Source organism: Sander lucioperca, chromosome 1 (genome assembly GCF_008315115.2).
Source record: "Sander lucioperca isolate FBNREF2018 chromosome 1, SLUC_FBN_1.2, whole genome shotgun sequence".
Taxonomy (NCBI): domain Eukaryota; kingdom Metazoa; phylum Chordata; class Actinopteri; order Perciformes; family Percidae; genus Sander; species Sander lucioperca.
In genome coordinates, this window is record NC_050173.1 from 31,762,544 (window position 1) to 32,020,103 (window position 257,560).

Here is a 257,560-nt window from a genome sequence, read left to right on the forward strand (position 1 = left end):
TTGATTGCAACAAATGTGGTCACGAACTTACCCGTGACTCCGGTGACTCCATCTGGAAATCTGGAAAATAATTCGCGATTTCGTATTTTTGACCTTTTGAACTTACCGTTGGACACGCCTCGGCATGAGGCGAGACGGCATGAGACGGGACGCCATGACATGGGACGCTCCAGCCTGCAGCCATACCCGCCTCAACAGGCTTAAACAGGGCAAGTTTTAAACTTGTTTTTAGCCTCTAAACATGTTTGAAATGTCATTACAAGTGCCTACCCATGTGCAGTTATTCCTACCGAGGGAACACAGCGAATCTGACTGCAGTAGCTGTGACAGAAATGCATAAAAGTTGTGTTAATCCATACCTCTGTTTATTTCCTGGTTTCTGGTGAAGTCCACACTAGTCGATTGCCGAACTCATACAATCCAATATTCCAAAACTTATTTTTCCCCCAAAAAAAACGTTTGCCGTGGTTATTTCCATAGTAATGACTGTAGCAACAAGCTGTAACCTGACACCACACCACAGCTCAGCCTGCAGAGTGGCCGGCTGGAGTTCAAAAGTTCAACCGCTATCGCGCATGCGCATGAGGTAACCATAGCAACGGTGGACTGACAGACGGAGCTTGGACTTAGATCAGGAGGAATATGAGAAAATGGTTCGAGTGCACAGTAAATACTTTACATTGATTGTGTCTAGATTGTGATATTGTAATTTCCTTTTTGTTGTTGTTGAAATAAAGACACAAAAGCACAAATGAAATGTGTACTGTTATATTATAAAACCGCTGATAACAGACAGGTGTTAGCAATATATTATAGAACTGTACAATTTACTTATTTTTACAATTTACTTATTCAACTTTACTTGTGAAATATACATATTCTTACTTCTTCCTTTCATCGGATTGGGATGAGCTGTCCATCTGAGCTGATATTCTACACTGACACAATCTCGTTATTATCCCAAAACTCCGTGTTCGTCTCTCTCTCAGCTCAGCTGACAGTCTGTGAGTAAAAAAAAAAAAAAGACAGTCTGTGAGTCTTCACCGTTGCCATGGTACCTTATGCATGCACATGAGCAGTAGCTGTTGAACTTTTGAACTCCAGCTGGCCACTCTGCAGGCTGAGCTGTGGTGTGGTGTCAGGTTACAGCTTGTTGCTACAGTCATTACTATGGAAATAACCACGGCAAATCGTTTTTTTGGGGGGAAAAATAAGTTTTAGAATATTGGATTGTATGAGTTCGGCAATCGACTAGTGTGGACTTCACCAGAAACCAGGAAATAAACAGAGGTATGGATTAACCAACATAGTCTCACGGCAGTTCGTGTAACGAGTGACGTTATTTTTAATCTATTGATTCGTGTTCACGGGGACGTTTTTCTCGTTTTTTACGTGTAAATGTCACGTTATTTTCTCGGAGAAAGGACGCCGGGAGACGGCTGGGAGACGGCCGAAAATGATGCTCCATAAGCTGGGAGGCGGCCGCGAGGTGGCCCACTGGGGACACGCCACAATAAACGCCAGGAGACGGCTGGGATACGGCCGAAAATTATGCTCCATAAGTTGGGAGGCGGCCGCGAGGCGCCCCCCTGGGGACATGCCACAATAAACGCCGGGAGACGGCTGGGATACGGCCGAAAATTATGCTCCATAAGCTGGGAGGCGGCCGCGAGGAGGCCCGCTGGGGACGCGTCACAATAACGGGATGGCAGAGGTTGGGTTTAGGAGAAACCCGACGGAGAAAGGGCGCCTTACACGCCGGGAGACGGCCGCGGGGGACGCGCCACAATAACACGCGGGACAAAACGCCACACATCCCCGGGAAACAAAACGCCACTATCCCCGGGAAACAAAGTGCCACACGCAGGACGCAATCCCCGCTCACCCAGGTGAAAGTCCTGTGTAGTTTGACCCATCCACCACCCCGAGCAACCTCCCTACGCAGATTTTCGGCTTTTTATACTACTCCCTACCATTTTCGTGCTGTTGCCACGAAATATGCTTCCCCTTGTAATACATTACTTCACATTTTCGTGCTGGCCACCACGTAAAAAACGAGAAAAACGTCCCCGTGAACTCGAATCAATAGATTAAAATAACGTCACATTTACACAAACTGCCGTGAGACCGGGCTGGGATTAACACAACTTTTATGCATTTCTGTCACAGCTACTGCAGTCAAATTCGCTGTGTTCCCTCGGTAGGAATAACTGCACATGGGTAGGCACTTGTAATGACATTTCAAACAAGTTTAGAGGCTAAAAACAAGTTTAAAACTTGCCCTGTTTAAGCCTGTTGGCTGCAAAATCTAGCAGGAGGATAGCACGGTGTAGGCAGCACCGATTGTTTTCGTTTTCGTTTTTACTGACAGCACTCCAAATTTACAAACAACAGAGCTATGGGTTGAAATCGACCGGAATTCTCCTTTAAGCTATTTTGTTGAGTTGACACATTAGCCACTGAATTGGGCTTTTATTGTGAAAGGTAAAAAAAAAGAAATCAATGGCCAATCAATAATTCTTCAATCATCCAAACCTATATACCTTTTACAAATTACAACCAAAAGCAACAAACAACAGACATGAAGCAGGCATGTCTCTGTGTCTGTGGGTTTGTGAGTGTGTGTGTGTGTGTGTGTGTGTGTGTGTGTGTGTGTGTGTGTGTGTGTGTGTGTGTGTGTGAGTTTATGAGGAGGAGGGGGGTGTGACGAAACCGGGTGGTTACTAGGCTACGCCCAAGATTAGCCGTTAGCTTATCTGTGAGGGACTGTGGAAGCTAGCAAGGCTAGCTGCTGAAGCTTTTGATTTGATTTTATTAGGATCCTGTGGTATCTGACTATTTACCATTGTGATCTAAGTTTTTGGTATAAGGAGGATGTATGAACCTTACACTGCATGTACAGAGAACATCTGGAAAGTGTTAACATGAGTAGAGGTCCCCCCAAGACAGACGAGACCTTTTTTGGAATTGTGCCAGATAACAGGCACTGATTGGCTAGTTCATATACTCACACATTACGCCCTATGCATGGAATATATACCCTGTGTTAACAAAGGAAAGTTAGAGCGACAGAATTTGAAGATTGGGCTGGTCGTCTCTCCAGATATCCATGGGTCTGTTAAATTGATGCTGAATCTTTGCTTGTAATAAACCTTTTTATAATCAAGATCAGTGTCTACGAAGTTCCTTCTCCATACGGCGACAGCACAGTGCTGCGACTGAAATATACCACAATCCCCATTAGCTGATGCAGAACATCAGCTACTCTTCCTGGGGTCCACACAGAACATAAAACTATATTTTCAGACAAAACAAACAAAACTACAAAAAAAAAAATTTTAAAAATTAAAAAAATAAGACATTTTCAGACAAAACAGTCACAGAATATAAAAATAAGAGCAGTATAGCTAGTATTCTTTTCCTTGCAGATATACATATTCCTTTCCATGTATGCTGATAATAATATATGATATCACATAAACACAGAACATAGTAAAAATTAAATCTTACAACATCTTTGTTTACATATCAATATTCCTATACATAAACTAAGTACAAAAATATGGTTGCAGTCTTAGGGCCCTTAGATGATCCTTTACTTGTTTTTTTAAAACTTGATATATTAGGCGCTTTGGCAATCTCTGCTGGAAGTGAGTTCCAAGCAACCATCCCTCGATACAATACTGTACGTTACATTGATTGTGTTCGGGCTCTAGGAACTTTAAAAAGACCTCTAGTGGCATGTCTAGTGGAGTATTTATGTGTGTTAGAGCTAAATGTAAGTTGACTATACAAACAATTAGGAATTTTTTATTCATTCATGTTTCTAACAAAAGCCAGGAGTGATGCTGAAAGTCTCTCCGCAACTTTCAACCAGGAGAGTTTAACATGCATATCGTTTACATTAGACCTAATTGGACATTGAAGGGCAAGACGAGCTGCTCTGTTCTGAACCAGCTGCAGTTTTCCTAGATCTTTCTTTGCAGCACTTGACCATATCATTGGGCAATAGTCAAGATGTGATAAAACTAGAGTGTGCAGAACTTGTTTGGTTAGGTGTGGTGTTAAAAAAGCTGAGCATCTTTTTATAACAGAAATATTCCTCCCCACCTTTGCAACAAGAGAATCTATATGTCTTGTCCACAACAGTTTACAATCTAAGAAAACACCAAGAAGCTTTGTTTCCTCTTCTTGTTCAACAGCTACATTATTCAACATCAAATTCAACCGAGGCCTAGAGCTCAAGGAATGTTTTGTACCAAAGGCAATGCTTTTAGTCTTTTAGTCTTTAGACATGTTTAGGAATAGTCTATTGTTAGTAACCCATTCTAGTGCTATCTGCAACTCTTTGTTGAGTGTTGCAGTTATTCCATTAATAGTAGGTGCACACATGTATATTGTTGTATCATCTGCATACATGGACACATAAGCTTTTTTAAAGGCAAGTGGAAGATCATTAATAAAAATTGAAAATAATAAAGCAGCAAACTTCCTTGAGGAATTCCACACTCTAAATGTTTTGTGTCAGAAAAGCTTCCATTAAAGAAAACTCTTTGTGTTCTGTAGGATACATCATTTTCTATCCATGATAAAGCAGATGGTGCAAAATCATAACATACAAGCTTTTCCAATAATAATTTGTGATCAATAACATCAAAGGCAGCACTGAAGTCTAACAGTACTGCTCCCACAATATTCCTCTGATCAACGTGTATGAAGCTTTGTAGCAGCGCCACGTGTGGCTAGGGGCTAGCTGTTTAGCTAGTGTGTCTGTGTTGTTCCGATTTTCTTCTAGAGAAACGGTGTTCTCTCTTCTGCAGATATGAAAACACTGGTGCGTGGTTTCGGTATCCAGGTGCCTCCAAAGCACCAAACGATAGTTCACTTTTCTGGAAAATGAACTAGTTAGCACAGACGTCTGCATGCTGACCTTTTACAATGGGAGTTGTGGTGGAAAGCAAGGAGTAGGGGTGTGACGTGAAATTTTTATATTTCGGGCCACCGGACCTGGATTCCCACTGTGTTCAGGGTCTTGCCAGTCAATCGTAATCCACAGTTTTAGAAGGTGTGAACTACAACGTCTGTAGTTTTTAGACCTCCCCAGTTTGAAACCCCCTTTCCTTGTGGAGTTCTCATAGGAGTGTGACATCTCCAGGCTGTCAGGCTTACATGTAGGCCACAAACCCTTTGTTTGCAAAAGGATCTCAGGCTCTACAGTTGCCTGTAGGCCGTGTTCTTTGTCTCAGGCACATGTTGACCCTATGTATCCCTTGTTTAAAATCAGTTCTTTGTTTAAAATCAGTTAACACACTGCTTAGTCCCAACACCGGAGTACAGCTGCATAGCCGATGTGGAAGTAAATCAAGGTTGCCTCGGTTCACACTGGTTCTGACTACAGAGCTTCTGTATTTTTTTTATTATCTGCATAAGTATAGGCACAATTCATAACCCTTGGCTACACGAGTGATGCAAAAGATACTTTGAAATCCGATTTGAGCGGCCAGAGCATCTGGACTAAGACACATCGGGACTGAGAATCATCTGTAAATATCAAAACCACCTCCAAATGTGTTTTGGATCTGATTTGCAAAAATCACATTTCATATGTTTTTTTTACAGTCCAGACATTCCAAAATAAACCCAAGCTCCAGTTCTTTTACTCATACTATGGTTATTATTTCCTTTATTTTCACCCCAAATTAATCCCTTGTACATGTCAGTTGTTCATTATTCATAAATGAAATGACATTTTTAATGGCTTCTGGAAGATCCAACTAAATGAAATGTAATTTGCTGCCAACCTACAGTATATCAGTTATAACATATAAAAAGTGAGGTAAGGTCAAACATAATGTGGAATAAAGAAATGTTCCACTGCAAAATAAAAGTGGGCATAGGATTGATGGCAGACTAACAAAGATTTCTCTCAGTTTGATATTGAAGATCTAAAATAGGTCTTTGAATTATATATTTCATGGGATATAGCAGGTGGATCGGCAGCAAATGAAACACTACTGTGGTTGAGCAGAGTGAAAATGTCAAGATGAAAAGTTGTTCACTGTGAATGTACTGACTTAGGGTCGGTAAGTCAGTGTATAATGGTCTATTCTGTGATCCTTCTAAATCCTCAGCAGGACAACCTCTGATTTAAGTTCAGTGCTCCTCCTTTTAGACACTTTGTTAACACGAGTGAGTAAATGGAAGTTGTAAAGAGAAGGTACTAAGTCCTTTGGAGATTAAAATCAACATTTGCCGTGTTTTTCTCCTACCACACATCACATTAAGTGACAACGCTATCTCGCCAGATGTCAAAATGAGACGATACTCCATCTCTTATGTCTCATGTAGATTATTTGCAATTTGGCCGGGCAGGTTTACATGTCTTCAAGGTGCTATACTGAACATCATTGGGACATCTTGTTAGCATTCTTCCAATTGAAGCCGGCCCGTCTTACAGGTTGCAGGAGACAGAAACAATCTTGAAAAGCTCCTCCTAAGCTGCGAGAAGCAGCATCAAATGAGTGAAGGATCAGCACACCAACAGTTAGAGGGAAGCCTCAGGGACATGTATAAAATTGAATCTGCCATTTTCTGAAAAATGTGCTGTTGTTTTCATACTTTTAGAGTCCAGGTTTTGTTCCTGAGGATGTCCATAACAGTTGATGAAGACAAATTACAGGTGCCTCACTCTAAAGGAACAGAAAGAAAAGGAAAAAGGAAGAGAGAACAGATCTCAGGGGAGGTCGTCTTATCTTATTATACAATACATTCAGAGATGATATACACTACTGTACACAGAGCATTAGCCCAGAGCAGAATAGATCAGGCTTATTAAAAGGTAATGCTAGACTTTTTAAGTCTTCATAGATTATTTTGGTGTCCCAGGACAGTTTGGTCGATGTCTGGGAACTTGCATCAGTCTTTCCTAAAGCTAGAAATCAGAGGCAGAAACCTTGAAGTTGTGATGTCACCGGGGTGTAAAGTCGGGGCCCGCTGATTTTTGGCCACTGCCTGCGTGCATACATACTAAGTTTACACTAAAATGAAATTAAAATTCCAGCTCTGTGAAGCATAATGTGACCTTCATTTGGCTACAAAAATCTTATGCCATACAAAGTCAGCTTTTGACTCAGCTGTCCAAGGGCAAAAGAATAACATGCAGTTTGGAAATTTCTAAAATGTGTGACATTCCCCTTTGAAAACCACGACCAAAAAGAGTTTGTGAGCTGTGTACAGATGAAAAGCACTACGCTTTCTTTTAACTAGCCCAGTCCAAGCCAATGGGGTTTGAATTAAAAGGAGATGATGCCCTTATGATTTAGTTTAGGCTAAGACTGTGTTATTCTACAGAAAGGATGTGTATACCCACGCCGGCTCACAGATAAATGCATATTTGTCTGCTGTGTGTATGCTGAGCCTTGTATAATTTTTCAGTGCTGATGTGTTTGAGTAAGAGTCTGTGTTGTGCTGTAGTGGTGGCTGACAGCCTTATTGGCATTTTCTACAGTGATTTCTATGAGCTTACTCTATTAGAATCACAGAGAGTTTCCATTTAGTACGCAGCAGCCTGCATGCAAAAGAAGAGTCCCTGGAGCCTCTGTTTACCAACCAAGTCGGATTTGCTGCTCTCATACACAGCCAGGCTAAAGCTTAGCTACCCAGCAACCCCTTCAGTGTCCCTCTCTCTTCCCTTCGCCACCAACACCCCCACATACACACACACACGCACACACACACACACACACACACACACACACACACACACACACACACACCCATCCATCGTTCCTTAAGGCTTTCATTTTGTCACTCATCCTTAGTTTACTTTTTGCCAGAATCTGTTCAAAACTTTTCAGACTGCGGGCTTTTATGTAAATCTTGTGGCACAAAAAGCAAAGCCATGGTTACAAGCCAAATCTGCATCCTTAGAAAAAACGAGAAAAAAGAGACACTTCAAAGAGAATTGTTTAAGTCCCCAAATAAAAAAATTAAAGCGGGATTGTATTGTTGCTTTGACAAAGTAGAGGGAGGGACTTCAAGAGCTTGTTAATAAACATTGAATACAAGCCATTTTGCCTGAGTGAAAATGTCTGCGGTCTGTTTCAAAATAGAATAAAACTGTTTGTTATTTTTCATTTTATTCACATGTTTGAAGAGTTTGAGTGTGAGGCGAGTTTTGTCATGTGCTTTTTATACTATTCTTTATTTTTGTCTTTGGAGCTTTGATATTCCCAAACACACTCTTTCTCAGTGGGTGAGTGTGAAATAAATTGGTGTCTCTAAGAATTGCTTCTTGATGATACAGAAAACAATCCAAAGACAAGACAACAGGGGAATCTGTCTGTCTCATCCACGCAGCTCTTCAGGGAAGAAAGTTCTCACAGTAGATAGTTACTTAACAACGCTGTACTTCTGCCGATATGAAGACATCATACGTTACTTTTTCAGACATAGTGTGTGTGCGTGAAAAGAATGGATATTCATTTTGAAAATGTTTGCAAACGGGTATATCAGCATTTTATTATCAACTCCCATAAGGTTGGGGGACTTACAAGAGCAAAAAAAATGACATTTGTTTTTAGTCAAGCTCCAAATACACTGGGTCTTTATTTTCCTATAGTGCACCAGGACAGTCTTTCATTAGACACCCCTGATCAGATCAGAGCTCATCATCATGGAAAGCTCTATTAGGCAACTGTTTTCACAGTCCGAGTAGTAGTACTGAACTTCATGTGTAAAAGGATCACATTCTCCTTTAAATGGGAGATGTACAGTATGCTTTGATTAAAAAAAAAAAATTTAAAAAAAAGTGTCATGTAACCATAAACATAAACAGTCACAAATTAATTCTACACTTCACAGTAAGATTTGTTCATCACTTATTTTTGGCAGCCAGTATTTAGCATTAAACTCTAACACAAACTTGGCTCTGTTTATAAGACCTGGTCTCTATATTTGCCCTCATTATAAAGGTGTGACAGGCACAACATGTTGAAACAAAAACAAGTAATACACATCAACAGTCAATATGCAACAGGGATGGCAGCATACCAAACATGAAAACAGGACAAAACTGATACCATCATCTTCATTATTCTTAGGTTTTTGTGTGTGTTATTTCTTGGCAAGAAGATTAATGTGAATTTACTCAGAGCTGTTGTCTTGGCATTCATGGATTGGCAGACTGCCATAAACCTGGCATAATGCTGTCATTCTTCTGATCAAAAATAAGCTAACAGATATGCGTTCAGTGATGCTATGTTAACTAGTTGGCACCCAGTGTTCGTATGACATTGTCACGCAGAAATTACTTTACACTAAAGATCTGCTTCATCGTTTCTCTGTGCACCTTCAAAGCTGTTTCTCTTTCAGCTTTTGTCTGTCACCCAAACAGAGCTGAGTCACTCACTGTCACTTCCAGCTGCAGTATGTAGGGTCTCCAGATATGAAATGAATACTCAACATTTTCCTTTCTGATGGACACATACAGAGGACAGACGGATCTAACTCACCTAGACTGCACTTGATTGAGCCCCACTTAGATTGCTAATGTGACTGATGGACTAACACAGACAGCTCTACAGGAAGTTACTGTGTGATCTATTGTGACAATCTCTTGCTGACAGCAAGGAAGTGTATTCGAAAGAGTTTGTGCTGTTGTCTCCAACACTTCTTCTTGTCTAACAGACAACGTCTCCGTTGTCTGTTAAATGCTCTTTGCTTTTGTGCTTCCAGTTACTTCCTTTTCAAAGGTCCACACATCATGACATGACAGATGATTTGTTTGAAAATCAGAAGACACATCCAATGCTGTATTTGTATTTGCTTGCGTGAATAGATTATTACATTAAAACAAAAGACTTGAAAGACAATATGCTCTAACAAGGGCACATTTTTAGCTTTGTCTTATTGATAATACGTCCAACAATTGTAAAAAAGTAGTAAACAAAGTAAATGTGCACAACAACGTGAAACAATACAGGTTTTTAATCTCAAGTGAAGAATATTAATTGCGAAGTACAATCCACTGTGTGAGGCATTCATTAACTACAGCATCTGGCAGTGTGGGAAGAGGCCATGATCATGTCTTTAAGTTGCTTGCAGACAACACTGGCATGCAAAAACTTTCAAATATTTTTGAATGATGATGGTTTTAGCAATTAGCTGTGGGTTTTATGAATGTATTAATCTGTGAATATGGGGTTTTCTTTTTGCAATACATGTGTTCTATTCTTTGTGCATTACCACACAGCAACAACTACTACATTACATACATCCATCCATATCCAAAGCGACTTACAATTGCTATATATATATATATATATATATATGTCAGAGGCCACACACCTCTGGAGCAACTATGGTTAAGTGTCTTGCTCAGGGACACATTGGTTGATGTATCGCAGTGGGAATTATTGAACCCAGATCTCCTACACCAAAGGCATGTGTCATATCCACTGCGCCATCACCACGTCGATACTACTAGATGAGAGGTATCTGTACCTCAATATGTCATGTCAAATGTACAGTCTAAGACATTATATTTGGGTGGTTACAGTACCAGCCATGTGATTGACTTGGGTATAGGTAATGGATGGATGGATAATTAGAGTACAGTTTGCACCCCGTTTTTCATATTTGGACACTTCTAAGAGTGCAATTCAAATTTCACACTTTGTAAAGGTTACATCAAAATTATGTATTATTATATTGTAATTTGCTGCACTTTCCATCCCTAGAATTGGTCTTTGGAGACAAAAAAACATATAATTAAAACCACAAGTTGCTTTTGTTCCTGATTTAAACAGTCAATGGTTTTCCCAAAACTGAAACATATTTGGAAACATTTGCATGAAGGAAAGAAAATATTTTCATCCTGTGATATATAGTTAATCTTTTTGTGTTAGTTAATCTTTTTGTGTCCCCACACACACACACACACACACACACACACACACAAACTTTTTTGCCACGTAGGTCCACTGAGGTAGATTGACTTACATGAATTTCCTGGAAACTAACCATAACCCTAAGCACTACATGCTTATCAACGTTAACCAAAAAAACAAGTCTTAACCCTAAAGTTCAATGGTTTACCTTCTGCAGACTGAGGTAAACACAAATAGGAGCGGAGTCCCCATAATGTGACTGTGCCCTCTATTATTTTGTCAAATTCTTGTTAAAAGATTACTGAAAAACAACTACACAAAATATGTTAACCATCACAAAGTAAGTACTATTCAGGATTGTTTTTGGATGTTTATTTGAATTTGTGCCTACCTAGAATGCATGTGTTTTTGAATTCCAACATACTTTTGCGCTGCTTGCATTCTATGGTTTGGTACACATTTCACTACATACAGAGATCACCCTTGGAGTTGGCTCTCAGACTTTATTACAATGCATACCAAAAATTCCTATGAAAAAAGCAACACAGATGGTAGCAGTGCCCCTGAAGCGAGTTGTTGTAAACTGCAACAACAATCTGCAAATGCCGCTGGTGCGGACACATTTTATTCATTTGGTCATCAATGCCCTGGCAATGGCATCCAGCCTTCTGCCCTCCCTCCATTCTGTTACCATTCCTCTCCCACTTCTCGTCTGTCACCATCCTGCTATTAGACCATGTCACACTAATATAGATTTGAAAACATATTTTTTTCAATGTTTTGGCTTTGATTCTGCACTAAGCTGGCATTATACAACAGAGATTTGATCTAAGCTCCCAAAACTCAAGAATAACCGTTTGGTTAGCAGGAAGCATTTTACAACCCAACCCATTAAGTTATTATTTACTGTAATCAAAGTTAAATTACAAGAAAAATACATGTCAAGGAAACATATATATTTGAAATGAAAGATATTTGACATATGCCAATTGAAGATGTTTTTCCTCATATTTTTTCCATCTTTGCCTATCACAATGCAGGTTCTGTAAAACTTACAGACACAGAGATGCCAGAATGGAGGTAAACACTGCAAGACAAACAAAGAATTCAGCCATGTTCTGTTTCACCCATGCTTTGTCGTCTATCAGGCTCAATGGCCCTGACTACTCTCCTCTGTGGAACAGTGTACTGAAATTTGTAAGTAATAATTTGGCTAATCAAGATTAGGTAGTCTTTTCTTGTGGTATTGAAACATATTATGAAACAATGGGCATTCTCTCTGATTTAGTAACTGAAATAGCAACACCACCTTAAGCTGACTTTCTCCGATTCTGCGTTCCGGCTGCGTTCCCGTTTTGTTCCGTCCTCTATCACGCACCATACCACACCAGGAAAGTCACAGATGCGGAGTGTCTTGCTGCCCGACTCGCAGATTTTATTGCCTCTACAAGTACTTTACAGAAGAATTGCATGTTTATTAAGCTATTATCTACCTTCCACTCCAAGCACTCCTGCAATTAAACTCCATGCCTTCTCTTTTCTGGTTTTGTCCTTATAAAAACAAATCTGTGATGTCTATTATGTATTGACTGGATACTCTCGCTGTTTTACTTCTTGCCCAGCTCACGTGAAAATAGACCTGCGGAGGGGAGCAGAGAGCTGCTTTTGGAATGCGCCATGGCGGGGCTGGTGGAATATCAAGCATTGACTTGAATGGCAGCAATTGCTCGTGGGGGTCGCGGCGCCTCTGGAACGCAGCGCAGATGCACCCGGTGGAAAATAGGGGTTACAGTCAATGAGGACCTTGTCTCAGCCTTTGGCTATTTGAAGCTGACCTTCTTGTCCAGGTCTCATAATGGTAGGTTATCCTTATCTGGCCTGCAACATCTTCCTGAGAGCTCAGCTGCTGCTGCTGCGGGTAGTGTCCAGGACCATCACGGTTGTTTGGATTGCAAGATGCTACCTTCAGTCTCTTACCTTACTTTAGGATCCAAGTGGATGGATGGAACTTGCAGAGGCATGCTGACACGTAAAACTTCATTGTTCCAACAACTCCAGCCCACACTTAGCTGTTGTCAGAGAAACAATATGTGGGTAGAGGAAGAAGGGTGCTCTCCCTTCCTCCATCAGACAAGCATCCACCTTGGTAGAATATGATTTGCTCTTGCAGCTGGCAGTCTACAGGTCATTTTATTCATTGCAGCCTGTAGCTTTCTATTGCCGGTGAGAGCTGCTCCTCTCCCTGACTCCGTGCTACCATCAGATGGAGCTGGAGCAGGTGAACCTAGCCTTTTTGTTGGAACCCTCTTCTTCTGACAAATTTCCCCAGGCAAGGCAGAGTGTTCATGCACAAATACTGTGAAACAAACATGCTTTTATTTTTCCTAGGAGAATCTGCGGACTGCAGAGCGACACCCCACTGGCTGTTTCACAAAGGCAGGCTACTCGGTTCCAGACTTTTTTTTTTTTTTTTGCAGCACAGACATCTCTACCTTTATCCGGCCATCAGTAGTCAGAACAGAATTTAGCATAGGCAATGTGTGTGTCCTATGCTGTAATAGGCTTCAGCTTTGTTTGGCAACTTTTTCTGGCTATGTTTTTCTTATCCTTTGGAAGTTTTCCTCTGAGTACTAGTGGTGAGTACCTTTGTTCACACTGTTAAATCCCATTAGGGCTCTCTGTTCAGTAACCCTCTCTTGCTTCTCTTTATTTAGCTAGAATGTGTTTTGTCTGCCAAGTATCTCAACTGCTTACTAGTCTTTGATTTGATGGTAAACTAATGTCTTCTGCAACCTTCTTCCCCTTTTGTCTTGAAAAGCAACTTTGTGTAGCAGCTTTTCTTCTCCGTCTAGCATGACGTCATACCGTAAAGCTTGCAGGAAACAAATCTGACTGGCTGTCTTGCTGATGATATGCACAAAGCTCTACTGGCATGTGAACAATGCCCCAGTTCTGGCACAATAGGAAAGATGCCATGTCTGGGTGAACCACTCTTGGTATGAGACTTGAAAGACTAGGAAATTTGGGTTTGTCCCTTATATTTTTTGTTGACAGTATAAAGTACACCTTCCCAAGCTAGCCTCTTTCCCACTAGCCTCAGCTTCACAATGTATTTTCTCATAAGTGTTTTTTCTTCTTTTTGGAAAGGTTTTCCGTCTATGTTCTAAGCTGGACAGGTATTGCCTAGTAAAATATTTGAACACCTCATAATTTTAACAAAGCATGCAATAACTGCAGCTTCCACGTGGGAATTTAATAGTGCACCTCTGACTCACGGGAGCTGTAATTGCTGACTGAATGCTAACAAAAGGGGGGGGGATTACACTGGGGAAAGCTCAGCACAGGTTGACAAAGGCATGACCATTTGCTTGCCTAATAGTGGTGGTGGCTGACCATCGTTGAACGGTGTTTCCCTTAAAATGGTCACTTTGATTATATGCCTAGGTCAGTGTTTGTGTGGCAAAGGGGTTTCTTTGTCAATCAGGCATGCTCTTAACTGACTGGTACATATTATATAGTATATGTATATGTATAGTAGTATAGTATAGTAATAGTATATATATATATATATATATATATATATATATATAGACATCACTGGTCAGTGACTCCCTTACGTCACTAAAGTGTTCCGGAGGAAATTAATTATTTCACATATAACACATAGCTTTGCGTTACATTTCACCTTGGACTGTATTTACCAAAGTGATTGTAGAAATGTGTTTGACTCTTTCACAACCCGAAAGAGTAAATAAGTTTACTCTTCACATAAAAGGAACACATGTATTTAATGTTGTCTTTTATGGGATTTTATAAGGACAATTTTATGGACAATTAGGACCATTTTACAATCTCTATTGCCGTTAAACACAGATTACTTATCCACTACATCAAAATGCAAGCACTGAAGCCACATTTGCTCCCATCATTACACTCCACCTTGAATTTAAGATTAATTGGATAATCATTCTGCACATTTTAGCTGCTCCTATTCTGCACCCATGGCTTTACCAATTTCATTCTTGCAAATTAAACAATAAAAAAGTGTCAATTAAAGTAAACTGTGTCCTAGGTAAAATGGCACCCGTCCTTCCTACCCAACCCAAAGAAATAAAAAAATTGGTATGACTAATGATTAAACATGTGGATTCCCTCATAACCACTCTCCCTGTCAAGCTACACTTCTTTAAACTTGCTTTGCTGTCACGTAGCTTGTCTGCTCCCCCAGTCCCCTCTAAGAAAAGCCTGTGCACTGTATCTCGTCTGTGTGAACTGTCTCAGACATAGCAGGGTGATTCTTCCATTGAGATAACACCACCTTAACTGTACTTTGCAATAATTTACCATCCTTGTGTGACAGTGGTAATGGGAGCAGAAACCATTGAATCACCTTGTGGGCCATTATCAACTGTGCTTTGCATCAGTAACATTTATACATTAGATTAAATATGCCTCTACAAACATATACACAGTATCACTCATGCAGACCTTCCGATTTCTTAAGGAAACATGTTGAGTGGGAGAGCTAGCGTCTAGCTCCAAAGGGAGGATTTAATGGTAAAGAAAATAAAAACACATTTCATATATATATATATATATATATATATATATATATATATATATATATATATGAAATGTGTTTTGATTTTCTCTATATACATTTATATTTTGTATAGTTGTATAGCATCTATTACTACATGACACATGATTAAATCTAAGCATTTTATAGGCTCGAAAAGTATGGTCAAGAACAAGCATACCATTTTAATTGCAAGATACTGTAGCACACCAAGTAACTACAAAACAGCTGGAAAAACAAAACAAAAATATGGTTCTGGTTTTAGGAATAAGTTGTCATGGATGACTTTGTTGTTAAATTTTCATTTCGGCACTATATTTACTTATTCAGTGTTTGAGCTGTGTATTCAAAGTTACAGTTTGCCCAGATATTCTTCAAAAGCTGTTTGACTCTGAGAATAATCTTCTCATTGCTTCGGTATGGGATATTCATGGACAAAATATCAAAGTACAGCAGAGGTCTGGAGAGTCTGTCTTGGTAATGTTTGAATCAATATGTCTGCTGCTTTTTGCAGACGATGCCGCCTTTTTGAATTCACCGGAATTTGCATTGGAGCAGTTTGTTGCTGAGTATGATGCACTTAGAATCAATATAATTACACTAGAAGGGCAAAACTATGTGGACCCACAAGCACATTTTGTGAACACCAGAACATTGTACACATATGTTATTGTTGAACAACTCTTTCCAAAAACTATAGGCATTGATATGCTGCTATAACAGCCTCCACTGTTCTGGGAACACTTCTTTTGGAACCTGGCTCAGGTGGTTGCTTCCATTCAGCTACTAGAGCATATCACTGATGTTGGGCAATAAGGTCTGGCTAGCAGTCCTGTTACAGTTTATCTCAAAGGTGTTCAGTATGGGTCAGGGCTCTGAGCAGACCAGTTAACTTCTCACTGGACTTCACTTTGCCCACTGGGGCACTGTCATCTGTCATTGATGTACGTTTGAAATATTTCAAACGTACATCAATCAAAGTATACATGTACTGTAGGGACAGGAACCCCAGTAGGGAAAAAGGTGGTTTGTCCTGCAACATCCAAGTGGACATGTACTATCCTTACTCAAGACAGACCCAGGACAAGCAAGAGGGACAATATCTGCCATCTAGGGTTTAATGTTTGTGAAACTAATGTCTGAATTATTGTTTGCTGCGTTGCTATCGTGACCCTGTCCAGGACAACAAAATGGATGCATGAATGGATGAACAGATGGCTAAATGGATTTATGAGCTGATTGAGTTCAGTAGTTGGAAGTTGACTGATATTGGTTATGTTTGATGTTTTTCTGGTGTTCCTAAAAGCATGTATAGTAAGAATGTCTAATAATCAGATAAAAAAATTGAAATGAAAAATTAAATGAAAGAAAATGTAAAATATTTTCTATATGTGGTGCTGGCAGAGGGGGCTATGACAGATGGGCACTACTAAGAGTTAGACATAATCTTCTGTGCCACCTAATCTGTGATTTTAGCATGGTAATTATAATATGGTCAAATATTATTTTCTTTCGACAGTTTTCAAGCTTTATAGCATATAAAAGTTTTCCATTTTCCCCACATAATAGGCCTACAGTCTGCTTCCTCTCTTAAGCCTCAAGCTAAGGAGCATGAAGTCTCAAGAGTGCAAAAGAGATGTCTGAACACATTGTCTTTTCAGTGCCATGTCTTTGGCAAAGGGGCATCCACAGTTTACAAGGCTTGCCTTCAATTTTACTCATCAAACAATGGGTGTGTACACAGCCCATTCAGGGCAGGGAAAATGCAACACAACGTGACGTGAACATCAAGCATTTGGCCATCTGGGAAGGAAGAGTGCCAAATAATGACTCCTTAGTGATTATGAAACCACTATTCTTTTTCTCACGTCACACACCCAAAACATTGTTAATGATAAAGAAATATGTGTGAGTATTGATCTACCATGTGTTCCTGTGACATTGGTCCGATTCTCCGTTCCTGTGTGAAAAGGAAACAGCGAGGTGAATTTTTTTAACATGGAGGGAAAAAAACTGCCAATTCAAAGACGATTGATTTCATACCCCTCCTCCCACTCTTAACTCACTTCCATGCAATTTGTTTTCCACTTGCTTTTGTTAGCACCACGGCCAGTCTAGTTCCTGACCTCACATTAAGATCGAAATCTTTACCACATCAAATTTTATTTGAAATCAATTCAGTGACCTTCACCATGCAAGCGCATTGTCAAACCCATTCCAATTTAAGGCACTTTGTTTAACAAGTGTTGCATTTCATTATGAATAAGACCTCTCTATAGCAGAGCATATGAGCGGAGTGGAGCGGTGAGAATCTCAGCTCATCGCTCACGGAACTGTTCACCCCTCCGCTCCCCCGCTCAAAGCTACATCAGGCCGCTCCGCTCATTATCGCTCACCGCTCAACGCAGTTTGCTTCGCACTCCACTCAAATCGCCCCCCGCTCGCTCCAAAAAAGGAAAAAATCAAAAATTATTGAGCCGAGTTTTGAGTCTGTTGATGACAGTGCAAGACAGATGGATTCTGGGTCAGGCTTGACTGAGCATGCTTCAGACTCGTGGTGTGAGCAGAGCGAAATTGGAGCGGGAAATAGAGCGACGCTCCGTCCTTTTAAAAATGCCGCTCTGCGCTCTGTCTAAGACCCGCTCGCTCCCGCTCCACTCCGCTCACATGCTCTGCTCTCTAGGCAACATGAAATAGGTTAAAACGTCATCATATTCATCTTTTCACTTTTAAGGACATGTAGTAACCTTTGTAAAAGAGTATTTTGATCAAAATAGTATTTGCAAGTGATTCAAATCAACAGTCCAAAGAGCTTTTCTTAAGGATTTTTTTTTGTTTTTTTCCCAACTATTGTGCACATGAATGAATGCACAAATCCACATGAATACAGGGTGGGACTTTATTCAGCTAAATGTACAGTATACAGCCATGTCATCCATTTTGGTCCTCTGACAGTGTTGCCCCAGGCTGTGTTTCACAATAGACAGATGGAAGGAAACATCACCACAGCATGTACAGTCGCCTTCATCAAACATCACACAAAGGCTGTTCTAACAGTTACTTCTTGAGAAAAAATTTTTTTTTCCAAGACAGCAGAATTATGATTTAGGCATGTATCTTAAAAAGGAAACACTGACAAGTTGATTTCTGTTGATGTTCTTCATGTATTTTAAAGCATTTGTAATGTTTGTTTATTTTGAGCAGAAAGTGACAGATACAAGTGAGTAGGTGAAACATTTGTTCTTCTTTTGCTCTACAAATTGATCTTGCACCGCATCGCTACAGAAAGCAGATGTGTGATGTAAGAAACAGAGCAGAACAACACAATACTACTGTTTCATTAATTATTTACATATGTTGTCATTAACTGACAGTTGTCCACCCATCATACAATGATCACATTCAGTTTGCACTATTTATAACACAACATGGAACACGTTTTAGCACACAGACCCTATTATGTGTTGTAAATAGGTGACTCATAAATTATTAATTGGCATTGCTGACTTCACATTGAAAGGCTTATTTTTCTTCTTTTGGCCAAATAACCCTAACCCTGTCAGGATTTTGTATTTAACCTTAGCATGAAAAGTTTTAAGGCCATTCTTAGAAACAAACACAAGTATATTCTGATACTGTAAGAGCGCCCTTACTTGTTGGTTTGCCAAAAGCAATTAGCAGTCTAGCACCTATCAAGGACAAACATGACAAAACCACGGAAGTCAACCAGACCTGTACAATGCTTGTATATGCAATTAGTAGTTTTCAGACATGAACACACATTTGACTCAGCGCTCGTGTAACAATAACCTGGACCTCTCACACACACACATACACACACACACACACACACACACACACACACACACACACACACACATACACACATACACATTATAATTTGCCAGTGGAACATTGGGTTAGGAGGACATTTCAACTGACAATAATGGTGGTTCACAGTGCTGGCAATAGTCTAATTGGTGTGTTGCAAATACACGTCACTCAATGCAAGACCCTTCATTAGCCTCAAGAGTTCTGTGGTTGTAAAGAATCCTGCCTCATCCTGCTTTAGCCATGCTTCAACTTCATCTGACAGATATTATTGACAGTGGATTTCTCAGCATAAGAATTTCATGTTGACTTGAGGCTGATTGGTTGATTGAGACAAGGAGATGTTTAGTATTTCATACAAATAAAATTGTGCTTAGGACATTTAAAGATCATGTTACAGCCTTTCATTTCACAAAACTCTCGCCAATGACTTAAAGCCAGTCCGAGATTTAGGGCTTCTGCACACTGCCTGCATGGCATGAGTGTGTCAGCTGCGTGGCATGTCCGTTTTTATTTTCGGCTCCCATGTTAACAGGTTAGAGTTTGCACACTGCCTGCGTGACATGCAAGCGTGTTGGAAGCATTTCCAGGCAAAATAGAATACGAAAAGATGTCCCAAGATAGCTCTCCCTGGAAATACGTCGCCTACAGCTTTTTAATCTGGGAAAGAAAGAGGGATGCTGGACTGCAGGATAGCCTATGCTTTTAACATTTTAACAATTTAGCTAAATCTGTTGAACTCCTTTTTAAATTGTATTTCAATTGGATTCTGATAAAACAATAAAATGGACTTTATTATTTCAGGAAAGGGAATTGAAATATAAAATATATATATCGAAATATGTGCAAACAAACACAAAAATATTGACAAAATAAAGTTGAAGAACACACTGTTATTTCATTTTATCAATGTGAAACATACATGTGTACAGACAAGGCTAGCAGCAGTAGCGCTGCCGCGTCAGACACGTTTCTGGTGTGCAAGACATAGAAAACGCAACGCAGCCGCCACGCAACTGACACGCAACAGAAACGCCACGCTCACGCCATGCAGGCAGTGTGCAGGAGCCCTTATACTCTTGTCCAGCAGCCTCTTTCTCTCTCGATCACACTCTGCTTATCTACCTCCGCCAACGTTCTCTTTGCCTCGTGATGTTCGTAGAGGCTACCTGGTTCTGTTGCCCGCTCGCCCGGCACCAGTTCTGGCATGACACCGGCGCTGTGCCCGCCAACATTCCCTCCTGCCCTGGGCCTGAAAACCTCCTCCTCCCTGCAGTAACACTTTTTTAAAGGTAAAATAGTTACATAATGTTGCTTTAACGTGATCGCACACGGAAGAAAATTATTTCAGATCTATGATAATTTAGGATTTTTATAGTCCAATATCACATGACAGCCCAGGGTGTGGGTTTTAGTTCCTATATAGCATCACCCATTGAAGTGACACAATCAGGTGTCTTTTATATGTACTTAATTGACAAAACCGCTGTTTCTGGGAAACAGTCTAAAGAAATTACACTTAATGTTCAGTTCAAGAACCTTTCGGTTTCTCCCTGAATCTAATTGTCACTAGGATCAAGTCAAGTCAAGTCAACTTTATTGTCAATTCTGCAATATGTGCCAGACATACAGAGCAATTGAAAATAAGTTTCTCTCCGACTCCGAGGATGTGATTTGCAACTGAGAACTACTTTTGCAAAGTATACAGTACATAAATGCAAAGTAGACAACGTATCAGTAGATACATTTGATTTCTCAAAGTGAGGATTTTTGCCTCTTAATCAGAGATTTTCAAAAGCTAAAACAGTGAACTAGAAATCTCTTCATTTTCGTATTTGGGGACTTTCCATAAATAATTGATAATACAAGCAATAGTCTAATGTGGATAACCCTGTGATACCGCTGGATTTGTCTCTCCATTGTTAGCTATTTCACCTCAGACATGACGGACTGTAATTGTCTTGGCTGGATGCTTTTTCTTCATTATCCACTGCTCTTGATAAAACCCCAGCCATGCATGCTGCATATTCATACTGTATTGAAATGTTCAAATATTATTTCATTTGGGGTATCTTTTTTTCTATCTTGGGTTTCTACATCGTTTCTCTGAAATTCGACCTCTTTTGCCAAAAAGACTAAAGCAAATGTTGAATTGTCCTCCCTCTGTCCACTCCATCTTTCTCAAATCCTTTTCTTTCTCCAGAGATACTTGAGAAAGAAACAGACTGTCAGGATGTCTCCAACTCTTCAAAAATGGCTGCTGTATTTCTACAGAAAATGATTGGGACATGATTGCTCTCATTATATGTGGTATTCATTTGTACTGCTGGACAGACAACATTAACAATTTAGGCTCAAATGCTTAAATATAAAATAAAGAAAAAAACATAAACACACACCTTACAGCAGTTACTGCACCGTGGTCTCTTTGGACAACTTATGCTGTTTAAGTTGAGAGGATAATACAAAACCACAGAACGGCATTAAATCGAGTATGGTGGGCAAAGAATCCTTTCTTCAAAACCACTGTATTTTAATACACGGCAACCTTGCAATTTAGCTCTGCAACCCCTTCCTTCACCCATCCCCTTGCCCAGCTGTGCCGGACTGATAAGGTATATTAGTGAGTGTGCTCTTTCTTCCAATTATTTCTTTTACTGTACATGTGTGCATGACAAGTCATGGATTCAGTGGGAGGCCAAACAGCAAGCATGATTAAAGGCAATGTTGAGAAAAAGGTCTATTTGATTAGTATCTTTAGAAAACAAAAGCAGGCTTTCCTTTTCTACATTTCTGCCATTTAGTCTTTTAGCAGGGCACCATTTTGATTTAACATTGTGGGAAACAGTTGTGGTTGTGCTGTTCAGACAAAAGGTTTATAAATGTCTTAAATTAGCATTTCATGTTAATGCTCATTATCATTGTAGGGGAAAAACACAATAGTAGTCCCCTGATTTTGTGTTTTAAGTAAGCATTGAATAATCAATCAAGGTTAAAACAGTAATCTCCACCAGTGTCAGGCAGGGTTCACACACATAATATTTGGTTTAGTGAATTATAACAGTCCACTAATGCATCCTATACGATCGGACACAATGCATATAATAGATTTATTTACCCCAATTTATTAGAAATGCCAAAAGTGAATTTGGCAAAATCAAAATAGCCATATACATCATGCATGAGGAATGATGTGCCTTGTGACAGATTATACTGCTCAGATTCCTCAAAGAAGTCCGTAAGAAATCCTCAGAAACTGTTGTTGAATGCTGTTTTCTCAATGGAAAAATAAAGATGGTTCTGCAATTATTTGGCCTAAACAAAAAACAGTCATCTGGCCCTACCCCTGCCCCCTTGTCTTCAGGGATGAGTGTTGTGACATGAAATAATGTGGGGGGAAATGTTGGTCAGGTGAAGGGGGCTTTTTTTGAAACCTTGCCATGGGCTAAACTTGTCAAAATGCAAAGTTACAGCCATTTCTTGTATGAGGTGATGGTAAAAGGACGAGGCTAATCAGTTGTAACATGGTGGTGGGGAGGATTTGACCTTTGTATGACCATAACCCTTTATGACCCCCATAAAAGCACCTGTTAGAATCTACTTTAGGGTATTTGGTGATGGAACACCCATTCACTTTGCCGCAGCAGAAAAGTGACAGCTTGATGGGTTGTGATCAGGGATTTTTGAGCCAATCGATATGTTGGATTGATGCATGTCTGACCTTGTGCCATTCAGCTGCAAGCACATTTGTTGATGTTTCAGCTCAATAGGTTTTATGGTCCAAATTGCACGCTGTTAAACCACGTTTAGCACTTTGCTGATACTGAATATCTGATTGATACTTCAGTATCATTTTAAAGAGGCATTTGAGTTACCTTTTCAATTTTTATACAATGACATTTGCCTCCATTTTCAAGGTTTTATCATTTCTTGCATTTCAAGTGTTAAACTTGTCATGGTAATACGATGAACTGTGATTATTCAACACCATTTTATACATGGAAACTATGGAAACTGTGAACAAACCCATTATCGGACTAATTTCTTTTCTCATCTCTGATAAGAGCTCTGCCATGGCCTGTTGACACTCTTGGGAATGTCTGAAAAGAATTTGAACCTCATCATTATTCAGAGGTGGCGATGATACAGTAGTCTACACCTAATTGAAATGAAAAGCAGAAATGAAAAGCAGAAAAAAAGCTCCGTATAAAAGTGAACAGTGCCCCCCTCTTGCTTTCAGGCGGATTTCTGGAGCACTGTGGCTACTGCAAACAGCAAAGGCATCTGCGGTCCACACAAACCCCGCCATCCACCTACATCTCAGTGCAAGCATCTCTCCAACGCAGTGCGGCTTTAAGAGGACCGGGCCGGGGCTCTTAAATCTGCGGTTGGCTCCTCCTTCCGCCATGATGTCAGTCGGAGGAAGAGCGAGAGGGAGAGAGGTGGGCAGTATTGAGGAACTGAGTTCATACAATACTACTGAGACATCTACAGCTTAGCAGACAGATACGGTGAACCGCCTATCGCGGCTCGTGTAAGTGATGCTGCACTGAGGCACACTTTGATCCAACTCCATTGGGGGGCGATGCGCTCTCTGCATCCCTCCTTCAAGAGTTTTTGGGGAGCTTGTACAACCTCGAATCAGTCAAAACAAGTGGTTATAAAATAAATAAGGTTTAAGCTTTCAGTATTTCATCAAAAGTCCTTTTTTCGCGCTCTTGGATTGACGTTTTACGCGCGGGTCAAGAAGCCTTTAACGCACACGTGTAAATTTGGTGCCAACGATTTTAAGCTGGTAAAAAAAATAAACAAGTAGGAATTTCAAGGCAAACGTAGGCTAGGGATACAAAGTTAAACGTAAAACGAGCTTGGATCAATGCGTATCTCCGGCCGTGGGATTGCGAGCCCAAGACTCCTGAAGAGGAATTACAGCGTTCTTTTCGAACAAAGTTGATTGCTGTGCATGATTTTGTTTTTCTCCTGCACATGAGGACCACCGCTTTTCTAGCGCATGGATAAGTTTTTGTAGTGGATAACATTTTTTTCTACTTGCATTACGTTTTGCTGCCGCTTCTGATGAGGATCCTTTCCCCCACTTCAGTTTAATTTATGGCACTTCTTTTTTTGTAAATCAGTGATGTCTCCACGCCACGGTACTCACGGCTGATTTTTCATCCTATTCGAGCGGAAAAGGTAAGCTTTGCTCTTAATCATCACTTTACTGTTGAGATCAAAATGTATTTTACTTAAGTGGTCTCTGAGCATAGGCTACGTATGCACATGACTGGTCTGTACCCGGAGCGCATTCAGAGACGCTGGAGAGCGCCCAACAGTCTAATTTATGTGGTCCATATAAAATAAAATTGATGTCTCAATACCGGCAAAGACCTGCGCTATATTTACAATCACTTGAGAGCAACATAAGCTGGGCGAAAATGTAGTGATAGTCTACAAGGCACTTGGATAAATCAGTGTGTTGTAATTGTGGGTCATTTTGATGTTCCGTGGGTTTTCCTAGAGCTGTTCCAAAGATATAACAGGCGTCCGCGCGCACCTGATGTAAATAGAAATTATCCACGGATATGGTGCATCGTGGAGAATCTAACCTGAGATATCGCATTACGAATGTGTACCGCGCGGGATTGGTCACGACTACGGACGTTATTTAGTCTTGCTCAACACTGATCGCTAGATAGATCTATAGGCCTACTTTCTAAGAGCATCCAACTGCAGAGACTTGTCAGTGCAGGTTTCTCAGCAGCCTGGCCGCTTAGCTCGGTGCGTGGGTGCGCGGTACCAGCGCGCTCCTGGTCAAGCGGTTCAACTGTCACAGACCATCACCTCAGGCCAGGGGCTCTCAGTCTGTTCACGCTCAGACTCTAGGAAAAAATATATAAATATTTCATTGTTTTCTATTACGACTAGTTGAAATAGTCATGATGTAATTCCCCGTTGACCTGAAGATTAACCGCCACAGTTGGTTGTTTGGGTTCCAAATATGGTATAGCTGCTCAATATGCAATAGATTATTATTGGGCCTGTTTTTTTTTTTTTTAAAGAGTCCCATAAGGCCTATACTGAACTCAATATTTGCTGGAGAATTAAATCAAATGGTAATATGAACCTTCCCAAGGTGAGCAGCATATTTGGGCTGTAGGCTGAGGCATTTATATTAAAAGAAGAGCCAGTGAGTAAATGGAAGCAGGCTAAGTATTTGATTTGAAAATCGCAATAAAACCATCTGCTCATGCACATCCACATTTCAAATTCACCAGTAGGTAGTACAGAGCAATTGATCCTGATATACTGTATGTGTTACAACCATATCTCCAATTGTTTTTAATGCCTCTGATAAATTCAGCTAAATATTAACTTGGGGGTTAGGAAACTGTATGTGTTATAAAGAGTTCATAGAGTAACTGACTTGTAGTCTCAGAGATGCTTCCTAGGTGTCAATATCGTTTTTGCTTTTAGTTTTTATCTCACAGTGTAGGCCTATGTTTGGTTGTTCACAATCAAGCTCTTTTAAACTTTCTGCCTCCACAGTCACATATAAAAACTCAGTCAGTTAAGTGTGTCCATCATTTAAGGCCATCTTTAGTTTTAGATCTCCTGAATAGCTTTCTAATATTCGTCATGTAGTAGTTGAAGTGTACTTCCCATCAAGGATCATATATTAAATGACTACCCACATTGAATTTGCCTATTTCAGAATCCGTGATATTGTCTACAGCACAAATTTGACCTGACATATGACCACACTGAAATATATGAAAATGTTTTCCAATATGTTTTTTTTTCACTATTATTTAAATTATTACTTTTAGCAATTATTCATAATATACATGGTTTCAGACTAAAGTTACATTCATTTTTTAATTAGTTTAATTTAATTGCATGGTTTCTCTGACAATTTATTTACTTGTCTATAATTTAGAATTTAGTCATATTTTCATTAAAAATAATGGATTTTAAAGTCAAATTTAACATTAAAGATGACGTAAAGCTACACCGGAAAATCTCATTTAGCATTAGGATTACATTTGCATGTATGGACTGCCCTCTTGAGGTCCATGATTACAACGTTGTAAATTAGTACGCCATTTTGCTAATGCAGGAGGGTAAGAAATATTACCTAGCGACCATTTTATTATCCAAGAAGTACAACTGTTTATAATCCAACTTTATCTAAGAATTAAGAAACTGATTGAAATGTGAAAAGCCACTGGGTTATGCAGCTTAACAGCATTGCCAGACTTTACGCAAACATTGTGCCACAAATTATGTGTCAGAATTTTGATATATCATCTATTTCCCGTTTCAATGATACAAGATAGTGTAATGTGCAAATCCCAGTGAAATTTGAACTTCAACTACAATATCAATCTTTTGTCAGTATTAAATCTACTCTTAACATTATCAATGTGGCCGTTTATGTCGAGCATAATTTTCTCGCACTTTCTCACTTTTCAGCATGACTTAATATAATATATTCAGTGTTGAAGTTTCCCAAGAGAAAACAACATTTATTCCTCCACTGTGTAAAGAGAATTGTTCTGGCTATGTGGACTGAAAAAGAACTGATTGATCTTGACAGAAACCTGGTCTGTCAGGCTGTCAGCGATCCTTAAAGCGGTTAAAAGAGAAAAGCCCAAGACAATCAAAAGTATTACTTCTACCAATGCCCTCTTTTGAAAATCTCTTTGGATCCAAAGTCAATATTGATAGATACAACAGTGGTGAAAACCTGCCTTTGACAGTTAAAGGACCATATGTCTTGGTTCCCAGCCTCAGACTAACTACACTGAAAGTTTCCAGTATAGGGTATATTTAGGGGTGAAGGTAGAGGGTGACAGAAGCTGTATGTCTCCCCTCTCACTGCTACCTTCAGCTGATGCAAACTCCAGGAAGGCCTGTCCATCACTTTGTTGTGTAAAGTGATCCTGGGCTGGCCTGCTCTTCTTCACTCTGTATCTCCCAAGAGGGAGGCTTGAGTTTGCCTACTGGATTCAACCTGCTGTCTGGGGCTCAAAATAGCATTTCAGGAGACTAGTGAAATGTAAGCAAAGGAGACACTCTGACTGACACCTAGGATTTCTTTCTCCCTCCCTCTTACTTTTTCCCCCTCCAGCACAATTCCTTCTCTCACCTAGGATATCCACATGGACAGGCTTATAAAGAGTTGTGACAAGTAAAACGCCATGCAAATGTTGGAAAAATCATAGCTAAGAAAATGTACCTGCATTAAGTTACAAGAATAAGAGGACTAAACACGTTTGGCCGTAAAGTGTTGAAGGGCAACATGTGCCTCTTGCCTTTAAAATATCTAACATAATTTTAGCATTTAGATACATCTAGTGTATACATGTAGATCTCCTATAGTAATAAAATGTGTTTTCTTAACATGACATTAGCAATTCTAGGAGTATCTTTTTGTTGCTACATTTGTTCTACTGCATGTACTCTGAGTCAAAAACATACTACACCACTTCATCCTGCGGAACATTATTGTCACTTACAAAGGAGAGGAAATCTAGATCGTGCTTTGATCTTTTCTTTTTTTTACACTTCACCGAATCACATCCCATTTAAGGATGTAATTTAAACTTCATTATGCGTTGTGCGAGCTCAGCCTTGGACTGCCTGGCGATCATCACAGTAAAGCAATTGGTGCTCACTCTCAGAAAGATGCACACTTCAAAGTAAAGTGTGTCACAGTTGCTAATGGGATATATCTCATCAATATTTTGACATGACAGTACAACACTGCCTGTGCTATATGTGTAGAATGAATAACCCTCACACTGATCAATGTCAGCCATGTTTTTTCCTGTCCAACTGTTCTTTAATGAGTCTCATGTGACTGCTTTATAAAATGTGTGAGAAAAAATCTGTCTTTACAGGCTGTCTTTAATGCCTTGCAATTGTTGCTGATTCAAAACCAGCTTAATTAAATTCTTATTTTTAATCAATTCCCCTTTGTCTGTAGGCCGAGAGCTTCAATGCCTATGAACACTGTTGCCTTGCCAATTTAGAGGACCCCTGTAGTGCAGTTTAGGTAGTCGTACCTTTTCTACAGGATATTGTTGGACTCATGTAAATGGATGGAAATTTCATAAAGTAGAAAATATTACAGCTCCCAAAGAGCTATTTGTGGTCCCTTGTTATTGCTGGTATGTGTGCATTTTCAGCACCAGCTGTACATTGTTTCTGTGATGGCTGTCATACACTTTTTGCCATACTTTGAAGGAAATGGATGTTTGATTTCAAGGCAGCTGCCTTATGAATACAAACCAATATCTTGAGGGAAATCATATAGTTGATAAACTATATGGGGGGTTAGTGAATCTAAATACACAGTGGGATAGGAGCAATGAAATTATATTAGCCGTTAAATATATTGGGTTGGAATACACATGGGGAGCCAGGATTATTATGAGAAGTAAACATAGCTGAGCATTGACGCGTCATGACTTAAAACAATCTAAAGACCAGTAATGTCATTTTGTTCTATTGAAAAACCCAACATGGATATACTTTGGTAATTACACTCCATTACCACCACTGTAATGTCAAAAGCCAATTAAAGCCTGTGTAGCCATGCATTTAAAGACCAGTGTGATTGTGGTGGAAATTATGGAATTTCATTTATTAAAGATATCTACATAAATAAGTCCAAATGTGAGCTAGCAAACCACAGGCAGTAACTCCCCTAATAACTTACTAAATATGCTACTAATTAACTGGTGGAAAGCCGTCAATATTTAATGCTAGCATATACTGACAGGGAACGAATTGCAGAGTATGACTCCTTCATCATCTTCCAATGACCTACTTGGGTTTTGGCAAATGGGGTTCATGCCCTTTGGTTAGCATGTGCACATATAAAACAGTTAAAGAAACAGTAGAACAACAGCATCAAATAAAGTGGTAACCAACACAAGAATATGTGTTAATGAATAATGTTCAGTGATGGTAAACCCATCTGCACCACATTTTCTGTAAAGGGTTTTATCAAAAGCATCATTCAGCACAAACAGTAAACTGAATGCTGTTCAGATTTGATGTTGGAGAAAACACATTCATCAGGTTAAGATTAAATTTCACTAATTTGACTGATCCCACAATAAATAATTTCACATTGTTGTCTCCTTCCACAGCAGATACTCTAAACAGTGCTCTTATCATACTGTGTATGTTTACACACATGGGTGTTCATGAAATATTTCAGAGCTCAATTGTTTACATTCAGAGCAAATGAGGTTTTCCATTATTGCTGCTGTCAAGCGGTACCACTGTGTGTGTGTGTGTGTGTGTGTGTGTGTGTGTGTGTGTGCGTGCGTGCGTACGTGTGTGTGCGAGTGTTTGTGTGCGTACATGCGTGTATGTGTGTGTGTGTGTGTGCGTTTGTGTGTGTGTGTGTGTGTGTGCGCATAGAAGCACCGATGTTTTAGTCTCAGTTCTGCTGCCTCCACATCAGCTGAAGTCTCGATGTAAGTTGCAGTTTATGAAGACACCGCTGCACCATTAAGTTTTTTTCTGCACCCCAATTTTTTCAATAGTTTGAGAACAAGCTTTCAAGGCAAACAATTTTGTTGTGACACTGAAATCGACTGCTTTCATACTTCTCAATACAAATATGAAATGGTTCATTACAGCCATGAAATGGATTGATGGAATACGTGAACTACTAACCTTTACGTGTCCGCTTGCTCAATGGATGTCATCAAAGGTTAATTGTGTAAAACCACCGTTAATTTGCTCTCAAAGACTTGCGAAGGATGTGGGCTCATAACTAGTTAGGATGAATAGGTCAAGTTGAAAACTCTTCGTGAGGGAAAATAGTACTAATTGCAGCAGAACTTGAATGCCATGTAATTTGTGCACTGACGTGTGTTCTTTCTTTCTCTCTTCTTTTTTCCCTCTCTATCTTGTCTCTCTTGTGGCAGAATTGCTGCTGTAGAAGTGAAGCTTCCATCCACCCTTGAGTATGGACTTAATAAGTCAGGCTCATGTGCTGGTGGTCTTGCTCACCTGTGTGGTCTTGCTATGCCGGGCCCAGGAGAGGGACTACACGGTAAAGGAGGAGCAGCCAGAGAACGTCCGCATCGGGAACCTGCGCAAGGACCTGGACCTCAACCTGGACCCCAACATCAGGCTATCCTCACCGCTGCAGTTCAAGCCTGTGTACAAGACAGGTGACGTGCCTTTGGTGAGGGTGGAGGCCAACACAGGGGAGATCTTTACCACCAATCACAGAATCGACCGGGAGAAGCTGTGCTCAGGGGTCTTCGCTGAGAAACGCTGCTACTATGAGATTGAGGTGGCCGTGCTGCCGGATGAGATCTTCCGATTGGTCAAGATCCGCTTCCTGATCGAGGATGTCAATGACAACGCACCCCTTTTCCAGTCCACTGTAATAAACATATCCATCCCGGAGAACACAGCCATCAACACCCGATACCCGGTGCCCTCAGCATTTGACCCTGATGTGGGAATCAATGGGATTCAACATTATGAATTGGTCAAGGTGAGGCTCACTCCTGTTTCATCTTTCACATAGAAAGAGAAAATGAATATGTATTTTGTTTGTATGTGACAAGGGTGGCCTTAGTTATCTTAATTTTGATAAAAGAAGTATTAATAATTTTCTAAACCCATCTATAAAAGAAAACATTTTTTCTGAATCACAGTCGGTAAAAAAAACGTTTTGTGCATATATATGAAGCTAAATGCTGAATTTCCATTTGGTTCATTTATGAATGATGATTTTGTCTGTCTAACACCAGGACTTCTACATATGCCAATCATGACTCCTATATATCTTTGTTTTTTATATTTGCTGGTACCTGAAGCTGAATTTCTAACTGAAGTTGATAGAGGCCATTGCTGTATTGCTGCAACATCATCCATCTCAGCCATCTTGAATAAATTAATTTAGATCAATAGTGAATGAGTGAAAGATATTGATAGTGAAAGATACAGGCCTGAAGCCTCATGTTACTGTACAGTCTTCAAGTTACTGGTTGCTTTATGGACTTAATAGAATAAAAAGCTTTTAGTAGAACAAATAGGCTTACGATTATATTTGATAAACCAAAGACCACTGTAGCAATCTACAATATCTTGGCGAAACAATTACGCTTGTCATAATTTAGCGCGTGGCAGGTCTGGGCCAGGTCAGGTCACGTCACGTCGGCTACTAGCCAAAATCTTAACGATGACAGAGAGAGGAATAATTTCAACAACTACTGAAGTACTGTCATTATATAAAGGCTTTGATCCAAGTGGGAACATTGATACCATCCAACATGTCACTGTGAGCAGAGCAGAGCAGAGCAGCGTCCCTCTTCTCTCTCGCCTTGTGCATGCAGGCAGAGCGAGTTACTATGGTGATGGGAATCTGCGTCGCCGGGTCCTTTTCATAATGTAATTCTATGTGAAACTCGACAAAAAACTTAATAGGCCTATTTGAATGTGCTATAGTCTTCATAACATACAGTAACAGCCTGAATGCAGAATGTTTGCAGTTCTACAGTTTGGCTGATTGCTGATTCCTCCTGTAAGCGTTTCGGGGGGGGGGGGTTGGCCACGAAAGTAATATAACGAGTAACTTGACTAATAACTTTTGATACTAAGTAATAAGTAAAGTAATATAATTTCTTTTTTAAGGAGTAATAAGTAAAGGGTAACATATAACACTTCCTGAGTAACTTGCCCAACACTAGTCAGCACACATATTACTAATGGATCTCTGACACACTGCTATGCCTGCAGCATACCACCTGTCTACATAAGGTCTGATTGGTTGACTTTTTTAAATCAGTGAGTCCTTACGATATTTTCTTTCTGCAGATTTTCCTCCCATATGGTTTTCATGCAATATGATTCAGATTCTGCATTATAGCTTCTCCTCTAAACTTGCTATATTGCTAGAGCTGTAGTGCTGTAGTTTACATCCATATAGGAAATTAATTTTGATGCGTTGAAAATTACCTACTTTTTCATAAAGTGAAATATGTCATGAAGCTTACAATGTTTTATACCAGCCATTAATATTTCAAAATGCTTTATTTCATAATGAGAGAAGGCTATAAAGAAGGGGAAGTTTTCACCATGTACTGTAATATCAGAGAACACGCAGTAGTGCACACACAGCATTTACTGCATGTCCAATTTCCAGCAACATGTTACATGTGCTGAACATAGTTGATTTCAGAAATGTGTACTGTATTATGTTAATAGGTGTCTCATGCAGAACTATGAAAAAAAAAGTATGATCTAATTGATGCTTTATTTAACGGCAGTGCAATAGTCTCTGTTGCCTAATGGAGTCAGCCCTACATCTAGAAATGTAGCATAATATCATGCATTCTTCATTTATAGTCTAGACAACACTCTATGCTTTGTGGATAGATGAACATTGGAGATGACATGAGCTCTTACAAATGAAGTGTAATCAAAGAGGGAGATGCAAGCACTCTGGAGGAAACCCTAAACATAATAAATAAAGGGTTAGTGGATTTTGAGGGCATGATGCGAGACAGGAATGACAAGTCCATCTTGGAGCCTCAGATGAAGTTAACACTGGGTTGGAATGAACAGAATCGTTGCTGTCCGTGTCTGCCTTGAATACCAATTTGCATTTTTAAAGAGTCCCACTGCCAAGGCCTCTGCAGCGCAATGTCCTGAATTGTTCATGCCTGGAAAATCACCAACCAAATGTTCTGCTTATTATGAAGATCATCTGCAATCATTTTCTTTGCCCTTTTCACAATATAACACATTCTAAAACCCTCGCCTAGACTGTGGTTGTATTCTCTTTTGCAGGGATTTCCTATTAGAGCATCCTCAGCACTGAGACCCTGATTCAGTTCTTCTCATTATATTCTCATTGTACTCAAGATTAATTTCCTTGTGTTCCAGGTTCCATAGGAGTAAAACACAGGAACAAGTATTAAAGGAGCCAGAAACATGTTCAACCTTTGGCATCTTTTATTTCAGAAGTGCAGTAAAGCCAAGGGTTTAGTGGGAAAGAATGTGCAAGCATTTCCTAGAATAGCTCTTGGCCCACTAAGCCACCCATGGACTATCTTTGTATGGTCCTGTGAGATTTGTCTCAGAAGCTCCCTCAGAATGATAGTTTGCCCAGTTCCCTTGTGTTGTGCATGGCATGGTGCAGGAATTGCTACCATTGTGTTGCACAATGAGCCAACACTCAATGGTCCACCACTTCACATGTAGCATGCCTGGATTGTCAAAAAAAACAAATGAAAGAAACATAGTAGTCTAACTTTGTACTTTTCTAAAGCTAAAAGGGACAATGGGTAATTTCATCCAACACAGTGCTCCAGCATCACACATAATGGTAATGGTAATCACACTTTAAGTGAAACTCTGCCATCAGTGTAGTGCAGTGGTGTGCTACGTCACCTGAACTGCAGAGAAGGCGTCCTAAGAAATACTCAAGGTCAGAGAAAGCAATCACATGCATGGATGGAGGAAGATCTCCCATGAAAGCAGATTTGATCACTTTACGTATAACTAAGAGGCCAACACGGATACATACTCAAGACTAAAGAAGATACTGCTGTTGGGTTTGCTCAGGATTTTGGCTGTACACAAACATTGGCCCCTTTACTTATTCCATTGGTGTATGAGTCGCCAACATCACACACTATATTAATCCAAATTGCATCTAAGTCAGCATCTTCAGACACATTTAAGGTGGGCATCTTGTTCAAGTCATTTCATGTAGAGTGGATGACAGAGTGGGTGTCTGTATTTTGGTTGGGCAATCTGGAGGGCTCTTAGACTTAACCTTTTGCCACTTACCTAGCTTTTTCCTTGAAACATTTCTGAAGTATACAAACATAATAAAATAGATAAAAATGAAAATATAGGTTTTTGAGTTGGAGTGGTATTTTTGCTGGTACTCCAAGTCGGAGCTTGAATAATTTTATTCCTTAACTGATTCTAACTTTGCATTTGAAGATGCAAAATTTATTCAAGCTCCATTCCCAAGTAGCAAGAAAATGTGATTAATGTATTGCATGCTGCCTATAGGCAGTGAATATGGTTTTTGGGCAGATAGCTCACTGTCAAGCATTTCCAGTTTTCATTAGCATGCTATTTTGACACATTATCCTCTTCTAGGGGTTGACAAAAAGAGACAAACAATTCCCAGCTTCTTTTGTCTTAATTATATGCATGAGATGATGGCCAGGGGCAAAAGTGGATGAGTAATGGAGAGAAAGAATGAGGGAGGAATGAAAGAGAGAGAGAGAGAAAGAGACAGAGAGAGGGTGAGTTTTTATCAGCATTATAAAGAGGTGCTATAGCTAGTGATGAATAGCTCTCCCCAGTTAGCCCTATTCATGGGCATCACCGTGACTAGAGTCCTCCTGATATATTCACAGCCCAATCTCAGTCTCCTTAGTTTTAATAAGGTTATCAACTTGACTGAAAGATGCATTCACTGATAATCTGAGGCGCTGTCTGCAAAAAGGGGTTCAGAGTCCTTCCCTCATCATCAGCCACCTCTGCTTCTGTCAGTATCCCTCAATGATTTTCATTTGAATTAGCCATCTCTGATTAGATTGTTAATCGCACACATCCCACAAATACAGTGCCCTGATACTTCTCTGATCACTGCAGGGACCTTTAATGAGGAATGAATGGCAAGTCATCAAAGTTCAAGAAGACATGGACCTGTACATTATATGTGTGGCGGAAGTGTGAGGCACATAATAATGTTCACACCTAGTTATTAAGAGAGCATTGTCCTTCTCGCTAAGCCTTATGGTTTCCACTGAGTGATTCATGCAAGTATTTGGCCTTTTCTTAGCCTGCCCTAGATCTTATCACAATCCACCAGACTAATTCTGCATTCAGGAGGATGCACAGCCTGAGAGATAGCTCCCTTCAACTTATTGAAATGCGCTGAGTGCTGCCTTGTCAGTTGTAAAATTGTGTGAAACCAAGACAAAAGCATAGAGGAAATGCTAGCTCATTAATCATTGTACAGCATTCCCTTTGACACATCCTAACTCAACATTCTACTATTAAATCAGTCTTTGCCAAATATCAGTGTGCAGATACTCAGCTACTGTGCCGAATCTGTGAACTATTCAAACAACTGGGGATTGAGGAGCTCTGTGCGGATAGAGTAGTGCTTAGCAATGGAGCCCACAGAATGTTGTCTTGGACCTTTCTGTTATGACAGAAATAGTTCTGCAATGCGCATAAAGATTCAGCACAGTTCATCCATATGGCAGTTTCTCTAATGTACATTTCAACACATATTTTACAATATATACCATGTCTTCTTATCTCTATGACTCTTGCTTGCCAGAAGGATCACAAAATAAGGTCTGAAAGATCATTGCTGCAGCATTCGCTGGTTTAAGTAGTTCTGTCAATCACTGACATGTTGACAACATTCCCTCTGCAAGCAGTTTTTCAGAGTAGATAATAATTTACATGCTGCAGCTGCATGTTTCCTTGTGTCGGCTACAACACTATGCTGGCATGAAGATGGTTCTAGATTTTAAACCTAGTGAGGATTCTTGTGCTCACAATTTGGTTTAAATGTTCCTTCCTTGAACGAGGAGAATGTATATATCTTAATCTCATTTGATAGCTGTGCCTAGACAGAGTAATCTCTTCCAACATTATGTGCAGCATGAAGCTTATCTCTTTAAAGAGAATGCTTTTTCTTGTTTTACCATGAAACTGCTTCTGACTGAAAGAGCTTCAAAGGGCTTCTTTGTTTCATAATGTGCATGCAGCTCATTCATGGGCTTGATCTTCTTCTTATTTCCTCCCCCTGCTCTCTCTTCCTTTCCTTTTCTGTCACTTGTCTCTCTCTCTCCTCTCTCATCCTTCCTTTCCTTCCTCTCTCGTCTAATTTGAAAACATTTATGGAACCATACCATACCCCATCTGAAATTGTAAATATTAGTGTAAGTTTTGTAGGTGGAAGGCAATTACTCTTAACAGCCAGTGCCAGTTTCTCCGGTTTCTCATAGGGATTACTTATGCATTTGTTTTCATTTTCCTCCGGCTTTACATTTGCCTAGATTTAGCCCTTCTTGTGTAAAAAGCCTTTCTAATATGCAGGGTTTTTCACTCCCTTCTCTTAATCTGTGGTGATCTGGTCTTGCAGTGTATTTAAAATGGGAGCTCATTGTTGTGTCTCCATTTCCTGCTTTCTCTCTCCCATTATGAAGTTGAAATGTTCCAAGGCTTCCTGCTCTATTCTAACTTGACACAAGATAGGAAGGTAGAGTGAAATCTCATTTTAGTGAAGGCAGAAAAAAACAGAATGAGGAGGCTAAAGAGGTAAATGAATCCCTTCAAGCAGTAGCTGCTCGGAGGGATGAAGAGACTTGACTGCTATGATAAATGGGCACATTTGTAAAAGGACTAATAAAGTATTGTATAGTGTAAGTAGGAAAGGTAGAGAAAAAGTAAAACAAGCTGATGATTAGCATGTTTGAAAACGCTTTTGATTAACGGGTGCCCAACTGAGAAGAGCAGGGCAGAGCCAAGAACCAGCTGCCTTGTTTAAAAACGTCCTGGGCCGTTTAATTTGCTCTTGACATTCATCTCTGTATAAAAGCCTGATCCCAAGAAGGGTTACAAATGAACCTGTGTAACCTAAAGAAAAATCTCGACAAGCTGTTTGGCTTTCTAAGACAATTGACAAATCTACAATACAAGAACAAAAACAGGAGGAAGAATGCTTCAGAATACATAATACATCACTACAGAGATCTGTACCTTTCTTTGTTATAAAAAAAAAAAAATCAAAACAACAATCAAAACTTTTGTTGGTAAAATGTTGCATGTGGTATTGACATATGAATATTATGAGTATAAATAAACGTAACTCAAAACGTTGTCTTTTCTTTGCAGAGTGTCAGCGAGTTTGGCTTAGACATCATAGAGACTCCTGAAGGTGACAAGTGGCCACAGCTTATTGTTCAGCAGAACCTGGATCGTGAGCAAAAGGACACATTTGTCATGAAGATAAAGGTAGAGGATGGCGGCAACCCTCCCAAGTCCAGCACTGCCATCCTCCAAGTCACCATCTCCGATGTCAACGACAATCGTCCCGTCTTCAAGGACAGTGAGCTGGAGGTCTCAGTGCCAGAGAATGCCCCCATGGGGACATCAGTTGCTCAGCTTCACGCCTCGGATGCAGACCTGGGTTCCAACGCACAGATCCACTTTGCCTTCAGCAACCAGATCTCTGCCTCAACCAAACGTCACTTTTCCATCGACAGCTCTACGGGATTGATCACTGTGAAGCAGCCACTGGACAGGGAGGTAACTCCTGTTCACAAACTCATCGTCCTTGCCAGTGATGGCAGCTCCACCCCCTCCAGAGCCACAGTCATTGTTAATGTAACAGATGTAAATGACAATGTTCCCTCCATAGACACTCGCTACATTATCAACCTGGTTAATGGGACTGTTCTGCTGTCTGAGAATGCACCTCTCAACACCAAAATAGCCCTCATCACTGTTACTGACAAGGATGCAGATCTTTATGGCAAAGTAGCTTGCTACACTGACCATGATGTTCCTTTTCGGTTGAAGCCTGTCTTTAATGATCAATTCTTACTAGAGACAGCTGCCCCCCTAGATTATGAGACGACTCGAGAATATGCAATTAAGATAGTGGCCTCGGATAGGGGAACGCCTCCTTTGAACACTTCAGCTATGGTTTTAATTAAAATCAAGGATGAGAACGACAATGCACCCATCTTCCCCCAGCCGGAAATCCAACTTTCTATACCGGAGAACAATGACCCCTCTACACAGTTAATAAAAATCAGCGCCACTGACGGAGACAGCGGACATAATGCTGAGATTATTTATACTCTTGGCCCTGATGCGCCTGACGGGTTTAACATAGACAGACGGTCAGGAATTCTCTCCGTTGGCAAGCGACTGGACAGAGAGAAGCAGGAGAGGTACTCATTCACTGTCATAGCGAGGGACAATGGCTCCACGTCCCTGCAGAGCAATGTCACTGTCAGGCTAATCGTCCAGGACCTTAATGACAACAGCCCAGCTTTCACACACCCTGAGTACAACTTCTATGTGCCTGAGAACCTGCCTCTCTATGGAACTGTGGGCTTAATCACAGTGACGGATGCAGATGCGGGAGATAATGCCATTATAACCCTGTCCGTTTTGAATGGGAAGGATAATTTCATCATCGACCCCCAAACCGGTGTGATCAAACCAAATATCACCTTTGATAGGGAGCAGCAAAGCTCCTACACATTTATGGTAAAGGCAGTTGATGGAGGGCAACCTCCAAGCTCCTCCTACGCCAAGGTCACTATCAATGTAGTCGATGTGAATGACAATCGCCCTGTGTTTGTCCTCCCATCCTCCAATTATTCATATGACCTAGTGCGAACCACCACCACCCCTGGAGCTGTGGTCACCAGAGTGTTTGCCATTGACAATGACACAGGTATGAATGCTGAGCTGCAATACAGCATTATCAGCAGCATCATCATCACATCTAGGGTCTCCCCTCGAGGTCTCTTCGCCATTGACAAAACAACGGGTAACATAACACTGCAGGAGAAAATTGTGACAGCTGATCAGGGGCTGCATAGGCTGGTAGTCAAAGTTAAAGATCTAGGCCAGCCTGAGTCATTACATGCTATCGCACTTATTCATTTGTTTGTCAATGACACTGTGTCAAATGCTACCTTTATCCAAGAGCAGCTGCGAAAAAGTATGGAGACTCCCTTGGATCGTAACATAGGGGACAGTGAGGTAACACCTCAAGCCAACGGATATGTGATTGTTGTCATAGCAATCATAGCAGGGACCATGACTGTCATCTTGGTGATATTTGTGACTGCCTTGGTGCGCTGCCGACAGACACCCAGACACAAGGTGGTACAGAAGGGCAAGCAGAGTGGCGAGTGGGTGTCACCCAACCAAGACAACCGTCAGATCAAGAAGAAGAAGAAGAGGAAGAAGCGATCCCCCAAGAGCCTCCTCTTGAACTTTGTGACCATAGATGAATCCAAGCCTGACGACCCCACCCATGAGCATGTTAATGGTACACTGGATCTCCCTGTGGAGTTAGAGGAGCAAACCATGGGGAAGTATAACTGGGCCACCACGCCCACCACATTCAAACCCGACAGCCCAGATTTAGCCAAGCATTACAAGTCTGCGTCCCCTCAGCCTACATTTCAAATTAAACCGGAGACTCCAGTGGCCCCAAAGAAACACCATGTGATCCAGGAGCTCCCCTTGGACAACACGTTTGTGGTGGGCTGTGACTCACTCTCCAAGTGCTCATCGACTAGCTCCGACCCATACAGTGTCTCAGAGTGCAGCTGTCAGGGGGGATTCAAGACTGCGGGGCAAATCACCACCCGACAGGTAATTCATGACTTCCTTTTTAAACCCACCCACACTAGTCCCCACTCACACTCCCCTTGCTGTCCCATGGTAGGTGATGTGAAAGGGGGAGGGTGGCAGCATGGAGCCAGGGAGTTTTCCCATACAGACCATGACCATGTCTACATGAATGTAATTTGCACTTAAAAATGAGTGTGCAACAAAACAAAAAAATGGAACATAATTTGTCGCAATTAACACAGCGAACCTTTCACTGTTCTGACTGTTATTAATTCATGTATTCACCCTCCTTCATAAGCAACCGTAATTGCATAATCATTTACAAAAATACATGTGCAGGTTAATTTCATATTCAAAAGCTTGAGTAATGGCAGCAGTGCAATTATGATGGCTAGCTATTTTAAACTTCAGTGTGAGTGCTTGGTGGCAATGTAGCCAGATTTAGGAGAGCCTGGGATAGGCGGCAATGATTGCACTCTCTACTGATGTATTTGAGGTCAAGGGCAAATGATGTTGTGTGCTAATATATTTGAATGACATGTTTAAACAAGGCAAAGCAAAAAATAAATATGGCAGAAACACACTGACACTGACACTTCATCAGGTATTCATCTGGACAAAAAGTGTGAAGGTAAAAGCACATAACAAAAAAATTTGCTCTTGATGCGCTAACACAACTTGATTAATAGTCCCACTTTTGTGGATTCTTTACTCAAAAAATTAAGTGCTGTCTTAGCTTTGCCAGTGAGGCTTTGTGGGAGAGAACTAATTTGAATGCCAGGGTACAGCAAAGGGCTTATGATTCCGTAAGAGATATGTGCCAAATGCGAAGTGCCCCAATAAATAAAAGCTGGCGAGGGAAATAAATGTAAATCAGAGGTAAGGAGAGGTGGCCTTGCTCAGTGCTGACAGCCAGAGCAGATCGCTGTGGGGAAGACTGAGTACTTCTTGGGGCGGGGGGAGGGGGTCACAGGGATCAAGGTGACGCAGAGCCTTGAGACCAATATACTTAAACACCAAGGGAGCAGTAGTCCATAAAAAGCCTGCCAGGCCGACGTTGCATTCAGGCCATAAATGCTCTACTTTAATGGCCACAATTATTGTTATAAACGGCATGTATGTAGATACACATTCTTTACATTCTTTAAATTACCTCACATAGGAGAGGCTGTAATGGCATCACAACAAAGGTTTGCCGCTGTGATGTGTAGTTTGTGTTAGAGAGGACACTGAAGAAAACTGTATCTCTAATACATGGCAGAGTATGTTTGTGTTGATGTTTTACCTGCTATCATCAGCACAATGGAACTAATCAAGGCTGACTAGTCTGTGCACGGGGTAGCAATGTATTGATACTGATAAGTATGTTTCCATATTTCCCCTCAGTGTCAAACATCCAGTTGAATTTCTTGGCATATTCAACCATTTTCATTTTTTGTTTTTCATTTTGTTTCTTTTTGTGATTTTTTTGATAGGGTTTGGTTGTTGCTTGGTTGCATTGGCTTTCGTTTTGTGTTACTGTTTTGATCATACTTATCACAACTGCCATTCATCCAATTCTGGGTCAATTTCATGATATTGCATCAATAATTGATTTTGTTTGAGTGCTTGCTTTTGTTTGTGTCTACCCTCATATTGCACAAATTTTTCAGATAGTTGGTTCATTTTTTATTCATTTTTTCTCCCAGTACACTTCTGTGTGACATCTAGCAAGCATTAAATTCCTCATGGCATAGTTTTGATAAATTACTGTTGATCCCGTGAAGTATTGTGCTTAGGATAATTTATGAAGACACCCACACAGAGTTGATAGTAATTCCCTTCATATACCTTTTATTTGAAATCCTGGTTAAAAGCTATGCTCTGCCATGGTACATTATACATAAGCCAACTACATGCCCTTGGTACCAAAGATTTAATTCATAATGTGTTAACACGACACACAGACAAGTTGTCAGGATGATTTTCCCCTCTTACTGGTATTGACTGCCCTGAAATATGCAGAAATATTCAGTATGTGTTCTACAATTCTGAATTATTATCCTTCATGAATTTTATGCATCAAGGATTTAAATTGATTTTCACTTATGTTGCTGATCAGAGTGGAGTATTTTTGTCGGAATTATTTAAAACCAGTGAATATATGATTAGTAAACATCCTATCAAATCTTCAGGCTCTGTTTGAATCAGTTTATTTCTACTAGGTGCTGTATATTTATTCATTTCTCTACAAGAGAGGTCAGGTTTAATCTGTATAATCTCATATTTTGTTGTCACATGCTCCTACAATTTGAATATATTATCAAGAAAAATATGTCCTCATTGGTTCTACTCACCAACCATATCTTCAGTGATGTTAAGCTGATAATACATCAAATTTTCCCATCCCCTTGAGCAATTGACAAGTGATGCCTCCCACTTTAGACATTAGATTTCCCACCAGTTTTAAGTGTGCTTATTTAAAGCCTGTGTCATGGAAAAAAATAGCATGAAGCTTTGCCTGATGAGAATCAGTGGCTGCAAAGGTTAATTAAATGCACTAAAGGGTTAATCACTCGTAATACAGTATGATTAAAATCACCGTAATTAGGTTTCGAATGAGGCTGATAAAAAAGAAGAAAAAAAGACAGCCATCCTTTAAGATTATAAGTGATGCCACGTACTATCCTTGGGTGAGTCACGTTCTCAGGATCCAAAGTGATGTGACAATAGATGACCAGCTTTCCTGTTTGTTGAATCTATTATAATTTCATCTCTGCTTGATTTCATCTTTGTGCTCTTTTAAAGAAAATCTATTTTCAAAGTCTAAAGCAGAACACTTAAAAACAGCATGTCTTCAACAAAGCATGGTTGTTGCTTTAATCTTTGGAGGTAAAAAGAGGATATTTGAGCACTAGAATTTCAAGAGATTATTTTAAGTGTGCTTCATTTGGTCTGTCAATGCCAACGATGCAGTCTCTCTTGAGCCTAATCCTAATACCATAAATCCAAAAGTAAAGATCACATGCAGGGTTTTTTTTGTTCTTCTTTTTGTTCATCAGACTGACAGATGGTCCTTTAGTGTCTTTACAGTGATCTCTCATTGGCCCACACCATTCCACACACCTAAAGCAGCTGAAAGTAAAGCAAAGACAAAAAGCCCACCCATGGAATAACGATGTGGAGGGCAAGCAGAAGGAGATAATTATGGTTGAAGGTCACCAAAATGTTTTCAGGGACTTTACAGATGTAGCTGATAAAGAGTAAAGCTTGTAAAAAATACTTCAGAGACCACAGATTTGTGTCACCATATGGCTTCATTATACAGCGAGAGCTGTATTTGCAAATGTAACCCTCCTCCCACCCCTCCACTCTCTTCTCAATTTTTACGCATCTCATCATCTTCTTTTAACCCCTACCCCATGATATTAGAGGTCAATCTGCCTCCAGTGATGAGGAGCTCTTGTGAGACTATGTGCTTTACCGGAGGCAGATCAAATGAGTACCACCCTATTGAGTGATCTCAGACATCACCATGAATATGCAGGGAATTAAAAAAGGCTAGTACATTCTTTTGTTTGGCCTGTCTTTCTGGGCCCACGGAGCACATAGGGTCAGTGCTTAACCAAACTTACCTGCTCTGAATATCACAACGAATGAGAACCTACTGTTAGTGTTTTTGTAGTATCACATACTCATACATTGCAGTTTGATTAAATACACCCTAGACTATAAGTGTTGCAGTTATGCCTTATTTATAATGCAATTTATTATATTATCTTTACTAAAAAAATAATATCTAATAGAAGCATTGGATAACGAGGGCAGCAGTGTACACAGTCTTTGCATTCCGTCATTTATTTGCATGGGTGCAGGTATGGGCCTTTCACACCAGCCACCCATGGTCTGATGACAAAGCGCTTGTGCTGAATCATAGTGGGTGCATAGCAAAGGCTAGAAGCCATGCTTTTAAAAGGCTAACTTGGCTTGTTAATCAAATCTGATGCCAGTATTAAATCATTGAGACTGATTGTGGCTTTATTTTATTTTATTATCATTGTTTTTTTGTTTTTTGTTTTTTATCATTTCTGTTGAGTCATTGCATCTATGCATCACTGGGCCTTGCTAATGTAAGCACTATCCGGTCAGATTCTTCCTGATTCAGATATTGGCAGATGTGTTGCAACCTTCTTGGGAACAGCAACATGTCATATTCTGTACATATCAGAGGACCCACTGGCAAGGGTCCCAAAGAAAGAGTGGGCTTAAATTGATCCAAATGGCTTTTTGAGGGGAAATGAAGAGTGCTGCACTACTGTGGTGGGAGACAAAAAGACAAATTGGGAGTGATAATTGGATACGATTGCATGCTCTGATAAGTACAGGAAAAATGCACAAGCTTGTGACACTTGTAGCATTCTTCAAGGAAACCTGACAAGACAATGACTTGATTGCCAGCCGCGCCTTGAAGAATGCTATTTTTTTTTTTTAAATCTTATACACTCTCTTCGGAGATTTTTTATTCAGTGTTCAGTGTAGCCTCACACTGATAAGGGTACAGCTTAGGCTGCTCAGAGCTCGATGACATTGTAACTACAATCTCCCTATATCTGTCTGTCTCTCTATATTTCAGGAGACGGCACTGAAACCACCACACTATGGCACACTCTGTGGCACAGGTACAACTCGCTCCCACAGGATTAAAATCAATCTCTAGCTCCCACTACCTAAAGCGAGAAAAAGAGAGAAAGAGAGAGAGAGAGAGAGAGAGGGCAAAGGGAGGAAAGAAGGAAGGCGAGAGCTGAAGAGGTGAAACAAGTACTTTACTGTCTCGAAAGCCTCAAACCCCACCTCTTCATACAATCGAGAGAAAAGATGAACTTGGGGGGGAGGGGGGGAGGGGGGGATTTTAGAAAAAGAGAGACGCTTCATGATGCCTGCCTGAAACTTGACAAAGGTCCTCCTGTGAATCTGTTGGAAGTTAGACATGCTTATTGAGTCCTATGCTATTACTTACCTGTGTCATTGAGGACCATACTGTATGCCCTGAACCCTCCTCAAAAAATGTCCCTCTCCAGCACCCACTCTGTAAAATAGCTGTCAAATACAGTCAGTATGTTTATATGTATGTATGTATATCTATCACAGTTGATGGTGTTTATATTTATTGATTCCAATTCTTTGCCTTGTTTTCAAAACTGCCTGGTGGCCATTTTATTTTCTTACTTTCTGATTTTTGTATCATTTGACATTGCTCTATGTGGGCTTGCTCATGGAGCTTATGACTTATAGTGTATTTATGCTGCAAGGTCAACAACCTGTAGGCTTACATTAGTGTTGAGCCCACATCACAGTGTACCTTTTCTGTCAACTTTCGCCTCTTTCTGTCCCACTTTTGATGCCACTGATAGCATTGGTAGTGACAATCGTGGCTATGTTTACAGAAATACACATGGCCCCACAATACAACTACCACATCTGTAGTGTTTTACAACCGTGCTACCGAGTGCCATGCTGTTATTACAGTGGGAGGAATAGTAGTACAAGTTTAATACTTTACGCTAAGCCACAATCACAAGGGACTAACTATTAAAATCAAAAGCTGTTTATGTATGGCAGATTTGAAGAGCACTTAGCCTGACCTTTTGTCTGTCACTTTCAATTCGGAAGTGATTTAACATGTGAGATCCATGTTAAAATGACTCCAGATGGCAAACAAAAGAATAATAATAATCCTCAGGCAGTCTTTAAAATGAGTTGTGGCTTAAGCAAAATGACTTGACTTTGTGCACCTATTTACACTGACAAAATACATTTTCTGATGAGAAGAACATCGAACACCAAAATGAATAGGTATTCCAGGCCTCAGTTTAAAAACGGCATTTACTGCTTCTTAAGCGTTTGGTTCAGAGCATCATTTTGCTTCTGCTGTTTCTACACCTATAGAATCATTATGGTAGAGTATGTCCTGAATAGAATAATTTCTACAGTATACACCAGTAAATGGCTTGATGGGTTAGCAGCATTGTTGTTCAGTAGTCCTGTTTATTGGTAAGCTAAAGACTGCTTTGATAGGTAAGGCATAAAAGACACCTACAGTACATACATACAGTATAACCATAGAATTAGAGTCATTAAAATGGACATAGCCTGTGTATTCAATTGGAAATGTACAGATGGACTTGGCCAGACACTGTTTCCCCTCTTGTGAGGGACTATATATAGTTAAATGAAAATACTGCACGGGCCAGAAGCCTTTTTAATTTTGTTCCAGTCTTAATATGTCATGGTTCTACAGACTATGTCTATTTTAAAGCTTTTAATTGTATGTGTTGCCTCTTTGTGAGGCAGGTTGTTATTATTGAAGGAGGTATATTCATGTTATTATGGTATCAAATGTATTCACTACTGCGTAGGAGCCACAGTATGAAATATACATAGCATCCTAGCACTGTGTAATGATTAGATTTGCCTGATCTTTGGAGAAAAGAAAAAAAATACTCATACATGGGGAGAGCTTTTGTCCTTGTAAGGGAGACAGACAACCTCACTTGTATTCAATGTGAAGTACAATATGCACCTTACATGATCTTTGTAATTGACTTTGATTTGCCAGTGTGGAGAAAACTGTAAATGTTTTGTTTATGTATGTGTACGCTTCTGAAATTTATTAAAGTCTTTTGCATTGTATTGCACATGTTGACGACTCTTCTTATTCATTGCTTTGAGCATTCAATATTAGTCTGCATCCCTCAGTCAGTTCAGTTTTCTGCACACTATACGGCATCTGCTTAAAAAGAACGATAGTTATGTATTGTAACTCCAGATTCTATGAGAATAGGCAGCTCTTAGAGGGCGAAGCCTATACGAAATAGAACAGTAATACTAAAGTGAGGCAAAACTCATGTTGTAGAATAATCATTTGTTTTTCTCATATACAGTTAGCCAGTAGCATATAGTATATATCAAACAGGCTGTGGCCTGTAGAAGTATGTGTGGCTGTGTTGGTTTGGACATCGTAAATTGACTCATTTTAGCATTAGAAAAACTGCCCATACTTCCCTTTCTTCTACATTTTGCAACAATATAGCTCTTAACTAGGAGAATGAGATGAAGAAATGGTTTAGATATACATCGCTCATTAGGAACAGATTACAGATAAAAAGTTATGGAAATTTGGTGGGAGCACATCCTTTGAAGTGCACAGACAAAACAGTAGAAGAAAAGCTTTTTTTGGAACATTTTTTTTCTCCTTCATGAGAGCTGATGATGATCATTTGATAATGATAACCCTGCTTGTGATGTACAGTAGTACACAAACACAGGGTTTTACACATCTTAGAGGAAGATTGATGCTAGAGGGTGCAATAACCGCCACTCTAACATTGTGTTATGCAGTGTTTACGCGGATTTGATCCAAAAATACAGACTTGAAAGGCATAAAACAAAGCCAGAGTAGAGACAACAGAACATGTTTAATTGCTTATCAAAGTTACTTCACATTTTAAAAATGAGAAAGAGCTAATCAGTTCCCTTGGGGAAAGTATCCTTGGTGATTTGAGAAAATGGTGCACACTCAAGTAGAGCATTCTCATATAGTGAGTGCATAAATGTCAGCCTTCTATTAATAGATAAATGTAAACCTGCTAAATGCCTCATTCTTACGTAAAAAACACAGAGCTCGGGTAGATCATAAGGTAGTTTTATCTCTTTGAGTTAGATAAATTATAATTTGATTTTTTCTGTTATGCATAATTAGGTAATATAATGTTTTCAAATGAGCCATAAATAAATTAATACAAAAAAATCCAACAAAGCCCTAGCATTAATGAGTCTTAACATTTGTGCATGAAGATAGAGTAGGCGATAAATGGATTTTTTTTCTGCTTTGCAGTGCAAAGTCAAAGGTGAGAAAGAAGGGATGGCAAGAAAGGATTTAGGGGAAGTTGCATGTCTGGTTTATAACAGAAAATGTCTTTGGTATGTCTTTGGACCATTTTGTTGTTGCTCCTTTGTTCTCACAGAAATGTGCACTTGTTAACGGGTCCCAGCATGTGCTTGGGATTTTGATCAGCTCACATTAAGTGCATTCCCGGCGATTTTTACCATCCATAAAGTGACTTTTAAAAGGTTGTCCTGTGGTTGTATTACAGTATGTCACTGACGAAAGTGATTCCAGAGTTTCTTTGCTGACATATTGATTCATGATTTTTGAGGACACAGTATTTAATTTCATCTAACAGACCAGGAAGCTAGTTATATGTAGTAAGTTTGATTACATTTCATGATATGTCTGCAGATGGAGCAACATAAACAGACCCGCACAGAGGAGCTTACACAGACACACGCAGCAATTCATTGCACTGTGGTGGTGAGGCTATCCATATGGTCTTCATTAATTGCATTCTTTCCTTTTTTTTGATTTCTTTATTTCACCGTTCACAGTATGGCTATCGGGCTTTTTCAGTAAAGCTTGTTATACACAGCAGTTTCCTGTAATATAAACCTTTCGATGCACTACAGTCATCGAGCATACATGTCTATCAGTTATGAATAATACGTTCTAAGATGAATCAAAAACCACATATAAAGTTTGTCATTGTGAAAACAGTGCAGTGGTAAAAGCCCAGTGACTTTCCACAACCTTGAAAATACAATCATTGCAATCAGTACCTCACCACTGTTATCAATTCTTCCCCTCTGATAAATGTAACATAAAACTAGAACCTATTCGTTATTCGTGTGGATAACATTGTAAAGAAGCTATTGAAATGGCAAAACCCATTTTTTTCTTCATATTACATTGATTTTTCAAGTCACTCACATTCTCCGCTGAGATCACAGTCATCCGATGCAGACGGTGTAGAATGACAATTCAAGATTACAGATTGTTTAAAATAAAAGATCCCTGCAGTCGCTGTCTCAGCTAACTTTTTAAAAAACAATGTGCAGGGAGTAATCTGAGCACCACTAAGGGTATTTTATGACTTTTCTCTAAACTTGTAGTGCTGTACTGCATTGTGTCGTGATTGAAAGTCCGTACGGATTTGTTTCTTCCTCTTTACAAGTTACGAATTTAATGATTTTGGCAGCCACTCGTGCCTTCATGAAATCCTAACACATCAGTGTGTTTTTAAGTGGTGACATCAGATATATAAAGGTGCCTTAAAGCAACACTGAGGAACTTTTGATATTATTGCAATTTGTCGCCCTTACAATTTCAGAGTGTAATGCATTTATACACTGCTGTCGTAATTATGCATTTCTTATGATTACATTACTTGTGATCAAAAACCAGAAAGTCAACAACTTTGCTAACACAGCCAAACATCAAGCAAGTGCAACAAAATAACACATAGCAAGCCAGCTAATATTACTTACTAGTCCAACAGCAAGATGGCCAGCTCACCATTTGTCTTTCAGCCTTTTACTTAGCGAAGCTCTCGCCAACAACTAAAAGCCAGTGTGAGCTGTCCAACAGCAGCTCGGTAACTCTCTCCTTTTCTCTTCTTAGCTTCCTCCGTGTCCTCTTCCGCTTCTAGCCTCTGCCGTGAGGAACAGGCAGCTACCGCCATCCCTGAAAACCTTCTCCCATCGGCCCAAAGCTCCCGTGCTAGCGGTGTAAACATTAACATTGCTCCATGCTCCCTCTCCTGGCTGCATAGCTAACTGAGCCAACTAGTTGACGGAGCAGCTATACAGTTTGTTACAGCAATGTTTAGTTACAATGTTTAGCATGACTTTAGCAACAAGTAAAGCTCTCTGTCCATCATGAAACTCCGAAAAGAAACGATGATCCAGGCAGAGCAGCTGGACGACATCAGAGGGAAAAGCAGAAAACATTTTCTTCATAATATTTGATCCAGTTTGCGGCACTTCTCCCGTGAGATCGTAACCGCCCACCAAAGTTACATAGTGCGAGAACAGGCATTCGGGGCTCGAAGCGGGAATGACAGAAGCCCCATTCTCCCTATTAAAAGTCAGAGTAGCATCAAAATTATTTTGAAGCTGTTATTTCATGGTAACAAAGTTACATATTGTCGCTTTGAACATGGAACTTGTACTGTAGTTTAACTCATTTAAATGTTCAAATATATATGTGATAAATTATTTTAAATTGATCATTTAATCCTAAATGTGTCTATGGGGAGGTGTGGGTCAATTAGCAGAGCAGCAAGCATGTTCATGGTATGATGTGAAGTTGTCCTGGAGCGATACTGACTGTCTAAGCAGGGGCTATTTATGCATGTGCTGTGCAGTGGTGCACGAAACAAGAAGATGCTGTCTTAATGTTGCACTCCACTCAAGGCAACACTCCTCACAATTGCTGCCAAATCTCTGCCAAACTGAATAATTCAATCATCCCCCATAGCTGCGGTGGTCTAGCTACCTTTGTGTGTGCAACAATCAAATCAGTGTGGAAGCCCGCCGAGTGGTTCTTTCTGAGACACTGAGTAGCTCCACAGCCCGGAGATTGTTTTCATTGAAAACAATTCTGTTGATTAAACGAGGTGTGACTGTGGAGCGGGGATCTGAGGAACATCGATTGCTTGAACAATTGTTTGTTCCTTGTTAAAAGTGTGATCTAAAACAGTAGTTGCTGATAGTGTGCAAGGAGCATATGGTTTGCTGGTGTGCCTGCAAGACAGTTAGTGTGCCTCTGTCTTCCCTAAAATATCCCAGGTAGAGAAATCCACCCTGATCATTCGTGTGGGATTAATAATGCCCTTGCATGCTTAATGTTTGGAGATGTAGTTGCTTTGGCACGGATTTGTCAGTGCTTGATTATTTTGTTGAATATATGTTCCAGTCGGTACAGTAGGGATAAGTGAGCTTTACAAGCATTCTTTGGGAGACACCCGCTCCCCCTGTTTCCCTCACTCCACCCCTCTTTGAAGTAATCACGAGGTTTTAACCTTAGTTTTGCCCAGGCAGATTTAACACTAATCCCCTCTGAACACAAAGCCAAATACAGTAAAGAGAAGGCAAAATGTACCATTTTAGCTACCAGGTGCATCTGCATTCTGTGGACATCTGCGACTAAGCTACAGCCACATAGAAGTTATTTGCATTGAAATCTGGCCCTCGTGTTATCCTCTTTGAAGCATACAGTGGAAAACCTCTCCAGCAATCTATCATGCTGTTGGGGCTAATGAATGCAGTTTTCAAACCTAGCCACGTCCCACTGTGGGGCATTGTTCAACACTATGTGATGCTGCCAATATTGTGTAAAGCAGAGGCTCTTTTCTGAAGTGTAACTGAGCTCTACAACTAATTGAGTTCCAACAGTCATAAATGAATGCAATTGAATACTGTGGTGCTATACTTGATGTATTGTGTAGCAAACTGTTAACCATAAATCAGTCATCACAAAAACAAGCATTCCTGAAAGTTTGAGCTCTACAAACTACAACCAAACAGTGCATGTTTGGTTGTAGTTTGTAGAAGGTAGCCAGACTGAAAGCCAACAATTTAAGACATTGTCCAAGTAGGGCCATGTCTTTGTCCTCCTTAATCCTGGTAATCCTCGTACAGAATTCTGCTTTTGTAAAAGAGATTGGGAGATGATAAGATGCTCGTCCGCCTCCTTAGAATAGCTGATAATCTTTTTTAAACAGAGGAATCAGGGGGTATTTGGCCTGCCTTAACATTTGCCAAAGCAGATGGCGCTGATGGGGGATGGCGCAACCTTAGCCTCCAACCCCCTCCCTATCTGCATGGTCAACCTCGAGAAAAAAAAAAAAAAAAGAACAGTGGGATGATAATCAATGTTGTTTATTTTGCTACTTGACTCTTTAAGTACTTTCAGCCAGATTATAGGCTTTTGGAGGGGATAATCAGGAGACCGCAGACAATTGCCTTTTTCCATCCTGACAGTATCCCCCAACGAATGCGTAAAGAAGGCGATTTAAAGTCAATGCCAGCTCTTAATTCCTTATTAGTCCCATTGCGAGCCCTGTTAAAATTAACTGGACACTGCACTAATCACTGCATTTCGAACACCCCCTGTTTTGGTGCAGTGGACATGCCATATCCAGCCGTGAGAAGACATCTCATGAGTGATATCTCCATAAGTACTCGTGTTTGAAGCTGCCTGTTCCTCAATGTGATGACATTCACACTATCAACCTGGAAATCTACTCCAGGGTAACTGTAACACTTCAGGACTAAACAGTGAGTGTGTTGACCTCTTCTGATTACAGACAGAGGCAAGCCCCTTCTCTTCTATGTCGTACAGTAAAAAAGAAAGACAGAATAAAAGAACAGTTGCTCTTATTTCAATTGCACACAGTAGAATTGGCCATATTGGAAATCGCAACAGATGTCAAGACAACTCTTATTTAAGTTCAGTGTGCATATAATTTCACTGTAACAACTATAAAATGCAGTATCATGTCTTTCTAGTAATACCATGGCAATGCAATACCTCTGATCACATGCCGTGTGTAAACATGACTGCATATACTGTAAGCTATTAAGTCCTTTATATGGGTTTTCTAAGCCCACATCTCTAACCTTATGCCTCTGGCAATCTTCTCGGCTTGGACTGGACACCTGCAACAAAAGCATGTGTCTAATGAGATCAGCCCATTAACTAATTAGAGATTTCCATGACATAAGTAGGATGACTGTGGAAAGATTTGCACGTACGGAAGGACTGTTTAACCAAAGCATTTGATGCTTTTCCTTCACCCTTTGTCTGTTCAGTTGTGTTTTATAACAGGATATTGTACATGGCTGTCAGGCTCAATCTGGGGCAGAAACACAAAAGACAAGCAGAGGCCCCAAATGCATCTCGCTCAAACATGTACACAGTGCAAGTTAATCCACACATACACAAAACCATGCTGATTTCTCTTTCTGTTCTTTCGCTTCATCCAGTGACAAGCAAAAGGATTCAAAGGGAATGCTTGAGAAACAGTCAAATGTGAATATCTGATTACATTGAAAGCCATTTGTATGAGACCCACGAACTTTACACGGTATAATTGGAACTACATCCACAGCTTGATATCTTTGTGTCATACTTGCTATGATTAATGCAGTAATTACATTTTACATCAGTGCTGTGCTATGTAACTGCTTCCTCATAATATAAATCCACTGCATGTCATGTGCTTGAAATTTGTGTGAAAACGGGTTGCATATCAGCTTGGAGGTATGCATAGAGCCATTAGCAGAAAATACAGTAATAGATGGTGGACCACAAAAAGCTAATACCAGTCAGTGGTAATACCCATTGTACTCTAATGGCTTGGATCTCTACCGTACCAATGTTAGGACACCGTTGGCTGTTTGAGTCGAACCCACAGCATTAACTTGTACAGCAAACAAAAGCAAACATCTCTAAGCCTTTAACAAAGTTTTGACCTAATCTCTTTCCTCCATCAGAAGCAGCTCTGCTTTCTTTAATACCTTTAACTGAATAGCATGTTGCTTTTAATATACAGTAGGTAGTAATGTAGAATAAAGTTATAGTGCCTGGGATCATATTCCACAATAAAGTGGAAAGCTAGAGTGTTAAACATGAAAGCATAATAGAATCAGGGATATGTTAAAGAGTGTTCTTAAATAATGTGTGTGATATTCACTGATGATCATAAAGAATGTATGTGCATGCAGTCTTCAAAAAGAGCAGCAACCCATTCCCAAGATCAGTCAGACAGATTATTACATGTCATTTTGACAGTTTTGTTTTGTTGCAGAGTTTTTTGTTGCTTGACTGGTCCGACAGTCATTATGAAGTAAAATGGCTTCACGTCATGCTGCACCATGAATTTTGAGGGAAGTTGGGGCTTCTCACACACCCCTTGAGATGCCTTTTTTTTAACACCCCTTTGCAGTGTTGTCTTGGTTATAACTGTAACTTTTTTTTTAATAACTGATATAGTTTACAGTTTATCCTATTGCAATTTTTCTCAGCCTGTGTTTTGCCGTGATTGGGGTTACAGTCTCTCTTTTCAGCAAAAGAGAGAGACCCAGACATCCAGGAAATTTGCACATGTATTACAGACACATTTACTACATATATTACCAATGCTCCACACATATAGACAAGCGCTGCTTGTGATGGAGCACATGTGTTCAAGCCCAGAGGTAATGGACAACACTTCAGTGAATTGTGCCGACCTTATTGTATTGTGTGGATGATTGTGTTATGCTCCCTCAGATAATGACTGTGCCCTACTTTGACTTTGAGGCAGTGACCTGAAATAAGGCACGCAAGTGAAATCCGAGCCTGGATGAACCTGGAAATGATTAAGGTCACCCAGGCACACCACATTGGTTTGAACCCCCGGTGACTCACAACGACCTACGTCTGCAAATCCTTTGGTAGTCTTTTGTGGGATTCCTCCTCCATGCAAACATTAGCCATTGATAACTTGTTTGGGAGGAGTGTCAGGATGATTAAATACACCTACAAGAACAAACCCTGATTTTTTAGTACCCTATTGTCCTGGGAGGTGTAAGAAAACATGTTGTTCCCTCCTTACATGACATAAGGTCTTTAGATTTCTGGTAACAAACCAAAGTTGAACTCCACAAGTAACCAACTGTATTTCATCCTACACATCATTTTCTGGATGCAACCAGCTTGCAGATATGAGCCACAAGACATACATGTTTACGCTTCAGTGGGCCTCATTTGTTTTCAACTGGACAACGATATGATATACAGTGTAATCGATGAATTCTGCACAGCACGCTGCTACTGGTGTGTCCAATATTGCTATGTACTCACAATGGGTGCTGACTGCACAGAGGAAGAGTCACTGAGATCACAAATAGTTCAATGGCAACTATTAATGGAAGTGCCCAGTAATGCAGAGCAATGTGAGTCAATGTAATAAGATGAATGAAGAATTATTCATAGTTTCTTAGGGAATATGCAAATACATCTAAGTACTTAAGTATGCATCACATACAAGCAAAATGGCAAAATAAAACATCAAGTGAATGAAGCTAAGTGCATTAGAAAAGATGATGCAACACTGAAGCCTGGATTTGCCTCAAATTAAACTCCATTCTGCTACTTGATGCATTATTTAACATGGTGACTGAAAAGGCTGAGTTTCCTAGTCCAGGTCTCATTGACATGATGCATATGTGCCTTAATGCTTCAGGGGAAACATGGATAACATGAGATCATGTCTGCCTCTTGAGGGTGGGATGCACTGAGTGGATCTCTGGCTTGTTTTTGTGTCTTGCTATTCTGCTGGGGATCAGTACACAGCTACTCGCCACAGCCATGATGCTCAGATAAAAATTACTCTTCCTCTGCTGTGAATGTAAATCAGAATAGGGGGGATATAATGAAATAATGAAGTGTGCCTGCTTTTTCCAAGAGAGACCATTGGGACCCACTATTTTTAGACACAACAAAGAGATTGCCGGGGGTGTCCAGTCTCTCTGGTTAAGTTATGGAGTTTTATCCTCTTCTCAATGTTCAACTGCTTGTCTCAGGGCTTAGACACATGCTGGGAAGAAATGGAGGCCAGCGTCTTCTCCCCAGACAATGTCAATTAAGCCTCTGTGGGATTCACTGTATGGAAGTGTCCATGGATTATTTCCATCCTAAGACATGATAGACATTGTCAATGAGATCAAGAGAGTTGATTTTGAGTTGCGTACAGAACGTAACCATTGGCCACAAGCATGGTAACCCTGTAGATTGACCCTCCCTGCCAGCAGGAAATGCTTTGTCACTCACAACTGTGGCAGATGAATACTCAGCATAATCCTGGGGTATTTGTCATCTGGTCTTCTCTTTCTAATGGGTTTACTGCTGATGATCCAGGTCGGAAAAAGGACAAAGTGCTCCACACCAGAAGTTAAGAACAGATTCTTAAGAGGGATCACAAGACAGGCCCTAACCTCTCAACCTTCTAGATTTCATAATCTAAACGTTAATCTTATTCTCACTCTACCTTTAACCTTAACTCCCACCAAATCTTATCCCTTTTGTTCATGATGCTCTTTCTAAGTCTCACCAAGGTTGCTGCTGTCCGTATCACAGGACATGCTAGGTTGTCCCTCCTTTTAACACTGAGGACTGTTCAACCATCGATTTATTCGTCCGGAACTGTATAAGAGATGCATTCCCATAATTTATTGTAACACCATTATCTCCCATATTCTCAATACAACATTTGACCTTGGAAATGTGAATTTGCAGATGCAGCGAGACTGGATCTTTGCAAAGTCAGATATTTTCTGCCATCCTTGGCAAGGAGGAGGGGGCAGTAATGCTGCCATGTTTGCCTTTTGGAGATAACACCTCAGAGGTCATTTGAATGACTCGGATGTAATGTGGGTCATGTGGGTGTATAGCCTCAAATGCACTGAGCAACCAACTTCCTGGCATGTGAGATATTTCCTCTCTAGCTGTTTTTTTATTATATGACTGTGGCTGGTTGCTTATGTATGTATGATCACTCCAGACTATTTCCGGAGTGCAGAGCCACACATATGGGGCTGGGTGATAACACAAGGGCCAACCTGTACGCATCTGCTTGGCTTAGTTTGAACGTTATAGCAATAGCTGTTCATATTCTATAAGATGTCTCATAAAAAAAGACTTTATGTCAGAAATGGAAACACATAAATGTATTCCTAACATTCAGAATTAGAATGCCTCCCAAACTAACTGTCCTTGACTACTTTAAAAAGGAAAACATAAAAGGCAGTGCATGTCAAGACACACATTCCCCTGCAAAGTAAAAATTCCTGCCTCGTATCTGTTTGATTTTGCACTTAGGGATTTTTTTCTTCATCTTTTCTCTTCAAACATCAAGTACCAAAGTCATTTACATGTGCTAGGGGCAACTAGAGTTAAAACACGGAGATACAACTTGCTGCTGTCTAGAGGCAGTCTAGGAGGGAAATAAGGAAGTTATAAGGGATGGGTAAAATAAGGAAACATAGGAAGGGTAAAATGAAAGGGAGGGTGGCGGAGGAGGAGAATGATGAAGGGAAATGAGGACGGTAGGGGGTGAGACCAGTGAAACACAGAGGGTAATTCAATTTGACTAAAACTCTCTGTCGCTTCATACAACTGGGGGATTGGCCTGACCACTGAAATGAATTAAAATTCATGAACTATTGAAGAGTGAGCTGCCAGTTGAAAGCATGATACAGTTTTAAAGCAGGATATTCTAATTACAAATAAATGAAGCTATTAGTTTACCTTAAATTAAAAGCAGGAGGGTTCCCACAGAGATATCTGATCCCATGTGTAACTCATTTAAGACTGATTTGGGCCCCTATTGAGCTGGCAAGTGAACTAAAATTAGTGAAGCATTGCATCTCTACTGCATAGTATTGTCTAAAACCTGCTGGCTGAGTGCCCTTTCTTTAGCTTGGAAACACAGCTGACAGTTCTGTACTTAAAAACCATATCTGCAAGGTACAAACTTCTGGCATGCTAAAGTTTCCTGACTTGTAATCTTATACAGATTCTTGAATGTCTATTCAGTGAAATCTGGCACGGGAAGAACACACACAGTTCATTGTTCATAATGCTTCCCAAACCAGCTGAATCAAAAGAAAATCCAGTGTTTGACTTTTATCCATCCACAATATAAATAACTAATTTATCAATTGTGCTTAAAGAGGCATACAATGGGCAGAACAGAGAACATTGTGTAGCTGGGATAATCCCTTAGAAGATTTATCCTGACGTTGCCTTGAGGGGAATAGTGGGAGCAAGCAGCAGATCCCATTCCTTCCCTGTCTGTCTCTCTATCTCTCTTTCTCTGGATACATAGTCACTATCATATATATTTCAGTTAATCTGTCAAGTTAAGAGATTTAGCCCAAGACTACAGTGATTCAATGAACTTTTGATGATGCACTACTGATGTCTGTAGCCCTAAGGCATTTTCCTGATGCACATTGTGTGAACTTGTATATATGTGTTTGTTTGTGTGTGTTAAGTAAGGTGGCTGTCTTCATCTTTTGTGTGGGCGACTTTGACTGTTACAAGATAGGGAGAGCATTGCCATCGATGGTCTGACAGCCCCACAGCTTCCCTTAAGCTACTTGGGAGCTACTGTAGGTGGTTTGCATTCTAGACCTGAAAGACAAAGCATAGACATGATCTGGGAGAGCTAGAGTTTTCTTAATGTTGTTTTAAGTAAAAACAACATTTTTATTATTGTTTTTTTTTGTATGTATGTGCTAGCAGTGGAAGAAATGGTTTCCAAGACACCTGATTTCCTGTTTTATTGGAATGGAGCACTAATCCCACTAATTGCAGGCCTGAGCCAAATAGCATCCACCAAGTGGATTTGTTTTTCTGTGGTCTGGGCAGTGAACCTGGTGACTTGATATATAGGCAGAATTCCAACTAACAGACCACAGAAGTGCAATTGCACCTTAGGACTGACCCAAGCCCATCTTACAAATTTACTATGCGTGTTTTAACCCAAGGTGAGTTGTGTTGCTTGGCAACAAAGCAAACAAGCCAGCATAGTCTTGGATAACATCTGTTTTCAGTTCATGAGTTATATCAGTGGGAGCATTCTGTATGTGCAATTACTTGAACCAATCACATGCAAAAGCTTTTTCAATCTGGCTCCTTGAGTGCTGTCACTAGTTATTATAGTGCGTGCTATTTAGCAAAAGTGCATTTGCAGTTTGAAGAGCATCCCAAGATATTAGTGGCATCTAATTGCATTACCTGGAGAAGACTGATGGCGCCAGTTAAAACGGTTGGCCCCAGCTCAGCCTGTGTTGAAGGCAAGTGCTTTTTTACAGGTTATACGTCATGTTTCTGACTGGAATCTTTTGTCGACTAAGTGATTTTCTGACAGCTTTAAGCCTCCACTCGCCTCACCAAATACCCCTATTCCCTCAGCAATCGTACATCTTACCATTAATCCACTTTCATCCATGTGAAACTAAAACAATGACAGAATGATAATGGCAGCTAATGCGGCCAAATTCTGATTGCACGAGTCAAGATTTGTTCTCATTAACTTGTTTTGAATTGATTCATATATTCATGCCTGTTTACCTAGCAATAGTGCAAAGTGTCCCAGCAGTGCAATCCATATTCAAGCAAACCAGCTGTGAGACTCACTGCAGCACTTGTCCATTTAAGCCCTGAAAAAGCCAAATTTCATTTTTTCATCTTTCATCATTCGATTGCTTCTAAATTACCACTGATCACATCTTTACCGATTCATTACACTGCTAATATTTTCTGTATAATAGACTGAAATCTTCATATTGCTTCGCTTTGCTAAGGTGACAAAAATATACAGTTTCCATAGGAATAGAAAAAGTCATCTCATGGGCGGCTCAACATCATTTTCCAAAAGCCACAGGCAAATCTTGATGACTGAGAATACAATAAGGTGAAAACTGCCAAGTGACCCTCACAGGATATGTCTCTAGCACCTTCTGTCTTCCACTTCTAGATTTAGTAGGGACTGGAGGGTTTTTATACCTCACAGTCCTCACGTAGTCCAGTGGGACTCTCATCGTGGGAATAGCATGCCAGTTTTATTGAGCAGGTAGTGGCAGTGGAGAGAGACGAGGACCCTCAGAGACACCCGGATGTGTTCCATATTAAACTGCAGAGAGAGAAGCTTAAGATCTCACTAGTGAAATTACTTTCATTTTCAATATCAAAATGCAAGTTAAAGTAGCATAATTATGGAAACTGTGACATATCTATGTTGTTGGTGTGTGATTTTATCCCACTTTTGCTATCTCACCTTCTTCCCTCTTCTCTTTTCACTTCTACCCCACCCACTCATTCCTCTTCCACCCTCCCTCTTTCCCCCACTCCCTCCCTTGCGCCAGTACCCTTCTTCCTAATTCCCCAACCTCTAACTCCTCCTTTTTCTGCCTCACTTCCTACAGAGAGTAAAATGTCTATGGGCATTTATAGTCACATTAATATGAGCAAAGGATGTGGGGTAATAAATCGCTTTCTTTCTCCCAATGAGCCATAATAAGTGGTGATAAAAACAACTTTTCTGTTGTTGTGCGTTTTTGCCTCATGGAGTGAAAGAAAAAGCTGTGTTTGAAGTTCAGATTAGTCTTCAGGGAGTCCCACCTATTGGGACTGTTAACCTTTAGCCATTCAGCTATAAAGCAAGTGAGTTCCATTAAAATACATAATGCATGAAGTGCCGAGATTGCATGCCATTGATCAGCACTTGAATAAATTGAGTTGAAATCCTATTAACATAACCAGTTACACATAAAGTGAGATGAATAAAGTGCAGTATAACACCTGCAGAAATTAGCCATCATCAGCCACTGTTATGTGATGGTTAAAGTGGTCAGGCTAACTGAAGGCAATTTAGACATAAACAGTAATGAACTATAATTCTAGCTATTTTTGCAGTGAGTTGCTCCCTACTTAGCCTTTTGTTGTCTTTCCACTGGCATTTTAGTAGCAGCTCTTTTTTACCACAACACATATTTGTGTGGTTTTGAAATGTTTTCATATACAGTACATTTGTATATCAAACACCCTCAAGCCCTTTGTAATCCTTAGCCTCAGAGAGATCCTGTTCTTCGAGTTAATATAGGACATAAGGTTTACATTTTTTCCGATGTCAGTTAAACTGTATCACAACAGCAAAAGTTAATTTCTATCAGTTGTAGGTTTCACCTTTTACTCTCTGTCTCAAAATTCTCAACTTTTTATTGTTGTTTATTGGGTTATTGTTTGTCCTTTCGGCAGAGTATAAAAAACTGAGGAACATAAGACCTGTTCAGCGCAGTGCAATGTGGCAATCAAGGCAGCATCTTGACCCGTGGCGCCTGTCTGCTTCAGTGTGTGCGTGTGAGTGTAGTGGTAAGAAAGATGACCCCCCCTCCCCCAACAACCACACTCCACTCTTTATCATAAAGCATGTGCTTCCCCCTTTTAAAGCAATTAAGGGCTAACCTGTCATCTTGACAGGTATAACCTCCATCTCCCTAAATACATGCATGCCACTGCAATGAGCTTTTGTAGGACAAACATGCTATACCATTTTACACAATTTCTTTCTGTATTTAACTCCCCCTCCTTCTTGTATCAGGAATAATTAGGTCAATTAATTCAGGTGGATGCCCAGTACAACATATGTGTTTTTAGATTAGGTGAAAGGGAGGCTCTGTCACCCGACCCTGTGCAGACTGGGATATGACCCAAATTAAAGCATGTTTCCTCCCCACCCATCGCTCCCCCTTCCGCCGCAGATCCCCCCCTGACACCGCCCCCAAACCCTCATCCCCCACTCCCCTTCCGGTGCCATGCCAGCCTCTCCACAACAATGCCAGGGAACGGCTGCCAATGGTAGCAGCTCCTTAATGAAATAGTAATTGTGACTGTGACTTGCATGCATCAGTTGCTTTCCTGTCCTGTTCTGTTTCATTGCACAATACACAGAGAAGTATACTGAGTTCCAGCTCTGTAATTTCATTAATGCTCAGTGTCGCACCTCTGCGTATAGTTTGTTTTCATTACAGCTTTACATTAGCTGTGATCGCTCTACCAAGTCTTTTGCATTATCGTTCAAGGTCTTAATATCTTAAGAAATGTTGCATACAGTATACCGCATGTACCTACACCCAATGAGTGAGATGCATGAAGTACATTGAATATTCCCTAAAGATGTTTGTGTGCTGGCAGTAACAGCTGTTCAGAGAGACACGAGATTGTGAAATATTTAAGATCAATACATCATTTATTTCACTGTGAGTCTATAATGGGCCCGCAATTGTACGCTCCATTACTGGACACAAGGGCCTAGACTGCTGACCAATCCCATCTAATGAAAACAAATGTACTGGCAGGCAAAGAAAAGAAATACACTCCACCACAGTTCACGTTCCAGTGTAATTTGGTATGAGGACCGTAGCCCTGGTCAATGCAGAATGTCAGGCTTAACAACTCATGTGTGTCATTATGTGTGGGCAGGGAGAGGGAAAGCCAAAATGTGTCCTAATAGCAGACCTCTGTTGAAACTGAAAACCAGATTGCAGTTATTCCATAGACATTTTACTGCAGTACAGAACAAATGTATTATCTATCTATCTATCTATCTATCTATCTATCTATCTATCTATCTATCTGAATTGCAAAATTCTCATTTTGTTTCAGCAGTAACAAATCTGGGTATCATGTTGAGATGTTTCAATGATGACGTCTTTTATAGCTCTTTCATCAAAAGCACAAATGAGATCAGGACTATTATTTCCAAAGTGCCCATGCTGCTCTAACATCAGTGTAAGCTTTAGATCACACCGAAAATGGAAGAAAATAAGGACATATTTAGTAATCCCAGATCACCACACCTCCTCTGAGAGGAGTTTGATGAGCGCAGCTCCCAATTAGATTAGTGGCCTAACACTGATGAATATAATCCATCATCTTGTAAGTAACAGACATTTATGACAATTTAGTTTCAGTAACTCTGTCATAAGCCCTTAGCTTTTAGTTTTCAGAGTTGCATAACTACAAACAGAATAAAGGAGTACGAGTGAAGGCTTGTGGGGCGGCAGGTTTCATAAAACTTGGGGGATTTTGATATGTGACCATGACAGAGATTGAAAATACATCTTTCTTTGTTGAAAGAGTCTCTTTTCTATTTCTTGCATTTTGTTTCTTTGTTTCACCTCTTGCCTTTCCACTGCAGGCAAAACAAAATGTGTGGCGGTTCCATTTCATCAACTAAACTCGGAGATAAAACACGTATTACAGTAAACTGGATGTTTTGTGAATGTTTCACCACTTTATTCCAGTTTGTGAGACAACAACTTCTTTGAACTTGATTTTTCCCCCCATGGTGCAGCTACTGTGTAGCCCATGAAGCACGTGTTCTGACTGGGCACCGAGGGAATGAGCTGATCAGCCTTTTGTTTTTTGTTATTCATGTCATATTTCTGTCAGGTGTCGCAGCTCATCAAGCTGATATAATGAGGCCATGTTCCATGATTAGTGTCTAAGTCTTTTGTCAAATAGTTATTTATTGTGATTATTTAACCAAAGATCATATTACCATTTATTTGCATTGTTTACATTTAATATGCAGGGTAGGTTAGAGCTCTATGAACCACAATACTGCACCAACAGAGGCTCAAAACAGTGAAACAAAAATGAATCGCTTAAAATTAAACCGTTGAAACCATAAATTCAGCAAACCAGTTCATAAGTGGGCGTGTTAATTTAATTGAGGCAGAATCTGCTGGGTGACATGATAGAAGGATGTGGGTGGGGAGTTTGAGCTGCTAAGGAGTTTAAATGTTTATGCTTTTTTGGTTTTTATAATTCTTAATACCCATTAAGTGACATGAAATAATGTAATTTGCCAGAGGAATAACAATTCACGTATTCCAATACAGAGTCTTACTTTTCCCCTGTAGTGTGATTATGGCGTACTGTAGGCCTAGATGTTGTATAATGCACATAATACAACTAATCACACTGAGCACCGTGGTTGATATTATGTTTGTTTAGAATTAGACAACACTGATAAATGTTGGTTAGTGTGGTCTCGAACATATCACGAATAGTGTGATAAGAAAAACCCAGCCACACATCCATTCAAGCGCTTAAAAAAAATAAAGTGCAGGTTTTGGATGAACTCTTTGTATGCTGCCTGCACAGACAACAGCTTGACAGTTGGTTTCAAAGAACGTTTCAGTACCTGAAGGGAGGTGTGCAAGGAAGGAGAGAATAACAAAAGTGGTTCAGTCATGCACATCACATCGTTCTTGTTTTTATTAATCCCTACTGTACATCTTCTCAGCACTTAAAACAGACTTTAGCTAGCACCCTCTAACTCACATCAAAGTCAACACTTGTTTGTTGTGTCATTCTCAGAAATAGACATTTGCCCAAACAACTGACAGTAACGGTTCTTATTATGCAAATATGCAGGTAGGAGTTTGCGTTGTTCTCAGCGTATGACAGAACTGGTTTCACATCAGGTTACAGGTAGTGGAAAAGTGATGTACTGGGTGAATTAAATGATCACTTCCAAAATTTGATTTCCACAGTTCCTGCTGACCTAAAAACTGAAATGAGGTAATTTGAAGTAGTTGACCTTCTGTCAGTTTAAACTGCTGAAATCTGACTACCTCAGCTCCAATACAATACAATACATTTAAAGCAGCTAAACTGTGATTGCATCTGAATGATATTGAACCAGGCATTTCTAATCCATTCACACACGCTTCATGTATTGTTTTGGCCACTGTCTGAACCATTTACCTTTTCATTTTACTAGATACTGCAGATGTTTATGTAATCCAAGTATATGTGTCGCCTCCAATTTCAATAATAGCCGATTTGAATCATAGCCCTTCAGTTTGGTGCACATGTCGCATTAAAACTGAATTAACTCTCCATCCACCACAAAAAGGTGGATGGAGAGTGATGTGAGTCGAATGCAGATAGCGCACAGTAGAGAGAGCTTTGCAGAGCATGGCGTGCTAAAATCACACTAATTTAAATAATTGACATTATACATGCTGTGTTAAATAAATAATTAAATTAAAAAAATAACACCTCTGGATCATAGCTTGGGTTTCTCATTAGAAGGCAAGCTGTGCAACTTCGTGCTCAGAAATGACAGTCAAGTGGAGCAATTGCAATAATTACAGAAGCAAGGAAGAGTGTGCGTGCACGTTGGGAGGGGTTGGGGCTTAACGGAAGGCACTGAGGAGGGAGGCACTGGCTGTCTACAGGTGCCTCTGATTAAGGGTAATCTGGGTAGCCCTCCCCTTTCTTATCTCTGCAACGAGCCCTGCTGCCTCTGGGTGCCTCGAGCTCTGTGGCTGCCTGCCGTAATGAGCTCCACAGCCACACAGTGGATGCCCCGCAGGACAGTCCCTACAGAGCCATAATGAGCACTCCAGTGTACCACTTCATGCTCCCCACCAAGGGGCCTCCCAGGCCTGCCTCCCCTCAGACATGGGTGGGCACGGCTTGTTCGCCAATCCTTCAATAGACACCGTCCACTTCAACTCCCTTTCTGAGCATACCCTCCGGGTTCAGTGTGATGTCCCTGCGTGTGTGGTAGGAGGGATGGCCCGGAGCCCAGGCTTGGCATCAATCACTTTACATCGAGAGTGAGGCGAAAGGCAGAGCAGAGGCGGCGATAGGGATTGAGTTGCAGCAAAGATAGAGGGGAGGCACGGGACTGGGATGGAGTGCCAGGTGAAGAGTGAGGACAGCTGAAGTAGCCGGGGATGAAAAAAGGTAAATGATGGTAGAGGAATGGAGAGGTTGAGGTAACTGACAGATGGAGTGAGTGTGAGAGAGGCAACGGAAGATAAATTGTATGAGAGAGAATGGTGGAGAGAGAGAGAGAGAGAGAGAGAGAGGGAGAGAGAGAGAAGTATGTGAGTATAATGAGGTCTATGGAGGAGGGTGGGTAATGAGAGAGGGGGGAGTCAGAGTCAGAGTGAAGAGTCAGAGTCCAAGGTGAGGAGAGATGGTGGGAGAGAGAGAGAGAGAGAGAGAGAGAGAGAGAGAGAGAGAGAGAGAGAGAGAGAGAGAGAGAGAAATACAGAGAGAGAGAAATACAGAGAGAGAGGCTCTTTTGCCAAACAGAGGTCCCTCTGTTGGTGCTGGGGTGAATCTGTGTGTTTAAGAAACTGCACTGCTGTGCTTTTGCTCTCTTAAACAACCAGGAGGTGGGTGAGAGGATCGACAGGCCTGAACACCGAGCAGGGCTTTGAAGCTGCCTCATGCTGAGAGAAACTGTATTGGATTTTGAGAGACTGCCTTTCAAAAAGAAAGATTGAAAGACAAAAAGAAATAGAAAACAGAAAAAAGGCAGAAAATGAAAGAGAAAGAAATCTAAATAATTTAAATATATAAATGAAATATAGACTTGTAATAAAAAAAGAATATTAACATGCCTCATACTTGTGCTTTTGCTCATCTATATGTATCTCTGTTTAAAAGATTATCACAACAATTAACATTTTCCACCAGCCTGTATGCAGATAGCAAGATGGCAATCACGAACATGGTGTAGCATTCATTAGGATTATTCACCATCATTAATTGTGGCCATGAATGATTTTCATGGTTAGAAATGATTCCATCTGTTCCTCGCATTGGTTGTCTTTTGCATAAGAAAGGAAAAACATTAAGCAGCATGTCTTCAGTCGTATGTTTGCCCGCATTTTGCATTTGTTGATGCGTTTCTTTGTATGAACGCCTGCGCGTGTGTGTGTTCTTAGACTCTTGTGAAGTCCAGGAGTTAAAAGGCACTCATCATCTTTCATCTGTGCTGCATTTATTCTACAGTAGCACTGCAGCAGCTGTTGCAGCCATATTTTTTCCCTTTTTCCCTAACATGTTGTAAACTTGCTTTTTTTAAACTACTTTTTGTACTTTTTTTGAAACTTTTACTTCAATGACAAGCAGTCAGATCACTAGTTGCACTTACTGGCAGCTGAAAAGAATAAATTTTTTTCTGAAGAAATACACTTGGGGATGCAGTAAAAGTGCAATACTATAACCTGATACACAATAGATACAGTAAAATGAGAAACTTTTTGCACTGCAATAGCTACATCTGTATCAGAGAGGATTAGCATGGTGGGTAGAATTGGGCAGTGTGTCTTTTTTTAATTGCTGTGTATTTTAAATAACATCCAATTGCTCTTCTTCTTGAATAGAGCCTCTGCAGGGCCAAAAACTGTCCTTTTAGAAAATGGTTCCATCTGGGAATAAGGATTACATTATTAGTATTATTACTATCTTGTGAGGGATTAAGGATTTGTCTCAAACAGTGAGTGTTGCCCTGCAAAATAGATAAATCACAACACAGTGCCACAGTCTTTTGTTCAGATCCTGAAAATATAAAAAAGGAGAGGTTTTATATGCTCTGAACAAGAGCAATGTGTTGTTTTAATGACAGCATGTCATAGAATTGAGGTTTGAAAAAGAATGACGTTTGGCAGCAGAGTTCAGCTACAGTTTCAGTAACTAAAGAAGAAGAACTCTAAAGAAGATATTGAAATTACAAAACTGCGTTTGGGCTCAGTTTTTATATTCTTGTGTCACATATAAGTTCACAGATGGCAGATGAATGAAATCAGGAAGTTGCAAGCTGGTTACCAAAAAGCTTTCTGACATTTTGTTTCCAATGTCACCTTTTTTTCATTTTACAGTATACATCAGCACCTATTATCCTATTGTTATGATAAAGGGGGGCAAATACAGAGCAATATCCTTCTATCTCACAGAAAAGGTGGGTGGGTGGTGATGGTGCAGTGGATATAACACATGCCTTTGGTGCGGGAGACCCGGGTTCAATTCCCACTGCAATACATCAACCAATGTGTCCCTGAGCAAGACACTCAACCCTAGTTGCTCCAGAGGCATGCAACCTCTGACATATATAGCAATTGTAAGTCGCTTTGGATAAAAGCGTCAGCTAAATGACATATAATGTAATGTAATAAAAAAGAGGAATATGTATAAATGTTAACACACTGTATATTAAGTAGAAAGATCAATATTCAGTTTCTGTGTTTTAGAACGAGAACTTTAAACTTCTAAAATGTACACAAAAAATGTATCATTACTTACATATTTCACATGTCACTTGGCTTCAGTGCAAACAGAGAGGACACCATAACAAAGCACTGCACAGAGCCACAATTGACCTTTGGGGTTCTGATCCCTTAATGTGTTTCTCTGTGTTGGTGCTGATAAAGCCTTCCTTCGCCTCTGTCCAAATCTATAAAAGCTTTTTCCAAAGATGCTGGTAATGCGGAGTGAGAGACACAAATATCCGCCCCATTCCATGGTCATAACCTCTGCCTCTGCCATCGAAAGCTCTAATAGGTGTTTAGAAGGCCTTGCAAGTGCCTTCGTTTGATAGCTGACTGATCGTTCGGCATGTCATTCAGAGGAAGTGGTTTGTGTTGAGGAGGCGGGGCGGAAGCCAGACCACAATTTTTGGAGGTCTGCTGAGGTCTTGACTGCAGAACGAGAACATCTATTCAAAACCAATTTCTTTTAGATTTGTAACACCATAGATTTGCATAATTCATGTACAGTATGTCCACCTGAAACAGAAAGAAAAAAAAAGTTTTGCAATTCCATTCATAATCATAACACCCCAGTGTTTATGGTAGAAACATGTAGGGATTGACAGGCTTTAAGACAGTATTTTGTTCTAAATGACTGCAGTTTGAGTTTACTTCTCTTACAAGATTTCCATAGCCCAGTTGTGTTATACTAAGACATAATGTACTGTAATGCTGATGGTAAAAAACACCCAATTTTAATCCAAAAACTTTTGCTATATTGAATTTAAAGCTGCTTTCACAGCACTGTGTGGGAACTGCCCTGACAACCGCGTACCTGCAAGAGAGGTCCCCAATAAATCAAAGTGTTTTTAGAAGCGGCTCCTGCCAAAGCTAGGCGGTTACCGCCAGAAGTTTCAGCACATGAACTACGAGCGTCAGAGCAAAATCTGCGGTAGTCTTGCATTGCCAAATCTATCTCCACCTCACTGTGTCAACGATGGAGTATGGTCTGGCTACACTACCTATCTATTCTGGGATAAGGGAAAAAATACTCTGGCTTGTTCGTATTTCTTTAAACCAATCACAAGGGCTGGATGTTAGGCTTTATCCCAACAATGTACATCTGCTGGGCCAGACTACATTGGCGCTAACCGCTTCATACACCTACCGCTTCCTCTTTCCCACCTTCCGACACTTAAATGACTGGAGACGTTTTTGTGCGGCGGTGTCCAAAAAGTAAAAAAAAAAGTTAGGTTTAGTATTTTTTTTTTATCATGGTTGAGCTGCAGAACAATATTCTATTTGTTGAAGGATTATTGTCGTAAATTATAAACACATTTGTTGTATGTGTTTGTGTATGTGTGTGTACTGTTTCATTGTATTGTGATTTTTTTTAAAAGAAAGAAAGAAGCTAGTGATATACTCTGTGTGAGGTAGCTAAATGTTTATCACCACTAACAAAATGGGAAGTCGGTACTGGGAATGTGAGGTTGAGTCTTGGTTGGGCTTATAGAAAATATAATACCTAAGAGACTGGTATGAACTATATTCTTTGTTAGCTGTCAATGTCTAGCTATGGAGTAAATAGAATGTTATATTTCTTTGAAAATTACATTTCAAAAAGTGAGGGTCATATAAAAATAGTGTAATCACAAAAGCAGACATTCTCTTATCGGCGCAAGTACCCATCACCACAAAGATGGATCCAGTGCTAATGATTATTAAATACGAGATGGTAAAATGGAATTTAAAAACCATGTATTCTTGTTGGTAATGTTTAGATGTTTTTACTTAATTAAAAATTGTCTTTGCTATTGGTTAATTTGATTTGTGTTTAAATGTGCTGTTTATTAAGGTTTATATAATCATATTATTTTTCAGAGCAAAGGCTAGCTAACTGGAATGGTCAGAAATAGAAAAGAAATGGTCATTTTTAGAAAGGGTATCAATCTAACCCAGATTAATTGTCTGAGTTTTGGTAAAATGCATTATTTTACTCAGGAATCCATAATATTAGCTACCCACTGTCTTAACCCTGCCTTTTGCACTGGGTTTCAGCAGCCTACTGCTGCTTGGCCATAAAACTCTCCACTGAGGTTTAACGCAACCAATGAGATTATTTCTGTTTGCATAGCAGCTCTGTCTCTGAAAAATGTTTGTATAGTTTAAACCCCAATCTGCCTACATGTCCTGTTCATGTGTGGCCATAACTCCCCAGACTGGGAGTTTGGTCGAGGCGTTTCTGCCCGCTAGTAGTGTGGAACACATGCCTGGCACAACCAGTGCCATGGAGGGAATGGCACACAGCTGGTTTGATTGGGGCTCTGGCCTTAATCGCCCATGTCTCTGCCATCAGTGCTCAAGGAGCAGTCACACACATTTTAACTGTGCTCATACAAGGGAAACTGATTGGAGCCTTCCAGATTCATTCTCAATCAAATACTGAATCACGCTCAGACAGATAAAAGGCTTGTGTTGCTTTGTGAGATGGGTATCAGTGTCTTACGAGAAAGCGCAGGCCAAGCATTCAACAAGCTACTTTAAGTTTCAATTCTCATGCAGACGAAGGAAGGGGTCTGTTTTCAGAGAATGTTTGTTGGGTGCCGAATAGTGGGTGACAGTCTATGCGCTAAAGATAAATATGTCTACTTGTGTAAAAATGCATTAGACATACAGTACATAGTTTAATCCTAAATACAGTTGTAAATGGCTCTAACAGAAAAAACCATAGGGGGCTAAAAGGTCGATTTTGAGCACTTGTGATGAGAGCAGAGTAGACTGCTCATCACAACACAGCGGCTTCTCTGTAATTTCACAAACAGACGATGATTAGCATACGTTTGCCAAATGTGCTTGCAACTAGTGTTGCATCCTTTTGTTCCTCAAATATTTTGTATCACCCAAATCAAAAGCTACTAAGATATCAAAAGGCAGTAGAATGGATTTACTAATGCATAGCACATGCACTGGGTAATTTAACTTGATAAGATGCTATTTATTTTCATATATGAAAATAAAGTTTTGCCTGACCGTGAGAAGCAGTCAATAACAATGCTCAGCTAATGTAATTTTGAATACACTTAATGCTCTGCTCACCCGACTAGAGAAAGAACTGCAGTAGTGAATTTGACTGTTGCTGATAAGCTTAACAGCAAAGCAACATCCAAGCATTTGAATGGAGCATTAATGGTTGTTTAAAACAGGAGTAATGAAGTGACGACAAGTGTTGTGTTGCGTGTTGCTCTGCTCAGGAAAATACATCAGTAGAGAAGTAGTAGGTCATCAGAACTTAGTGAATACTATCAATGTTCAAATTATACCGTGAGCTTCGGGGGGGTACAGTTTTTTATAATTTTATAGATGACGTCATACGCTCATTTGCATATTTATGACGTAATTGCGCAATCATTTGCATAAAGCTTAGTGGTTGTGTCAGCAAGGTAGATAGTAAGAAATATAAATCTTTAGCCAAATAATCACAAACTCACTACGGGAATGTATATTAAATTATAATTATTACTTAGGTAGCCTATATTTGAAGTAAAAAAGAAAAAAAATCTACTAAGGGAGGGCGAAAGATCGATAAAGAATTCTCAAAGAAGGCTGGCTTGCCCTGGGCCAGGCCAGCTCAGCGGCGTCTTTCTCTTTCTCTTAAAACATCCATGGTCGCATCCCGCTGTCTCTCCTACCTACACCGGCCCTCGCACCCTGTCCCCCATCCCCTTCTACCTGCCTGCGCAGTGCACATGAGCAGAAAGCACAGAGAGGAGGGGCTGCTCCTCAGTCACAGAACAGAAGAGAGAGGCATTGCCGATTTTAGACCCTTTTTAGGGGGGCTCAAGCCCCACTAAATTTCATCTCAGCCCCCCTTAATATTATAATAATAAAAAAAAATAAAAAAATAATTATTATTTTTTTTTTTTTTTTAAATCAATCTTAGTGCTTCAAGTTAGAGTTTGCGAACGTGTCTGTTCGTGACAGAGGACAAACAATTACAGGTTCAAAGGGCTTGAAATAGGTTTATTATCGTGTTTATAGTGTGTCTGTAGCCGATGCTATACACCTGTAACCCAGTCAAGGAAAGGGTCAACAGAAAGTAGTGTTGGCCAATCAGAAGTGGTTGTGCCAGACTCCCGCCTTTGGCTGAGTCTATTGCTACGTTTACACGTGGCCGGCTATTTTCATAAATGGACATTTCAACCTCTCTGTTTTAAAAAATAACATTGTGCACAGCTGTCAGTTTTCAGAAAAGTGTTTGTTTACACATACCCGTGTATATATGCCGTCAATGCTGTCAAGAGCATGCCAAACCTGTAGGTGGCAGTGTAACAAGAAGCTCAAGCCCACGTTAGCCAATCAGAATCCCGAAAATAGCAACAACAGCAACGAATTACTTCCTCTTTCTCTCTCTTGGCTGCCTAAACCTCTGTTTGTTTCAGTTTACATGCAAACGGGCAAACAAAGTTTTCCAAAATCTCCACTCTGGCCGGAGGTTTTAGAAAGACTCGTTTTCAGAGGCGAATTCTGCGTTTGCGTGTAAACGAAGGGCACAAACGAAGGGAAATGTCTCAGTTTTTCAAAATAACCATGTACGTGTAAACGGGGCATCTAGGCTATCTAATCTGTCAGAGGGAGAGCAGGAGACGGTTGTGAAGTTTAACGTTGGTAGTCCCCAGAGAAGAAGTTCGTCACTTCACGGCACAGATTAGAACCCAAATTAAAACATAACAAACTAAAATTGCAGAATGTTAGAACATTGTGTAAAATTGGTCGTTATTACTGTGACTTATAAAGTGATAGGTTTAGTTCCATCATAGTGTTAATAGTGTCGTGTAGTAATTGTGCAGTAGCTAGCTCAGAGATTATCGGCTAATGAAATTACTGATTTAGCAGGGGGGGGGTTAACACTTTTGCAAGGCACCGTGTCACGTTCTCATTAGGGGCTGAGCACCCCTAATGGTCTGATCCTAGAAGTGCCTCTGGAGAGAGGTGACTGTTTTGGTGGCCAGAAGAGAGAAATACCTCGCGTGCTCGCCGGACAATACTGGCATCTTTTCAACAGAAAGTCGGCAGATTTGTCGCTAGTCGCTTTTGTGAAGAAAAAAAATTCGCTAAGGGGGTTTGAAAAGTTGCTAAATTGGCAACACAGTCTGAACGTACCAGAGAAATGGTACAGCCCAATGGGGAGTGAGGGTTTGAAAATCGTATTTCATTAGATTATTTCCTGAATTGTTGGTATGTGATGGTAATACTGCATTTAAATACATACGATTTTCGATAGGCTAACATTATTTTTATTACATTTTTTTTCAGTACCCCCCAAACTATTATTTTCATCCCTTTTGGGAGGGTTCACGTATCATCTAGGGGGGTCAGACCCCCCCAATACCCCCTGTAATTCGAACAGTGAATACTATAATTGCGAACCAAAAAAGAGAAAAAAAGCTCAGCCTCAGCTTCACACACTCTCATGCATGCACACACAGCTATATTCAGTCATGCACAAATGTGTACACACACGCAGACCTCTCTTAATCTTTCTGACGCACACACACATGTATGCTCATGCACACTTGTGCACAAAATACACAAACAAGCACAGCATGCAGTGCACTAAACACAAAGCAAATGTCCTCACAAAGTAGATGAGTCTTACTCTGTGTCGAATTGAAAGCATCTGCAAAGCCAGTTCCTCTCGGCCGTGGAGGAGTGCATCAGCCGGCAGAAGCGCCTGCTTGGTGTCCCAGGGTGGCCCGCGTAACACTTGGCCTGCTCCCTAGCCACTGCCTGGATCAGAGAGGCCCACTGCTATCATCTAGGCGCTGGCAGCAGAGAGGCTCGGCTTAGAATGACAAATTGGTTAGAGGGAGTGAGTGACGAGAGCAGGCCAAGAAATATACTTTGAAGAGAGAAATGCATTTTGGGTTGTGACAAGCATGCCACATTATATGGTCAAGTGTACAAGTCTGACTCCCGCCTTGTGGATTGATCCGGATCCCAAAGACACTTAAATATGGCAAAGCTCTCTCATCAAGACAATGCCAAAGTATTTATCTTAGAAAGTCACCCAAAATATTACTGGATTAGAGAGATTTTCAACACACTCTCTAGTCTTGTGGCCTTAATTTGTATCAAACTGCTCCTCCTCTCCAAACTATACTGAGGGACGATGAGTTTGTAGTGTTTGCCTGTTTGCTCATGTTGAAGACACCGACAGTGTTGGAATATTTACAAATTTCTGAACACATGTAATTATATCCAACATAATCCAAGGAGCCCTCTCCCATTATTCACCAGGACATTTACATAACTCACGCAGGACAATTACAGAAATTATTAGAAAAATTCATATTGCTTGTACGGTATAATACCATGCTAATACAATTCTCACTGATGAAGTATTTATTCAGAATGTATTACTTAATTCACTATTTCAACAAGGAAAGAAATGCTATGTTAAATGTTTTTTTTGTTTGTTTAGTATTGACGTAGAGCTTTGACTTCAGAAAGAATAGTTTCCATGGTTGTGGCACAGAATTGATCACCAAATATGCCCTGCATGCATTGTGGTACACAGACTATCAGCTATGTGCCTTTTCTGTAGGTATCAGGGTTCTGAACACTCACTGTCCTAATGCAAAGTCGTAGCAGTTGTAGAGGCAGTAAAAACAATATTAAGCTTCCTTGACATATTTTAGATTATCATAAACCCACATGGTATAAAATCCCCTTCTAGTTAATCCACAGCAATATTGCACTTGTCAAAACAATCCATGGTACCAGAGACTGTTCAAAATCACAGGGATGGAGGAAAAAATCCAATGAATGAGGACTGGTGATGGAGTGGATAGTGACCAATTAATTAATGTTGGAGTTGCACTGAATTCCAGTTTATCTGGGGAGAATAAAACGTACTGGACATTTTGCATGAAATATATGCATACATGAAATCATTAAACTGAGTGATTTACTAGTATTTGGTCCTGCTGTATTTAGAGTAAGTTTGTTCTCAACAAAGCAGCTTTGCAGGTTGTAATTACAGTGTTTTTCTGCAGGCTTCTTGGCACCTTGGTCAAAGGCAAGCTCCTGTGTGCCTGTAAAACTCCCACCCATGTAAATTAGACCCTCTTCCCTTGCCAAAGCAATCATGACATTGCAATGGTGCAATGCTAGGTCTGCAAATAAGCCATGTCAAAAGCACACACACACACACAAGACACCATATGTAACCCTCTCTGAGTAAACTGCAGAGCTGTACCAGTTGGCATCTCTAGACTTTGGTTTGAAGTTGTGAGTATTTTACTTTTGTTATCAAATTGCTTTGCAAATGAGGCCCACCCTGGCACAATTTCAAAGAGTTTGTGCTATATGTGCAGCTTCCTTCAGGCACTAGTTTCTGAACCTTCATCATTCTGTATGCATATGCACAGAACTGCACTAAGCTCACATGGAAGACTAGATAAACATGCCAAGCTGAAGATGGAAGGCAGCATACTTGTGTCTTGTCAGCCTGTCTGTATGTTGTTTCTGTGTTGCTTAGCTTGACTGACATGGTCTATCTAATAACATGGCAGGTAGACAGTATGAAAGCCTTGTAGGGTTTTTACCCATTAAAATGATATTCAATCATTTTTTGATGGGCTTTTTTTGCCTGAAACCACGCCTCACAATGATTCAAGGTTCGAGTGCCGTTCATGTTGAAACGATGTGTTGCTTGAAGGCACATCAAAATAATTGTTTTGATATGTCCATTTTTTGAGGTATGTTGACTAAATTCGAGCCACTGAATCCCTGGCTCACAATTACAGGGTTTTAGTTTGGGCATCATGGTAAAGGCATTGCTTTGCAATACAAGTGTTGCACGTATTGCGTGTCCCTTTGATTGCATGTCCAAGTCAGCCACTAAATAATAATAATAATGCAGGGGTTGAAACAGTGCAAAATAGCCCAAGGCTCAGAAATTGCTAATGAACAGCAGCGGGGTGCAGTTTGGGGTGCGGTGGGGGGATTGAGGCATCTGAAACCTTACTTCTGGTTTCAAAGGCACTTACACATAATCTATTGCTCAATACTCGAAACACATGTCATTGCCTTAAACTGTATGAGTGGTTTAATATACTGATAAAAGCTATACAGGACTCTATGAAAGCATTTGTATGCTCAAATAAATATGCATCTTATTCTTCTTACATGTCATAAACGTGATAATCAAACTTCAACACAATGCAGCTATATCTTGTATAGCACTTGTCTTTTACGCTTGTTACACCCTCTTCTTTCACTGCCTGTCAAGAGGTCTTCTCACACTGCAGAGAACCATCAAGCAAAGGGAAATCCATGGAGAGGGACTGAGACTGAAGGCAAGAAAAAGAGAATATATTTGGCGCTGTGTGCTGCAGATCAAAAACATGGCAGTCACATGATCAAAGGCATTTGATAATCCTTGAACTACATTGCTCCTTTAATCCTAGTGAAATAACTATATTTTATTGGGGAGAGGGGGGAAACAATGTTCGGGTGGCAGACGGAGCTACAAACGCAGTAACTAGCCACTGGAAATGCAGTTTACTAAATGTAGCATGGCACTTTTGAGGGAGCCGGGGAAGACGACAGTATAAAGCCTGCTTGTGTGTGTGGAGAATGGAGGCTGAGCTGATGGGGCTGGAAACACAAATGTGCCACAAGTCCCTGTCCACTCAGCACTGAATAGTGTTCTTGTTTTTTTTATGGGGCTTGTAAGGGAAGTTGGCTTGTTGAATGTGACCAGACTACTACTACATCTGGCAAATAGAAACAGAGAGGAAGTTACACAAGGTTTGACTAATATTCATTTTAAGCAAGCTTGAGTTGCTTCTTCATTATTTTGTATTGCACTGAAGGTTCACCTAAATATGTATTATGCAGTACATAGTTAAGACATGGGCAATTTGTAGGTTATAATGGTTCTCGAGTTAGGGTAGGAATTGTGCTGAAGGAAAACAAACCTCAGAAAAGATCCTTGCTAAATTAGCATGTCTCCAAGAAATCAGACAAAGAAACATCATGTTTCAGTTATCTTTCCGTTTCCTCAGAAAATAAATGTTGTTGTATATCATAGCAGTGTGCTCTCTGGGCCTCATCAAATTACAATAACCACCCCAAGCGCTCTGAAAAGACAAGAACATCAATATATGGTGTAATCCAAGGCCCTCTGTTGCATGGCTTGTCAATAATGTTTCCCTATCAGATGCAAAATGTTCCAGAGCAAAGGTGAGTTGAAAAATTACAGTAGTTTTTTTCCCCTTCCATTCCATTTGCATTTATGAATTATCTCCTGATATATCTTCTGATCATCATCACATTTGTGTTTCCTGTAAAACAATACAAGGAATATGAGTTATTTCTCACATAGCTGCATGCTTTCCGCACTGATGAAAAATTAATGATTAATACTTACCTTTTACATGTGTGCCTTACACTGGAGCTGTGTGACAAAGGAACATGGTGTAAATGAAAAGTGATGTTTTGCTCTGCTCAAAAAATAAAAGGAGATTATAATGGGAAAAAAACAACAGTGATTATAGCCTGGGGATATCTTGCTTTGTGTTTGTGTGTGTCCAAGAAAGGGAAAGGGATTTAGATTATCTATGGTTGGTATCAAGCTTTAACAGGCTCCTTTATTTTTTAAGAAATAAAGCACTGAATCCAAGCAAAGTTTTAAGCACATTATTTTTGTATTTGTAAATGTCGCTTCATCCACATCATTTGTGCTTTTAAATTAAAGTGGTTGATGAAGATGGAATATAAATACTGTTGTTTGCTTGCAATTTTAAACAGACTTTAAATAAATCTCAAAATGTTCTGCTTAGCTCATTTAGCATATTGTGGTTCTTATTTTGTACAGTGATTACACAGAAGATTTTGACCTTTTACTTTTTTAGTAACACTTCAAACTATTCTAGAGTGACTGGGAGTTGAATTGGAAATGTTTGGTGTGAGTTTTATCTAAGCTTTCTATCTTCCGTATTGTTACAGTTGATTAACCATCAGTAGTGGTATAGGGCAGACTCATCTGCAAATTGTAAAAGCTGTGGTTCATGTCATTATTAATTGGACTGTCCTCAGTTTGTCATCTACAATATCTAATCAGCAATATAGAATATGTAAATCACAATTTTGGAGTCATTGCCTGGAATCAAGGTCATTCCATTTATTGCTCTTATCGCCAAAGAAAATAACTCATATTTATTTGTCACATCAATTAAGATATCATAGTTATATAGACTTTTCAATCTGTAGGGAAAATTTTGTCTACTAATTCGATCATCCCAGCAAGGCCCATTTGTTCATTTATATTTCATGATGCAGTGTTTATGCTGCAGTGAAAGCCTAGCTGTTTTTTTTTTTCTCTCTCAGTTGCCTTGGCCAGTTAGGTGTTCTCCTTCTATGTTGCAATGAAATATAGATGTTAAGAGTCTGGAGAGTTGAGTGTCTCATCTGTCCTGGTGATACCATAAGGCAGCCATTAATAGTGTCAGGGAGCATCAGACATACCACAGGCACATAATTGGATATGAGGGCATAACTGAAAGCACCTGCTTGGAAATCAACAGGGCCTTCCCAGGAGGCAGGCCCTTGATAGATCCCCAAAGAACTTTGCAGAGCCCATCCACTTCCCTGCTGGGTTTGCCTCACCCATTTCTTTTTTTATTTCTTACTGAGGTCAGCCTCAAGATGGCTTCTTGTTTCTTTTTTTTATGATGGCATTGTGAGTATGCAAATACTTTGGATCTTTGCATAATCACAAGCAGCGGGACCATCTGTTGTTGGCTTGTTGACTTACCTTGTGTCTGCTTTTTAATGGTGTTTTCTTGTATCTGAGTGATGTATTGGTGTATTAACAATGTGATAATCATTTAACCTCAAAAAACGCATTCAGGCATGTATGCAAAAGTCTGAACATATGTTCAGTGAAATCTTCTGACAAAGAAGGATTTATAATCCTTGTGGAGGGATAGAAGGAAGGGGGAATTGGAAAACAAAACAAAATACATCACTATACTCACTATACTGCACTGTAACTTTTATTCTCGTATTTTATCTGTTTTAAATTTTTTAATCTGTTTTCATGTAAAGCACTTTGAATTGCCCTGTGCTGAAATGTGCTATACAAATAAAGCTGTCTTGCCTTGCCTTGCCTTGCCTATACCCACTCACACGGCAATAAGATGATATTGTTAAGATAAAGATTAAAATACGACTGTCAACAAAAGCTGTGGTCGTGGATTAGCGGGCGGCAAAGACCTGCATGCTTGTTGATTGAGAGTCGCCAAACCCCTCTAAAATATATTGGCAAACATGCTAATGGAAAGGACTAGAAATTAAGCTGCAACTTCTGTCTCTGAAAATTTGCTAGGAGATGCCCTCCACTAAAAACATGTCCCTGATAATGTGTTTTTCTTGTAGAACCTGAGCCAGACACCGGAGATCTCATTTAACTCACCGCCCCCCATTTGTCCTCATAAGGTAAGCTCCAGCTTGCTTTCAGGCAGGGGACAAACAACATTATTTGAAATAATTGCAGACATGTTAAGCATTTAATATTCTTATTAGTTTTTGTTTGTGTGCCTATTTACTTCTTGTAAATTAGCTTTATATAATGTCAAGCCCCTTCTTGTGTTTTCAAAATTAATATTCTATTCACCATATGCCTCACAATAGTCTGAATCAAAATAATTGCAAATGAATTTGTTTGATCAGTAAAAAAACAATGTTTAAAAAAAAAAAAAAGCATCTTTTTTCTGTTTCTGCTATTTCTTTCTCTGTGTGATTCAACATTTATTCAACATGGGGTGAGAAGGGCAGATTTATTCAATGCTAATTAGTCCAGTACATGCACAGTCAAAGTCTTCACTTCGCTCTGATGGTCTCAAGTTGTCCCCACACACTGAAGTAACTTTCCCCTTCAGTTCCTGCTCCTGGTGCATGCCGCTTGCAAATGTGATAATGTGCTATGTAGTGAAATTCACACAATTTCAGTTCACTTAGCACCGAATGTGCCAAAAATGCCTGTGTCCTTTTCTGGATGAATGGCTGGTATGGAGGAGAGTGGCTTGTTTCAAGAGTGGACCTTGATAGAGGTAGGTAGAAGGAGGGCAATGGAGGGATGCTGTCTGACAGCCTGTCATCAACTGTTCAAAGCTTAACACTCTTCTACATCGCTAATGCACAGCTGGCTGTCTAAAAGGACTTTGGTGGCATTGAAAGCTGCAGACGGTGGTAGTTCGGTGAATAATAATAAAACATGATACGCCTTCCCCCGTGTCTGTCATTGGGAAATCATAGGGAAGGCAATCAACTTTTGTTTGGAAGTCTGTCAATGCAAACCAACACAGCATGTCCTTCACTTAGGACCTGTACTTTTTATATTTACGTTGCTCTCAATGAGAAATTACATAGTTTGGTATAGGATGGTATGTTACAGAAGTTTTAATACGGGGACACCTCTCTTTCTATAGCTCTAGAGAGTGTCTGTCTATGTCCTGTTATTTCTGTCTGCCACATTTCCATCTCATTCTCCCTTGCGCTCTTTCCATTTTCACACAGCTGATCAGGGCTGATGTAACGGGGGAGCACCGTGGGTTTGTGGATCGTGTTATTCACGTTTTAGCTGTTAGCAGCGGAACATAATCTCCCTCTACTCAGCTCACATTAGTCTCTATGATCCGCACCAACCCAATATGTGCAGTGAATGCAATGGGCCAGCTGGGCTAATTTAGTATGTCAGTCAGCTCAGGAGGCTGGTTCAACGAGTAAATGGCTGGATATGATTTATATGAAAAGAATATTCTGATTGTAATGGCTCTCAGAATAGAATATCCTCTGTCTTTTTACACTTCTCTTCATCTGCATTGTGTGCATCCCCCAGATAGATACTGAAATGAACAGAGGGCTTTTAAACTGACTACTCTGTGATTATATTAATACTGTGAGAGTGAGGAAAGACAGGGGAGGGAGGAGATGGGGTGCCCGAGCACTAAGTATATATAATTGCTTCTTGACACATTGGCCAAATTCTGCAGTGCCAGAATCTGAGCGAAGATGATTAACGGCTGTCCGAGTGGGTGGGCACTGCAGGTCGTTCAGGCCCTTTGGTTTCCATAGCGATCCTAGTCTAAAGGCCATATATTGCATACTGAAAATCCCAGACGTCCACACATTGTTAAACTACAATTATAACTCACATAGAGAGCATTGTCCGTCCACTGCAAACTCTCTTATTCATCTGCCAAGCAGCTTGCTGCGGGTTTTTTTTTTCTCTCTCTCTCGCCTTTCCTTTTTTTCCTCCTTGATTTTTCTTAAATGGTCTCATCTAGCTGGCGAGAAGATAAAGAGTGAAAATCTTGCATTCTGTGAATAATTGATGAGTGGGCTCACCTCAGAGCATCATTACAGTACCGCAGTCAGGGTAAGAGGTGAGGGTAAGATCATATTTCTGACACGAGGCTTCAGGCAGCAGAAAATTGTGTCAGTTTTTCATAAGGCTTTCTTCTGAATCTACAGCATAAATAAAATGTTCCCATTATGGCACAACAGGATAGGAAGGAATCTTGAAGAGGGATGTGCACATGAATACATGTCCTCGTAGAATCACATTTGTAGCACAGATGGTAAACAGAAACTTCTGAAATATCACTATTAAGCACAAGTTTATTTCTGTGTTTGACATAATGTTCTATAGTAAACATGTAGTTATGAGTTATTTGATATTGGAGGGCAGTGTACTGGCTGATATTATTGTGTTTGTGTCTGTATGTGCATAAGAATGTGTGTGTGTGCATGCATGCATAAATAAATGTTGTGTGTCTATGTGAACAGTGCATTCTGGTTAGGTGACAGATGGAGAGGGCGAGGGGTGGGGGTGGGGATCAAGCACCTCTGACAGTATGGGGCCTGCACTGCACCCTGTTCCTGCCAGCTCTGAAATTGCTAAGGTAAACTAAAGCCGTGCAACTCCAGGATGCCATTTCACAGTTTTACTTCCCGCACAAAAGGAGAATCTCTCCTGTGAAATGTCACCTAACAATGTAGAAATTGAGTGATGGACATGCGAGACAGACACACTGCTTCTTGAAGCACACTTCATCCTGTGAGATCCGACTAGGATGCAAATGTAAATAAGCAGATTGCCACGGATACAATGCTTAAGAAATCCTGTGTGCTGTGTGGCCGGGTTGGCTCAGTGGGTAGAGCAGGCGCACATATACTTGGAGGTTTATTCCTCGACGCAGAGGTCCAGGGTTCAAATCCAACCTGTGACGATTTCCTGCATGTCTTCCCCCCCTCTCTCTCCCCTTTCTCACCTAGCTGTCCTGTCAAATAAAGGCGGAAAAATAAAGGTATCCTGTGTGCAACAGCGTTTTTAAGCCAAGGAAAGGCCACTGAATAAGCACATCTTAATGATGATTCATTCTGTATAATAAAAGAAAATCCCTCTGGCACCCAAACAAGAGACTAGTCATGCAGCAATTAAGCTTAGTTAAAGGCATCAAGCTGACTTTGGGTGGTTAGTGAGGCATCATCCTAAACGCGTACGTCCACATGCACGTCCTGGCACATTCAAGTTTGCAGACACACACATTCACTCACTCAACTCGTCTCACATACACACACACACACACACACACACAATTCATATGAGGTAAATGTGATCTCAGAAGACAAGCAGCTCCATCAGGGTGCCCGGGGTTGCATTGGTGGCCATCGTCAAACAAATAATTCTTTGTGACTGAAAAAGACAATCCAAAAGGTCATTTGTGACCTCTGGGACCAGTACTGTGCACCATCTGTCACTGGCAAGCACCACATGTCTGTGTCAAATGGCAAAAGGTATGCAGTGCAGCCAGCCTGCCGTGTAATATAGGCGGTAGGCCTATGTGTACATCGGATCACAGTTGCATTTTCAGGGCTCTGCAGTCTCTTGGCTTATCTGCAGAACATCCAACATGCCATACTGTATACATGACTGGTTGGATAACTTGAAGGGCTACTCACAACATGGCTAACATTGTGCAAGCTTTACTATTTGAACGTTTTAACGGCCACACATGAAGTACTTTATAAATAAATACGATTGGATTCACATTTATAGTGATCATTTGACAAAATGATCCTAAATTGTATTTGATGTCATTAAAGAATATGTTTAATGGCTTCAAAAGTTCTTTTCAGTGACATATTCAAATCTTCAGATGTATGCCTAACATAAAGCAGATAACATGGCATATATAATAAGTATTAAGCATGTCATTCATTCATGTCTGTGTGTGCTCTCATGCAGTGCACTTCTTATAATGGTTTATGAGGTTGAGGTAATCCTCAGGGGAATCACTAACAATCGCTAGCCTCCATGTTTGATATTATCTCTCTTGTCACACGATTTCCACAACAAGGGTTAATAGCATAAAAAATTCAGGGGAAATTGATAAAGGAATAAATAATCCCTGCCTCCCCGCCGGCTTTCCATGCTCATATATCTGCATCAGACCACACCTCCATGTGGAACAAATCAATAATATTCCATTTCTAACCAAATTCCTCTTTTTGAATGGTGGAATCCAATTTTCATGGACACCCTAACAAATTGGATATACCGACAGTTGCATTAGAAAAAGAAACAGAAACTCCGGGATGACATGGGTGGTTCTGTAACAAAAACTACAGCATGCATATTGCGTGTAGAAATTGCGTGTTGCATAAAATGTCATTCTGAATTCTCTCAAAGTGCAAATGAGGCAGAGTTCTGTATATTTACCAGATCTCCTGCACTGTACTCTCTCTCTTTCTCTCTTTCTCTCTTTCTCTCTCTCGTTTTCTCGTTCTCTCTCTCTCTCTCTCTCTCTCTCTCTCTCTCACTCTCTCTCGTTTCCTCGTTCTCTCTCTCTCCCTCTCTTTTGCTGGCTGTCTTTTCCTCTCCCTTGCCACAGCATATCTCCCCCCTACATCCATCTAAACCAATCAGGGATTTGAGGGCCTCACTTCCAATCAATTACCACCCAAATCAGTGCAGAGCCCTTTGATATAGAATCATTTGTCAAATCAGTGCAGATGGCTGGGGGCAGGTACCCCTGTACCAAAGGCCACATCCACATGGAAATCTCTGCTCAGGGTGGGCTCTCCCGATGCTCCGCAACCTATTAATGGGAAGTCCTTTAGTGCTCCAGGACTGTTGTCCAGCTGCCTGGTCCCCTACATTGCTAATGTATGAGCATCTTAGCCTGACTGGATAATACTGAGTCCCAGGCTACCATAATGATTTGGACTATTTTTAAGGCAGGAGAAATGTGACTTTTACAGATCTGCTTGAGGTGTTCATATCGACTGCACAGAAGCTGCAGGAAGTGCACCAAGGTTCATTTCTGAAGTGCAGCATTATCACATTTGACCTGCTGCGACAAAATATACCTTAGTACATGAGTCAATCCACTGAAGCGGAGGACAGAAATTCAGATTTTCATCATGTGAGTGCACATGCTGCAGGTGATGTTTTCTCTTGTCAACATTGGACAGAAAACATGATACATCTGAACTCAAGACGTACAGTGCAGTGATTATATAAAAGGGTGTACAGTGAAATAAAAGAAAAAGTGGAAACTTAAGATCAAGAGCACCAAGTACTGACAGTGAAATCTGATGAATAGGTAAACAACCATATAGTTATGGTGTGTGAAATAAATTATATAATCTATAATTGATAAAATACCACTGGAGTGATCAGAATTATCATACATTCATTATAATAATTGGGCAAAGGGGGATATATAATAATACATTAAGAAAAATGTAAATGAAAATGTAAATCATAATGTTAACTTGTACCATGAGAAGAAAAACATGCAAAACAGAAACAAAAAAAACCCAGATGTGCCTATATTGAGAAGATATTTCAGTATAAAAATCAGGCTCTCTACTTGTTTTATTAATGCTGTTCCTGTGAAATACTAATGTCTTGTGATACAAGTAAAGAATAGTTAATGGTATTTATTCCAACACATGTAACATCTATTCTGCTTCAAGTCAAAGATTTTGGGTTCCCTATATCCTTTAAATGTCATTGATAACTCCTCTTCCCTACTGCTCAATTCTTTTTCACAATGTCAACAGGCAATTCTATAGTCACAAACTGCGTCTCGAATGGGGAAAGTCTCCAAACAAGGAGCACTCCTCCGCTGATTGTGCCATTAATGTGTGATTGGTTCATTCATTAAACAGGCTTGGGAGAAAGGCAATTCGCCCCTGTTGATGTAGTGGTGAATAGTGGGAGGAATATTAGATGTAAACTCTGTTCTTGTGATTAGAGTATTTACCATACCAACTCCACGCTTTAACCACAAAAACTCCAAGCAATTTCACCTGAGTGAAGAGAATGATATGTAACATGCATGCACTACAGTAGAACTGACTGACGTAACTAAATACACAAATACTTTCATGGAATATACGCCCTGTACAGGTAATGCAATTCATTATGGGTTGTTGTTTTGTTGATGCATGTAACATACAGTTGGTCTCATTTTTCTCATGGACTGATGCTGTGTCAGCTACCCACGTTTCAGTGAATACACCTACAGTTATGTTTTTTAGGTCAGTGTGGCAGGGCCTGTTCTACATAATCTTTTGCTTAGCTGTTGCTGCTCTGGCTCACCAGGTGCATGTTTTGTGTCTTGGGGTTGTTTGCATATTTATGTGGCCTTCTTGTCTTGATGAAATTAAAGTTAGCTAAACTATGGTGATTTAAAAAAAATGTTGAGTAACTTATGAGTGCATAATACAAAACTAGTTTTGGAAAAAAGAGATAAGGTTTTCTGCAGCTTTACACTGTCTTGATCCACTGAATGAAGGTGGAAAGTGATTTCCATCAAGAGAATGATGGCATCAGCCATGATTACTTTCAAGCTTTTTGAAACGCAGCAAAAGCTACAGAACAAAATAAATCGCAATGTAACTGTTGCAGCTGTTGCAAGATGGTGGATGCTGAGCTATTGACCTCACAAACAGTCCTTGTGAAGCTTTAGTTTTGTATTGAACTGGACAGAACAGTTTGAACCACCAACAGACGGAACCTATATTTGAACTGAAGACAGTCAGAAGCAGATCTGAGTGTTGCAGCATTGTGAACAGTAATACGATTGCTTCTCATGTATGAACTGAAGTGCACTAGAAAAACTGTAAAGCCAGTTTGGTTAGGTTTATTCAACAAAACTACTTGGTTAGGTTGGATGAGATTATATCAGTATGCCAGGGTTACAGAGATTGTTTTTATTCATATATATATTTTATATATATAATGTTTTCCATACTTGTTTGTGGGTGACCAGTCAAGCATTTCTAATACTTGGACAGACATGAAATCCCCCTGGCTGAAACATAAACAATGCAACTACATTAGTTTTCACAGGCATTGATTTTCTTGGCCAGGTCGTTGTCATGTAATTGTTTGCCATTAGAAGAAGACTGTGTAGTTAGATTTCCATGTTTAATGACTTAAACAAAGCCTTTGAGGCTTCATTAGGTTGCACAGTGGTGCAGCTTGAACTAGATTGTCTAAAAAAGAGATGTCAGAAGTTAAAGCAAACCAAACTTGTGTCCTCAGGTGATCTGGCCTGTCAAAACAGGAATAAAATAAATAACCAAAAACATAAATAAATATATAAATAAAAACCTTTGAATTCCTAAACATTTAATTTATAGATGAAGCATTAATCATACGTTTGAGATTGACGGTTGAGGTCTAAGTTATAAAATAGCTTATTTTAATGATTTTATTCATGAGCAAAGTATTATTCAATACCTTCATGTTTCAGTGATGTATCCTGGCCTCTTATTTTTCCCTCCCTACCATTATAAATCAGTGCAGTGCTGTGGGATGACATAGATGCCAGCACTCAGTTCTTTGTGCAAGAATAAGACAAGTTCTCTGTAGTGTTTGAAACTCATTCTTTTAGAGTCTGTCTTCATATCAACACAGTACAACTGTGTCTGTGGCAGAAAGAACAAAGATCACCCAAATTAGAAATTAAAAATAAATCTTTAAAAAAACTCCCAAGGATCCAGTGACCAAAAGCATACAAACTGAAACGACCCCAGTGGCCGTTTGATATCTGCAAACACATTCTACCCAAAGCCATATTTTTGCAGCAATCAACATAATCATCAGCAAGCTGCATTCACAGATAGCCCAAGTGTGTCGTCGGTTCTCCAATTTCACAATTTATCATCGTCATACAAGCAACACTTTCATGTAGATGCTAATCAAGCTGCATTTATAATTCATGTTAATATGTCAAGAGTTTCCCTGGATGTCTTCACCTCGATGTTTTACGAAGTGAAGAGGTTATTTAGGTTTTAAATATAGCTACTACATGCCCACACGTCAGTTAAATTAATGCAAACACATGTTGTGTCAAAATATCCCTCTACACTATGAGAGGTGCCTCAATGTGCCTCATTATTTTTTTGTTTGCTTTATTCAGTGCACTGCAGTTTGTGCATCATTGCCGAAAGACTGTTTAGACAATAGTGAGTGTCATCTCCCAATTTTGCACCTATTGTAAAGGACACAGTTCTTATGCTTTAATACTGTGACACAGATTCCATGATCACTGAAAATGCCTTGTATCACTTCAGACAGAAAGGAAAAACAAATGGAATAATAAGAGGAAATTGCAGTTTGGAAATGATTACAAGGGTGTAAGCTCTCTAGGCAAGATCATGCTGCATTGCTCAGGATATTTTTCTCACACTGCCTTTGCATATTTCACATTGGCGTAGTCTTTGGAGATGTAAGTCATGCTGAGAGAATTTGACTCTGCATGCTAAAAAGGCAAAGGCATGAGAGGCAAAAAAAAACATAACCAGCAGATGACCTTATTACGCTTAGTGTGTACCATGCAGTAGCAATATTGCCTTTATTTGTCATTATTACCACCTGCCATTACTGTGAGTGGGAGGAATATCAATTGTTCAAAGAGGGCCTCTGACTAAATGTTAAGGAGCCCCCCTGTCATGTGAGACACATCCCTACTGTTCTGAGTGGGCAGATATGGCTGTGTTTTACTACTTATGGATATTCAGTGGAAGAGCAAGAACAGAGCAGGTCTTGCTGTAATAAGGCATTTACCAATGCAGAGTAGCACTGTGCACTGTGGGAACATATGTTAATGCACTTGGCTGTGGCCAGAGAAACAGCAAGAGGTTTAGGGAAAAAAACACATGCGACTGGCTTCCTGGAGCACAGATTTGCCTTCTACAAAGATATTAATACGACTGGTGCTCAGCGGAGGAAGAGAAGGAAATATTACCCTGGCAGTGAGGAGAAGTTTGTTTTGGTGATGGACCCCAATTGGGTAAGGCAGGCTGGGGAAGAGAGACAGCTCTGTAGTGGCTTTTGAATTACATCAATGGCACATTTTAACTGACTGCACTGCCAGAAAAAAACTGACATCAACATATTTGAGGAAGATATGCATGGAGCAAATGGGGATGTGTCTGTGAGCCTTGTCTCTGTGCTTTATTAATGTTTTACTAAGTATTTGCCACTGTCTTTGCAAGAAGGGTTGTCTGTGTTCCTTCTCAGTGTTGTGTACAATCTATACTTGTTTTGTCCAAAGTAAAGAGCAAATAATACCAAATTTACAATATTAAAAACCTCCTGACAATCACACATGCTTTCACTTAACAGCATCGTGCATCACTCTCAAAATGTATTGATGAGGTGGGAAGTAGAGGAACGTGTTGATGATGCTAAAATTGCAAGAATAATTATAAGTCTGACTGGGTTTTCTCTATAATAAATTGGTTCTTTATACAATAAAAATTGATCTCTTTGTAGTGATCAAATTACATAGCAGCAAATGCAGTCTTTTTGAAGTGAGACCCGTCAACACTTCACATTTCATTCCTGCTTTCCGTTTGAATTGTTAATGTTTAACAAGCTTCTTTGTGAAATCATTTTTCTTGTGGGGATAGTGGAGATTTGAAAAAGAGATGAAGTTAGCAAAATGTTATTACAGCTAACAATTGTATTTTTACATTAAAGTCATAAGCAACTCCCAGTTTCCAAGAGATCATTACATAAATGTTCTGAATAATCATTAATCAGTATCATCATTGTGCCTCATGTTTGTCAGTTAATGACAATGATTCTGTCTCTTTGCTTCAAACACTAGCCTGTGATACAGTATGTAATTGCGCATCACAATCTATGGACAATGCCTCTGCCAGTCTCAATGAAGAAGACTGTCAGATCTGTCAATGGGAGAGAGATCAAACGGATGAACAATTCACGTTACTAGCAAATCTTGATAAAACTGAAGTTTTGACACATGAACGGGCTTTCCATTCTCTTTTCCACCATGTTTCCTCTTTGACAGTACACTTAGTGCCCATTTTATCACACGCACCTCCCCATTAATGCGGCTCACTCCTCCAGACAGTGAGTCAAGCCTTTGTGACTCACTATGCAGGCAGACAGCAGATGAGGTTAAGAGGTTTACTTTTTGTCCAGGTAAACCTGTAGGCTCAACCTATGTGTCACTATCATCTACAGTCTACAGTGTCTATATTCATTTAAGTTAAAGACTGCATGGAGGGAGACAATTGGACTTTGAAATAGACATAACATATTGTAGAAGCTTCAGGTGCACATAGAAGAAACCTTAACTTGTCTTACAAATCTTTGTTTCTGTTGCAAAATGAAGATGGCCAAAATGTATGGATCTCTCCTGTCTGGTATCAACATCAGAGGGTGTTGTTGAGGTCAATGTGGTGGGGAATGTTTTACACATGGAGGCCGGAGTAATCTTCATCCAGGGTATGTTTAATATAATGTTTACATAACCCAAACAAGCAGTTCAGGCTGGTGTTGATGAGGTTGAGAAAAACATAGGGTACTGAAAACTATAGATACGGCTTGTGAGAAGCCTCTATCCTGCCACCATCTTTGGGCGGACCTCTGACCATAAAGACTCATAGAAAAAGACAGACTTTTGTGCGACTTGTATGTGACTTTTGTGCTGCTTTTGGATATTCATGCAAAGGAAAAGCCAAAACTAAACAACATGGAATTACATTTCAGAGATGAAAATGTGTTTTACAAGATTTTACTGTTACACACGTGTTGAATTTAATATCACAAGAGGTAACCTTAATCCTTTTTTAAAGCTAACATAAAGTTATGTGACTGTCCTGATATTAAATTAAGCTAATGGTAGCTTGTGTCAGTTAAAGTATTTTTTATTTAAGTAATTAATTAATTAAAATTAGGTAATATATCAGTAAGATGATGAAAATGATGTTTGTCATGTGTGTTTTAAAGCAGCAGCTCCGGGGCTGAACTGCAGTTGCTCGAGTTGCCACTTGAGGCGAGTCAATCCCCATAGACCCCCACGTTAAAAAAAAATCAGTATGTACAGCAGAAATAAACATGTTTACAGCCTGGTACCAAAAACTGCAACAACTGTACGGGGGTTAAAATCTTTTATAACTCACCTGTTTAAATTATATTAAGGCTAAAAGCTGTGTAATGTTACTATCTACACAAGATAAGGTATATTGGTATGAAAACCAACATTTTTAATTTAATCAAGTATCATGTGTGGCCTTTTTAGCAAAGCAAACCACTTGAATATTGGTTGGAAATTTAGCAAGGAAATATGACTTTAATTGTGGCTAGACCTCCTGCCTCGATAGACATGCATGCCTTAGGAGGTGCGGAATGTGCGTACCAATATAGCGGCAGCATCAACATAATGCTCCATGAACAGCAGCGCCCAATGCGGTATCTACTTATATATATCTATGACTGAAGTCCATTTCCTGAAACCATGAAAACCCCCCTCTGTACTCTTCTCAAAATGGTACGGTCTGTGTTCCCTCTAAACCAAGGGGGTAAGCCTCTCCTCACAATGCGTAAATCCTATGGCGCCATTTTGATGCTAACAAGCACTCACCCGCCGTTAGCATTCCATTGACTGCCATTCATTTTGACATCACTTTGACAGCGAATAACTTTACATCTGAAGCGTTTAATGATTTAAATTTATTTGTCCATTGTTTATTTCTAAAGAAACACAACAATGTATAAAAGGCTTCATCCTTGTATCTGAAGTTATGGCTATAGTAGACGTTTTTGTAAAAATAGGCTAATGATTGTGTCATAACCACGCGACTTACTTTCGCATAGTAGAGGAATTACCGTATAGTACAGGAAAAGCTCGCAGGCAGTTTCGACTTACATTAGCTGTTTAAGTTTAATTAGTTTAACTAGTTAGCAATAATTAGCCTGTGCCCATGTTATCTCCTTACATATACCTACGCTCTCTGTCTCTGCAACATTGGGAATGATTGAGATTTCTCTTGGCACAGCTACCAAGCATAGGATAGGATTGGCATAGCAACGGGATCTGTTGGTCCATTTTATATAATGTCTATGCTCTAAACACACTGGAAGCTCCCACTTCCTGTTTGGCAGTTTGGACCCATGACCAGAAGGTAATATGGATAGAGCTCATGTATTTGTAATGTATTGTGACAGCTACAGCTGACATGCTATCACCAAACAAGAGTCAAGTAATCTAATTGAAGGAGTGAATCTGAGAAATAATTATGGTTTTGTGGAACATCAACAGGCGTCCACACTGCAAAATAGGTCGCTGGCATATTCTCTCACATACATCCACCCATGACAATGGGTGTCTATCTACCAGGTGTTTGATTTTGAACAGGAAACATGACTGTTTTGATGCATGTTGTATGTGTTACCGTCTGGCTCAAGGCCGGCAACAAAAGGGAGGTCACACACAGATAAATTAGTCAAAAAGTAGTTTATTTAACTAAATAGACTAATAACACAAATTAACTCAACATAAATACAATAGTGGGGTGTGTAAATGTAGAAGACATCAGTCGTGTTTGCCATGTGTGGATGAGTGAATGAATGGTGTGATGTGTGTTGTAATGTGCAACAAACCAAACAAAGAACAAAATGGTGGATGGATGCAGTAGGACCAGCTGAGAGAGAGTGAGACTCCCAGGAGGGCAGTACTTTATGCCTTCTGTAAGCCACGCCCAGATGGCCAGGTACAGACGACCCTCCCAGCTCCACCTACCCGCCCACTCCCAGTACCTGCAGACAAAGGAGCAGAACATGACAGGCAGGCAGATTGGGAAGGGTCGTCACATATGTTACCCACATCAACATCAAGGGAGTTTGAATGCCAATGACAACAGGAGCAAATTGACTATTGCTTCAGCATTTTTTTAAACTATATTGACATAACAATATAACACAAATTTCTGCCAAACATGGCTAATGGAGTGGCTAGCAATACCCCATAACTACATTGGGATGGTGCAAAAAATCCAGTACCTGTTTAGTTGTTGTGTATTGTAACAGTAAATGCAATAGGGTTGCACATATACTGTATGCAAGGTAAACACAAAAAGTAAAAGGTCGTGGTGGTATGGAAGGGCAAGGTGTTCATCTGTGCAATGCAATGATTACTTCATATTATGGGGACCAAATAGAGGCTTAAACGAAAGCAGAAAATGCCTTATGTCTGCCAGTAGTTGGTGTACTTATGATATAGTTGCTTCTATAAATACAGCCAACATTGTTGCTGACCAGGGTGCAACCCTTCATATTGACAGTGTACTGTTTTATTCGAGGGGATTTTCTCGCAAGATAATGTGTCATTGTCTGAAGATGGTTCCAGGAAATTACTTTACTTTTACTCCAATGGCCTGCACAGTCCCCAGATCACAGCCTAATAAAACACTTTGGGGATGAGGTGAAGTAGGATGTTCACAGAATTTGCGCCACTGAAAAACTGCAACAACTACGCTGTCAAGTCGGTATAGATCATATCCCTATGGAACATTTCTGGCACCTTGTGGAATCAATGCCTCAACAAAAAAAAAAGATGTTGCTGTTCTGAGGGTCGAAGAACACCATGCACAGAAATACCAAGGTGTATCTCATAAAATTGTCAATGAATGTATTTACAACACTGGTAAAGGACACTCTGGCTGAAATATTCCTTCCCTTCCTTAGCTTCTTAGCACAGCCACCATGATATCCTGAATTTGCATAGTAGTAAAGACCAATGTAGCTCTTAGAGGCTGGTGTGACACTTTTTCAAAACAGCTCCCCTTTTTCCCTAGTGTAGTCTGGAGCAAAAGGGGGTGAGCAGGCAGTGAGGGTAAAGAAAGCTTAGCTGGAGTCGACCTCAAAGAGCATTTTGTCATGAATCTTCACTTGGTAAAGTACACCTGCAACCCTACACATCACTACTGAATCAAGGTCTGTTTCACACTATTTGAAGTTTGTTGATATCAGTTGATATGTGAAACAAGTAATGAAAGAGTAAAAAAAGCACTTCTTCTCTAAAACTGGCCTAGCAATTTTTTTTTCTATCTTCATCTTTTAGCATGAGTGATTTTTGGTAAGTGATAATTATTAAGTTAGATGTCACTGCATTATGAAGGATGTACTTCAAGACACGTCTGATTTCAAGGGACAGCTTGACAAAACTCACTTTGAATTTGGTTGAAAGCATGTCTAATTGAATTTTGATACGTAATTAAATCAAGCAATAAATCAGCCCAGATCCCACTGCAACCGACAATTCAACACTCCTGAGCACCACAAGCTAATTATGATGAAGTTATTATCTCAGCCAAAGGGAGTACTCTGAATGGCTCCTTCTGCATCATGTAGAATCTTTTCAACTAGAATGTACTCAACCTTGAGGAAAGGGCATATTTCATATTAAGGATCCAGAAGATCCTATAAATGTCTCTCGCTTGGTTAGAAATGTATCTATGTTGAAACAGTGTCCCATTCTGAAGGAGGTAATTACTTAAAGCAGTCCAGGTGAAATGTTTGTGACTCACTTGTACGCATAAACAGGTTGATGCACCAAGCCAGAAATTATCTGATGTGTTGTAAATCAGCAATTACAGCTGCTAGTAATTTCTCTCAATAATCCCACACTGTGTAGGAAGTGGCTACATTGATTTAAAATGGATTAAGAGCATCATCCTCATCATCTGGTTCCCAGTCTCAAATGGTTAATCAATTACATTCCCCTGCGATTTAAGTATGCTTTAGATGCCATGCACCGCACATGTAATCTCATGACATAAAGTATTGAAGTCTAATTATAAATTTGCAGCTATGTGTCATATAATACTCTTATAATACCTTTCCTATGAAGACAAATTGGTGTGTCAGTAAAGGGGTGTAAAACGGAATTTAAAAGTTAGTGATGGCCGTCCGTCACATGATCCTTATAAATAAATATGAATAAATTAATAAAATGTGTTTTAATGATCAGCCTGCTTAAAGCTGAATAAAACTTTTACAAAAACATAAAGAAGTAAAAAAAGGCATCTAAAAAGGCACTCCAAGTCCCCAGACAACCATACTAGATTTAGCTGGTATGGTTTTCATAAATGAATCCTCTGCAACAATTACCGGAGTAGCCTCCTTCTGCATAATTTGATGAGCAAAGAGAAAATTGATGAACTTTTTTAATTATTATGCCGCTTGGGATTCTGACACAAGTGCCACAGAGAGGGAGGGGGGTCCACCACCACTGCTGCTGAGGAGCTTTTTTCCTTCCTTTCTCTCTTTTCCTCTTCCTTCCTCCTCTTTTTTAATTCACCCAATTTGTCGGTCCAAATGAAACAGCAAAAGGTTAGAGTGTGGAGTAATTAACAGCAGCTAGCCTAATGAAATCCGGAGGGGCTGGTACACTGGGAGGATCAATACCTCGCTAAGAGTGAAGCCAGAGGGGGGATTGTCCAGGGGAATCTAACATATACAGACCACTTAATAATAATAAGCTGATGAAAAGGCAACATGTTGTCCACTTGTAAATCAAAATTGGTTCGAACACACTGTGACATTATTGCTGTCTAGTAATTGTGTTAAAGGAAAGTTGCTCCTTGTGCACACTCAAGACGTGTACAGGATTTACACCACTCTGTGTGGTTTGCTGAGAGGGTTTCCCTTTATTGAATGTCAATAAGTACATCAATACACTTTGGACAACTGGACACCAATGCAGAGGGAAATGGGGATTCTATTTATCTAAGGCTACACTTAAGTATATTGAAGACTTTATTAGCCCCTTTTGATGAGGAGGTGTTTTGTTTGCAACACTTTTATCACGCTGTCTAAGACATGCTGCGTTTGCCAGAAATATAAGAGATGTAAACTTGAACTCTGCCCAGTGTTTCTTGGCTAAGACGTCCACATTACTTGTGCCTGCGCACAAGAGCAGATGGCATGCACGTCCAAGTTTTCCACTGTGGATATTTGTATTATGCATGCATATGTCTGCATGTGTGTGACTGTGACATGGCCACCTGACAAAGCTGTCATTTATCTTCTATTGATAAATTCAGGCACAACATTCTCATCCGTAGGGATAATGCCCTTGATAGCAGGCCACGTGCCTTTCTCCCACCCTCTCTAAACAGCTTGAAGTCGCAGACTGTGGCACGGCCCTGACATTTCTGGTATACTGAACAGTCCTGACAAGTCCTGCTTGACCATTATTTTCACAGACTTTATGCATTGAGACTAGCGGAATTGAACAGCAGCACGCTGAAATGAGCCTCAACAATGAACCCCTGAGTGAGAGTCAAAACAAATGTGAAATACGCAAGGGCGAGCTTTGGCAGTTTAGGAGACCGGGGCTAGCTAGCATGCTTCCTGTCTCTTTGCCTCGCTCTGTGCTTCTCCCCACCTTCAAAGGTATTTACACTACGAAGTATACTGTAATGTGGGAGGCTGTAGAGATCTCATTAGTGTTAAACTATTAGGAGCATGGGGACCCCAGGGAGGAGGTGTTTTAAGGCTTTCATAGCTTGGAGTTATCACATCATACACTCTTAAAAATATTTTTTCAAAAACTGTAGCAAGGTGTCTTGAGGCACCCTTTTTTTAAACTTTGAACCTATTACTAATGGAAATAACTCATCAAAGCTTTGTGCTGTGGTGCTGTCCTATTCCTGACAGATTGAAGAGGTCAGCCAATTTAGTTAGGACATATAAAAAGGTTTAAACACTGGGTTTTATTTTCTATATGATTATAATATAGTGAAATACATACTTGTAAAGCCAACTGATTATTTTGACACCCACCGTAGTTATTGCTGAAAATGAGCACAAGGCATATGAAGTTTATTGTTATTCCTTAGTAATCTCATGTTGACAGACCTCTGTGTCATAAAGAGCAAATCTCATCAAAGAAATTGGAATAACAAGAACTTAGAAATTTAGATATAGATATTTATTTGGCTGTTTGTTTAAATATGCCTGAGTCTGGAAACAGCACCTCTGGCTATTGTTGTTGGGTAAAAATGAGTTCTATTAGTTTCTCGTACAGTATAGTGGCTACAACTGTGTTGCTGTGCTTTTTAATGTTGTTTGAGTTCAGAGATTGTTGAAATGAGACCATCATGCCATGAACTCAACATTAGCTGAGCAACGCATTATCATTAATGGTTTTGAATGATCCATCCATCCATCCATTGTCGTCCGCTTATCTGGGGCCGGGTCGCGGGGTCAGCAGCTTCAGCAGCTTCAGCAGCTTCAGCAGTAGACCGCAAACTTCCCTTTCCCGAGCCACATTCGGATTCATATGATATCGTACAAAATTACGGCGACCACCAGCCGGTCACGTATCAAAGTTTAGATGACCTGTCACATAACAGTTAAGTTTAGCGGCCGTTACAGTTAAATTTAGCCGACAAAAGGTGACTGTGAGACGGGTACCGTCACGTGACGTTCATGACAGCAGCCATTACAGTTATGTTTAGATGATAAAAGTTGACTGTCATGCGGTGACGACAGTTAAGTTTAGGCACCAAAACGACTAGTTAAGATTAGAAACAAGTTTGTGGTTTTGGTTAAAACACCAGTCCCCTTTAGTAGTACTCCCGGGACACGAACATCCGTTTCTTGAGTGAGAGTCTTGTATTTTCCCCTTAACTTCTTCCGGGACACAAACTCCACTCCCCCGCTTAAAGGCCCTGTGTTTTATGACCCAAACCTCCCCCTCAGCCTCCTCCCTACGCAATCTCCGCAGTCTTGTACAGTGGCAATCAATGAGGGGCATACAGTAATAAATACATGGACTACATACAAATTACAGTGAATTACTTTTCATAGCTATATGTACAAATGGTTCAAGAGAACAGCTTGAGATGAGACAGCTCACCAAAAATTGTCAATCCCTTACAGTAAACGGGTTTGCCGTGTTTCCTGTGGCCTCCACATCAATACTTACAATTTTTTTTTATTGTTCCTATATCACAGTACAGGAATTGTGTTAAAATGACACACATGACTACTAATAAAATTACTTACTGTGCTTATGTTGGCAACCCAATAGTTTTGTGAAATATATTGCTTAGCTTTAATACTTAGAGGCATGCACAGTAATACGTAAATAACTCTGTGGCCTTGTGTTCTAGAAATCTTGATTAATTTAGATCTATTTGTATACTCTAAATGTAAACATGAATGTAATAAGGGAGATTTACTAGTGTATGTACTAAAGCTGATGGAAAATTTTCTTTTTAATATCCTTGGTATGCACACAGTGGGCTCATTGTCTTTTTCTTGCACACTGCAGGCTTACACCGGAGATGTAATATTAGATACCCTCCAGTCACCTACGCACAGCTGGAATGCACTCTTACCTTCCTTCTGTGTATGCCTTTTGATTATAACCCTGTCCTTCTACCTCTGTGCTAACCTGCCATGCTCAGAGACCCTCTCTGAATAAGACGGGTTATTGCAGCACTTCCACCTGTCTCCAGTTCATACTGTAACTGGGGAACTCAAAGACTGCACTGTAGTCAGAATTTGCACTCCTACCTACATACCTGTACATTTATGCATTGTGCAGCCACTGTGTCTCAAAATTGGGATTCATTTGGATACAGAAACAGAGCACAATAAGGTCTGGTGTTTTTAATCAATTATTTATCCAATATTTTAATGATCAGAGTGCCTGGGGCGATCAAAGGCTCGGTTCCCGCTCCACTGCCTTTGCTCGCTAAGACATCCCTCTGTACTTTGATGTGGTTCACCAACAAATGCACTTATCTTAAGCATAACTCTCCCAGGCTTGCATGCGGGTGTTTTGAAACTGCTAGTTTGAGAGACGTACAGTACATACAGAGAGAAGCTCACTGACCAATCCAAATTAAGGAGGAAAAAAAAAGAGAAAACTCGCACATTTATGATCTCTAGCAATCAGATGTACTACGACTATTTTGAATGTCATCTAAATATGAGACAAGCATAGGTCACCTTCTCAGATCCCCCATGTACATTATCATATATTTAATTGGTTGGCAAGGTCTGTAACTTGAAGTATGTGTCACGAGATGCTGAATAAAACATTACTTGGAGAAGAAACAACTGCTTGATGGCACCCTCAAGTAAAATGCTGCTTTAAATGACCAGTCAGTGGATGCAAATGAGTAAGGCCTCAAACAGACCTGAAAAATGTTGGTGTGCTCAAATATGCAAAAAAGTAGAAGAAAAAACACATTTAAATATATATATATATATAAAAAAATCTAAAAATAGATTTTTGTTTTGTATTACATTTATTTAAGAAATAAAGTTGAAACATTTTACTTTCCTTATCCTTATCAATTAATGTATAGGGGTTAGTGCTATGTTCTAGCCATGATGTCAGTCTGGTGTAGATTATAAGATCTATTTAGACATAACCTATATATATATATATATATATATATATGTATATATATATCCATATGCAGCACTTTATGAAGATTGTGTCTATATGCAATGTGTGCATAGCATTCTTGTTCATGCCTCATGTTAAATGAAAATAATCTAAACAGCATCAATTGTATCAATCCATCGTGTTTTGTAATTTTCCCAAGTTCTTATCCTTAATGAGTCTGATGACTGCATGTTTGAGATCATAATTCATAGATTTAATATTATATATAAAAAACATTTACTGAGCTGACTTTCAAACTTACCTCACTGATGTGCCATATGTCATAGTATTGTTTTACGTCACCTATTTCAGACATTAAACCTGCATTTGTTTATGTTTTTGCCAAATGGGGGCAGCATAGCAAGCTGTAAACACAACAGTGACTTTTTACCTTATAAAGGTATTACTGCATAAAGCAAACATAAAGCAAAGCAACATTGTCACTCTAGGAGTCATGTTTCTCTCCACCTGGCGAATGCAAGTCCAATATTTACTCTAATATTAACTCTGATTTGGTCTCCACCAAGTCCTTTGAGAAATATCTGGCTTTTTAGCTGCTAAATGCTCCACAATTTTCAACAGTTGGTCGCTAACTTTGTCTGCCGCTGGGTATTGGTTAGGTTGTTGGTTTTTAGAGCTATTTTGCTGGGGAAAAAAAGCCCTTCTAATGTAACATTTTTGAGGTTGGACATGACATTAAGTTATTGTTGCTAAGTAACAGCCAGTCCCGAAACAACCTTTTTCAGCACAACATTGAAAAATTAAGATGTTGGCATAGAGCAGTGCCGTGATGGCTATAAGTGCTAAAAAGTATTAGTATATGTAATATATTTGAAAATCTGAATCTTAAGACTGTTGAAGAAGAGACAAACTGTTGGTGACATATTGTTGATATGCCTTTAGATAGACTAGATAGGCTACCTCATGGCAATGATTTAATGGTTACCTGCATACAAGTTTTAAATATGCCTCCACACAAACTTCACTTAAGTTTATAAATACTCTACATTACAATTGTTTTACCAGGTAGTTATTTGTCAGAAGTTTGGAGCCCTTACATTTTAATTTTTGTCCACTATGAAGCTTCTTTATGTTTTTTGATGAAAAGCTTTGGGTGTGCTGCTCTATTGCTCAGTCAGTAGCAGCATCCCTTGGTGAACGGGATAATCTGTTGACATGAACTTGTTTCCTGTTCATTGTTTTACCGTTCCACCCCAGCAGTCCTCTCTGCTTCTCCCCTGTCTAAGTGTCTCCACACTGCCAGATTTCTTCTATTTCCTTTGCAAATCAAGTCATGTACTCAGATTATTATACACAGTACAAAGAAAACAAAATTGGTGATTAAAAATTAAATACTCTTATCTCTCTGTGAGTTATCTCAGTCCCCAGAGAGAGGATGCTATTTTGCAGGCTTGCGGGTGTCTTTTGTTCCCAATTTAGAAGCTTGTCGCTGTTTATTGTTAATTTTTGATGCTTCATTTGATATTCTGTTCACTTTCCTCCCTGACATGCAGAGAAAACATCTTTATCAAAGTGTCAGTTGTATGGCTTGTGTTTTCAGGATGTCAGGTTTGCCCTATTCTTTACATTTCTGGGGAGAGGGTTTGTACTCTGCAGCCCAGTTTGTTGGCGTGCCAACTGAGCACAGAAATGTGCTGTAAAAAGCTGCGTCTGAGGAAGAAATCAATATGTATCCTAAATCTCAATACCAATTTAAAAAAAAAAAAAAAAAAAAAAGATTACCACATAATCTATGAGGTTGTCAATTGTGAACTCTGACTGACTTTTAGAAGACTGAAAAGTTCCCAGTGCAGTTTCCTTTGTTGGCTCCAAATATCCATTCGCTTGTAAATCCTAAGTTACAGTCTGACAGTGATGTGAAATGACTGTTCTTCTGTCTTTGCAGGAGGCCTGTCAACTTGGCAAGATAACCTCTGTGAATGTAAGTATGTTCTCTACTCTTTCTTGCGTGTGCATTTCCATAAGCATAAGGTCTATCACTATATTTCACATAAGGTACATAAGCATGTCTCCCCTATAATCTTTCTTGTCCGATCTACATCTACATATTGTTGCGATTTAAAAACCTCAAAACCACAGTTTGACGTTAATGTTTTAACTTCAGTTAAAAGGGACTGTGGGTTTAACGTTAAGAATCCATCAATGTCATGAAACAAGTTTGTAGTTTCGGTAAAAAAAAAAAAAAAGTATCTAATAAATAGAATATTTTAGAGATGCAAGGCTTTTATCCAACAGCGATTATTGATCTATTCATCTTGTTAATGACTCGACTTGTTATTTTTTATAGCTTTCTGTAAAATTGCTTTGTTACTGTCATGACCATATTCTTGCATGAATATGATGGAAATATTTGTGGGGGAGGTTTTTAAGATGCCAGATTCTTTTTTTTGTCAAACCGTGTAGTATTTATAGTTCATTCATAGTTTTGTATTAAGGACAACAGCTTCTTTAAATTATACTGTATTTTGGGTCCCCGTATAGCTCAGTTGGTAGAGCGGGTGCCCATATATATATAGAGGTTTACTCCTCAACGCAGCGGGCCTGGGTTCGACCCCAACCTGCGGCCCTTTGCTGCATGTCATTCCCCCTGTCTCGCCCCTTTCATGTCTTTAGCTGTCCTATCAAAATAGAGGCCGAAAATGCCCAAAAAATAATCTAAAAAAAAAAGAGTGACATGAAAATGTCTTTACTTTTAATTGTCTGTATTGTTGCTTGTTTAAGTGAAATATTCTACTCAGCTCAAGGGCATTTCACACTTCCATTAACATTAAATCCAAATGTGCTGTGGCATCTGACCGTCATACCCTTTCTTTTCTTTTAAATGTTTCAGTTATTCTCTTTATCTTACATTTCATGCCTGCACACAGGCACAGAGCTGACTAGTCTTTGGTCCATGAGAGCAGGGAGTTCCTCCTGCACTTTTCAGCAGAGAATGTTGCTGCACACAATGGCTTGTGTGGGAGCAGTCTAATATTGTTAAATATTGCTATTATTTGATGTGGGTTTATAATACAACTGCTAGAAATGTGTTGCTTACGTATTTCTAAGCCATTATATTGGTAACATCCCTCTACATATTATTACATTTCTTTAGTGCTCAGAAGAACATTACAGTTCGGTGACACTGCTTTGCTAGGACTGAGGAATATTACATATACTGTCATAGTTCATGTTGCACGGAAAAGATCATCACAGCATATGACTCAATAACTGATGAAATTGATAAAAAAAAAATTAGATTTGTCAGAAATCATCTAGTAATCTCTCAACCCACATGCTACAATCACCTCCTTCTTGCTTGTTCCCGCTAACTCATCATTTCACACACAGTAGCATATCACCTCACACATAATAGGCTGCAGTGGAACAGCATGTTCAAAACGAAAGGACACACCCACAAAGTAAAATCACAGACAGATTTTTGTATCCTATCAAGAATAGGAACATATGGGACAGTGTTTTTTTGGATAAATACCTTTTTTTGTTTCTTTTCTCCATATAAGACATGTGCGACATGACAAATCACCATCCCCTCTGAACAGATTTATGCAGGTCTAGGTGTGCCCGCAAGCTGATCCTTATCTGAAATGGCAGAGCCAACCTCCCCTGATTCACTCCTAAGTGGTCCCTGTTTATCACTCAAAGTGAGGTGGTTGTCAGCCAAGTCCTTTTCTGCACAGCACTGACTTCCTTGCTGTTTCTAGAGAGTGGTGTTGGGGGGCAAAGTATATATAATAATAAAACTCAAAGAGCTTTGGACAAGGTTGCAGCCGCTTGGCCTCTCATCCATCTATATCTAAATATTACGGACTTCTAATCCGGTAACCCATGAATCCAGCCCCATCTGCCTATTGTCTGGGTGGTTACCAGAGGGAGGGTTTTAGATTGGCTGGCTTGTTATATGGTAGAACTTGGCATGCATCTCTCCTGTTCGTTTTATCTCTGTGTACATACTTCTCAAGGCAGTGTTTTATCTGGCTGAACGGGCTTTGTTTGGTCTTGATATCTCTTACCGCAGCTTGTCTTTGCTTTATGGATTTCTGGCAGGTTCTTTAAATAAGTGATAATGCTTAGCAAAACACTCACCTTGACTCCTCCGCGAATGTTTGTTTTTGTTTGTCATGTTTGTCTTTCGACATTAATGTTTTATTCACATTAGCCATTCCCACTGAGAGCAAAAACTTTTTTTTTATTTAAGACCCATTAATGGTATTTAATTGTAATTAATTTTGGAGCTCAAAACGACTTAGTATTGAGCGCATCGTGAAATCAAATTAGGCTTTTCTTAACATCTGGCACCAACTTGAATGGGCTTGAATAAACAGCAGTCTAAAAATGAAGACACTCCCTTATGCAAAATGATTATGTCCTAATTGTCACGGACAGCTGTTTGTTCTAATAGATTCTGGATGCCATTGTTGGAGCAAGTTTCCAATAATTAGAATCATGTGGAGAGGAAGCATGCTTTTTGTAGAGCTGCCAACCTTCCATAAGTGGGCTCTTTCTTTTGCTGGAACCTGGACTTTGGTTTTTGCGTGCATCCTCCAGTAATTTGAGAAACAGCTGCCAACACTGTTTGAGAACAAGTAGATATTTAGACTATTGAAAGCGTGGGGAAATATGGTACACAGAACTAAAGTATAGGATTTTGCCAACAAGGTATTCGTCCCCTATCTGTCTTAGAAAAATAATAAAACCGCACGAAGAGAGGGAAAAAACATTTTTCTTCTATATAGAACCTTAAGTGTACCACTACATTTGGCAGCAGATGTCACAACATGCTGTAAAAACCAAGATTAATCTCAAGGAGTCCAGCATCATATATTTGTATGTGGTTCATAAATTAGTGCGGTGCACGCGAGCACATAACTATTTTCTTTCTTATTTTCCTAACACAAACAGCAAAAAAAAGCTTTTTGTTTTTCAATTGTTATCTCACACGAGTTGAAGGTTGTTTGTGTTTTTTTGTGTTTGTTTTTTTGACTGCATGCTCTTTTTTCCACTCTTTTTCTCTTATTTCTTATCTTTCTTTTACTTACAAGCATACCCCCACACAAACACATACACACAGTAATTTGTGGCCTCAGGATCAAGATAAATCTAGTAGATAGTAAATCAAGAAAATAGAATATTAGGCTAGCTGTTTCAACATCCCAGCATTGAAAACCACTCAGTTGTGCTTTTAGGGTGCTAATTGTGTGGATTTAGGTTAGTCAACCCTCTCTGATAGTTTTTAAATGAAGCTTTTTGTGCACTTGGTTTTTGGCAGTGTGTCCTTCATTAGTGCCAGACTTTCTTTCACTCTCCTTCTCTCCTATTTTCCAAGCCTTATTTAGTCTTATCAAAGAACAATATGTGCTTTATCTACGCACTATAGTGGCTGAGGAAAAAATATGTTGCGATAGAGACATCACCTGCTCCTGAGCTTAAAGGAGCATGTGTTAATGATGTTTTTAATTCAAGACTCGCATATTGCTCTTGTTGCTACAGCGATGAAGAAAATCAAGATAGTAATTTGCGCTCCAATTGTATTTGCTCTTATAAAAAAAGTCTCTTATCAGTTTGAATAATGGGACGAATAAAATTCACCGCATTAACTGAAGCTGAGGGCGTAATTATATTTTATGTGTTTTATGCTCCTATACATGTGTGATGCAGAATTATGCTACTTAGAAAGTCATATGAAGACATGAATTTAAACTACAGCATATATCATTGCGACAATTTTACCGGTATTACTTTAAGTCAGATCTCCTTACTGCTCATTCCTTTCTTTGTCAAACTCCAAGGAAAAGATGTAAAGAAAACTGAAGTAACAAACACACTGTGCCTCATAATATGAATGATTGTAACAGTGTGGTTTATTTTCTGGAGGAATCGCTAACATGTTAGCAGACAGCACTGCTCACACAGGATGTTTTCCTTTTTTTTTAGCTCCAAATAAGGGTCGCGACATGAACTTCTGTAAACCACCAGAGAAATCAAAGAGGCCTGCATGTTTCACAAGAAAATGCCCACACTCCTGTGATTCCCAAGACTTTACAAATCAAAAGTCTCCGCCTCCACACACATTTCCACTTCTTTTGGGTCTAAACTGGGTGAGAGAGAAAACTAGGACATAGTTCAACCTGTTAATAAACATCCCATCTATTATCAGAACAGGAAGTCTCAATTATAAATCTTTTTAGTTGGTTTATTAGGCTATCCAAAAAGTAATTCGCTAGAACTTCACCAGAAATCGTTTTTGGGTTATGAGGTCACTGTTTCAAATAATCCCCCCGGTGACAGGCTGCACATTTTCCAAGTAAAAGCAGGTAAAGATGATGGATGCGGTGCTGAGCATGTAGCAACAAAACTTGATGCAATTAGGAAAGGATTTCCCTTGTAAATACCATCTCACAGTACTCCCATAAATGAGCATTGTTGTCACCCCTCATGATGATATTAATAATCTTTGTCAGTGGTGGTGTGCCAAGACAGAGCGAATACCTATAAAGGAGTCTTTCTTTTGTACCGAGGTGCATGTATCCCTGGAAACATATGATGTGTTTTTAAATATTTATTTCTGGTGGCCAATAAATAAGTCTGTGTTTTGATAAGAAAACACAGAAGACAGCTTAGCAATATCTGAGGTCAAGGGTCAAACTTTGAATTGACGATGATATCGTCAATTCACCCACATAAGAAAAGAAAAAAATAGTTTCTCGTTGTGATATAGCCCTGACGATAGTTATGGTTTTATGTGCCCAGGTTTTGAGATCGATGAGATTTCTGTCCTTGCCTCAATACAATGAATGGGAAGGGAATTTTGAATTCTGTGGTGCTCAAGCATTGACTTTCTTTTTACTCAGTGACAATGGGTCCTTCAGAAGCAATGTCCTTGTTCCTCTGGACATACTGTACCCCACTGTGAACAGTTTGCATTGGACGAGCATTTGTTACTCACTCATTTAACAGTAGCTACCAGTCTGTTTACCAGTAACTAAGCATTAGTGCTTGAATTACAGTCTATCAGTAAATAATCATTAACTAACCATTTGTTACTCATTTGTTCCTTATTCTTTCCTTAGTAACTACCTACATTTTAGTGTACCTTATTGTAAAGTGTTACCCTTTATTCTACAGTAAAAACTGTCTTTAGTGTCAGAGTAGCTACACATTTTTTAGGGCCCTTGAAGACATGTTATTTAATAATTGTTAAATGATTTATCTTACTGGTATTTCAGCCGTTCTCAAGCTCTTGGTCGATAGAATTAACTTTAGTCTTTAGGTGCGACCTACAGGACAATGACACTGGCTCTTAGACTTGTATTCCATTCTCACACACACTACACTGTTGTACTTCCTATTTTTAAAGTTGTCTATTTATTTATTTTTTCACACTTTTTGGGCATTTTGAACAGTACAGAGGAGTTTCTAACAGAACATTTCTTGTTTGTTGGTGTGTTCCAGACCCAGCGCCGCGTGACGTTCCATCTTCCTGACGGTTCCCAGGAGAGCTGCAGTGACAGCGGGCTGGGAGACCCGGAGCCTAGCAGCACGGCCAGCACCACCCAGCCTCTTCCCCTCAGCTTCCCCCAGGAGGAGTACTATGAGCAAACATCACCGAACAGCCGCACTGAGGGAGATGGGAACTCAGACCCTGAATCTAGTGAGTACTGAATTTCTCTCACACAGAAGGCAAATCTGTTATTTTATGGTTTTAATTTTTGTGTGAATTTTTGAGGCTGACTCTCCATAATGTAATTTACATCTGGCCATCTGTGTTTTCAGACAGTAAAATAATTTTCTGAGATTACAGCTGTGATTCTGATAGAAACAACACAGCCTTGCAAACATTTAACAAGATACCATTTTCTGTCAAATAACTAGTAGAAACACATACAATGTTGTTTGCTATACATGCTGTTTTTGGGAGGTCATTCTTTAGATGAGTAGGACAACTGAAATGCAGGGCTGCACTGCTGAGAGGGAAATAAACTCTTGTTATTGTTATGTATAATATTTGTCAGTTTTATGTGTTGAAATTTAAAACCAAAAATCACCTAAGTCATATTAGAAATGCAAATAAATTGGATTCAATCAATCAAATTTATTGGATCAAAACAAGCAGTGAATCTGTTGTCATGGGAGTGTAAAAATAATATTAGGTATGTCACTTGCACAACGGTGCATCTTTTTTCGACAATTCATTATGTAAGGCTGAATTTTGTAAATGTTGTCCAGTGCTAAGCTGTACAACATGAGAGAAATTTTACCTCTGAAGTTGGAACTGTGTTGCTGAATTTTTTCAAATGATTCACAAGACACCTGTCACTGCATGGCTTACTGCCCAATGATGTTCTCAATGAAAAGCCCCATTGAACGCAGGGATGCACCACTCCTTCCTCATACTGTATGCAACAGATTTCTTTAAAATCATTGCTCAAATAACTGGCTGAGGGGAGATAAAGTGTGCTTTAGACACACCACTGAGGACCGTGGATTATTCCACCAGAGGTAGTGTAGATCCAAAGCCTGTGTACCAGCAGCATGCCAATGATGCTGCTGAAAGGATTTTGCTCCACCTTAACATGAACAAGGCTATTCTGAGTCCCCAATCCCTGTTCGTGTCACATCCACCCTCCACTTCAAGCTGGATATTCTAGTCCAGTGTGTTAGATTTTATTCTCCGGAGGTAACCCTGCATTATATATTGCAGACTGGATCGAGACTCAGACCGGTGCAAACCTTCACTCCGACTATGGCCCATGTGTATCATTTCTAGAAATGCTTTAGCCATTGCACGGAGTGACCTGTCAAAAAAAAAAAAAAAAAATGCAAGTCCGTTTTTTTTTGTCTTCTATCCAGCAGAGAAAATCTCCAGGACAGGTAGAAATAGATTGCATTGCATACACCTACGTGCAGTATAGCTATTGTGTCATAGCTGTAAGTGAGACAACAGTCCTTGGTGCATCTGCCTCCAAAGCAGCTGCACTGACAGGTCCAGGGCTTGGGTGTCACTGTGAGTGGGATTGTGAATGCATTTGTTAGACATTAGACAAGATGGGTGACATTCTGGCGATGGATTCCTGTTCATTTACATGCAAAGGTCCGTCCCATGTGAGATTTTTCCTATTTTTGATCAGAGGATATTGCAAGTTATAGCAAGATAGCCACACACAACCAGATTACTTCCATATTCCACACACACACACACACACACACACACACATGCCTCTGTTCACATACAGAGGCTCATCATCTCATTAATATTCAGTGACATAAACATCTCATACTTCATTCACACTTACTCCAATTCTGCACTTATTACCCACTTTCCCTCTGGGGTAATATTTGTTGAAGTGGATTAGTTTTAGATAGAAGTTAGTTATAGTTATGACCACAAAGTTCAGAGTAATGCTCTGTTGTAACTGTATCACACCAAATTATATTAAAGTTAATGTAATTCATACTGATGTTACCGTAAAAAAAGATACCTGTATATATTTGAGGGTTGTGTGAACACCATATAAGAAGTGATTTGATTAAGTGTACGTAAATATATATTAGTCATTATGAAATATATGTAGAACTATGCAGCTTTCAGATATTTATTGATTGCCTTTCCAGGCTGCTAATAAATACAGTGAAGTTCATATTTAATATTCCTATAATTTAAGTAAATACACTTTACACCCCACATATTCTCACCTAAAGTCAAAAAAAGTTCTTTCATTTGCTTTTAGATGCCGCTGATTTAACACACACGCTTGCACATTATTTGAAGACAGAGTGAAAGTTGTCGACTCATCTGGCTCCATTTTCTCCTTCCAGAAGTTTAAAGATAAACTCTGACTGTGCTGCTCAGTTCAAAAAGAGATGGATGGATCCTATGCATGTTGACCGTCTCAGAGATGAGTGCGTTGGTGACAGAGGGGGGTCTAAGATGGATTTTATATGGTTTTATCAATGAGCACCAGGCTGGCATGGCGGTAGCAATCTCTTATCACGTCGACTGAATTTGTAAAGCAGAAAGAACAAGGACAAGTGGAAAGAGGAGAGAGGAGATGGAATGACTCCAAGTGAAAAGGAGGAAATACAGCTGAGAGATTGAAAGACCCAAGCGTCAAGGCGGTACAAGGAGAATTTCTGGAGTCAAACACGGTATTGTTTCGTAAAGGTGCTTCAGCTTAGACCGGAATGTCAACTTGCACTGAATAATTGTCTGTGCCAAAGGCAAGCCATGTGGCCTTCTTATGACAATGAATTTCTCAACTCCTCTTTAAACCTGCATCTTTATTAGACCACCCACTCTTGAAATAAAGTTCATATGACATTTTATGTTTCTATTATTTATGAGTTAGGCGGCTGTTCATTTTATGGGCTCTTGCTTCCCCCTCCAGGCTTACTTCACCACCCACCATCAGTCTTTGTGCTGTCGCCTCTTTTGTCACACATTGTTCCAAAGGTTTTGATATTTCCTCCTCTGTCTCGACAAAAAGATAAAAGCTGCAAATTAATATCATTAGCAAGTGTTTTTAGGTCCAACCCCCATACGTCTGACAACTGGCTCTTACAGAACTACACATCCAGAACAATTAGCCATGATGAATCGTACCTGTCCCTTTGGGCCAAATTGCAACACTTCATCAAAACATCAAAAACAGGAATGCATAATGATATGCTATGCATCTCTTCCCTCAAATAAGAAGGATATACTGTTTCAGTTGCTGTTCTCTCATATACAGTGACTCCTTGGCACTGTTTCACAGAGCTTTGCCTTCTAGGCATCAGTAGTGACTGACTTTTCCTGGATTCACTAAGGCTACGTTCAGACTGCAGGCAAAAGTGGCCCAAGTGGGGTCTAGTGACCTTCTTCAGAAGTAGTGTGAACACTCAAATCTATTTTTTTTTTCAAATCAGATTCAGGCCACTTCCATATGTGGTCCTGAATCAGACCCAGATCAGATTTTTTTCAATGCGGCCGCAGTGTGAACAACCAAGGCGGATTTGATGCGACTTTTACCTCAATAACCCTTGCTGCGCCCTCTCTCTCCGTGGGGAGGGACGGGGCCCCCTGCGCCCGGTGCGGCTGTCAACTGGGGCGGACTGTCCTCAGCGCGTGCAATAGGACCCGAAAGATGGTGAACTATGCCTGGGCAGGGCGAAGCCAGAGGAAACTCTGGTGGAGGCCCGTTAGCAATCCTGGGGTGCAAATCGGTCATCCGGTCACACAGACCTCTGTAGTGAATTTGCAGCCATAACCCCGCAAAAGGCTAAAATATTATATATATATATTTGTCTCTCTTTCTATTCATTCTTCTCCTTCTCAGCACCTGCTCATTAATGTTATGGCTGCCATTACACAAACATTTTGAAATAAAAGCGAAAATGCTTCCTCCATAACCTCCCTAACTTTAGTGCAACAGCGTGCTGCGTATGATGTCATTGTTATTGTTCTTTTGCACATGCGGGTCAGTTCGAAACCGCAAACAGTTCACACTGGAATCTGATATAGGCCACATTTTAAAAGGTAATGTTGAACAGCCAAAAAAAAAATCGGATCTGAGCAAAATATCCGAATTAGGCATTAAGACTTGTGGTGTGAACGTAGCTTAAGTGCACTGTTTAAGTGAAATACTAAAAGCACCCAGTTGATGAAAATGTCATTCTTGACCCATCTTGGCTCAGACACTGTGTCCTTCTTGTGTTTTAATAGTAATGATCATTGGCCTTGTTCTGATGTGACTGCACATGTGATCAATTAAGGTTTGTTGACATCAAATAATTTAATCCTGTGTTTTTATTTGTATGTATTTATTGATTTTGGACAGCCTGATGTTGATAAATGATGTCCTGAAAAGCTTTTTTTCTGAATGATGGGAATCATCATGTCCTGAACAGCGAACAGAGCTAAGCCCTCAGACAAAGTGCAGCAAAGTGGGAGCAAATCCCTGAGTCTAAATCCTTCACATTTTTCAAACAATACACAATTTTGTTCTCTGGATGATTTGTAATATAGTTATTTCTTTCTCCTGTTGCTGGAGCTGAGGGATTTCAGAGCCTGTGCTTTTGCCCACTTACAAGCAGCTCACTATAGGCAGTTTTGACGCAGTGCATTAGTCTCTGGAAGAAACATGAAAAAGCTGTACAGTATAGTGCCGTATCTTAATCTGTGGCATATGGCTTTCAAATGACCAGCTTACACCTTGTCTGTCTAAGATCTAAATCTGCTATTAAAATAAGCCAATCCTTTTTAAACACTGCAAGTATAATACGATTATAGTTTTACACATGCTGCACAGTTTTTTATAAATCTATAGACTTTTTACAATAGGGAATAGCTTCATCAAACAATAGATTTCATTCAATAATTTTGTTTGATATTTAAATTATTTTTTCTCTTTGTGCAATTCTGTGTCTCAGGCTTTTATAGCATATTCTATAGTGCCTGATGCCAGTAGACAAATAATCTGATTAAAGGCTTCCTGGGTTCATATTTTGTCGGGGTTATGTTCCCAACTCTTTGATTTCTGTAGTTCCAAAATTTTCATAATAGCTCTCAGACGGAGTTTCCAGTTGACTGATTTACAACTGCCCTTTTCCATGTCTTCAGAAAAGGCCACTTGACTTGATCTAGTGTGCAGGGACCACTTTAATTTTTAATACTTCTCAAACCTCTGACTTTACCCAGTCTCTATGTCTGGCCACCAATACCAAGCTTGCGCTAAGATGGAATTCAACTGTCTAGACACAATCTGCCTATGAATAAAAGGGATTTCATGAGGAAGCATGAAAAAAAAAAAGATGGTTGGTTGTGATTGGAACTCTACGACTAAGCAGGACCAACATCTGTGCAAAACTGTAGCACTACATTTTGTCATACATATCAGTAGTTTAGCACATCATTATGTGTCGGCAACAACGTCATAGTGTTCAGTTCAGTTAGATACATTAATTATTCATATGAGTCCAATCCCAGTTTCACTTTGAGGGTTCTCATATGCAATTAGAAGTAATGAATGTGCTTCTTAATTACATTCATTTGTGCAAATTTCCATTCCCCATTGAATTTTTCTGTGGAAACATTGTGACACTGACCAATGGCATATAATTTGCAATGTGACTAAATCCATTCAGCATAGAACAATTAGCTGTAATTAGTGTTACAATGTCATCAGCGACCAGGGGGAAAGACTAAGCTGACAAGGCAAAGTAAAAGAGGACCCTTGTTCAGAGAGTTTAAAGTCCAACAATGTAGCAAGATCCAGATAATTGGCTGACCACAGGTTAGAAAGATGATGAACTGTTGCAAGACTGTAAGGCTTAATTTTTTTACAACTTTTATTCATGTAAAGTTTGCTGAGCAGGCATTATCTTTGGTAGTAATGCCCTTCTCCACATTTACACACTGAGTTCAACCTTTCCCTCCTGCCAGCCCATCTCGTCATCTGCTGCTGACAAATGAGCAGCTTCACTAAAGTAATTAAGAATGAAGTGCCTTGCTTAAGGGTACATCGCTGGTGGTTGTTGAAATATGGGAGGAAGCATTTCTCTTTCATTTCACATCATGACCTTACAAATTGTCGTGTTATCAGAGATATTCCGGCTGCGGTGTGTATATTTAATTCATGCCGCACATAAAATGGTAATGCAGCCCATTCCTTTTCTGCAGTTATCCCACAATCTACAAGATAACTTCTTCAAACTCCTTTTTTCACATAATTTGCATCAGTTTGCTTCTCGCTATATATTCTCCCTCATATAAATAAATAAAAGCCTTTGTGCCTTCTGGCTCACAGAACTTTTTACAACTGCCCCAGTGGGCCTGCAACAGAGCTAAATGAAGCAACAGTGAGTATTAACCTACATAGATTGGACCTTTCCTTTTAAGATGATGTTAGATTTTTTTTTCCTCTCTCCTTTTTTTGACCGCCGGGGGTCTAAAGCTGAGTCAGAAGGGGATTTAGATGGACTCATCTGTATCCTTCTCAACCGACTGGGATCTGGTGGAAGTGCTCAGTTCTCAGAGGTGAGGTGGAGGGGAACCCTTGTTGTATCTGGTTCAAATGCCACACCAGTTGTCTCGGAGAGAGAGAGAGAGAGAGAGAGAGAGAGAGAGAGAGAGAGAGAGAAAGAGAGAGAGAGAGAGAGACAAGCTATTGATCTGGAGGAGTCAACTCAGCTCGCAGAAATCTCTCTCCACCCTCCTTCAAACGACTAAGAAGTGTCATGTTAGAAACCCCCTTTTCCAGAGTATTAGGCCCCGTCTTTGTTGCCCTGCCAAAGTCTTCTGTGAAGTTGAGACAGGGGCTTTCTGGTACAATCATCCAGATCTCAACAGGATGAGCCGGAAAAAGATATTAAAAGATTTTGGGATGATCGGAGCATGGCATTTAAAGTTTATCATACCATTGTAAGTGCTTCAGTGTCACAACCAGAAATAACACATAATGGAAGTTAAACACATTATCACAGTGCTCAACAAGCAGTGGTTTGACTGTAAACATTATGAGTGACACATACTTAGTATTTATTTTTAAACTTAGTTTTGGTACAAGAGAGGATTGCTTTTTTGTTTGTGACCAGAAGTCTAGAAATTAACCATTTTTAATTAAATTGTATTTATTTAGTTATTTTATTCAACTATTTTAGGGTATAAGATAACATTTTAAAATAGGAAATAAAATTCTGTTACTAGTGCATCATTTCATACTTTTATTAAAACATGTGTTAAAGATCTAGTGTGCCCTGTGAGATGTGAATTGAATACTCTAGACTTCAGCTAGATTTTTTGGAGAAAAACAGGAAAGTTGGCTGGATATACCATGCTTGGTCTATATCCTTAGCATTCATCTTCCGGGATTGCTCCGGTGCTGCAGGAAATTCCGCCGGATGCATGTATTTTCCATTTCCTTCCGCTTTCTTTGGAATTTTAAATTCAGTGGATTTATGAGGACTATTTTTGACTGCTCCTCAGATCTCTGCATGGTAAATTGAGACAGTTAGCTGGACTATCTGTCCATTCTGAGGTTTTTTTTCTCGCACGACTATTTTGCAGCGGCACAGTGCGGAGTTTAGCACCTCCCATGATGATTCTGATTGGTTTAAAGCCATTAAACCAGAGCACATTTTTCTCCCATCCCCAAATGCTATGTGGAGTAGCCAGACCCTCCTTCAGCGAGGTTTGGAAGAGGGTCTAGCAAAGCGAGACTACACCCTAAAGGTGCTGCTTCAAATGCATTCAGCAGGACTGTGACTTGAGTGAGCTTTTTAAAGACCTCTTCAATTAAAATACTCATTCCCAAGTTGTTAACATGTTCAGTAAGTCTTTTGTCTGGTTTGGGAAGGGATCAATAGCTGCCAAGTTTGATCATGTCTCTGGACAATGTATTCTGAACTCGGCAAGGATAGAGAGAGACTTCAAACAAGGATGGAGGCGCAAAGGCCCCAGCCAGCAATGTACTTTGTTCCATTTCACTGACTTTGTGATTCCTAAACTGGAATATGGCTCAGACTGCATATTAAACCTGTGAAATGCTGGGTTTGGGAGAGGTGAATTACGTTGGTCCTTGATCCCATGTAGCTAATATGATCCCAGTAATATCAATCATGAATCATTAAAAACAACAACACACCTGATCTGTGGCCTATGATGCAAAAGGTGATATATCAAATATGTTTTTTCCTCGTTTAATTTAATCTAGTTGAAATCAAGCAGCCAAAAAACCCGGTCAAGTCAGAGCTCCTCCGAACATTTCTAACTTACTGGAACTTTTAAACTTTAAAGAAAACTCACGGCAGATCTGGACACCACAAACCTCACAACATTTCTCAAGAACCATGCTGTCCTTTCAGTGTGATGAGCTGAGGTTATACCTGTCTGAAAGAGCAGAAACTTTTACTCCCCCCAGAAGCAGGAGGAAAACATGGGAAGATATAAAATATAGATGTGCTCATGTTTTATTCAAGGCCATTTGTTATAGATAGCATTTTACAAAAAATCCCAATGCTTTTCATTTTTAGTTTTAGAGCTTGTGTTTACATTAACATTTCACCCTGCAATTTAACTGCTCCTGTCCCTACTATGTACACTAACACTGTGTACACGAAGTACACACTTGCCACTTCCCAGTTTAAACTTGAACCCAAGGCATTGCATTATGTCCCATGTAATTTCCAGTGCCTTGGCAACAAACATTAAATTTGAAATGGGGGTGGATTTTTCTTTGGCTTTCAAACGAAAAAAAAAAAAATCTGTGTATATGAAAATGTGGGAACACAAAATCTCCTAATTAGAGATTTAATGTTATATAAATTCTGTCATGAGGTCAAAGGTTAGCCTGCTTCGTATTACAATAAAACCATTATGCTCTGGCTTGGATGTGTTGTATTTCCGTATAACTGATGGGATGGTTTATTGTTAACAACTGCATTAGCGAGGCTGAGATGGGGTTAGAGGAAGTGCATCTGTCTCCCTCCTTTTTTCTCTCTCCCCACACACTCCCTCTCTCCCCATCCCTTCTCCCCCCTTAAGATATCGCGCCATAGACAGATTAAAATGCATGGTCTCGTCCCTTTCTCATTTTTCACATGCAGTTGGTCTCAAGGATAAGGATGGCCTCTACTCAGAAGGACTTATTGACCAAAATAACTGTGCATCAATATGTCTCCTGAAGGCTGAGCGGACCACAGCATCACGGGGGGTTGTATTTTCACCAACTCTCTCAGCCTTTAGTGTTATTGACCTGGGTTGTCCTGATATGCTGCAGAACAGCATGGTAGGCTAGAAACATGCAGTATGGCAAAGACATTTTAAAGCTTCATTGTCCTAAAAAAAGAGCATGTTTATTGATGTATCAGAACAAAATGAATGTTACAAGTATGCTGACAGATGAAAAAAAGGAACAAAAACAAGGGAGATTTGCTTGGAGAACGGCATGCTGTGACCAATGTAATGTTATATTGCTGCTTCTCTCTGACTTATTTTTCAATAAGAAATCACTATGAAATAGACTGCAGTTTTGATTAGATTCAATTTACAGTGATTGCTGCAGTATTGCTGCAATGACATCAATGATATGATGACAGACGGCTACAACTATAATGCCATCTGTCTATATTTCACGTATTAGCATATTTCAAGTAAAATGTGTCATTCACAAAAAATGCTACATTTTCATGTGAAATCATTTATTTCACAAGCACGGGCATATAATCGCAATAAATCTCATGCATAAAAGTACACACACAACACACACACACACACACACACACACACACACACACACACACACACACACACACTCTAGAATTCTGATGAAGTTACAAGCAGTTAATTCAATTGGTCGGAACATAATAAAGCATGCAGGTTACAGTATGTTTCTAATCTGCATTCTGAGTTACCGCTGTGATTTAATCCAGGTTCTGAATGCACACACATGAACGGGAATACTCCCCACTGTACTGTATAGGGCCCTATCCCCACCCGATCAATGTATGCACTGACTGGTTGATAAATTAGTATTCACGAACAAATGGATCACTTTGGAAACCACTCACAGGCTGGTAACTCTGACAAATGGAGTGAGAGTGTGGCAAGCAAAGGAAAAAGGAGTTGTGCTGAATGAGCGCATGAAGAAAGAGAGAAGGAACAGGATGCGCTTTTTCAGATGGGATATGCTGATGGAGTAGATTTTCAGTTAGGACATGTTTGGCAGAAAATGACAGGGGGTTTTGAGGGTCTTGACACTGAATATATAAACCCAGTTGTTGTGTACCCTCCTCAGCAAGCGAGCCGTGGCATTCATCACGTTTACCGTGGTCAGGTTCACGAGGCACTTCTTCCCGGGCTCTTTGTGAGGCTTCTGTGGGGACCTCAAGGCAATGTAGAACTCGTGAGGTCAGTCAGCTCTCTGCCATGCCATGCAGAAGACGAAGCAGTCCTGGTGCTCAAGCCTTGCTAGGAGCTATTGCGAGCAGGCACACAGACTGTGTCCCTTTGTCCCCATATCCCCCAGACACCTGCATGATTGCATTGATTTGTCCTGATTCCATTTAGCCGGGGGTCCCGCTGGATTTCAAGTGTCAAACATCTGTCATACGGAGGCGCCCTCATGCAGACTAATTCAGCACTCTCACAAGAGCAAAACCCTCACAGAACTGATTGTGAGCATGCAACAATAATTGGATTAACAAAAGGAATTAGCATATTTCCAATTTATTTGTGGAAAAAAATTTTTTTTTCAAAGTTTCTAAAATCATTTTTGAATCTTTTTTTGGTAACAAGCAGCTGATGTCATCATAGACTCAAATCTGAATTCTTTAAATGTATCCCTCGATTAATTTTTAGATAGAATGGTGAGAAAGGGAAAGAGATATAAAGTGAAAGAAAGACAGAGTGACTTCACAGTGTTAGCAGAAAATAGACTGGAACGTCTCCTGAAGTCAGTTACAGGCAGCAGCGGCAGCAAAGTCTCTGTTATGATAAAATCAGGGACGTCTGCGAGCATGCCCTTGATTCTGCAGTTGGCTTAACTCGGCAGGTCACCAAGGGGAGGCAGATGTTGTCTCGAGGCATGTCCCACTGGTTCAGCGAGGGCTCCGGCTGGTGTCGCTGAGCTTACAGGTGCAGAGGGGATGGTGGACGGGGGGTTGGAGGTGCACTAAGCTGCCGCTCAGCCGCCACAGGCCAGCTCTGGGGATGTTGGAATGAGCGGATATGCTCATTTTGATCCACTGAGGTATAATAATTGATGATCAGCCCTGCTGTCGCATCTGGGATTCACTGGTCCATGCTATAATACACCCTTAATGCAACACATGGTGGTGTAGACAGAGGTGCCATGGGGGTCTCATGGTGGCTTGTATTTTGTGTGGTATAAAGGATGATTGAGGGAACACAGGTCCATATGACACACCATAACCGAAACCTTCTCTCGCACCTCAACGTCTTATGAATGCAAGCCTGAAGTCCTCCCTGAAGGAGCTCTCTTTTAAAACGTTTATCTTTAAACCTTTCATTGTTATGCACGTCTAAACATACAATGGAGAGGAAAAGCACAAACAATAAATGTTCAAGATGAAAGGAGGTAGAGATAATGTGTAAAAGGAAGAGGCAGCTGCTAAAAACACCAGAAAATGTCAATCTGGGACCATTTTTGTCTTAAGTAAAATAAATGCAGTTCAGTGTACACATTATAGTATAAAACAAAATGGACCACACATGTACAGTATGTGTGTTCTGTAAAAATAATCACTAATTGTTCCTTAATTGTTCATTTTAATGAATCTGTAGTGAATAAATGAGAAAGGGTTGCAAGGATTGTTCCTTTTTAAAGTCCTACTTTGTCATGCTTTAAGCTTATAGCCTGACCCACTTTCCTCCTCTCTTCTGTATATTTGCTGTGTTCTATAAAAAAACATTTTAAAATCCTATTTGGTTACTTGATTAATCACATTTATTTTCACAGATGCACAGCGCAAGCAAAGACTTCAAAACACCAGGCATACAGAGAAAACCAGCATTCACAAGCACATACATACATATATACCTTGATCTGCATCTAGCTGAACAAACCTCCCACGTTGTACAACTAAGAAGAACAAAACACTACAATTGAAAACCTAAGGGTCTTTGAAAGCCTCCACTCGCTGATCCTTCTTCAGTGTGGTTCTCCTGCTGCAAGAGATCAAACATAAACAGCAGCAGCCCAACAAGAGAACGTTCCAAAACTCAAACAGAAAAGTCTCCCAGTTTTTCTCAATAACCAGGTCTCGCATAGAGTCACTCTCTCTTTTTTAAAATGAATGTAAGGCACTGAAAAAGTTGTGGTTTTCAGAATAAATTTCAGAAATTTAAAGGATCAATAGGCTGCCATTATCCTGGCCACACTGAACAACATTTAAACCACAGAGCAGCTTTGTCTGTTCAAAAAAGGAGCTCTGTTCCATGTTTGTTGTCATTGTTGGTCGTCAGTGATCTGATCAAATTTTAATCACACTATTCAGCCTCATTGATTTCAGTTTACCACAGATTGTGTTGAATGAAATATTGTTCTTTTTTTTCTCCATCAGTGGCAATTACCCAACAATGAGAGCTCGATAACACTGTGTATTAGAAGGCATGGTGTTTGTGAAATACTGGGTTTGGGCTACTTGTCAGCAGCTGCTGACATTTGAATATAACAGGCATACGTGCATGCATATTCACATGCGCAGCAGACACATGCCCACCCACACGTCCACCACTTTGTTTTGCAGATAAATGCAGACAGAAAGACAATCACGCTCATCAAAGGCATTGAATGGTTTTCATTTATTGCTCAGAGCAACATACCTCTTTTTACTGTGCTGTGTTCTGTACATGTTTTGCCAGTAAGGTCAAGAAGGCAAAGAAGTTCTAGCCTCTGGTTATTCTAAAGATTTGTGTTCCCTATAAAAGGCCTTGAAAATATATTTTATATACTGGAATATAACAGTTTAAAGTACTCATATTATGCTTTTTCGCTTTTTCTCTTTCCTTTATTGTGTTATATATCTTTTTTGTGCACATTATAGGTTTACAAAGTTACCATCTTCCAGAGAAAACACTGTTCACAAACTGCTCCAAACAGCTCTATTGTAGTCCGGCCTTTACTTCCGTGACAAACGTGCGTCACTTTGTAACACATGTTATAATGTTCGCCTAGCTGCTAGCATGGCACACCCTCATACCCTGCTTCTGATTGGGTAGTAGTCCTTACCTGGGTACTGCGCATGTGCGACTCCCAACAAAGATGGTACAGAAGTGAGATGCCTCACTCTGTAGCTAAAACGGAGAGCTCAACACACAGGGTGAAAAGAGCAATGTGCAGTACAACAAAAATATGGTGTTTTTTGAAAATTAAACCATGTAAACCTATTCTGATATAACCTCTAAATACAATTATGAACCTGAAAATGAGCATAATATGAGCACTTGTTTCTTGTTTATCGCTGCATGGAGGACGTTAAGTTTGTGTTTTCTTAATTTTCAGCTTGGCATTACAGTTACTATTGTAATGTTGTAAAGGATTAATATTCATTTTTTCCATAGTGAAAAATGTGCATACTTTCACAGAACCCTGGCGAAACCCATCTGTCTTACCTTTAGAGCATCTGCCATCGCTTACAGGGCTGTCCACCTCACGAGTCACAGAGACTTAGGGACATCTGTCCCAACAGATAGAAAATCAGGATAGGGCCATCCATTCTGTTAACGCTCCACTGAACTCTGTGTTATGTTCACCATAATTTGCTTTTGGTTGCTGCTGCATCCCGGAATATTGCTTTGCAGCAGCTCAGACAAAGTTGGCTGGTTGTAATGTGTCCCTTTTCGGCCATTCTGCAAGCAGATAATTTGATAAACCCCCAGACGTAATGGCTAAGCTGCATCCTGATAAATGTGGGTAATATGACAGGGGACAGAGGATTTCCCTAACAATTTCTGAAGAGAAATTTGGCTATTAGGATGATTTGATATTTTCCGGAGAGAGTACATTTGATCTGAGGGGAATGTATTTTGTTGCCATTCAGTGTAACACTGTATGACTTTGTAAGTTATCGGAATTGGTGCATATATTGTCTGTTTTGTTTCTAAGCTTGTATGTGACTGTGGATGTTGTATTTGGATTTGTTCAGGCAATATTTCCTTTCAAATTGTTTTTTGCAGTTTCAGATACAAAGCACATATTCCACGGGGGAAAACATAAAACAGGGTTACAAATACAAAGGGTTACAATATTTCCTGTGTTATAGTGCCATATGCTCTTTCACTTCTCCCAAGCAAGAACACTCTCCACTGCACACGTATTATTCATAATACCTTCTTATATATTCTTGAAAACATATAAAGTTAGTGAAACTGACCATGCAGTGACCCAAAAGCTCACGCAGCCATTCCTGTCTCATTTTGCTTTCTCTCAATCTTCTGAGGGTAAATGCGTCAGCTATTCCTCATATGGTAAAATATGCAATCTGTGCCTGCCAGTCTAAGAGCGAGTTTCGGGTTAATCCTCATGAATACGTGACTTTGTCTGCATGAATAAATAAAAACCTGCTCACTGGGTAATTGAGGTGCTGTGGCACTAACAAACGAGGACACAATTTGTAAATGGGATATATATATATATATATATATATATATATATATATATATATATATATCAATTTCAATATTTGTATCATAAGCTAAATTGTGATTGATGTGATTGGCTTCGAAAAAACATATGTAGAAAATGTCCAGAGTGCAATTGGGCTGGAGAAAGAGTGAAATACAGAGAGATGCAGCAGGCAGGGACAGAGTCGAGGTCACCCATGATTCCATCATGGCTGGTTGCTCTTCAGAAAGTGTTCCATTTTGTATTTAAAGTGGTCCCAATTATGGTCAATTTTGTGTTGTGTGCGTAAGGCATTCCATATGTTGATACCCTTTATAGAAAAAAGCTGTCTGTCTAAAGGAGGTTTTGTGACAGAGCACTTTGCAATTTCCCACAGCAGCGCCTCTGGTAATTGAGCCAAAAGCCCAAAAAGGTTTTAACATGTCACTAAGAATCTCAGCAGCCAGGTTATGTCAACATTTAGACAAGTGTAGTGTGCAAATTTAAAGCAATTATCAGACCTTCACAGTTATTTGGAAAATAGAGAGCATTAAGATATATGCAGAATAAAATTGGTGAATAAGTTGTAACTAATTTAAATGTGTATTAATTCAGTTTTGCTCCTGTGTGCACAATTTAACATTAGACAAAGATTTTTAACCGTGAAACGTGTATAATTTGTTCATTAATATCACTGCTGCGGTTTTAAATGATGTCTTCTGAACCAAAAACAGCACATGGACATTGTTTTGTTAATTAACTTTGATATGTATGGAGCTGTAGTGCGAAAGCTTGAGATGGTGGTCCTGCCTGACACACATATAACAGTCTCATCTGCATACATCTGGACACATGATGTGATTCGGACATACAGTATCTTGTTGTGTGAGGAAAAAACACTGGTTTCATTAGGAAAGATAGAATAGAATGGCTGTTACTGTTATGGCACATTGCTGGCTTTACATATATGTTCTGCACCACTGAAAAGCCACAAAAAATAAATTTTGAGAGTGTGAGGATGAGAATAAGATATTAAAGGGGCTGTATTCGAAATACTGAAGAAAAAAACAGTGGGCTGGGATTACCTCCACACGGCTCTCACAGACTATTCCCCAATATGTGAAATACCTACGCTTTTTCACGGCCACATGCACTAACATGCACGCACGGCCGGACCAGCTATCAAAACAAAGAACAGATAAACTCGGATTACAACACACACAGACGGAGTGTGACTTCATTCTCTGCTCAGGACGCCTTTTCCACTATATCTTTACATAGCAAATAGTTATTTGCTGCTATGTTGATCTTCTGAATATCAAAATTTATGAATATAAAATTGATAGCATTATTGTCTTCACACGTGCAGTGGCAATAGAAAGTAAAATAGATGAGTGTGACCTACCAGAATATTAGTCAGATTAATCAATATCCAGGTTAAAACATTTTTTGTAGGCCTCTTAATATATGTCTTTGTTATTTTAAGATCCTTTGCTCAATTCATTTTCACATAGATTAATAATATAATAGACTATAATGAACATAATTGCAAATTCATCACGTTTTAACCAATAAAGAACAGGTTTCCTCTGAAAGGTCAAGGCTTTAGGCCAATTGGTCTTGATAACGAATCAAAATGTAAAACTGACAAAAAAATAAAGGTCTGATTTAAAAGTTAAAATAATATTGTTTATTGTGAGTGTTCTTTTTTGCTACTATTATTGGAATATACCTTTGGTTTGGTTGCCTTAAAAGTTTTTTTTACTACAGGGATTGACAGAACAATTAGCTTCTTTAACACCAGAACACCGGTGATGTATCATTTCTTCTCTCATGGGAGACAAGCGTTATAATGGCCGACAATTTGGATAGCATTTACTGTAACAGCAAAAATACACAACTATTATGATACTTAACTCACAAGATCTGATGACGAAGAATGCCTTGGGAATGATATAATCAAACTCAGATAGGGCACCTCCAGCTTTTAGCCCGTCATTTACCACCACGGTACACTTTTCTGGTGTTCGATATCCAACCAAAGCAAGCCTTGAGAAGTGCATTGATTTCTGTGGGGTCCTCTTCACCAGTCCTACCCCTCACGCCTAGTGCTTGACCCACTTATTTTCTCATCTTTCCCTGTTTTCTCATGAGAGTTATGCCTGCACGCTGCTTTTCCCATTACAGTGTGAGTGGATGCAGGCCACGTATGATTGTATTGCATAGTCTGTCTCTCTTTGTCTCTGTCTCTGTCTCTGTCTCTCTCTCTCTCTCTCTCTCTCTCTCTCTCTCTCTCTCTCTCTCTCTCTCTCTCTCTCTCTCTCTGTCTCTCTCTCTCGCACTCATTTTCTTTCTCTCTCTGACTCACACAAAAACACACACACACACTCTGTCTACCTGAATGAGTTAGGTGATACCAGCTCAGTTTGCCAACAAATAAATCACCCGACAAATTGACATATATGCCACAAGAGAGACCGTCTTTAAAGGAGTCGTTGAACACTGCATGTACTAGAAGATTTTTAGCCACGATGGATATTGACAAATCACTGAGTTTAAACCAAACCAAGGGCCCACATGGATCCAGTAATTCCATAAAATATCACTAAGCATATGGAGCTGGAGCGCCTTAGCCACATTCAATGTTCGGAGGGGCACTTGCTGTCTATGCCTATTGAAAGTAACTTAAAACAAATCAAATATATTGCAATTTGAATGCATTCATTCAAAATATAAAATCTACATAAGCCTCCATTGGAGAAGCTAATGTTCTTGAGGTTTGAACTCTGTCTGCCTTCCCCTTGTTTGAAATGCATGCTGGGTGAACAAGGCCACCTGATGGGCAGGGATGTTATATCGTAACATCTATTCATACCTGATTGAATCTCTACATATTTTACCATTTATACAGTGTTACAAGACACTGTTGCTAAAAAGAAAATGTACATTAACAGTGATCATAAGGTGTTGGATAGCAGTAGGAGAGACAGCCTTTAGCTACAGTTCGGTGCAGACATATCAGCTGTAATTCCCTAACATTACAGTATAAGCTAAACAGTATAATCCTTGAATTATAACCCAACAGTAGGAAGCTAATGTAGCCAGTGCACTTTAATCACTCTTGTTTAAAACAGCTAAGAGAAAGGTTCACATCTGAATCAAGATTACTGATAAAACCAGGAAAGAGCTGCATGCTTTTTATAGTAAAATCTACTTTTTCAAAAAGTAAAATCTGCAATGCATTCTGATCCCGTATGAAGCGTTTGACAAATATAATGAAGAGTCCCGCAGTTTGCCCGAGGCAGCATCACGTATATTGCTCGAAGCCAAGCAGAGCCCTCTTCTATTCGTCACTGTTTTGGGATTTGGTTTGGTAGTGTGAGAAACCTAAGATCTCTATTTTTCACCTTGTTTGAGGTACATACAGGACAACTTTTGGGCATTTTTTTATGTTATTAATCATTGTAAAAACTAATTGAAAGAAGTACATTTTGTCTGGTTGAGCTAAGGGTTAAATCAAGTATGTTCCAATAACAGGGAATAGAGGGCCTTTGGGTGCCTTATTGTTGCGTTGTAATGTTTACTTTGCTAAGATTACAGGAGGATTTAAGTCCAAAATTATCAACTACATCAAATAAAAAACAGAACAAAATGTTAAACTGTAATGTTTGACAATGTACTTTATATTGTATAGAAATCTGACAAAGACAAACCATTTCATTAGCAATTAGTAATTTGACAGGTGCTCTGGGATTTCCATTGTGATACTTGCTCAGCCAGAGCGATGAGGCCAGGGGAAGGCATGCAGGCAGCAGAGTTTAAGGCAGGAGTTTAGGTTTCTTTGGAAGGCTGCATAATATTTTCTTATAGGGTTGAAAGCGGGCTTGAGGCAGGTCTGTGGAGAATCTCCCTTCCTCTCCTAGATTATCATTTTTAAACAGCTTCCTTGGGACCATCCAGAATGAGCAATATAAAAGCCAGGGTTGAAAAAAAAAATAGACCTTACCAATTTAACTATTTCTCCAATTAACTTTCTTTCATATGCTTTGCAAAATGTAATGATCACCCCCATCCAAGCAAGTATTTTGTCCAAAAAGCATTGTGAGCCTAGTATTAATAAAGTATTCTATCTCTCTATCTATCTATCTATCTATCCATCTATCCATCTATCCATCTATCAGTCTATCCATCTATCCATCTATCCGTCTGTCTGTCTGTCTGTCCCCCATCTGACACATACAGCCTCACCACATTGCTGTCATATCTATGTATTTCAAGGACTGAGCAAAACAGTCTACTGTCATCAGAATAATGCATTTCCAAGTTGATTTGTTTTTATTTAGGGAATAACATAGCAATATCATACCCAGTGCTGATGCAAAAAAGTACATTTTCATTTTCTTAAAGAATTCAAATGAACTTTAGTTTCTAAAAAGAGCCCTAGAACTGAACTCACGAGGGCACAGGGAGGACTCTTTTTTTTTTTTTAAACGAGTGTCAGCGGTCTCTCCATGGACTTCATAGCAAATATCAGACATTATTGTTTTATGCAGTTGACATCCACTGAGCAATGCATATGCAGCACGGCAAATCCTTGAGAGCAAGTTACAATTTCGTATTGAAACAGATGGTGAAATTACAATTCAGTATTATTATTGATCCTGGGTGGAAGCTGAACTACAAAGGATCCATCATGTGGAGTGGTTGCATTTTTTCAACCTACTGTGTCCAGGTCATGAGACCTGAAGCCTGATCTTATCAGCTGGAAAAGCTGAGCTTCTTCAGGTACCTCTTTCTGATTTTCCTTTCACAGCACTAGCATTTGCATTTTTCAACAGAGGCAGGATTTGAGCAAAGAATGTGATTGCTCTCTTTTACTAGTTAAATGTTTAAAGAAGATATGCAATTTGAATTGCTGCAGAGCTCATCAATATGAAATTGGACTAGTGGAGGGAAACAAAATATAAGGAGGCAGCTTCGCACTCAGTATGCCTAAATCCAAAACTCTATTTCCCACCACAGCAACACAATGGTAGACTAAGACTTTCAGGAAGAAAAGAAAGAAATCCTTAAGCTACTCTACTTTGAGGATTGTCCTTGTTATCAACAGCATAAATACTCACAATACATACATACATACATGCATGTATCAGAGCACCTGCAGGGAAACTCTGAAAAGAAAACCAAAGGCTTTTACAGGAAAAGACAGAATGAATGATTAATATATCATACATATTTAAAACACATATTCGAAGCTTAGCTATTGATCAACCGAAACCTAAATCTATTGATAATGGATTCAGTGTGTCAATCTTATTTTCACATTTACACTCAGGAGATAATGTGTTTTAATGATGAGAATAAACAGGTCTGTTAACTAGCGTAAAGCATCTATCTAGGGAAAACTTCATTGGGCTTCTGAGCTTGTTATCTGTCACTCAAAACATGATCCAATAGCATTCATAATGCTGCAAAGCCCACCCATTGTTTTCTGCCCCCAAATCCTGCTGTGCTTGAAGATGTGTCGGCAGCGGCAAATTATTAAATTGTATTTTTCATTCTCAAGGGTTGTCAGCTGCCTTGCAACGAAATAGAATTTCCCAACATAATTGTAATTACAAAAGGGAAGGTAAAAAAAGAACAGCTGATATGAATCAAATAGGGATGCTCCCAGCAAAAAGGAGGCTGAACACTTTTGACAAGTAAGGGTTCCTTCCTCTTGGGCAAGCCAGGCCCAAATTTGACTGATAATCAAGCTCTGTCCTTACACAAACCTTTCCCAACGAAAATAAATAATTTGTATGGAGAGACAGTCAGAGTTCAATAGACTTTCTGTCATCAACTCCTTCAGCTGATAAAACGCACAAGGCAAGAGGGTGAAAGCGAACCATTTGCAGAGTTGACAATTTCCATCATGGATTACTTTAGCATACCTGAGCTCTGCTTTTTCCCTGCCTTTTGCATGCCTTCTGCAAACGAAAGGGGTGATGAATCAGGCTTTATTGGCCTTCAGAATGCCAGAGAGGTCAATCTGTGTGAATGGCTGTTAAAATCTGACATAACTTGACCAGGCCCTGATAACAAGCTCGAAGCTATTCACCACCCACAGTCTCAGCTGCACATTTGTATCTTTCTCTAATATACTTTGCCCTGATAAGTTGCTTGCTGAGTTCCTGAATAACTAACTTGGCTGCTACCATAAGTTACTGTGGAAAACAAATATTTCTCCCAGCAATTGGGTTCATGATCTGGCCTGATTTGCTCCCTGACTTTTCACTGCTGCTTTCAGTGACCGAAGAACAATAGCCTCTGATCTCAGGCTCAGTCATGGTTTCCTAAACCCACTGTTAACTTCATTGGCTGTTAGCCATTGGACTGCCCTTGCCCTGAAATTTTCTTTCTAATAAAATGTAACTAAAAAAACAGAGAAAGATAATCTAATCAAATTACATAACATATTCTGTCCAGATTTCTAATACAGAGGCTGCATCAGGATGAGAAAATAATGTGTTATCTCATTGTTTCATTATTATCCGCTGCTGATGAGTTAATCTCTTTGAAGTTATTAACCTTTTATTACCAAAACCCCCAAAGCACTGCAGGCAGGCAAACTATACACACACACAAATCACAAAGTTTGGAACATAAAAATCTGAATAATGGTAACTTAATAAAAGCAATTAATCTGACCAGCAAAACATTTGATTGTTGACATTTTAGTGCAGTCTTCTTTAATATGACCAAAGGTAGCTGTGTTCTGCGCTCAGATAATCATAAAACACCCCCATGCACAGTAAATAAAAATAAAAAGATGTATTTTGCATAAATGTGTGAGACATTTGGTGTGGACAGAGTATACCCATGTATCTTTTTCACAAAAAGTACAGTTTTTTCCATCATAAAAAAAGACACAACCTCCCAATCATATTCACTGAATGACATATTTTGCATCAAAATTCTACCTATCTATTTTAATTGTCAAAAACATGGACAGCTGCTGTCCATCTTATTTTGAAACTGCACACTGAACCCGTATTTCTGTCCCCTTTCTCCAGTTACTCTTTGTTGCTTTTACACTGACCTGTTTTGCAGCAGCATCATGTTGAGAAGTTCTTGTAACTGTAAAAGCCTCCTAATCTTTATTTTTATATGTCCATCATGTTGCCTTGACAACAGACTTGGCTAATCCACAGTGCAAGGGGCACAACTGCTGGGCCGTAGAAAAGGGCAGCCTGATGCACACAAATGGTAATATCACCTGGACTTGGGTGTGTGATGTCTCTTCACTCTGATCTTCTTCCCTTTGAATATTTTATTGATGTTGTGGAGTCACATTTTCACACAGCTTCGTTTGGCTACATGCACGTGTTTGGTTTGTGTGTGCGTTTTGCCAGTGGACTTGCAATCATAGGGAATAACACAGCTCCATGATTGCACACTGCCCTTAAAAGAAATCTATTCCCAGTTGAACTCAAAACAGCCTGAAGCCTATTCTCACCAAACTCAATATTTTTCCTGTATACATTCTGCTATAGGTGGACAAGAAACATAAAAAACAGTATTAGTTGTGGCACTGAACTACAGTAGGACACCTACAGTATAATTTACTCAACCTGCCCACATACAAAGAAACTGTAGTTCATCCAATAAATAATTATTATGCGATGACGTGATTTGCTTTACCACTGACTTATTATAAGATTACATTACCACATCAAAAACTAGAAATATATATCAGATTACAACACATCAACATACAGAATTAAGCTATTAAGCATTTTTCATTACAACAGATGTGCTTTAGTGCATCCCAGGTTAAGTGCTATTTTCAACCACATGTCAGCTGGTTTGGTCTTTTTCTCTAGAATCATTTTAGATCTGACGTGCTTTTTCTTCTTGTTAAATGTCACCGACAGGTTTTGACATGAAAACTTAAGTTAGCAGTATCCAACCTGTCATACTGTATTTGTAAACAGCTTACGTTTCCTTCTCCGAGCTTAGGGGAAAGGAGGTGAAGCCTGACAGCCGACAAGGGTTTTTAACAAACATCCCCACATGCATACATAATGCCCCATTTCAAAAAAGAGAAAGTTTGCCGCTCCATTTAATACGTAATATTTCTCTGAGCGCACAGAGGATGCCTTCTGTCCACAGCTTCTATGGGCTGCATCTATACTTAGCAACCCTGAATTGTACTGTATGGCAACACAGTTTACCACTTCTCCTATCTATGCATCAAGGGAATGACTGATTTAGTGTAATGAGATTATGCCTCCTGAGGAATCCATGTGCCCATGCAGAGTCAAAGTTTCTTGGAATAATCCATCTGATGATGAATTGCCTCGAGTTTATTCTGGGATAAACTTTTGGTTCGCTGGGCAAACTTTGGACATCATGCATTGGCTACATCAGCGGCTACATGCTGTGTCCATGTTGTGTGGATATTGATTGATGTAGCTAAGTAGTGCGATTGCTGTCCTACACAGCAGCAGACAAGGCCGATAGAAATCCTGTGGATTTCTGTGGCTCAAGCAGGTTTAACTCATCAGCAGAATAGGAATCTCCTCGGTCCTCAGGGAGTTGGGCCGGGGATACATCAAGGGCAGGTGTGAGGAGACAGGTGACCCCTGAACCTTGCCTCCCACTTCCTGACCTTGGAACGAGATTTCTGTCTCCGAGCTCAGGCTTAAATCTTCCTCACTAGATCAATTTGATGATGTATTGAGGGTTAGGCAGGAAGCGTGGAGTAAGAGCTCAATATTTAAGTATAAAGAGACACATGGGACACGATGTATCTGTTAAGTCACCTTCTGTGTTTTCTACACATTTTACACATCTGCTTAATTCAGCAAAAAGAAACGTGGCATGGCATTGCACTGGGAAATGGCCCAACTTTGCAGTAAATGTGCAGTAGTCGTGATCAGTACATCCTCATATATTATTTGCTAAATGAGCCATATTCATAATTGGCCGCTTGAATCAGCTGCTTAAATTGTAAAGTTAACCCAAAATATGTGAGGAGACATGGCTACAAAGGTGCTTATTGTTAACTTAAAAATCTGATTCCGAATAATTAAAAAAAATGTCAATGCCTTTGAGAATGTAGAAATATACTGGTAGTATTCCATTAATGTTTAGTCATTTAGTCCACCAGCTGAATTAACAACTATAATATGTACATATTCATATTTAAATGTGTTTTTGCATTCCATTCCCAACCGGTTCATTTTGAAAATCTTCACTGACTGCACTATTATTCATGAAACTTTTTTTTTATGAGGAAACATAATATACTGTACAAGATCCAGCATTTTCCAGCCAGATCAGATTATTATATTGTGTGTAAACCCCACTGCACACACCCCAAATGTGCTTTCACAAACGCACACAAAGAGAAGAAATTCGGTCACATTGACTTGACAACAGTGTACGACTAAGTATTAAGGGTGGCTTGCTTGTCAAAAAGCAATCTCTGGACACAGTGATGATCCATAAGCAACAAGACATCCGTTCAGAGCCAGACAATTATTTTCCCTCTGTGAGTAAGTCTGTGACCACAGAGAGCAGAACATGAATGACTGGACACATTATGAATGAGCAAAATATGAGTGACAAATGTATATGGCCACTTCAATACATATAAAAAACATGTTTAAAAACATATACTGTAAATAGTAATTTTGTTCTGCACTATCGAAAGTTAAATAGTTTTTTAGACTGGTGTTAAGGTTTGTTCTTACATGTATAACAAAAAGTTATTTTTCCTTTTTTACGTTTTAATTTTTTTATAAAAATTCAAGAAGAAAGATGTATTATTTGCTGTAAACCTTAAATCGGTCTTTAAGATTACCCTGTCACCACAGAGAATTTTTTTTTGTAATTTTACTAATTACACAGCAATTATATTTTAGCTATTGACGTCTTTTATTGCGTGTAAACATTCTATTTTTACACAATATGTACATGGGCAGAAGTGACTTGGTGGCACGCGTGGCTAAAACATCAACCAGGTGGTGATTTGAAATATCTCACCTTTGGAAGGAGCGAAAGTAAGCAGATGGCAGGCCTTTAGGGTCCATAGCACATTGTCGACAACGAATTACAGTCCAGAGGGGAATGGGATGGCTGATAACCTCAATCCCATGGTTCCATCTGCTGAATCCTAAGCAAGGACAGTGCATGCAGGCATGCAAACCCAGACATTGACATCTTGCACAACTCATGTAGAATTGTACACAAGGTGAATGGGGAAGAATTGTTAATTGTTTTCAGGATGTGTCAGGAAGTAGCTTTCCTGGATAATATATATTTTGGTAGTGTGGAGGTGATCATGTAATGATTTAAAATGGGAAGAAATTGTCAGTCATCCTTTTGTTGCAGTTGTGTGATGTGAAGATGTTGATAAGTGCTAAATTAAATATTTGTTAAATTTAAATTATGAATAGTGTTACTATTTCCGAATCACAACAACTGAATAACAGCTCAAAATAATAGAGTGGTGATGATGTAACAAACCAAGGTAGATGGTCATTCAAAAGGATTCAACCTGGCATTTGTACCAATTTAGTACAAAGCAATCTCTTGACTGTTTCCAGGACGTCTATTCAAAGCCCCTCTGGATGGCTCTTTGGGGTGATCTAGAAAGAAAAGACTTAGAAAATAGCAAGCAAAGGCAATTGTCAGAAAACACATGCCAAGCCTGTCTTTTGTCTTGTTGAAACAAAGTGGTTCTTCATGTTCTGTACATTTACCAGGTTTCAAAATAGGCTTTCATCACAATGGCACTATCTAAATCCTATTGTGGCAGAACAAGGCAATGTTCTCTTATCAAATAGAAAATGAATAATGTTGTATCTAATTGCAGTTCCTTCACTATATTCTCCAACTGGGTTTAATCTAGCTCCATTCATGCCTGTGGTAATCACAGCATAGTCTGTTCTGGAGAATTACCGCCAAACATAATTCAGGTTATAATTACACAACAGGCATTAGCAGGAGCTTCCAAAGCCATCAATATAAACTACATAGATACAGTTAGTTGTTTTCATTGATGTCTCAATATTCTAGTGCTACAAGGAACACTGGACATTAGAGAGTCACTTCATCCAGCTCTTTAAAATTGCAACCAGTGCTGCAGCCACTCGCTGGCTCTCTACAAAACCTGCTGCCTCCACAATATTGTTCAGCCTATTTGTATATGACGGTAGGTCCCCCTTTCCTGCCACGCTTCTATGAGGCACGGGTACAGTAAGAAATCAAAGCCTCTACTGAAACAACAGCTGTTTCTACTTATGTAATGGCTGCAGGATGACTGTTCATATCCTGGGTAGTTGAAGCTGTCACAAATCATTAATCTTGGGCCTGTCTGTGGGGCCACGCTGTCAAGTTGTCTTCGGACATCTGTGGCGAGACAGAAGCAGGACACATTATTTAAGTGGGCGCTTCACACCTTCGCAATCCTACAAAATAGCTTAAAATAATCTGACCTCACGTGCAGCTCTCACTAAATACATTTGATTTATTACATATAGTTGAACTTATATATACCAAGAAAAAAATATGCAAACTGATTTTTTTTTGTTCATTTTGTGCGCACTTGACTGTTCAAGGAGGACCACAAGACAAAAAAAATCCACTTTCTGTCAAGTGTGCACTATAGAAAGCCATTGCACATTTCTTGATAGTGGGCATTTTTGTTGCTCCCCTTTGTGCAATGCCACATATGTTTTTTGGTGGATGTATTGCTAGTAACACACTGCAACAGAGAGCCCTGCAGAGGTACATTACCTCAGACCGAATGGCACATCACAGGGCTTAGCTGCAGTATTAGTGAGGTCTTAAGCAACTTTTCAATACAGCAATACATTGAAAATACACACTGAGGGAGACTACATGCCCTCTACTGGTGGATAAAAGCAAGTAATTCAGGAGAGTTTAGTTGAGACTTCCTTATGTGCTCACTTGACATAATGTGCTCAATATTACTCATTTTCTATTTTTTCTGATACAGATATCACATGTAGGTACATAGGCGTAGTAAATAAGTAATGCGTTGTGTGTCCATGACCCTCTAAGCTTTTTGCTTAATTTTGCACCATGTTGCAAGTTAATACATTAACTTTATTTGCAGGGATGATTACAGGTGTGAATGTGTTAAGTAGATTTCATTACGGCAGAGTTGAATTATAATAGGCATTTGACTTTGAATGGATATGATCAGATGGAGGCACATTGTACAAGAAATAAAGGAAACTGAGATTTATTTATTTTTTAATCTACTTATTGCTGATATTTATAAATGAGAACAAATTAATTATAAAAGCATTGAAGCGTTAAAGTGAGATGTACAGTTTAGCCCAGCTCATAATTGCTTTTTCAAAGACTAGCCTTGGAAGTAATTAGCGGTCGGAGGGAAAAACACCAACCATTCAGATAATCAGCCTGCCATTAACACTTTAGGGGCTGTATTCTGTTATCAGCTTGACCCTACTTGGAAAATACACTCTCCACGCCTGATTTGCAGACCTTACTCTTTAGACACAAAGTGATCGTAGATTGATTAGTGCAAAGGTCGCCATGTAATACTCCCAGCATATGTGTGGCCCTGGAAGTTATTGACTAAACAAAATGGATGGCGTCGTACTTTTCAGCAAGACTGTTGTTGAGCAGCCCCATGCTGAGCAGAGTAAACTAATTAGGCTGTTTCTTTTATTCTGAAACAAAATCTCCTTTTATTGCCTGACCTTTCAGAAAACTTGTGAGAGTTTCATTATGGAGAGAAACTCAACTTTATTGATCAAATTAAAAGGCAGATTGCAGGAGGGGAGAACGGGATGACGGGTGTATTCTAGTGAATATTATCACAATCATCGGGCTCCAAACCACCATGTCAACTCAGCGCCCTCTAATGTTTTTCTATTTCATTCTGAATTGGCTTTACTGGATTGGTCTGCCTTGGTTTTCAGTCCTTGGGTTGGACTGAAAACTACACATTTCTTGGGGGAAACCATACAAAGAATGTCCCCACCCTTTTGATTTTAAATATAAAGGTGACAAGGAAAGACAGCACTTCATTTGTATCAGGCACACCTTTTGGTTGTTTCCTGGCCATATGCTCTATGTTCATTTGGCAACAGGTAAAAGGTGCAAATAACTGAATAATATATGCCTGATTTCACATGCATGCCAGTGTCTTGACAGCTTTAAAGAAAAACAATACTTTGCTTTCAGTAGGAAGTCATGCAGTTTTATTTATGGTTAATTTAATTTATTTACAGTATTTCAGCTTCAATAATTTATGCACCATACATAGATCATTCTTTTCGCGAGGAGGGAAGGCAGCATCCTATTTCATTTAGTTATTTTCCCATTAAAACCTGAGAACACATCAAAGGCAGAATGATTTAATTACCAATGTGGAGAGTCTGTGTACAGCCGTCTGCATTTTGCAAATTATTCTTTGCTGAGAATAAGAGACTTATCAGGTCCATACAGACATCACTGCACACCTCAAAAGAAGTTGTGTTGACACAAGGAAGGGGAAAATACATGTCTCCCCCTGACAGAATTATCCACTTCACAGGTATTTTCAGTTTACACTTTCCAGGTTGGAAAATTAATACCCTTTCTTCTTCTGCCAGTAGAGTTTACAATTCTTTGTTGTGTGCTCTGTGAAGTGCGGACTTAAGGAGGATGAGAAGTGGAGTTAAGTGTCGTATATGGAATATCATTGTGATTTGTTCCTTATAGCATTTGAATTCTTGATAATTGTTTTTGACTGGAAAGTGTCTCTAGGAAGCTGTTTCTTAATGATTATTCCCCTCTTGCCACTTGGTTTCAGGAGTTTTCAGTCTGTTTGCTAAGATGTACAATATAGCCTGGCAAACAAAAGTGCTCTGAACATGTTTAATAGTAAAAAATGAATCATATTTCAGATGGAAATGGAAAGAAATACCATTTGGGCCATGTTAACCACTTAAAATGGTAATTGTCCCACCTTGCTCTTTAAAGACCTATATGAATCAAAGAGCAATTGAAACGAAGAGGATGGGTGCCAGACGCATTCCTTGCAGTCTCTAAGCACTGAACACATTGTTGAGATTGTTTCAGCACTGCAGATAGTTTGTTTAAAGGTCCCTTGTACATTGCAGTACAATTTTTTCAACAATCTCAATGTTGTCTTAAGGTGAGGTATGATGTCTGATTATATTTCCATAATGAATTATGAATAGAAATGACTTGGGTCACATGCTTGCAAATTAGAAAATGAGTATAATCTGCTTGTCAAAGAGATGGATGGTTAACATCCAGCCTTTCTTCAGTCTGACTTCAATATGTTGACTCCCTGAGAGCCACTGTAAATAAATAAAGTGGATGTGTGGGTTGTGAGTGGAAGAGAGATAATAAAAGAAATGCTACGAACCCTGCTGTATAGGAAAACATCACCATGATGTCTAACATAGTCTGTTTTTTTAGACTGTACCCCACTGTCTTTTCCATATAGTAAAGACCTGCAGAACTTCCCTGATCCATTGCATACTTTAATAATAAAGCAGAACACATGGAATTGTCCCCTCAAGAAGAGAATGAAATCTAGAAAAAAGAAACAGCAAGAAGAAAGTATATAAGAGAGATGATAACAAGAGATGGAGACAGACAGAGAGAGCAGAGGCAACGACCGCAGGAGGAAGATAATTATTTTATTTTATTTCTAGGGGTGACACTTCTAGCAAATTTAATATCATACCCATGTTTTGTTGCACTGCTCCTCCTCCTGCTTGACATTTCTGGTTTAGAAAGTACCTCTTACAGCTCACCATTGCCATGTTTCACATAAATTCACGTTAAGATATTTCACAGCCATTATCTTTTTTTTTGCTGCTGAAGACCAATCTTGCTAGATTATTCTGGTCATGAGCAAGCCACCACAGGTGATGGGAAGGAAGAGCAAGAGGTGAGAGCAAGACAGAATATCGTGGTGACAGAAATGTCACATTTGATACAATCACACTAATTACACACGCACACTAAATTGTTCTCCGATGCCTGTACATTGTGTTGGCTAATGCCATGCTTTGAATGACATTCTAATTCTCACATTATTTCAGGGGAGAGTGAAGAGAAAGTATCTGGTGCTTTATCATTTATTTTAATAATCATTTTAATTATAGCTTGAATCAATCATGGACGACCTTTAGTAACAAAGAGTTCGCTCGCAAAGAGAAACAATAAAGCCTTCAAAACATGGTGACAGAGGCTTTAAAGCTAGTTTGAACAATGCTACTCAAAACAAGGCTTTAACTACTCCTACAACTACTACCACTCCTATAACTGCTACTTCTCCTACAACTTCTATACAACAACTACTAATCATAATAATAATAATAATAATAATAATAATAATAATAATTTGAAAAACAGACCTAGCTAGCTTGTTTCCTCTTGTTTTCCCCACCGGATTTTAAGCTTGCACCCTGACTGTTTGTGTGTGTGTGTGTGTCTAGGGGGGTTTGGGTGAATGTCATCAATCAGCATTAACCATCAGCTCTGAGCTATTGACTGATGATTCACCACGGCAGAATCTCCTCTGACTCTAAAATGAAAGGCAGCAGCGGCAACGTGAGGCAGAGACACTCAGTTGATTGGCACCTCATTGAGTCTGGCAGGGGAGCCTTTGATTGCACTAGCTGTCAATATCACGTAATTGTTTTTCTTACATACATGGTGCCCTCTGTTTGTTACTACAGCCTCTACTATTACATGTGCCTGCATGGCAGCCATTGTGCAGAACCTATTATCATTTTGATCCGTTATTATGAAGTGCACACATTAGCTGCCAAGACAGCGATTTTATGGCTACATTTACTCTTGTGATGCTACTGTGAGCAAAACATAGTGTTTGTACGCTACCATCACCCAATATGTCATCGTAACATCAGGTCATTGAGATTCATAACCCATACTAGAAGGGTAGATTATGCTGCATATGGTTGTAAATCTGTCCTTCACAGCTACCCGAGGATGTATCAGAGTAGCCAGTTATGCCTTGAAGCTTTAATTGGGCCCCTTTTAATTATCACATCAAGTGTGATACTGGAATACATATACTGAGCACACTTCTGTCTGGACAAGGGTGAACTCAGCGTGTATTCAACTGAAGTCAGGCTGAAATTGAGTTTAAATTTCTTCTTAAATGGCACCCATAACTGCCAGAGAAACTGTTCAGGGCTGAAAGAGCAACCCTGTTCCCCACCCCAAGGTCAGCGGAGAAGACGATATTTAATTGAAATTGAAACTGTCTACCTGATAGTTTGAAATAATTAGCAATATCAGAGTGGCGAGAGGAAGAGTCTAGGATGATGAAAAATAAAGAGATAAAAATGGCTGACTGGTGGCAAGTCATCAATTCGAGTGAATTGAATGTCATTGTGATTGACTGGACATGACTTTGTGTGTAACATGAAACTCAAACAAGTAATGCAAACAAGACATGAAACTTTGCCAGAAGTTTAGAGAGGTGACTACAGTAGTCATTTCTATTTTCTTAGACAAGGCAAGTGTATCGTTGGAACTGCTTTGACCCAGGGTCTCATGCAGTGGCCACTAAACGTTCATAGAAACTAAGTTTCTTGTCTCTGCAAATACATTATGGATGCATGGTTCTGAAAAAATCATCGACCCTGTACTAGTAGCTTTCTCCTCCCACCCGTAAAACAAACTCTGCCACCTCTCATCCCCGGAAGACTTCAGATGTCACTTCTGCCGGGCCCAGCATTTCCGCACCAGTTAATAAAGGGGAAATGAATTGTATCAGTGTTGCTGTCTTTGCTCATAGTGAATAGGAAATTATCATAGAGATGGGTATAGGTGCCTTCACACACTCTGAATTACATGGAGGGCGAGGCTGTTTCTCTCCGTCACACACTCACACCTGCACACATGCATGCACACACACACAAAAACACAGTAGCTTGAAATAAACTGCAGGATGAAATTGGCTATAGTGATGTCATCCTAAGAGTGGTGGTGGTGGTGGTGGTAATGAGCCACGAAGCTCTGGCAATTTTCTCCCACAATTCTACAAACACCTGGACATGGTGACATTCAGGGCTATTTTTTATTTATTTTTTTGTGAACTTCCTGTCTCTCCATGCCTATAAATGTGATGTAACCTTGCCTCTTTGTGGGTGTTCGTCGTGTTAGAGGAGGATGAAACAACTTGTCACGGCTGGTGCGAAAGGCAGGCAAGGTAGGACCCAAATGCAGTTTAAAGAGTTTTATTAAAAGATAAGCAAAAACTTACTGGAGCAATAATCCAATACATCAGGGAAATCCACGACAGGGAATGCAGAAACAAAAACAGAACGCACAGCAAAAAGACAAGACAATCCAACAAGAGACAAGGGAAAACAGAGAGGCTAAATACACAAGGTAATGAGGGAACGAGAGGCAGGTGACACAACAGGTGGAACAAATCAAAAAAGGCGGGAAACAAACAAAGACAGGAAGAAAGCTAGACAAGACAAGGGAGACAAGACAGACTACAAAATAAAACAGGAAACCAAGCAAAACAGAGAAACAAGACTACACAATAAAACAGAACAAAATACCAAAACCCTGATACAACTGACATAAAGAGGATGGCACCCCAGGACAAACAATATATACAAGTGTCCTCAGGGCCTGACAGGCACACAAAATCAAAGAAGTGGGGTGTTAATTTCTGATAGTTAGCGCTCAAGGCTAAACAGCATAAAAGACATTGAGGTCAATGGGTTGGCAGTCTCTAGAGCAAAGTAGTTGCATGGCTATTTTCACTGTCTCCTCCTCTGTGGACTGTTGTAACCACTGGAGCATTCTCTTCATCATCACAGACAGAGCACAATCAGCGAACCTACTTTCTGCTTTTGCCCTTTTATTTTATTATAAATTTTCTTTCCTGTTGAGACTGTTTAAAAACCAAAGAGGAGCTGTTAGACTTGCCACCCAAGGAGTGAAAGCAGTGCTGAAGACACACAAAAAAAGGTTTTTAAGCCCACATAGTTTGATTGCCTTGTGATGAAAACTGCTCACAATATATTTAGATCAGATCTAAAACAATGGCAGTGAACTAAGACATACATATAATAAACAGGAAAAAGCTAATTGTTTTTTAGAAACTAGTTATGGCCAAATTTTTATTATAATCAGTAATTCAATACCATGTATGCAATTTGTCAGTGTATAAGTAGAACTGAACTGAATACAAAGTGAATCCTAATTGCATTCAGTTATAATTGCATTTTACATGATTAAAAAATACTTGAGTTATAGTATTTAATAAGATCACCACACGTCTTTATTATGTGTAGGTAATTTGTGTCAATAGCACTGTGTGATACAACTGGCTGTAACGTTAATTAATTGTGTTTGTGTAGAGGGAACAGTTTTTATGATGAGACAGCCTCATGGTTGTTTGGTCTGAGATTGAAACTGTAATGAATGATTTCCTTCCTTTTTAATACAAACAGCAGCAAAATTAGGATTTTTATATTCTGGAGTAAATTGAAGTCACTACAGCAACAGCTATGTTAAGTATCAAAAATATTTATCAATTTCAGCTTCTTCACCTATTTTGAAACATGTTCCTGTTTTATGGCATTATTCATGGACTAAACTTTACATATTTTTTGCTAAGGTTTCAGCAACTGAACCCCCCCCTCTCCCCCCACCTCCTCCCCCACACCTATGTGTCTGTCTGCTTCTGTTGCTTTCGCTGTTGGGAATGTTAGTTGACAATGCCTGCACTCAACACACCCCAAATAAAGTGCGTAGTGACAGAAACATTAACACAAGCCAGCCACTGAGTACCTCTGTGATTTTAGTGAGAGTATATCTGTCAGTTGGGCCTGGGGGAGTAAAAGGCATATATCTGAACTTTCAACAGTTGGTGTTTGGGTGGAGGATTGTGACAGTCAACATCAAAACAGTAAAAGTAAAGCTGTGATTTACTGGGGCACTTGGATATCTCACCTGGTAGAGTGTGCACCCCATGTACAAAGGCTCAGTCCTTGTCACAGCGGTAGCAGGTTCAACTTTGACCTGTGGCCCTTTGCTGCATGTCATTCCCCCTCTCTCTCCCCTTTCACATCTTCAGCTGTCCTATATAATAAAAGCCCAAAATGCCCCAAAAAATATATAAAAAAAAAAAGCTGTAATTTACTGAATGTGCCGCTTGTGTCTGCTTTCATGTTTGCCAATGATACATTATATGACTTTTCTCCTGCTTTCAAGAACATGGCGATGCGGATGAATTAAACATGTTATGCAGGAACAGGTCTTTCTCTGAAAGCCTTACCCTTTTCATGATAACCCCTTTTTAGACATTCAATGGACTTATCACAGCGTATAAATAGGACAGAATTCATTATTCAGGGGAGGTTTCAATGAAAAATTAATAGTTGTCCCCGGAGGAGTGTCTGTGGCGCTCCGGAAAAGGAAAACCTTTAAAGTGTACATGCACAGGGGGATCTGCAGAGAGTCTGCCCCTCATGTTAAAACCTTCACCGTGCTACACTACATACTGATATTGCAAATAATTTTGCTCAGCACTAATGACCGTGATCAATACCGTATATAGTCTGCATTCATGCCTAAGCTGTCCTCATAATATTTTGAAGATGGAGGAAGAAAAGGAAACAGAAAAGGGAGCACATGCGTGTCTGCTCCTGACACTGACACCTCATATAGATTACACATTTTCAGGATTGCCTAGTAGGACAAAACACGGGGACTTGAGCTGTTGACAGTTTAAGAGAGACTCTCACTTTTCTTTGACTACATTGAATGATTTCACTTCACTGTACAATAAACACACACCCTAGAAAAAAACACACAACAAAAACAGTACAGCAGGTCCTCCTCTGAGCTCTGTCATATAAGAGATTACAATTTCCACCATGCCCAGATCACTCATGCACTGAAATCCTGCCGCCGCTGGTGCTGAGTGGTTTTCAGCCTGCCAGTTATCCATTGAAAGATGGGCTTCACGATGCCTTTGTATCCACTTGCTATCTGCCTGGCCATGGAGGCAATAACAGTAATATATGGCTAAGGGAAAACAGAACTAATCATCAATGACTGCAAGATATATAGCATATGCAGTGGCACCTTGTTTATTACCCTCTTTTCTCCTCCTGCTAGATCCATCGGCTATACAGACAGGCTGCCAGAGCTTCTTCAATGTTAATTTGATTTATTCTTGTTTTCCATAATAATTGGGGGCAATGGGTCAGTGTGATGAATTTGCTCGTTACATGACACAGGATGTAGCACAGTGGTGGCTGCTGTATAGTTTGTCTCTCTCGTTTCTCCTCCATCATGTGAAGCAAAGGCCTCATTTTTATTAGCTATTATCTGAAAACATCCAGTCGTTGTATCGGGTCCCAACGCAACAGGGGTTTCTTTTTTCTTTGAGGACTGGCTTATGCTTCGAAACAGCTTTTAATTTGATTTTAAAAGGAAAGCTAAGAGTGTTATAAGTGACATTCACATTTTTTGATCAAAGTCATTTCCTAAATAATCATGATTGTTTAGATAGTATTCCTGCTGGAACAATCCAATCTCCTTGCAAATATCAAACAGCTTTGTTGGGTCCCACTTAATCAGCCTATTTTCCTTTCTTTTTTAATCTCTCTAAAATAAATTTCACTTCCTTTTCATTCTGCGCTTTTTATTTGCACTTCCCAGACCTCACAATATCTACACTATATGGAAATATTCAGACATTCATCCATGTGCAATGAATTTAAAGGTGGATTCACATTTTTTTTTAATCTTATAAATATGCATTTATGTATTGCTTCCTTGTCAGTGACAGCGCACCTACAGCATCTTCCAGCATTTGAACAAGTGCAGATGAAAAAGAGAACGCAAAGAAGAGAACGAATGGCTGCTCTTGTATGAGATTTCAAACAAAGAGTACTGGTGTGTGTGTGTATGTGTGTGTGTTCATACATGAGCATGTCTTGTGTTTCTACCCCCCTCATAGAAACTCTGTGACTCCTCCTCTGTGTGTCATTGTGGTGATGAGCGCTGATTGCAGATTGTTATGGTGTTTGCACCTCTCATCTATCTGGCCCATGCTGGGTGTTTGGCCAGGCCTGATTGTGTTGATGGTGACACCGGCAGCTTGTCCTTGGGTGGGGAGGCCCAATAGTAGTCCAGACATAATGAAGGAGATGTAATCAACCAATGTCACACACAAAAAAGTAAAGTGTCAAGAAGAAAGCTGTTTCTGTGCTCTACCTTCCCAACTGTGCTCTCTGCTGATGGAAATCACACAATTGCTGTTATTGATGTTGCGGCTTGTTTTTTTTGTAAACTTTTTATGCTGAGGCGATATGAACATTTTGAGGTGTTTTTCTCCCTTCGACAACAAAGGTGACTTCGAGATAAAGGAATTAACTTTAAATTAAGTATGTACATTGTGTAGCTGTTCTCAGTGAAGAAATGGGTACTTCAACCGACAACATACTTTTAATCAATTGTAACAAAAAGAAAGAAGCAAGCACTTGGCACTGGGTTGTTCAAGAGATCCTTTCTCTCTTTGTGCACTTTGTCCTCTCTCTGTGCTTTGTTATTTGTTTTGGTGTTCTAATCTCAGCCAAGTCAATAATATTCTTTGTTGTCTGAAATTGTGTGTCGGGAACAAAAAGGCCTTCTCCTTTTGTTGAAAGTACCTGTCTGTGACTTTTCACTCTCTCCCAGACTCCTAGATAAAGTAATCATTAGATGTTGTTTTCTGCCTGCAATTACTTTCAGTTACAATGGGTCAAACACTAGGAAAGCAAAAGGGGTCGAGAGTACACACGGCTAGATGGATTACAGACGAGGAACTGTATAGGTCCCACAAGTGCTGATAAATACGTATGTGGCTCAGAGACTCACGGTGTTCAGCGGTGTCTCAGTAAATGCATCAAAAGTAATTAGTCTAGAGTATATATGGACAACCCCGCTCCCCTCTTATCTGCATCACATTGTCTCCTTTAAAAAAGGCCATTCATTGCATCTGGCACTATTTGTCTTAAGTAAGTAAAACAAAAAAGCAGGAGCAATGGGCTTTGCCATTTCTTATATCCCACTTTGTATCGCTGCTGCACCAAATTGCTCTTGAAATTTATGTTTCAGTGGAAAAAAATCCACTACGCTATTATCATTGGTAACTCATTACCATTCATTAGCATGCAGTTCTTAGAGCATGTGATAGCTGGTGAGAATGGTTATTAAATGAAGACAGGCTATATAGAGATATTTCTATTGTTCCATTCCACATTCTATAAAACCGTGTTAATAAAATTCTACAGTAGCTGTCTGCCCCAGCACGTCTCCGTATAGATCTTAATACATGTCAGCCTCCTACAAGGCACCACTGACCTCTACGGCACAGTTGATATCTGCCTTCCAAACAGCACGCCAAGTTTTATTGGTACATTGGAATATTTACTTACTCCTCCACGCCCTTGTCAGTAGTGACAATGACAGCTCTTATTGCCTTCGCCAGGGATTATACTGTACCTCCTCCTGATAAAAGTAAAGAAAACCAAATAGCATAGAGTCTGACGTGCAGAGGAAAGTTAATTTTCAGACTCATTGCGACAGGCTTTTTCCAGAGAAGTCACAGACGTCTTCAAGCCTGCATATTCAAAAGTATAATGTATATTCAGGACTTCTAAGTATTTCTTATAATTTTCATTCATTCAGAAAGCAGACTCTCATGAGCTTTGCGATATCAGGAATAGAATCTTGAATTTAAGAGCTGTTTTGTATTTGTAATTCTGTGAAAGTGAGACATTAGTCTCTCTTTCAAACAATGATTGCCAGAGCTGTGATGAAAACAATGGCATCTTTTTTTTCAGTGCAATACCAAGGGGTTTTAATAGCACTATTATTATTAATGACCATCCTTTTGCTTATCCAGATTGTACGTTTGGAGTGGGTATAAGGCCGGCTGAAGTGATAAATTCTTGGTAATTACAAACCCAATTATTTCTACTGTGATTCTATTTGTTTGAAAGAAGCTTCCGAATTCTTGTGTTTCTGTCTTTTGGTCTCCCTCCAGACACGAGACACATGCTCATGTACAATCTGTGTCTATTTTCCTCTCACCCTCGGTCTCATCTCATCCCCTATCACACAATAACACATAATGGTTCTCTTGATGAAAAGCATGTTGTTTAAATACAGCTGAATATAAGCCTATTTGCATTGCTCTTTTCTGGCACCATTACACCTGTTTTATTTGACACTGAGAGAGGCAGCGTTGTTAGTGATAATGCTTTGGGTATTAAAAGGTTTATTTTCTTGGCAAAGTTACATTCAGGAATATGTATGAACTTGTGCACTTTTGTGAATGTTTTGTGACTAGATAAAAAATAAACTTTTGAGTTTTGCAGTGAATGTTGGCAGAAACTATGTTGCATAGTGACAGCCCATGTATTAAAACCTTAGACAAGAAAAGAAAATGAAAACCTTCAGCCCCAATTGATCATGGTAAAAAAAAATAATAATCATTTTTTACAAGATTTCAACAGTGGGGACATTACTGCTGCCATGGGCTAGATGTGGACCCTTTGTATTCATAATACAGCAAACGTGACACAAAAAAAACAAACAAAATGATTTAAATATGGCCATAAGTCTGCAACATGTGATAAAGCTTTCCTTTAATATATGTTTCAGGATTTTTTAAATGAAAAGACTTCACCAATCAACACTGTAGAATGAGTCAGAGGCGTAGTCCACCTTCCTGATGGTTGTTTGAGGAATTTAATGTCCTAGATGCATGCAATTATCCTTTTAATTAGCAATAATGAGTTTGTGCATGCTGAAATAATAAGTTGAATCGTGATATGTGTGCAGACCTTGATGTGAAGCTCATCAAGATGTAACTAGCCCTGTCAGTAAATATCATCAACTGTCATGTTAAATATCTCATGCTATTGTACTGAAACGCCGGCTAACATGCATCCTAGCTGTGTGCGTGTGTCTGCCTGTCAGAACTTGTAGTTGCATTAGTGGATTTCATAGCCATCAGAGAAAATAAGTGAGATTGAAAGCATACCAGTATAATAAAAAGGTAAAATATAATACATAAAAAATTTCAACATTCCAGAGATCTGGCTGGTAAGGTAGCACTTTAACAACCTCATGGGACTGAGCTGTGCATTGTTTATCATGGCTAAATCAAATCATTACATTACATACTCTATGCCGGAATTTTACCAATTATCTTTATATTAGTGACTGTGTACAGTAACCTCACCATTAGCATGCTGCAGCATGGGCCTGGGAATTTTAATTACTGCTTATTATTTCAGCATTACAACCTGTATTAATATCCAAAACAGAAATGGCCAAACAAACACAACAAGTGTAGCCACATATTCACCTCTGTTATAAAACATTGTAGTGGAGACACTGGTGTGTTAATTGTTTTAAAATAGAACATGGATTTGTTTTCTGGGATGGTACAGTAACAGAGGTGCACTTAAGGGACATTATTATCAATGAATCACCTGCATGCCAGCTTGTTGAAATGTTACAAACTGTGTTTAAACAGGGGCTGGATACAATAAGTTGAACATATTTACACTATAATACAACCTAATACAAAAGATGTAAACAATTTTGAGGGAAGTTTTTGTTAAGACTGACTCAGAAAGGCTTTTATTCAGCTTTTAGTGGGCTCATGTCGTAGATAGTGTACTGGACTGCATTAGAATGAAAGATGCTTATGTGATACTTGTGCTCATGTTACTTTTTACCCTGAAAAAAAGTCTGACACAGTTTTCTGGGGCCACTAAATTGGATTGGATTCCAGCCAAAGATAGCAAGCATTCAAGTTATTGTGTCCAACCCTCTTACATTTCTAAGTTAAAAGAGTTTAAGTAATCACATCATACAGAGTGTGTCCAGTCAAATTTTCAGCTGTATTTTTATTAAGTGCAGAAAAAAAAACATGTTTCTGTAATTTTTTGCATGGCATTCAGGATTCTCTTACCTCTCTCTTTCACATGTCCGATGTTTATACAAGCTGTAATATTTGACCGCACGAATGAAAGGTCAGCTGAAGGGGTGACGCAGCAGTGTTCGATCTGTGGCTGACCAAAGGATTGATGATGTTGCAAAACAAGATTACTGTAGGCTGCCACTGGCATGGACCTTGCAAATAACCATAAGATCAACTAGAAAACCTGTGACTGTGGCACTGCGGGTTGTCCACAAATTCACAACAAGACCATGGATGATAACCTTATGAAAGAGCAGTCAAATTAGCGTGCAAGCTGTTTGGAATCAGAACATGAATTGAATACCACTTAATTCCTGGAGTCAACAGCAGTCATTTAATCGGGGTAATTGCAGGTGAACTTAGTATTAGATGTTCAGTAAAGTCTGCAGAGTAACTACACAGGTATCACAGTTTTGTTTCAACCACATCCCCACTGCTCATTGAAGATGAATCATCTCAAATGAGAACAGTACAGAAGGTCTGATCCAAGCCATGCTGTCTATTACATCCAATTGTTTGCCATTATCCCCACTTGTCTGCCATTCAAATTTCCTTGAAGGGAACAAATAAGTCTCAGCATCAGGGGATCTGTGGCATCAGTGATGTGTGATTCCTCCCGAAAGCTCTGCGGGGTACAGTTGTTTCCCCTGAATACAAAAGACAGCGGCATCACAAGCACGCTGCGGCATACCTCGAGCTGACGAAAGCAGCCAGAGCTGTCAGCGACATCACTTATGCCATGCTCCCACCCTCCCAAACCCGCCACTGCCTATCCCAACTATCCCACAGGAATAGAAAATAGTACAGGCCCATATCTCTTTTGGAAAGGCTGGATGTGAAATATTGCATACAGAATTTGTAGGCACCGAAGGCTGTTGACACAGAACTGATGTGAGTTCAAGCTGTGTGAAGTCACAGAGCCACAGACTTTCCCTTTCATTTGTAAAGTATGCTATGTTAAAGACAGCTTCACCTCTGGCTGCACTGATCATTTAAAGTTAAGGAGGAGGAAAGAAATCTGGCAGGAATGCACTTTTGGATGTGTGTTTCTGTTAGGAACATTTATTTGTGTGTCAGAGTGCATGCTTGTGGAATAACAAGTTCATGATATTAGCATTACCTCATCAAAAATGACAGTACTCTGAAAAGGCATTACCCACAGCAGAAAACATTTGGAGAAGCATTGAGTCAGGGCACGGCTGAGACTTGGCTCGGCCCTATTGTGCTAACTCAGAGAATGAGAAAGCAGCATCCATTTTAGCCTTAATGAAGTTAGTGACCCTCTGAAAGGTGACACATTTACCGCCCAGGGGATTTATACACTCCTGCTCCAAGGCTCCAGTTCAATATGGAGAGGACAGATTTGACTCCACATGGGCACTCCAAATATATCCTCTCAATTAATACCAGGCGATTCATTTTCAGACACTGCCCTCATAATTAAAGTTGACGCTGTGCTATTCAATCTGCGGTCGCATGAAATAACAAAAAAATAAAAGAGTGCATTGGGGTATTATACAACAATCTAGATAGTTTTGGGAGGCCAGACTGGTATCACTAACGTGGAGTAATCAGAATATTCATTTTCATTTTGTAGAATGTCATTAAACAATAAACAAGGTGGCAAGAAGATTTGCAGATGTTCGTGAAATAGAATTACACAGAGCATGCATAACTTGTGTGAGTGAAGGAAATAGTCATCCCTGTGTACTGGGGGTCGAAAGACCGCTTCAATATATATAGCATCCTTACTTATGCAAATATAATGAATCATTTCTACATGACAGCTTGAAGCTGAGGCCTAGAGGAGTGTTGTGATGTTTGAATGAGGACCCCTCTATTCGTTGCATGGCCTAGGAAACATAACACTGCAGGCTCCTGGTTGCCTTGGTGCACACTGTTTTACATTCTAATTATCTGGCTTGACAGGCTTTATTGCTGAGGCTCAATGCTGAGGCCTCATCCCAGACTCATTCCACATGTGATGTCATTGCCGGGATAATGAGATAAGATAGTTTGAGTGCTTAGCCTTGCCCAGTCGCATCCTCATTCACTTTTTTTATTTTTTTTCCCTTTCAAGCATGCAACCGAAATGCTGCCACAATTAACCATGTACATTAATTGTACCTGAATGCTAACGATGCTCGCAGGATTCTGGGATAATGGTATTTTATCATTCCCAGGTCTCCCTGTTTGAGTTTTCTTATTTGACCAGATTTATTTGGGATTCTGGAAGATCAGAAAGGTATAAGGTGTGCCACATTGACAGTGATTAAAATAAACAATGCTTTGTTAAGATGTTGATTAAATATTTAACAGAGTAAAGTCAATCCGAGACACAAACAGCGAGACAATTTTTTCTAACTCTAATTAAGCTACAGGGAATTCCTTGCATATTGTAGGTAAACAGACAGAGTCATGGGAATACCAATGGAAATTAAATGCTCTGCTGGTGTTTTTCTCATTACAAGATGAAATGAAACATTTATCACTGACTTTCATTTCGTTAAAAGGCTGACATTTTTTGGGTCAACCACTGATAAGGCGACAACTTTCTTCTACTTACATTATGATTCATGAGTTTATGCAGTGCTTTTGCAGCACCCCGGTAAAATCCTTGCATTCTTTGTATGTTCTGACCTGTTGGAATAACAATGTTGTTTTCTTCTTTCTCTCTTCCTTTCCCTTTTTACAGCCATTGAAGTGAACCTACAGAAAGCCTTGGCTGAGGCCTCTGAGACCTGTACCCAGGAGTGTCTGATACTGGGCCACTCCGATAGCTGCTGGATGCCCCCAGCCCTGGCCCAGTTCCAGGGTCCTGGCAACAGCCCCACCTCCACCCCTATCACCACCGCCATAACCGGTACAATGCCCTCTTTTGGCTTCCAGCAGAGCTGCGCCCGGGGAGCCAAAGCTAACATGGTCAGCATGGGGGTCATGGATGGGCGCCATACCCTGGGCAGGTCTGTGCCCAAAAAAGATGAACTGGACAAAGGGATCAACCGGCCGCAGTTCTACAACACCCTGGATAGACACTGCAGTAAGAAGGAGGACCCCATCAAGGTCATCCCCCTGGCGAGCTTCTCCTCCCCCGGGCAGCAGACACCCACTGGCGGGGGCAGCAGCTCTTTCTTACATGAGCACCAGTTGTAAAAGAGTAAAAGACAGATCTTCATCGCCCTGACATACATGTGACTCGATCCATAGTTGGCTTGTTGTCAGTGACTTTATGATCAGTATGTATGCGTACGCGTGGAGGTATGCATAATTTGAATAACTTTGACCAGCTCCATTTTACTGATAAAGACATTTGAGAATAGATTCAATCATGATAATGTTGTTCAGACAAAATCACATGGGATCAGTCTGACAGCTAAAGCATTTGGAAGGAAATGTAAGGCTTAACATAGCAAGCCCATCTACATTATAATAAATAAAGGTAGTTCTATACCAAAGTAGTTCCAACACAAAAAAAAGAATTTTGCTTTCAGTTTGGTAATGTTTGCTTAGTGATAAGAAAGGGCAATGTAGGCTTTAAGCCCCTTGAGCCCAGCTTAGTGAAACTGTGTCCAAAAAGACTATTTCTCTGTGCAGAAACACTTGCAAATACAGTACTTTGTGTTGAGTGAGCTAAATTGGGCTAAATGTTAATTATGAGCTCTGAGTGGATGGTGTTTCTGTTCAAGTTCTAGTGAAGTATTGCTCTGTATAACACGCAGCACAAACTCCTTTGGTGGTGGAAGATCTTTCTTTTGTTTTGCCTGAACGTTTTTCAGAAGTCTATTTTGGTCAGGGGACTGCAGAAGGATAAAAAAAAGTCTACACAGCATAACTAGGCCAATGGTAGACAACACCGGTAATCTTTTGTATTCTACATTTTCACCGTGGACCAGCACACAAAATATAAAAGAAAATGTAAAAAATACTTACACACACATACCCAAGATGTTTTCCATATGGTGGTTGCTCCATCTCTGCCAACTCTATTAAGAAAGTGTTCACTCTTTATCTCAGCAGCTTAGCCTTGAAAGGCGCAGACAAATGCGCTTTGGAAATGTACCCTTTGTTTCTATTTCTCACATTTTGCTGCTCAGAAACACTCACACACAGTAACAAAAGCTATGGAGCCAATTATGAAATTTTCTATTCTAATTACTTTGATGTGTGATCTCAGTAGCGACCATCATTGTGGTTACGAGGTCTGGAATGGTTCTCTTGGCTAGCCAGAAACATGCTCTGCATGTGCAGAGGCAATGGAAATGTGACAAGTGCTCAGAAATAGCAGCTTAAAACACTCCCTCTCTTCCCTTCATATCATTAATAACACCTTTTGTTCTTGCTATTAATTGCTATTGTGTGTTTTAATACAACTCAGATTGGCTGCAAAGTTTCTATTATCAGTTTTTACTATATGTTAACACTGGAATAATAGACCAGGGTGCAATAATTTCTTCACCGCCCAGAGTCTAACTAAATTATTGATGGTAATGTTATTTTTGCAGTTATCGTAGGGATAGGCATTGGCAGTATTTGAAAGGACCTCCCTGCAGGCTGCCCCTTGCCATGCTTTCATCCTACATGCACTGCATCATTGCCTGTGTACATAAATTGTTCTGATGATGACAACTACTTCAGACTAACTTGCTGCTCTAACAGATTGGGTGCAGTATAAGCTATTGCTATAGCAATAAGTGACTTTGCTGATATCCATTTTTCTTTCCAGTAACATCCAAGCCAGGTGTCTACATCATCAGGTATATGATTCATGTGATTCATTTTCTTGTACCATCTTGCAAATTGGGAACAGGCCTAAATCTATAATGCAACGTGGCATTCTCGAGGGAAGGCGCGAGGCAAATTGTATTTGCATGCTCTTACCTACCACGCCTATTCTCTCTGATACTTGGGGTCAGGATTCTTATCATTATAAAGAGGATTTATCTGAGAGTCAGTGAAATGATCACTTAAAGGAATGGTATGTCAAGGACACGGAAAAGGGGCAATTCAATTTCACCTCAGGCAATTACGCAAATGAATTGAATTCAAAACAAACAACTTAAATACATTCTCCTATAAACATCCCTTGATGAAAATGTCCCAGTTTGGGAATCCAATTTCAGCTCATTTACTAATACTTCTTTTTCCTCTATCACTTTTCATCTCATTTCATTGCTATAGTACAGACATGTTTCATCAAATGGTATAAACAATACATATTTAATCAAAAGGAGCACATATGAAAGAGAACATACATCACGGTGTCACTGAAAATTGAAATTTTATCTAACAAATGCAAATCCAACACTTGTTTTTTATCCAAATGTTGCCAAAAAAGTATTTTCAGTCTCTGTTTACAATTATGTGAATAAGTAGGGCAAATAAATTCCTGGTTGGATCTTTTTTCAACAAAAATAAATCTGAAAAATAACAATTAGGTTTTTAAGAAACTTTCCCATTCATTAACAATAAGAAGTGCAGACAATATCTGCTGTTGGAGTGTTTATAAATATAACACATGAAATTGTGCCCTTCCTCATACGATGGAGGAAGAGAATATCCATGGAATATTTACAGGATAATACACTGTCACAATTTAATAAAAAATGTGATTGTTTGAATTAATGTATCCAATCACATGTGTACAGTTAGCACAATATTACCTATCTGTAACGCTCACTGTGTTTTCACTTACTCTGCCTACATAACTCCTGTGTATTGTAATGTTGCAGCAGCTACAGCACATTAATTCAAAGACAACTTCGAGGGAATAGTATAATAACTGCATGAATGTACATCTGTAGGATGTTGCTTTTGATACCGACATGACTTTTTTGTCTACTGCAGTCCGATTTTGTTTTACCATTTGCCCTTATAGAAGTAAAAGTAGTGGTGTTTTATATATTTATCTATTTCACAAACAAAGAGCATACCATATGAATGTGCATTTGTTTTTTGGGGAGGATGAGGCTCCCTGAATAAATAGAGTTGCTCTGCAACAAAGGTTTTCATCTTTCACAAAACACACGGTGAAGTAGACAAAATGTGGAGGGTGATCACAGGTTTTCACTTTGCATGATTCTGCTCTCACTGTTATTTTCTCTTTTTCTAATTCCCTCTGCCCTAAAAGCAAATATAGTATACATAAAACTAAACATTGTTTTTTTTTTTTTTCAGAATTTTTCTATTTAAAATGTGTGTCATGAATACCATGTCAACTTGTGTCATAATTTGCATGAACTGTTTGGACCTCCACAAAGCATTTTTTGACACTTGACTATATAGTTCATGCATCCATCATTGGATTCAGTGTCAGTATTGATGTTTACGGCTCTACCTGTTTGTCTGTCTTATGGAACAAAACAAATGTTACACAGTGTAAACATTCAAACTTTGTGAAGTGTGCATACCACCTATGCCTCCACGTACACACAACTATCTATACTGTCAGGTAAACTGGATTTTAAACTGTACATAGCAGTACCCCTAAGAACTAGTAATACTGATTACAAACTGGAAAGACACATACAGTAAAGACTAAAAGCTACAGGCTAAATACTGAAATTCGCTATGTTGATAAAAAGGAAAAGGGAAAACATAAGAAGTGATGAGATGACAATCTCTCTTGTAATGTAAATGGTTACATATGCATAATAATGATGAGAGTGTGTTTGAATGTGTTTATAGGTGATCTTGTGAGGGAGTGTGTGTCTCATTGCATGTATGAGTGTGTGTGTGTGTGTGTGTGTGTGTGTGTGTGTGTGTGTGTGTGTGTGTGTGTGTGTGCGCACATATGTGTGTACTGGCATGCACCTTGCCAGAATATTTTATGTACACAAATGTATCTTGTACAAAAACTGTATCAAAATATGATATAAGACTTAAGTATATGCTTGTAAATTAGTCATCAGTGAGTCAGGTAAAGTTTTGCTTTGAGAGAAGGCTTCAATGCTTGCCAGCAAATCTGTTTTGGTCAGTTAAAGCTATACAGTCTGTGTTGTCATGCTTTTGTAAGATATCCCGTTTAAATCTATGAAAAAGATGACCTTCCATATGGTGAAATGATTTTTCTTGTCATTGAATTTTACTTGAGCCATTAAATATTGAGTCAAAGTATGCATGGATCACATTTGTCCTTCACTTTACATTGTTGTTTGATTAGGTTTTTCTGAACACTGATAGATGTAACAGGAGAGCATACTGTATTCTAATTATGGCAATTACAAGCTAATGATATAAGACCAATCACATTGGACATGGTATTTCACCTTCAACCTATGACATATATGTGTATATTTATAGGAAGAGAAAAGAAGAAGAAAAATGTAACCCTTATTAAACACGGTAAAGAGCTGCAAAAAATAACAAGGAGTAGGCTCAACAATGGGTTTTACTTTCACACTTCCAACAAAGGACTGAGCAGGTTCTTTGCACGATATGTCTCTTTTAAGACAACTAATGCTTTGCATTATTTTTATATTAATATATAATATTATTATATTTTTTTAAACATAAAAAAGTAAAAAAGTAATTGACAGATGCTAACTGTTTTAAAGATGCAATACGTAATACTGACAGCTAGGGTTTAAAATAGTTACTGCTGTACAAATTGAAAATACTGGAGAGAGTCGTCCTCAGACTCGAAGTTCACGGAGGTTGCCAGGCTGAGACTGCAGCATCCACAACAATGTTGCTAGACTCTTGTCTCACACAAGGGGGTAAGCTTCTCCTCGGACCGCGAACCTCCTATGGCGCCATTTTGATGCTACAAAGCGATCACCTCCCGTTAGCATCCCATTGACTGCCATTCATTTTGATGTCACTTTGACAGAGAATAACTTTACATCTGAAGCGTTTAAAGACTCTATTTGTCCATTGTTTATTTCTAAAGAAACACGACAATGTATAAAAGGCTCCATTACCCTGTACTTCACGTTATGGCTCCGTAGCAGACGTTTTTGTAAAAATAGGCTAACGATTGTGTCATAACCACGCGACTTAGTGTCGCATAGTAGAGGAATTACCGTATAGTACAGGAGAAGCTCGCAGGCAGTTTCGTCTCACATTAGCTGTTTAAGTGTAATTACTAATGTTAACTATAATTTTAGTTAGCAATAATTAGCCTGTGCCTATGTTATCTCCTTACATATACCTACGCTCTCCGTCTCTGCAAGATTGGGAATGATTGAGATTTCTCCTGGCACAGCTACCAGAAGACTTACAACTTTCAGAAACGTTGCTCACGGCACATTTACGTCGTCTCTCTCAGTTGGAGGCTGCGCAGTAACGCTTAGCGCTCACCGGAAAAGTGCTTCTAACGGCCTTCACTGGTCTCCGTCCAGAGCAACGGGATCTGTTGGTCCATTCTTATATACAGTCTATGGTCTCACATGGCCAGACATTACTTCACAGCACAGCGGAGTAGCTAACGTTAGATGCTGGCTACATTGACAGCAGTGATGGGAATAACGGCGTTATAAATAACGGCGTTACAAACGGCGTTACTTTTTTCAGTAACGAGTAATCTAATTGATTACTCTTCCCATCTTAATAACGCCGTTACCATTACTGCCAAACAATGCAGCGCGTTACTATATTTGAAGCTGTTTTTGGTGGGCAGTGCACGATGCAAGCGCATACATGCTGACGATTGGCTGAGGTTGAGTAAAATGTCATTGTAAGCCAATCAGAGGTAGAGTTGGGTGGGTGTTCGAAAGCACGCATAGTCGGACACACAAGAACAACACAAGCGAGTCAGTCAACGAGAGAGAGAGACAGGTATGGCGTTATGAAATCAAGGAGAGGGTTAACTTTTCCTGCTACAGATTTTCCACCGTGGTCAGAAAGAACAGGGGAGACACTTTGTTTCTCTCACTATATGACTCTAGAGTCGGTACTCAATCCGAAGCTAATTGCCGTCGCTCTCTCACTTTCTCCCTTGCTCTATCACCCACTCCCCACACACACACACACACACACACACACACACACATGCCGGCTCGACGCACACACCAGCGCACAAGTATAAACATCAGGCCACTTACGTTATTTGCACTACAAAGAGTGTATATATTTGTTATTTATTTTTGGTATAGTGTTAACAAGCGTAATTTAATTTTGCTCAGTTGTGGCCTTTTGAGGTGTTGTGTTATTTGTATTGATTCACTATATAAACATAATATCTACATACATGGCATTTGATTGGTCTTACTTTGTCCCACAGCAACATTAAAATAGTTTAGATTTGTGTACATTGTTTCTGTTAATAATGTATTGTATTAAGTGTCCATTTCATTATAATATTCAGATTTATCATAAATAATTGAGCATGCACATGTATTTTAAGTTCCATTAAAGAGGGGTTGAGGTGAGGTCACATTTGAGCATTTAAAAATGTACTTGAAAGTAACTCAATAGTTACTTTCTGAAGTAACTAGTTACTTTAATAATTTGTAACTGAATAACTAATTTAGTTACTTTTTGGAAGAAGTAACTAGTAACTGTAACTAATTACTTTTTAAAAGTAACTTGCCCAACACTGATTGACAGTCATAAAAGCTAGAGCCTGGATCGGGCTGAATTTTTCCGTCCGAACCCGGCCCGAGCCCGACAGAGCCGTGACCAAACCCTGGCCCGAGCCCAACAGGCATTGTGATATTTATGTCCGAGCCCGAACCGAGCCCGACACAGTTAAAATCTCGTTTTTTTTTCTCATACTAATGACACATGTACATTTGTTTGTGTGGAAAGCCCACTTTTATTAAGCAACTGGAAGGCATTCGGAAATGTCAACAGATGAGCGCATCAGCGCACACGGGGGAACAAGCGCACGTTAATAAGCTGTTTAATTTAAAATGTTCAATGTGTTAACCTTTCCTGCTTGCTTCGATTCCGACCGTGATCAGAAAACCAGGAGAGACTCGTTACCTCCAGGGCTGGGTTAAAATCCCGTTTCTGGTGAGCAGATGAATGAACTTGGCTTTCAGTCTGGGGTTTATCTCGGACACCGCACACACTGTGTACAAAACTACCACCAACTCTGCTCTGGTCGCATCTACACGTCTGCTTTCTCTTTCTCTATCTCTCTTCTGCCCACTTTATACACACACTGAGCTCTCTTAAAGGAGCCGCACCATTTTACAACAAATGCCTTATCGCGCTGATGTGACCGAGCCCGACCCGAACCCGACCCGACCCAACAGGTCCCGTCGGGACCCGACGGGACCTGTTGGGCTCGGGTCGGGTATCCATGCCTTAATAAAAGCCTGTGCTCACGCGGAGCTCCGCTAAAAACACAACAACTTCGCTGTCCTCTCCACCCGACAGACAGACACACTTCCTAGGCTTAGCATTATGGTAGGAACCACTAAAAACACAACAACCTCGCCGTCCTCTCCACTCGACGGACAGACACACTTCCTCGGCTTAGAAATATGCTGAGAACCGCTAAAAATAATACTACCTTGCTGTCCAGGAAGTAAATTTCCCATTTATTTCTCCCAATGACATCTGGAAAAATCTATATATAGAGAGTTTTAGACTATGCCTTAGGCTAACCAGACGTGACATGACTCATAAGCATACAACATATCATTTTGAGTGAAAAAAACGAACAGAAAATCCCAAAAAAGTCAAAGGTACAAGACTGTGTACATATTTTCATTATCGAGCGAAGGAACTACTTATCCCATAAACCACTACGCACCACTGAATAAAGGAAGCTAACGTTAGTTTAGCTAACTGCTAATTCGGCTAACCGCTAGCTGAGACAGCATGTAATAACTTTAAAAGACCGTCAAAATAAAACCTGAAAATAACCGTTAAAATAACAGCTGTTACGTCAGCTGTAGCCTGCTTTTCCCAGTGTTTAGTTTGAGTTAACGTTATTTTAGACTGAATCAAGCTGTCAGCTAGCGGTTAGCTGAATTAGCAGTTAGCTAAACTAACGTTAGCTTCCTGGTGGAGGCTAACGGCAGAAACATGGAACAGATCGTGATTTGTGCAGTGTCGTAAATCCTCGTAAAACAGGATTATCATCTTGCGCCTGCGCATGACGGATCGTGCAGCCAGCACAGATCGGATACAGTGTTGCCAGATCTTGCGAGACAAATAAGCAACCAGGCCTGTGAAAACAAGCCCAAAACAAGCGACTTTTTCTAAGGAGCCCCCCTAGGTTCCAGGAAGAGAAAAATAAATAAACTGTGTGCACGGTTTTACAATCCGTGGGGACGGATTTTAAACTGTGGGTACAGATTGTCAATTTACATCCATGTGGACAGATTGGTAAACTGTGCGCAGTTTTGCAAAACTGTACACACGGTAGTTTATTTATTTTTCTCCCCCCTGAGCTTCAGGACAATGATCACAAGAGTTAATTAAACCACCTTTTAACATTATTTAACATTAGAAAACTGATGGGATATCAAATATAGACTGATGTACCAAGTACATTATATACACAGTAAACCTCTGATAGCCTAATTAAAATTTGCACACACAAATAAATATCATCCTGAACTCACAAATTCGTTATTTATTATTGCAAGATCCCATTTTTAAATAACTATAACCCAGAAACAGGAGAAATTATTAACAATCTTAGTGTGCAGCAATAAAGTGGCTCATGCTCTGATAAACAAATGAGTGAGTTAGAAAAGACTTAAATAAACTAAACTGATTTAAAAACAATTCCAGTCAAAACCATTTAAACAGGTGAGGATGAGGCTTGGTCTAAATCATTTTTCTTAAGACTCTTAACACTTTAGCCTCATATATATGAAGAATAACACCACCATTATCTTTCTCATCACTCACTGACATTTTCCTAAACAGAAAAAACCGATTGCCGAAATTGCATTGTATTTTTACTTCCGGAACCAACTGTTAGAAACATGACGTTTTTTTTAGGTTGGGTAGAATCTATCTCGACGATTTGGCAAATTTTTCATGGGTGCAACCCACATACTCAGCGCTGCTGCTCATCCCACAAATGCATGTTCCTTAAAAATGGGGCACCATTTGAAAGGGAACTAAACAGGGTTTCCAACAGTATAAGATTTATTGCCAAAAAGCATTGTTACCACAGAGAAATAATCTACCAAACACAAATTTACTTTAAACTTACTTTTTGTACTAAGTTTACTATACTATGACATTTTTATTACTTTTTTCGACATACTATACTATCACTTTTTTATCACTTTTTTCGACATAATGTACCATTGTTTTTGACATACTATACAATGACTTTTTATCACTTTTGTTTGGGTTGGGTCATGACGTTTTTTCGACATACAGTATGACTTTTTTCAATACACTACACTACAATTTTTTGTACTATTAACATTCTATAATATGACTTTTTCGACATACGACTTTTTATCACTTTTTTCAACATACTATACCATGACTTTTTCCGTCATACTATACTATGACTTTTTTAATACTATTTTCTTTTTTATCACTTTTTTCGACATAATGTACCATTTTTTTGACATACTATATTATGACTTTTTTATTTTGTCGGGTTGGCCCTCTTCATGATGTTTTTTCGACATATGACTTTTTTCAACACACTACACTACAATTTTCATTCTAAAAAAAAAAATTCTATAAAATGACTTTTTTTGACATACTGTACTACGACTTTTTATCACTTTTGTCGACATACTATACTGTGACTTTTTTATCACTTTTTTCGACATACTATACTATTACTTTTTTATTACTTTTTTCAACATACTATACTATGACTTTTTTATCACTTTTTTCGACATAATATACTATGACTTTTTATCACTTTTTTCGACATACTATACAATTTTCTTTCGACATACTATACTATGTATACTATACTAAACTATGACTTTTTTGACATATACTATGACTTTTTTCAACATACTATACTATGACTCTTTTATCACTTTTTTCGACATACTGTACCATCTATTTGACATACTATACTATGACTTTTTTATTACTTTTGTTTGGGTTGGCCATTTCATGACGGTTTGTCGACTTATGACTTTGGTCAACACTATACTACAATTTTTTTTAACATTCTATAACATGACTTTTTTCGACATACTGTACTACGACTTTTTATGACTTTTGTTGATATACTATACTATGACTTTTTTCGACATACTATACTATGTTTTTTTTATCCCTTTTTTTAAACATACTATACTACAACTTTTTTATCCCTTTTTTGAACATGCTGTACTTTGACTTTTTTATCCCTTTTTTCAACATACTATACTATGACTTTTTCATCACTTTTTTGGACATACTATAGTATGATTTTTTTGGACAAACTATACTATGACTTTTTTGACCCCCGCGACCCGATACCGGATAAGCGGACGAAGATGGATGGATGGATACTATGACTTTTTATCACTTTTTTCAACTTACTATACAATGACTTTTTTCAACAGACTATACTATGACTTTTTTGACCCCCGCGACCCGATACCGGATAAGCGGACGAAGATGGATGGATGGATACTATGACTTTAACACTTTTTTCAACATACTATACCACAATTTTTCAACATACTATACTATCACTTTTTTATCACTTTTTTCGACATAATGTACCATTTTTTTGACATACTATATTATGACTTTTTTATTTTGTCGGGTTGGCCCTTTTGTTGTGTTCAGGGGGAAATAGGTGGACCCAAATGCAGAGGCAAGGCAAGCAGGCAGGCAGGCAGGGGAAGGATTGAGCTCAAGGGTTTATTTAAACACAAAAAATAAGGCAGACAAAAACAACAAAAGGAATCCAAAGGAAACAGGCAAAAACTAAAGTCCAAAAATAAAGAAAACACAAGGAACAAACGTGCAGCAAACTAATGGGAACAAAGGGAAGAATCCAAACCTGGAACACTTGATGCAACACACTGGCCACAGACAAAAACTGACTGGAAAGAACACAAACACATACAATGATCTGACACTGGACAGAGACTAAATACACAGAGTAACGAGGAAACACAAGACAGGTGACACAAGGCTGGGAAACAGGTGAAACACATTAGGGCAATCACAAGGGCGGGAAAACAGAGAGTAAAACTAGACAAGACAAGACAGAGAACAGACTATCAAAATAAAACAGGAAACAGAAAATAAAACAAGACAAGACTGAAAATCACACAAACAGAAAGAAACAAGACATTACAGAAAACCAGGCTACAAAAATGACAGGAAAATAGACTACAATAAGACAAGACACAACACCAAAACCATAACACCAAATCATGATGTTTTTTCGACATATGACTTTTTTCAACACACTACACTACAATTTTTTTAACATTCTATAAAATCACTTTTTTCGACATACTGTACTACGACTTTTTATCACTTTTGTCGACATACTATACTATGACTTTTTTATCACTTTTTTCGACATACTATACTATTACTTTTTTATTACTTTTTTCAACATACTATACTATGACTTTTTTATCACTTTTTTCAACATAATATATTATGACTTTTTTATCACTTTTTTCGACATACTATACAATTTTCTTTCGACATACTATACTATGTATACTATACTAAACTATGACTTTTTTCAACATACTATACTATGACTCTTTTATCACTTTTTTTGACATACTGTACCATCTATTTGACATACTATACTTTGACTTTTTTATTACTTTTGTTTGGGTTGGCCCTTTTCATGACGGTTTGTCGACGTATGACTTTTGTCAACACACTATACTACAATTTTTTTTAATATTCTATAATATGACTTTTTTCGACATCCAGTATGACTTTTTTCAATACACTGTACTACAATTTTTTAACATTCTATAACATGACTTTTTTCGACATACTGTACTATGACTTTTTATGACTTTTGTCGATATACTATACTATGACTTTTTTATCACTTTTTTCGACATACTATACTATGTTTTTTTTATCCCTTTTTTCAAAATACTATACTATGACTTTTTCATCACTTTTTTGGACATACTATAGTATGATTTTTTTGGACAAACTATACTATGACTTTTTATCACTTTTTTCAACTTACTATACAATGACTTTTTTCAACAGACTATACTATGACTTTTTAATCACTTTTTTGACATAATATACTATGACTTTTTTATCACTTTTTTTCGACATACTATACTATGACTTTTTTCGACATACTATACTATGACTTTTTTTGACAAGCTATACTATGACGTTTTATCACTTTTTTCGACTTACTATACAATGACTTTTTTCAACACACTATACTATGACGTTTTTATCACTTTTTTCGACTTATTATACAATGACTTCTTTTGACAGACTATACTGACTTTTTTCGACATACTATACTATGACTTTTTTCGACATATACTATGACTTTTTTCAACATACTATACTATGACTTTTTTATCACTTTTTACAACATACTGTACCATTTCTTGACATACTATACTATGACTTTTTTATTTTGTTTGGTTTCATGACGTTTTTTCAACATATTACTTTTTTCAACACTATACTACAATTTTTTTAACATTCTATGATATGATTTTTTTTTACATACTATACTATGATTTTTGTATCCCTTTTTTCAACATACTATACTACAACTTTTTTATCACTTTTTTTCGACATACTATAGTATGACTTTTTTTGACTTACTATACTATGACTTTTTTATGACTTTTTTCAACACACTTAGGCCACGTCCACATGTACCAAAACAATCTTTTTTTTCCCCCGTCTTCCCTGGAACCGTTTAAAAGAAAATGTGCGTCCAAACGGATCCATTTGTAAAAGACTCAACACGCTACTTCATGGTCCAGGCCTATAGGTGCCGCTGTTTCTGTTACAGAAATTCACCGAAAACGGAGAAGAAGAGCATAGTCTTCAGTCACTCCCGACTATGATTCCCGATCATAACATGCTAGACTATAATAACTTTCACCACTGCTCATTTTATAAAGGCTGCCGCAAGAAAACGTGTCTCTTTTTACATTGTATAATGTGCTGTTGGATTGCTTTTTATTTAGCAATTCTGTCTGCCATCGTACATGATTACAGCGCGCTAGCTAGCAGAGCTAACGTTAGCATGCTAACACTGCTAGCTAACATCGGCAGTCAAACAAACATCAATGATCCAATGTCTTTTTGATAATCTACACGTTTTTCTTGCGGTAGCCTTTCTACAATAAACCGTGCTAAAAGTTACTATAATCCATTCAAGGAGTTGACAAGCAAACAGATTAGCTAGCTAGTTGATAAGTTGTCTACTTCAACTTTATAAACAGCTAACCATAGCAGCTATTGTTAACGTTACGTCCCTGCTGGAGCGTCTCAGTTACTTTAGCGATCAGTTACTTTAGCGATCAGTTACTTTAGCGATGTTTAACGTTAGCTACATAACGTTAGAGGTCGAGGGGCATGACGATGACATCTGCACTCTGTGTATGAAAGGCGCTATACAAATAAAGCTTATTATTATTATTATTATTATTATTATTATTATTATTATTATTATTATTATTATTATTTTTATTATTATTATTATTATTATCATCAATACGCACGTATGCGGTTTCGCCGTCCAAACGAAGCTAAAAGGGAGCCGTTTTCGAATTTTTTCACCCTGGGACCAGGTTTCAAAAAAGTGCGTTTTCAGGCAGAATTCATTTGGACGATTGGCCCAAACGATGCAAAACATGTGCGTTTGCATCAAAAAGCGTCTTTGTGTGGATGGCCCCTTATACTATGCTTATAAGATTTTTCTCAACACACTATACTAAACCTTTTATGACTTTTTTCGACACACTATACTGACTTTTTATGACTTTTTTCGACATACTGTACTATGACTTTTTTCAAAAAACTGTACTATGCCTTTTTTCATTATACTATACTATGACTTTTTAATGACTTTTTTCGACATGTTATTCTATGACTTTTTAACACTTTTTTAAAAAACTATACCGTATATACCCGAATATAAGACAAGGTTTTTGTCCTAAAAATAGCCTGAAAAATGGGGGGTCGTCTTATATTCGCGATATAGACAAAATCACGGGGGGGAAGGTAGAAAGCAGGGGGAAACAGTAGAGGGCGCCAACACGATAGGCTATGTACCGGTAATTACAGGTAGTGACAGTGTTATGAATTAAATAAACAGTAAAGTGCCACCATGGAGAGGTCAAGAGATTATCTTGAGAAAAGCGCTTCAAAAGTTGGTCAAATAAACCAACACGTTCGAAACAGTTATGACGCCAACTTTAAACTTATGGTCGTGAATGAGGCGGAATCATCTAATAATTGCAAAGCTGCCAAAAAATTTGGAGTCACAGAATGCAACGTTCAGAGGTGGCGAGCACAAAAAGAACGACTAAAAAATACCAACAGCCAAAGGAAAGCTTTCCGTGGACCTCAAAGTGGCAAGTTTGCAGAACTTGATGATAGAATCTATGAATATGTGATAGAAAAACGTCGGGATGCGATGCCAATCACAAGAGAAATCATTCAGCTGAGGGCTCTGGAGTTAGCCAAGGAGCTGAACATACCGACAAATTAATTCAAAGCTAGCACTGGGTGGTGTACATGCAAAGGGCTGACACTGCGTCGTAGAACAAGTCTGGCCCAGCGCCTGCCCTCAGACTTCGAGGAGAAGTTGCTGTCTTTTCAGCGATATGTACTTAAACTGAGGAAAACTCACTCATACCCCCTGGATCAGATAGGGAATGCTGACCAAACACCAGTGTTTTTTGACATGCCAACATCTGTCAATGTTGCCAAGAAAGGGGACAAATCAGTTATTGTGCGATCTACTGGAAATGAAAAAAACCGAATCACTGTAATGCTGGCGTGTCTCGCTGATGGGACCAAACTACCCCCGTATGTGATTTTGAAACGCAAGACTATGCCGAAGGAGACGATGCCAGCTGGCATTATCGTACGTGCCCAGGAAAAGGGCTGGATGGACACTGACCTGGTAGTGGACTGGCTCAAGGTAGTGTGGGGCAGGCGCTGTGGTGCGCTTCATAAGAAAAGAAATATGCTCGTTTTGGATGCATTCCGCGGACACTTGATGGAGCCCGTCAAAACTCAGTTGCGGAAAATGAACGGCGATCTAGTGATCATACCGGGTGGGATGACAAGCCAGCTACAGGTATTGGATGTAGTCGTCAACAAGTCATTCAAGGATAATCTGTGCAAGAGGTACACTGAGTGGCTCCTGTCAGGCGATCACTCACTGACGCCTACTGGAAAACTTCAGAAGCCAGCAGTGCATCTGCTCTGTACTTGGATCCTCCAAGCATAGGATGCCATAAGCCAGGAGAGCATCATTCATGGATTTAAGAAATGCTGCATATCAAATGCCCTTGATGGGAGCGAGGATGACATTCTGTGGGAGGGGCTCGTGGAGCATCATGATAGTGATGACAGTGAGAGTGAGCATAGCGAGGCAGGGGATCTCTGTGAGGAATAGGCCTAGTTTAATGTGCAGCATAAAGGCCCATTTGCACTGCTGTTCTTCTTGCAACCCCACAGTTTGGTTTGTTTCAAGACTTTAATGTCAGATGTGTTTGATTAAAAGCAGATGGTTATTTTCTATCTATCTTCACAGTACCACAATTACATACATACATAGGCCTACGTAATTATTGCATTTTTGTGAAAAGGTTATTAATTTTTGTCACTCATTCATTAATTTCTGAACTCATTGACATGAGTGCACTTTATTTTGTGACAAATTAATCCAAATATTTAATGAATGGTGTTAAAATGTTTTTTCCAATGAATTATCACTAGAATTTTCCAATAAAATTATTTTCTGTTGAAAACCAGATTTTTTTCCACAAAAATCTCTTTTTTTCCCAAAAATAAGTCTGGAAAATGGGGGGGTCGTCTTATATTCAGGATCGTCTTATATTCGGGTATATACGGTACTATGACTTTTTATCACTTTTTTCGACAGACTATACCAGGGGTGGCCAACCAGTTAGGTATAAAGAGCCACAAAATAAAACGCACCATAGCAAAAAGCCATACAACACATGCACGTCCACACTACAACAGCAACAGTGTCTTCCAGATCTGATGACAGTCATAATACATAGCAGTTTTCATAGTTTTTTTTCTCACTTAGATTGACTCAGTGGGAAACCTGACAGTCTTTGTTATCCACAATCCTTTTCAGGTCTTGCTTGAACTCGGTTGTGGCCAGTCGAAGCAACTCTCTCACTCATTTGTCACTAAAGGGGCTTTCAAACAATCGGATTCTGCAGTGAAAGGGTTAACGAGGAAGGTGATCTGTGGCCGCTGTTTTTCCTCAGGTTGCAGAATCTGTCCTCAAAACGCATTATTTTCCATTTTAAAATAATTGGCAAATGTATTGGCAGTATTGGCAGATGCATTCAAATGTGTTTTTTACTTATCTGAAATACTGTATGTTTCAGAAAAGAAAACAATCAACCAATGACACAGCCCCCAGCCACACAGTAAGAGCCTCACAGGAGCAGGTAAAGAGCCGCATACGGCTCAAGAGCCACAGGTTCGCCACCCCTGGACTATACTATGGTTGTTTTATCACTTTTTTTGACATACTATACTATGACTTTTTTCCTCATACTATACTATGACTTTTTTATCACTTTTTTTCGACATACTATACTATGACTATTTTATCACTTGTTTTGACATACTATACTATGACTTTTTTATCACTTTTTTCGTCATACTATACTATGACTTTTTTCGACATACTATACTATGACTTTGTTATCACTTTTTTTGACATACTATACTATGACTTTTTTCAACATACTATACTATGACTATTTTATCACTTGTTTTGACATACTATACTATGACTTTTTTATCACTTTTTTCGAAATACTATACTATGACTTTGTTATCACTTTTATCGACATACTATACTATGACTTTCTTATCACTTTTTTCAACATACTATACTATGACTATTTTATCACTTGTTTTGACATACTATACTATGACTTTTTTATCACTTTTTTCGAAATACTATACTATGACTTTGTTATCACTTTTTTCCGACATACTATACTATGACTTTATCACTTTTTTCGACATACTATACTATGACTATTTCATCACTTGTTTTGACATACGAATGATTGATGATGTTTTAAAAATATACTATACTATGATTTTTTAACATTCTATACTATGATTTTTTTTTCAACATTCCATACTATGACTGTTTTCAACATATTTTTATTGGTTGCACAGTGGCTCTGTTTAGCCAGTATTCGCTGCAGACTCTGATCCAGGTTTGATTCCCAGTTTGGGATGACTCTTTTTATGACCTTTTTTTCGACATACAATACTATGACTTTCATTAATTACTTTTTTCGACATACCATACTATGACTTTTTAATGTTTTTTTGACATACTATACTATGACTTTGTTAACACTTTTATTTGCCATACTATACCATGACTTTTTTATCACTTTCTTCGACATATTATGTGATGACTTTTTTGACATACTATACTATGATTTTTTTGTTTTGATATACATACCATGATTTTTTTAAATTGAAATTTTATTTTATTTATAGTGTCAAATCACAACAGGAGTTATCTCAGGCACCTTACAGATAAAGTAGGTCTAGACCACACTATAATTTACAAAGACCAAACAATTTCCCACGAGCAAGCATTTGGTGCGACAGTGGCGAGGAAAAACCTTTGTACAGGCAGAAACCTCGGACAGACCCGCTCTTGGTGGGCAGCCATCTGACGCTGCTGGTTTGGACACAGAGAAACTGATAGAGATATACAGAAATACAGAGACACAGATCCAGATATACAGATATGGAGAAATGTGATTCATAATAAATATAGCAGTTGGTATGATGAACAGTGGCAATTATAATACCAATAAAAATAATAGAACTATGACTAGAATTATTAGTATTAGCAGTGCATGGCGTAGCAGGGCGTCGAGCACGACCATGGCGGTAGCTGCAACTACGTTTTAGGTGTCAACCCAATCCAGAGTGCAGCAGGGCGTCGAGCAGGACCACGACAGCAGCTGCAACCAGGATCCAGGTGCCACCCCAATCCAAGGAAAACTGTGAGGCGAGAAAACATAAGGACTCCATGAATGTGCACAGATGGAAAGAGAGAGGAGAGAGGAGCTCAGTGTGTCAAAGGAAGTCCCCCGGCAGTCTAAAACTATAGCAGCATAACCAAGAGCTGGTCCAAGGCAAACTGCCAGCCTACAAAGGGTTGGTAGTTAAATCTGACAACTATGAAGAGAAGCAGCAATAGGGAAGAGGTTGCCGCGACTGTAGCTACACACGAACAGGCGCTGCCACTGCTCACTCCCTAACTATAAGCTTTATCAAAGAGTTTTAAGCTTACTCTTAATTTTAACATTCGATACTGGCAATTTTTTCGACATATAACTTTTTTTTATAACTTTTTTCGACATGCTATACTATGAATTTGTTATCTCTTTCTTCAACATACTATACTATGACTTTTTTAACATTCTATTCTGTGACTTTTTTCGACATACTATAGTTTGACTTTTTTATCACTTTTTTCGACATACTATACCACCACATTTTTTATGCTTTTTCGAGATACTATACTATGACTTTTTTATCACTGTTTTCGACATATACTTTGACTTTTTTCGACATACCATACTATGACTATTTTTGACAAAATATGCTATGACTTTTGTTTTTTGATATAGTACACTATGACTTTTTTTCCATATACCATACATACTATGACTTTTTAATTGCTTTTTTCAACACACTATACTATGACTTTTTTTATCACTTTTTTCAACATATACTTTGACTTTTTTTGACATACCATGCTATGATTATTTTTGATATACTATGCTATGACTTTTTTTTATATAGTATATTATGACTTTTTTATGACTTTTTTGACATTCTATACCATGACTTTTTATCACTTTATTTGACATACTATACTATGACTTTGTTATCACTTTATTCAACATACTATACTATGATCTTTTTCAATATGAATTCCTACTAATTTAAACCATTCCCACTTTTCCAACTATTCTCACTACTTCACCTTCTTCTTACACAAATGTGCCCGCAATCCAGTTTAGCCTTAGCAATTTAGCTTTTCAGCATTCACAAGCATTTTCTGTAGGAAATGCATTTTCTAGTTAGTCATAAAATCCACTGTTAATATCAATTCCATCACTACTTTCCATTCCACACAATGTGCATGGCATCTATTTTTCCTAAGTTAATCGCAGACAGGTATTCTTTATACAATCCATGGTATCAATAACACCCTAAATTGGTGCTCTGGATTTTAGTGTGCTCTGTGTTTTCACCCTGACAACTCAGTAATGTTTTAAACATTGTAGCAGTTATCATGAAATTAGAATGAAACTCAAACTGCTGATTTTTCATTCATAGAGTAAGCCAAATTCTTCCATTTTATGTCAATAAACCTCAAATGTATGTGGTGAAAAGAATTTAAAATGTAGCTTGTGGCACCTTTAGAGTCTAAAGGGCACTTGGATGGTTTCTGTTTAGGAAAGACAGAGCACTCATCGATCAATTCCTACTTTTTTGATTTGGTCAAACAATACAAATCAATGAGCTTCCCGTCACAAGGTTGCTCCTCTACTCATTAGACTGTCCAGCCATTATCATAAAAGCGTACGCCATAGACTCTAGGAAGTAGCCTATAAATTTCAGAGGAAAATCAATACAATACAATAAACCGTAATTTCAGCTTTTTGGATGCTGTCTTCTCCACCTGTGGCCATTTGGCCTCATATACATTATAGATACAGAAAGCTTTGTACTGTACATGTCATTTTAGTTGTTGTTTTTTTTACATTTTTGGACCATTGTCTGTTATACACCTGTACTGTGTATCTATTCATTCATGTAACCCACCCATCCATCACCCATGTGTCCATCCATCCATCCATGAGCTTTAATGCCTCAAAGGCAAACTCTGCAATAGTTTTGACAATGCCCCTGGGCAGTGTGTCCTACCTGAGGCCCTTCTTCCTAGATGTTTATCCACTGTTCTCTTATGAATACATACAAGCCCTCACAGAGGAAACCTCAAGCTTACAGTATGGTGCAGGGGTTGATGTTCACCACAACAAGACATGACAGGCTATCTCGGCACTGACTCCTAACTCGTGCGACACAAAGAGCCATGTCATGTACCTTGTAACGCGCCAAAGGTTTGCTGGACTGTGTCATCTTGCCACATCTTCAGCATATGTTCAGTCCCCAATCTCCTTAAGAGAGCCGGCTGTGACCATCACCATTACTTTTCCATGGTAATTGGCTAATAATGAGACAGTGACAGTGCAGAGGATGTCCACACTGTCAAAACACATGCATACCCAACCTCACTAATCTGCATTTCCAGTAATTACTGCATATTTGAACAGATAGGACTTCGTGATCCTAACAGCGCTCTCAGTTTCTTTTTTCTTTTCTTGCCCCCCCCCCACACACACACACACCCTCCATCCCCATGTGCTAACAAGCCAACTTATTGTTAGCCTACTTAGTTCTCAAGGTGTCATCTGTTGAAGTGTCAGGAGAACATATAGAGATTGTCAAACAGTACACTCATTTCAAATTGTAATTAAACTGGCCATCAGGTACCCTGAGGTTGTTTAGTCAACAGCAGGGTACTAATTACTATAAGATGACCTTTGGAATAATATGTAGTGAATTATTCATAGTTGAGAAAATTGCTTCGGAGACATGCCAACGACATCCAAGGGACGGCTGAGTGTACACACACAGAAAATTCTACTCAAAGATTTCAGCCTGGCCATGAAAATGAGGTCAGCAGATGGATGAAACTGTAGCTTGTTTTGTGAAAGAGAAAATTAGATGGTTGTGATAAGCCCTGAAAGACCAAATGAAATTTGTTCCGACACAAAGAAGAATATTACCGACCAGAAAATAGACTGACTCATGTAAAGTTAATGTAAAAGATTTCGGAGAGAGAAGATGGCCTTGTCACAGGGTGGCTTAAGAATCAATATTACCCTGCTGTGCAAGTTGACTCTTCTTTACAGTGGACTCAACTCTGCTGACTGTCAAAAAAATCCTTGTACTGGTGGTTGTACCTAGCCTGGTCCTACCAGACTCTCGTACATTTCATTTGTACAGAGTCTCTCCATTGACAAGTGTTAACTTCCTTGAAGGCAGGTACTCTGTTGAAGTTTAAAACTATTGGATCTGCTCAGAGCCACTCTGGATCTGCCATAACCAATTGCTAACGTTTGGTCGTAACCTATGTCATGCGCATGTGCAACAAGAGGGTAGACCGACAACAACTATCAGCTTATATTTAGCATTAGCATCGCTAGCGTTAGCCTTAGCCAACTCCTTCACCACTAACGGAGCGAGCTGGAAAATATACGTTTCCCGAACCGCGTGGGAAGGAGGGCCACAACATCATGGCCACCAACACAACTCAGCAAATATTGTTCTTGCTCGGGCTTTAACTTCTGGATATTCGGCAGCATTGCCACAACGGACCGAATGGCTTCGCTAGCATCTTTCTAGCGCACGTCCTCAACGTCATCGTTCTCAGCCATTCCCTCTGTTCGCTGATTGGACCGCCAAATATTTGGCCAGCGAAAACCCAAGAATATACCGCAAACCCAGACGGAGTACTGAAGGAAAAAGAAAATTGAGCGGAAGTACGTAGGAGGGCAGAGCCAGGCTAGGTTCTACCTGCTATCTATTTAACAAAAAATAAAATATATTCAAATTCAACTTAAATACCTACAAAAACATAATGTATATTATGTCCTATTTAACTTTTGTTTAAATATATTTGACACCCCGTTGAGATAAAAAAATGATCTTTTGAAGAACATGAGAAGAACTGTTGACGAAATGCATAATGTTACATAAAAGAGAGGAGATAGACAAAGGGAAATACAAAAAGAGAAAGAGAGATGTAGCAGTGGCAGATTGGTCAGTGTATCTTTTGGTCATACAATTTTACTTTTATAAACAGGTATTAAAAAACAAAAAACAAATGGTTGTTTGATTTTCATTTTAAAATACAAAATTTTAAAATTGAAATACAAGGCATTTTTTTTTTCCTTTTCATGGTCAAAAGGGGATGAGAGAAATTTTAACAAAAAATAAAATCACTAGAAAACAGAAATGAAAAAAGGCCTGTTTTTTTATATTCTGAGACCGGATGTTGTCATTTCCAAGGCAACAGCGCCAGTATACCAGTATTGCTTTCAGCACAGGCCAAAATTACTTGGGATTCCTACTCTGATGTGATTTTAGACGACATGGCGAAAAAAAGGCCTGTCATGTGCAGAAATCTCTGCGTGCATATCACAGTGAAGTGGGGGTGCAAGAGGATTTTCTGCAAGAAATGTGAGGAGACTTGATGTGACTGTATGGACTCATCTGACACCATGCTGAAGTTAGCAGCGTCTGATTCTGCAGTTGAGGGAAAGTTCCTGAGTGACTGATCCTCTGTTGTTTTGCACCTCTTTACATAAATATACATAAATATATGGCTATGAAATACATCCTGAAATGAATAAATGAGGCACTACATATAAAGATATAAATTTGTCAATATAGTTCAATAGCCTAAATACATATGTTTTACTTTTATTTATTTCAGGGGACTTTATTTTATATACGTTACACATTTATTTCCCTATTTGCACGTTATATTTAAATTAAGTTTGGTTATCTTACAGACTCAGACTAAAAGCAACTAGCTAGCCTACCTGGCATAGTGCATCAAACCATATCACTATCTGCCAAAGGAAATAAAACCTTAATACACCCATGAATAAAACACGAGCTTGGCAGATTCGTCTGATACCCAGCTAATGTTAGCTAGTGCGGGTCACACTAGCTTCGCACACGGACTAGAGTCAGTCAGCACCGGGGACCCGGGTCACAACCTATGGTCACAATGGGCTGATGGCTAGCTGTTAGCTAGCTGGTACTTGAAGAAATTGGCAGCAGCTAATATTAGACCCAGCACCGGAGGTCTGATCCCACAATCTGATCCCGAACCGCCTGTGACTCAGCAAACTCAACGGCAGCAACAGAAAGTTTGCTGGGATCAGACCTTGGCATAGTAACATTAATGTAACAGTAACGTTACAGCCGTGAACTAGGGCGGACTGGCCATCTGGCATATCGGGCACTTTCCCGGTGGGCTGACGTGCTTTTTGGGCCGACCACCGACACTTTATTTTTATTTTTATTTCGTTTTTTATTTTTTTGTCCGGCCCATGAACTGGCCCATAAAAGTGCTAGGCCTAGATCGGCGGCCCATTGTTTTTTCAATTGACACTGGGCTGCTGGCCCAAAACACTTTAGTCAAAAATATCACATAGGCTAGAGTTTTTTTTTCTGACAGACGCGGCCCATGAAACACGTAGCTCAGTGGTCCATTGGTTGTTTTCTTAATTGACACTGGACTAGCCCAATCATATCTTTAAACAGCACCCTCTTTGGGATTTCTGCCTGCATGCAGTTTCAGTGTGCATCTGCCAAGCTAGAATAGTGATAGAGATCATGGAGAAGAAATGCAAAGGAGGTGCAGAGAAGCTGCGTGAGAAAAAGAAACAGGCCCTTCAGGCAGACGCTGCCAAATGTGTCAAATTGACAGACATGTTTTCGGCAGTAGCAGGACCTTCATCAGCTCCCGTGGCTGATGATAGTGGTGGTGGTGTCGGTGTCGGCAGCAATGGCATGCACAGTGAGGAGGAGACTCAGGAGGAGAGGGACAGAGATGAGGGAGTGAGTGTAGAACCTGCGGTAAGCAGAACTCCCCTTAAAACACTTTGCGCCTTGATAAAACTGAGCAAAAAACAATCTCGGTAACGCGAGTTACAACACATTTTAACCTGACATTTAGTGGCGTTCGTTTTTTTGAGAATTCACCAACACCGCGAAACGGTACATTAAAAAAAAAAGTCTGCGAGTGTTATTTCCTGTTGCTGTATTCGGTGGTTGAAATGACTGCAGAGACAGATACATTTGTGACATGGACATTATTTTCAGGACTTTTTTGCGCTGTGTTGAAGCGAGCTGTCCCATCACTGTTCCCGCGGTCAGAGCCAGAACCAGAGACGGTAGGCTAAGGACATCTGTGTTCCGTCACTGTTCCGATGGTCAGAGCCAGAACCAGAGACGGTAGGCTAAGGACATCTGTGTTCCGTCACTGTTCCCATGGTCAGAGCCAGAACCAGAGACGGTAGGCTAGAGACATCTGTGTCCTGTCAGTGCCGACATCAATGTGCCCAAGCACCTGACAGATAACAACATGTCGGGAATTAATGTTTAGTCTTGCTAAACGTAATATCATTACATTTTATCAGCGGTGGAAAGTAACTATACTACCGTAGGCTACTTCGATTCAATTGTAAGGTGCTTTTAATTGAGTATTTTAATTTTCTCCTACTTATTAGGCTACTTCTAGTCCACCACAAGTCAGAGTCAAGTAGGCTATTAGGCTGTATGATTTACTTAACTATTTATTTTATAGCTTTAGTTACTTTGCAGATTGAGATTAATAATACAAAATAATAATAAATGATGATGTATATAGTGGATAAAGATGAGACTTTATTGATCCGATGGTTTTATTTTTGTGAAAGTAATGCAAACGTAGTGTAAAGCATTACAATTCAGAGACAGTAATATTGTAATATAACTAATTACTCTCAAATGACAGTAATTAGTAATCAATAATGTAGTACATTTTGGAAGTAACTTGCCCAACACTGATGAGGAGTATACCGTTTTATTGTATTAAAAAATGGCACTTTTTTGAAGTATTTATTATGATTATGTGTCAACTCTCACTGATTCTTGCTTACTCATTACATGGCGTTAGTAGTTTTAAGGAGTAGGAGTTGGTATACATATTCAGGGGAGTGCAAGGACGGATGGTATTTGTGATCTTATGTGGTGGGCTGGTCTGGGCCAAAATGCCAGGGCCGATTTTTGGTCCCAGTCCGTCCCTGGCCGTGAACAAAAAGTCTGTTATTTCCTGAGCTGGTATCGACTCTTTTCGCGGTGAAGTTGTCTCTCAGCGGGGGGGGAGATAGCACAAGCATTTTATGAGAAAAAAGGAGTGAATCTCCCACAAATTGCAACAGAAAATCTGACAAATGTTTATTACTCATAAAAGTCACTTGGATTTCTTAGGACTTTTGATGTTATAGAGGAGACTTTTATGAGACCAGATCAGTTGAAAGAGTTTCTGTTGCAATTTGCACTAAGAGACGGAGAGTCGGAGGGAGGCAGGGAGAGGGAAATAAATAAATGTGACATTTTGAAATAAAAGTCCACTCAAGCATCATCAGAGTAGGGTTCCAAAGCATAGACTGTAAATATTAATATTAACAGTCTATGTTCTAAAGTCATTTTAGCCTGTGCTGAAAGCAACACTGGAAAACTGGCGCTGTTGCATTGGAAATGACAACATCCGGTCTTTGAATGTGAAAAAACAGGCTTTTTTTCATTTCTATTTTCAAGTGATTTTATTTATATGAAATAGAAAATAAATATCAAAGCATATTTTTAAATATCTCTCATCCCCTTTTGACCACGAAAAGGAAAAAACACCCTATATTTCAATTTCAAATTTTGTATTTTAAAATGAAAATCAAACAACCATTAGTTTTTTGTTTTTTAATACCTGTTTATGAAATGAAAATTGAATGACCAAAAGATACACTGACCCAAATTCAACAGATTCATCCTCCTGCGGTGACTTTCAACAACCACTAACAGCACAGAGAGGGCAGAGGTCCTGAAGAGTTCATTTCCCATCTCTGCTCAACCTTGAGAAATTACTCCTGGGACCTTGCAAAAAAATGTTTTCCACATCTCTGTTAGACATAAATACTTAAACAGCAGGGAAACTAGTCCTCGAAGCAACATGTGGAACTCAAGTGACACCAGAAGAACCTGATGAGAAATCTGGGTAATATGTGAAAAAATCAGCTCTGCCTAAGGAGTAAAAAAAAAACAAAAGGACTTCTTCCAGGTTGGTAATGTCTCTTTTACATAAGCACAAGTAGTCACCCAGTGGACTGAGCACCATGACAATGATGTAAAACATATGGCTGGGCCCTTTGAATAGCCTCATTCAGTATGATCTCAGTTGAGTATTTATGGGAGGTTTTGAAAGAGGGTCAGTGAAAGCGCTCTTCACTGCCATCATAGAGGACCTAAATGATTAGTCAAAATTTTGGGTAATTGGTGGTAATTAACATTGACCTTGTCCCCTTGGACATTAGAGAGCCGAAGCCATGCCAGAAAATCTCCCCCTGCCATTAGACAGCAATTACCGATAGGAGACAGTACAGCAAAATAAATCATGCAGCTGTGTGTCTTTATTTTTAAAATGCTTATTGCACACTTCTGAAAGCCTGATTTGAGAAGATTTGCAAAGTACTAAAGGCCATAGCCATTTACGTATTATGTACTTTGTAATGATATTACTGTGAACTGCAATATTTTCTTTTTCATTTTAGTGATATTGTTGATGCTACTGTAAGTAGGCACTCCTGTAATGTGTCTGCACTGCCCATCCCAGTGATCACAGTATCTGTAGTCTGGATCAACGGAAGTACATTTCCAGGATTATTGCCTGATATCCGGTGCTCTCTGTGTGTTGCTGTTCTCAAAATCCTTTCGCTTCGGGAAACAACAACAAACTTCGATCTAGCAAGCTACACCCTGAAAATGGCAAGTTTTGAAGAATATTTGAATTGTGCAACAAGGCTGGCGTGCTTGGTTCTTTGGGGGAATGCTTGTAAAGATTTACAAAAAATATACGTTTACGATATTTACCATCTAACTGGAACATGAGAATGATTGGTGGGGATTGCTATATATGAAATACACACAGCGATACACTGGTATCCAGCTAATTTAAAGCTCACATTACTTTATTTAATATTGTATGTGGCGTTTTCTTTTGCGGGATGCAAATGTTCCACCAAAACAAGTTCCTTACCCAGGCTATTTTGCAGAGCGACCTTCTCTACGTCCGGAGCTTAGCGCCGCCCAAGATGACTGTGATTGGTTTAGTGAAATGCAAACAACCCAGAGCATTTTTTTCTCCTTTCCCAAAATGTATCTGAAGTGTAGCCAGACCTTACTCCACAAGACATAGGTCTGGCAATGCGAGACTAATTAACAATTTAACCATTCAGTTCAGTTTTAATGGATGCATTTATGTCAAGTATTAAATAGTTGACTGGCATTATAGGAGTGCTATTTGTTTTGTAGGTATTTGGTTATATTGGTAAAAATTTTGACCTTTTGAAGAAAGGTCTGAGGATCACCAGAGTGACCTTGAATATATGTAGCAAATTTCATGGCAATCCATCAATATTTGATAAACTTTTTTCACTCAAAACCAACACTGTCAACCTCATAGTGGTGCTAGATGAAAAGTCACAGGGGCACCTGTAGTGGAAGTTTTTCTTGTTAGCAGCAGGAGTGCGTATCAAAAACACCAGATGAAACAAATAAGGACGATTTGAGGATTAAACCAAAGTTTGGTCTTTGAGTATTTATTTACATTTGCAAATGCAGAGAAAACAGTTTCACAAGTACTCATGGTACATCTGAAAGGTTCTTCTGACCCAGCTAGAAAACCATACATCTATATAGTAAGAACTCACTTAAACCACCCCCCTCCAGGATAATTTTAGCAGCTACGCAGATGAAAAAACACCATAAACAGTCACAATGACTTTACTACCTTTCCCCTCTGTTCCTGCTCTCTACTTAGCCTAAAAACCTGTTAAAGCAAGAGACAGAAGGAGATACAGTTCAAAATGTTATGGCCCTTTTCCTCCTTATCTGCAAAAGGTAAACAGTAGGAACGCTGAGTTCCAAAAAGAGAAGGATATTCTCAACTAGGCCAGAGTTTATGATGCCAGTTGCTTCTTCTCTTGGAGTCTCTAAGTCTATAACAAAATTAAAGATTATTAGGAAACTCCTGTAAAGTATATAAGAGAATCTTGTAAGATATCAAACTATAATGTTAAAATAAAATTTCCCATTACACACCAAAGTCAGTAGGATTCATCCTGTGGGGACCATGAACGTCTGTATACAATTTCATGACAATTCATTCAAAGGTTTGCGATATTTCAGTCAACCAATTTGTTGCAGCAGCCAGACCATCATTGCCATAGAGCCATGCCGCTAAAAAAAAAGTGAAAATAAAAATGTATCAGTATACAAATGTTTGTTACTTTAAATTCATTAATAAAACTACCACTCTCTCGATATTCCCCTTTAGGGTTTTCCTGCCTAAGTAAAAAACTAAGATAAAACATGTATAGTGGTGGATTGCCTGATAGGTAATAAAGAGAAAATAAGTTCATACCATGCCCTTTCGCAGTAAGGAAGTACATCAGAGAAAGTGCTTTTACTGCGAGTTCTTTGTGCGAATCTAAAGACAGCATCACAGGGCAGCCACTGTGCCTGACAAGTCTGTTCTCGTTCAGCACACACGCAGCTTTCCTGCAGTTAAGGCAGCAAGTCCCTGAAGCTCTTCCTCCATGGAGTTTATTGTCAGAGTCTCTCCGATGGTAGGACGCCTCTACCTCCTCTTTGAAATCCGGAAGATCAAACAAAACAACAGTGTTGATGCAGAGTGTGTTGTGTTTGTGGTTTGAATATATAATCAATTTCCATGGTTAGAGGTTTTTATTTGTTATTGTATTGTTGCTAGATTACTAAATGGATAATGAATGTAATAATATACCCCACACTGTATGTTGACTTTGCTTACCTATCTCTTTATCTGGTCTATCTGCTATATATCATATACCTGCTTATTTTAACCTGTTTATTCCATATCATGTATACTTTACATTGTTATTAGCAACTCATGGCATGTGTGTTTTAGATTTGTTTTATCATCTTTTTCCTACCTTTCACATAACCATTGCTCTTTGTTCCTTTCGCATAAACTTGTGAAAATAAACTTGTGGCAACAACAACAAAACTGACTGTGCTGGACTGAACAAGTTCACATCTGAGCAAACAAATTTTCATGCAGTGGTAATATGGACAGAAAGAAACGATTACCTGGACAGAACAAAATAAATCTAAAATACTACAGTGTGGTTTGAAAAGTCAACAGCAATAACGTAAAATAGGTGTGATTTTTAGTAATTGGGCAAAAGCATTGGTATGGCACTTTAATCCCTTACCAATTAAGTATTATTCTAGCCAATCAACTTTTACTTTCAAGAACATCTATTGAACAATGGCAAGTGAAAGCACAGTGGGATGAAAAGAAAGAAAAGAAAGAAGCAACAGGGAAAATCAATATAGCAATTATGTGTGCATATAATGGACATCAAGGTGTTATTTGGAGTGACCGAAAAAGAAGAGGTGCCAATTCAAACATTTCATTGTCTCACATCTGGCGCTTCTGGCATGGATTTAGTGTCACCACCAGGCTCTAGAAAACAGTGCTTTTTGTTGTTTTCCTGCATCGCCACAGCTGAATTAGCATTGCTTAGCACTATCTAATCATTAGATTCTTCTTTATGTTCGCACACAATCACCAGTCTCTGTTAGAACTCAGTTAGCTATTATGTTTTTATCAGCTGCGCAAACCATGAAAACACAAGCAACAAACAGTGATTAGCTAATTAAGATCTCAGACAACAGAATACACACACAAACACACACACACACACACACACACACACACACAAAGAGAGAGTGACATGGGGCAAGGAAGAAGGACATGGAGACAGACAAACACACACACATCCCCCTCCTCCATGCTTTTACCTGCTCAAAGAGGTCACCTCCAGCTCTGTCAAGCTTTGCAGGTGGGTCAGAGATCTAGATTTGATAACTGGAGGGAGTTTAGAGAGCAGACATTTGACAAGCATGACAATGCTCTGACAGCCCTCATTGGGCCATGATTAATGACTGACATCCCTGTCGCCTGTCTCGTACAGAATGCAAATGCAGCGCTGGGAGAAAATTACCCTAATGTGGCCCGTAATTGGATGCAGGAAAAATCACGTAAAGCAAGGATGCGACAGGGCTTTTTTTGCTCCTGAAACAAGGCTTTATAATAGAGAACACTACTGAGATGATGAGAGAGATGCTGCTGCGTGATTGAAAATGACCGCCAGCAAATCCCTCTCATTTGTAGTAACACATTGACATTTAGCAGTGAGTCAAGGAACGAGCCGAGTCGATGGTTGGTGTCTTGAGTTGAGAAGTCACTCCTGAGCTGGCTCCCTCACTTCATGCAATAATAATTTTCCTTTCACTGTTTGGTCAGATGTCACTGAGTTAGGGCAGCAGGTTTAAACCAGAAATTGTACCATACACGAAGATGGCCATGTTAATGCATTTAATTGCTTCTATTTGTACCACATGAAGACATGAGTATCATATTTATTAGCATTTTTGCAAAGGCTTGACATTGAGTGGGTGCTCAGGTGCTACTTTCAAACAGCTGGCATCAGATTTGAATGAATATGCATAATATATATAATGTACTGACATTTGTCATTTTGTTTTAAGTCCACTTTACCTTCTCAAGGGCACAGAGTTCCGATGCAATGGCTTTGCTCGACAAACAAAAGTTTAGATTAAATAAATTCTGACTATTCATAAACCAAAACACAATTTTTGGTTTCTGTGGAAGTGCTGAATATATTTTCTGCATCCTTCATGTATTTACCACAGTGCTAAAACGTGTCAGCTGCTCTAGATGCTCCTTCACTTCGTGCTTAGCCCTGATGTGGTTCTGTTCAGCTGATCAGCAACGCCTTGCTGAATGTTATATCAAGTGAGCAAGCCCTCCAATGAAAGGACTGAATTAAAAGCACAGCTACACTTTTTATTTAATGCTGATCGCTACATGTGCTTCCACTGAAACACACATGTCCATTTTGACACAGTGTGTTCATTAATGTTGTTTCACTCTCCAAATAACATTTGCATTTAGAAAAGAAAAACTAGCATGAATGTTCAAAAGAAAATTGAAGTGGTGTCAATTTGTCTGACTTTTTATATAAAACATTATACATTATACATTCTGCACTTTCTGAGTGGATTTTTTGAAATAAGGCCAAAAATGACACCAATCAAATATAAAGGCAATAAAAAGACAGAACAATGTCAGTGCGATCTACTGTCATAGTTAGTCTTTGATCGTCTCATTTGCAATTAAAGAGCTAACTGTAAACTATGAAAACCACTGGGAGGAGAAGGGGGAATAATTGTCACAAAGCAACCTGGTGATGCTGTTGGGGGGAGGCAGGGAGGGGGACACTTCCATGACACCCTCCCACTGGTGGGAATAAGTGTCAAAATGTAAGACTGCTTTTGAATACTGCAGCAATTACAAAGACAAACAATTATAAAAAAAAAAAAAAACTTTAAAGAAGAAAAAGATGTAGAGTAATGAGCGAATGTGATATTCTGTATCTGTAATTGCTAAAAGCAGTCGAGGCAGCATGTCTCTTGTGAAGCACTTCATAATCCTGATTGTATAATAAATATAATCAAGCCACAATGTCCAATTAGGGGTGCATAGGCATGCCTCAATCTAAAATATTGTAGAGATAAACGAACAATTGACATATTGAAAAACTCCCTCATCAAAACAATATTGATGAATTGTGGGGCTTTAAAAAAAAAAAAAAAAAAAAAAAGACGTATATCTGTAATATGATGGAGGCTGTGGGATGTGAACAAACAGTCCTTTCCAGGTGGTTTGAGTGATTGCCTAATCCCCTGTAGCTAGATGATTGCAGAGCAAGGTCAGTTTGAAGGCTCAGACTGATTGAGTGCTGTCTGTGGTCGGGGGCTCGCTCCAGCCTCTGATGCCATTAGATGGACAGCGGCTGAAGATTCACTCTGGAGTTTTTGAACCAAACCTGTCCACACTGAGCGACACTGGTGTGTCAGTAATCATCGGGGCACACTGACTGGAAAATATATAAACAACAACCATTGAGGGCTGTGCTATTATTACAGTAATAATCAGAGGGAAAGAAGGCTAATTATATTTTAGTTATGATCAGAAAAAAAGACTACAGATTTGGTCATATTGAAGACTCACAACACTCGCTGTGTATTTCAAATCCTGGCTTACTCTGTTGTTGTCTTCTTGCTGTTTATATACTTTATATCACCCTGTCTAGAGCACCAGGTTGAAAAATACATGATAACCATGTTATCACCCCAAACTGCCTTCTCCTAGTTCTGCCTGATTCTTATTTGCATGGCATCAGATATTAACTGTTTTCTGCTAAATAAATCCTGTCATCAGTATTGTCAAGCTGCATCTTGTACCTCATCCACACCCATTTATTTCTCAAGCTGTCATTTTGTTACTAAACTGGGTTTGTGGCATAAAACTCATTTCCTGGGGCTGCAATTGGATCACCCCCTACCGCTATGTACATTCAAATACCGAGGGAAAGTGCTGTTCTGTATATCAAACTCCACTAGTCTGCAGCAGAAATCCTTTGTGCGGACATCTCTGTGACAGCTCCTTGGCAACTTGTACGCCTGTGTGCCACAAGCTCCCTAAGCTGACTGTTTGGATCAAGTGGGAAGAGGCAGCAATCCCAAAGAGAACAAAATAGCAGATCCCAGCAGCTTTCACAGCCGATGCTATGAGATTTACTAGACTAGAGAGGAGGGTGCGTTTGTGTGTGTGTGTGTGTGTGTGTGTGTGTGTGTGTGTGTGTGTGTGTGTGTGTGTATACTTTGAAATATTTTGAAATCTTAGACAAATAAGAGTCACAAGAGGCATTATGTTTCCATAATGATGATGCAGTGAAGCTTAAGTGTACATGCAATAAGCATGCAAATGGATAGGATAATAAAGCTGTGACATTTGTTTTCCTTTTGAAAGGCTCAGCAAATGGATAAAAGCTTACTATGTGCACTTTAAAGTGTCAAGCTTATCAATTGTTGCAAATTACCTACACATTAGTATTCAAAGCTAAAATCTATTATTTTAATCAAAATTAGGTTCAAAAGGTAAATAACATAACCATGTAAATATTTTGCAAGTACTTAATTAATTGATGTCAATTATGTGGTTTAAAAGGCATTTATTATGTTATCATTACAAGTATTTTCTTTCATAATTTCCTGGACTGTGATATTATAAGAAACAAATATGCTGTAGATGTACTTTGTGATAACAAAATAAAAAATAAAAATTCCCAATTTGACACCCAAATACAGATGAAATCAAAGATGGTTTTGAGCACACACAGCTTTGTTTACATTCAATTTTTCATCTCTATTTCCCCACCCTCACTTCATCCCCTAAACCACACACAGGTCCACTCTCCGCTGCTGATTCTCGGGCAACTGAGCTTTAAAGACACGGGCAGAATTGGTTCCAGTCCGATGGACACTCCACATAATTTAATGTATTCCAGTCTATTACCACTTTTGTTCTGACACCTCATTCTTTTCCACCAATATATGAGGGGGTCATTCAATAACTGACACCTCTCTTCCATACTTTAGTCACATCTCTGTTGCTGTTTGAGCATGTGTCACAGCTGAGAGGCCTGAATTTCAAGAGATAGATTTGCTGACAGAGACATCCCATCATTCCTTGGGCTGAGGCTTGCGCAGGAAATGCTGCACTACAAAGGTGCAATAGCCTTGTCACTTTCATCTGAGGTAATTGATCACAGCAGACAACAGCTGATGTGTGCAAGTCAATTGTAGGGGGCAAAAGGATGCTGCTTATTCAGATAAAAGATCTCTAGCATTCCGACTAGTCACTCTCTCTGATAGGTGGGCATCGTTATGGACAGGAAATCAACCTGGCAGGTTTTCTTTTCAGAAATATAGTTACATTTTGGTCAAATATGCCATACATACAGTATATGTCTGTAGCTTAGACCCATTTCTAACCAGTTAGCAATTTAATCTCCCCATTAGGTAATACAATCCCTTACCAAACACTTGACAAGCTGCCCATATCATGCACTGGAAGAGAGGCATCTAGCTGTCATAGTGCAGGTGCACTGGGAAAACCATTCTGGCTTTAAAAAAACAAGCATACCCTGGGATGTCTCAAATGCCACTTAGCATTCAAGGGCTTTGTGATTCATTAGTAGCCCAGCAGACTGGTTAGATGGAAGCATCTGTTATTTGGTTCCATTCCTTATGCCATCAATGTCACAAATAATCACATACAACAGGTGGTTTTACAGCTACAGGTACTTTAACAGCCAGCCTTCTGCATTACCTTTCCCTATCCCTGATTCATTATTTATAAATCATCATATGCTCACCATTTAAGACCTTAAAAATAGAAAAACAATTTAAATTTGAACAATAGAATATTTCACTGACTCCTTTAAGGTATAAGGCTGGAGATATTCTATATTTGTTTTTCCAACATAACCCATAAAAAGACCAAAACCAACAATGAATTGACGCTATTAACAAACATCATTTCAAAAACGTCTGTCTATCCGAAGCCTATCACAGTATATGTTAATCATCTGTGCCATAGAGCTCAACTGTTGTTCACAAACTATTAAAAACATATCACTGCGGTGACAGGTTTCTTTATTAAAATGAACATGGGCGCTGTGTTTGTTTTAAAGTGCCCATATTATGAAAAAATCATTTTTTCTGGGATTTGGGGTGTTATGTTGTGTCTCTGGTGCTTCCACACACATACAAACTTTGAAAAAAATCCACCCATGCTGTTTAGAGTGAGATACGGTTTCTGAATGTGTCCTGCCTTCAGTCTCTGGGTGAGCTGTTCAAAATCGGCACGGCTTGTGACGTCACAAGCCGAAACGAGCAGGCTAACCGCAACCATTAGCTCGTAGCGTTAGCATGCTAATGCTATGGCTAATGCTAGCATGCTAACGCTAGCATGCTACCTCGTTCTCAATAGCAAAGCACTGCTACAACACACACAAGTTCACCACAATCTACAAAAGAACTACTTACATGTGCGCCCTCATTTAGAAGTCTCCCAGCTAATCCTGCCTTGTAACTGACCAAAGTTGTAGAAACAGCCTTTCTTTTACTGTCTATGGAGCTAGCTAGCTGACATGATCTACATCTGAGCTACTGGGCATGTGCAGTGCAAGCACAGATAGTACAGAAAAAGAAGAAGAAAATAGGTCTCACTCTGTAGCTAAAACAGAGACCAGCTGAAAAGAGGATCTGCAGCAGTGAGAGAGAGCACTGCAGTACAACACAAATATGGTGTTTTTTGAAAATTAAACCATGTAAACCTATTCTGGTACAACCTTAAAATACAATTATGAACCTGAAAATGAGCATAATATGGCTGCTTTAAAGGTGCAGTAGGTAAGCCTTATAAAACTAACTTTCTGTCATATTTGCTGAAACTGACCCTATGTTCCAGTAGAACTACATGAAGCAGGTAATTTAAAAAATAAAATCTGGATCCTCTGGCACCACCTACAGCCTGTAGTGTGATTTGCAAAAATCCACCGCTCCCTGTTCAGATGCACCAATCAGGGCCAGGGGGGAGTGTCTAACTGTGTGTCAATCACTGCTCATGCACATGCATTCATTCTCCCTTGTGGGGGGAGGGGCTTAGGAGACCGTTTTGGGCTTTAGCGGAACGGGGGGAGGGACTGAGAAGTTGTCGATGTTCAAATTTTCAAATCTTTTTCAAATTTTCAAAAGTCCTGGATCTTCACAATCCTACATACCTTACACCTTTAAAACAACACCAACGATTATTTTGTACCTTAAAATAATGTTTCCAAAACGTTTCAGTGGTTCATCAACTCGTAACAGGGTGAACGGCACTTCTGCATTCGCTTTGCGGACCTCTATCGGCTATAACCACACTATGCAAGTTTGCCAGATCGGGTAGCGGATCTGTAGTTCGAATGCATTGCATTGCAAACAATTCCGCTTCCAACCTGTAGGGGGACCAAAGAGGAAAAGTGCTTTGGTGTTGCATAAGTCAGTCCCACATACACTGTCCTGCTGCGGTAAATACTCACTAGAGCAACCCAGCTGAAAATAGGTCCCAACAAATATACTGTTTAATCCTGTTTGAGTAGCAGTGGCTAAAAACTACAGTGCCAAGCTGCTTTAGGAGATTACTGAGCCTTTTTTTTTATGGAACTATTTATTTGTGATTTGTTTTTAAAGACTTATGACTTCAGTAGGAATTAGTTGGTTTGGAGGTGAGTGCCACAGACAGAATAACGTATTGTTTGTTTGGGTCTTTTCAGGGGATTTGTTGACGGGAACAAAATATAGAATATTCCCTGCCTTATCGTTTAAAAGCGTAATTTCCACAAATGGCACTAAGCGCTAAGTCATGTTTATATAAGTCAATGAGGGTGTATTTAAGCACACCTGCTATAGAGTTGGACACTATCATAAACATCACTATAATACATATTTATATATACTATATATAATAACTGCAAAAACCAAGTTTAAGAAAATAAAAAACACAAAATATGGCCTAAAAATGGATCAACACCTCCCTAACACAGTCTCAACAAAAACAAAATATGGAATATAAAATTCAGTACACAGCATAATTCAATACACACTCTCTTGGTTGTGTTGATTGATGGCCTAATGTTTAATTCTGTATGGTACAACGTTGAAGAAACAAACATATCTAATTTAAAATACCCACCCTAGTGTGCAGAGCAGTTTATGATGTCATTTATTTGATGTTTGTGTACACAGGGTGGGTTGGCTGATCATGCAAGCTCTTTCACATCAACACATTGGTTCTCATTCTCCATCACAAACACTCATGTTTATGATTCACTAGTACTGAGGCTATCTATGGAGGAGTGGACAGCTATAAATGAAGATGTCACAATGAAGAACCTTTTTTTACTGTCCACTTTTTTGTCTTTCTAAAGTAGCCCTGACACAGATTGAGTTGAAGGTTTTGACCCATCCCGACACATCCCTCCTGCTGAGAAAAGACATCATAATTACCAGAGGCTGTGAACTTGACACTTGTCCCCTTTTGAATGGAAGAAATGATGGAAGTGAGGATGGATGTGGAAGTCTCCTGTGGACATAATCACACCATTCTCAGAACCTACAAATTATTGTGAGAATGCACAACGGGGAGCATCTGGTAAGGGACAGACAGCTCTGCTGAACTGGGAAGAAGGAATTAATTTTGACATTAGTGAATGATCCATATTACTGAAGATTTTTAGCTGTTTTCTCTGATGAACGAAGAAGAATGCTTCTTGGTAATTTTCCTTTTTTGTAAAATTCGGAATAGTGTATTCAGTTTTTTTCACGAGATGACCAATACCTGTGGTTTTGTTTTGTTTTAATTTTTTTCCGTTTCTCAGACATCTGATGCACTTATACTTATGTAACTTTATTCTCTTCTCATCCTGATCACAGGACAGATGTGTGTGTGTTTATAATTGTTACCATTTCAGTCAACAAACTAATTGCTCCAATTTAGTCAATAGCTTTGTTTCAAAGACATCCCCTCATCAATCGTAATTCATAATATCAGAATTTAACATCTGGTTGGTCCTCCCATCCAAGCTGTTTTTGGTGTTTCGCTTCAAGTATCTTGAATCTAATGTTTAATACACAGCTTAGACACACCTTAACAGCTGTGTGGATGCTTTTCTCTGAATCCATATTTCTCTGCTGTGATCCATATCCAATTGGATTATGTCACTGTAAGTAGAGGTGTGACGAGAGTCCCACGCGATATTAAAACGTGACAAGATTTCTCGTTGAGGTGAAAGTTGTCTCGCGATATCAGTACACAAGTACAGAGCAGCAGCCAGCAAAAAAGAGTCTGGGTTTGACCTCGAAATTAGCACAGAAGATCCCCCCGCCCAGTTGACTCCAAGTTAACAGAGCTGCAGTGGAGTTGCAATCGGAAAAAATCCTGTAAAATCCAAAACCCACAACGTTAGAAAGTACCGCCGCTCTCCCTCTCTCCCACGCCCGAGACACACGTCTGCAGCCTGCAGTTCAGTGTGGCGCTGTTTTTTTTAAATTAGTCAGGAAGCGGACAGCAAAGCCTAACTTTACTTTTAATGATATTAAACTGAGGGCAGTCTATATGCTTGACGTTACACTTCTGCTCCGGTGCCGCAGGACATTCTGCCAGATGCATGTATTTTCCGTTTCCTTCTGCTTTCTTTGTGTATGGACTATTGTTGACTGCTCCTCAGATCTCTGCAGGGTAAATTGAGACAGCTAGCTATACTATCTGTCCAATCTGAGTTTTTTTCTCGCACGACTATTTTGCAGTGGCTCTGTGCAGAGCATAGCGCCGTCCATGAAGCTTCTAGGCCGAGAAAAACCAGGAAATGTGTTTTTGGCTCATGTGGATGAAAGACACCAAATCCCAGAATGCACTTGCTTCGCTGCTCTGAGTACACTCCCAAGCCACGCCTACCGTTTACAGACAGACAGTGAGACGGTCAACTCAATTCAACTGTGTTTTATTGTCATTTCAACCATATACACGAAACAACGTTTCACCGTGGCTCACGTGGTTGCACAATTAAAATATATAAAAATGACATTATATAAAAATGACATACGAAACACATTATATGCTCCGTAAAGTTCAGCTAACACATACTAGCATTAGCGCTTGGTAGGCTGTAAAACACATTGGAGACGAGACAGCAGGTCTCATATTTCAGACACTGCAAAGTTATACATTGTTTGTCGGGCTATTTCGTTATTAAATTCACTTCTGATACTTTTTTAAGCGAGAAATCAACTATATAAAGCTCAAATATGAGCCGTTTTACGAAAATTGATGGCTAATTGTAAATTTGGTAAGATGTGTCGGACTTTAGTAGCTCCACACAGTCTGACAAGAAAGCGGCAACCTGCATACCCAGTGAAAGTCACCGTTTCTCGGCTACTGGACTACCAGGGCTCAGGGCTCTGCTGAGCTCCGGAGCTGCAAGCTAGGCTATGTGTCCCATTTAATCCTATGGGAAAAGATCGTTGCTACACTTTCGGCATAACTTTCGTATATTTACAGTTTGAATTTCATCACGCCACTTACATAACATATACCCTAAGGTCTTATAAAGCTAACAATGGTGTCCGATTTCAATTTAATGAATTTTTGTGAACATTAGGCGTTTCGTTAGCTGCGTCTGTCCCTCCAATCCTATGTGTACAGGTAAAGGCTAGTTAGCTTCATTTTCGGCGTAGCTAATTCGAGTATATTTACAGTTTGAATTTCGTCACACCACTTGGTAGGCTGTAAGTTTGTAAGTGTGAGTTTCGTTGGCTGGATGTAGTCCAGTTTGTTGTCTAATGAGCGGACAACAAACACGATTTTGCCACCCGCAAACTCGTTCAACGTCCCCCTCTGATGATGTCCCTTTACCGGCCAGAGGCTTTGAGCAACACCGTTGGTCTCCATAGCCGGCGGGCGAAGCTGTGTCGAGTATTCCGTCTGTAATAAAGTGTCCTGCATATTCTCTGATCTGTACCAATGTATCCCGGTGGTACACGTGTGCGGTAGTTTGAATGCACATAATTGTTGTTCTAAAATTTCCTTTGGGATGAATAAATCTATCTATCTAAAGTTTTGATGCTGAGAAGCCACGCTACGCGAGGATTCAAGATGGCTGAGACTCGTTTTGTTTAGTGAAATTTTGGAGAATGTCGGCAGTCCAACCCCCTATGGGCGGGTTGACAACATGTGGAAGTAGGTCCTACTACTGGGCAAAAAAGCCTCAGATGACGCAAAAATCGTCATTTTGCGTCATCTGAGGCTTTTTTCCAGACCCTCAATACAGAGATCTCCCCTCTCAGGGGGACATGAGGGAGGGAAGCACGGTCATTCAAAAATACTACCAGGTTTCTACTGATACAAAGCTTAATGCTAAATCGGTGAAGTATCCCTTTAAAGAAATGCCATTAAACCAGAGCACGTTTTCCTACCATTCCCGAATGCTATGTGGAGTAGCCAGACCCTACGGTGGCCCTGAGAGGCCACAACACTCAACATTAAGAAAACGCATGCAAATAAACCACAGCACGCAACAATAAGAAAATGCACGCAAATAAACCACAGCACGCAACAATAAGAAAACACATTCAAATAGCCCACAACACAACAAAAGTGTTTCCAGGGGACACTTTTAAGTGATGCACACGTGCCTCAACCATTGGCGTTTCAATCAAGGGGGTAAGCCTCTCCCCAGAACGCGTAGCTCCTATGGCGCCATTTTGATGCTACCAAGCCATCACCTCCCGTTAGCATTCCATTGACTCTCATTCATTTTGGCACCACTTTGACAGCGAATAATTTTACATCTGAAGTGTTTAAAGACTCTATTTGTCCATTGTTTATTTCTAAAGATACACGACAATGTATAAAAGGCTCCATTACCTTGTATCTCACGTTATGGCTCCGTAGTAGACGTTTTTGTAAAAATAGGCTAACGATTGTGTCATAACCACGCGACTTACTGTCGCATAGTAGAGGAATTACCATACAGTACAGGAGAAGCTCGCAGGCAGATTCGACTTACATTAGCTGTTTAAGTTTAATTACTAATGTTAACTAGCATTTTAGTTAGCAATAATTAGCCAGTGCCTATGTTATCTCCTTACATATACCTACGCTCTCCATCTCTGCAAGATTCGGAATGAGATTTCTCTTGGCACAGCTAGCAGAAGACTTACAACTTTCAGACACATTGCTCACGTCACATTTACGTCGTCTCTCTCAGTTGGAGGCTGCGCAGTAATGCTCAGCCATCATCAGAAAAGTGCTTCTAATATCCTTCACTGGTCTCCGTCCAGAGCAATGGAATCTGTTGGTCCATTTTATATATGTCTATGGTTTCAATCTGTGTTCTTCTATTGACTTGTGTTCTTGTGTCCCTGTGAAACGTCATCTTGTGTTGCCAAAGTACTGTCCCAATACACAAGTTCGCATTTCACCAAGAACAGTTAAGATTCCTGGAAATTTTCTTGACCCATTTTACCGGGGATGCATTGATTGGTAACTTCAAAGAATTTCTAATATGGGAAGAAGTTCCACTCTGATGACCAAGATGACCGCAGAATGGCGACACGGTGTGTTGGTGCGCTCTGTTTTGTTTTGTTTTGTTTTGTGTTTTAATTCTGTTTCTTGCGATGGTACCCGTATCTCATTCACAAGTGAAGAGCTCGTGAACTTCAGGGCAACAACACCATCAGACTTATTTCCCACTTTTCTTCTCCCTTCACTGGAAATTTTGGACATTCTGGTCAAAGGTGCGCTCACCTTTGCTCACGCAGCAAAATGCCGGAGGAGAGGGAAACGGGCCGGTGCGCTGGTGCGTCTCCGCCAGCGAGGATCACGCACACCTGGAATATTCCTCTCTAACGTGCGCTTTCTGCCCAACAAAGTGGAGGAATTACAACTGCTGTTGGGGGGAAACAGGGACTTTTCTTCATCTGCTGTTTTGTGCTTCACGGAGACGTGGCTCTGTGGAATAATACCGGACTCTGCGCTGCAGCTGGCAGGCTTCCAGCTTTTCAGAGCGGACAGAGACACGGACCTCTCCGGCAAAACTAAAGGTGGAGGAATCTGTTTCTACATCAACAGCGGTTGGTGCAACGACGTGACAGTGATCCAGCAGCATTGTTCTCCTGACCTGGAGTATTTCATCATAAACTGTAAGCCTTTTTATTCACCCCGTGAGTTCCATTCATTCATTCTGGTTGGTGTTTACATCTCACCGCAGGCCAACGTGGAGGACGCGCAGCGCATGCTTGCCGACCAGATACTGTGTGTGGAGCGGACCAACCCGGACTCCCTAGTTATTGTCCTTGGTGACTTTAATAAAGGGAACCTCACTCATGAACTCCCTAAATATAGACAACATATTAAATGCCCGACCAGAGAGGAGAACATTCTGGATCACTGTTATACCACAGTCAGGGATGCTTATCACGCCGTCCCCTGTGCTGCACTGGGACACTCTGACCACGTCATGGTCCACCTGATCCCCGTCTACAGGCAGAAACTAAAGCTCTGCAAACCTGTAGTGAGGATATCAAGGAAGTGGACCAGTGAGGCTGTGGAGGATCTCCAGTCGTGTTTGGATTGTACTGACTGGGATGTGTTCAGGACTGCTACCAACAGTCTGGATGAGTACACAGAGGCTGTGACGTCATACATCAGCTTCTGTGAGGACTGCTGTGTTCCATCAAGCACCAGGGTGAGTTACAACAATGACAAACCCTGGTTCACAGCCAAACTCAGAAGGTTAAGGCTGGCTAAGGAAGACTCGTTCAGGAGTGGGGACAAAGACAGATTTAAAGAGTCAAAGTACAAATTTAGCAAGGCAGTGAAGGAGGCTAAACATCGGTACTCTGAGAAGCTCCAACGCCAGTTCTCAGCTAATGACTCTGCGACTGTCTGGAAAGGACTTAGGCAGATCACCAACTTCAAGCCTAAAACCCCCCACTCCTTCAATGACCGACACCTAGCCAACGACCTGAACGAGTTCTACTGCCGATTTGAAAGACAAAAGGACAGTCCTGACACCATCCCCCACGACACCTCCCTACAGCTACAGCCACTGTGCATCACCTCCACCTCGCCCACCTCAGCAGGGTCCAGGGCCCCCCCACCAATGCCCTCCTTAAAGGTCCCCTCCACCTCCACCCCCCCTCCCACCTCAGTGACGACCCTCTCCATTCACGAGAGGGACGTCAACAGACTCTTTAGGAGACAGAATCCCAGGAAAGCTGCTGGACCGGATGCTGTCTCCCCATCCAGCTTGAAGCACTGCGCTGACCAGCTGTCTCCAGTGTTCACAGATATTTTTAACACCTCACTGGAGACATGTCACGTGCCAGCCTGCTTCAAGACCTCAACCATAATCCCTGTCCCCAAGAAGCCAAGGACCACAGGACTTAATGACTTCAGACCCGTCGCCCTGACCTCTGTGGTTATGAAGTCCTTTGAGCGCCTTGTGCTTTCACACCTCAAAGCCATCACCGACCCCCTCCTGGACCCCCTGCAGTTTGCCTACAGAGCCAATAGGTCTGTAGATGATGCAGTCAACCTGGCCCTCCACTACATCCTCCGGCAACTGGACTCCGCAGGAACCTACGCCAGGATCCTGTTTGTGGACTTCAGCTCTGCCTTCAATACCATCATCCCGGCTCTGCTTCAGGAGAAACTCTCCCAGCTTGGTGTGCCTGACTCCACCTGCAGGTGGATCACTGACTTCCTGTCTGACAGGAAGCAGCATGTGAAGCTGGGGAAACACGTCTCCGACTCACAGTCCATCAGCACCGAATCGCCCCAGGGCTGCGTTCTTTCTACTCTGCTCTTCTCCCTGTACACCAACAGCTGTACCTCCAGTCACCAGTCCGTCAAGCTTCTGAAGTTTGCGGACGACACCTCCCTCATCGGTGCAAGCAAAACAACCTAGAGCTCAACGCTCTAAAGACAGTGGAGACGGTTGTGGACTTCAGAAAGAACCCAGCCCCACCTGCCCCCATCACCCTCTGTGGCTCCACAATCGACACTGTGGAGTCTTTCCGCTTCCTGGGAACTACCATCTCCCAAGACCTCAAGTGGGAGCTGAACATCAGCTCTCTCGTCAAGAAAGCACAACAGAGGATGTACTTCCTGCGGCAGCTGAAGAAATTCAACCTGCCAAAGACAATGATGGTGCACTTCTACACAGCCATCATTGAGTCCATCCTCACATCCTCCATCACTATCTGGTACTCATCAGGCTGCAGCGTGTCATTCGGTCAGCTGAGAAGGTGATTGGCTGCAATCTGCCGCCGCTCCAGGACCTATACGCCACCAGGACTCTGAAGCGTGCTGGAAAGATTGTGGCTGACCCCTCTCACCCCGGACACAAGCTCTTTGAGTCACTCCCCTCTGGCAGGAGGATGAGGTCCATCAGGACCAAAACCTCACGCCACATAAACAGTTTTTTCCCCTCCGCCACTAACCTTCTAAACAAGGCCCAGAATCCACCTTGACTCTCTCCACACCCCACCTCTGGCTCCTCATGCCACTGTACCTACTCTGCAGTTTTCACTACTGTTTAACTTATTTTACTATTTATTTAAATTTATTTTATCGTTATTAATACGTACTGTGTGTATATGTTTATACTTATATTGTTTATATCCTTTTATCCTTCTTATATTTGTATGTGTGACATGCTCCAACAACACCATGACAAATTCCTCGTATGTGCAACGTACTTGGCAATAAAGCCCTTTCTGATTCTGATTCTGATTCTCTCTCGTTACTTCCGGCTTCTGAACTGGTTGCAGTTCCACTCTTGGTCCATATAGGGGGCGCTCACAGGCGAGTGCAGAATGAATGGGACTCTATGGAGCTATACCCCTCAAAATCCACTTTTCTTAGGATATAATTTTTTGTCAAGTAATTTGAATGTTTGTCTAGTAATTTGAATGTTGCAAAGGGGAGGCTAAGAAAATACACACTGCTGGGTGTTAGATTCTTTTAAAGTGGCTTTTTTGTTCTAAAAAGCCTTTTAAAATGTCAATGACGTCATACACATATACGGACAGAGATACTGCTTTACGGCAAGCACTGAGTCACTTCCTTTTTTCTCTCTCGAGGCATCGACAACACAGCTGACAGGTTAGGCTCTCCCTGTCAATACACGTGCTAGAAAGAGGTTTGCTAATGTTTTAAAGACCACGCCAAAATATTCACTCTAACATTCTGGTTCTGCTTCGGATGCCATCAAGCGGGATCTCTGGTCATAATCTGTCCTTCACTTACCAATCAGCATTCATTAGCAGAATGCTAGCGTGTTATTGGCAACAATGACTCAACCTGTAAGAAATCTAAAGGACTCGTTCATTCAACTTTCAACCTATAATCCATGTTGAACTTGCAAAAACTACAATCAAATCTGAAATTTCTCAACGACAATCAGGCGAAAGAGACAAATTTAGCCGTCTAGCTCCATAGAGTCCCATTCATTTTGCACTCACCAAGATCACCCCCAGTGGAACTCTGGTGGAACTGCAACCAAATTTGGTACAATGGGGCTGAATAGGGAGTGGAAAGGCTTTGGTAACTTGTATGAACTTGGCAGCACCCGTATCCCACAAACATTCATTTTGGCATTCAACGAGGGTCTGGTTTCTGGTACATAGACAGACCAACAACGGGACAATTTTAACAATTTTTGCCATTTTATTCATCACTAAATTCACTTCTGAGAACGTTTTAGGCGAGAAAGTAACTGTTTAGATTTCGAATATAGGCAGTCTTGCGAAAATCGTTGCCGAATTGACAATTTGCTTCAAAGTTTTTGGAATTGAGAAGCTCCATAAAGTGACACGACAGCCAGCTAGCGCCTGCTGGGGCCGCTAGCTCGTCGCTCGGACAGTCATGCTCGGAGACTCCGCTGTAAGCCGGAGGCCTCTCAGACCGGTCTCGTAAATAAGAGGCTTTTATTTCGCCGTTGATGGATCGTTTGCTTAATTATCACAACACATGTCCATCATAAGATTAAAGGGAACTTGTGGTTAGCTGCCTTTTCGGAGTTAAACTCCACAAGTGCCTGCAGGCTTAATAACCTCGCTGGCCGGCCGTCACACATATATACACACACACACACACACACACACACACACACACATACGGCCACAGCGCAGCAGGCAGAAACGGGGGAGAGAGAGATACCCGTTTCTTTTCGGGAGACTTGTTTAAATTATGACATAGGCTATATACATTAGATTTGGTATTTAGTTCATACTTTTTTTGGTCTGTTTGTTTTTTGATTTATTAGAAGTTGAGGTTGATAAATGAACAAATGAACAGTTGTACATAAAGTGGTAACATGCTATGGCATGTTATGTAGACTAAAGGGGAGACACCAACCTTTATAATTTGAATTGCTAATTTCCATCTGTTGTCCCTGGGCATATACAGTGCACTACAATAATATAGAAATGATAATTCCACATAACACTAATAGGGACACCTAGGACACGCCAGTGTATAGGCCTACTTCTTTTTGTAATTTAAACTGACTTAAACTAATACACTAATAGTCTGGATTGCGTTCCACTCTTTTGAATAAGTTAGGGGTGCAGCTAAACCATAAACAATAAAATTAAAGCTCAATAAGTTTTATTTTTCAATATTATTGCAATAGTTGTAACATTGTGAGGTTTTCTTGTCCGGAGATTGTTTAAATACAAAGTGGTTATATTGTTGTGGTTTTTATTTCTAGCTGTTATTTTGGAGCACTGCAGGTAGCCTCTGTGCTGGGGGTGTTGCGCAAAACCAGCAAGAACGCATCGTCTCAAACTGTTTCTGTGCTTGTGAACCTGCGAGTTCATTCTTCCAAGAACCACCAGCAAGAACGTTCTCCCCAAGAACACAAGTCCGTTCTTTGCATTCTTGAGATTGAGAAACGCCACATCTCTGCAGCCACGTGTGCCTCACTTAAAAGTGTCCCCTGGAAACACTTCCGTTGTGCTGTGGGCTATTTGCGTGTGTTTTCTTATTGTTGTGTGCTGTGGTTTATTTATGTGTGTTTTCGTATTGTTGCGTGCTGTGGTTTATTTGTGTGTGTTTTCTTATTGTTGCATGTTGTGGTTTATTTGTGTGTGTTTTCTTATTGTTGCGTGCTGTGGTCTATTTGTGTGCGTTTTCTTAATATTGCGTGTTGTGGCCTCCCAGGGCCACCGCAAGACCCTCCTTCAGCGCGCTTTGGAGAAGAGTCTGGCAAAGCAAGACTAAACCAAGAAAAATGTTCTCCCCTCGTCTTAAAATGGTCATCAATCAATACTAGAGTAGCTACTTCCTTGTTTACTGCTGCAATGAATGAAATGCAGAGGAGAAAAGAGCATCTCCACAGTATCATCTGTTGAGTGTTTCATAGTTAATTATTTGGGCTTTAGAACGTAATTACTGTGAAACAATTATAAAATAAGCTTTACTTCTCTCCCTCCATTGTACAATGACAAATTCAAGTACAAAACAACTGGTCTCAACTACAGCCAGAAAACGCTTGGTTACGTTGTAACCTTGGTTCTCTGAGTGAAGCAACTATCTCTCCATGGATCGATCTCGATACGATAGAAAACGTGCACATGCTCATCTTCCTGAAAAAGAACATGCCTGTACATATCTTAGCAGTGTATCATGCTTCAAGAAACAAATTGGTCACTTTCTGTTTGCCCTTTGATTATTGAGAGAGTACTACTTTGATTATGGTTTAAAAAAAAATAAGACTAAAAAAACGTAGTCATTAATTTTAAGTTACTTTTACTGTTTTTATTTAAAAACTAAAGTAGTTCAGTTAGAAGGTCACACAGCTTTAATTAGAAGTTAGAAGCTCACTCTGCAATTATTGGGTCTGAAGAGGTTAGTTATACAGGAGTGAAGCCCGTCATTTGAGTTTGTGGCAAAACCTTTCACAGTGCTTGTTTTTCATTTTGTGACTTTTGATTTTGTGACTTTTGATTTAAAAAAAGACTATTTCATATTTCGCCATTGAAGTTTACTTTATAATCTCGTCTCGTGAGCTGTGTCTCGTCACACCCTTAAAATTAACACATTATCTTCCAATTACTGTTGTAAATCAAAGAAATCTTTTGATAATTAATAAACAGTATACACTGCAGATCTTAGATTAGGCCTCTGAATTAATGCTCAGTTTTCAACATACATGAGGAATAATATGCCTTATTTTTTCTGGGGAATTAGGACAACGTAAATATGCACACATTTGAGCCTTATTTCCATTAGACACATTAAAAGGGTCTCGGGCAGAATCTGATTCCTCAGTTTAAATTGCCATGGACACAATAGCAATTTCAGGGTTGTTCAAGTTGATATGGTGCAAGAGATCTCTCAGGCTTGTCGACCTTTATCTCAGCAAACATCTGAATCCCTACACAAAAAAGCAGAAAATGAGCTATTGATTTTCCGTTTTTCTTTTTCCCCCTCACTTTCTTATTCCCCTCTGGTATTATCATTCTATAGTCTAAATGAAGGTCAGCATTGGTTTCCTTGTCACTGCCACAGAGATGCACTATAGAAATATAGCAATCTGTGTTTTTGAAGATTTTGCAAGACAGGAAGAGGTTGCTTTTGTCTTTAGGGATTAATTGGCTCAATACACCCTTTCTCTTAAGAGCAACTCAGTTTTCAGAATGTGCTAGATGTGTGCACAGTATACAGTATGAGTATGTGAACGCACACTAAGAAAAAGACTTTGCTGCATACAAAGGTAACACTCTACTCAGGTTTGATTGATGACATTTGAAGCAGTATTTTTGACATGGGCAATGTTTCTTAAACAATCTTAGCTAATGTGTGAAATCGAGTGTGGCCAGGCCGTGGAAAGGCCTAATTTAGCTAGTACCTTTGGATTAAAATGGCTCTTTATTAACATCACATTAAAGTAAAACAACTACAAACCACACTGTAACAAATTGCTGTAAAAATACTGGATATTTTGCACAGTAGTGTACCGTCCATTAATACAGTTGAATACTGTAAATTCTGATGTCTTTGAGGAACAAAATATTAACGGCAAGCTCCTGTAAATTCTTACGGTAAAAAGCAGTATTTCTTTATTTTTTCCAGCAAGCTACCTATAATCTTACGGTATAATATAGTATTTTTTTTTCTTTTTCAGTTAACTTTAAATCAGACTTGATCTTCGGTCCATAGTTCATCTGAGCAAAATAAAAAATTAAATGAAATTCAAAATAGGCCTACACATAAGTGTTTTTATTTAAGAATGAGGACACAATAACAAGAAGATGAAGAATTAGTTTTCATCCGGACTCTTAAACTGACAGCACCAAACTGGATGGAACACTTGAGGAATCACCTGCTGTTTTCCTCACCGTTCTCTCATCCATCCTGTTCCCGTGTCTTTCTAAAGAAGGTAAATATAATCTTGCAAAAGTCAGCATAATGCTAATGTGATTTTGTGTTGGATTAACATTTTATTGACTGTTTTTGCCGAAAAGATTGAGTCAAAAGTACGTGCCGCACTTTAGCATACGTTACTCTTATTTAGCAACTATGTGGGCAAAAGTTTAGCTTTCTGTTGAAGCACATTACTTAAATTAGCATAAGTTAGCTTGGGCATTTGATTTGTTATCAGATCTAGTTAAGATGGGCTACAAGGTTCTATTTTACCATTTGTTGTTTTACTTTTTCAAGTAAAACGGTTTATGGGAGTTTATAGGGAGAAGCTTGTTATGCAGGTTGATACAAAAAGCTAAAAAGTAGCTTCACATATGCACTAATGTAATATACAGTAGCTAAAAGTTAGTTGACTAGTTGTTGATGTAATGTTTTTTTTTTCTTGAGAGAGTATTTTAAAGATTATTTTGCTGTGAAGGCCTGTAGTGAAAACATGATAACTTGCAACATATGTGGTAAAACCTGCAGGAATACATTTGCACATGTCAGGCACATGCAAACTCATAGTTGTGTGCCTAATACATCTTTCAAGTGTGGTTTCCCTGAATGCACAAGAGCTTTTTCTAAGAAAGCATACAAGCTATATTGCTCCTTCCATCCTCCACCATTCAAACAATAATTGAACATTATCAGGAAATACATGACATCAATCAGTCTCACCTACTTTCCAAGCTTAATGAGAAGTTGACATCACTTGGACTTTCTTCGCTAACTGCTCTTCTTAAGTTGACAATAGACACCATGGCTGAGGAGCCTGATACAGTCTTCAAAGTATCTATATGTTGAACTTTGCCAAAGATAAAGTTTCCCAAAGATAACAATGTTTCCCAATGCCACCCTCAAATCAAAGTTTAATAGACACTGTAATAACAGCTAATCTGTTGTAATCTTGAATCATGAATGTTTTGTTTCTCATAAATAGTTTATCAAAATGAGATCATTCTCTAATAATTATGAGACACAGGGGTCATTATCATAAAAAGACATCTTCATTTTTTATACAATTACTGTGATAGGGTTCCATATTAAATGCAAATGATCTTTACTTACCATACCTAATATCCTATATACTTTCTCTATTATTACATTTTAGGCACCTCATTGGGATTAATCCTGAGAGAGGAAGAAAGTTCAGCATGGGGAAGGTGGTGCCAAAGAAGATGGGGAAGCTGGTCCACAAAAAGGCAAAATCTGTCTCAGATGTCCAGGTTCATTTTTGGACCCACCATTGTTGAGAGCCAGTTTGATATGTTTAATTGTTATTGTTAATGGAATGTGTTGTGCACTTGTCATAGTTCAAGAAAAAATTCTGACAACCAAGTAGTAATGGTGTTTTTATGGATTTTGTAGATACTAAAAATGTTCAGCTTTAATAAATGCCTAATGTTGTAAGGCCATCTCTTGTCTGAGCCATTTCTGTGACAGCTATTTTCATTTATTATTATTAATAATAATAATAATATTATTTCAGGGGCTTTCATTTTTAAATGTAAAACTTTTAAATCATTAGTTTATATCACTGTGAAGATCACATTCTATAGTTTTACAGTAATAACTTGTTAATGGAGAATACTGTAGGAACTGTAAAATAACAGTATAATTGAAACCAAAGAGCTGACAGTATAATACTGTAATCTTTATTTTCCATACAGCACAGTACTGTAATATTTTTACAGTAGTAAACTGTTGTTGTAGATCACAGTAGGTACACTGTAGAATAACAGTTTCAAGCTGGCAACTGTAGCTGCCAGTAGTTTACTGTAATTTAACAGGAAATTTTGTTACAGTGCAGCTAAACCCCACAGATTCAATAAGTTATACAGTTGGCAGTCAACAAAAGGTAGAGGCAAGTGTTTCTCCAAAGAGTAAAATGTTTATTATATAAAAAATAGGGTTAAACAGGCAATACACTATAGACAAACAACTTATTAAAGAATAGGCCTACTTTATTTGAAATACATCAGCTGATCAGCTACATATTAAAGGGGCTGTACTTGAAATACTGTAAAAAAACAGCGGGCTGGTATTGCCTCCACATGGCTCTCACGAACTGTTCCCTAATGCGTGAAATACTGGCGTGTTTTCAGGCCACATGTACTCACATGCACATGCAGAGTGAGCAAAAAACAGAGGACAAAGAACAAAAGAGGTTACATTACACCATACATAGAGGGAGTATGACTTCATTCGCTGCTCAGGACGCCATTACTCCACTGTATCTTTACATATCAAATATTTGTTTGTTGCTATATTGATATTTTGAATATGGAGTTCAGCCCCTTTAATGGTGCAATGGCATTAAAAATGTTTAAATGAGCAATGACTGTTAGTGGAGGAAAAGTAGTACTCAGTAAAAAAAAAGGGATCACTCACCACACACACACACACACACACACACACACACACACACACTGTACTGAAGAATAAAGTGTGAAATTATTAAAAGTGCAAAAATAACCACACACACACAATTATGGCTCAGTGAAGTGCAGATAAGGGCCCTAATCACAACTGAACCCCTACTCCTAGAACGGATGATCACGCCACTTGGTCTGTGATCCTCATAAAACACACAAAGAAAATAATGGTCAGTTCACAGGATCCACGGAATCACAAACTACCATCATGCTAAGCAATTAAACTCTTGGAAGGTATGGCGTTATATATGTGTCACATTCCTGAGCGAGTAATTGTATGTTTTGAACACAGAGAACTACATTTTGCAAGCGCATTACATTGCATTTTGAACAGAAATGTACACTCGCAAAAAACAATTCAGTTTGAGTAAACAAAAACCTATTTCGTGCACAATAAATGTATTTGCATGTCTTTCTCTGCACGCAGGTAGACGCTGCTGCGCTCCGGTCATGTCTCCCTCGCTCTCAACCTCTTCTCTCTACGCACTCAACTCTAGACATGCTCGCTCAGATTTTCACAGTGTGCCACAAAACCAACCAATCGCAGAATCAAAAGGTCAATTCTGATTGGCTGTTCATCTCCAATTAGATCGCAAGTAGCAGGAAAGACATCTACAGGGAAACAGTCTTTGACGCAACACCTGCCGTGATGCCCCAGCAAGGGGTATCTCTGCTGTAGCCAGTGGGTACTTGGAAAGATTGTGGAGCAGCTTAACTAATTAAAATAATTGAATTATGATTGATTTAAAACAATATATCAGCTAAAACAGCTCAACACATGTTTAAACATATAGCGAAGTAATCAATGGTAGAAATAAACAGCTGTTAACTAACAGCTAGTTAACTAACAGTTGAAATGATTAGCTAAAAGTAATGGATGAATTTTGAAACATTAACCACACTTAAAGTAAAAGGCCTAGCTAGCTAGTAGAATTTCTGACCAAACCAACCTAAATGTTTACAGTTCAATTGCATGAAAATGTAAGAATATTCACTTTAATATGATAAATAGTGTGAATAATATATTAATCGGAATTGATAGGGCAGGGTATGTGAGTTTATATGACAGGGCTGTGGGGGAACCTCAGACCAGAAGGGTTGGAAAGCACTGATCTACAGTATTTTATATTATTGACCGACCGGTATATTACAGACATGCCTTAATAGTTGTGTTAATCACAATACCGTTGTTTAAATTACATATCTCCGTGTGTGACTAACGTCATCCTTCACAAGCAATCTAACATTAGCCCAGCATGGATAAAGTCCAGCCATGCATCCAACGTATTCATCCGAACACACCTAAAATGTCACAATCCAGCCACATGTAAGAAGTTTGTAATACTGGTTACATAGTTATCGTGTTTTATTAACCTTAATTCTGTTTGCCAAGGCTATATATTTTATTGGCTTGCAAAGTAGCTATCCGATGCTAACGCTAGCTAGCTAATTTATGTCAAAAAGCAGTAGCTAACTAATGTTACTGCCAAGATATGGTTTCATTGTAAGACAGCGTAAACACATGACAACACTTGACGAGTCTTACAGCACCTCTCTGGTCTCTAGTGAAATCATATCTTGGCAGTAGTTAGCTAACGTTTCTGCTTTTTGAGATAAATTAGCGTTAGCAACGGATAGCTCCTTCGCAAGCTAATATAGCAACATAATTCAGGTTAATAAAATACGGTAATGTAACCAAAGTATTAAAAACTACTTAGCTACATGTGGCTATAGTGTGACAGGTCTACTGCTGTTCAGTCTCGCATTGCGAGACCTAGCTAACTTAGCTAGTTACAGTGCTGCGAGGCCTGTTCAGATGACATGTCAGCTGCAGTGTGTGAGCTAGCTAGATTGCTTGTGAAGGATGAGTCAAACTAACGTTAAACACACAAGGAGATATAAGTCAAAGAAAACAACGGCATTATAGTACACACAAATATTAAGATATTTCTGTGATATAAGTCAATAATACAAAATACTGACCGAAATGTGTTTTAATCCAGTAACATTAGTCGAACAGCTCCACTGTAGTCAGTATTTGCTGTACCAACAGGTGTAAACTGAAAAAGACTGTTCCTCCTAGATTTTTGTTTCCTGCTACTTGCGATCTAATTGGAGACGAACAGCCAATCAGAATTGACCTTTTGATTCTGCGATTGGTTGGTTTTGTGGCACACTTGTAACGCTGTGAAAATCTGAGCGAGCGTGTCTAGAGCATAGACTAATATATACAGTCTATGGCAGGGGTGGCGAACCTGTGGCTCTTGAGCCGTATGCGGCTCTTTGCCTGCTCCTGTGAGGCTCTTACTGTGTGGCTGGGGGCTGTGTCATTGGTTGATTGTTTTTAACTTTTCTGAAACATACAGTATTTCAGATAAGTAAAAAAAAAAACACATTTGAATGCATCTGCCAATACTGCCAATACATTTGCCAATTATTTTAAAATGGAAAATAATGCAGCAGAGTTTTGAGGACAGATTCTGCAACCTGAGGAAAAACAGCGGCCACAGATCACCTTCCTCGTTAACCCTTTCACTGCTGAATCCGATTGTTTGAAAGGCGCTTTAGTGACAAATGAGTGAGAGAGTTGCTTCGAGTGGCCACAACCGAGTTCAACCAAGACCTGAAAAGGATTGTGGATAACAAAGACTGTCAGGTTTCCCACTGAGTCAATCTAAGTGAGAAAAAAAACTATGAAAACTGCTATGTATTATGACTGTCATTAGATCTGGAAGACACTGTTGCTGTTGTAAGTGTGGACGTGCATGTGTTGTGTGGCTTTTTGCTATGGTGCGTTTTTTTTTGTGGCTCTTTATACCTAACTGGTTGGCCACCCCTGGTCTATGGTCTAGAGTTGAGCGCGTAGAGAGAAGAGGTTGAGAGCGAGGGAGACATGACCGGAGCGCAGCAGCGTCTACCTGCGAGCAGAGAAAGACATGCAAATACATTTATTGTGCACGAAATAGGTTTTTGTTTACGCAAACTCAATTGTTTTTTGCGAGTGTACATTTCTGTTCAAAATGCAATGTAATGCGCTTGCAAAATATAGTTCTCTGTGCTCAAAACATACAATTACTCGCTCAGGGATGTGACACATATATAACGCCATAGGAAGGAACCAAAATATAAACAAATAAAGACAACAATGTATACAAAGCAAATTATCAAAAAAAAAACATTATTAATATGACGCTACAAACAACAATGTGAGCCAAAACTATTTACAATTGTCTTTTTCGTCTTGCGGATCACAGCGGGGCTCGGCACAGAGTCACTAGAAGTCGCTAGAGAAGCTTGGCCGGACGTACCTGGGAGAATCGCTGCGCAGCAGCAGAGAGGCAAGGTAGGGATGGCATCACAATGTGTGTTCGTATTGCCCTCTTATATCTTGTAATGTGAATGAGGCAGCGGAAGGTGCTACGTCTGTGTAAGACTACGGTGGCTGGAAAGGAATCGCTTTAACTGCTGGCTACACAGAGAAATGACAGCCTTGACCTTTGCCTCTTAGCAAATAATGGGACTGATTTTATCAACTGCCATTTTTGAACCAAGTTTTTAATCTAAGTAAGCTCAATACTATCAGTTTTAAACCTTCAACCTGCAACATTACAGATTAGAGGAGCAGATAAACACTTCTGTCCTCTCACTGCCTGTGTAAGGAATCTAAATGTTGTCTAATATAGACTGAACTGTCCTAGCAAATAAGGATAACAGCTGGAACTCCGTGTCTTTCCCCTTTGTATCAGCCTAAATAATCTTTTATAAGCTATCATATCTACCTGGAGTTACTCCTCAGTAGACATACTGTAAGATCAAATGTTTGTTACCTGTCTTTGTCTTTTGTCTCGATGTGTCTGTAATCCTCTAAGCTTTATTGCTATCTAAATCAAGCTGAGAGAAAAGAACAAATTTCTTTTACTCGTTCGCACCCACAGTGCAACTCAATCAACAACATTGTGTTTCATTTGACCCGAGATTGTTTTCTTGTCATTTAATAGGTGGTGGCAAAGATTCCTGTCATGATGCTGGGTACATCAGCGTGATCAAGGATTACAGGAGTGTGTTTGACTTGGCGTGCCTCTCTCATCTCAATTCATCACCTCCCCAAGGTGAGCACGATATCTTGCCTTTTTTTTTTTACATATTCTTCACACTTGTTTATGGTTTACTGAGCAGGTCACTTCCCCTGCTTGCTTGAACAGCTGCTTCAGTAATGACCCCCCCACCGCCCTCCCCCTCTTCCTAACAGGGGTTGGAAGACTACTTGTGTGCTGCTCCCTGTCAAGTTCTCCTTTGCTTGTGAGGCCTGCTGGTGACCTCATGCACAGCCTTTACTTTACCGGGGCCATATAAATAATTAATCCTTTGAATTTAGCACAATTCTGACATGTCAATGTCTGACGCCCACAGGCTTTGGCTTTAACAATATAGATTGTTAATCTATAGATTGAGTGCCTCTTTCCTCTGTGCATCATCAGATAAAATCTGAAAGCACAGCTAGTACACTCAATATAAAAAACCAGGCATGCTGTATGTGCCACACACTGAATTCCTCTATTCTATTAACTCTTACTGCAGTATCTATACCCATACAATTTGATTGTATATAGGTTGCAGACATTTGAGTTGAAAATATTGTGTTCTGTCAATGGGAAGATAAGATAAAATTGAAATTGAATCACCGCAGAACCGGAGAATGGGATACATTCAGGGAAGAATATTGATAGAAATAGAGCAAAATAAATTAATGTAAACCTACAGAAAATATACAAAATAGATAGTTTCAGCTCTAGAGCAGCTTAAACTCCAGTGAACTGCATGAATCAGTGTACCACAATATTTAAGATACAGCAGTAAGAGCAAAATAGCAGTAGGAGGTGTTCAGCCTTTTTCACAATTTTTTAAGTACAGCCTGTATTTAAACCTTTGACTCTAACTCTTAAATGTATAGATCCAAACCACATGCCCTGGGCTCAGCTGCTGGATTAAACACGAAGAGCAGCATGTTGCATACACATAAGTCTCCTAGAGGAGCAGTCTGCGCTGCCCTCTCTCGCACAGTGTCTCTCTTTTGTCAGACTAGCCAGCTTTGTTGATGTGCACGCACCGGTACTTGTAGGTCTGCACCATCTCCACCTCTTCACCTCGCATGATGACAGGTGTCAGTAGCTTTCGCTCTGTCGGAAATCCACCGGCAGCCCCTTGATCTTATTGACATTTAGCTGCAGATGCTTCTCCTTACTCCACTAGACACCTATTATAACGAAATCATCAAAGAACTGCTGGAGGGTGCGTGATCCAGAACTGAACCTGAAGTCAAAAGTGCAGCGTGTGAATCATAAAGGAAAGTGACCCCTGTGTGTTTAAGTGGGTAGTATTTGTTTCTTTGATGATGGATATGGCTAGATGCATTTAAAAAAAGCCAATTACAGAGCAAAGAACATTTTGAGCGTACTGTGCATGTTATATTGCAGGGAATACGGCTCTGAACTTATTGCATCAATCCTCATTTCAATATAATTTTCAAGCTCTATACTGTGTTTTTTTTAATCTTTTGAAGATTAACGACCCTCAGGTGACACAACCCACCAGAGGTTAAATATCTGGAACTCCCCATTAGTCAGTCAGAACTGAAGAAGCCTTTTGGATGAGAGGCAAAACAGCATTCAGAATGTGTAACAAGTCCAGTTGCCTTTGCCTATCACAGAGATTTATCTTTTGAAATATTAGTATTGAAATAATGTCACAGCATAGGATCATCACCAATCAAAGAAATATTTATGTCCTATGTTTTTCTCCTGTTAACGGTTTATAAAACCCCTTCAATTATTTTTCAACCTTTGACTTTGAGTTTACTTGGAAAAAACATATAGGCTACTTAGCTACAACTGAATACTGCACTTTCAACCAAAACCAGAAAAAAAGGAAGAAGAAAAAATCACAGTAAATTCTTTTAAAGTACAGCTTGCTAAAACCTTGGATGAGTTTTTATAAATGAACAATTCACATTATATACCCACCTATTCAGCCTCTCATACAAATATACAATTTGATTGACAGAATGCCATCTCCTAAACTAGCAGCCACTCTACAATAAGTAATACACTGAAGGAGTTCTGTTTGCCCTCAAAGCGTCTCAAATAAATCAACATTGTAGCTCAAGGAAGCCTCACATGGATTATTTCTTTCGTTGTTCTTTCTATCTAATAAAACTCCCCCTCAGTTTACTTTCTGAAAAGACTTTGAGGGACGTTTTCTAAAATGTTGTACTCTGGCATTTTCTCAGATCTGACTTTTTTTCTCCCCAAGGACATCTCCTCCCGCTGCCAAGACCTGTCAGGCAGGAGCATCTCAGAGTAAAGGGGTGAGAGGACACCAATTAGAAAGCCATCCTCGGCCAAGAGAGCCAGCGGCACAGCTTGCCACAGGAAGTGGGATGTCTGACTTCCTGCATGGGGTCACAGCTGTTTGCAGGGAGGTTACCGCTACCAGCCAATACGCGGTACCATTTAGCGTCTGACGAGGCAGGCCTCATTTGAATAGCAAAGAACCATCTCAATGTCACCAATAAATTTACATGATTTCTTCTCTGCTACAGCTGGGATCAGAGTGGGGACTTTGCTGGAATTAGGGGAGCGTGACAATGTCAAAAGAGCAGGACCAGCTCCTTTCAAGTTGGCTAGTTTTGAAGTAAAGATTATTACTTCGTTTAGGTACAGTTAGGTAAAATTTGTACACATGAAAAACCCTCTAATCACCAATGTGTAGACATGACAATACTTATACACTGTACCTCTCAACTGAGAAATATATTACTCTCTTTTTAATTGATCATGCTTTACAGATATGCTTTTTTAAAAGCCATTTTGCATGTATTTTGCAGTATGAGAGGGGAAGGAGATCCAGGAGCCTTGCAGTTACATGGTATGCATCCTAAACCATTCGCCAACCAGGACACCCAGCTTTTTGATTCATGGGAAAAAATGTGCTAGAATAATTTCTTCTATACAGCATGTGTAATGGATATTAGGTGGCCATGTTACAGTAAAATATGTGTAGTTGTCTTTAAAATGAAGTTTTAAACAGTTTTTTGTTCTCTTAACTGCCCAAAACAAATGTCTCCTATAGGAGACAATAAAGGCGTATCCTATAGTATCTTATCTTATTTAACCCTTGTATGTTGTTCATATTTTTGTTACACAGCTAATGTTCCTGGGTCTGGTGGACCCACCACATTATTAGGCTTTTAAATCAATACAGCCATAACAATTTATGTAAAAATACTTAACAGATGTTTACTTTAGCTCAATTGCCAATGATATATACATCATTTATGGTTCATATATGCCATTTACCCCTGTGAGATCACATTTATGATCAATTGATCATTTTCGTTTTTTGTGAGATTCAATTATAAAAAAGGTAAAAAAATAGAAACAAGATTTTTGATCATTATTGGTGCTTATTTCTTAGAACTTAATCAGAACAGGTGAAAGTGCTTGAAAATGAGCAGAAAATGAGGCAAGGCCAGTGAGTTTGAGTTAGAAGAAATAATAAATAGCATAATTTTTCTTTTAGCAAAGAAGACCCGAACACCATACAAGGGTTAAAAATAAATCAATATTACGTAACCCATTTAATATAATACAGTGGCTATTGTTTAATATGTTATTTTTGCAAGTAGTTCTTCAGAGTGATATTAAAAAGTGATTATTTTTTCTGAGTAGCTGTTAAGTCTCTGGATTAATGGATTTGATTTTTGGTAAGAACCTCTTCAAAGTAATCAAAATCTCAAAGCAGCTTCTCCAGTGCATAAGAGATTGAAGTATCTTTACCTGAGGTGGCAAACAACTGGAAGCATGGCAGGGATGGGAGCATGTGATTGGCTCCTGCTATGAGCAGCTGTCTAGAATGCCCATATTTGGGCCCAACCCAATTACATCCTCAGATCCCCAGTCACTGGGCTGATGCAGTCAGAACCATTAATCTCCCTGGCTGAGTACCATGCCATGTGTTAACCCCCCCCCCCATTTCACCGCCAAGCCCCACCACCTAGGTTGAAAGTCATGCCAATCATATTGACTCCTTTGACTCTGACGTCCCCTTGGGCTCATCATGATTAAGGACAAACCTCTGATGACTGTGGAAAACACATGATGTACACTAAACAAGGAGCATTCCACTATGGTATTTCTGGACCGAGGTTCAAACAGGAGTTACAGTGTGTTTTCAGATCTGTGGTGCAGGTCTGCTGTGGTGGAGGAGGTCAAAAACATTTTCAGATTTTGGATGTTAACTACAAAATATCCTGGAGCTGTGTCAGGGACCAATTCCAACAAATCATTTTCAAAAGGGACAGTAGTAAACAGTACTTTTTTTTTGTGGCTGCCTATTTCACAGAAATGAAAGGCACCTTTAGCTCTACAAATGTCTCTCTGGACAAGGAGAAAAAGGAAAATCGTTGGCTTCTCAGAATTTTGAAACTTATTACAATAACAAAGACCTTTGATTTAATCCTTTGGATCCGTGTCTCGACAATAACCAATAAAAAGGTAACCCATCAGATTGTTTTGACCTCTGATTGGCTTGTGTAACCGTGATTAATGCTCATAACTGGGGGAATAGAAAGCTAGGCTAATGTAAAATTAGGGAGAAGTGGCTTAATCAGGGTCTGAATTACATGGACCCTCAGTTCCAGTTTAGTGAGCCTTTTTTGTTCACAAAGATTAAGGGAGGAGTCAGGCAGCCCTCCATTGTTCCGCTGAGAAAAGAAACTCATTTGCTTTGAACGATAAATGTCTTTCGAGCATAAATCATGTCCCCTATTCCCTTACCCAATGCCACCAAATGCAAATTGTCTCTCATTTACAGATCACACAAAAGAGACAATGAGGGAAGTTTGCACACATAGCTCGAAGCATTGTCCTTCCTGCTGAGGACAGATGGACTTTCACCTAAAATTGCAAGATAAAAGTTTTCTGTAGGCTTACATTATGTGTGCTCATGCATCTTTCTTTATACTGAATAAACACTTAATCTCAATTCAATTGCAGCTGAGACACCAAGGTTAAGATAGATAGTTTCGTAATGTATGAAATATGACAAAATAAATGCTCTCTTTTTAATAGGCCAGCAACCACCAACTTTTAACTTGGGACTTTTACACACCTTTCTACTTCAGTCTCCTAACACCATATGAGTCATTTACCCAAGGGATGCAGGTTGACATTTAGCTGTGTGTGTGCATGTGCTCCATTTCTATTCCCATGACAATGGTGACTTTACAAAACATGCAAGCATCTGAATTTCTAAAAGGAAAAAGGGATATTAAAAAAGGATTTAAAAAATGGTCCCCTGGTTCCTTTTTAGGAAGTTTTTAGACCATGCATGGTTTTGAATTTATGTTTTTCTTTATTTGAAAACAAATAACATTGGAGTTCAACACATCAATTAAATCTTTATGGAATACAAATTCAGAATAAATCCTATATGATTGCATATGATATCAGTGTTCAGGACGTATTTGCTCTATAGGAACCTGCTGTCTGTAGCATGGTATGACCTTACCTTTCATACTAAAATAAACACCACGGGGCATGCTGAGCGGGTTTTATCGACAGCTCTTCGCTGTGTGATGTCCTCTCTGCTATAGCCGCTCTGAGGATAAAACGCAAACAAATAAAGCTTGGTGATGTGCGTTTCTGTGTGCAAGCAAAATCCCATTGTGTATCTGTGGCTGTATTTGTGTGTCTGTGTGTTTTGAAAGTATATAAAAGGAGAGATAGAGTGTGTGTGTGTGTGTGTGTGTGTGTGTGTGTGTGTGTGTGTGTGTGTGTCTGCAAAGTGTACTAGCAGGGGGCAGGGCCATGCAATATATTAAGATCAGTGTGTGTTAGTCCGTGTTTTGTTTTTGTCTGCCTGTGTGTGTGTGTGCTTTACTGAGTCCTCGAGGATCACATTGTTTTCAGAGGGCCCTGTGTGTGGCTGCAACATCTGCTTTGAGCGGGTCATTCATCTCCTCTTAGCTGCCATATAACAAGTCATGAGGGATTTTATTCAATGAATGCCCAACACAGAGGGCTCCATCATAAAATTTACCGTCTCACAAGGGCATTGTAGAGGTTGGGCTTTTTTGCGTCCTAGAACTAAGTTTTAATTCCACTGGTTTATTTCCAGGAGTACTGTAAATAAAGTGAATTTCTGTCTTGATCAGAAACAATGCTCTTTTTGACGTCAACTTATTTTTAAAGTAAAAGGTAGCTGCATTCTCAGTTGCTAATTACAGAGTCTCTGCACAGTTTGGTAATAACAAAACATTCCCTGCTGCTTACTATCATTAGTGTCATCTATGGTCGGTGCACATTTCAGCATGTTTGCACAGAACACAGCAACAGTGTCAGCAGTGCACTTTCTACACTGGCAGCATAGCAGGAGTTAAAAGTAAGCTTTCATCCCTTCTTTGGATAGAAGACTGTTTTTAAATGCCCCTGGCTTTCTTCCAAGCTCCTAGCCTCAAGCCTATGGGTCTAACAAGCATGATGCTTTGAGGATTGACTTGTGATTCAACCCAAATTTACAAGCTGATTACTATGCAGACACTGAGTCAAGTCGAGTACAAAATTGTGGTCCTTATTTTTACCAACAATCTTTTGGATGTCCAGAGAATTAAATGGTGTGCATGTGCATTTGTATGTTTGTGTGTCTGTGTGAGCATGTATTTAATGGGCACCATCTGAAACTTTGATGTAATTGATAAAAGAAGCTGTTCCCCTAATCCTAATGGCACAATTCCTTATGATCCTTTATGCACAGACTTGCAGAGGATCAAAGAAACAGAGTTTAGCCCTAGGCGATAAAATACGTATTAAAAATGAGTTTGAAGGATATATTAACAGGATAAAAATCCTGCAATGTATTCAATTGATAAGTTCGGCATTGCCTGTAGTTCACAGACAATTTTCATCATTCACAAATAAAACTGCTCTGATAATAACTAAACCAACTGTTCTTTGTTATGACTAGAAACATTCAGTAAACTTTTTTTCTGTCGCTAATGGGCTATTTTTCAAAGTAAAAGTCACAGTGGGCATGGGCTCATCATTTGTCATATGTTCTCATATAGATGATACGTGCAGGATTCATATATACTGTATATGAACATAATGTGGCTACAATCTCTGCATGTGGTGATTTTTTTAATCTGAGGGCTTTCATCACCCAGGCGGACAAAGAGTAATGTGAGACCTAAACCAGCTGAGATCAGTGGTGAATTTCTCACTCGTGTAACAAGTCTTTTCTCCAATTAGAAGAGCCCGTCCTGAGACCTCTCTCTCTCTCTCTCTCTCTCTCTCTCTCTCTCTCTCTCTCTCTCTCTCTCTCTCTCTCTCCTGGATCTCAGTGCCTCATTCCACATGTTGGATCTGGATCTTTGTCCACCAGAACATTCAGCCTTTCCTCTTGTCTCTCTCTCCCTGTGTGTGTGTGTGTGTGTGTGTGTGTGTGTGTGTGTGTGTGTGTGTGTGTGCTTCAGTTTTGCTTCTTGTGTGTTTGTGTAGCCAGGGTACATGGTGGAGAGGAGGTTCTAGCTTTTTGATGACACCTGGAAGCTGCTTAACTCCCTTTTCTTCATATATGTTTATATTCCATGTACAGTTTTTGTCATTTGGATTGTGTATTTTGGAATTGTATTGTTCTGTACACCCAACATTGATTGCATGTCTGTCAAGGGAGAGGGATCCCTTCTCTGTTGCTCTTCCTGAGGTTTCTTCCATTTTTCCATTAACAGCAAGCAATCCCAATTTACTTTTCAAAGTAAGTGCAGGAGGAAAGAGCAGAATGTCACCAAAAAAAGATTACATCGCAGTTCTGTCTTCAAAGAAAAGTATAACTGCATGCCGAGAAATAACTCTAAGGAGAGATTTTCAAACTCATGATCACAATATGTGTTTACCGTTTCCACAAAGAAATGGCTTCTATTACAACTAAACTGGCTGTGAAGGTGAAAAAGAGAATCACAAAGTCAGACAAAAGGCCGAAGTTGTCTATTGTCTTGGGTAGAGTGATTCCAGTGGATGAGGAATAAAGTGAGACAAGTCCTGGTGAAATAGGGTACTGCTCCCTCACAGGTGATCTATAGTTTGTCAGCACCAATCAGCCTGGAATGGGAGAGCAGTCCATTTATCTGCTCATGGCTTATTGAAGAGGGTGGGCTGCTTTTGAATGCCTCATGCCCACAGATCCTTCCAGAGGCACTATTGGATTGGGCCTATTTATCTTCCTCTTTATCCGTTGAGAATGCACTTTTTGATTTATACGTCCATATGATCACTGGGAAGAATTCCCCTACACGCAGCACCAGGGCTAGAGCTCCTGAGCATGAGAAATAGTTGCAATGAATATGTCTTACAGACATTGAGTAAATATCAACAGGAGGTCTCTGTGAAACAGATGTAAATGGCATTACCTCAGTAGTTCTTCTATACTTTAGTACAAGTGATTAAGATACGGATGATTTTATACAGAGAAAGGTATGGTGTTTTAGATGCTCTGAAATGGAAACATATGCATATTACTTAGATTTGCATTTAGACAAGGTATATCAAGGTCGACAGAGGATTCTGATATAGCATAATAATAGTTCACAGTACTACCTTTTTCAGAACCACATGGTTGTAGGTGTAATGTGGATGCAATCCAGGATGTTTTAGATTATATTGATCCCAGTTTTTTGCCCCAAAATCTGGTGAATATCCCTTTTGCCTGAATGCACCAAAGCATCTTTACTCATCTCACTAAACATTCAGTTAAATGAAGCTATAGGCCTTCCTTTCACTACTGATATAATAAAGGAGATAATAATGCATCCTAAATTTTGCAAACTCATAGTTTGGGGTTAATATGCTGTTGTATAATGTGTCGTTTCAACAAGTAATTTGGTCAAAGATGTGCTCCAACTAAGCTGATAATTCCCATAAAGCACAACTAGCCATGCTTTATTGGTTGCCATGCCAATTCTTGTGGAAATCGGGGAGCTTGTTAGTAATATCTTTTTTGCTCCCCTTTTATATTATGCACAGTATGTGTGCTCCTTCAAAGAAAACTTCTTAGAACATGTTTGGAACCACTGTATCAAGGCCACACAACTACATATTGAAGAATAGACATTCACTATATATTTATAGAAATTATGCATGCATGGACATCCTTTGCTGGGTATGTAACCATTCTGATGTTGCCTATGGCTGTATCTAGGGTTGGGTGTGATAGCTGTTCCATTTTGGATCAATTTCTAAATTGGTGATAGCACCACTTTTTTTCGAACTGGAAAGCAAATTAAATAATACATCCTGATTTAATAAAATGCATATAATCTCCAACTACAGCTGCACCCGTGTATAAGGCAAGGAAAAGCCAAAGAGTAGCCTAAGTGGTTACGGTAGAAAGAAAAATAGATATAGCAAATATGCAGCCAGATACAAAAACATATTTAAAATAAAAGTGTGTAAAGTAGTAATGACTATAAGACAGCTGGCTATAGTGGAAATCGTCATGGGTATTGTGGGACCCAGTGTGAAGTTGGGAAATGAATTAGCTTATGATTAAACCGCTGTCTATCTAGAGCTAACAAACAATTGTTAGTCTGTAGGTCTACACATAATGTAAATGTTGAATGCACAGTGCATGGCTGACACTTACAGATGCAGCTGTAAAAGGACACCAGAATACAATCAAATAAAATGTACATGCTACAACAGCTAAAACAATTGCTGGAAACATTTACCCAGTAATATTCAATCAGAGTTGAAAATTTCAGTCAAATGATCTAATTTGTCAAAAACATATTTCTCTGAAGATTATTTATATTAATTCAGGTGGCTACATTCTTCTACACTAACCCTTAAATGGAACAGGGAGGTGGTAATCTCTCTGTTTTGATCTTGTTGTCCTCTCAGTTTGGTGTCTAATTTCGGTATACATCTCATAATTATAGGTACTTTAATGATGCTGTAGGCATGCCATGCTGCAAATACAAACCTATAATCATTGTTAAGAATGCCCTCTCACGTATTAACTTTTGTCCTTTATAAAACTGGCATCATCAGAAATTGGAATGTGTTCATTTATGACATTAAGTGAAATGTCATCAACCAATCAGTCATTTAAATCCAAAGGCACATTATAGTCACCTTTATATTTTGTATGTGGCTGTCTGAGGATGTTTCAAGCCAGAGCAAGACAACCAATGAGTGCTAACGTTATCAGCGTCATTATTGAGCTGCCATGGTGACAGCTTTTGGAAAGCACTTGGATCTTGTTGTGAAGCTACACTGGTCTATCAGTTAAATAAATCCAACTCCACCACAGTAGTCTCATACTGTTTCGATCTTAAACCACATCTCACCACACAGCATCTTCAAAATTTAACTTGTGCCCTCTGTGCTGCTCAGCACCAACTTTTTAAAGTAATTCAAGATTTCATCTTAAAAGAGTGGAATATACTGCATTGCCATAAAAGCAAGCACTACCAGAGAAGCACAATGCATGTTCAATAAAACAATATGAGATCATAAAGGGTGAGCGATAATGCATCTCGGAGGCAGATTAAATGAAAATCACAGAACCAATAAGGCATCTAATAATGTACTGTGACAGGCAGGCTATAAAACGGAGCAGACACTCACATCTCAGCATGGCATACCATGTCTTTCTCCAAAAAAGAAACAATTAACTGTATGGCTACCATAGTGGCTACCTTACCCATAGTAGCCTAAGCTTATCTTCAATGTGTAAATTAAATGTTTTTGTTTTTTCTCAAATAGGCAAATTTATCTTTATTATGTTAGATTCCTATTAATGTAGATTTTCAGACATTTTCATTAAAAAAATTAACTTTCAAAAAATTATCTTTTTAACATAATTTGGTGCCCCCCCCTGCACTAACTCTGAGGACTCCCTAAGGGTAACAGACCCCCTGTTGAAGATCTCTGCTTTAATGGATAGGACAGCTGTAGACAAGAAAGTGGGGAGAGAGAGGGAAAAGACATGCAGCAAAGGCCCACAGGTTGGATTCAAACCCTGGGCTGCTGCAGTAAAGACTGAGCCTTGGTACATGGGGCACACGCTCTACCAGGTGAGCTACCAGGGCGCCCACTATTATTCATTTTTGAAAAAGAAAGAGCATATCAAAAGGTGTGTAGTTTAAGTTATAGAAAGGTAAATAAATGTTACCACACACTAAAGTCACCTCATGTAGAAGTATTTTTAATTAAACATGTTTATTTCTAATACTACAAAGGCTCTGTGTGTCCAGTAATGGATTTCAGACACTACAGATAAGGCCTATGGTGAAGGCCTTAGCAGGACATTGTGTTTGCAGCACATACAAGACTCCATTCTCAAGAGAAAAAACTTGAATACAACAGATGGGACAAGTAATGTTAAAGTTTAGATTCAATAGGTTTGAAGGTTTCATCATGACACAACAGGCATTTTAATGGCAGCCCTATTGACTAGGTGCAGGACTGAGACGTAACTCCATGCACTCTTTCTCTGTTTTCATCATTACATGCCCAGATGTATCAAAGCCTTTCTCTTTGTTGCCATGGAAACTTTTTACCCTTTACATTTCCTATTGTCAGTTGTGTTTTTTGTGCGTGTCCATCTCAATGAGGCAGAGTCCTGACGGTATTCAGCATGAGACACTTACAACAGGGTTGTAGGTGCTAATGAACCCTGAGACATGCGTCAAGTAAGCTATCGTGGGACCTTGGCTTAGGGAAAAAAACTTTATTCAAAAGGAAATTCAATAGCATAGTGGTAAAGGAGTATACATTATTACATATATTTTCAATACCCCAGAATTTCAGGGTAAAGGCTGAGCCATGATTTGTACTCACATCATGACGTGCCATTGCATACTTAATGCGAATACCAGTCTTATGTTCTGCAATTCTCAGCTTTAAAGTGCCCATATTATGAAAAAAATCACTTTTTCTGGGATTTGGGGTGTTATGTTGTGTCTCTGGTGCTTCCACACACATACAAACTTTGAAAAAAATCCATCCATGCTGTTTAGAGTGAGATACGGTTTCTGAATGTGTCCTGCCTTCAGTCTCTGGGTGAGCTGGTCAAAATCGGCACGGCTTGTGACGTCACAAGCCGAAACGAGCAGGCTAACCGCAACCATTAGCTCGTAGCGCTAATGCTAACGCTAGCATGCTACCTCGTTCTCAATAGCAAAGCACTGTGTGCTACAACACACACAAGTTCACCATAATCTACAAAAGAACTATGTGCGCCCTCATTTAGAAGTCTCCCAGCTAATCCTGCCTTGTAACTGACTGAAGTTGTAGAAACAGCCTTTCTTTTACTGTCTATGGAGCTAGCTAGCTGACATGATCTACATCTGAGCTACTGCACATGTGCGAGTGCAATCAAAGATAGTACAGAAGAAGAAGAAGAAAAGAGGTCTCACTCTGTAGCTAAAACAGAGACCAGCTGAAAAGAGGAGCTGCAGCAGTGAGAGAGAGCGTTGCAGTACAACAAAAATATGGTGTTTTTTGAAAATTAAACCATTTAAAACCTATTCTGGTACAACCTTAAAATACAATTCTGAACCTGAAAATGAGCATAATATGGCTGCTTTAAAGCTTGTTTAGTTTAGCCGACATACACCAGACCGCAGGGACATTTTAGTTTAGATAAATTGAGTGCTACTGCAGTTTATATACCACTGGATTTAGAATTTCTTTCCATGTGCGTGGGGCGCAAACTCCTTTGCATCAGTGGAGTTAGAGCAGTGAACACAGTGACCAAACCGATAAAAGCTGGCAAGAGGAGATGGTATCCATCCAACTTCCCATTCAATGTTTTCACTATTTTGTTATTTTTACACACACAGGTCGGGAGTACACACTTGCACATTGTTAAACACTATTGCCGATGCATCTGTTCACGGACGAGTTTACCAATTAAAGTTTTATTCACATTATGTTTATTCATGTCATTCTAATAAAATAGCTGCAGTTTCCCCCCCCCAATTATATTTTTCTTGATTCAATTTGTATTGGTAGCTGTCCAGTTAGCGAACAAACAAGCTAACCACTATATCACAATATATTTCACATGTCAGTGTCACTTTTTGGATGTTTTCAGCACCGGGGGAAAAGGGGTTTGTTGTAACGTTACCAAACGACGCTGAGAGACTTACTCCGCGGGTGGGGGTGACTGGTGGAATCTCTGGGGCATAGGAGACGACCAGTGCTTAATTTGTAAAGTGGGAGGTCCCGGAGCGCAGAGGGGGGGTGGATCTGGCGACTCAAAACGGGGGTTGGAGGTAACGGAGCCCAAAAAAAAATTACACCTGTCTACGTGGCTTCTCTGACTCTGACTAAAAAAGCCTAAACAACGCTGTGTGTACATCAGGGCAATGTTTATTTTTATTTCAGAACGTGCACTGCATTGGTGCGAAATGTAAAAAAAAAAAATTAAAATACACTGCAACGATCATTTTCACAAGCAGCAATTATCCATCGGACAATTAAAACAAAAAACCCACCGTGGTCTCCACATTCTTGATCGGCAGAAACGATTTTTGCTTGTTTGGGATCCGACTGGCCAGCGTATTTGAAAAAGTTAAGCAAACTTTGATGTCTTTTTGACATTTTTCACCTGAGTGAAATGAGGCTATAACAGCAATCTCAACCAGCACAAGCGTTTGTGTCACATGAAGTGCAGCGCCGCGCTGTTGAAGTACCGATCCCCTCCCTCCGTCCCTCTCCCCCCTCTGTCTTACCCTGAAAATTCACCTCAAAACTTATTGAAAATGCAAACACAAGACTTTTGTGGAACTCCAATGGGGAATAAAGACTAACAAGACAGATAACAACATTGAACACTACACAAACAGTAGTTTATTTTTTTCATTTATGCGATTCATTTTTCATAGTGACACAGGAGGTGCCGGATCCAATAAAAAAGGTTCCGGATCCAATGTCAAAGGTGCCGGAACATGTTCCAGCGTGTTGCGGCTCAAATGAAGTCCTGGAGACAATCGAAGGTTAGGAGGACATAACGTTATGGTAGGCTGTTGTTGTGCGTATGGCGCCTGGTGTCTTATAGGGTCTGTTCCCCGACGGATCATTAAACTTTCTGTTACTGCCATTAGCACCTGGCGCTGGAGTTTGTGCTGGCTGGGTTTGGGTTGTAATGATATTGGCTGGCTGCTAGTTGTCAGCTCTCAGTACTAGTGAAGTCTCTTAGTGCTGGGGAGTGATGTACAGAGACCGGGGTGTGCTAGCTGGCTAAATTAGCATAAGATAAGTCGTCTATCTATACTGTACAGCTAACATTACCTGGCAAACTTAATCGTGGGTTAGCCGAGTACTGTTAACCGTAACCTTATAACCTTACCCACCAATCAATAGCATGATCGATTTGTCAATGTACCAAATTGTAGTAATGTTAAGCTGGATCGATCGATATTGAAATATTATATCAATAAATTAGGTATCTGCTGTATTACTGTGTTGCAAAGTGGCATGTAATCAATGAAAATGTATGCTGTGTGGCAGATTCTTTATTTAATTACTGTTACTGAGAAAAATTCTGTAACATAGTATGATTTACAATTGCTCTCGAACATATCATCTGGTGTATCACGTGTTTTGATGGAAGTTAGAGTAACTAGAATGACGGCACTGACAGGTGACTAAACAAAGCGTCCCATGTTTCTCTGGGTTTGAACATTGTTGGAAACGTTTGGGATAATGTAAGTACACAACTCAACAAAATATATAAAATAGGTTTAGTCGTTTTTATACATTTTAATGCAGAAATATTACATATTGTACCTTTAAGACAAAGACTAAATGAGGAAATTAATTTATCCTCTTTTTTATGATTTTTTTGAGAAATGAATCCATTGTGTGTTTGATGATTGTTCTATGATGTTCTATTTTTCCATACTATTTTTCCAGCTGCTAAACAGTCTACATCATGGTGACATAACTCTCAATCACAAAGACTCCTAACAGGGAAGGTTATCATTTTGTCCCATTCAGCAGATTTTTCTTGTTGATTACTGAGTGACTCATCGTTTTGTTGAAAATTGGCCATCAATTTTGTAAGTATCTATGTACGTGTGTGCATGCATTTCTCTATTTTTCTGAGAAAGAAAAACGATGGGGTTAATATATTTTTAGCTTTTAAACTTTCACATTTGAAAAGATATGAGTGTCCACAAAACAAATCATATATCATCTGGCTGTTATTATATATAAATAATAACAGCCACATGACTACTAAATAACTGAAGGATAAATGTAAGGATTAAATCGTATTGTTTGTAGTAATAAGCTCATATCATGATTTGTGGCCTGCCCTGAGGCAATATCTCACACTTGAAATAAAATTCAATACTTGAATTTTTGTATGTAATTCAACAAACATTTTGAGAACTGTCTGACCTTGCCAAGTTGTATTTCTAGGCATCATTTTATGTTTCAAGCAAAGTTTGTGCTTGTGTAATTATGGGTCTGTTGAAAATGAAGGGCACTTTGTTTTCAGCTATTGCACCTTCCAACTTTTCATGGTATTATTGCAGTGCTGAAGGCCAAACATATATTTACCTCCATTATATATATATATATATATATATTTTTTTTTTTATAACTAAATACAGTTAAGACCAAGTGACTGTATAACACCATGTAAAATACATCATGCAGTGTATTAGTCAGTAGAGAGCCACACAAGTGGACATACTATAAGAGTATAAGAGTATTTGATAAACATATATGAGCCAAATCATTGGTGATACATGTGTTACCAATACAACCATATGCTGCAATAAATACATTACCCATAATATTTTAAAATGTGTAACTTCCTTGCTATTCTAATAACAATAAAGTGACTCTATTTCAGCTGCTTAAATGTTGCTATCCACTCTTATTTTACGTGTGGTACCTTTATCCATTTTCTCATTTAAAATATAGAATGAGATGTAGGTGAATATAGAACTAGGTTTCCACAGCCAGAGCTTTGGAGAACTCAGCTGGAGGCTAGATGCAGACCTGGAGATAGGTGCAGGCAGGGGGTCTATTAACGCTTAGGGTAGCCAAGCTTGACAGCTCCTTACTCATCTGGGCCCCACAGGGAAGCTTGTTCTTGCTTCGGCACTGTTGTGATGGTCAATACCGGTGCTTCCAGGGACACCTGGATGTGGGCTGGGATATTCGGTCATTGTAACGATACTGCTCCATCTGGGATTTGATCCAGTGCAATACTGGAGTGGGGCATTCATTTTTAGTTTTTCCTTTTTTTTTTATAGCTGAGCTCAGACAAAAGGCTTACAGTGCAATTGAGGACTTCTGTATGCAAAGCAATATGCAGTAATCATGAGACCATCGAGCACATTGTTCTCGTTATGCAGAGACTGCTGTGGGCTATAGAGCTATCAAGGCAATACTGTCATGCTAACTCAGTATGGCCATTTTGCTCTGTATGTTACAGATGTGAATCAAGAACAATGAGTCAAGTTGTTGTTAATTGTACAAAGCATTATGCTCCTAATAAAAAAAACATTGATTTGTTCTTGAGTTGCATTTGCATGAGAGTTAGTTTATTAGTTTTTTCTTTTTCTTTTCAGAAACATAGGCCTATTAGTATTTTTTCCCTGTCACAGTCACTTTTATAACAATGTTGATGACAGTATTCCACAAACAAAATTTAGCTAGCAACCGCATGATAGCTAAAGCAGCAAGGCCAAAGAAAATCTGAATTAGCCAGCTAGGCATACTTCTTGTTGTAGATAATGAGCTGTAAATGAATAACTAGCCGCTGCACAGACATAATATTATGGTACACAGACATAATAGGTAAGATCTTGTTTTTTTTTATTTAGCCCACCAAGGTTGGAGATGCTACCTATTGTGACCGCTAACTAGCTAAGCTTGTGAATTTAGATATTTTGTCACTACTTTTTATATCAGTGTAGCTAGCAGCCGCAACTAGCCAGTTCATTCAGAGTGACCTTGGTGTTGTGATTTCAGAGATGTTTCCTAGCTGGTGGTTGCTAATCCTACTAAGTTAAAACCAATAACAGTTGAGTTTTGATACTTTATAAAACTCTTTCACAATTGATCTGTTCAGTTATATATGGTGCTGTATTTAGTCATACTATTTATTTCATAATCATATATTGGTCAGTTTGGAGTTCCATTTGAGAAAGTTCACCAGCAAAACATTTATGTTCACATTCTTTCATTTGAATATGGCCAAAATGTGTTAAGTTAAAATCGCAAACAAATATCCAGAGAATAAATGACTTCATATGTCCAGCCTGTAAAGTTTGTCTGCAATGGCGCATTTGAAAGATAAGCCCTGAGACAATAACACCTCTCTAGAAGCAATGCTGCCGCAGCCGCATGACTGAGAAATATATACATTTCTGTGTGTGGTGAAGTGTGTGTGTGTGTGTGTGTGTGTGTGTGTGTGTGTCTGTGTGTGTGTGTGTGTGTGTGTGTGTGTGTGTGCGTGTGTGTGTGTGTGTGTGTGTGTGTGTGTGTGTGTGTGTGTGTGTGCCGTTCAATATCTGTGTACACGTGTGGGTGATATTTTACCTTGAGCCAATGTGGCTGTTCCCATCTCACAATGGATTCAAAAGGGGGTTCATCTTTGTGTCATTCCAATCCATCTCACCAAGCGCTTCACAGAAAACTGATATGCCTATGAATATTTGCTCCCACCCTTATGTAGATGTGTCTTAATGGACTCTGACAGCTGTGTGGCTATTATTGATGTCCCTGCGAAGCATAATGAAAGTGAAATCACTCCTCAACAATAGGTGCCAGCTAAATGGTGAAAATATTCGCCCACTGTGACAGGTTAACATGTATCAAAAAATTACCCCACCATACCTAGTCTGGAGTCATTAGTGAACTAGAAATGTCAAACTCATTTTATCTGAGATGCCTTATGGAGATATATATCTTGCACAATGAGTAACTGAGAGGATTTTTAATGGCACATTCCTGGACAGACATTCGAAAATTAAGCCTTGCACTGAATAGAACAATAATGGCAATTTTGTAACTAAAGTTGCTCATTTGTAAAGTTCCTCCATATTTCAGCGGAATGCAGGTGGCAGGCATTGAAATTCTGGTCACCTCCCAGCAATGGTCATCGTTAATTAAGGCGGCTGTGTTCTGACTTATTGACCCCCGTAGCTCAAGGGATTTTGATGGGTTATGGAAGAGCTCATGGAAACTGGCCCATGGCCCAAGTTCTTTCCGTTTTGGTCATCCGCAGTGTTTGATGCATGGCAATTTAAATCCTCTCATCTAATTAAATGTGATCTGCACTTGTGCTAAATGACTTTTTTTTTCCTGCTCGCTGAGAGATATCAGCTGCCTCTCACACAAGGTGACATTCCACTTTTCCATTATGCAGGATTATAACAGGTAGGTAGGACTTGGAGGATATAGTGTATGTAGAAGGCTGCTACCACACTGGAAGTCCCTTTTTTATTTCTGGTGAATAAGTAATGGTGATGAGCAGACTGCCAGCCAGGGGGAATCGAAGGGATTTGGGGCTTAATTCACAGCTTAGCTACCCCATCTCTGGTGTCAGCACAATGCAAAGTTCACTGCTAAATCATTAATAAAATAATGCCATCAGTCAGCTAACAGTCAACGCAAAAAATGTTTAATTCTAATACCTTTTGTGGTCAATACTTGAACTCTGGGACACAGCAGTATGGAGAGAGTGTCAGTTTGGCTGACAAATGTGTGTATCATGATACACAAATAAAAACAAGATTTATAAATAAACAACAATTTGCAAATTGACTTATTTTTTATCTGTTATGTACTGTACTTTAATAATCAAAAATACCTCCCAACTTGAGTAAAGGTATAACAATTAAAACAGCTCATGAGGTCATTAATCAAATGTTATATAAGTCAATAAAAAATTGTCATTAGATATTTGGATGAGTCAGTGTCTGTGACAGACTCCTCTGTACCTGTCAACCTGACAGTACAGCACATTGACTAATGCATGTATTGTACTAGACAAAAAGCTAGTACAGTACTAAAATCCTGTTTAAATGGACTGAATAGCATATGTTTTCAAACTCACAAAGAACGCTAGAGCAGTCTCAAAACTCAGATACAGTGTGTGCAGATTCAACATACTGTAAATAAATGCCAAGAAAATTTCACACATTTGAAATCAATATGTTGTATTAACTAAATAAATTAAAACATATGTGCAAATAAAATATGAAAAAATATGCAAGCAGGAGGCTGTTCTTTGAAAGCAGTTTTAGATAGATCAAATGCAGAGAAAGAAGATATTACCTCTCTCTGTCGACATCAGCTTTGCATGTATCAAAAGTATTGTTGAAAGGTCTATCATCGCCTTTTTTATATTTAGGACCTTGTTGGGGGCCTAATGGTAAACTGTAATGGTTGCCTAATTAATGTAAAATTGGCTCCTGCCTTCACCTTCTAACAAGGCTCTGGTAGACCTATACACTCATCCCTGCATGCTTAAATTTTCATGTGTACTGAGCCAATCAGGAGGGGCCTAAGGGGATTGTTCAGCACATGCCACAACTCTGTTTTCATTACCAAACCTCATCAGTCGGGCATCCGATGCCCAAAAGAGTAGCATCGCACAAGCTGAGCTATGACAGTACACTGTCTGCTGAGCCCTGCTGATGAGGAGACAATGACATCACTGGAAATACAACTACAACAACTACAAAAACCCTTAAAATGTAGCACATCTTACTCTGTTTCTAGTGTCCAAACATGAGCAGTGGGTTAAGTGCCTTTCATTTTTAAATTCCGTATGAAGGCCCTGCTTTTTAGCTGACTGACTCCCCACAAACAGCCAGCAGCATTGTTATGTGCATTTAATTTGCAGTCTCTGATTAGAGGTAAATGCCACACATGAATTAACTAATACAGTATAAAAAGGGATATACAAGTCCAGATTAAAAGCCAGGTGAATACATTCAACTCTGCATTCCCCCACCACCCGTGTTCAAATCCAATCACAGGGACCTCTACCTCAGTCACCATGCAGAGGGGGTTGCATGCCTACACTGACCTTGTTAATAAGGTCAACTGTTGTTGACAATGATGATAACAGGTTGGTGTCTTTGGGTGGATACAAAGGTATACATTAATATGCTTTAGTTTCTTTATTATTATTACTGTATATAGTCCACCAAATGGTTGAACACCTGCAAGTAGTTTGCAGGAACTGGTGTCAGTCCACTGTGTTGCTGCACTGATTGTGTGCTGTCTTATGACAGAGAACCAGTGCAACTTATTTAGCTTCCGGTGGGAGGATTATGGGAGGATACATTTTAATCAAATTCTTGAATTCCAGTTCAAGTCAAACTGTATGCATTAGTGATCCTCTTTTGGTATAAGGAGTTGGAGAAAAAAACTCAGTCTGTCATAAAGCATTTCACCCTTTCATCAGAGTGGTGCCTCAAACAGAATCCATCCCTCTTGCCTGAGAACATTTATCTCTGACGTATCAGCACAATGCACTCATCCTCCCACCCATAAGGATGACAGGGACAGTGACAGAGAGAGGTTGCATAATTTGTCCCGGGAAGATGGCATACCAAAATGGGATCTTCCTACAGCTGTTTGTGTGCATTCCTCAACGTGTTGATGCATCAAGCCTTGTTCAGTGCAGCCTGTTTGGAGAGTTGTCTGTCCATTCATCAGATATACCTGTTGTATGATATTTGGGCAGGGCTGTGAGTGAGACACTTGTGTGAGAGTCTTATGGCGTTTTTCCATTACATTGTACCTGCTCGATTCGCCTCGACTCTACTCGCCTTTTTTGGTTTTCCATTATGAAAAAAAGTCCCTGGTACCTGCCAACAGGTACTTTTGTTAGTATCACCTCCGTCAAGGTTCCAAGCGAGCTGAGACGATACCAAAAGGTGACGTGAAAACCTGCAGACTACTGATTGGTCGGAGAGAATTGTCACTAATCACTGCATCATCATTGCTAGCGACAGACGCGGGTGTCCTGAACAAACTCGCCGTTTTTAAATAGTATAACCACCTGTGTTTTTTTTTGCTGCCTCCAGCTTCTTTTGAAACTAAACTTGTCTTGTGGCTGTGGCAACAACAACACACCTTCGACATTCTATGTGTGTGTCGCGTTAGGTCACGGCAGTTTCCTGCGGCGGCGCTATGACGACCAGCCGCGCTTACCTCACGTATGAGGCGGTACTAAATCTAAATCTGCAATGGAAAAAGTTAACTTTTTTTTTACTTAAGTGACGTTTACTCATAACATAATATTTGTACAGTGTGGTATTAGTACTTTTATTTAAGTAAAATATCTAAATACTTCCTCCACCACTGCCTGCCAGTGATCATTTAAGTACTTCTATCATTATATAAAAGTAGAAAAGCTGATAAAAGAACAAGGTATCTGTTGCATTTTGAGGATCACTCTTCAGTACCACATACTGTCTATTACTGTGCAATACATTCAAACACTGGTATATCAAAGCATGTTGGAACCATAAAAAGGCTAGTCTTTGCCTTACAGGGCATGTCAGTTGGCTTTAATCCATTTGAAAGAACTGTACATCACAAGACAGTATTTTCAAAAAGACACTAAAAAAGCTTTAGTTACCAATACAAAGTCTACTTTATTATAATGAAGCTTTGTATTCTTAGAGTGTGTGGCACACCTTTCCCTCTCTTCCCTTTAGTTCCCTATCATTGTCCAGCAAAAAACTCTGTTATCTTGATCATGCGCTTTTCCCCCCCAACTTTACAGGAACAAAGCAGTTCTTTATTCTCTTAAGGGGATTGAGATGTGCTGTCAGAGACTCTGATGCTATAAACCTCCAATATAATGGTTACCTGATGCACAAGCTCTATTGTTATAAAAAACATTCACACAATGCGGCGGAAATGATAATCACTAAATGGAATGGCAATGTACGACTAACTCAAAGGAGACACATCAATTGAGTCAGAATGTGTTACTTTTTAGCAGCTCTACATCCAACCAGAAGCACTCGTAGCTTGAAGTGTGCTTAGTGTCGCTGCCAATTTTGAAATGAATACCCTCTCTTAGCGTCCGATACCAACATTAGCAGGCAATTGGCTAGAGTAAATTGGAAAGTGGATAAACATTATCTATCACTTTATGCAAACATAAACAGTCTGTTCACATTACTGCTAAAACATTTAACAGGATTACAGCTCGTCTCATAGTTACACCTTTGAATACTCAAAAAAAAGTCACCGCCAGACAAAACGACACTTAATAATTTAAATCAGTGTTCTTTCATAGCTATTGCTGTGACTTTGAATGGCACTTGTTTCTGAGCGTCAATGTGATGAATGGTCAGGTTGATTTTAGCAGCACCATTTCCTCTAAAAACAAAACCTTTGGTTGCACTCCAGGATGTGATTAAACTTGGCCGACCTGTATGAATACTAATATGATGAAGTGCCCCTAAGTGTCCACACTTGATTGCAATATGTATTTTGATTGCCATTACCTTCAACAGATAATGCTTTACAATTGTAGGGTGTCGTTTGACACATATTTATGGAATGTTTGTTAGTACTCTTGCACTTAAAATGGTACTGAGATCATTTTGGAAGCAAAGAATTTGAATCAGCACCAAGTGCCCAGGGAAGCAAAACAAATGGTCCTAATTCTAACAAATTGTTGCAACGCCAGTGGGCTTTTTCCCAGCGGTTCTTTTATAAATTGGGACATAATGCGGCAGTAAGTCAAATCACCCCTCATTTTTTATAGGACAAACTCAATGATCTGTGTGCCGAGTGTGGGCTAGAAGACGCACACACAAGTACACTCAGACTCTCTCAGGCACATACAGACACTACACCTGCAGAATTGTAGGCAGAGCTAGCTGGCGATAGTGGGAGGGGATATAAATGGCCCATAGCGGAACCATTCCCAGCGGGCAGATAGCTATAGTCAAGCAAGTTCAAGGTATAATCTCTGTTGGCCCATGAGGGGGACTAATGAGTGACTGGAAGAAGGGGAGGAAGATGATTATACTTTACATACTAACCTTGGCAACTGGGCCTGTCCTTTAATGACGGCATAATTCAGCGTTCACCTTGGGAGACTGCCATGGGTTTTGGTTTATGAGGTCACCCGGGTAACCTCAATCATTCAAGTGCATGCTCTGTCTTTGCTTCAGTGGCTTCCCTCAACACACACACACAGGCATACAGGCACACACACACACTGCCCCTGTGTTACAGATAGGCTGCCTGCCACACCACCAGCGGCAGAACAGGTCAGATCACAATCTTCCTTTACTATCCCTCCCTGTTTGAAATCCTTGTGCTGAGCTGACTTGCAGTTATGAGTGGATTGATAGATGTGCATATAACTCAGGATTAATCTCCCGGTTTGAGTAACAAGGTAGAGTATTGACTTCAATAAATGGATTGTGTATATAACCCGTACAATAACACTGTTCCTTCAGTGTCGTTCCAATTCCACATGACAAGTGTCATCCAGGGACACTGTGTTGTGTTTTACTTTTTTAAAATGCTGAAATTACTCTTTAATAGAATAAATAATAACAATTGTGCATGCAAAAGCCCTGTAATTGTGAATAAACCCATTTGTTTTCATTACTGGATGTATTGCTCTGCCAGCAATCATTTTGTCACCTTTTCAGAAATGTCTTCTTACAGATGGAAAGGTCTTTGCTACATGCATTGTAGAAAACCAGGCAGACATAATTCCTTTGATCAATAGAATGGTTATAGCTGAGCCACTGCATAATGATGCAGTAAATCTAAAGATTTCAATATTCTGCTTTCAAAATGGTAGTTTTATTATTGAATGATTTGTTAATTCCTGCTGCTGCAGGGATTTTTTACTGTTATTTTACTTACTTTTAGAGTTGCTATTTTTCTGGTGCTAAATCTAGCCTCAACCATCACTAATTGATACTAGATCTTATAACATATTGATCAAAAACAGGCTGCGCCACGTCCGAGAACATCGTCTAATTAGATGATGTTTATTTCATATGGCTCTTTTGCAATACAATACTACACGCTGATATATTAGAATATCCATTATTCACACAGAACGCCAATACATTTGACATATTTATTTTTCAGTCTGCTTTGGCTGCCAAGCTATTTCAGAAGATGCATGCATTTGACACTAATTTTTGGATGCATTGTGCGGGTGGGGCAAAGTGGCTCTCTTGTCTACATTATTAAAGGCCTCAGATGTGTTTTTCTTGTTTTCAACTGATGGAAATATATTATCATGGAGCTGTGGAGAACTGGAGAGGCACAGAAATGTATTAACAGCTCCTGACTTGCTCTGGTGCAAAGTACAGGATGAGTATGCTTGACTCTACAAATATTGCCTGTGCTCCCCGTGTATACAGGAGAAGAGACAAAGCTAGTGGGCTGCGTTGATCAGAGCAGAGTTTATACTTCAAGTATATGAAATCATCATTCACACTTGTTATGTTAACTCTGTTAAGAGTACAGAGCTTCACATGACTAGAGGGTTAAAATATAAGGCTGAAAAAACATACATCTAATGGGAATAGTAAAATAAGGATACAACAAATACACTCAGCTAACAAAGCAGTTTTCAGATGGCAAAACATGTCCTGCAGTGGGTGTCGATATTTTTCAAGCTGCATGAGGCATTTTCTAATGTAAAAAGACACCCATTTTATCAGGCTCGTCACAAAGTGAGGCTGCATTAGAGAAGACAGTTCCATCCCTCGCTAATTGAAAATACATTGATTCGGCCTATATTTGGCCAGATGAAATTCTGATGCTTTTATGAATATTTCTTAGAAACCACACCTCTGTGCAGAGAAAGACAGACTAACCAGATGTTTTTATAGTCTTTATAGTTCAGCTAGTGAAATAATAGACATTGTGTTTGTAGTTTACTGATGGTATCTTACAGATTTTGTGATGAAGTTATTTTATTTTATTTATTTATTTATTTATTTATTACAGGGACAGTGCATATTAATAAACATTTCTGTCAATATGCCAGAGTTAGCCAGAAGGCTATTTTTCATCTGCAGTCCCTAAATGATAGATAAAGTTTTCATCTTCAAACAGCTGCAATTAGGAACCACCTAGAAACACAGTTACAGAGCTTTTACTACAAACTACTAACAGAAATGTGGGACCATAAATCAAGACCAATGGGATGCATCGTTACAATCTATAAAAAAATATGAAAGTATTTTTTGACAATGAACATACTGTACAATGACAGTGCATTTCAGAAGAATTTACAGCTATTCTATCACTCAATTGCCAATCTCAATTACACTCAGTACTTAGTCTTGTCAGATTTAGCCATGCAGACTCTCTTTAATGACGACTTTCAGATCATCTTTAGAATTTACAGAGAGCTTTGATGTGAGTTGCCAACTCAGATTGCATTCAAGCACCTGTCACTTTTCCACATTTGAAAGAGGGGAGATGGAGAGACATACAGAGGGATACCAGCAGGTGTGTGCTAAGCCTAGCAGTGTAGACAATATACTGTAGCCAGACACAAGCCAGAAAACAGATACAGGCAGCAATCGACAGAGACGTTGTTATCATTATCGTTGAGTGCTACTTCTCAACCAAAACTCCCACTTTTATTTGGCCAAGGTTTGGGCAAAACAGTGGAATTGATCTGGAATTGATCAAAACTCCCATACGGCTCTCTCATCTAAAGGGGATTTCATTGATCTACCAAAGTCCTTCTCTATAATTGCTTCAGTGATGTGTACGAACAGCAGTTTCAGGCGGGTAGGTATCACAGGAAAGAACACAGCTTGGACAATTTACAGATCCTTAAAGTAAAAAGACCACCTCACCCAATTCTCCCCTTCATCCACCAACCACATCCCAGACTCCATCCCTTACAATTGCATTGACAAACCCAGTGATCTAAACACTGATTACCATAGCCAGTTGGTCTCCTGATGCATACAACTTATTTTTAAAGTTTTTTTTTTCAAACCAAACATCAAATTATATATTCAGATAAAGCTGTAAAAGCAGCCAAATCTTGTTAATCCATATTATCGGCTCATCTCTCTGTATCTTGATGTATGCATGCAGGCTTATATCAGCCAATAGGTTTTGTGTTACTAGACTGCCACCTAGTGAATGCTATTAAAAGGTCCCCCTCTGGTTTCCACATGAGAAGCTACTGATAGAAAGATGCAGCTGCTTTGAGCAAGGTGTCAAAGCAGACCCTTTTGATAGCGACACATTTAGGCTGTTGCTAGCGGCAACGCAGAAAAATTAATTGTAGGTTTGTAAAAAATCACTAAGGAATTAGTTTTCACTTGGCTGCTTTGTGAAACATTTTAGATATTATTAAAAAAATAAAACTGAAAATGGAAACTGTTCTAATATAAAGTGGAATATGTTGTCTGCCATTTGAGACTAATCATACTGTAAGCTAAATATGCAGAAATCTGTGTTTAATAAACAAGATGCTGTTTTAACAGCAGTTACAACTGCAGTCTACCCATCTGTCATCCTCAATAGCTAACTCTCTCTTCCTTCCTCTCTCTTCCTCCCTTTTTCACTTTTCACTTCCTCCTTCCATCCTTCCAAGGAAAGGTAAAAGTACACTTTCCATTAGTCCAATCCACAGCCAGTGGAAGAGTTATCTAATGTTAAAAGCAGAGGCAGTGGCTTTAGAGAAATTGAAATTACTCAGCACAGCTTTTATTAGATACATAAACCAGTGAATTGTGCGCCTGACGGAGACTCATAATAATTGTCAAAACACAAAAAGGAGGGATTCACTGGATATATAAAACATGAGCGGGATAGAAGAATGATATCAGAAAGGTTAGAGACCCTTTGTCTACCAGTAAAACAACAGTTACCCCTCCACTAAAGCAGAGCCTTTTGATATGGCCTCACAACAGAAAAAATACACAGTTTGTGCAAACTAAGTTAGTCCAACTTTTTTTACACCACTTTGTTTCCAGCCTGTCACTGCCATTTGGCAGTCCAGACAGAGATTTTGTTTCTTGTGGCCAACATTTGAGCTTAACTTGACAAGAACTAAGAGGGATAAATAATATGTAGGTGGCTAAACAAGAAATTAAACTGTTTTTAGTTAGTTTTGATGAATTTGGATACATTTGTATCTCTTATTCATAAACAGGAGCCATCAGATTTAGATCACTTTTATTAGACTGTACATTATGTCTCCCAAATATGCAGAAAGCGGTCCCCATCTTGTAGAATTGAGAAATGACTAGCCTGGTAAGTATTGTTAAGGGACTGTTACAGCAAACCCAATGAATTGCACAGCGGGGGCTAATTGAGAGAGAGAGACTGAGGCATGATTGTTGCATTCTCCAGAGATGGTTCTGTCTGAGGCCAGGCGAAGGGGAATGTCGCCTTATCTCTGCTGTGATTACCATGCATCAAAAGCAGATTATACTCATACGTATTACTAGGTTACAGACATTATTTATTAAAAAGCAACATTGCTGGATTACTCTCTTAAGATTAATCAGACTTCCTTTTCATTCACAATCATTTCAAATTCTAAAATGGATCTTAATAATAGATGAGCTGTAGAACAACAGAAAGAAAGGGAGAAAATAACATTTAACTGTCATGCCAGTTCTAGTTTTTAATGCTGTGCTGCAGTGGTGGGGCATTTTTGCGGGCTTAAATCAATTAATGCGGTTTAAGGGATGAATTACACAGCATTTCACTGTAAGCATATATTCTGCCAATCTATTGAACAATGGCATTTGTATAGACATAATTTAATGAACATCTGGTTTTCTGAGGATGCCTAATGATTTCACATTCATCTTCCTCTAAATGGCTAAAGTGCACACAATTACGTTTTAAATTAGCTGTGAATATGTTTCTGTCAATTGGAGTGATTCATCTCTTAAACATGAAATGTATCACATGAATTCAGAAAGGGTGTATTGCTTCTGATTTTAGAACAAGTGTTCGTCTTCTGGGTTAAAAGTTCTGTCATTAGAATATAGGTCTCTCTGAAAAAACATCTTTAATAATTATTGATATTGCTTTGTTCTCCCCTCTGCAAGAGGAGACAACTGGATTATCTTAAAGCAATATTCGTTGTTTCCCAATTCACAACATAAAAAATTTAATGACAGCATCACATATATTTAATCATTGGGGTTCACAGCCCGGCCGTTAAACCCTGCTGTCTACCACTCAAAGCAAATCAAGAAAATCTCCAGGTCCCTAATGAATACTGTTTGGCACTTCCCAGTCTCTGAGACCTTTCAAACTCCTCAATGCGGTGCTGACAGTCATTTCTTCTGGACCGATCACTAATTCCTCATCAGAAATGATGAGCTTCTTCATAACCTCTCTTTAGAAAAGGTTAGGCCTGGGCCCAGAGGAGAGGTGGGGAGTCCTTCACTCCGGACCTGAAGGAAGCTTCACAGGCCTGCAGCTATTGATTGGGGGCTTCAGGTTGCCTCTCCACCAATGTAGGGGTCTGCACTGCAGCATACTAAGCTGATCTGTAATCAATGACTCATACCACAGCCGGCCTCTGTGCACAGACCCGTCAAATTATACAGTAGCCTTCCAATATCTGACATAGTGTGTTTTTAAAACTGCCTTCCGGAAGAATGACGCACACAATGCACACACACCAACGCACCCAGGTAAATACACTTTGGAGTGCACACAAGCTGAACGGTATACAAGGATGTGCATACATGTGCAAAACCTCGCACACACTCAGTCAGGCACGCACAACCACTGGGTCCTGCAGGGCCACTTTGATTTTCCTCCCTCCGTCCAGATGAAATGTTTATCATCTCAAATACTGTGTAAAAAATATAGAAGTTATAAAACCCAATCCTTCTTAAAAACAGTTGCCTTTGGAGTCTAGCAAGCACCAGCTGTGAGATGCAGCATATCCATGCACTTGGCCTGGCAGCAGCTCCAACGTGCCCTCCTTCTCTTCATGGGACTTAATGATATGCACAAGCACACTCCAGGGCCAGCTTCCCAGAGCATTTAATCCACAGAGATATGATACTATGCTGGATGTTGTGTCATCCATCACAATCTCTCCCCTCTTTTTCTTTTCCTTTTCCCTCTCCCTCTCCATCTCCCTCTATACCATCATACCGTGCTCATGTTGTTTGATTAGGTGCTCTGTTATCTATCTATCTGTCTGACCATCTTATCTATCTACTTTTAATTGACGGAGTAATCCCACGCATTTTAATGTTTAAATGAAAGATTTTGCCAAAAAGTATTTTTGTTGTTTTACTTGCCAAGTGCTCTTTGTTGTGGTGTTGCTGAACTAAGCTCCTTGGGGATATCCTTTCAATCAAACAGTGTTAGGCACTGTTGCATCTTTTTACTTTGATTTCCCATTTATAAGAGTATTTGTATCTGGTGTTCTTTTTTTTTGGTCTGCTCAACCTTAAGTCGGCATATCTGCTCATTATAGTAACTTTGTTCTTCAGTTTTTCTTGTCGTTTCTTCCAAACAAATGTTTCTGTTGATGGAAATGCAAAGCATCACCTTCTACAGACCTTTGTCTTTAGAGCAGAACATGTAAAAGCTTTCACATCGTTATCTAATATTATGTACTGATAACGGGTATCAAAAGACACATTTGTTTTTATGAACATGTCACAGATTATTACTTTATGTTGATGCCAAAGCTTTGAACTATTCTATTGTGTAAGTCACAAAAACTGCATTAGAGTTCCACTGGAAAAGGTTTTTGCATTTATCAATATAAATTCTCCAGATCAATATTGTTAAGTCAACACATGCCCATCAACGCAGTCCTTTATCCATTACATGCTCCATTACATTGTCCCTACGGTTTCCCGACAAGCCATTAGGTAACAAAATCTTGCGAAGGAAACCCAGTCTTTCACATCACAGGGCGGTCAGTTTGGAGCTTTCATCTCATATGTTTCCCTGCCTTCCTTCGGGTTTTACTGCGCAGTATGGAAGACAAATGGATAGCCATTAGTAGTGTATTAATTACATGTAGAGAATTACTTTGTTCATCAATCAAGTAATTTTCCCTCCACTTGCCAGGTGCAATTTGGTGACACAATGAACAAAACCTGGAAGGCCTGTTCTGTTCTGATGTCGTGTTGGCAGACTGGAACACTGAATGCATCTGCTTCTTGTTTCTTCTACAGAAGCACACCGCCGTGTCACCCTGCCGAGCAAAGGTTCACAAAAACGCCTCAAATAGAAGTGACGCAAATTATCATGTCAAGATCGATTCATTGCAAAGATCGCTGAAAGACTTATCATTACCACTGTCAGAATGCATAAATGCGCAGACATAGCAGTGTAATCGCTTTTTAGTGGATATCATATACAATTATCTGTTTTTCTCTGCAAGAATGCATGTCAAAGTAGCAACGCATCCAAACCCAAATACCACAAATGATTAGAAGGTTTAGACTTTGAGCTGTCATTACAGAATAATGGGACGCTGGTGGGGAAGTATTTCAGCTCTCTATTTATAATCAACTGAATTACTCATAAAATGATCTACACTACCATACTTTCCTTTTGGAGCATACAGTACATGTGTAGTGAGGGATGTAATGCATCATCATTTGGTACATACAGAGTTTCAGCAAAGATACTGTAAACAAATATACATGAGCATAATATAAGTAGGTAAAAACCACAAGTATGTGCTAAATAGTTGTTACATTGCATAGGGACATTTTATACAGATCATGATTAAAACCATTATCCCTTAGTGATGTTCTATTCTTTGAAAAGGAGTAGAAGAAGATAAAGAAATGCAATAGAGTGATTTTGAAACCTGGATGTGGATTGGGCAAAGGTACCTTCAACTCAACAAGGAAGGAATGTACTTAATATTACAGTGTATTACTCCATGTTTAAAATATTCATGTATAATTGACTACATTTAAATCATATTGTTACCTTTATGTTATTATTCTGTGGCATTAATAATTGCACTATTTCTATTCAGCACACCAATACAGTAATCGCATAATTTTTATAAATATGGTTACATTTAGTCTTTGCAGATTATTGGATTGTCTCTGCAGAGGTATGGTGTAGGCCCTGAGTGTAGGCCCTGAGGCCCGAGTATGACAACAGAGGTAAGAACAAACATTTCTACCTCCTATGAGCTTCTACACTGCATCCTTGGCCAGTTTAGTGCATACAGGGCCCCTGCAAATACACCGTGTGATACCATTGACACAGATTATGGATTTTACCTTCTAAAGAATATGCTATGTGGGAGCGGGGAAATGTCAGGGAAGGCACCCAGGCTCTGAGATTTACTGGGAATTTATAGATCACCAAATGCTGCTCTCTAAGGAGAAAGAGAGGGAAGGTCCATGCAGGAAGCTCGTCAGAATGCAACCACTGTTTCCCATTTCACCCCGAGCAAGAACCGATATCTGGCACATTTGCATATACATGCATTTTGCGCAAATCCAATCAAACGTCAAGGTGCCGACACAATTCAAGGATTCAAAGGCGGAATACCAACCAGTGTTTCAGCTGTAACTAATATCCACAGCCCAAGGAAGTGGTGGGGAGGGCGCCTTATCTTTGGAACAGATAACATTTAAACCACAGAGGAGTTTTAAGCAGATGGCATATAGCAGCACAGGTCAGGTCACTTGTTCTTCTTACAGTTGCAGTGTGCCAAGCAAGTAGAATGGATTAACAGTGGGCAAGTTAGGCTGTCATGTACCGCCCAGTTCAATAGGGCATCTGTTTATGTAGTGTTCAACAATTAATTATTTGTAGAAAGCATCACATGCGTCAACAGTATATGCCTGATAAACAAGATCTTAACACATTTTCATGGTAGATGTGTGACCAATTTCAGATCAAATCAAGGTTGCATGGTAAAGCCTATGGCCGTATTGAGATAAGAAGTAATGCTTACATCAACACTTGTATCTGTGAATCTCTGCACAGAAAATCTCAAAACCCTGTGCTGCTCATTTCGTGGTCCTGTGCTGTTTTAGATACTTCTTTCTAGATTTTATTGGAGTGTATCAACAGCCAATGACCGCATACTGTAAAACCAAAATGCAGTGCTTGTTAAAATCATATCAAAGTGAAATGATTGTTCCAAATCTTTTTTCACCCTGAAATACAGTTAATGAAAGTGGAGAAACACAGTGGAGGAAGGGAAAAGGAACAGAGGTGAGTGAAAGAATATATTAAGCCCTGAATGGAGAGATGGAGGGAAAATATTCCTTATTCGCAGCCTTCAGAATGTGTTATTAGGGAATGATTTCAACAGGCTCTTAGTAGCTCTCATTAGATGGTGTATCAAACCAGAACAAAACTCACTTCTCCTAACTATGTGGAGGAAGTGGATTGGAAAATTAAATGGGGAGAGGAGAGTGAGAGAGCAGTCTCTGCCACGCTCTTGTCACCGTGCCCTGCTCCCACTAACAAGTCCGCTCAGTCGACTCACGCTGAAAGTCATTCACATGGTCTTTAATTTCACTTCATTGATTGGAATTTAAAGCCCCGGAATATAGCAAGGAAGACATTAAGATTATCTATCCCCTAAACCTTGCACCGAACATTTGTTTTTAAATTGCGGTACAGTATGGCTGAAACCTTGTCTTTTGAGTTTTCAGCCCTAAAACTTCAGAAACTTTGCAAACTGAGCTTGCACTCGCTGCTGGGTACTACATGACTGCCTGCAGTTTCTAAATAAGTATATATTTATATACTGCATGCTGTAGATCAATAAAACTAACATTTCATTAATCTTGACATGCTGTTCCTGCTTGATGCCAGATGCTGGGGACACAAGCTGTCGAAACAATAGACATGCTCTTCAGTACTTACTTTCCCCTTCCCCGTTTTTCTTTGTTTGCACTTCCAAAGACAGCATTACATCTGTCAGCAAGATATGATTTACATAAACATCAAACTATTCTTCTGAATATCTGTCAGGGAAACTCTTGAGACTTGCAAAATATTAGCATTTCAAGGTTGCATTTACACTATGTTCATATCTATTTTGCATATACTATTTTTGTTTGTTTTTAATTTATGGTTTATGGTTGCTTATGTCTCTGACCAAAGCTAAAGCATTGAGATTTTAGGCATGCAATTACTCGGCCATTAAAAAGCAATAACGTCAGTTTTGAGACTGAGAAACAAACACAGCCTTAAATATTAGATAGAAACAGTCCATAACTTGGCATCTTATGTGTTAAGATGCAAGAAAAACATTCCAAATTATGCAGTATCCAGCTGGTGATAAGAAAATCAATTGAGAAAAGAAATTTAAACAGTATTCTAAATCACTTCATTCAGCAACTGCATGCAATCACATCTTGAAATGGAAATTACACCTTGGACAAGTGCATGGCTATTTTATGGATTACTTTTGCCACTGATTGTATACCACTCATGTAGTACGACAGGTTCTGCATGATGGAATTGCTGTTGACGACAACTGTATGGAAATTTCATGTTTGTCCGCAGTGTGTATTTTAAGTGTAAGCTTGTGCTGGTTTTGTGTAGCGTATGTGTACTTGTGTAAATGCCTGTGATGTGTGGGCACAGAGTGTCACCAGAAGTGGCACTCTTGATGCCATTTGCATGATTAGTTGTTATTGCTAAACAAGGCTGAGCACTGGCCTGAAATTACAGAAGGAAATGACCAGCTTGATGGATTTTTTGAACACCAAAGAAACCAAATTTCAGTAACACAACTTGTATTTCTGTAAACAGCTAATCTGTCCCTATTTAGAATAAGCTTAGTTGTTGTTGTTTTTTGTTATCTAGAGCCACTTCAATAGTCCTCAATCTTTATTCTATTCGGCCTTATACCTCAACTTTCCTCTGTTTTTCCTGTGTCAACTAAAAAAAGCCATGCTGCACAAAGGTAAAGACATACGCATAACATGAGTAATAGCTAGGACCTGAGCAGACCTCTTGTACCTACAATATGTAGTCTCCTGAACTTGTATCTTAAACATTATACTTCAAGTACTATATACATCAATATTGCCTTTATATGTGGTATTTTACTTTGCTCCAGTGTAAGGATCAATACTCTATGAATTTTTTAAGCGCATCTTAGCTTCGGGGATAGCCTGTAACCCGTGGCACTGACAATCTCATTTGTGCCTTCAAGTTTGAAGTATCAAACTTACCTTGACGAGACACAGGCAGGTGATCCTTGGTCTGCCCAGCAATAATATCAAAATTATAATTGGAAACAGTGTTCAAATTCTTAGACATTTGAGACAAATTATTTTATTTTAAATAGACCATTTTCTCACTTCATTGCTGGTTTAAAACAAAATTGCATTCTGTAGATGGGAACATCTACTGCACACATTTAACTTCCCTCAGCTCTGGGCTGTGTTTAGACTAAAACTTCAGTGCCAGTGATAGATCTGTGAAGAAGTTGTAGCTCTTCTGTCAGTGAGAGAAAAATGAGGCCTTGATTCATTTTTACATTGTTTCATTTTAATCCATTTCAGATTCAAGCTTTGCAGAATAGGGTAGGATTTCAATAACGGACTTGAGGTTAGCTGTTCTGTTGAATCCTTTTCAAAGCTGACCACTGCACATGTGCCTTAAAATAGAGCTTATGTGGTGTAACAGTTCACAGACAGCTACTGGCATGCCTGTGATGTGTTTTCAACTAACACCAACTTACACAGACTACATAATTGGCTGCTTTGCATTTTCTGGATGTGTTCGACTTTTTTCTATTTCGAGCTGACATCTTCAGCTGACTCTTTTTGTTGAGTTTTTTAAAAATGCTGAACATGTGCGGAGAACATCGCTCTCAACTCTAAACATTGCACTGGCGGCAGTGGAAGTGTTCAACTAAGCCATATGACCTTTGATAACTGGGATTCACTTCTCTGAACTGACATGTGCCATTACTTACTGCTGCTGTGAATGAAGTTCAGTTTAATTCAGTTCTGAAAAACGCAACAAGAGATGAGACTTCAGATTGCTTTAATCCTATAAATCTTTCAGTGTGGGTATAATCAGAATGATTAAGATTGACTTTATTCTAAAAAGTTTTCAACAGGATATGAATTTGTTACAGCATTTTTCATCCATGGAAAATTTCAAATACATCAAATTATTAAACTACAAATGTGTTAAATGTGTAGTCAAGATATGTCGTCATCTCATGATGTTCTGTGTAAATGTAAAATATAAAGATAAAGTTAATTTAATTAATTAGATTGAAAATATAATTCAGTTGTGTAAATATATAATTCAGCTATGGAAAAGCCCTCAAGCTACCTTCAGGCATTGGCAGGTGAGCCTGTCCATTTTCTTGGAATTAAGGCCAAGAGCTTTTTGCCCCTGATTTCAAAAGCTATGGTGCAAAAGTGAGAGATAAGTGATTTAAATATTTCTGATGCTGTGCCCAAGTTGAGAGTTAAGCTCCAGCACAGCTCGGTTCTGAATATGAATAATACATTTTGCCTTGATATGGATTTTGGTGGCATTTAAAGGAAACATCAACACAGGAAGTCTGTTTTGTGGTGTTGGGCCACAGAGAGCAAGAGAAGAATTTCCTGAGCAGCTGAAAGACTGAGTTTGGAAAAGCCTTACTTTTGGGAGGAGAGATTGAAAAGTTTTTTACACCAACGACTGACAAAAGCAGGTTCAGTACACACTGAGTATTGTAAAACTGATGTCTGACACCTGGGTGGGAAATCAATCTCAAAGTGTATGGTATTGTCTTTATGAAATTAAATCAACTTCTGATATTGTTTGCCTAAAGGAAACAATATACATAAAGTGTAATGTATGGATTAAAGCATGACAAAGTGTTGTCCATTAATAAAGATTAGAATAGGACATTTCTTTTTGAAATCTGCTTTATTGTCTATTGATTACAGACAATAAAAAAGTTGATTTGACTTTGACCTTACAAGACAATAGTATTGATTTCTCCCCTACTATAGGGTTAGATAACATACTGATATCAATAAATGTATTTAATATGTACTACATATGTCTGTACTTATACGTCTACGTCTTTGAATCACTGATCTGTTGTTTTTTTAAAACATAAAAAAATGTGTGTGTTGTTTCTGTTGTTGATTATGTGATTTAATTTAAAGACATACGGCCCTGAGAAGAAAAAAAAATGAAATCTGACTTTCATTACACAAATTCAGTTTAGCAGATGGCTGTGTTTGACAACCAATGCACAACCATCAAGGTCAAGAAGTCCTGTCTTCCATCTAAAGTTCAGTACTTTATTTGGGGTTTACTAGTGTAGTCAAAAATAGGATCCACCTTTTTGAATTTGATGCAGTTGGAACTTCCTGTAACACGATTTCTAGTCCTTATCATCAGCTCAACCTTTCTTAAGTTTCCTTGGCAGAGAGAGGTAATACACACTGGGATGGTTTGGACTATAATCCCTGTGGATACAGTGAATCTACATTGGCAAAAGGACAATAGTAATGATATTCACCTAATCTCCCTTGACAGATTCAGGACATGCTTTTCATTAACACAAAAGTGGATAAGAGAGCAATAAGCACTGTTTCAGAGTTTACCTAAATCCTTTAAAGCTAACTGAGATTCACATTCTGGTGTCGCCTGTCTGTACCTGCTTGGGCTTAAGCCAATGCAGGTACCATATTTACAGAGCTCTTTGACATACATTTTCAGCTGCATTTTTCAAGGTGCGACTCCAAACAATAGCAGCGACACAGTTAATTTCACAGCTGGCCTTGTAAACTTAAGGAATAAGAAATATGCATATACAAAGATGCTGTGCCTCTATTTTGTACTTGACTGAGTGCTTTTGACATTGAGTGTGAATGGAAACAAGATTATTGTAAAATCTGTACTGTTAAGAGACTGGAGAAAGCTTCCATTTTCCTAATGTGCTTAATATCTTTATAAAAACATCTCCATATAATGTAAATGCTCAGGCAGTCGAAGTATTAAATCTCAAAGCATTATTAACATATTGGGATAACAACTATCATGAGCTGTTGATCTCATCAGATTATGAACTTACTCAGTTTAATTAAAATGCACAGGTTCCAGTCTGTAAAGTGTGTCTACTTTGTCAGCAGCGTTGTTTATTGGCTAAAAAAGAAGCATCATATTGTGCTGTCAATTATTTTCGTACTGGCTATGTGACTGCATAAAGGAACTTTGTATTTTTTTGGAGGAAAGAATGGGAGGGAAACTAAATAAAAATGAAAGAAGCCTATTTTGCTCTTTTTTACATGAAGAGAAACAGTGTCAGTGGAGTTTCCATTCAGATTGCAAAGGAGGTAAGAAGAGGGAGGATAGCACTTATTTTTCTTTTTAATTAGCTTCATCTGAGGAATTATCCAGCACTAATATAATGGCTCGATTCATCTCCCACACCATCTGGTGTGAGAGCGGTGTACCTCTGGAGCTGATTGCTTTCCCCCGGTGCTGTGTCGGGGTAATAGGCTGTTCAAAGGCTGCTCTGGGCTCGGACAGCTGAGCAGAGGTGGGGCAGGAGCAGCTGGCCTTGGCGCCATCACCTGCTGCCTGTCAGAAGGCTTTCAAATATGGTCCATCCATGCCCTCAGTGTATGTATCTATGTCTGCGTATGTTTGTTTGTATGTGCATCATACTTGAGAGTCAACTTCAGGCAGAGCACACTTTTTTTCATCCTCGTCCTGAAGAAGTACATCTTGAAGAGGTGAGACAGGTGACAAATAAGCAGTAGTGTCTGGAGGTGAAACCAGCACTTCAGTTAGTTTGCACTTTGGCACCTTATGTCAAATGACAGCCAAGAAGACATATAATTTGCTGTATATAAATTGCCTTTTGGTGAACTGTTCACAATCCTGGCTCTCCGTGCTATTTAAAACACTTGAGCGGTATCTCAACATCTGCACTTTTTTTAAAATCATGTCATTGTCACTGAAGTTTTGGTTCAAATACTATATTTGTCGCAATGATGGGGGTTCATTTGACAGTTTGACAACATCTGGTTTGCCCTGAGTCCTCCCAGCCTGTCCCACAGTGCAGTGCAGCTCACAGCAGCTCACAGCATCTCTGCATCGCTGACCCCTGTTGACTGTGACCTGTTTTCAATCAACAAACTTTAAGTGTAAATCTAATTTATTACAGCTTTAAGGAGGATGAAGTCCTGTGCCTGCCACTTAACTGTTTTGGTTGAGTCTTAACACTCCAATCACCCCTGTTTCCAGCAGTAGGTTTTCAGAGAAAAAGCTCTGATAAACACACAGTACCATAGGTGTAATTTACAGGGGGGATGGGGGGATTACAACTAGTGTTGCACGCTATTGACAAAATGTGATATTGCGATATATGCACACACGTGGTACGCTACATAGGGTTTGTCACGTAGTGGACCCGTGCGCTGATGTCTACTAACATGTGCAAGTGGCACGGTAACTGGCCAGTGAAATGATGACCATTATAGCGTTTCAAGCGAGCTCTAAATCAAACACAACTAAGCCACACAGCCAACGGACAAGACGCAGCGCTCCACAATATAAACAAAATATTGCAACCCCTTTCGATATAATATTGCGCAAAGTGATATTGCAATAACAATATTGAGTCAATATATCATGCACCCCTAATTACAACCCCCCCAATAATCAAAACTGGCCAGTGCAACCCACCCCAAAAACCTATTATAATTTTCTTTACATAAATAAAGACATTTGCACCATAAATTGATGCAGACAAATTCACCAGAATGTTAAAAATTTAAATTTTGCTCAAAAGTGGAGATCTCAACCCCTCCAATGTTGAACCCAAAGTTACGCCCTTGCACAGTACACTACCTCCCCAGCAGCAAACAGCAGACAGACAAGGTAAGTGACTAGCTGGTGAATATAGCGGAGCGTTTAGCAGCTAAAAATCCAAATATTTCCCCAAGGTGTTGGTGGAGACCAAAACAGAGACAAAAGGAGAGTGAATATTGGACTTATATTTGTCAGGTAATTGAAACACGACTCCTTGTTGAATACTTACGTTGCTCTACATTTCTGCTGGATGTGTAATTAAGCAACCGTTTGCCATATCAACTTAATAACTAATATTTTAGTGTTGAGTTTACAGATTGTTGTGCTGCCCCCAAGTGGCCAAACACATTTTTAACGCAGGTTTCAGTAACAGTTAACGTTTTTGAGAACTTCTTTCAACATAGTGATAAGCCCTCAGACAAGGACACTCTGGGAATCTTTGGTTTTATTATATGTTATCAGGGATGTTTTGTCTCTCAAAGCTTCCTCCTTGTGCCAAAACATCTTCCATTATATTATTATGCAAGATGTCTTAATCACTCTCAGTGAAAACTGCAATGTAGTTTTAGGATAAAACAGACTCAAATCAAGACAATTTCACAGGCTAACTAACAGTAGCTGATTTGAGCTTGCTAAAATAAATCTTAGTCACTCACTTTCATGAAGCTCGGAGGCCGACACTCACTCAAGCCTCTGCCTTCCTCTTTCTTTGCAACTGTCAGCTATTTGGGTTGCTGCACTGCGGCCCTGTTGAAACAAGAACAGGTGATTACATATAAGGGCACTGCTTTGTGCTGGTCTTAATCAAGTACAACAGACACCTGAAATATATAAAATAATCCACCTAGAGAAAACATGTAATACAATGACGACACATTGACTGAACACTGTAAAGTGCAGAAAGAGTGTCTGTGTGTCTGTGTAGAGGGGGAGGAGTGGGAGGGGTGGGGGTTATTGAGTATATCTTATCTAACAGTTGAGCAGCTTTATGGCTTCTAATAGGCACCCTGTCGGATTGAATTGTAAATATGTAGCACCATTGTGCATTCAGAGGTGTGTACATCCTCTGCTTCATTTACCAGATCCTAAGTCATGACCAACCCGTTTATTACACCGTGCAATCCACAATTAAAATGGAGAGAGGCTCACAAGGAAAAAGCCATTTACCTTAGCCCAAGCTGCACTTACATACCAGACACACATTTCACTGTTACTTGAAAACTTTCCATGCAAGGAGCACATTATCATTTGATTTCCATCCAGAGTTCTCAATTAAAATTATACAGAGGTTGCTTTTCATTACCTGAGCTCGGGGCAATTTGCAGGCCATTAAGCTTCTACCTGTATCAGTGGAGATGTTTTCGAGGTGAACATCTGGGGTTGAGGAGGCAGAGCATGAAATGAAATGCCCCTGGCTCTCTGCTCTGCCTTTTGTCCAAAAATGGCTAAGGGTATTAGCACGCCATGCATAGTAAAGAGCGTGTTTCTACGGGCTGCAACAAATTGGTCTGGGATCTGAAATGAAATAGAAAATCAACCATGAATGCTAAGATACCAAGTTTGTCATACAGTCACCAAAAAGCCACAAAATGTCAATATGTACTATTGGATGGAGTTTGATTGGATGAATGAATTATACTGGAGTTGGTTTTTATTATTATTATTATTATTATTATTATTATTATTATTAAGCTTGTCCCAGCATGGATTAAACTTTGAAACACCTTAAATATGTCATCAGTTTCTCTGCTGTTTAAATCCTGAAGACCTGTAAAAATGCAAAGTGTTCCTTGCTGGGTTCCCTGTAAAGGGATCAAGATTCTCTATAAAACTGTAATTGATTTCTGTACCATGCAATAATAAAGACTTACCATGAGGAAACTACTCTTATGAGACCTTTTAAGAACCAGACCTCATTACACCTCCGATCGAATGTTTTTCTCTAAATCAGGATTTAAAATACAAACTGCAATTATGTTGCCTAATGATATAATGTAATTTGATTGGTAATGTAATAAAAAAAACACTGCTTATGACGATTAATCTCTGTAATTGTCTGATTGAGATCTGATATGTATTCCTTGTGCATATTTAGCTCAGTGTGAGATGAGACTGCAGTGGTAGATACAAATAATAATATCAAGTGATTTCAATTCCACAGTGATGTGTATTGCATTAACTTATTGGGAGATCATTTTATTATTGTAATATCTCAGTATTGTTGATAGAAATTAATTTGCCTGATTTGGTCTCAATTTTACATTGTGGTATAATATCTCAAGTTTAATGTTTTCCCCAAAACGTTGACTTTTAAGCAATGTTGTATACATGTAGTCCAGCCTTTAAACAATCTGGATAAGTAGTACTACGTGCTGAGGTTTGGTATTCACATTTATGGAAGAGATCATACGAATGGATTAGAAAAATTGAGCAATAATCTCTGTATTTCATTACCTCCGATTTAGCATTTCTCATTACATTTGACAGCATGCTGTCACACACAAAAATGCATTGACTGGTTTCCTTTATGTAAGAATATCTATGCAAAGAGCTGTGTTATCAAGTGTTACTGTGCTTTCTATAGAGTACTACCATTTAATATTCTGTAGTTAAAAGAAGTGAAAAGAATAAAAAGCCAGTCTAATATCTTTCATGAAAAAATTTAGAAAAAAAAAGATCAAAACCCTGTAGCAAAACCCACACTTAGTGCAGGGCAGCTTTGGTGTGTCTCTTTTCACACTGTTGTGAATAATAACATTTCTTTGTTGGGGATTATAGGTCCTTGCTATAGGGTGTTCCAAATAATTTTGCTTGTGACAGTCTGAAATAGCTTTCAGTTTGTCAAATGAGTTGCTGTCTAAGTCATGCAGTGAACATTCGAAGATCACTTTCCTCAACACTGCGAGGCGGCTGCATTAAGAGAGCCCCAACACAAACTAGCTTTTCATTTCTGTTATCATACTCCAACAGTATGGGGATCTCACTGGAGATTTGTGTGGTACAAGTTGTATTCTAGATGATATGCAGTAATCAGGCCCTTTGAGTCTCCTTCTGTCTCTCTCCCTTTCTCACTCTCTCTCCAGTCTGTCTCTCCCTCTTTCCCCTGCCCTCACTAAAGCTGGTGAGCACTCAAGTTTTGCAGTGTTTTAGCATTACATCATTCCACATGGCACACTATTAAGCTTCCGGGAGCTGGGAAGACAACCAAAGCCTTCAGATTTGTCATAGCATTGAGCTCCATTGTTGCACTGAACAGATGAATCGCATGCTGACCAAACCAGCACTAAGCTCTGGGAAATAATGAATGTCAGTCCTCGTTTTTTTACTCTAATACAACGCATGGACAAGTGGTGACACTGTGACTAGTTGTCAGATTTTGGCCCTTTTGTGTCAACACTGGGGACAGATATTTATTCTGCAAGGGGCATGGCCTCCATCCATCTATCCCTCCATCTGCCCAAATGATATTCCATCCAGGTACGATGTCAGGCGACGCTTAGTTATGCAGTGGAATTTATTGTCTGCACTGCGGCAGATTACCATTGCTTAACATGCCACGCAGGAAACTTAAAGAGGCAGCACCTTTCATGGTGATGCATCCTGCTGGCAACTATGTTTGAAAGCCTGCGGCATGCTGGGAAGTCTGGTCTTTATGCATGGTTTCCTATGCTGTGAAGGACATACGACTTACAGTACAGCACAAGAGAAAGAAATGGGCAGATTAAATATATATTTAAAAAATGTAATATTAACTGTTTGCCCTAACACATTTTTATTTAATTTATTTATTTTTGGTTTTAGTTTCTAGTGCCTTCATTGTATTATTTTTGCAAAGCCTGTATGTGGTGTTACATTGCATACTGACGTAATAATTTACTTAACTTAGACTAATTCATTCATTCTAATTCATTTTTATGAAAATGTTGCGTATGCATTGTCTATTGAGATTATAGTGATTAAAAGACAGCTCACATGCAGAATTCCCTCAAGAACCTTTTCTTAAGAACACTTCCAATTGCTAAAATGTGATATGCTTAGAGGCAGTGAGGGGAAACTTTGAGTTATGTAATGATCAGGTGTACAGGCCCACTATTTACAAGGTCAATATATTGTGTTTAATTCACGCAAAGCAGCCTTCATAGGTGGTAACTTGATGTGTTTGAGTATTCCATCCAACTCCATTCAATAACAGGATACAGATTCAACCTAAATAATTTAACACCACTGCACGTCAAACAGGAGCCTCAGGATGAATTTGAAGGGAAAGTTCTTTACCAAGCTAAAGGCTATGTAACAAAACACTGAGGCTACAAAAAAATTGTGTAGTAAGATGAGAATTAATCTTTTGAAGTTGTTATCTGCATGCATATGCTATGAGATTCAGATACCAGGCTATAGGAGGATAAGAAAGGTTCAGCTTTTGTCCACCATGGGCAATCCTCCTGGCAATATGCCGTGTGGGTTTTGCCTGTTCGATGCTGATTGCCTGGGGTTAAGCAAGAAACAAAATGTTCTAAATTGACTAAATCAACCGTGGTGTGCCTCTGTTCAGATCCCATCTGTAGGTAGTCACAGACTATTGTCTACAGCTGAAACACAGTAGCAGAAGTGTTCGGTTTTGCAATATCACGGCATAGTACTTGCACATTATTATTACTTTAAAACTTTAATTTCCTTGTTGCGTTCACATAACTGTCATTTCATTCCTGTGCGTGTCTAGTGTTACGTCTGTATTGTCTTCAGTGATTTAAAGTAGGTTTGACTTAACCTGTCTGTCTCTATGGGGTTTTGAATTAAGAACATAATACTGTAAGATATATATGAAGGATTTAAAAGTGATATAAAGATTAAAGTAATCTGTTGTGTTTTTACATTAATGAATTTCCTTTTTGTTACTCTAATTATTTATGTCTGGCAGGACTTTTCTGTTGGAAATCGCTTGCTGCACAGAAAGTAATATATTTTACTTTTTGGGATTTGTTGACTGTAAACTGAGGGGAAAGATAATTGGGTGGCCACTATGGCTGAAAGACAAAGAAAACAGCACAAGCTTTTACATCTATGACAAAACTCATCATCAAAAGTAGCATTTCTTGGAAGTGACGTACTGTACAACACAACATACCGATACCAAAGATGATGCCAGAAAATAAATCCACTAAACTGCAGTACATTTTATGACAAAGGTAACTTGGCACAATATATATGGTTTTAGAAGCTAATCAACAGGTAATTCAGTGTTTCAATGAGTCAAACAGCTGTCTCACCATATATTACATGAATTTCACTTGGTTTTATAGTTATATAAAAATATGAAAATATATCAGTTAGAAACACACTGAGATAAAGCAGCAAAGCAGATAACATTAGGTTTACAAAATGTTCTTTCCTGTAATGAGCAAAATTACTTCTCTGATTATATTTGTTTCAAAACTTCAGTAACCAATCAATGAATTATATTGCATTTTTTGTTTAATTAAAACCAGATTTAACATTTCCATTTTACCATTATTATTTAATGATTGGATTTGTTATTGGGTTTGTAAGGCTTCTGTTGATTTTATGCAATAGCAAAAACAGATTACTATAATATTTTCTCTTCTTTTTTCTGTTTTGGTTGAGGATCTAGCTGTGTGCCTTAAGGCAGTCCGGCACATTACACAGGAAATTGTACCTGAACTCAGACAGAATAAACAAATAAAGCAATATAAGTACAGACTAATGGCGGCACACAAGGTGATATTTCCCCAATTTCAGATGTTTCGCATTTTGAAGAGATGTGTTTTCCCAATGATAGCAAGAGTTTTCATTCTTAAACAAAGTGTCTAATGTAAGAAACAGTGTGTAGTGTTTTGTAAGTAGTGTGTTGCAGAATTGCAAACAAAGTGCAAAGCAGAAAATGTGTTTGTACTGTTGGTGCCTTTTAAAGGCATGGTTACAAAAGTTAAGGTTTTGATGCTTTTGTCTAAGCATTTACTTTCATTACGCGTTACTTTACTTTTGATACTGAGCTCAGCTCTGTCAAATCTGCCTTTAAACAACTCCAAAGGCTCCACACCCACACATCACGCCTTCTGTATTTAACACTTTTATAAATACAAAACAATACATATGGTTCAACAAGCATCCAGCCTACAGTTAGGAGGTAGCTACAGCCCATCTACAAAATCCCATCATCATGATGAAGCTGCAGGGTTCAAACATCTTCCAACAATGAACAAAACCCAGGTGACTCCCAAATGTAGGCTTACCAGTGGCTAACGTTACCAAGCCAGCTGAGGAGACACAATATGTAAGACATTTCGCCTCCTTTGGTTGAGGCTAGCTGCCTCCGCACACCTCCATCCCTTGTGCTGAGCTAACCTATCCCAGACCAGTCTCTCCACTAAATGAACAAGTAGTACTTACTATAGTCTCGCTTTGCCAAAACTTCCTCTACAGCGTTGCAAAGGAGGGTCTGGCTAGTCCACACAGCATTCCGGGAGAAAAACATGCTGGGGTTTATTGGCATTTCTTTAAACACAATCACAACCATCATGGGCGGCGTTAAGCACCGGGCAGAGCCACGGTACCGCTGCAAAATAGCCTCGGGAAGGAACTTGTTTTGGTGGAACATGTGTACGTTCAAAAGTTGTTTAAGTCGTGCAACAGAAAACTCAGATTGGACAGATAGTCTAGCTAGCTGTCACAATTTACCCTGCAGAGATCTGAGGAGCAGTTAATCATAGTCCTCATAAATCGACGCAAGTTTAAAATTCCAACACAAAGAATGCAGACGGTAACGGACATCCGGCCGAAAAGAGTGAAATCCAGCAGATTTTCCGGTGGCAACGGAGCAATCCCGGAAGTGGAACGTCGTGAATATAGTCTAACCTTACTGTAACACTAATGAGTAATGTGTTGCTGCCCAACTACTTATGTTATATACTCAGAATTAAACACTTGGTCCAGACCATAGACTGTATATAAAAATGGACGAAGCATCTCCACTTCCTCCCACTGTACAAAAGTCATAGCCAAAATATCCCAGCTAAGGGCGCTGGCATATTGTAATTTTAGAGCAGGAGTTTTCACAGTAGTGATCGGGAGGTGGAGCCGCAGTATAGAAGTACCATCCATACGCCCGCCCGACCAATCACAAGTAAATCACTCCTGTCAATAATGACGTTTCACCCTGTTTTTGTAGCATCAAATAACTAATAAAAACCAAGCTTATTAGAAAAATAAATACTGCGTGATAAGAACTAGGCTACCTTAAATGACAATTGATTTGACGTGTAGATTACTTTGATTTCTTAGTTTGGTCTATGTCCTATCTGCTAACATGGAAGAGGGGGGGATTTAAGACATATACTGGAGCCAGCCACCAGGGGGCGATCAAAGTGTTTTAGCTTCACTTACACAGTACAGTCTATACATCAACCCCTGGTCCAGACTGGTGAAATGACAGATTAAATTACAGGATATCCCTGTGCAAAACATATTTAAGACCATATATGGCAGTCAGCAACACCGTTCATATCATTGCCGCAGTGTTCACTCAACGTGCATTCCGCTCTGCTGTCGCTCTAGCTTTAAGTGATGCCGCTGACATAGTTAAACTCAGACTGCCCTCTGCTGGCCATTCTCCATACTAGCACATACACTGGTGCTATCACAGGCACAATGACTACAGTACATCAATTTTGATGCAGGAATGGGGGAATGAATTAAGTGTTTTCTAAGTCAGTCTTCATGCAATATTGTAATGTTCATCACAAATGCATTTTGGTCTATTATCCCCTCCTCCTCATGCTCTAGATGCTTCCCCTTGGACACATCCTACTCCACCATGGCCTCCATTTCCACTGTTATGCCGACGACACACAGCTCTACATTTCCACCAACTCCATTACTGATGCCACTTACTCCATCCTCATAAACTGCCTCATGGATATTAAATCCTGGATGCAAGCTAACTTTATCAAACTCAACAGCAACAAATCTGAAATCCTGATCATCAGCCCCAAATCCCTTAACAAATCCTGCCACGAATTCTCCCTCTGGATCGATGACTCCACTGTTCCTGCTTTCACACACATCAGTAACAACACGTTAACTACATTACAAAAACTTGAAACTACATGTTTTATGTTATATTTAACATCTCCAGATCAGTGCAGCATAGAGACTTTCTTTTTTTTTTGTTTAGAAGCAGAGAAATGCGCTGTTTCAGTGAGGTCCTCTAACAATTGTAGGCCATCTAGAAGCTTTTTGTGTCTTTACAAAATAAATAAATAAATAGGGATGCACCGATGCATCGGCTGAACATCGGTAACGGGCGATATTTGCCTCGTTAACTGCCATCGGCCATCGGGGAATAAAAATGACATTCGCCGATGATTATATGTGTCATGAACGCTGTGCTCAGGAGAAACTTTTTTTTTCCCTCTTTTTATTTGGGCGGGGGGAGAGACCGAGACGGAAGAGGGCACCCGCGCACTTGTTTAATCTAAGTTACTTACTCAGTAACTTAGATTAAACAAAGAAGATGGCGGTCGTGTGGCCATATTTTACACTTTCAGAGAAAGATCAGCATTTTGCAGTTTGCAATACGTGTTCCATTGAAATTTCAAGAGGGGGGGCTGTTAGAAAGTCATTTAACACAACAAATCTCATTGGACATTTGAGAAGCAGGCCCGAGGCGGTGTACGGCGATTACCTGCAAGCTGACCAAAAACGGAAAAATGAAGCCGCCAAGAAAGCGCAAACCCCCGGTAAGACTCAGAATTCAATTGACACGGCGTTTGAGAAAGCCAAACAGCTGCCTCCAGACAGCGCCAAAGCGAAACAAATAACAAACAAGGCGATGGAGTTCATCGCTTTAGATGACCAGCCTTTCTCTGTAGTGGAGGACGTGGGTTTTCGGAGTCTGATGAAGTTTATGGAGCCACGCTACACGCTGCCGAGCCGGCGTCACTTTATGAGAAATACAAGGTGAAAGATAGCCCTATTTATGTTTGTATTTATGAATAACATAATTTATTTATTTTAATAACATAATTTATTTATTTCACTTGTTTTTGCATTTACACTTGATGCATTTTTTTTTTATTTATCAGAAAAATATTTTTTATTGGGCCATGAAAATAATCTCATTGAGTAAGTTTTTGTTTATCAGGCTAAAACCACTCAAATAATAATTTTGTTGGGCAATGTACTGAAACAATCTTTTCATTGATTAGTTAGCAGTCAAAGGTTTTTGAATGTTATTTTTCAGAAAAGAACTTGTCATAAATAAGGTTATAACTAATGTCAACCAGAAAGTGACATTAAAGGTTGTTTTTGTTTCATAAATTGGTCTGATTGAATTTGTGCTCATTCTAGGATAGTGTGATCAAGAGCCTTGTAAAGAAAGACTTGTATGTTTCCGTGGCACAAAAGAAGGAATAAATAACAAAAAGAAAAAACATCGGCATCGGCCATCGGCCAAGTTGTTATGTTAAACATCGGTATCGGTATCGGCCCAGAATTTCCCAATCGGTGCATCCCTATAAATAAATAATTATGAATACAAAAATCAACTCACGTCATCTTCGATTTGCCCCATGACCTTTGAACCCCGGCTCTCACCGTGTTTTTAGCTTTGTAGCTAACAGCTGGATCTTAAATCAAGCCCTACGTTGTCTTTGTAGCCCTTCCAGAAGCTTAATAATCCAGCCTGGAATGTCAGTGACTTTCGGAGACTTTGCACAAGTAATTTCAGAGCGATATATCCACAATTGAATGGCTATTTACTGTATTTAGTCATCTTTTGTACCAAAAACTGATGTATTGGCTTTAGCCGGATGCCATCTTGGATTGTGACACCTTGACTGACAGCTGTGTCGACCAATCACATGAAGTAATTTCAGAATCAGTTTGCTCAGCAAATAGTGAGCCCAGACAGGAGGGCCTTATTTATTGAGTGTGTGTATTGGAACGTCCTGGCAGAGTCCTGGCAGATAGATAAAGAGACGCCAGAATGAAGCCGGGAAATGAAATGAGTGTGATTTGGCCTAATGATGTCAAATAGTAGACAGAAAATGCATTAAAGATGACACAACTAACTTTTTGGATGAAAGCGTATGGACTTTTATGGGAAAAAATCAAAATAGTTTCATATTTTTGTGAGTTACAGATTTTATTTGTGGTTCCCCTGATTGCCAAGACTTGGGATAACAATATTCAAAAGCCAAAAGTTTTAGTTTATATTGTTCTCTGTGTGATTTCAATACCTTTCTGTGAAACTCCATTTCCGTTTAGTCTTTTCTTTTGTCTTTATAGTCATAACAATGTATAGATTTATGTGACATCCCTGCAGCATACATGTCCTCATAGCCCAGGTTGTCTTGATAGAAATGATATCTATAACTTGATTGTGCATAACAGGGTTGAGGTTATACAAGCATTATTACACAAGGAGACCAGGCATACCAAAGATTGAAAAAAATGGCTTAGACTTGAGAGTTAAAAACATTTACTCTGTGATCCATTAGTTCATTTCTGTATGCTTGTGTTTTCTGTATTTGCAGTATGCTTCTTTCTCTAACTTAGTTTCACTATGTTTGCATTATATTCTCACCCTGCATCCTTCAGACCTCCAACATGGCTGCATAAACCTGACCCAATGCCTTCCAGGGCGGTGGACATTTGTTGGCTTTTCATCCATTCCAAGGCTCTCCATTATGGCTCTGGATGACAGATGTAGATACGGTGGTGTTCTCCCTCAGGCTGTAAGGCATGAGGCCTAACCTTCCTTGCAGCAGAAGTAATGGTCCACACCTTTAATTGTCGTGGGCTGTTCATCTTCACTAACAATAGCAGTAAGCAATAGGTCTGGAAAAGAAAGGCAGTCGTGTCTGACAAAGGAAGTGATTTAGTTCTGGAAGCAATTCGTAAGCGGGCGTTGCAGGGCAGCCATAATGTGCCGAGAGAAAGATCACATGGGGTAAAAGGCATAGCAGACACATAGTGGCACACAAGCAACGCTAGATTTTCCCCCCACTACCATTGCAAAGATTTATCTGAAAAAAAGTAAAATGTATATAATGTGTGTCCTTCAGAGGAGCGAGAGCGTGTGTTATTGAAGTAGACATGATGCTCTCTGAATTATGGATGCTGCAAAGGCTTAGAAAGTGAGTTGGACAAAAGCAACTTTATCGTCATGGCTGAATTAGTCAACAACAAACAACGCATCTCATTTTAAGAATCTGGCTCTTTGCATAGGTGATTTTCTTCAGGTTTTGATGCCCACTCATTATCACATTTGATGTCAAAACATCATTTGATGCTCAACTTTCAAAAGTCTGCTTTTAGTTATATATTTTATATTCCACCCAGCCTTCTGAAGAGGCAAAACTGCTGTGGAAAAAAATGTGCCATTGATGGGTCACTAGTTTACTGTCAGGATTAGACACGTAAAATAAGGAATAGACAAGTGTTTTTACCAAATTAAAGTGTGTTTCCTGGGAAAGTTGAGGCCCATTAAAATGATAGATTGCATGGTGCATGCAAAATGATGCTTTACACCCACAAAACAGTCTAATTGCATTCATTCCTGTAAGAAGTCCACAAATGTTGAATCTAGATTCTCAGGCGTATTGGCAGCAAGCTGCTAGACAGCAGATGACTAGCTTCAAACGAGTAGCGAGGGGGAGGGATGTAAAATCTTGACAAACAGTGAGAGCCAGTGTCCACATCATCTCTCGCCCCTGACAGGCTTCCCCATGCATGAATTCAAAGCTGGTAAAACCATGGCTGGATTCATTTTGATCTGACATCCATCATGTAGATCAGTGTTGTGGTTTCACTGTACTGTGTCCAAGATAAGATGTTTTGGCAATCGGCCCATGACATCTGTTAGAGCCAGTCAAGAGAAACTGGGACCAATTTGGCATTTCTGTCAGAAGTTATTGTTGGCTTTTGGCTTTGAGCACTATCCGTTCTTATTAGACACAAGTACAAGTACCAAAACTATTCCTGAATGTAATTGCACTGTAAGTTAATTGAAAAGCATTTGCCACTATATATGAAGCTAATCATAATAATTCATGATCATTTGAGGTTGCAATTTAAGGTGCGATTGCATCAGATGTGTGATTCTGTAATGTGTTTTGGATTCCCACTCACCCCGCCCCCCTATCTCTGCTGTTTCTTTACCCTGGAGAGGATTTGCAAATTGGAAAACTGGGAGGGACTGCTGATTTTGTTCTCCTTTTATTTGTCTGAAGGAACCAGAAAAACCCTTGCAGCCAGTTGCTGGGGGGTAAATGAGCTTTGTGTACAAACCATTAAGAAATAAACTACACGATACTGCAATATTAATGATGGTATGAGATGTAGGCTAGACGCATGGCTAAAGAATATTCTGTTAATACTGATAGTGATATATAACCATGCAGTGATTTAGTTAATATCAGTGTCCGAACCTGCTTAGAATACAAGTTCCATAGCTGAGTTATAGAATTATAGATAAACCCCTTGCAGTATTTCTGTACCAGCTTGCATGGCTCAAGCATGGCGGCATGTGTGCTGAAGGCGTTAGGCAGATGGGATGTGTCTGATATCTCTCACTCAACATAATGAGACGAGAATGCGCTTCACCAATCTTACGGCCCGTCTGATGGCAAGAGACACAGTGCCCACTCATACAGGAGGGATCTTTCCCATCTTCAAAGATAATGAGATGACAATGTATTCAACTATCATTAGATAGAAACAGGGTTTGGGGGGTGGGAGGGGCGGAGGGAGAAACATTCTACAGCACTTGTCTGTAGCCTTTGATCAGACGAGAAAAGCAACTGTCATTCTTTGTATCAGTGCTGGACTCATGAAAGCGCAACTTACTACTTTATCACTGCCAGTGCCACTGAAAGGCTATAGTTTGTACTGTAGCTCCTCAAGCAGGTGATTTCTCAAGCTCACCTGGATTGTTAGCCGAACAGGAACACACATCTCTGTGGTTACTGGCCTGTTGCCGGGGTGTAAATCTTTGTCTCTCTAAATTCAGTTGCTTGAAAAAAACAACTGTCGCAGTGTAACATCAATTTGCCGTCACCTGGGAAGAGAAGACACAACATTTTGCCTGACATGGCACTCCATTGCAAGATGTCAAAAGTGCCATGTTAACAGGCTCATTTAAACAGTCTTGACGAGACAATCTTATTCTAAGTTGACAGTTTGTTGTGGCACTTGCAGAGGGATCCATCTTGTCTTTTGTCCCTGTGGTGAAGATGATCCCTTGCATGCTGTTTTTTTTATTCTGTCTTTCTTAGAACACTGTTTTGTCAAATAAACCATCCAAATCCTTTTTTTCCAATCTTTCTTTAGTGTGCATTAGGCCAACTGATCCACACTGAAGTTCTGAGACTGTATTTTGACAGCAAACAATTATGCAGCGTTATCATTTATCTGGCAGAAGAAAATGTGTTTGGTAAAATCCAAAAATCTGTGACTGTCACGTGTAATCTTTGCAATGCAATGGTTTTCTAATTTATGCAAATGTTCAATCCATATATATTATATGCTATTTAAGAAAGCAACCTGGTACACATCTGGTATGTCGTCACAACCAACAACGGAACAGTGTTTGCAACTCACGCTGTGCTGTTGCATCTTTCTCTCATCACTTTCCATCTCTGTTCACTGTCACAGACAAAAAAGAATAAAATACGAGGCCAAGCTGCTCCCTCACTCCTGAAAAAAATATCAGAAAAGGCGAGGAGCAGAGCTCAAAAATAGAACAATCTGTCTACATTTGTCACACAATTATGGGAGATTGTTTCAACTTTTGTGATGCCAAAATCCCTTTAAAACCTGACAAATCATCGCTCAAGTCAGGACTCATCATCCTCGTAGGCTCAGTGCTTCCCTTAAAATTCAGCAAGATGCTCATTTGAAAGTAAGAGAAGCAGACGCCTTAACATCCAATTTCCCAACATTTCATCATCGTGTCTCAATAATTATGCAGGGTTATTAGCTCAAGTATTTGTCCTTGGCATTCTTAATGCCAGTTGACATTTATTATGAACAGTAATGGTATTGGAGATCTTTGATTTGCCGTTTGCGGGGGTAAGTGTGGTTTGGTGTGTTCTCTGCAGTGCAACAGCACCCTCTCTTGATAATTTATGATATGATTACATCACCACGAAGGAGCATACAGTATGTGAGTGTGTGATACTAGTGAAAATATAGGCCGACTAACTCAAGATGAACTAAGCTGAACACTCTTACAACCAAAAATGGATGGATGCATATTTCAATACTTTGTCTACATACCCTTATTGAAAAGTACCTGAATTAGGAGTTGACATTGTATCTTATTAGATTGTTTATTCAATGAACAATGAATGCACAAAATCCTCATCTTGTTTGTCTCTATCTCCTCCTTTGTAATGTTTCTGGCTTTACATGGGTTTTAATTATTCACTTACTCATTATTTTTGAATTAGTTTTCTGATGTGAATTTACAAATTTCAGGGGTGTTGGCATACTTTGATTTTAATTAGTGCCGTGATAATCTCAATACATCATTGAATGTGACTCAAATGTACAATATAGGGAGGCATTATTTAGCCAGCACATTACATTCTTTGAATCACATTTAAAGAGGAACTGAGGATATGAAGTCATATGCTTTTTTTATGTTAAAAGTGCTGTACTCAATATTCAGAACTATAATATAGCAGCAAACAAATATTTGCTCTGTAAAGATATAGTGGAGTAATGGCCCTGAGCAGAGAATGAAGTCACACTCCCTCTGTGTTGTAATCCGAGTTTCTCTGTTCTTCGTTTTGATAGCCAGTCCAGCCGTGCGTGCATGTGGCCGCGAAAAAAACGTAGGTATTTCACGTATTTGGGAACAGTCTGTAAAAACCATGTGGAGGCAATTCCAGCATGCTGTTTTTTGTCAGTTTTTGGAGTACAGCCCCTTTAAATAGCCTACCTGAAAGGGTTAAATAATAGAATCCTAAGGATAATCAGGATTTTTATTTGAGAGTTGTCCAACTTCAGCTAGCTTTGAGTTACTGCTGCACTACCTTACTTTTTACTAAATGTTCAAGCAAAACATTTAGC

General features: G+C 39.4%; 1 protein-coding gene across 3 annotated transcripts; it reads left to right on the top strand.

Annotated features, from left to right (window-relative positions):
- Positions 1-23,694: 23,694 nt before the first annotated feature.
- pcdh11 (protocadherin 11) lies at positions 23,695-152,288 on the top strand. 3 transcript variants are annotated; one of them, XM_031303331.2, is made up of 7 exons: positions 23,696-24,492; positions 30,249-30,829; positions 37,219-39,726; positions 78,637-78,696; positions 99,913-99,948; positions 105,480-105,678; positions 147,871-152,288. In XM_031303331.2, exons 2-7 carry the CDS (start codon positions 30,290-30,292, stop codon positions 148,326-148,328), a joined length of 3,801 nt encoding a protein of 1,266 aa, XP_031159191.1. In that variant the 5' UTR covers positions 23,696-24,492; positions 30,249-30,289; the 3' UTR covers positions 148,329-152,288. The 3 variants fall into 3 exon arrangements, with proteins under 3 accessions (XP_031159192.1, XP_031159191.1, XP_031159193.1); XM_031303332.2 differs by lacking the exon at positions 78,637-78,696 and having other exon boundaries at positions 23,695-24,492; XM_031303333.2 differs by lacking the exons at positions 78,637-78,696; positions 99,913-99,948; positions 105,480-105,678; positions 147,871-152,288 and adding an exon at positions 44,318-46,379 and having other exon boundaries at positions 23,700-24,492.
- The last annotated feature ends 105,272 nt before the right edge of the window (positions 152,289-257,560 follow it).

What these genes read in the sequence shown, in the direction of transcription:
- pcdh11 (XM_031303331.2), top strand. Translation starts at nt 30,290, where the DNA reads ATGGACTTAATAAGTCAGGCTCATGTGCTGGTGGTCTTGCTCACCTGT. An exon ending in AACATTATGAATTGGTCAAG is followed by an intron (nt 30,830 to 37,218) that starts GTGAGGCTCACT and finishes TTTTCTTTGCAG; the next exon opens with AGTGTCAGCGAGTTTGGCTT. An exon ending in CCCCCATTTGTCCTCATAAG is followed by an intron (nt 78,697 to 99,912) that starts GTAAGCTCCAGC and finishes CTGTCTTTGCAG; the next exon opens with GAGGCCTGTCAACTTGGCAA.